This window comes from Hemitrygon akajei, chromosome 15 (genome assembly GCF_048418815.1).
Source record: "Hemitrygon akajei chromosome 15, sHemAka1.3, whole genome shotgun sequence".
NCBI lineage: Eukaryota > Metazoa > Chordata > Chondrichthyes > Myliobatiformes > Dasyatidae > Hemitrygon > Hemitrygon akajei.
Window position 1 is genome coordinate 92,611,258 of NC_133138.1, and position 286,717 is coordinate 92,897,974.

Below are 286,717 nucleotides of genomic sequence, written 5' to 3' on the forward strand. Positions count from 1 at the left end.
GAGTGTGAGGACAGTAAGGAGTGTGAGGACAGAAAGGAGTGTGAGGACGGTAAGGAGTGTGAGGACAGTAAGGAGTGTGAGGACAGTGATGAGTGTGAGGACAGTGAGGAGTGTGAGGACAGTGAGGATGGTGAGGACAGTGAGGAGTGTGAGGACGGTAAGGAGTGTGAGGACAGTGAGGAGTGTGAGGACAGTGAGGAGTGTGAGGACGGTAAGGAGTGTGAGGACAGTGAGGAGTGTGAGGACAGTAAGGAGTGTGAGGACAGTGAGGAGTGTGAGGACAGTGAGGAGTGTGAGGACAGTGAGGAGTGTGAGGACAGTAAGGAGTGTGAGGACAGTAAGGAGTGTTAGGACAGTGAGGAGTGTGAGGACAGTGAGGAGTGTGAGGACAGTAAGGAGTGTGAGGACAGTAAGGAGTGTGAGGACAGTGAGGAGTGTGAGGACGGTGAGGAGTGTGAGGACAGTAAGGAGTGTGAGGACAGTGAGGAGTGTGAGGACAGTGGGGAGTGTGAGGACAGTGAGGAGTGTGAGGACAGTGAGGAGTGTGAGGACAGTGAGGAGTGTGAGGACAGTAAGGAGTGTGAGGACAGTAAGGAGTGTTAGGACAGTGAGGAGTGTGAGGACAGTAAGGAGTGTGAGGACAGTGAGGAGTGTGAGGACAGTAAGGAGTGTGAGGACAGTAAGGAGTGTGAGGACAGTAAGGAGTGTTAGGACAGTGAGGAGTGTGAGGACAGTGAGGAGTGTGAGGACAGTAAGGAGTGTGAGGACAGTAAGGAGTGTTAGGACAGTGAGGAGTGTGAGGACAGTGAGGAGTGTGAGGACAGTGAGGAGTGTGAGGACAGTAAGGAGTGTGAGGACAGTAAGGAGTGTGAGGACAGTAAGGAGTGTTAGGACAGTAAGGAGTGTGAGGACAGTGAGGAGTGTGAGGACAGTAAGGAGTGTGAGGACAGTAAGGAGTGTGAGGACAGTGAGGAGTGTGAGGACAGTGAGGAGTGTGAGGACAGTGAGGAGTGTGAGGACAGTAAGGAGTGTGAGGACAGTAAGGAGTGTTAGGACAGTGAGGAGTGTGAGGACAGTGAGGAGTGTGAGGACAGTAAGGAGTGTGAGGACAGTGAGGAGTGTGAGGACAGTGAGGAGTGTGAGGACAGTAAGGAGTGTGAGGACAGTAAGGAGTGTTAGGACAGTGAGGAGTGTGAGGACAGTGAGGAGTGTGAGGACGGTGAGGAGTGTGAGGACAGTAAGGAGTGTGAGGACAGTAAGGAGTGTGAGGACAGTAAGGAGTGTGAGGACAGTGAGGAGTGTGAGGACAGTGAGGAGTGTGAGGACAGTAAGGAGTGTGAGGACAGTGAGGAGTGTGAGGACAGTGAGGAGTGTGAGGACAGTGAGGAGTGTGAGGACAGTAAGGAGTGCGAGGACAGTGAGGAGTGTGAGGACGGTGAGGAGTGTGAGGACGGTAAGGAGTGTGAGGACAGTGAGGAGTGTGAGGACAGTGATGAGTGTGAGGACAGTGAGGAGTGTGAGGACAGTGAGGAGTGTGAGGACAGTGAGGAGTGTGAGGACGGTAAGGAGTGTGAGGACAGTGAGGAGTGTGAGGACAGTGAGGAGTGTGAGGACAGTAAGGAGTGTGAGGACGGTGAGGAGTGTGAGGACAGTAAGGAGTGTGAGGACAGTGAGGAGTGTGAGGACAGTGAGGAGTGTGAGGACAGTAAGGAGTGTGAGGACGGTAAGGAGTGTGAGGACAGTGAGGAGTGTGAGGACAGTAAGGAGTGTGAGGACAGTGAGGAGTGTGAGGACAGTGAGGAGTGTGAGGACAGTAAGGAGTGTGAGGACGGTAAGGAGTGTGAGGACAGTGAGGAGTGTGAGGACGGTGAGGAGTGTGAGGACAGTGAGGAGTGTGAGGACAGTGAGGAGTGTGAGGACAGTGAGGAGTGTGAGGACGGTGAGGAGTGTGAGGACAGTAAGGAGTGTGAGGACAGTGAGGAGTGTGAGGACAGTGAGGAGTGTGAGGACAGTGAGGAGTGTGAGGACGGTGAGGAGTGTGAGGACAGTAAGGAGTGTGAGGACAGTAAGGAGTGTGAGGACTGTGAGGAGTGTGAGGACAGTAAGGAGTGTGAGGACAGTGAGGAGTGTGAGGACAGTAAGGAGTGTGAGGACAGTGAGGAGTGTGAGGACAGTAAGGAGTGTGAGGACAGTAAGGAGTGTGAGGACAGTGAGGAGTGTGAGGACAGTGAGGAGTGTGAGGACAGCAAGGAGTGTGAGGACAGTGAGGAGTGTGAGGACAGTAAGGAGTGTGAGGACAGTAAGGAGTGTGAGGACAGTGAGGAGTGTGAGGACAGTGAGGAGTGTGAGGACAGTAAGGAGTGTGAGGACAATGAGGAGTGTGAGGACAGTAAGGAGTGTGAGGACAGTAAGGAGTGTGAGGACAGTGAGGAGTGTGAGGATAGTAAGGAGTGTGAGGACAGTGAGGAGTGTGAGGACAGTGAGGAGTGTGAGGACAGTGAGGAGTGTGAGGACAGTGAGGAGTGTGAGGACAGTAAGGAGAGTGAGGACAGTGAGGAGTGTGAGGACAGTAAGGAGTGTGAGGACAGTGAGGAGTGTGAGGACAGTGAGGAGTGTGAGGATAGTAAGGAGTGTGAGGACAGTGAGGAGTGTGAGGACAGTGAGGAGTGTGAGGACAGTGAGGAGTGTGAGGACAGTAAGGAGAGTGAGGACAGTGAGGAGTGTGAGGACAGTAAGGAGTGTGAGGACAGTGAGGAGTGTGAGGACAGTGAGGAGTGTGAGGACAGTGAGGAGTGTGAGGACAGTAAGGAGTGTGAGGACAGTGAGGAGTGTGAGGACAGTAAGGAGTGTGAGGACAGTGAGGAGTGTGAGGACGGTAAGGAGTGTTAGGACAGTAAGGAGTGTGAGGACGGTAAGGAGTGTGAGGACAGTAAGGAGTGTGAGGACAGTGAGGAGTGTGAGGACAGTGAGGAGTGTGAGGACAGTAAGGAGTGTGAGGACAGTGAGGAGTGTGAGGACGGTAAGGAGTGTGAGGACAGTAAGGAGTGTGAGGACAGTAAGGAGTGTGAGGACAGTAAGGAGTGTGAGGACAGTGAGGAGTGTGAGGACAGTGAGGAGTGTGAGGATAGTAAGGAGTGTGAGGACAGTGAGGAGTGTGAGGACAGTGAGGAGTGTGAGGACAGTGAGGAGTGTGAGGACAGTAAGGAGAGTGAGGACAGTGAGGAGTGTGAGGACAGTAAGGAGTGTGAGGACAGTGAGGAGTGTGAGGACAGTGAGGAGTGTGAGGACAGTAAGGAGTGTGAGGACAGTGAGGAGTGTGAGGACAGTAAGGAGTGTGAGGACAGTGAGGAGTGTGAGGACGGTAAGGAGTGTTAGGACAGTAAGGAGTGTGAGGACGGTAAGGAGTGTGAGGACAGTGAGGAGTGTGAGGACAGTGAGGAGTGTGAGGACAGTGAGGAGTGTGAGGACAGTAAGGAGTGTGAGGACAGTAAGGAGTGTGAGGACAGTGAGGAGTGTGAGGACAGTAAGGAGTGTGAGGACAGTAAGGAGTGTGAGGACAGTAAGGAGTGTGAGGACAGTGAGGAGTGTGAGGACAGTGAGGAGTGTGAGGACAGTGAGGAGTGTGAGGACAGTGGGGAGTGTGAGGACAGTGAGGAGTGTGAGGACAGTGATGAGTGTGAGGACAGTGAGGAGTGTGAGGACAGTGAGGAGTGTGAGGACAGTAAGGAGTGTGAGGACAGTGAGGAGTGTGAGGACAGTGAGGAGTGTGAGGACAGTAAGGAGTGTGAGGACGGTAAGGAGTGTTAGGACAGTGAGGAGTGTGAGGACAGTGAGGAGTGTGAGGACAGTGAGGAGTGTGAGGACAGTGAGGAGTGTGAGGACAGTGAGGAGTGTGAGGATAGTAAGGAGTGTGAGGACAGTGAGGAGTGTGAGGACAGTGAGGATGGTGAGGACAGTGAGGATGGTGAGGACAGCAAGGAGTGTGAGGACAGTGAGGAGTGTGAGGACAGTAAGGAGTGTGAGGACAGTAAGGAGTGTGAGGACAGTGAGGAGTGTGAGGACAGTGAGGAGTGTGAGGACAGTAAGGAGTGTGAGGACAGTAAGGAGTGTGAGGACAGTAAGGAGTGTGAGGACAGTGAGGAGTGTGAGGACAGTAAGGAGTGTGAGGACAGTGAGGAGTGTGAGGACAGTAAGGAGTGTGAGGACGGTAAGGAGTGTGAGGACAGTGAGGAGTGTGAGGACAGTAAGGAGTGTGAGGACGGTAAGGAGTGTGAGGACAGTAAGGAGTGTGAGGACAGTGAGGAGTGTGAGGACGGTGAGGAGTGTGAGGACAGTGAGGAGTGTGAGGACAGTAAGGAGTGTGAGGACAGTAAGGAGTGTGAGGACAGTGAGGAGTGTGAGGACGGTAAGGAGTGTGAGGACAGTGAGGAGTGTGAGGACAGTGAGGAGTGTGAGGACAGTGAGGAGTGTGAGGACAGTGAGGAGTGTGAGGACAGTAAGGAGTGTGAGGACAGTGAGGAGTGTGAGGACAGTAAGAAGTGTGAGGATAGTGAGGAGTGTGAGGACAGTAAGGAGTGTGAGGACAGTGAGGAGTGTGAGGACAGTGATGAGTGTGAGGACAGTGAGGAGTGTGAGGACAGTAAGGAGTGTGAGGACAGTGATGAGTGTGAGAACAGTGAGGAGTGTGAGGACAGTGAGGAGTGTGAGGACAGTAAGGAGTGTGAGGACAGTGAGGAGTGTGAGGACAGTGAGGAGTGTGAGGACGGTAAGGAGTGTGAGGACAGTGAGGAGTGTGAGGACAGTGAGGAGTGTGAGGACAGTGAGGATGGTGAGGACAGTGAGGAGTGTGAGGACAGTGAGGAGTGTGAGGACAGTAAGGAGTGTGAGGACAGTAAGGAGTGTGAGGACAGTGAGGAGTGTGAGGACAGTGAGGAGTGTGAGGACAGTAAGGAGTGTGAGGACAGTGAGGAGTGTGAGGACAGTAATGAGTGTGAGGACAGTAATGAGTGTGAGGACAGTAATGAGTGTGAGGACAGTAAGGAGTGTGAGGACAGTGAGGAGTGTGAGGACAGTAAGAAGTGTGAGGATAGTGAGGAGTGTGAGGACAGTAAGGAGTGTGAGGACAGTGAGGAGTGTGAGGACAGTGATGAGTGTGAGGACAGTGAGGAGTGTGAGGACAGTAAGGAGTGTGAGGACAGTGATGAGTGTGAGGACAGTGAGGAGTGTGAGGACAGTGAGGAGTGTGAGGACAGTAAGGAGTGTGAGGACAGTGAGGAGTGTGAGGACAGTGAGGAGTGTGAGGACGGTAAGGAGTGTGAGGACAGTGAGGAGTGTGAGGACAGTGAGGAGTGTGAGGACAGTGAGGATGGTGAGGACAGTGAGGAGTGTGAGGACAGTGAGGAGTGTGAGGACAGTAAGGAGTGTGAGGACAGTAAGGAGTGTGAGGACAGTGAGGAGTGTGAGGACAGTGAGGAGTGTGAGGACAGTAAGGAGTGTGAGGACAGTGAGGAGTGTGAGGACAGTAATGAGTGTGAGGACAGTAATGAGTGTGAGGACAGTAAGGAGTGTGAGGACAGTGAGGAGTGTGAGGAAAGTAAGGAGTGTGAGGACAGTAATGAGTGTGAGGACAGTAAGGAGTGTGAGGACAGTGATGAGTGTGAGGACAGTAATGAGTGTGAGGACAGTGATGAGTGTGAGGACAGTAAGGAGTGTGAGGACAGTGAGGAGTGTGAGGACAGTAATGAGTGTGAGGACAGTAAGGAGGGTGAGGACAGTGATGAGTGTGAGGACAGTAATGAGTGTGAGGACAGTAATGAGTGTGAGGACAGTAAGGAGTGTGAGGACAGTGAGGAGTGTGAGGACAGTAAGGAGTGTGAGGACAGAAAGGAGTGTGAGGACGGTAAGGAGTGTGAGGACAGTAAGGAGTGTGAGGACAGTGATGAGTGTGAGGACAGTGAGGAGTGTGAGGACAGTGAGGATGGTGAGGACAGTGAGGAGTGTGAGGACGGTAAGGAGTGTGAGGACAGTGAGGAGTGTGAGGACAGTGAGGAGTGTGAGGACGGTAAGGAGTGTGAGGACAGTGAGGAGTGTGAGGACAGTAAGGAGTGTGAGGACAGTGAGGAGTGTGAGGACAGTGAGGAGTGTGAGGACAGTGAGGAGTGTGAGGACAGTAAGGAGTGTGAGGACAGTAAGGAGTGTTAGGACAGTGAGGAGTGTGAGGACAGTGATGAGTGTGAGGACAGTAAGGAGTGTGAGGACAGTGAGGAGTGTGAGGACAGTAATGAGTGTGAGGACAGTAAGGAGGGTGAGGACAGTGATGAGTGTGAGGACAGTAATGAGTGTGAGGACAGTAATGAGTGTGAGGACAGTAAGGAGTGTGAGGACAGTGAGGAGTGTGAGGACAGTAAGGAGTGTGAGGACAGAAAGGAGTGTGAGGACGGTAAGGAGTGTGAGGACAGTAAGGAGTGTGAGGACAGTGATGAGTGTGAGGACAGTGAGGAGTGTGAGGACAGTGAGGATGGTGAGGACAGTGAGGAGTGTGAGGACGGTAAGGAGTGTGAGGACAGTGAGGAGTGTGAGGACAGTGAGGAGTGTGAGGACGGTAAGGAGTGTGAGGACAGTGAGGAGTGTGAGGACAGTAAGGAGTGTGAGGACAGTGAGGAGTGTGAGGACAGTGAGGAGTGTGAGGACAGTGAGGAGTGTGAGGACAGTAAGGAGTGTGAGGACAGTAAGGAGTGTTAGGACAGTGAGGAGTGTGAGGACAGTGAGGAGTGTGAGGACAGTAAGGAGTGTGAGGACAGTAAGGAGTGTGAGGACAGTGAGGAGTGTGAGGACGGTGAGGAGTGTGAGGACAGTAAGGAGTGTGAGGACAGTGAGGAGTGTGAGGACAGTGGGGAGTGTGAGGACAGTGAGGAGTGTGAGGACAGTGAGGAGTGTGAGGACAGTGAGGAGTGTGAGGACAGTAAGGAGTGTGAGGACAGTAAGGAGTGTTAGGACAGTGAGGAGTGTGAGGACAGTAAGGAGTGTGAGGACAGTGAGGAGTGTGAGGACAGTAAGGAGTGTGAGGACAGTAAGGAGTGTGAGGACAGTAAGGAGTGTTAGGACAGTGAGGAGTGTGAGGACAGTGAGGAGTGTGAGGACAGTAAGGAGTGTGAGGACAGTAAGGAGTGTTAGGACAGTGAGGAGTGTGAGGACAGTGAGGAGTGTGAGGACAGTGAGGAGTGTGAGGACAGTAAGGAGTGTGAGGACAGTAAGGAGTGTGAGGACAGTAAGGAGTGTGAGGACAGTAAGGAGTGTGAGGACAGTGAGGAGTGTGAGGACAGTGAGGAGTGTGAGGACAGTAAGGAGTGTGAGGACAGTAAGGAGTGTGAGGACAGTGAGGAGTGTGAGGACAGTGAGGAGTGTGAGGACAGTGAGGAGTGTGAGGACAGAAAGGAGTGTGAGGACAGTAAGGAGTGTTAGGACAGTGAGGAGTGTGAGGACAGTGAGGAGTGTGAGGACAGTAAGGAGTGTGAGGACAGTGAGGAGTGTGAGGACAGTGAGGAGTGTGAGGACAGTGAGGAGTGTGAGGACAGTAAGGAGTGTGAGGACAGTAAGGAGTGTTAGGACAGTGAGGAGTGTGAGGACAGTAAGGAGTGTGAGGACAGTGAGGAGTGTGAGGACAGTGAGGAGTGTGAGGACGGTGAGGAGTGTGAGGACAGTAAGGAGTGTTAGGACAGTGAGGAGTGTGAGGACAGTGAGGAGTGTGAGGACAGTAAGGAGTGTGAGGACAGTAAGGAGTGTGAGGACAGTGAGGAGTGTGAGGACGGTGAGGAGTGTGAGGACAGTAAGGAGTGTGAGGACAGTAAGGAGTGTGAGGACAGTGAGGAGTGTGAGGACAGTAAGGAGTGTGAGGACAGTGAGGAGTGTGAGGACAGTGAGGAGTGTGAGGACAGTGAGGAGTGTGAGGACAGTGAGGAGTGTGAGGACGGTAAGGAGTGTGAGGACAGTGAGGAGTGTGAGGACAGTGAGGAGTGTGAGGACAGTGAGGAGTGTGAGGACAGTAAGGAGTGTGAGGACAGTAAGGACTGTGAGGACAGTGAGGAGTGTGAGGACAGTGAGGAGTGTGAGGACAGTAAGGAGTGTGAGGACAGTAAGGAGTGTGAGGACAGTGAGGAGTGTGAGGACAGTGAGGAGTGTGAGGACAGTAAGGAGTGTGAGGACAGTAAGGAGTGTGAGGACGGTAAGGAGTGTGAGGACAGTAAGGAGTGTGAGGACAGTAAGGAGTGTGAGGACAGTAAGGAGTGTGAGGACAGTGAGGAGTGTGAGGACAGTGAGGAGTGTGAGGACAATGAGGAGTGTGAGGACGGTGAGGAGTGTGAGGACAGTGAGGAGTGTGAGGACGGTGAGGAGTGTGAGGACAGTGAGGAGTGTGAGGACAGTAAGGAGTGTGAGGACAGTGAGGAGTGTGAGGACAGTAAGGAGTGTGAGGACGGTAAGGAGTGTGAGGACAGTGAGGAGTGTGAGGACAGTAAGGAGTGTGAGGACGGTAAGGAGTGTGAGGACAGTAAGGAGTGTGAGGACAGTGAGGAGTGTGAGGACGGTGAGGAGTGTGAGGACAGTAAGGAGTGTGAGGACAGTAAGGAGTGTGAGGACAGTGAGGAGTGTGAGGACGGTAAGGAGTGTGAGGACAGTGAGGAGTGTGAGGACAGTAAGGAGTGTGAGGACAGTGAGGAGTGTGAGGACAGTAAGGAGTGTGAGGATAGTGAGGAGTGTGAGGACAGTAAGGAGTGTGAGGACAGTGAGGAGTGTGAGGACAGTGATGAGTGTGAGGACAGTGAGGAGTGTGAGGACAGTAAGGAGTGTGAGGACAGTGATGAGTGTGAGGACAGTGAGGAGTGTGAGGACAGTGAGGAGTGTGAGGACAGTAAGGAGTGTGAGGACAGTGAGGAGTGTGAGGACAGTGAGGAGTGTGAGGACGGTAAGGAGTGTGAGGACAGTGAGGAGTGTGAGGACAGTGAGGAGTGTGAGGACAGTAAGGAGTGTGAGGACAGTGAGGAGTGTGAGGACAGTGAGGAGTGTGAGGACAGTGAGGATGGTGAGGACAGTGAGGAGTGTGAGGACAGTGAGGAGTGTGAGGACAGTAAGGAGTGTGAGGACAGTAAGGAGTGTGAGGACAGTGAGGAGTGTGAGGACAGTGAGGAGTGTGAGGATAGTAAGGAGTGTGAGGACAGTGAGGAGTGTGAGGACAGTAATGAGTGTGAGGACAGTAATGAGTGTGAGGACAGTAAGGAGTGTGAGGACAGTGAGGAGTGTGAGGACAGTAAGGAGTGTGAGGACAGTAATGAGTGTGAGGACAGTAAGGAGTGTGAGGACAGTGATGAGTGTGAGGACAGTAATGAGTGTGAGGACAGTAAGGAGTGTGAGGACAGTGATGAGTGTGAGGACAGTAAGGAGTGTGAGGACAGTGAGGAGTGTGAGGACAGTAATGAGTGTGAGGACAGTAAGGAGTGTGAGGACAGTGATGAGTGTGAGGACAGTAATGAGTGTGAGGACAGTAATGAGTGTGAGGACAGTAAGGAGTGTGAGGACAGTGAGGAGTGTGAGGACAGTAAGGAGTGTGAGGACAGTAAGGAGTGTGAGGACGGTAAGGAGTGTGAGGACAGTAAGGAGTGTGAGGACAGTGATGAGTGTGAGGACAGTGAGGAGTGTGAGGACAGTGAGGATGGTGAGGACAGTGAGGAGTGTGAGGACGGTAAGGAGTGTGAGGACAGTGAGGAGTGTGAGGACAGTGAGGAGTGTGAGGACGGTAAGGAGTGTGAGGACAGTGAGGAGTGTGAGGACAGTAAGGAGTGTGAGGACAGTGAGGAGTGTGAGGACAGTGAGGAGTGTGAGGACAGTAAGGAGTGTGAGGACAGTAAGGAGTGTTAGGACAGTGAGGAGTGTGAGGACAGTGAGGAGTGTGAGGACAGTAAGGAGTGTGAGGACAGTAAGGAGTGTGAGGACAGTGAGGAGTGTGAGGACGGTGAGGAGTGTGAGGACAGTAAGGAGTGTGAGGACAGTGAGGAGTGTGAGGACAGTGGGGAGTGTGAGGACAGTGAGGAGTGTGAGGACAGTGAGGAGTGTGAGGACAGTGAGGAGTGTGAGGACAGTAAGGAGTGTGAGGACAGTAAGGAGTGTTAGGACAGTGAGGAGTGTGAGGACAGTAAGGAGTGTGAGGACAGTGAGGAGTGTGAGGACAGTAAGGAGTGTGAGGACAGTAAGGAGTGTGAGGACAGTAAGGAGTGTGAGGACAGTGAGGAGTGTGAGGACAGTGAGGAGTGTGAGGACAGTAAGGAGTGTGAGGACAGTAAGGAGTGTGAGGACAGTAAGGAGTGTTAGGATAGTGAGGAGTGTGAGGACAGTAAGGAGTGTGAGGACAGTGAGGAGTGTGAGGACAGTGAGGATGGTGAGGACAGTGAGGAGTGTGAGGACAGTGAGGAGTGTGAGGACAGTAAGGAGTGTGAGGACAGTAAGGAGTGTGAGGACAGTGAGGAGTGTGAGGACAGTGAGGAGTGTGAGGACAGTAAGGAGTGTGAGGACAGTGAGGAGTGTGAGGACAGTAATGAGTGTGAGGACAGTAATGAGTGTGAGGACAGTAATGAGTGTGAGGACAGTAAGGAGTGTGAGGACAGTGAGGAGTGTGAGGAAAGTAAGGAGTGTGAGGACAGTAATGAGTGTGAGGACAGTAAGGAGTGTGAGGACAGTGATGAGTGTGAGGACAGTAATGAGTGTGAGGACAGTAAGGAGTGTGAGGACAGTGATGAGTGTGAGGACAGTAAGGAGTGTGAGGACAGTGAGGAGTGTGAGGACAGTAATGAGTGTGAGGACAGTAAGGAGGGTGAGGACAGTGATGAGTGTGAGGACAGTAATGAGTGTGAGGACAGTAATGAGTGTGAGGACAGTAAGGAGTGTGAGGACAGTGAGGAGTGTGAGGACAGTAAGGAGTGTGAGGACAGAAAGGAGTGTGAGGACGGTAAGGAGTGTGAGGACAGTAAGGAGTGTGAGGACAGTGATGAGTGTGAGGACAGTGAGGAGTGTGAGGACAGTGAGGATGGTGAGGACAGTGAGGAGTGTGAGGACGGTAAGGAGTGTGAGGACAGTGAGGAGTGTGAGGACAGTGAGGAGTGTGAGGACGGTAAGGAGTGTGAGGACAGTGAGGAGTGTGAGGACAGTAAGGAGTGTGAGGACAGTGAGGAGTGTGAGGACAGTGAGGAGTGTGAGGACAGTGAGGAGTGTGAGGACAGTAAGGAGTGTGAGGACAGTAAGGAGTGTTAGGACAGTGAGGAGTGTGAGGACAGTGAGGAGTGTGAGGACAGTAAGGAGTGTGAGGACAGTAAGGAGTGTGAGGACAGTGAGGAGTGTGAGGACGGTGAGGAGTGTGAGGACAGTAAGGAGTGTGAGGACAGTGAGGAGTGTGAGGACAGTGGGGAGTGTGAGGACAGTGAGGAGTGTGAGGACAGTGAGGAGTGTGAGGACAGTGAGGAGTGTGAGGACAGTAAGGAGTGTGAGGACAGTAAGGAGTGTTAGGACAGTGAGGAGTGTTAGGACAGTAAGGAGTGTGAGGACAGTGAGGAGTGTGAGGACAGTAAGGAGTGTGAGGACAGTAAGGAGTGTGAGGACAGTAAGGAGTGTTAGGACAGTGAGGAGTGTGAGGACAGTGAGGAGTGTGAGGACAGTAAGGAGTGTGAGGACAGTAAGGAGTGTTAGGACAGTGAGGAGTGTGAGGACAGTGAGGAGTGTGAGGACATTGAGGAGTGTGAGGACAGTAAGGAGTGTGAGGACAGTAAGGAGTGTGAGGACAGTAAGGAGTGTTAGGACAGTAAGGAGTGTGAGGACAGTGAGGAGTGTGAGGACAGTAAGGAGTGTGAGGACAGTAAGGAGTGTGAGGACAGTGAGGAGTGTGAGGACAGTGAGGAGTGTGAGGACAGTGAGGAGTGTGAGGACAGTAAGGAGTGTGAGGACAGTAAGGAGTGTTAGGACAGTGAGGAGTGTGAGGACAGTGAGGAGTGTGAGGACAGTAAGGAGTGTGAGGACAGTGAGGAGTGTGAGGACAGTGAGGAGTGTGAGGACAGTGAGGAGTGTGAGGACAGTAAGGAGTGTGAGGACAGTAAGGAGTGTTAGGACAGTGAGGAGTGTGAGGACAGTGAGGAGTGTGAGGACAGTAAGGAGTGTGAGGACAGTAAGGAGTGTGAGGACAGTGAGGAGTGTGAGGACAGTGAGGAGTGTGAGGACGGTGAGGAGTGTGAGGACAGTAAGGAGTGTTAGGACAGTGAGGAGTGTGAGGACAGTGAGGAGTGTGAGGACAGTAAGGAGTGTGAGGACAGTAAGGAGTGTGAGGACAGTGAGGAGTGTGAGGACGGTGAGGAGTGTGAGGACAGTAAGGAGTGTGAGGACAGTAAGGAGTGTGAGGACAGTGAGGAGTGTGAGGACAGTAAGGAGTGTGAGGACAGTAAGGAGTGTGAGGACAGTGAGGAGTGTGAGGACAGTGAGGAGTGTGAGGACAGTGAGGAGTGTGAGGACAGTGAGGAGTGTGAGGACGGTAAGGAGTGTGAGGACAGTGAGGAGTGTGAGGACAGTGAGGAGTGTGAGGACAGTGAGGAGTGTGAGGACAGTAAGGAGTGTGAGGACAGTAAGGAGTGTGAGGACAGTGAGGAGTGTGAGGACAGTGAGGAGTGTGAGGACAGTAAGGAGTGTGAGGACAGTAAGGAGTGTGAGGACAGTGAGGAGTGTGAGGACAGTGAGGAGTGTGAGGACAGTGAGGAGTGTGAGGACAGTAAGGAGTGTGAGGACAGTAAGGAGTGTGAGGACGGTAAGGAGTGTGAGGACAGTAAGGAGTGTGAGGACAGTAAGGAGTGTGAGGACAGTAAGGAGTGTGAGGACAGTGAGGAGTGTGAGGACAGTGAGGAGTGTGAGGACAATGAGGAGTGTGAGGACGGTGAGGAGTGTGAGGACAGTGAGGAGTGTGAGGACGGTGAGGAGTGTGAGGACAGTGAGGAGTGTGAGGACAGTAAGGAGTGTGAGGACAGTGAGGAGTGTGAGGACAGTAAGGAGTGTGAGGACGGTAAGGAGTGTGAGGACAGTGAGGAGTGTGAGGACAGTAAGGAGTGTGAGGACGGTAAGGAGTGTGAGGACAGTAAGGAGTGTGAGGACAGTGAGGAGTGTGAGGACGGTGAGGAGTGTGAGGACAGTAAGGAGTGTGAGGACAGTAAGGAGTGTGAGGACAGTGAGGAGTGTGAGGACGGTAAGGAGTGTGAGGACAGTGAGGAGTGTGAGGACAGTAAGGAGTGTGAGGACAGTGAGGAGTGTGAGGACAGTAAGGAGTGTGAGGATAGTGAGGAGTGTGAGGACAGTAAGGAGTGTGAGGACAGTGAGGAGTGTGAGGACAGTGATGAGTGTGAGGACAGTGAGGAGTGTGAGGACAGTAAGGAGTGTGAGGACAGTGATGAGTGTGAGGACAGTGAGGAGTGTGAGGACAGTGAGGAGTGTGAGGACAGTAAGGAGTGTGAGGACAGTGAGGAGTGTGAGGACAGTGAGGAGTGTGAGGACGGTAAGGAGTGTGAGGACAGTGAGGAGTGTGAGGACAGTGAGGAGTGTGAGGACAGTAAGGAGTGTGAGGACAGTGAGGAGTGTGAGGACAGTGAGGAGTGTGAGGACAGTGAGGATGGTGAGGACAGTGAGGAGTGTGAGGACAGTGAGGAGTGTGAGGACAGTAAGGAGTGTGAGGACAGTAAGGAGTGTGAGGACAGTGAGGAGTGTGAGGACAGTGAGGAGTGTGAGGATAGTAAGGAGTGTGAGGACAGTGAGGAGTGTGAGGACAGTAATGAGTGTGAGGACAGTAATGAGTGTGAGGACAGTAAGGAGTGTGAGGACAGTGAGGAGTGTGAGGACAGTAAGGAGTGTGAGGACAGTAATGAGTGTGAGGACAGTAAGGAGTGTGAGGACAGTGATGAGTGTGAGGACAGTAATGAGTGTGAGGACAGTAAGGAGTGTGAGGACAGTGATGAGTGTGAGGACAGTAAGGAGTGTGAGGACAGTGAGGAGTGTGAGGACAGTAATGAGTGTGAGGACAGTAAGGAGTGTGAGGACAGTGATGAGTGTGAGGACAGTAATGAGTGTGAGGACAGTAATGAGTGTGAGGACAGTAAGGAGTGTGAGGACAGTGAGGAGTGTGAGGACAGTAAGGAGTGTGAGGACAGTAAGGAGTGTGAGGACGGTAAGGAGTGTGAGGACAGTAAGGAGTGTGAGGACAGTGATGAGTGTGAGGACAGTGAGGAGTGTGAGGACAGTGAGGATGGTGAGGACAGTGAGGAGTGTGAGGACGGTAAGGAGTGTGAGGACAGTGAGGAGTGTGAGGACAGTGAGGAGTGTGAGGACGGTAAGGAGTGTGAGGACAGTGAGGAGTGTGAGGACAGTAAGGAGTGTGAGGACAGTGAGGAGTGTGAGGACAGTGAGGAGTGTGAGGACAGTAAGGAGTGTGAGGACAGTAAGGAGTGTTAGGACAGTGAGGAGTGTGAGGACAGTGAGGAGTGTGAGGACAGTAAGGAGTGTGAGGACAGTAAGGAGTGTGAGGACAGTGAGGAGTGTGAGGACGGTGAGGAGTGTGAGGACAGTAAGGAGTGTGAGGACAGTGAGGAGTGTGAGGACAGTGGGGAGTGTGAGGACAGTGAGGAGTGTGAGGACAGTGAGGAGTGTGAGGACAGTGAGGAGTGTGAGGACAGTAAGGAGTGTGAGGACAGTAAGGAGTGTTAGGACAGTGAGGAGTGTGAGGACAGTAAGGAGTGTGAGGACAGTGAGGAGTGTGAGGACAGTAAGGAGTGTGAGGACAGTAAGGAGTGTGAGGACAGTAAGGAGTGTTAGGACAGTGAGGAGTGTGAGGACAGTGAGGAGTGTGAGGACAGTAAGGAGTGTGAGGACAGTAAGGAGTGTGAGGACAGTAAGGAGTGTTAGGATAGTGAGGAGTGTGAGGACAGTAAGGAGTGTGAGGACAGTGAGGAGTGTGAGGACAGTGAGGAGTGTGAGGACAGTGAGGAGTGTGAGGACAGTAAGGAGTGTGAGGACAGTAAGGAGTGTTAGGACAGTAAGGAGTGTGAGGACAGTGAGGAGTGTGAGGACAGTAAGGAGTGTGAGGACAGTAAGGAGTGTGAGGACAGTGAGGAGTGTGAGGACAGTGAGGAGTGTGAGGACAGTGAGGAGTGTGAGGACAGTAAGGAGTGTGAGGACAGTAAGGAGTGTGAGGACAGTGAGGAGTGTGAGGACAGTGAGGAGTGTGAGGACAGTGAGGAGTGTGAGGACAGTAAGGAGTGTGAGGACAGTAAGGAGTGTTAGGACAGTGAGGAGTGTGAGGACAGTGAGGAGTGTGAGGACAGTAAGGAGTGTGAGGACAGTAAGGAGTGTGAGGACAGTAAGGAGTGTGAGGACAGTGAGGAGTGTGAGGACAGTGAGGAGTGTGAGGACGGTGAGGAGTGTGAGGACAGTAAGGAGTGTTAGGACAGTGAGGAGTGTGAGGACAGTGAGGAGTGTGAGGACAGTAAGGAGTGTGAGGACAGTAAGGAGTGTGAGGACAGTGAGGAGTGTGAGGACGGTGAGGAGTGTGAGGACAGTAAGGAGTGTGAGGACAGTAAGGAGTGTGAGGACAGTGAGGAGTGTGAGGACAGTAAGGAGTGTGAGGACAGTAAGGAGTGTGAGGACAGTAAGGAGTGTGAGGACAGTGAGGAGTGTGAGGACAGTGAGGAGTGTGAGGACAGTAAGGAGTGTGAGGACAGTGAGGAGTGTGAGGACAGTGAGGAGTGTGAGGACGGTAAGGAGTGTGAGGACAGTGAGGAGTGTGAGGACAGTGAGGAGTGTGAGCACAGTGAGGAGTGTGAGGACAGTAAGGAGTGTGAGGACAGTGAGGAGTGTGAGGACAGTGAGGAGTGTGAGGACAGTAAGGAGTGTGAGGACAGTAAGGAGTGTGAGGACAGTGAGGAGTGTGAGGACAGTAAGGAGTGTGAGGACAGTAAGGAGTGTGAGGACGGTAAGGAGTGTGAGGACAGTAAGGAGTGTGAGGACAGTAAGGAGTGTGAGGACAGTGAGGAGTGTGAGGACAGTGAGGAGTGTGAGGACAGTGAGGAGTGTGAGGACAGTAAGGAGTGTGAGGACAGTAAGGAGTGTGAGGACAGTGAGGAGTGTGAGGACAGTAAGGAGTGTGAGGACAGTAAGGAGTGTGAGGACAGTGAGGAGTGTGAGGACAGTGAGGAGTGTGAGGACAGTAAGGAGTGTGAGGACAGTAAGGAGTGTGAGGACAGTGAGGAGTGTGAGGACAGTAAGGAGTGTGAGGACAGTAAGGAGTGTGAGGACAGTGAGGAGTGTGAGGACGGTGAGGAGTGTGAGGACAGTAAGGAGTGTGAGGACAGTAAGGAGTGTGAGGACAGTGAGGAGTGTGAGGACAGTGAGGAGTGTGAGGACAGTGAGGAGTGTGAGGACGGTAAGGAGTGTGAGGACAGTGAGGAGTGTGAGGACAGTGAGGAGTGTGAGGACAGTGAGGAGTGTGAGGACAGTAAGGAGTGTGAGGACAGTAAGGAGTGTGAGGACAGTGAGGAGTGTGAGGACGGTGAGGAGTGTGAGGACAGTAAGGAGTGTGAGGACAGTAAGGAGTGTGAGGACGGTGATGAGTGTGAGGACAGTAAGGAGTGTGAGGACAGTGATGAGTGTGAGGACAGTAAGGAGTGTGAGGACAGTAAGGAGTGTGAGGACAGTAAGGAGTGTGAGGACAGTGAGGAGTGTGAGGACAGTGAGGAGTGTGAGGACAGTGAGGAGTGTGAGGACGGTAAGGAGTGTGAGGACAGTAAGGAGTGTGAGGACAGTAAGGAGTGTGAGGACAGTGAGGAGTGTGAGGACAGTAAGGAGTATGAGGACAGTGAGGAGTGTGAGGACAGTGAGGAGTGTGAGGACAGTGAGGAGTGTGAGGACAGTGAGGAGTGTGAGGACAGTAAGGAGTGTGAGGACAGTGAGGAGTGTGAGGACGGTCAGGAGTGTGAGGACAGTAAGTAGTGTGAGGACAGTGAGGAGTGTGAGGACAGTAAGGAGTGTGAGGACAGTAAGGAGTGTGAGGACAGTAAGGAGTGTGAGGACAGTGAGGAGTGTGAGGACAGTAAGGAGTGTGAGGACAGTGAGGAGTGTGAGGACAGTGAGGAGTGTGAGGACGGTAAGGAGTGTGAGGACAGTGAGGAGTGTGAGGACAGTGAGGAGTGTGAGCACAGTGAGGAGTGTGAGGACAGTAAGGAGTGTGAGGACAGTAAGGAGTGTGAGGACAGTGAGGAGTGTGAGGACAGTGAGGAGTGTGAGGACAGTAAGGAGTGTGAGGACAGTAAGGAGTGTGAGGACAGTGAGGAGTGTGAGGACAGTGAGGAGTGTGAGGACAGTAAGGAGTGTGAGGACAGTGAGGAGTGTGAGGACAGTAAGGAGTGTGAGGACAGTAAGGAGTGTGAGGACGGTAAGGAGTGTGAGGACAGTGAGGAGTGTGAGGACAGTAAGGAGTGTGAGGACAGTGAGGAGTGTGAGGACGGTGAGGAGTGTGAGGACAGTGAGGAGTGTGAGGACAGTAAGGAGTGTGAGGACAGTAAGGAGTGTGAGGACAGTGAGGAGTGTGAGGACAGTAAGGAGTGTGAGGACAGTAAGGAGTGTGAGGACAGTAAGGAGTGTGAGGACAGTGAGGAGTGTGAGGACAGTGAGGAGTGTGAGGACAGTAAGGAGTGTGAGGACAGTGAGGAGTGTGAGGACAGTAAGGAGTGTGAGGACAGTAAGGAGTGTGAGGACAGTGAGGAGTGTGAGGACGGTGAGGAGTGTGAGGACAGTAAGGAGTGTGAGGACAGTAAGGAGTGTGAGGACAGTGAGGAGTGTGAGGACAGTGAGGAGTGTGAGGACAGTGAGGAGTGTGAGGACGGTGAGGAGTGTGAGGACAGTAAGGAGTGTGAGGACAGTGAGGAGTGTGAGGACAGTGAGGAGTGTGAGGACGGTAAGGAGTGTGAGGACAGTGAGGAGTGTGAGGACAGTGAGGAGTGTGAGGACAGTGAGGAGTGTGAGGACAGTAAGGAGTGTGAGGACAGTAAGGAGTGTGAGGACAGTGAGGAGTGTGAGGACGGTGAGGAGTGTGAGGACAGTAAGGAGTGTGAGGACAGTAAGGAGTGTGAGGACGGTGATGAGTGTGAGGACAGTAAGGAGTGTGAGGACAGTGATGAGTGTGAGGACAGTAAGGAGTGTGAGGACAGTAAGGAGTGTGAGGACAGTAAGGAGTGTGAGGACAGTGAGGAGTGTGAGGACAGTGAGGAGTGTGAGGACGGTAAGGAGTGTGAGGACAGTAAGGAGTGTGAGGACAGTAAGGAGTGTGAGGACAGTGAGGAGTGTGAGGACAGTAAGGAGTATGAGGACAGTGAGGAGTGTGAGGACAGTGAGGAGTGTGAGGACAGTGAGGAGTGTGAGGACAGTGAGGAGTGTGAGGACAGTAAGGAGTGTGAGGACAGTGAGGAGTGTGAGGACGGTCAGGAGTGTGAGGACAGTAAGGAGTGTGAGGACAGTGAGGAGTGTGAGGACAGTAAGGAGTGTGAGGACGGTAAGGAGTGTGAGGACGGTAATGAGTGTGAGGACAGTAAGGAGTGTGAGGACAGTGAGGAGTGTGAGGACAGTAAGGAGTGTGAGGACAGTAAGGAGTGTGAGGACAGTGAGGAGTGTGAGGACAGTAAGGAGTGTGAGGACAGTAAGGAGTGTGAGGACAGTGAGGAGTGTGAGGACAGTGAGGAGTGTGAGGACGGTAAGGAGTGTGAGGACAATGAGGAGTGTGAGGACAGTAAGGAGTGTGAGGACAGTGAGGAGTGTGAGGACAGTGAGGAGTGTGAGGACAGTGAGGAGTGTGAGGACAGTAAGGAGTGTGAGGACAGTGAGGAGTGTGAGGACAGTGAGGAGTGTGAGGACAGTAAGGAGTGTGAGGACAGTGAGGAGTGTGAGGACAGTAAGGAGTGTGAGGACAGTAAGGAGTGTGAGGACAGTGGGGAGTGTGAGGACGGTAAGGAGTGTGAGGACAGTGAGGAGTGTGAGGACAGTGAGGAGTGTGAGGACAGTAAGGAGTGTGAGAACAGCGAGGATGGTGAGGACAGTGAGGAGTGTGAGGACAGTAAGGAGTGTGAGGACAGTAAGGAGTGTGAGGACAGTAAGGAGTGTGAGGACAGTGATGAGTGTGAGGACAGTAAGGAGTGTGAGGACAGTGAGGAGTGTGAGGACAGTAAGGAGTGTGAGGACAGTGAGGAGTTTGAGGACAGTGAGGAGTGTGAGGACGGTGAGGAGTGTGAGGACAGTAAGGAGTGTGAGGACGGTAAGGAGTGTGAGGACAGTGAGGAGTGTGAGGACAGTGAGGAGTGTGAGGACAGTAAGGAGTGTGAGGACGGTAAGGAGTGTGAGGACAGTGATGAGTGTGAGGACAGTGAGGAGTGTGAGGACAGTAAGGAGTGTGAGAACAGCGAGGATGGTGAGGACAGTGAGGAGTGTGAGGACAGTGAGGAGTGTGAGGACAGTGAGGAGTGTGAGGACAGTGAGGAGTGTGAGGACAGTAAGGAGTGTGAGGACAGTAAGGAGTGTGAGGACAGTGAGGAGTGTGAGGACAGTGAGGAGTGTGAGGACAGTAAGGAGTGTGAGGACAGTAAGGAGAGTGAGGACAGTAAGGAGTCTGAGGACAGTAAGGAGTGTGAGGACAGTAAGGAGAGTGAGGACAGTAAGGAGAGTGAGGACAGTGAGGAGGTTGAGGACAGTAAGGAGTGTGAGGACAGTGAGGAGTGTGAGGACAGTAAGGAGTGTGAGGACAGTAAGGAGAGTGAGGACAGTAAGGAGTGTGAGGACAGTGAGGAGTGTGAGGACAGTGAGGAGTGTGAGGACAGTGAGGAGTGTGAGGACAGTAAGGAGTGTGAGGACAGTGAGGAGTGTGAGGACAGTAAGGAGTGTGAGGACAGTAAGGAGAGTGAGGACAGTGAGGAGTGTGAGGACAGTGAGGAGTGTGAGGACAGTAAGGAGTGTGAGGACAGTAAGGAGAGTGAGGACAGTGAGGAGTGTGAGGACAGTAAGGAGTGTGAGGACAGTAAGGAGTGTGAGGACAGTAAGGAGAGTGAGGACAGTAAGGAGAGTGAGGACAGTGAGGAGTGTGAGGACAGTAAGGAGTGTGAGGACAGTAAGGAGTGTGAGGACAGTAAGGAGTGTGAGGACAGTAAGGAGAGTGAGGACAGTGAGGAGTGTGAGGACAGTAAGGAGTGTGAGGACAGTAAGGAGTGTGAGGACAGTAAGGAGAGTGAGGACAGTAAGGAGAGTGAGGACAGTGAGGAGAGTGAGGACAGTGAGGAGTGTGAGGACAGTAAGGAGTGTGAGGACAGTGAGGAGTGTGAGGACAGTAAGGAGTGTGAGGACAGTAAGGAGAGTGAGGACAGTAAGGAGTGTGAGGACAGTAAGGAGTGTGAGGACAGTAAGGAGTGTGAGGACAGTGAGGAGTGTGAGGACAGTGATGAGTGTGAGGACAGTGAGGAGTGTGAGGACAGTGAGGAGTGTGAGGACAGTGAGGAGTGTGAGGACAGTGAGGAGTGTGAGGACGGTAAGGAGTGTGAGGACAGTGAGGAGTGTGAGGACGGTGAGGAGTGTGAGGACGGTGAGGAGTGTGAGGACAGTGATGAGTGTGAGGACAGTGAGGAGTGTGAGGACAGTGAGGAGTGTGAGGACAGTGAGGAGTGTGAGGACAGTGATGAGTGTGAGGACAGTGAGGAGTGTGAGGACAGTGAGGAGTGTGAGGACAGTGAGGAGTGTGAGGACAGTAAGGAGTGTGAGGACAGTGAGGAGTGTGAGGACGGTGAGGAGTGTGAGGACGGTAAGGAGTGTGAGGACAGTGAGGAGTGTGAGGACGGTGAGGAGTGTGAGGACAGTGAGGAGTGTGAGGACAGTAAGGAGTGTGAGGACAGTGAGGAGTGTGAGGACAGTGAGGAGTGTGAGGACAGTGAGGAGTGTGAGGACAGTGAGGAGTGTGAGGACAGTAAGGAGTGTGAGGACAGTAAGGAGTGTGAGGACAGTGAGGAGTGTGAGGACAGTGAGGAGTGTGAGGACGGTAAGGAGTGTGAGGACAGTGAGGAGTGTGAGGACAGTGAGGAGTGTGAGGACAGTAAGGAGTGTGAGGACAGTAAGGAGTGTGAGGACAGTGAGGAGTGTGAGGACGGTAAGGAGTGTGAGGACAGTGAGGAGTGTGAGGACAGTAAGGAGTGTGAGGACAGTAAGGAGTGTGAGGACAGTGAGGAGTGTGAGGACAGTGAGGAGTGTGAGGACAGTAAGGAGTGTGAGGACAGTAAGGAGTGTGAGGACGGTAAGGAGTGTGAGGACAGTGATGAGTGTGAGGACAGTAAGGAGTGTGAGGACAGTGAGGAGTGTGAGGACAGTGGGGAGTGTGAGGACAGTGAGGAGTGTGAGGACAGTGAGGTGTGTGAGGACAGTGGGGAGTGTTAGGACAGTAAGGAGTGTTAGGACAGTAAGGAGTGTGAGGACGGTAAGGAGTGTGAGGACAGTAAGGAGTGTGAGGACAGTGGGGAGTGTGAGGACAGTGAGGAGTGTGAGGACAGTGGGGAGTGTGAGGACAGTGAGGAGTGTGAGGACAGTAAGGAGTGTGAGGACAGTAAGGAGTGTGAGGACAGTGAGGAGTGTGAGGACAGTAAGGAGTGTGAGGACAGTGAGGAGTGTGAGGACAGTAAGGAGTGTTAGGACAGTAAGGAGTGTGAGGACGGTAAGGAGTGTGAGGACAGTAAGGAGTGTGAGGACAGTGAGGAGTGTGAGGACAGTGGGGAGTGTGAGGACAGTAAGGAGTGTTAGGACAGTAAGGAGTGTGAGGACGGTAAGGAGTGTGAGGACAGTAAGGAGTGTGAGGACAGTGAGGAGTGTGAGGACAGTGGGGAGTGTGAGGACAGTGAGGAGTGTGAGGACAGTAAGGAGTGTGAGGACAGTAAGGAGTGTGAGGACAGTAAGGAGTGTGAGGACAGTAAGGAGTGTTAGGACAGTAAGGAGTGTGAGGACGGTAAGGAGTGTGAGGACAGTAAGGAGTGTGAGGACAGTAAGGAGTGTGAGGACAGTGAGGAGTGTGAGGACAGTGAGGAGTGTGAGGACAGTGAGGAGTGTGAGGACAGTAAGGAGTGTTAGGACAGTAAGGAGTGTGAGGACGGTAAGGAGTGTGAGGACAGTAAGGAGTGTGAGGACAGTGAGGAGTGTGAGGACAGTGGGGAGTGTGAGGACAGTGAGGAGTGTGAGGACAGTAAGGAGTGTGAGGACAGTAAGGAGTGTGAGGACAGTGAGGAGTGTGAGGACAGTGAGGAGTGTGAGGACAGTGAGGAGTGTGAGGACGGTAAGGAGTGTGAGGACGGTAAGGAGTGTGAGGACAGTAAGGAGTGTGAGGACAGTGAGGAGTGTGAGGACAGTGAGGAGTGTGAGGACAGTGAGGAGTGTGAGGACAGTGAGGAGTGTGAGGACGGTAAGGAGTGTGAGGACAGTGAGGAGTGTGAGGACAGTGAGGAGTGTGAGGACAGTGAGGAGTGTGAGGACGGTAAGGAGTGTGAGGACAGTGAGGAGTGTGAGGACAGTGAGGAGTGTGAGGACAGTGAGGAGTGTGAGGACAGTAAGGAGTGTGAGGACAGTGAGGAGTGTGAGGACAGTGAGGAGTGTGAGGACAGTGATGAGTGTGAGGACAGTAAGGAGTGTGAGGACAGTAAGGAGTGTGAGGACAGTAAGGAGTGTGAGGACAGTAAGGAGTGTGAGGACAGTGAGGAGTGTGAGGACAGTGATGAGTGTGAGGACAGTAAGGAGTGTGAGGACAGTGAGGAGTGTAAGGACAGTAAGGAGTGTGAGGACAGTGAGGAGTGTGAGGACAGTGATGAGTGTGAGGACGGTAAGGAGTGTGAGGACAGTGAGGAGTGTGAGGACAGTGAGGAGTGTGAGGACAGTGAGGAGTGTGAGGACAGTAAGGAGTGTGAGGACGGGAAGGAGAGTGAGGACAGTGAGGAGTGTGAGGACAGTGAGGAGTGTGAGGACAGTGAGGAGTGTGAGGACAGTAAGGAGAGTGAGGACGGTCAGGAGTGTGAGGACAGTAAGGAGTGTGAGGACAGTAAGGAGTGTGAGGACAGTGATGAGTGTGAGGACAGTGAGGAGTGTGAGGACAGTAAGGAGTGTGAGGACAGTAAGGAGTGTGAGGACAGTAAGGAGTGTGAGGACAGTGATGAGTGTGAGGACAGTGAGGAGTGTGAGGACAGTAAGGAGTGTGAGGACAGTAAGGAGTGTGAGGACAGTGAGGAGTGTGAGGACAGTGAGGAGTGTGAGGACAGTAAGGAGTGTGAGGACAGTAAGGAGTGTGAGGACAGTGAGGAGTGTGAGGACAGTAAGGAGTGTGAGGACGGTAAGGAGTGTGAGGACAGTAATGAGTGTGAGGACAGTGAGGAGTGTGAGGACAGTGAGGAGTGTGAGGACAGTGAGCAGTGTGAGGACAGTAAGGAGTGTGAGGACAGTGAGGAGTGTGAGGACAGTGAGCAGTGTGAGGACAGTAAGGAGTGTGAGGACAGTGAGGAGTGTGAGGACAGTGAGGAGTGTGAGGACAGTGAGGAGTGTGAGGACAGTAAGGAGTGTGAGGACAGTAAGGAGTGTGAGGACAGTGAGGAGTGTGAGGACAGTAATGAGTGTGAGGACAGTAAGGAGTGTGAGGACAGTAAGGAGTGTGAGGACAGTAAGGAGTGTGAGGACAGTGAGGAGTGTGAGGACGGTAAGGAGTGTGAGGACGGTAAGGAGTGTGAGGACAGTAAGGAGTGTGAGGACAGTGAGGAGTGTGAGGACAGTAAGGAGTGTGAGGACAGTGAGGAGTGTGAGGACAGTAAGGAGTGTGAGGACGGTAAGGAGTGTGAGGACAGAGAGGAGTGTGAGGACAGAGAGGAGTGTGAGGACGGGAAGGAGAGTGAGGACAGTGAGGAGTGTGAGGACAGTGAGGAGTGTGAGGACAGTGAGGAGTGTGGGGACAGTAAGGAGTGTGAGGACAGTGAGGAGTGTGAGGACAGTAAGGAGTGTGAGGACAGTGAGGAGTGTGAGGACAGTGAGGAGTGTGAGGACGGTAAGGAGTGTGAGGACAGTGAGGAGTGTGAGGACAGTGAGGAGTGTGAGGACAGTAAGGAGTGTGAGGACAGTGAGGAGTGTGAGGACAGTAAGGAGTGTGAGGACGGTAAGGAGTGTGAGGACAGAGAGGAGTGTGAGGACGGGAAGGAGAGTGAGGACAGTGAGGAGTGTGAGGACAGTGAGGAGTGTGAGGACAGTGAGGAGTGTGGGGACAGTAAGGAGTGTGAGGACAGTGAGGAGTGTGAGGACAGTAAGGAGTGTGAGGACAGTGAGGAGTGTGAGGAGTGTGAGGACAGTAAGGAGAGTGAGGACAGTAAGGAGTGTGAGGACGGTAAGGAGTGTGAGGACAGTAAGGAGTGTGAGGACAGTGAGGAGTGTGAGGACAGTGAGGAGTGTGAGGACAGTAAGGAGTGTGAGGACGGTAAGGAGTGTGAGGACAGTGAGGAGTGTGAGGACAGTGAGGAGTGTGAGGACAGTAAGGAGTGTGAGGACAGTGAGGAGTGTGAGGACAGTAAGGAGTGTGAGGACGGTAAGGAGTGTGAGGACAGTGATGAGTGTGAGGACAGTGGGGACTGTGGGGACAGTGATGAGTGTGAGGACAGTGATGAGTGTGAGGACGGTAAGGAGTGTGAGGACAGTGGGGAGTGTGAGGACAGTGAGGAGTGTGGGGACAGTGATGAGTGTGAGGATAGTGAGGAGTGTGAGGACGGTAAGGAGTGTGAGGACAGTAAGGAGTGTGAGGACAGTAAGGAGTGTGAGGACAGTGAGGAGTGTGAGGACAGTGAGGAGTGTGAGGACAGTAAGGAGTGTGAGGACAGTAAAGAGTGTGAGGACAGTGAGGAGTGTGAGGACAGTGAGGAGTGTGAGGACAGTAAGGAGTGTGAGGACAGTGAGGAGTGTGAGGACAGTGAGGAGTGTGAGGACAGTGAGGAGTGTGAGGACAGTAAGGAGTGTGACGACAGTGAGGAGTGTGAGGACAGTGAGGAGTGTGAGGACAGTGAGGAGTGTGAGATCAGTAAGGAGTGTGAGGACAGTGGGGAGTGTGAGGACAGTGAGGAGTGTGAGGACAGTGAGGAGTGTGAGGACAGTAAGGAGTGTGAGGACAGTGAGGAGTGTGAGGACGGTAAGGAGTGTGAGGACAGTGAGGAGTGTGAGGACAGTAAGGAGTGTGAGGACAGTGAGGAGTGTGAGGACAGTGAGGAGTGTGAGGACAGTGAGGAGTGTGAGGACAGTGAGGATGGTGAGGACAGTGAGGAGTGTGAGGACGGTAAGGAGTGTGAGGACAGTAAGGAGTGTGAGGACAGTGAGGAGTGTGAGGACAGTAAGGAGTGTGAGGACAGTAAGGAGTGTGAGGACAGTGAGGAGTGTGAGGACAGTGAGGAGTGTGAGGACAGTAAGGAGTGTGAGGACAGTAAGGAGTGTGAGGACAGTGAGGAGTGTGAGGACGGTAAGGAGTGTGAGGACAGTAAGGAGTGTGAGGACAGTGAGGAGTGTGAGGACAGTGAGGAGTGTGAGGACGGTAAGGAGTGTGAGGACAGAGAGGAGTGTGAGGACGGGAAGGAGAGTGAGGACAGTGAGGAGTGTGAGGACAGTGAGGAGTGTGAGGACAGTGAGGAGTGTGGGGACAGTAAGGAGTGTGAGGACAGTGAGGAGTGTGAGGACAGTAAGGAGTGTGAGGACAGTGAGGAGTGTGAGGAGTGTGAGGACAGTAAGGAGAGTGAGGACAGTAAGGAGTGTGAGGACGGTAAGGAGTGTGAGGACAGTAAGGAGTGTGAGGACAGTGAGGAGTGTGAGGACAGTGAGGAGTGTGAGGACAGTAAGGAGTGTGAGGACGGTAAGGAGTGTGAGGACAGTGAGGAGTGTGAGGACAGTGAGGAGTGTGAGGACAGTAAGGAGTGTGAGGACAGTGAGGAGTGTGAGGACAGTAAGGAGTGTGAGGACGGTAAGGAGTGTGAGGACAGTGATGAGTGTGAGGACAGTGGGGACTGTGGGGACAGTGATGAGTGTGAGGACAGTGATGAGTGTGAGGACGGTAAGGAGTGTGAGGACAGTGGGGAGTGTGAGGACAGTGAGGAGTGTGGGGACAGTGATGAGTGTGAGGATAGTGAGGAGTGTGAGGACGGTAAGGAGTGTGAGGACAGTAAGGAGTGTGAGGACAGTAAGGAGTGTGAGGACAGTGAGGAGTGTGAGGACAGTGAGGAGTGTGAGGACAGTAAGGAGTGTGAGGACAGTAAAGAGTGTGAGGACAGTGAGGAGTGTGAGGACAGTGAGGAGTGTGAGGACAGTAAGGAGTGTGAGGACAGTGAGGAGTGTGAGGACAGTGAGGAGTGTGAGGACAGTGAGGAGTGTGAGGACAGTAAGGAGTGTGACGACAGTGAGGAGTGTGAGGACAGTGAGGAGTGTGAGGACAGTGAGGAGTGTGAGATCAGTAAGGAGTGTGAGGACAGTGGGGAGTGTGAGGACAGTGAGGAGTGTGAGGACAGTGAGGAGTGTGAGGACAGTAAGGAGTGTGAGGACAGTGAGGAGTGTGAGGACGGTAAGGAGTGTGAGGACAGTGAGGAGTGTGAGGACAGTAAGGAGTGTGAGGACAGTGAGGAGTGTGAGGACAGTGAGGAGTGTGAGGACAGTGAGGAGTGTGAGGACAGTGAGGATGGTGAGGACAGTGAGGAGTGTGAGGACGGTAAGGAGTGTGAGGACAGTAAGGAGTGTGAGGACAGTGAGGAGTGTGAGGACAGTAAGGAGTGTGAGGACAGTAAGGAGTGTGAGGACAGTGAGGAGTGTGAGGACAGTGAGGAGTGTGAGGACAGTAAGGAGTGTGAGGACAGTAAGGAGTGTGAGGACAGTGAGGAGTGTGAGGACGGTAAGGAGTGTGAGGACAGTAAGGAGTGTGAGGACAGTGAGGAGTGTGAGGACAGTGAGGAGTGTGAGGACAGTAAGGAGTGTGAGGACAGTGAGGAGTGTGAGGACAGTGAGGAGTGTGAGGACAGTAAGGAGTGTGAGGACGGTGAGGAGTGTGAGGACAGTAAGGAGTGTGAGGACAGTGAGGAGTGTGAGGACAGTGAGGAGTGTGAGGACAGTAAGGAGTGTGAGGACAGTGAGGAGTGTGAGGACAGTGAGGAGTGTGAGGACAGTGAGGAGTGTGAGGACAGTGGGGAGTGTGAGGACAGTGGGGAGTGTGAGGACAGTGAGGAGTGTGAGGACAGTGAGGAGTGTGAGGACAGTGAGGAGTGTGAGGACAGCGAGGAGTGTGAGGACAGTAAGGAGTGTGAGGACAGTAAGGAGAGTGAGGACAGTAAGGAGTGTGAGGACAGTAAGGAGTGTGAGGACAGTAAGGAGTGTGAGGACAGTGAGGAGTGTGAGGACAGTAAGGAGTGTGAGGACAGTGAGGAGTGTGAGGACAGTGAGGAGTGTGAGGACAGTAAGGAGTGTGAGGACAGCGAGGAGTGTGAGGACAGTAAGGAGTGTGAGGACAGTAAGGAGAGTGAGGACAGTGAGGAGTGTGAGGACAGTAAGGAGTGTGAGGACAGCGAGGAGTGTGAGGACAGTAAGGAGAGTGAGGACAGTAAGGAGTGTGAGGACAGTAAGGAGTGTGAGGACAGTAAGGAGTGTGAGGACAGTGAGGAGTGTGAGGACAGTGAGGAGTGTGAGGACAGTGAGGAGTGTGAGGACAGTGAGGAGTGTGAGGACAGTAAGGAGTGTGAGGACAGTGAGGAGTGTGAGGACAGTGAGGAGTGTGAGGACAGTAAGGAGTGTGAGGACAGCGAGGAGTGTGAGGACAGCAAGGAGTGTGAGGACAGTAAGGAGTGTGAGGACAGTAAGGAGTGTGAGGACAGTAAGGAGTGTGAGGACAGTAAGGAGTGTGAGGACGGTGAGGAGTGTGAGGACAGTGAGGAGTGTGAGGACAGTGGGGAGTGTGAGGACAGTAAGGAGTGTGAGGACAGTGAGGAGTGTGAGGACAGTGGGGAGTGTGAGGACAGTAAGGAGTGTGAGGACAGTAAGGAGTGTGAGGACAGTGAGGAGTGTGAGGACGGTAAGGAGTGTGAGGACGGTAAGGAGTGTGAGGACGGTAAGGAGTGTGAGGACAGTGAGGAGTGTGAGGACAGTGAGGAGTGTGAGGACAGTGAGGAGAGTGAGGACAGTAAGGAGTGTGAGGACAGTGAGGAGTGTGAGGACAGTGAGGAGTGTGAGGACAGTAAGGAGTGTGAGGACAGTAAGGAGTGTGAGGACAGTAAGGAGTGTGAGGACAGTGAGGAGTGTGAGGACAGTAAGGAGTGTGAGGACAGTAAGGAGTGTGAGGACAGTGAGGAGAGTGAGGACAGTAAGGAGTGTGAGGACAGTAAGGAGTGTGAGGACAGTAAGGAGTGTGAGGACAGTAAGGAGTGTGAGGACAGTGAGGAGTGTGAGGACAGTAAGGAGTGTGAGGACAGTAAGGAGTGTGAGGACAGTAAGGAGTGTGAGGACAGTGAGGAGTGTGAGGACAGTAAGGAGTGTGAGGACAGTAAGGAGTGTGAGGACAGTAAGGAGTGTGAGGACAGTGAGGAGAGTGAGGACAGTAAGGAGTGTGAGGACAGTGAGGAGTGTGAGGACAGTGAGGAGTGTGAGGACAGTAAGGAGTGTGAGGACAGTGAGGATTGTGAGGACGGTGAGGAGTGTGAGGACAGTGAGGAGTGTGAGGACAGTGAGGAGTGTGAGGACAGTGAGGAGTGTGAGGACAGTAAGGAGTGTGAGGACAGTGAGGAGTGTGAGGACAGTGAGGAGTGTGAGGACAGTAAGGAGTGTGAGGACAGTAAGGAGTGTGAGGACGGTAAGGAGTGTGAGGACAGTAAGGAGTGTGAGGACAGTAAGGAGTGTGAGGACAGTAAGGAGTGTGAGGACAGTGAGGAGTGTGAGGACAGTAAGGAGTGTGAGGACAGTGAGGAGTGTGAGGACAGTGAGGAGTGTGAGGACAGTAAGGAGTGTGAGGACAGTGAGGAGTGTGAGGACAGTAAGGAGTGTGAGGACAGTGAGGAGTGTGAGGACAGTAAGGAGTGTGAGGACAGTGAGGAGTGTGAGGACGGTAAGGAGTGTGAGGACAGTAAGGAGTGTGAGGACAGTAAGGAGTGTGAGGACAGTAAGGAGTGTGAGGACAGTAAGGAGTGTGAGGACAGTGAGGAGTGTGAGGACGGTGAGGAGTGTGAGGACAGTGAGGAGTGTGAGGACGGTAAGGAGTGTGAGGACAGTAAGGAGTGTGAGGACAGTAAGGAGTGTGAGGACAGTGAGGAGTGTGAGGACAGTGAGGAGTGTGAGGACAGTGAGGATGGTGAGGACAGTAAGGAGTGTGAGGACAGTAAGGAGTGTGAGGACAGTAAGGAGTGTGAGGACAGTGAGGAGTGTGAGGACAGTGAGGAGTGTGAGGAGTGTGAGGACAGTAAGGAGAGTGAGGACAGTAAGGAGTGTGAGGACGGTAAGGAGTGTGAGGACAGTAAGGAGTGTGAGGACAGTGAGGAGTGTGAGGACAGTGAGGAGTGTGAGGACAGTAAGGAGTGTGAGGACGGTAAGGAGTGTGAGGACAGTGAGGAGTGTGAGGACAGTGAGGAGTGTGAGGACAGTAAGGAGTGTGAGGACAGTGAGGAGTGTGAGGACAGTAAGGAGTGAGAGGACGGTAAGGAGTGTGAGGACAGTGATGAGTGTGAGGACAGTGGGGACTGTGGGGACAGTGATGAGTGTGAGGACAGTGATGAGTGTGAGGACGGTAAGGAGTGTGAGGACAGTGGGGAGTGTGAGGACAGTGAGGAGTGTGGGGACAGTGATGAGTGTGAGGATAGTGAGGAGTGTGAGGACGGTAAGGAGTGTGAGGACAGTAAGGAGTGTGAGGACAGTGAGGAGTGTGAGGACAGTGAGGAGTGTGAGGACAGTAAGGAGTGTGAGGACAGTAAAGAGTGTGAGGACAGTGAGGAGTGTGAGGACAGTGAGGAGTGTGAGGACAGTGAGGAGTGTGAGGACAGTGAGGAGTGTGAGGACAGTAAGGAGTGTGAGGACAGTGAGGAGTGTGAGGACAGTGAGGAGTGTGAGGACAGTGAGGAGTGTGAGATCAGTAAGGAGTGTGAGGACAGTGGGGAGTGTGAGGACAGTGAGGAGTGTGAGGACAGTGAGGAGTGTGAGGACAGTAAGGAGTGTGAGGACAGTGAGGAGTGTGAGGACGGTAAGGAGTGTGAGGACAGTGAGGAGTGTGAGGACAGTAAGGAGTGTGAGGACAGTGAGGAGTGTGAGGACAGTGAGGAGTGTGAGGACAGTGAGGAGTGTGAGGACAGTGAGGATGGTGAGGACAGTGAGGAGTGTGAGGACGGTAAGGAGTGTGAGGACAGTAAGGAGTGTGAGGACAGTGAGGAGTGTGAGGACAGTAAGGAGTGTGAGGACAGTAAGGAGTGTGAGGACAGTGAGGAGTGTGAGGACAGTAAGGAGTGTGAGGACAGTGAGGAGTGTGAGGACAGTGAGGAGTGTGAGGACAGTAAGGAGTGTGAGGACAGCAAGGAGTGTGAGGACAGTAAGGAGTGTGAGGACAGTGAGGAGTGTGAGGACAGTAAGGAGTGTGAGGACAGTAAGGAGTGTGAGGACAGTAAGGAGTGTGAGGACAGTAAGGAGTGTGAGGACAGTGAGGAGTGTGAGGACAGTAAGGAGTGTGAGGACAGTAAGGAGTGTGAGGACAGTAAGGAGTGTGAGGACAGTAAGGAGTGTGAGGACAGTGAGGAGTGTGAGGACAGTAAGGAGTGTGAGGACAGTGAGGATTGTGAGGACGGTGAGGAGTGTGAGGACAGTGAGGAGTGTGAGGACAGTGAGGAGTGTGAGGACAGTGAGGAGTGTGAGGACAGTAAGGAGTGTGAGGACAGTGAGGAGTGTGAGGACAGTGAGGAGTGTGAGGACAGTAAGGAGTGTGAGGACAGTGAGGAGTGTGAGGACGGTAAGGAGTGTGAGGACAGTAAGGAGTGTGAGGACAGTAAGGAGTGTGAGGACAGTAAGGAGTGTGAGGACGGTGAGGAGTGTGAGGACAGTAAGGAGTGTGAGGACAGTGAGGAGTGTGAGGACAGTGAGGAGTGTGAGGACAGTAAGGAGTGTGAGGACAGTGAGGAGTGTGAGGACAGTAAGGAGTGTGAGGACAGTGAGGAGTGTGAGGACAGTAAGGAGTGTGAGGACAGTGAGGAGTGTGAGGACGGTAAGGAGTGTGAGGACAGTGAGGAGTGTGAGGACAGTAAGGAGTGTGAGGACAGTAAGGAGTGTGAGGACAGTAAGGAGTGTGAGGACAGTAAGGAGTGTGAGGACAGTGAGGAGTGTGAGGACGGTGAGGAGTGTGAGGACAGTGAGGAGTGTGAGGACGGTAAGGAGTGTGAGGACAGTAAGGAGTGTGAGGACAGTAAGGAGTGTGAGGACAGTGAGGAGTGTGAGGACAGTGAGGAGTGTGAGGACAGTGAGGATGGTGAGGACAGTAAGGAGTGTGAGGACAGTAAGGAGTGTGAGGACAGTAAGGAGTGTGAGGACAGTGAGGAGTGTGAGGACGGTGAGGAGTGTGAGGACAGTAAGGAGTGTGAGGACAGTGAGGAGTGTGAGGACAGTAAGGAGTGTGAGGACAGTAAGGAGTGTGAGGACAGTGAGGAGTGTGAGGACAGTAAGGAGTGTGAGGACAGTGAGGAGTGTGAGGACAGTAAGGAGTGTGAGGACAGTGAGGAGTGTGAGGACAGTGAGGAGTGTGAGGACAGTAAGGAGTGTGAGGACGGTGAGGAGTGTGAGGACGGTAAGGAGTGTGAGGACAGTGAGGAGTGTGAGGACAGTGATGAGTGTGAGGACAGTAAGGAGTGTGAGGACAGTGAGGAGTGTGAGGACAGTAAGGAGTGTGAGGACGGTAAGGAGTGTGAGGACAGTAAGGAGTGTGAGGACAGTGAGGAGTGTGAGGACAGTGAGGAGTGTGAGGATGGTAAGGAGTGTCAGGACAGTAAGGAGTGTGAGGACGGTAAGGAGTGTGAGGACGGTAAGGAGTGTGAGGACAGTGAGGAGTGTGAGGACAGTGAGGAGTGTGAGGACGGTAAGGAGTGTGAGGACAGTAAGGAGTGTGAGGACGGTAAGGAGTGTGAGGACGGTAAGGAGTGTGAGGACAGTAAGGAGTGTGAGGACAGTGAGGAGTGTGAGGACAGTAAGGAGTGTGGGGACAGTGATGAGTGTGAGGACAGTGAGGAGTGTGAGGACAGTAAGGAGTGTGAGGACAGTAAGGAGTGTGAGGACGGTAAGGAGTGTGAGGACGGTAAGGAGTGTGAGGACGGTGAGGAGTGTGAGGACAGTAAGGAGTGTGAGGACAGTGAGGAGTGTGAGGACAGTGAGGATGGTGAGGACAGTAAGGAGTGTGAGGACAGTAAGGAGTGTGAGGACAGTGAGGAGTGTGAGGACAGTGAGGAGTGTGAGGACAGTGAGGATGGTGAGGACAGTAAGGAGTGTGAGGACAGTGAGGAGTGTGAGGACAGTAAGGAGTGTGAGGACAGTGAGGAGTGTGAGGACAGTAAGGAGTGTGAGGACAGTAAGGAGTGTGAGGACAGTGAGGAGTGTGAGGACAGTAAGGAGTGTGAGGACAGTGAGGAGTGTGAGGACAGTGAGGAGTGTGAGGACAGTGAGGATGGTGAGGACAGTAAGGAGTGTGAGGACAGTAAGGAGTGTGAGGACAGTGAGGAGTGTGAGGACAGTGAGGAGTGTGAGGACAGTGAGGATGGTGAGGATAGTAAGGAGTGTGAGGACAGTGAGGATGGTGAGGACAGTGAGGAGTGTGAGGACAGTAAGGAGTGTGAGGACAGTAAGGAGTGTGAGGACAGTGAGGAGTGTGAGGACAGTGAGGAGTGTGAGGACAGTGAGGAGTGTGAGGACAGTGAGGATGGTGAGGACAGTAAGGAGTGTGAGGACAGTAAGGAGTGTGAGGACAGTAAGGAGTGTGAGGACAGTGAGGAGTGTGAGGACAGTGAGGAGTGTGAGGACAGTGAGGATGGTGAGGACAGTAAGGAGTGTGAGGACAGTAAGGAGTGTGAGGACAGTGAGGAGTGTGAGGACAGTGAGGAGTGTGAGGACAGTAAGGAGTGTGAGGACAGTAAGGAGTGTGAGGACAGTGAGGATGGTGAGGACAGTAAGGAGTGTGAGGACAGTAAGGAGTGTGAGGACAGTGAGGAGTGTGAGGACAGTAAGGAGTGTGAGGACAGTGAGGAGTGTGAGGACAGTAAGGAGTGTGAGGACAGTGAGGAGTGTGAGGACAGTGAGGAGTGTGAGGACAGTAAGGAGTGTGAGGACAGTGAGGAGTGTGAGGACAGTAAGGAGTGTGAGGACGGTGAGGAGTGTGAGGACAGTGAGGAGTGTGAGGACAGTAAGGAGTGTGAGGACAGTGAGGAGTGTGAGGACAGTAAGGAGTGTGAGGACAGTGAGGAGTGTGAGGACAGTAAGGAGTGTGAGGACAGTGAGGAGTGTGAGGACAGTGAGGAGTGTGAGGACAGTGATGAGTGTGAGGACAGTGATGAGTGTGAGGACAGTCAGGAGTGTGAGGACAGTGAGGAGTGTGAGGACAGTGAGGAGTGTGAGGACAGTAAGGAGTGTGAGGACAGTGAGGAGTGTGAGGACAGTGAGGAGTGTGAGGACAGTGAGGAGTGTGAGGACGGTGAGGAGTGTGAGGACAGTGAGGAGTGTGAGGAGTGTGAGGACAGTAAGGAGTGTGAGGACAGTGAGGAGTGTGAGGACAGTGAGGAGTGTGAGGACAGTAAGGAGTGTGAGGACGGTAAGGAGTGTGAGGACAGTAAGGAGTGTGAGGACAGTGATGAGTGTGAGGACGGTAAGGAGTGTGAGGACAGTGAGGAGTGTGAGGACAGTGAGGAGTGTGAGGACGGTGAGGAGTGTGAGGACAGTAAGGAGTGTGAGGACGGTAAGGAGTGTGAGGACAGTAAGGAGTGTGAGGACAGTGATGAGTGTGAGGACGGTAAGGAGTGTGAGGACAGTGAGGAGTGTGAGGACGGTGAGGAGTTTGAGGACAGTAAGGAGTGTGAGGACAGTAAGGAGTGTGAGGACGGTAAGGAGTGTGAGGACAGTAAGGAGTGTGAGGACAGTAAGGAGTGTGAGGACAGTGAGGAGTGTGAGGACAGTGAGGAGTGTGAGGACAGTGAGGAGTGTGAGGACAGTGAGGAGTGTGAGGACGGTAAGGAGTGTGAGGACAGTAAGGAGTGTGAGGACAGTGGGGACTGTGGGGACAGTGATGAGTGTGAGGACAGTGGGGACTGTGGGGACAGTGATGAGTGTGAGGACAGTGGGGACTGTGGGGACAGTGATGAGTGTGAGGACAGTGATGAGTGTGAGGACAGTGATGAGTGTGAGGACAGTGGGGACAGTGATGAGTGTGAGGACAGTGGGGACAGTGATGAGTGTGAGGACAGTGATGAGTGTGAGGACAGTGGGGACTGTGGGGACAGTGATGAGTGTGAGGACAGTGATGAGTGTGAGGACAGTGGGGACAGTGATGAGTGTGAGGACAGTGATGAGTGTGAGGACAGTGAGGAGTGTGAGGACAGTGGGGACAGTGATGAGTGTGAGGACAGTGATGAGTGTGGGGACAGTGAGGAGTGTGAGGACGGTAAGGAGTGTGAGGACAGTGGGGACTGTGGGGACAGTGATGAGTGTGAGGACAGTGGGGACTGTGGGGACAGTGAGGAGTGTGAGGACAGTGATGAGTGTGAGGACAGTGATGAGTGTGAGGACAGTAAGGAGTGTGAGGACAGTAAGGAGTGTGAGGACAGTGAGGAGTGTGAGGACAGTGAGGAGTGTGAGGACAGTGAGGAGTGTGAGGACAGTAAGGAGTGTGAGGACAGTAAGGAGTGTGAGGACAGTGAGGAGTGTGAGGACAGTAAGGAGTGTGAGGACAGTGAGGAGTGTGAGGACAGTAAGGAGTGTGAGGACAGTAAGGAGTGTGAGGACAGTAAGGAGTGTGAGGACGGTAAGGAGTGTGAGGACGGTAAGGAGTGTGAGGACGGTAAGGAGTGTGAGGACAGTAAGGAGTGTGAGGACAGTGAGGAGTGTGGGGACAGTGAGGAGTGTGAGGACAGTGATGAGTGTGAGTACAGTAAGGAGTGTGAGGACAGTGAGGAGTGTGAGGAAGGTAAGGAGTGTGAGGACAGTGAGGAGTGTGAGGACAGTAAGGAGTGTGAGGACAGTGAGGAGTGTGAGGACGGTGGGGACTGTGAGGACAGTGATGAGTGTGAGGACAGTGGGGACTGTGGGGACAGTGAGGAGTGTGAGGACAGTGATGAGTGTGAGGACAGTGATGAGTGTGAGGACAGTGAGGAGTGTGAGGACGGTGAGGAGTGTGAGGACAGTAAGGAGTGTGAGGACAGTGAGGAGTGTGAGGACAGTGAGGAGTGTGAGGACAGTAAGGAGTGTGAGGACGGTAAGGAGTGTGAGGACAGTAAGGAGAGTGAGGACAGTGAGGAGTGTGAGGACAGTAAGGAGTGTGAGGACAGTGAGGAGTGTGAGGACAGTGAGGAGTGTGAGGACAGTGATGAGTGTGAGGACAGTGAGGAGTGTGAGGACGGTAAGGAGTGTGAGGACAGTAAGGAGTGTGAGGACGGTGAGGAGTGTGAGGACAGTAAGGAGTGTGAGGACAGTAAGGAGAGTGAGGACAGTGAGGAGTGTGAGGACAGTGATGAGTGTGAGGACAGTGAGGAGTGTGAGGACAGTAAGGAGTGTGAGGACAGCGAGGAGTGTGAGGACAGTAAGGAGTGTGAGGACAGTGAGGAGTGTGAGGACAGTAAGGAGTGTGAGGACAGTGAGGAGTGTGAGGACAGTGATGAGTGTGAGGACAGTGAGGAGTGTGAGGACAGTAAGGAGTGTGAGGACGGTAAGGAGTGTGAGGACAGTGAGGAGTGTGAGGACGGTAAGGAGTGTGAGGACAGTGAGGAGTGTGAGGACAGTGAGGAGTGTGAGGACAGTGATGAGTGTGAGGACAGTGAGGAGTGTGAGGACGGTAAGGAGTGTGAGGACAGTGATGAGTGTGAGGACAGTGAGGAGTGTGAGGACAGTAAGGAGTGTGAGGACAGTGCGGAGTGTGAGGACAGTGAGGAGTGTGAGGACGGTAAGGAGTGTGAGGACAGTGAGGAGTGTGAGGACAGTAAGGAGTGTGAGGACAGTGAGGAGTGTGAGGACAGTAAGGAGTGTGAGGACGGTAAGGAGTGTGAGGACAGTAAGGAGTGTGAGGACAGTGAGGATGGTGAGGACAGTAAGGAGTGTGAGGACAGTGAGGAGTGTGAGGACAGTGGGGAGTGTGAGGACAGTGATGAGTGTGAGGACAGTAAGGAGTGTGAGGACAGTGAGGAGTGTGAGGACAGTAAGGAGTGTGAGGACGGTGAGGAGTGTGAGGACAGTAAGGAGTGTGAGGACAGTAAGGAGTGTGAGGACAGTAAGGAGTGTGAGGACAGTGAGGAGTGTGAGGACAGTGATGAGTGTGAGGACAGTAAGGAGTGTGAGGACAGTGAGGAGTGTGAGGACGGTAAGGAGTGTGAGGACAGTAAGGAGTGTGAGGACAGTGGGGACTGTGGGGACAGTGATGAGTGTGAGGACAGTGATGAGTGTGAGGACAGTGAGGAGTGTGAGGACGGTAAGGAGTGTGAGGACAGTGAGGAGTGTGAGGACAGTAAGGAGTGTGAGGACAGTGAGGAGTGTGAGGACAGTAAGGAGTGTGAGGACGGTAAGGAGTGTGAGGACAGTAAGGAGTGTGAGGACAGTGAGGAGTGTGAGGACAGTGATGAGTGTGAGGACAGTGAGGAGTGTGAGGACAGTAAGGAGTGTGAGGACAGCGAGGAGTGTGAGGACAGTAAGGAGTGTGAGGACAGTGAGGAGTGTGAGGACAGTAAGGAGTGTGAGGACAGTGAGGAGTGTGAGGACAGTGATGAGTGTGAGGACAGTGAGGAGTGTGAGGACAGTAAGGAGTGTGAGGACGGTAAGGAGTGTGAGGACAGTGAGGAGTGTGAGGACGGTAAGGAGTGTGAGGACAGTGAGGAGTGTGAGGACAGTGAGGAGTGTGAGGACAGTGATGAGTGTGAGGACAGTGAGGAGTGTGAGGACGGTAAGGAGTGTGAGGACAGTGATGAGTGTGAGGACAGTGAGGAGTGTGAGGACAGTAAGGAGTGTGAGGACAGTGCGGAGTGTGAGGACAGTGAGGAGTGTGAGGACGGTAAGGAGTGTGAGGACAGTGAGGAGTGTGAGGACAGTGAGGAGTGTGAGGACAGTGAGGAGTGTGAGGACGGTGAGGAGTGTGAGGACAGTAAGGAGTGTGAGGACAGTGAGGAGTGTGAGGACAGTAAGGAGTGTGAGGACAGTAAGGAGTGTGAGGACAGTGAGGAGTGTGAGGACAGTGAGGAGTGTGAGGACAGTAAGGAGTGTGAGGACGGTAAGGAGTGTGAGGACAGTAAGGAGTGTGAGGACAGTGAGGATGGTGAGGACAGTGAGGAGTGTGAGGACAGTAAGGAGTGTGAGGACAGTGAGGAGTGTGAGGACAGTAAGGAGTGTGAGGACAGTAAGGAGTGTGAGGACAGTGAGGAGTGTGAGGACGGTGAGGAGTGTGAGGACAGTAAGGAGAGTGAGGACAGTGAGGAGTGTGAGGACAGTGAGGAGTGTGAGGACAGTAAGGAGTGTGAGGACAGTAAGGAGTGTGAGGACGGTAAGGAGTGTGAGGACAGTGAGGAGTGTGAGGACAGTGAGGAGTGTGAGGACAGTGAGGAGTGTGAGGACAGTAAGGAGTGTGAGGACAGTAAGGAGTGTGAGAACAGCGAGGATGGTGAGGACATTGAGGAGTGTGAGGACAGTGAGGAGTGTGAGGACAGTAAGGAGTGTGAGGACAGTGAGGAGTGTGAGGACAGTGAGGAGTGTGAGGACAGTAAGGAGTGTGAGGACAGTGAGGAGTGTGAGGACAGTGAGGAGTGTGAGGACGGTAAGGAGTGTGAGGACAGTGAGGAGTGTGAGGACAGTGAGGAGTGTGAGGACAGTGAGGAGTGTGAGGACAGTAAGGAGTGTGAGGACAGTAAGGAGTGTGAGAACAGCGAGGATGGTGAGGACAGTAAGGAGTGTGAGGACAGTGAGGAGTGTGAGGACAGTAAGGAGTGTGAGGACAGTGAGGAGTGTGAGGACAGTAAGGAGTGTGAGGACAGTAAGGAGTGTGAGGACAGTAAGGAGTGTGAGGACAGTGAGGAGTGTGAGGACAGCGAGGATTGTGAGGACAGTAAGGAGTGTGAGGACAGTGAGGAGTGTGAGGACAGTAAGGAGTGTGAGGACGGTAAGGAGTGTGAGGACAGTAAGGAGTGTGAGGACAGTAAGGAGTGTGAGGACGGTAAGGAGTGTGAGGACGGTAAGGAGTGTGAGGACAGTGAGGAGTGTGAGGACAGTGAGGAGTGTGAGGACAGTGAGGAGTGTGAGGACGGTAAGGAGTGTGAGGACAGTAAGGAGTGTGAGGACAGTGAGGAGTGTGAGGACGGTAAGGAGTGTGAGGACGGTAAGGAGTGTGAGGACAGTAAGGAGTGTGAGGACAGTGAGGAGTGTGAGGACAGTGAGGAGTGTGAGGACAGTGAGGAGTGTGAGGACAGTAAGGAGTGTGAGGACAGTGAGGAGTGTGAGGACGGTAAGGAGTGTGAGGACAGTAAGGAGTGTGAGGACAGTGGGGACTGTGGGGACAGTGATGAGTGTGAGGACAGTGATGAGTGTGAGGACAGTGAGGAGTGTGAGGACGGTAAGGAGTGTGAGGACAGTGAGGAGTGTGAGGACAGTAAGGAGTGTGAGGACAGTGAGGAGTGTGAGGACAGTAAGGAGTGTGAGGACAGTAAGGAGTGTGAGGACAGTGAGGAGTGTGAGGACAGTGAGGAGTGTGAGGACGGTAAGGAGTGTGAGGACAGTAAGGAGTGTGAGGACAGTAAGGAGTGTGAGGACGGTAAGGAGTGTGAGGACAGTGAGGAGTGTGAGGACAGTGAGGAGTGTGAGGACAGTGAGGAGTGTGAGGACAGTGAGGAGTGTGAGGACAGCAAGGAGTGTGAGGACAGTGAGGAGTGTGAGGACAGTAAGGAGTGTGAGGACAGTGAGGAGTGTGAGGACAGTGAGGAGTGTGAGGACAGTGAGGAGTGTGAGGACAGCAAGGAGTGTGAGGACAGTGAGGAGTGTGAGGACAGTAAGGAGTGTGAGTACAGTAAGGAGTGTGAGGACAGTGAGGAGTGTGAGGACAGTAAGGAGTGTGAGGACAGTGGGGACTGTGGGGACAGTGATGAGTGTGAGGACAGTGATGAGTGTGAGGACAGTGGGGAGTGTGAGGACAGTAAGGAGTGTGAGGACAGTGAGGAGTGTGAGGACAGTGAGGAGTGTGAGGACAGTGGGGAGTGTGAGGACAGTAAGGAGTGTGAGGACAGTGAGGAGTGTGAGGACAGTGAGGAGTGTGAGGACAGTGGGGAGTGTGAGGACAGTAAGGAGTGTGAGGACAGTAAGGAGTGTGAGGACAGTGAGGAGTGTGAGTACAGTGAGGAGTGTGAGGACAGTGAGGAGTGTGAGGACAGTGAGGAGTGTGAGGACAGTGAGGAGTGTGAGGACGGTAAGGAGTGTGAGGACAGTAAGGAGTGTGAGGACAGTAAGGAGTGTGAGGACAGTGAGGAGTGTGAGGACAGTGGGGAGTGTGAGGACAGTAAGGAGTGTGAGGACAGTGATGAGTGTGAGGACGGTAAGGAGTGTGAGGACAGTAAGGAGTGTGAGGACAGTGAGGAGTGTGAGGACAGTAAGGAGTGTGAGGACAGTGAGGAGTGTGAGGACAGTGAGGAGTGTGGGGACAGTAAGGAGTGTGAGGACAGTGAGGAGTGTGAGGACAGTAAGGAGTGTGAGGACAGTGAGGAGTGTGAGGAGTGTGAGGACAGTAAGGAGAGTGAGGACAGTAAGGAGTGTGAGGACAGTGAGGAGTGTGAGGACAGTAAGGAGAGTGAGGACAGTGAGGAGTGTGAGGACAGTGAGGAGTGTGAGGACAGTAAGGAGTGTGAGGACAGTGGGGAGTGTGAGGACAGTAAGGAGTGTGAGGACAGTGAGGAGTGTGAGGACAGTGAGGAGTGTGAGGACAGTGAGGAGTGTGAGGACAGTGAGGAGTGTGAGGACAGTAAGGAGTGTGAGGACGGTAAGGAGGGTGAGGACAGTAAGGAGTGTGAGGACAGTAAGGAGTGTGAGGACAGTGAGGAGTGTGAGGACAGTAAGGAGTGTGAGGACAGTGAGGAGTGTGAGGACAGTAAGGAGTGTGAGGACAGTAAGGAGTGTGAGGACAGTGGGGACTGTGGGGACAGTGAGGAGTGTGAGGACAGTGATGAGTGTGAGGACAGTGGGGACTGTGGGGACAGTGATGAGTGTGAGGACAGTGGGGACAGTGATGAGTGTGAGGACAGTGGGGACAGTGGGGACAGTGATGAGTGTGAGGACAGTGATGAGTGTGAGGACAGTGAGGAGTGTGAGGACAGTGGGGACAGTGGGGACAGTGATGAGTGTGAGGACAGTGATGAGTGTGAGGACAGTGATGAGTGTGAGGACAGTGGGGACAGTGGGGACTGTGAGGAGTGTGAGGACAGTGAGGAGTGTGAGGACAGTGGGGACTGTGAGGACTGTGATGAGTGTGAGGACAGTGATGAGTGTGAGGACAGTGAGGAGTGTGAGGACAGTGGGGACAGTGGGGACAGTGATGAGTGTGAGGACAGTGGGGACTGTGGGGACAGTGATGGGTGTGAGGACAGTGATGAGTGTGAGGACAGTGGGGACTGTGGGGACAGTGATGAGTGTGAGGACAGTGATGAGTGTGAGGACAGTGGGGACTGTGGGGACAGTGATGAGTGTGAGGACAGTGATGAGTGTGAGGACAGTGAGGAGTGTGAGGACAGTGATGAGTGTGAGGAAAGTGAGGAGTGTGAGGACAGTAAGGAGTGTGAGGACAGTGATGAGTGTGAGGACAGTGATGAGTGTGGGGACAGTGATGAGTGTGAGGACAGTGATGAGTGTGGGGACAGTGAGGAGTGTGAGGACAGTGATGAGTGTGAGGACAGTGATGAGTGTGAGGACAGTGAGGAGTGTGAGGACAGTGGGGACAGTGGGGACTGTGAGGAGTGTGAGGACAGTGATGAGTGTGAGGACAGTGAGGAGTGTGAGGACAGTGAGGAGTGTGAGGACAGTAAGGAGTGTGAGGACGGTAAGGAGGGTGAGGACAGTAAGGAGTGTGAGGACAGTAAGGAGTGTGAGGACAGTGAGGAGTGTGAGGACAGTAAGGAGTGTGAGGACAGTGTGGAGTGTGAGGACAGTAAGGAGTGTGAGGACAGTAAGGAGTGTGAGGACAGTGGGGACTGTGGGGACAGTGAGGAGTGTGAGGACAGTGATGAGTGTGAGGACAGTGGGGACTGTGGGGACAGTGATGAGTGTGAGGACAGTGGGGACAGTGGGGACAGTGATGAGTGTGAGGACAGTGGGGACAGTGGGGACAGTGATGAGTGTGAGGACAGTGATGAGTGTGAGGACAGTGAGGAGTGTGAGGACAGTGGGGACAGTGGGGACAGTGATGAGTGTGAGGACAGTGATGAGTGTGAGGACAGTGATGAGTGTGAGGACAGTGGGGACAGTGGGGACTGTGAGGAGTGTGAGGACAGTGAGGAGTGTGAGGACAGTGGGGACTGTGAGGACAGTGATGAGTGTGAGGACAGTGATGAGTGTGAGGACAGTGAGGAGTGTGAGGACAGTGGGGACAGTGGGGACAGTGATGAGTGTGAGGACAGTGGGGACTGTGGGGACAGTGATGGGTGTGAGGACAGTGATGAGTGTGAGGACAGTGGGGACTGTGGGGACAGTGATGAGTGTGAGGACAGTGATGAGTGTGAGGACAGTGGGGACTGTGGGGACAGTGATGAGTGTGAGGACAGTGATGAGTGTGAGGACAGTGAGGAGTGTGAGGACAGTGATGAGTGTGAGGAAAGTGAGGAGTGTGAGGACAGTAAGGAGTGTGAGGACAGTGATGAGTGTGAGGACAGTGATGAGTGTGGGGACAGTGATGAGTGTGAGGACAGTGATGAGTGTGGGGACAGTGAGGAGTGTGAGGACAGTGATGAGTGTGAGGACAGTGATGAGTGTGAGGACAGTGAGGAGTGTGAGGACAGTGGGGACAGTGGGGACTGTGAGGAGTGTGAGGACAGTGATGAGTGTGAGGACAGTGGGGACAGTGGGGACTGTGATGAGTGTGAGAACAGTGGGGACAGTGGGGACTGTGATGAGTGTGAGGACAGTGATGAGTGTGAGGACAGTGATGAGTGTGAGAACAGTGGGGACAGTGGGGACTGTGAGGAGTGTGAGGACAGTGATGAGTGTGAGGACAGTGGGGACAGTGGGGACTGTGATGAGTGTGAGAACAGTGGGGACAGTGGGGACTGTGATGAGTGTGAGGACAGTGATGAGTGTGAGGACAGTGATGAGTGTGAGAACAGTGGGGACAGTGGGGACTGTGATGAGTGTGAGAACAGTGGGGACAGTGGGGACTGTGATGAGTGTGAGGACAGTGATGAGTGTGAGGACAGTGGGGACAGTGGAGACTGTGATGAGTGTGAGAACAGTGGGGACAGTGGGGACTGTGATGAGTGTGAGGACAGTGATGAGTGTGAGGACAGTGGGGACTGTGGGGACAGTGATGAGTGTGAGGACAGTGATGAGTGTGAGGACAGTGGGGACAGTGGGGACAGTGATGAGTGTGAGAACAGTGGGGACAGTGTGGACAGTGATGAGTGTGAGGACAGTGATGAGTGTGAGAACAGTGGGGACAGTGTGGACAGTGATGAGTTTGAGGACAGTGAGGAGTGTGAGAACAGTAAGGAGTGTGAGGACAGTGATGAGTGTGAGGACAGTGGGGACTGTGAGGACAGTGATGAGTGTGAGAACAGTGGGGACAGTGTGGACAGTGATGAGTGTGAGGACAGTAAGGAGTGTGAGGACAGTGGGGACAGTGAGGACAGTGATGAGTGTGAGAACAGTGGGGACAGTGTGGACAGTGATGAGTGTGAGGACAGTGATGAGTGTGAGAACAGTAAGGAGTGTGAGGACAGTGAGGACAGTGGGGACTGTGATGAGTGTGAGAACAGTGGGGACAGTGGGGACTGTGATGAGTGTGAGGACAGTGATGAGTGTGAGGACAATGGGGACAATGCGGACAGTGAGGAGTGTGAGGACAGTAAGGAGTGTGAGGACAGTGAGGAGTGTGAGAACAGTAAGGAGTGTGAGGACAGTGGGGACTGTGAGGACAGTGATGAGTGTGAGGACAGTGGGGACAGTAGGGACTGTGATGAGTGTGAGGACAGTGGGGACAGTGGGGACAGTGGGGACTGTGATGAGTGTGAGGACAGAGATGAGTGTGAGGACAATGGGGACAATGCGGACAGTGACGAGTGTGAGGAGACTGGGGACAGTGAGGACAGTGATGAGTGTGAGGACAGTGTTGAGTGTGAGGACAGTGCGGACAGTGAGAACAGCGATGAGTGTGAGGACAGTGATGAGTGTGAGGACAGTGGGGACTGTGAGGACAGTGACAAGTGTGAGGACAGTGATGAGTGTGAGGACAGTGGGGACAGTGGGGACTGTGATGAGTGTGAGGACAGAGATGAGTGTGAGGACAGTAAGGAGTGTGAGGACAGTAAGGAGTGTGAGGACAGTGATGAGTGTGAGGACAGTGGGGACAGTGAGGACAGTGATGAGTGTGAGAACAGTGGGGACAGTGTGGACAGTGATGAGTGTGAGGACAGTGATGAGTGTGAGAACAGTGGGGACAGTGTGGACAGTGATGAGTGTGAGGACAGTAAGGAGTGTGAGGACAGTAAGGAGTGTGAGGACACTGGGGACAGTGAGGACAGTGATGAGTGTGAGAACAGTGGGGACAGTGTGGACAGTGATGAGTGTGAGAACAGTAAGGAGTGTGAGGACAGTGAGGACAGTGGGGACTGTGATGAGTGTGAGAACAGTGGGGACAGTGGGGACTGTGATGAGTGTGAGGACAGTGATGAGTGTGAGGAGACTGGGGACAGTGAGGACAGTGATGAGTGTGAGGACAGTGGGGACTGTGAGGACAGTGATGAGTGTGAGGACAGTGGGGACAGTAGGGACTGTGATGAGTGTGAGGACAGTGGGGACAGTGGGGACAGTGGGGACTGTGATGAGTGTGAGGACAGAGATGAGTGTGAGGACAATGGGGACTGTGGGGACAGTGATGAGTGTGAGGACAGTGGGGACAGTAGGGACTGTGATGAGTGTGAGGACAGTGGGGACAGTGGGGACAGTGGGGACTGTGATGAGTGTGAGGACAATGGGGACAATGCGGACAGTGACGAGTGTGAGGAGACTGGGGACAGTGAGGACAGTGATGAGTGTGAGGACAGTGATGAGTGTGAGGACAGTGTTGAGTGTGAGGACAGTGCGGACAGTGAGAACAGCGATGAGTGTGAGGACAGTGATGAGTGTGAGGACAGTGGGGACTGTGAGGACAGTGACAAGTGTGAGGACAGTGATGAGTGTGAGGACAGTGGGGACAGTGGGGACTGTGATGAGTGTGAGGACAGAGATGAGTGTGAGGACAATGGGGACAATGCGGACAGTGACGAGTGTGAGGAGACTGGGGACAGTGAGGACAGTGATGAGTGTGAGGACAGTGGGGGCTGTGATGAGTGTGAGAACAGTGAGGACAGTGATGAGTGTGAGGACAGTGGGGACAGTGGGGGCTGTGATGAGTGTGAGGACAGTGGGGACAGTGGGGGCTGTGATGAGTGTGAGGACAGTGAGGAGTGTGAGGACAGTGGGGACAGTGGGGACAGTGATGAGTGTGAGGACAGTGAGGAGTGTGAGGACAGTGAGGAGTGTGAGGACAGTGGGGACAGTGGGGACAGTGAGGAGTGTGAGGACAGTGATGAGTGTGAGGACAGTGAGGAGTGTGAGGACAGTGAGGAGTGTGAGGACAGTGGGGACAGTGGGGACAGTGATGAGTTTGAGGACAGTGAGGAGTGTGAGGACAGTGAGGAGTGTGAGGACAGTGATGAGTGTGAGGACAGTGGGGACAGTGGGGACAGTGATGAGTGTGAGGACAGTGAGGAGTGTGAGGACAGTGAGGAGTGTGAGGACAGTGGGGACAGTGGGGACAGTGAGGAGTGTGAGGACAGTGATGAGTGTGAGGACAGTGAGGAGTGTGAGGACAGTGATGAGTGTGAGGACAGTGATGAGTGTGAGGACGGTAAGGAGTGTAAGGACAGTGATGAGTGTGAGGACAGTGATGAGTGTGAGGACAGTGAGGAGTGTGAGGACAGTGAGGAGTGTGAGGACAGTAAGGAGTGTGAGGACAGTGAGGAGTGTGAGGACAGTAAGGAGTGTGAGGACAGTAAGGAGTGTGAGGACAGTGAGGAGTGTGAGGACGGTAAGGAGTGTGAGGACAGTGGGGAGTGTGAGGACAGTAAGGAGTGTGAGGACAGTGAGGAGTGTGAGGACAGTGAGGAGTGTGAGGACAGTAAGGAGTGTGAGGACGGTAAGGAGTGTGAGGACAGTGATGAGTGTGAGGACAGTGATGAGTGTGAGGACAGTGAGTAGTGTGAGGACGGTAAGGAGTGTGAGGACAGTGATGAGTGTGAGGACAGTGAGGAGTGTGAGGACAGTGAGGAGTGTGAGGACAGTGGGGACTGTGGGGACTGTGATGAGTGTGAGAACAGAGGGGACAGTGTGGACAGTGATGAGTTTGAGGACAGTGAGGAGTGTGAGGACAGTAAGGAGTGTGAGGACAGTGATGAGTGTGAGGACAGTGGGGACTGTGAGGACAGTGATGAGTGTGAGAACAGTGGGGACAGTGTGGACAGTGATGAGTGTGAGGACAGTAAGGAGTGTGAGGACAGTGGGGACAGTGAGGACAGTGATGAGTGTGAGAACAGTGGGGACAGTGTGGACAGTGATGAGTGTGAGGACAGTGATGAGTGTGAGAACAGTAAGGAGTGTGAGGACAGTGAGGACAGTGGGGACTGTGATGAGTGTGAGAACAGTGGGGACAGTGGGGACTGTGATGAGTGTGAGGACAGTGATGAGTGTGAGGACAATGGGGACAATGCGGACAGTGAGGAGTGTGAGGACAGTAAGGAGTGTGAGGACAGTGAGGAGTGTGAGAACAGTAAGGAGTGTGAGGACAGTGGGGACAGTGAGGACAGTGATGAGTGTGAGGACAGTGGGGACAGTAGGGACTGTGATGAGTGTGAGGACAGTGGGGACAGTGGGGACAGTGGGGACTGTGATGAGTGTGAGGACAGAGATGAGTGTGAGGACAATGGGGACAATGCGGACAGTGACGAGTGTGAGTAGACTGGGGACAGTGAGGACAGTGATGAGTGTGAGGACAGTGTTGAGTGTGAGGACAGTGCGGACAGTGAGAACAGCGATGAGTGTGAGGACAGTGATGAGTGTGAGGACAGTGGGGACTGTGAGGACAGTGACAAGTGTGAGGACAGTGATGAGTGTGAGGACAGTGGGGACAGTGGGGACTGTGATGAGTGTGAGGACAGAGATGAGTGTGAGGACAGTAAGGAGTGTGAGGACAGTAAGGAGTGTGAGGACAGTGATGAGTGTGAGGACAGTGGGGACAGTGAGGACAGTGATGAGTGTGAGAACAGTGGGGACAGTGTGGACAGTGATGAGTGTGAGGACAGTGATGAGTGTGAGAACAGTGGGGACAGTGTGGACAGTGATGAGTGTGAGGACAGTAAGGAGTGTGAGGACAGTAAGGAGTGTGAGGACACTGGGGACAGTGAGGACAGTGATGAGTGTGAGAACAGTGGGGACAGTGTGGACAGTGATGAGTGTGAGAACAGTAAGGAGTGTGAGGACAGTGAGGACAGTGGGGACTGTGATGAGTGTGAGAACAGTGGGGACAGTGGGGACTGTGATGAGTGTGAGGACAGTGATGAGTGTGAGGAGACTGGGGACAGTGAGGACAGTGATGAGTGTGAGGACTGTGGGGACTGTGAGGACAGTGATGAGTGTGAGGACAGTGGGGACAGTAGGGACTGTGATGAGTGTGAGGACAGTGGGGACAGTGGGGACAGTGGGGACTGTGATGAGTATGAGGACAGAGATGAGTGTGAGGACAATGGGGACTGTGGGGACAGTGATGAGTGTGAGGACAGTGGGGACAGTAGGGACTGTGATGAGTGTGAGGACAGTGGGGACAGTGGGGACAGTGGGGACTGTGATGAGTGTGAGGACAATGGGGACAATGCGGACAGTGACGAGTGTGAGGAGACTGGGGACAGTGAGGACAGTGATGAGTGTGAGGACAGTGATGAGTGTGAGGACAGTGTTGAGTGTGAGGACAGTGCGGACAGTGAGAACAGCGATGAGTGTGAGGACAGTGATGAGTGTGAGGACAGTGGGGACTGTGAGGACAGTGACAAGTGTGAGGACAGTGATGAGTGTGAGGACAGTGGGGACAGTGGGGACTGTGATGAGTGTGAGGACAGAGATGAGTGTGAGGACAATGGGGACAATGCGGACAGTGACGAGTGTGAGGAGACTGGGGACAGTGAGGACAGTGATGAGTGTGAGGACAGTGGGGGCTGTGATGAGTGTGAGAACAGTGAGGACAGTGATGAGTGTGAGGACAGTGGGGACAGTGGGGGCTGTGATGAGTGTGAGGACAGTGGGGACAGTGGGGGCTGTGATGAGTGTGAGGACAGTGAGGAGTGTGAGGACAGTGGGGACAGTGGGGACAGTGATGAGTGTGAGGACAGTGAGGAGTGTGAGGACAGTGAGGAGTGTGAGGACAGTGGGGACAGTGGGGACAGTGAGGAGTGTGAGGACAGTGATGAGTGTGAGGACAGTGAGGAGTGTGAGGACAGTGAGGAGTGTGAGGACAGTGGGGACAGTGGGGACAGTGATGAGTTTGAGGACAGTGAGGAGTGTGAGGACAGTGAGGAGTGTGAGGACAGTGATGAGTGTGAGGACAGTGGGGACAGTGGGGACAGTGATGAGTGTGAGGACAGTGAGGAGTGTGAGGACAGTGAGGAGTGTGAGGACAGTGGGGACAGTGGGGACAGTGAGGAGTGTGAGGACAGTGATGAGTGTGAGGACAGTGAGGAGTGTGAGGACAGTGATGAGTGTGAGGACAGTGATGAGTGTGAGGACGGTAAGGAGTGTGAGGACAGTGATGAGTGTGAGGACAGTGAGGAGTGTGAGGACAGTGAGGAGTGTGAGGACAGTAAGGAGTGTGAGGACAGTGAGGAGTGTGAGGACAGTAAGGAGTGTGAGGACAGTAAGGAGTGTGAGGACAGTGAGGAGTGTGAGGACGGTAAGGAGTGTGAGGACAGTGGGGAGTGTGAGGACAGTAAGGAGTGTGAGGACAGTGAGGAGTGTGAGGACAGTGAGGAGTGTGAGGACAGTAAGGAGTGTGAGGACGGTAAGGAGTGTGAGGACAGTGATGAGTGTGAGGACAGTGATGAGTGTGAGGACAGTGAGGAGTGTGAGGACGGTAAGGAGTGTGAGGACAGTGATGAGTGTGAGGACAGTGAGGAGTGTGAGGACAGTGAGGAGTGTGAGGACAGTGGGGACTGTGGGGACTGTGATGAGTGTGAGAACAGTGGGGACAGTGTGGACAGTGATGAGTGTGAGAACAGTGAGGACAGTGAGGACAGTGATGAGTGTGAGGACAGTGATGAGTGTGAGGACAATGGGGACAGTGGGGACAGTGACGAGTGTGAGGAGACTGGGGACAGTGAGGACAGTGATGAGTGTGAGGACAGTGCGGACAGTGAGAACAGCGATGAGTGTGAGGACAGTGACAAGTGTGAGGACAGTGGGGATGGTCATGAGTATGAGGGTGGTGCCCTGTGAGAGAATAGTGATTGTGATGATTGTGAGCATAGTTTAGACAGTGATGAGTGTGAGGACAGTGGGGACAGTGGGGGCTGTGATGAGTGTGAGGACAGTGATGAGTGTGAGAACAGTGGGGACAGTGTGGACAGTGATGAGTGTGAGGAGAGTGATGAGTGTGAGGACAATGGGGACAGTGGGGACAGTGACGAGTGTGAGGAGACTGGGGACAGTGAGGACAGTGATGAGTGTGAGGACAGTGCGGACAGTGAGGACAGTGATGAGTGTGAGGAGACTGGGGACAGTGAGGACAGTGATGAGTGTGAGGACAGTGACAAGTGTGAGGACAGTGGGGAGTGTGAGGAGTGAGGATGGTCATGAGTATGAGGGTGGTGCCCTGTGAGAGAATAGTGATTGTGATGATTGTGAGCATAGTTTAGACAGTGATGGGTGTGAGGACAGTGATGAGTTAGAAGAGTGTGACAAAGTGTGAGTGTGGTGATGAGTGTGAGGACAGTGTAGATGATGATGATTGTGAGGTCAGTAAGTAGTGTGAAGAGTGAGATGTTGGTGACGAGTGTGAGGAGGGTGCTATGTGAGAACAGTGATGGTGATTATTGTGAGGACAGTGTAGATGGTGATGAGTGTGAGAACAGTGAGGACTGTGAGAATGCTGTCAAGTATGATGAGTGTGAGTACGGTGACAAGTGTGAGGAGAGTGACAAGTGTGTGCACGGTGACATGTGTGATGAGTGTGAGGATGGCGGTTAGTGTGACTAATGTGAGGATACTGACAAGTACGATGAGTGTGAGGATGGTGCTGTGTGTGAGAACAATGATGATTGTGAGTACAGTATAGACAGTGATGAGTATGGGAAAGGTGAGGCCTGTGAGGATACTGACATGTGACAATTGTGAGGGCATTGACGAGTGTGATGTGAGTGAGGATGGTGATGAGAGTAAAGAGTCACGAGTGTGAGGAGAGTGACAAGTGGAGGACTCTAATTTGTAACAAGTGTGATGAATGTGACGACTGTATAAACGGTCACAAGGATGAGGGGGGTGACAAGTGTCAGGAAAGTGATGAGTGAGAGGAGTGTGACAAGTGTGAGTACAGTGATGAGTGTGAGGACTGTGAAGAGTTTGACGAGTCTGAGGACAATGTAGAAGAGTGTGAGGACAGTGATGAGTGTGAGAACAGTGAAGAGTGTAGGCGAGTCTGAGGACAGTGTAGACCAGGGTGATATGCTGGAACATGTTGACATTAAGAAAGAGGAGAAACATAGTCTGATAGTTTACATAGCTTTGTGAGAGACAGGCTGGGCTTCACAAGTCTGATTGAATTCTTCCCGGTTATGACAAAAGCAAATTGATGTAGGTAGAATAGTGGATGTGGTGATTATGGATGTTAGTAAGACAGTCAGCAATGTTCTCTGTGGTAGGCTAATTCAGATGGTCGAGAGGCATAGCATCCTGGGAAACTTGTCTGTGTGGATTCAGAATAGGCTCGATGACAAGACTAAGTGGCAGTAGGAGGAGTGTATTCTGCCTGGAGGTCAGTGGTCAGTGGTGTCCCCCAAGGGACCTTGCTCTTTGTTAGCTTGCAGGTGATACCAAGGTTGGTGCAACACGCTAGCGTAAGTGCAGCACAGTAGTATCGTGGTTAGCTCAATGACCTGAATTCCATTCCTGTCACTGGTGGTAAGAAGTTTGTATGTTTTCCTGGTGTCTGTGTGGGTTTCCTACCAAAGATGTACTGGTTGGTAGGTTAATTGGTCATTGTCAATTGTCCTGTGTTTAGGCTAAGATTAATTCAGGATCTCTGGGCAGCGTGGCTCGAAGGGCCAGAAGGGCCTATTCCACGTTGTATCTCAATAATAAATAAATAAAGAAAGCTTGGTGCCGTTATGGATAGGATTAAAAGTTACGACAGCACATTGATAGGATGCAGTGTTGGGCTGAGTGGTGGCAGATAGAGTTTAATTCAGAAATGTGAAGTAATGTACTTTGGAAGGTCAAACTTGAAGGGCGACTACAAGTTTGTTAACAGAGTAGAGCAACAGAGTGACCTTAGAGTCCACTTCTATAGATCTTTCAAAGTTGCTGCACGATCGATAGGATGGTCCAGGAGGCATATGGTGTGTTACACTTCATTACTCAGGATTGAACTCAAGAACCCTGAGGTAATGTTGCTGCTCCAGTAAACTCTGGTTAGACTTCTCTCCGACCATCGTGTTCTCTTTTAGACTCCTAATTATAGGAAGGATGAGAAACTTCAGCAAGCAGCCTGAATTAGAAAAGACATCTTATGAGGAAAGGTTGGGTGAGCTAGGGCTTTTCTATTTGAAGGAGGATGAGTGGTGACTTGAAAGAGGTGTTATAGGAGCCCAGAGGCATAGATAAAGTAGACATCCAGCCTTTTTCCCCAGGGTGTAAATGGCTAATACAAGAGCGCATGATTTTACAGTGTTGGAGGAAAGCATTGGCAGCATGATAGAGGAGGGGTTTTTATGCACAGAGAGGTGGGTTCACGAAATGTTACTGCCAGGGGTGGTAGCAGAGGCAGATACTACACACTAGGGATATTTAAAAGACTCCTAGATGGGCACATGGCTGAGATAAAAATGGAGAGCTATGTGGGAGGGAAGTGTTAAAATAATCTTAGAGTAGTTTAAAAGTCAGTGCAACTTTATGGTTTGAAAGGTCTGCACTGTTCTATGTTAGCCACTAAAGAATGCATTAGGTGGAGTTGAAATAAATCAGGGAATTAGGATTGGGGAGTTATTGATAATCGATGGAACCCCCCAAGAATATTAAGAAAAATATTTTACTATCAGAAAATAAATAGAACAAATTACATTTCTGGGTGTAATTTGAGTTGGATATTGAAAACTGTACAGATATTCAGTGAAAACACACCAACTTGAAACAACTTAATACATTACCGTGATTCCCTCTTTACAGACTTTGTGCTTTAATTACATATACTGTATGTAGGTTACATTTAAGGTTTGAGAACTGGCAAAAACTCTTACCTTGGAGATGTCTGCCTCCGTCCCAACGAGGCATTCCCCCTGTCCCCCGGTATCGTTGGCTTTGGCATCCTACAGACAGGATCAGGTCTACCGCCAAATGGAGGTCTAGATAATTTGAAAATCATCAGATAAATTATTTTCATCCTGAAAAATTATTTCCACAAGATATATAATTTAGGGATCAATAGTTATTGCAATCTGACTTATAGATAGTATTTTTGCCTCATGCTTTTGCCTGGTGATCCAACACTACATTGGTGGTGCAGCATAGTATACGGTGATATTGTAATATTGTTAGATGTTAAACCTAAGTCCATCTACCCATTGAGATAATGTCCTAACTGAAGAAGACTTAAAAGCCTCCTGACAGGTAAAACTGATCAACTAACTGATCTCACTCTAAAGGGTGCGTTGAGTTCCTGGTCATAATCTTTCCTGCCACGAAGACTTGGTCAATGAGGTCAATGTGGAGCCTATTAACAATGCTCATCTAGCTAGGAAACCTTGAGGACATTCAATGTTGAAGGGAGTCTACTTGAGCTTCCAACAACTTGCCATTCTTTTTTTTATTGAAGTTCATCATCAAAACACATTTCCATAAGACATATTTGAGATATCGTACATATATATCATATAGTCATAAATGCCACAAAGCTCTACATAATATTTATCTGAGGTATACACTTATAGAAAAGAGAAGAAAGAAAGAACAAGCAAAAGGAGAAAACTATGTACAAGTAGGGAGTGATCTTTTTTTACAACATATTCATTGATTTGTAAGAATAAAATCAGGTCTATGAGGTGTTATGTAGTTAAACCATTTTTCCCAGTATGAAACAAATTGTTCCAACTTATAATTAACAGATGCTGTTACCTTCTCCATTTTCTAAACGGCCATTGTAATTTCTATCCATGCATTAAAGGTTGGGCTCTCCTGCGATAACCATTTCCTAGTAAGAGTCTTTTTACCAGCCACCAGCAGTATATTCATTAAATATTTACCTCTTTTCAACCATTCTTGAGGTATATATCCAAAATATATGTTCTTACTCTCTAAGGGTATTTCACATTTAAGGATGCCTTGTAGAGCATTGTGTATCCCACTCTAATAGTCTTTGATAACGAGGCATTCCCAGAAAATATGATAATTGTTTGCATTTTGATTTCTACAATTTCTCCAGCAAGCAGGAAGGTTACGACCATAATGGGATTTCTGAGAGGGTGTAATAAAATAACTTATCAAATTTTTCCATCCGAACTCCCTCTATTTCTGAGAACTGGTACACTTCCATTGATATCTCCATATTGTTGTCCATTCTTCCTCTGATATAATTATCCCTCCTTCCTTCTCCCATTTTGTTTTAATGTATGAAGTTGAATGTGTTTTGAGATTTGACAAACCCTTATAGACGCTTGAAATGATTCTACTACCGTTACCTGAATTATATGCTTTTCTAAATAGCTCTATCAAACATGTACTTGCCTTGGCTACATTTTTAACTGTCCTATTAACATATTGTCACATAAGTGTTTCTCTTTAAGCATTTCAAAACTGAACAGTATTCCTTCTTTCATTATATTGCAAAGAGTTGTTATTCCTTTAGCTGTCCAGTCCTTAAATCTAGCATCCAGTTTACTTGGACATTCTAAAACTGAGTTATTGCCCTTACTCAAAAAAATAGAACATGTGACTGAAATTCATTCATTTAACAAACGGCCTGGATCAGAAACGAGAGCCAATTATGCTCGCTCTTCACAATGTTTTGCTCCAATGCCCGGATCAGAGCGAGAGCCAATTATGCTTGCTCTTCACAACGGCATTGGAGCCTTTTGCTGTTCTGTTGTTTGTTCAGTTTAAATACCAGCTCAGACAGACTGAAAAGGCAGGGTGTCTGGATCCAGAGCGAGAGCCGATTTCGTTCGTTTTCCATGATGGTCATCTCCACGGCAGCGAGGCTATTAAAAGCTGCTGTGCTCCATGCCTGCTAATATGATGACCTGATAAGCAAGGCTTTGGGCCTACTCTGGGCTGCTCGCTCCAAGGTTCGGATCTGAGGACTCAGTTTGGGTTCAGAATGCTGTTCACTTCAATCGTTTCCATGATTTGTTTTCATTTTCTTTCCCTTGAACATCAAGGGTTTGCCTTTTATTTTTATTTTTAATCTTTTCTTTAATTGGGTTATTTTGGGTTTCTTGCTTTTTGGCTACCTGTGAGCAGACAAATCTCAAGGTTGTGTAATTTATACATTCTTTGGTAATAATTGAGGTCTGTAGACCTCAATGATTGGTTGTTGGAAATTTCAATGATGGGGCATGAGTACAGTTACCCCTTTTTATTCAAGAGCCTGATGGTTGAGGGGTAGACAACACTCTTGAACCTGGTGGTGTGAGTCCTGAGGTTCTTGTTCCTTCTTCCTGATGGCAACAGTGAGAAGAGAGCTTGTCCTGGGTGGTGAAAGTACCTGATGATGCTTTCCTGCAACAGTGTTTCATGTAGGTGTGCTCAGTGGTTGGGTGGGCTTTACCCGAGATGGACTGGGCAAAATCCATTACTTTTTGTTGGATTTTCCATTCAAAGCATTGGTATTTATATACCAGGTTGTGATATACTGATGAGTTGTTGCATCATGCAGCGTTCTTTTACATGGTAATCTGAAATCCTCTCCTTCAAAAGACTATGAACACCCAGGTTGAAAGGTGGCTTTTAAGCTATATTTTTTGGATATTTAAGTCCAGCAAGTGATGATGAATATGGAGTTGGGGTGCAGATCAGAAATGCCATCTATACATTCTCACCTACCCACTAACTTCTCATTTGGGGAAGATGAATGTTGCCCTGAAATTTAAAAAAAATAGCAAATAGGCTCAAGAAATTTGCTCTAGTTTTCCCCTGGGTTCCCAGGTGAGAGGGGATGGAGGGCTACTGCAAAGGAAATAATGAACTAAGGAAATGAGCTGAATCTAGACATCAGATTTACATGGACCTTAAGCACAAAGTTCAGGTGAAGGAAGAAGGGGAAGAGATAAAGTGAAAAGGTATATCTGAAATATAGCTTACCTGGGTGGTCCCATGGGATGCTGAAGAAAGAGGAAAAAAATAGATGTGCAAGTTAACATGAATGCGGTGAATGAAGTTGTTATCAGATGAGGTAATGATTGACTGAACTTTACTTTGTAAAAAGACGTTACTTGTAACATATTGCTGAAAAGTACATTCTGTTGTTTCTCCTCTATTTCCTTATAATATTGAGCACTACAATTATGAAGCTGATTCAATAGGATTGGCCTGCACCTTCTCCAACCAACATCAGTTAAACAGGTCATGGTGCAAAAGTAAACAACAATTGGAGCAAAATAATGCAGCTGCAAAAACCTGGGTTCTTAACTGTCCACTAAACTAAACAGTATTAAGCAAGTCATTAGAAAAGACTTTTGAAGGCAGGATTAATCTTCATTTGGGATAACAGAGATTAATCAAGGGTAGCACAGATTAATTGGTGGGAGATCCCGTCTGACCATATTAATCAACTTTTCAAAGAAATAAGTTCAATAATGCCTTTGATCAGTTTGTAGTTTTCCACAAATAAAATGAAGTGAGGCATTTTATGTTTAACACAATCCATAACACATTTTATTGAACTCTAAAACCTCTAAAGTGGCTGAAAACCTTTCACTTGATAACATGATAAAGTCAGACCAGTCTCTTGAAGTGAAACCCCAACTCAATGTCAGCAGTTATGAATTATGTATATTTCTCCCAATTATATTACCCTGCAAGTCCAAAAAGTTAGTGCTGATGGGATTGAGGGCAAGATACGTATTGAATGCAAAATTAGCTTCATTGAAGGAAATAAACGGAGATGGTGTATAGTTGTATTTATGATTTGAAGTCTGTGACCAGTGTGTATCACAAGAAACAATGCTACTGTTACCCTAACTTGTCCGTGCCAACCAAGGTGCTTTCCTGAGCTTGTCCCATTTCCCTGGAATTTAGTCCTTTCCTATGCAATTTTAAATGTTGCAATTATACCATCTCTAATACTTTCTATTTTAGCTTGTCCCATATACTCACAGGTATCTGCATTTATATATATATATATATATATAAATCTTGCTCCCCAGATTCTCTTTAAATCTTTCTTCTCTCCTAGCTCCTTCAGCTTTAGACTCCCATATGTGAGGATGAAGACCATAAGACCATAAGATATAGGAGCAGAAGTAGGCCATTTGGCCCATTGAGTCTGCTCTGCCATTCCCACTCCCCTGCCTTCTCCCCATACCCTTTAATGCCCTGGCTAAAGATTGACCATTAACTATCTATAACCCACTTTATCTGATGCAATTCTATAAACTGTGTGCTCAGCCTCCTTCACTTCAAGGAAGAAAATCCCAGTCTATCAAGTTTCTTCTTGTAATTTACACTCCTTTGTCCCAATGGCATCCTTGAGAAACTTTGCTGAACCTTCTTTAACTTAATTTCATTCTTTGTATGATATGGCGACCAGAACTTCACTCAATATTCCAGATGCAGTCCCCCCAGTGTTTGGTACAACTCTTGTGCTCAGTGCCCTGTCTGATGAAGGCAAGTTTGCCATGTAAATTTTCATCGCCTTGTAAATCTGTGTCACCACTTTTAGGGACCTGTGCTCTTCATTCCGAGTGCCTTGCATGTACAATGCACAGTATTTGGGGAGTTAAACCAGGGTAAGATGTTGCATAAATACAATGTCCTGTCATGGTCTGACTTCCCAAAATGCACTATTTCACACATGTCTAAGTTAAAATCCATCTGCCATTAACTTGCTGACTTTCCCAGTTGATCTGGATCCACTTGTAATGTTAGACATTATTCACTGTCACACAACAACAATAAATTTTGGTGTTACCAACAAATCTATAGATTATACCAGGTGCATTGTCATCTAAGTAATTAATGTATATAATAAATAATAAGCTGCATAGCACTGGTTCCAACAGAACACTACTAATCTGAATTGTATTTGCTTACTTTTATTGTTTACGTGACTTGTTTGATAATAAATGTACTTTGATCTTTAATCATAGGCCTCCATTCTGAAAAATAACCCTTCACTACCACCCCCTGACTCTTTGCACCAAGCAATTTTGTATCCAATTAGCTAACTTACCCCAGAACCCCTGTAATCTAATCTTCAGAACCTGCCTACCATTTGAGGCTATGTTATAGGTCTTGCTGTGTCTATGTAGACAGTGTTCACTGTCCTGCCATTATCAATCCTCTTGGCCACCTTTTCAAAGAAAAACAAACGATCTAATTTATGAGACATGATTTCTGATGCACAAATCCCTAAATAGTCCTTGCCTTTTAAAACACAAATATTTTATCTCTCAGAATCCCCACCATTGATGTTAGGTTTATTGGCCTCTAGCTCGCTGGTTGCCCTTAAAACCCGTTTAAAATGAAAGAACATCATTACCCATCCTCCAGTTTTCTGGTACCTCACCCCTTAACTATGAAAGATACAAATATCTCTACCACATGTTGAACAGTGTCTTCTCTTGCTTCCCGCAACATCCTAGAATATGCCTGGTCAGGTTCAGAGGATATATCCATCTTCATGCAACTCAAAACCAATGACACCATCTCTTTTGTAATAACAATATTTTTCAAGATATCACTGTTCTCTTCCCTGAACTCCACCGTAAATACAAGGAATATTCATTTGATCCCTTGCCCGTGTCCCATTACTCTACACATAAATAACCACACTGATCATTAACTGGACATTTTCTCTCTAGTTATCCTTTTGCTCTTAATGTACTTATAGAATCTCATAGGACTCTCCTTTATGTTATCTTCCAAGGATATCCTGTGTCTCCTTTTAGCTCTCAACATCTTCTTTACTGTACTCCTTAAATCCATTGTATTTCTCAAAAAGTTCTCTTGATCCCAGCCGCCTCTACCTGAAATGCTTTGTTTTTTACTGATCGGAGCCTCAACATTCCTTATTCATTATGGTTCTGTAATCATGCCAGCCTTGCCTTTCACTGTAATAAGAATATGCTAGCCTTGCCTTTCACTGTAATAAGAATACGCCAGCCTTGCCTTTCACTGTAATAAGAATATGCCAGCCTTGCCTTTCACTGTAATAAGAATATACCAGCCTTGCCTTTCACTGTAATAAGAATACGCTAGCCTTGCCTTTCACTGTAATAAGAATACGCCAGCCTTGCCTTTCACTGTAATAAGAATACGCTAGCCTTGCCTTTCACTGTAATAAGAATATGCCAGCCTTGCCTTTCACTGTAATAAGAATATGCCAGCCTTGCCTTTCACTGTAATAAGAATACGCTAGTCTTGCCTTTCACTGTAATAAGAATACGCCAGCCTTGCCTTTCACTGTAATAAGAATACGCCAGCCTTGCCTTTCACTGTAATAAGAATATACCAGCCTTGCCTTTCACTGTAATAAGAATACGCCAGCCTTGCCTTTCACTGTAATAAGAATACGCTAGCCTTGCCTTTCACTGTAATAAGAATACGCCAGCCTTGCCTTTCACTGTAATAAGAATACGCTAGCCTTGCCTTTCACTGTAATAAGAATATACCAGCCTTGCCTTTCACTGTAATAAGAATACGCCAGCCTTGCCTTTCACTGTAATAAGAATACGCTAGCCTTGCCTTTCACTGTAATAAGAATACGCCAGCCTTGCCTTTCACTGTAATAAGAATACGCTAGCCTTGCCTTTCACTGTAATAAGAATACGCCAGCCTTGCCTTTCACTGTAATAAGAATATGCCAGCCTTGCCTTTCACTGTAATAAGAATACGCTAGTCTTGCCTTTCACTGTAATAAGAATACGCTAACCTTGCCTTTCACTGTAATAAGAATACGCTAGCCTTGCCTTTCACTGTAATAAGAATACGCCAGCCTTGCCTTTCACTGTAATAAGAATACGCCAGCCTTGCCTTTCACTGTAATAAGAATACGCTAGCCTTGCCTTTCACTGTAATAAGAATATGCCAGCCTTGCCTTTCACTGTAATAAGAATATGCCAGCCTTGCCTTTCACTGTAATAAGAATACGCCAGCCTTGCCTTTCACTGTAATAAGAATACACCAGCCTTGCCTTTCACTGTAATAAGAATATGCCAGCCTTGCCTTTCACTGTAATAAGAATATGCCAGCCTTGCCTTTCACTGTAATAAGAATATGCCAGCCTTGCCTTTCACTGTAATAAGAATACGCCAGCCTTGCCTTTCACTGTAATAAGAATACACCAGCCTTGCCTTTCACTGTAATAAGAATATGCCAGCCTTGCCTTTCACTGTAATAAGAATACGCTAGCCTTGCCTTTCACTGTAATAAGAATACACCAGCCTTGCCTTTCACTGTAATAAGAATATGCCAGCCTTGCCTTTCACTGTAATAAGAATACGCTAGCCTTGCCTTTCACTGTAATAAGAATACACCAGCCTTGCCTTTCACTGTAATAAGAATATGCTAGCCTTGTCTTTCACTGTAATAAGAATACGCCAGCCTTGCCTTTCACTGTAATAAGAATACGCCAGCCTTGCCTTTCACTGTAATAAGAATATGCCAGCCTTGCCTTTCACTGTAATAAGAATACGCTAACCTTGCCTTTCACTGTAATAAGAATATGCCAGCCTTGCCTTTCACTGTAATAAGAATACGCTAACCTTGCCTTTCACTGTAATAAGAATACGCCAGCCTTGCCTTTCACTGTAATAAGAATACGCTAGCCTTGCCTTTCACTGTAATAAGAATATGCCAGCCTTGCCTTTCACTGTAATAAGAATATGCCAGCCTTGCCTTTCACTGTAATAAGAATACGCCAGCCTTGCCTTTCACTGTAATAAGAATACACCAGCCTTGCCTTTCACTGTAATAAGAATATGCCAGCCTTGCCTTTCACTGTAATAAGAATATGCCAGCCTTGCCTTTCACTGTAATAAGAATACGCTAGCCTTGCCTTTCACTGTAATAAGAATACACCAGCCTTGCCTTTCACTGTAATAAGAATATGCCAGCCTTGCCTTTCACTGTAATAAGAATACGCTAGCCTTGCCTTTCACTGTAATAAGAATACACCAGCCTTGCCTTTCACTGTAATAAGAATATGCTAGCCTTGTCTTTCACTGTAATAAGAATACGCCAGCCTTGCCTTTCACTGTAATAAGAATATGCCAGCCTTGCCTTTCACTGTAATAAGAATACGCTAGCCTTGCCTTTCACTGTAATAAGAATACGCTAACCTTGCCTTTCACTGTAATAAGAATACGCTAGCCTTGCCTTTCACTGTAATAAGAATACACCAGCCTTGCCTTTCACTGTAATAAGAATACGCTAGCCTTGCCTTTCACTGTAATAAGAATATGCCAGCCTTGCCTTTCACTGTAATAAGAATACGCTAGCCTTGCCTTTCACTGTAATAAGAATACGCTAACCTTGCCTTTCACTGTAATAAGAATATGCTAGCCTTGCCTTTCACTGTAATAAGAATACACCAGCCTTGCCTTTCACTGTAATAAGAATACGCCAGCCTTGCCTTTCACTGTAATAAGAATATGCCAGCCTTGCCTTTCACTGTAATAAGAATACGCTAGCCTTGCCTTTCACTGTAATAAGAATACGCTAACCTTGCCTTTCACTGTAATAAGAATATGCTAGCCTTGCCTTTCACTGTAATAAGAATACACCAGCCTTGCCTTTCACTGTAATAAGAATATGCCAGCCTTGCCTTTCACTGTAATAAGAATATGCCAGCCTTGCCTTTCACTGTAATAAGAATACGCTAGTCTTGCCTTTCACTGTAATAAGAATACGCCAGCCTTGCCTTTCACTGTAATAAGAATATGCCAGCCTTGCCTTTCACTGTAATAAGAATACGCTAGTCTTGCCTTTCACTGTAATAAGAATATGCTAGCCTTGCCTTTCACTGTAATAAGAATACGCCAGCCTTGCCTTTCACTGTAATAAGAATACGCCAGCCTTGCCTTTCACTGTAATAAGAATACGCCAGCCTTGCCTTTCACTGTAATAAGAATATGCCAGCCTTGCCTTTCACTGTAATAAGAATACACCAGCCTTGCCTTTCACTGTAATAAGAATACGCTAGCCTTGCCTTTCACTGTAATAAGAATATTATTACATATATATATATATATATATATATATTACAGACTTGAACTCTCCCTCTCTCTATTTTAAATGGCTCCTACTTGCTAGATGTCTCTTTTCTTGCAAACAGTCCGCTATCAAATTTTGGAAGCTCCTATTAGTCCTGCCCAGGTTTTGGACTGTTTGTTAGACTTTGTTGATTTGGATATGAAGGTATGGAGTGTGAATAGTCAGTTTTTAGATGACACCAGGATCCTTAAGGCTGTTATAGCTGGGGCTGGTAATGGGGACAAGCTCCCACTACCTGTTAAATGCTCCCAATGGCGTGCACCTCAAACAGCCTCTGACAACCGAGTCCAGCTCCCGGCCTTTATGTGTGTCTTAGCTACTAAGCCCGATGGAACCGTTTCTACTGACAGGAGAAGGGACAAGGTCAAGTTACTGGTGCCTTATACCTTATTGCTTCGGGCAGATGGGGCTTGTCAGCCATGGTTGTCAGCTCATGTAGGAGGAGGAAAACTCTGATCTTAGACCTCTGCACCCATTCATGGGGAAGACCAGGAGTAAACCCCGAGGGAGAAATCCAGAGCTGGAGTCCCTAAGGCAGTCCTACATTGAATTCTATGCTGACTGCCAACTCTGCGACACTGTTGATACTAAACTGTACCGGTCTCTGCTCTTCCTTTAGGTTCATCAGAAGCGAGCTTGCTGAATGGGCAATAGCTTTCTTTCCATATCATAATGCCCAGGCTTGCATATCTAGACAGCTAGGATGTGATATCCGTGGTCAACTCTGACTGATAGAGTCCTCAGATGACACTAACATTAGCGCTATTGTTCAAGGTAAACATGACAGTCATAGGCTTCTTGATGACATTGATCAGCTAGTAAGGTGGATAGAAATTTACGTCTACAAGTGTGAAGTGATGCACTTTACAAGGACAGACACAGTGAATGTAGTGGCTCAGGGAGTATTGAGAAGCAGAGGGGCTTTGGTGTACAAGTCTAGGAATTTCTGAAGAGTCAACCTAGGCATATATAGGATGTGAAGAAGGTATACACAATCGTCGCCTTCACTAGCAGGGGCATAGAGTTAAACAGCAAGGCACTTATGGTATAACTTTATTAACCTTTAGAGCAAAAGCACTGTGTAAATTCTGGATGGCACACTATAGGAAGGATGTGATTGCACTGGAGAGGGTGCAGAGGTGCAGTGGGATGCTGCCTGAGATGGAACATTTCAATTATGAGGAGTAACTGGATGTTCTGGGTTTCTAGATCACCAAAGTATCATAGGAAGTGTTTCCTTATACAGAAATATTCATACATTTAGGATAAGGAGTGTTAGGTACAGATGCCACCAGAGAAAAAGAACTTGATATCCTGGAGGGTTATTGGTATTTGAAACAGCTGCATAAGTAGGTGGTTGAAGCATTTTGAGAAGAATTTTGATGAGCACTAGAATCGCAAAAGTGTAAAAGGCTCTGAACTAAGTGTTTATTGACAGGGAACAGTATACTTGCATTGGACAAGTACAATGGTCAGCATGGACAGAGAGCTGCAAAGCTTATTTCTTCATTTTTGACAAAACTAAATGGTTCCTCTGTCACAATGGGTAGTGAAATGGCTGCTGGCACTTCCCTCGATCTTCAGTTTGAAGGGTGGCTGAGGCAGAGAGTTGAACAAAAGTATTTTCTTACCTTATCGGGAAATGGAGATTTCTTTACTGAAAAATATTCATAAATATGATATATTAACGTTCCACAAAATTTAAAAGTTACTGATCAGAAGATGTATCTTATGCATCAAACAAATAGATATTGTTATATCATTAAACTTCTCAGTGTTAGTTAATCAGACCATAAGATATAGTAGAATTAGGCCATTTAGCCCATTGAGTCTGCTCCACCATTTCATCATGGCTGATCCATTTTCCCTCTCGGTCCCGATCCCCTGCCTTCTCCTTGTATCCCTTCATGCTCTGGCTAATCAAGAATCTATCAATCTCTGCCCTAAATATACCCAATGACCTGGCCTCCACAGCCACCTACAGCAATGAATTCCACAGATACAACATTCTCTAGCTAAAGAAATTCCTCTTCATCTTTGTTCTAAAAGGATGCCCCTCCATTCTCAGGCCGTGTCCCCTGGTCTTTGACTCCCCCACCACAGGAAATATCCTCTCCACATCCACTCTATCAAGGCCTTTCAACATTTAAGAGGTTTCAATGAGGTCACCCCTCATTCTTTTAATTAGATGTACACTAATAACACAAACACTTCAGCTTGCATCAATGACTATCTACTTCCTTTTGGAATCTTGTTTCAAGTGAGACTTAGTCATTTAAAGTCAGAATTATTAATGGAACATTTGGCACAGATCCTTGGGACAGATATAGAAATCCGAGGACTGCAAGTATATTCTTCATGAAAGTGGTCTCAATAGGATGCGGTATTTATGAAGGTTCATTCCTGATAGGAGTGCTTTGCCCTGAGGTCCTTAAAACATCTTGATGGCCATGACTTTAACAACATTTTTGGTAGTGGAGGGCTGCCAGTGATGTCATCACTCAAGCACCTACAGAATGAGCAACTCGTCAACTAAGAGTTGAAATTGGACAGTATAACAGCCAAAAAATTTCAGACAATGCTATTCAATTTCTAGTACCTAGTTACAAATCCCATGTTTAGTGAATATTATGCACTTGAAATATCAATATTATAATGACTAGTGCTTTCTTCATTTATGATTATTCACTTTATCAAAGACATATATATTTTGTAGCTGGAACTGTAACAACTTGATTTAGCCTGCATGTTTAATCCAGTATTTTGAAGTTGCCTATTCAGATAAAAAAAAAACTGACACTGGGATACAGAACGGAATGTTGCATTCAATTCTGTTCACCACATTATAGAAATGAAGTGGAGGTTTTGGAGCGGCTGTAGAAAATGTTTACCAGGACGTTCCCTGATTAGAGGGCACATGCTACAAAGAGAGGTTGGACAAAACTTTCTCAGGAGCAACGGAGGCTGAGGAGAGATTGGAAAGAAATTTATAAGATTATGAGAGGCATAGAGAGAGCAAACCGTTGGTATCTTTCTTTCAGTTTTAATATGTATGCCTAAAACAACAGGGCATGCAGTAAAGGTGATAGGGTGTAAGTTCAAAAGAGATGTGTAGCACAAGTTAAATATGTATCACAGGTAAATGTTTGGCTGAAGAATCGGAGCAAGGGCAGTGATTCAGATTTCTGCATTGGGACCTATCTGGGGCAGATGGGACCTGTACAAAAGGGATGGTTTGCACTTGAATCTGAGGGGAGTGGGCCAATATGCTTGCGGGCAAGTATACTAGAGCTGTTGGGAGTGGGTTGATATGGCAGGGGGATAGGAACCAGTATGATAGAGCTGAGGCTGAGCCAGCAGGTTTACAAGTAGATAATGGAAGTAACATTAATGTAAGGAAGGACAAACCAATGATTGAGCACAGATGCAGACAGGGCCAAAAGTTAAATTGTAGCACAGAGGCAAAATTCCAAAGGGCAAAGAATGCAGAACTGAAGCTGTTGCATTTAAATGTGCTTAGCAATCAGAATAAGGTGGGCGAACTCTTGACACAATTACAGATTGGTTGGTATGATCTTGTGGGCATTACTGAGTCGTGGCTGAAGGAAGGCCATAGTTGGGAGCCTAAAATCAAAGGATATACTTTGTGTCAAAAGGACACGCAGGAAGGCATAGGCAGTGGTGTGGCTCTTTTGGTAAAAGATGGAATTACATCTTTAGAAAGAGGTGACATAGAGTCAGAGAATATTGAATCTTTATAGGTGGAGTTAAGAAACTGCAAGGGCAAAAAAAAAGCATTCTGGGAATCATATATAGGCCTCCAAATAGTAGCCAAGATGTGGGGTTGAGATTGCAAAGGGAGCTAGAAAAGGCATGTAATAAAGGTAATGACACAATTGTGAGGGAATTCAATATGCAAGGGGATTGGGAGAATCAGGTTGTCAGATTGGAAGAAAGGGAATTTGTTGAATGTCTACGAGATGGCTTTATAGAGCAGCTTGTGCTTGAGCCTATTAGGGAAAAGGCTATCTTGGATTGGGTGTTGTGTAATATCCCAAATCTTATTAGGGAGCTTAATATAAAGGAAATGCAATGATCATAATATGATTGAATTCAAACTGCAATTTGAGAGGAAGATGTATCAATCATATCACAATGGAATAAAGGGAATTACAGAGGCATGAGGGAGGAGCTTGCCCAGGTGGATTGGAGGAGGATACTAGTGGGGATGATCGCAATGGAATAAAGTGAATTACAGAGCCACGAGAGAGAAGCTTTCCCAGGTAGATTGGAGAAGGATACTAGCGGGGATGATCGCAATGGAATAAAGTGAATTACAGAGCCACGAGAGAGAAGCTTTCCCAGGTAGATTGGAGAAGGATACTGGTGGGGGTGATAACAGAGCAGAGGTGGCTGAAGTTTCTGGCAATAGTTCACAAGGCACAGGATAGATGAGTCCCATAGAGGAAGAAGTTCTCAAATGGCAGGAGTAGGCAATCATGACTGACAAGGGAAGTTAAGGACTGCATAAAGCCAAGGAAAGGGCATATAAGGTAGCAAAAGTGAGTGGAAAGTTGGATGATTGGGAAACTTTTAAAATCCAGCAAAATGTAACTAAAAGACTATAAGAAGGGAAAAGATGAATTATGAGGGTAAACTAGCCAATAATATAAAGCAGGATACTAAAAGTTTTTTTTTCAGATATATAAAAAGTAAAAGGGAGGTGAGAGTTGATATTGGACCACTGGAAAATGATGCTGGTGAGGTAGTAATGAGGGACAAAGAAATGGCAGATGAACTTAGTACGTACTTAGCGTCAGTCTTCACTGTGCAAGACACAAGCAGTGTGCCAGTGGTCTGTGAGTGCCAGGGAACAGGAGTGAGTGCCATTGCTATTACAAAGGAAAAAGTGCTAGGCAAACTGAAAGAGGTTGCTGAAGAGATAATGGGTGCATTGGTCATAATCTTTCAAGATTCACTTGATTCTGGCATGGTCCCAGAGGACTGGAAAATTGCAAATGTCACCCCACTCTTTAAGAAGGGAGGAAGGCAAAAGAAAGGAAATTATAAGCAGTTAGCCTAACCTCAATGGTTGGGAAAGTGTTGGAGTCTATTATTAAAGATGAGGTTTCAGTGTACTTGGAGACTAATGTTAAAATAAGTCAAAGTCAGCATGGCTTCCGTGAAGAGAAATCTTGCCTAATAAATCTGTTTGAGTTCTTTAAGGTCAACCAGCAGGGTGGACAAAGGAGAGACTGTGGAGGTCATTTACTTGGATTTTCAGAAGGCGTTTGATGAGGTGCCAGACAGGAGGCTGCTTAACATTCTGTGTCATTACAGGAAAGATACTGGCATGGAGAGAGGAATGGCTGACAGGCAGGAGGCAGTAAGTGGGAATAAAGGGGGCCTTTTCTGGTTGGCTGCCAGTGACTAGTGGTGTTCCGCAAGAGTCAGTATTGGGACCACTTCTTTTCATATTGTTTGTCAATAATTTGGATAATGGAATTGGTAGCATTGTGACAAAGTTTGTGGATGATACAAAAATAAGTGGAGGGGTAGTGATGCACCATCAATAACTCTCGGAGACGTGAGACGAGATATAGGCTTTTATTGGCTGGAAGAAAGAACAAACAGCAAGTGACCACCACACTACATCCTGAAGACTGAGGCCGGGGCTGTGCCTCCAATCGCCTTTATACCGGGGTCCATGGGAGGAGCCACAGGAGCAGTCAGCAGGGTGGGGGGGGGGGGGGGCGTGTCCAGACAGGTATATCAGGTATATGTAGTTCACCACAGGTAGGTAGTGCTGAGGAAGCAATGCAAATGCAGCAGGACTTAAATAAATTGGACAAATGGACAAAAAAGTGGTAGATGGTATGTAGTGTTGGGTATTGTATGATAATGCATTTTGGTAAAAGGAGCAGTAATGTGAACTATTATCTAAATGGGGAGAAGATTCAACTATCAGAGGTACAGAAGGACTTAGGAGTCCTAGTGCAAGATTCCCAGAAGGTGAATTTACAGGCTGAGTCTGTAGTAAAGAAGGCAAATGCAATGCTGGCATTTATTTCAAGGGGAATAGAATTTAAAAGCAAGGAGATAATGCCAAGGCTTTATAAGACACTAGTCAGGCCACACTTGGAGAATTGTCAAAGTTTTGGAAACCATATCTCAGAAATGATGTGTTTTCATTGTAGAGAATCCAGAAGAGGTTCATGAGGATGATTCCAGGAATGAAGGGGTTAACATATGAGGAGCGTTTGGCAGGTTTGGGCCTGTACTCACTGGAATCTAGAATGCATGTGGATCTTATTGAAACCTACTGAATGTTGAAAGGACTAGATAGGATGGATGTGGAGAGGATCTTTCCTCTGGTGAGGGTATCCAGCACTAGAGGACACAGCCTCCAATTTGAGGGGTGACCCTTTAGAACAGAGGTAAGGAGGAATCTTTTTTCACTGGAGAGTAGCGAATCTGTGGAATGCTCTGCCACAGACTGCAGTGGAGGCCAAGTCTGTAGGTATTTGAGGCAGAAGTTAATAGTCTCCTGATCAGTGAGGGCATCAAAGGATATGGTGCGAAGGCAGGTGTATGGGGTTGAGTTGGATCTGGGATCAGCCATGATAGAATTATGGAGCAGACTTGATGGGCTGAATGGCCTAATTCTGCTCCTATGTCTTATGGTCATAAGTTTTTTAAATTTATATAGAGTGCTAGGTGTCTAGATATCAAGGGGGTGGTGTGGAACCATTTAAAAGACTCTTAGATTGTGACATAAATATGCAGAGAATTGAGGAATATGGATATTGTGTAGGCAGAGGAGATGAGTTCGTTTTAGCATTTATTCACTAGCTTAATTCAGTAGGCACAACAGTGAATCTGTTGCTCTGTTATATTTTTGTATGTTCTGTATCAGTAGATGCTAGGACAAGTGACCAAACACTTTGTCAGAGAAACGTCTGATAAAGATTACCTTGGGGAAGGTGGCAGGACAGAATGTTTTAAGGAGGAAATCCTGAGTTAAAGATGAAGATGAATGAATTCACAGCCTTCCACATTATAGCAGCCCAGGTTTCTATGAGTTGATGCAAGAATTGAGAGGAAATGTTCAGAAATTTCACTTACCCATTGATGGGGAATCTCTTTCACTCTGTTGGATGTTTGGCTGATCTAAAGTAGGTTTCCTACTCCTATCGACTTTGGGAGCTGCAAGGAAACATGTATTACAAATTTACAAAACTGAAAGATATCGAAATTATCACTTAGTAAAATAGTGGCAATGAGAATGTATTCTTTAAGGTGTGCAAATTGTTATGCTTATCACCAAGGATGATTTACGTTTCTCTCAAAAATCGGTCAAAGTGAATGCCGAAACAGTATCATGGTGTTGTGACTGTCTATGTATTACACTCTACTGCTGCCACAAAATGACAAATCATTTGGCATTTTTCAGAGACAATAAACCTGATTCTGATTCTGATTCTTATCCTAAACTGCAGAGGCGTTATACATTGCAACAGGTAAATTGTCCTATGATCAGGCTAGGATTAAATTGGAGATTGCTGGGAAGGGCGGCTCAATGGACCAGCTGTATCTCTAAATAAAATTAAAATAAATGTCAAAGTACCTCTGTAAGCAGGTCCTGAGAATCCTCGATCTTTGTTGAAACCTGGATCATCACTGACTGACAGATTGGAGAACATGCACGGCTGAAAGCAAAATCATAATTAACAACATTGCTGGTAAAAGCTCTTGTGGTTCTTTTACATGACATAAAATTTGTGTCTGTGTTTAAACTTAATCCATGAATATCAGTACCAAAGAAGTCAACCTTTCCATCAGGAAAGGTATAATTTTACAGTCTTGTCTGTTGTTTTTGGATTGTAATGACTGCCAAATGCAGTTTAAAGCGTTGTCGTTTGACTCGAATAAGGATTGAAAATATTGGCTATTGGCTGGGTTTCACAATGTTCTGCTTTATGCAACAGGGCATAGTTTGAAAAGATAGAGATGGCGCAATATAACATGGACCCAGAGGTGGTGGGGCATCTGACAATTCCACAAGGGGGTGGAATGGTGCAAACTTTTCAGTTACTTGTTACTTTGTCATGTGATTACCAGAATTATGCAAAGGTGTTTATTTCAATCAGTTTGCATGTGGGCCAACTTCTTGAACAACATTGGCAAAATCCACATAGATGATGATGGAAATCTGGTTGCTCTGTATTTAATTCCTGAGAGAGAGATTTGGAAAAGGGAAATGTTTAATTCCATGTTTCCTACTGTCATCTTCAGGGAAGTTTCAAAGGAGTACTCCAAACAGGCAGCTTGGTCAAGTTCTTAAACTCTCTCCTTGCTTTCTCTCAATAATTCATTATTTTTCCAAGAAATGGAATGAATATGATAAAGGGAAATCAATAATATCACCGATCTTTCAACGAATATCTACTCACCATATTGCCCTTGTTCCCAGCTGGAACTATTGGCACTGATCCAGGTCGTTGAGGAGGAACAGGTGGGTGGCTTCCTGATTTCTGAGTGGTCCGTTTATCTAAGGGGCAAGAATAATATTTTATTTGCAACTTTATACCTTATGTACAGCTGACCTTTCCACCTCAAAAGCTCTCTTAAACAGCCACCTGATCCATTCTACATCATTCTATACATTCCTCAGAGCAAGAGGATAAATGGAGAGAAGATGAGACCACACAGGGATAAAGGCAGGAACATTTTCTTGGATGTGGAGTATGTCAGTGAGGTCCTTAATAATTATTTTGCTTCACTATTTACAGGGATTCTGGTAAGGCATTTGACAAAGTCCTTCATGAGAGGTCAATCCAGAAGATTGAGATGCAAGGAGTCCACAGCATATTGGCTGTTTGGATTCAGAATGGGCTTGCGCACAGAAGGATTGAAAGGACTTATTGATGTAGGTCTGTAAATAGTAGAGTTCTGCAGAGACCTGTACGGGGACCACTGCTGTTTGTGATGTATATAAATGACCTGGATGAAAATGTAGATGGGTGGGTTAGTAAATTTGCAGTTGATACCAAGATTAATGGAGTTAGAACATAGAAAATATAGAAAACCTACAGCACAATACAGACCCTTCAGCCCACAAAGCTGTGCCGAACATGTCCCTATCTTAGAAATTACATAGAGTTACCCATAGCCCTCTATTTTGCTAAGCTCCATGTATCTATCCAGGAGTCTCTTAAAAGACCCTATTGTTTTCGCCCCCACCACCGTTGCCAGCAGCCCATTCCACGCACTCACCATTCTCTGCATAAAAAACTGATCCCCTGACATCTCCTCTGTACCTACTTCCAAGCACCTTAAAACTGTGCCCTCTCTTGCTAGCCATTTCAGCCCTGGGAAAAAGCCTCTGACTATCCACACGATCAATGCCTCTCATCATTTTATACACCTCTATCAAGTCACCTCTCATCCTCCACCGCTCCAAGAAGAAAAAGCCAAGTTCACTCAACCTATGCTCAGAAGGTATGCACCCCAATCCAGGCAACATCCTTGTAAATCTCCTCTGCACCCTTTCTATGGTTTCCACATCCTTCCTGTAGTGAGGCGACCAGAACTAAGCACATTATTCCAAGTGGAGTCTGACCAGGGTCCTATATAACTGCAACATTACCTCTCACCTCCTAAACTCAAACCCACAATTGATGAAGGCCAATGCACCATATGCTTTATTAACCACAGAATCAGCCTGCGGAGCTGCTTTGAGCGTCCCATGGACTCGGACCCCAAGATCCCTCTGATCCTCCACACTGCCAGGAGACTTACCATTAATACTATATTCTGCCATCATATTTGACCTATCAAAATGAAGCACTTCACTTGTATGGGTTGAACTCCATCTGCCACTTCTCAGCCCAGTTTTGCATCCTAACAATGTCCCGCTGTAACCTCTGACAGCCCTCCACACTATTCACAACAATCCCAACCTTTGTGTCATCAGCAAATTTACTAAACCATCCCTCCACTTCCTCATCCAGGTCATTTATAAAAATCACAAAGAGTAGGGGTCCCAAAACAGATCCCTGAGGCATACCAATAGTCACTGACCTCCATGCAGAATATGAAACATCTACAACCACTTTTTGCCTTCTGTGGGCAAGCTAATTCCTGATCCACAAAGCAATGTCCCCTTGGATCCCATGCCTCCTTACTTTCTCAATAAGCCTTGCACAGGGAACCTTATTAAATGCCTTGTTGAAATCCATATACACTACATCTACTGCTCTTCCTTCATCAATGTGTTTAGTCACATCCTCAAAAATTCAATCAGGCTCGTAATGCATGACCTTCCTTTGACAAAGCCATGCTGACTATTCCGAATCATATTATGCCTCTCCAAATGTTCATAAATCCTGCCTCTCAGGATCTTCTCCATCAACTTCTCCATCAACTGAAGTAAGACTCACTGGTCTATAATTTCCTGGGCTATCTCTATTGCCTTTCTTGAATAAAGGAGCAACATCCACAACCCTTCAATCCTCCGGAACCTCTCCTGTCTCCATTGATGATGCAAAGATCATTGCCAGAGGCTCAGCAATTTCCTCCCTCGCCTCCCACAGTTGCCTGGGGTTCATTTTGTCCAGTTTCGGTGACTTATCCAAATGCTCCAGCACATCCTCTTGCTTAATATCTACATGCTCAAGCTTTTCAGTCCGCTGTAGGTCATCACTACAATCACCAAGATCCTTTTCCATAGTGAATACTGAAGGGAAATATTCATTAAGTACCTCTGCTATTTCCTCCAGTTCCATGCACACTGTCCCACTGTCACACTTGGTTGGTCCTATTCTCTCACGTCTTATCCTCTTGCTGTTCACAGACTTGTAGAATGCCTTGGGGCTTTCCTTAATCCTGTCCACCAAGGCCTTCTCATGGCCCCTTCTGGCTCTCCTAATTTCATTCTTAAACTCCTTCCTGCTAGTCTTAAAATCTTCTATATCTCTATCATTAGCTAGTTTTTTGAACCTTTTGTAAGCTTTTCCTTTCTTCTTGAATAGATTTTCAACAGCCTTTGTACAGCATGGTTCCTGTACCCTACCATTCTTTACCCGTCTCATTAGAATGCCACACAAATATCCCTGAACATTTGCCACATTTCTTCCATACATTTCCCTGAGAACATCTGTTCCAAATTTATGCTTCCAAGTTTCTGCCTGATAGCCTCATATTTCCCCTTACTCCAATTAAATGCTTTCCTAACTTGTCTGTTCCTATCCTTCTCCAATGCTATGGTAAAGGAGAGAGAATTGTGATCACTATCTCCAAAATGCTCTCCCACTGAGAGATCTGACACCTCGCAAGGTTCATTTCCCAACACCAGATCAAGTACAGCCTCTCCTCTTTATGTCAAGCCTACATATTATGTCAAGAAATCTTCCTGAACACACCTAACAAACTCCACCCCATCTAAACTCCTTGCTTTAGGGAGATGCCAATTGATATTTGGGAAATTAAAATCTCCCACCACAACAACCCTGTTGTGATTACACCTTTCCAGAATTTCTTCCCCTATCTGCTCCTCAATGTCCTTGTCACTATTGGGAGATCTATAAAAAACACCCAGTAGTGTTATTGACCCCTTCCTGTTTTTAACTTCCACCCACAGAGACTCCGTAGACAATCCCTCCATGACTTTCTCCTTTTCTGCAGCCATGACACTATCTCTGATCAACAGTGCCACACCCCCACCTCTTTTGTCTCCCTCCCTGTCCTACCTGAAACATCTAAAGCCTGTCACATGAAGTAGCCATTCCTGCTCCTATACCATCCAAGTCTCTGTAATGGCCACAATATCATAGCTCCAAGTACTGATCCGTGCTTTAAGCTCATCTGATTTGTTCATAATACTCCTTGCATTAAAATAGACACATCTCAAAGCATCGGACTGAGCATGTCCCTTCTCTATCACCTGCCTATCCTCCCTCTTGCACTGTCTCCAAGCTTTCTCTATTTGTGATTCAACCATCTCTTCCTCTGTCTCTTCAGTTCGGTTCCCACCTCGCAGTAATTCTAGTTTAAACTCTCCCCAATATCCTTAGCAAACCTCCCCGCCAGGATATTGGTTCCTGGGATTCAAGTGCAACCTGTCCTTTTCTTACAGGTCACACCTGCCCCAAAAGAGGTCCTAATGATTCAGATATCTGAATCCCTGCCCCCTGCTCCAATCCCTCAGCCACAATTTGATCCTCCACCTCATTCTTGTCCTATACTCACTGTCACGTGGCACAGGCAGTAATCCCGAGATTACTACCTTTGAGGTCCTGGCTTCTCATCTTCCTTCCTAACTCCTAACTCCCTTGTCCTAACAAGGTGGTTGTGAATTGTGCCAGTTCTTTGCACATTGGTTGTTTGTCCATTTGTTGTCTGTGGTTTTCCTTTGATTATATTGTGAATGCCTACAAGAAAATGAATCTCAGAGTTGCATATGATGACATATATGTACTCTGATAAAAATTTGCATTGAACTTTTCTGAACTTTAAAGTCGATACCCAGCTCTTGTCTTGTTGACATCGATAAATAAATCATTTCAGAATCAGGTTTAATATCACTGGCAGCAGTAGATTTCAATACCTAGTAATAGAAGGCAATGTTCCTGGGTTCATTGTCCATTCAGAAATCTGATGGTGGAGTGGAAGTAGCTGTTTTTAAAATGTTGAGTGTGTGTCTTCAGGCTCCTGTACCATCTCCTCGATGGTAGCAATGAGAGGAGGGCATGTCTTGGATGATGGGGGTCCTCAATGATAGATACCATTTCTTCTTGGGACATTGCTGTTTGAAGATGTCCTGGATGCTGGGGAGGCTGGTACCCATGATGCAGCTCACTGAGTTTACACCTTTCTACAGCTCTTTCCAACCCTGTGCAGTGGCTCCTCCATATCAGATGTTGATACAACCAGTTCGAAGGCTCCACACTGTACATCTGTAGAAATTTGTGAGTGTCCTTCGTGACATACCAATTCTTCTCAAACTCTTAATGAAATATAGCTGTTGTTATGCCTTCATTATAATTACATCAATATGTTGGGCCCCGGATGAATACTCAGAAATGTAGACATCTAGGAAACTGCTCACGTTTTCCACTTTTGATCGCTCAATGAGACCTGGTGTGTGTTCCCTCAACTTCCCCTTCCTCAAGTCCACAATCAATTCCTTGGTCCTACAAAACTGAATGCAAGGCTGCAGCTGATCTATCTCTGTCCTGTACACCTCCTCATTACACCTGAAATTCTGCCAATAATAATTGTGTGTCAGCAAATTTTATATGTATCATTTGAGCACACATCTTTGAGGTGCGTCAATGTTGATTATCAGCAAGTAAGATATATAATTTCTGATCGACACAGACTGTGGTCCCTCAGTGATAATGTCATTGCAGAAGGATTTACAGAGGCCCAGATTTTGGAGCATCTTGATTAGAACTGAGGGTATGACTGTGTTGAATCTGAGCTGTAATTAGTAAACAGCAGACTGACATAGATATTACAATTGTCCAGGTAATTCAAGGCCCAGTAGAAGATTAGTGAGAATGCATCTGTTGTAGTTCTATTGCGGCAAAAAGCAAACCGCAGCAGGCCCAGGTCCTTGCTGAGGCAGGAGTTGATTCTCGCCATGACCATCCTCTCAAAGCACTTCATCACAGTAGATGTGAGTGCAACTGAGCAATAATAGTTGAGGCAGCTCACCCTGCTCATGGGCATGGGTAAGATTATAAAGCTATTTTAATGGTCAATAAACAATTCCGATTGAGGTTAGAGATGGAATTGTATGCATATCAACTCTGGCAGGGTTTGCAGGCCATTACTTCCCTCAAGGTAAAACCTAACATCATGAATGGCTGTGATACTTCACTCCCAGTTGAGCTCAATGCCTTTCATACATGTTTGAAAAGGAAAATAAAATGACCTGTGTGAAATCCTGTAGCATCTGGTATCCCTGTGATTACTGTCTCAGAGGCTGGCATCAGAACATCTTTGAAGAGGGTGAACCCTCAAGTCCTCAGCGCTCTAATTGAAAACTAAATGGTGGGAGTGTTCAAGGATATCTTCAATCTCTCACCACTTCAGAGGTTATTTGCCTGGCATCAGGGCCTAAGCTCTTCCACCTCCTCTTTGTAGGTAGCCTCATTGTTAGTGAGGAGCCGCACCACAGTAGTGTCATTGGTGAACTTGACAATGTGATTACTCAGGTGGTCGTCTGTGCAGTTGTGTGTGAGCAGAGTGCACAGCAGTGGGCTCAGCACACAACCCTGGGAGACACACGTGTTGAGGATCAAGGGGAGGGAGGACTAATTGTGCATCTTGACTGTCTGAGACCTGTTGGCTAAGAAGTCCAACACTCAGTGCACAATTTTGTATTTAGATCGAGGAGTAGGAGCTTGTTTACGAAGGTCTATGGGACGAAAGTGCTAAATGCTGAACTAAAATCCAGAAACAGATTTCTGATTATAAGTGTCAGATCACAGTAATGTTCTCAATGTACATTTGTACAGGAGGAACGAAAGGGAATAGAGTATTAGACATAATCATATTGAAATACAGAGAAGGCTCAAAGGGCCGCTCCTGATCCTATCTTTCTATGCTTCTTTGAAAAGTCTTAGTCGAACCTTCTTCAAATTCATACATATCAAGCGTCATAATAATACCTCTGATTTTCTGAATTTGCAGAGGCCTGAATTTTCGGCTATTTGAGAAAAGTAGTTATTCTACTTGAATCCAAGTTCAAATTTTGACATCATACCTGCATAATCTGAATCATCAGAGATGGGCTTTGCAGCAAATATTTTGGTTTGGTGGGCTTCTTCATCATTTGAAGGTGGGGGTTCATAATCATTGTCACTATTGTGGCCCTCACCATCTTCAGTTGGGGATTCGTAATCTCCACCATCAGCATCTTCGTCAGAGCCCAGATCTTGATCTGGGTCCTCGTAGTCATCCTCATCCTCTGTCTAAAGCACATAACTTATGTTTAGCATCAAAAGACTACAGAAAGATCAATCAAAATATCTCAGCTGCTATTTTCAGTTGAGCCTTATGCTGAAGATGACTTACAAATTCATCAGAATCCCATCCAAGGTCATCATTTTGTCTATAATCTGTAAAACAGAATAAAACAAATAAAAGTGGAACATGAAATGTCCGTTGAAACAAGATAGCTGAGGTGGGTTTTCCAATGCTGTATCTGTGCACTGCTTTCAACAAAGTAAAATGTCCCAAGGAACCCCACAGGAGTGAACCTGTACAGAGCAGGAATAATCAGGAAGGTAAATAATCTAAGCTAAGACAGGTAAACTATCAGGACCTGTATACAATTGCAGAGATCTGAGCAGACCAGCTTTTCAGTATAGTTTCAAACAAGAGATTTTCTTATGAAAGGAGACAGTGGCTGGTTTCTGTTTGCAGACATCTGGTTGTGCACCCTGTAACAGGATCATTCTGAGCTTTGTGTTTCTGCATCTCTGCACTGCTGAGCAATATTGTTGTTGTAGCTAACTCATGCCCTGCCACTGGACACCCCATCAAACTCAAATGGAACCAGGTGTACATTGCACATTTACATTCAGCTTTACCCCAACCAGTAAAAAGATAAATTCATAGAGTCATAGATATATTGTGCATAGAAACAGGCCCTTTGGCCCATCTAGCCCATGCCAAGCCATTTAAACTGCCAACTCTCAATGGGGCGAAGGCAGGAGAATGGGGCTGAGAAGAATAATGGATCAGCCATGATGGACTGGCAGAGCAGACTCAATGGGCCAAATGGCCTAATTGTGCTCCTATCTCTTACAGTTTAATGGTCTTATGCTTTCTATATTTCATTTTACATTTATGATTTGAGTTTTAATAAACTAATGTGCATTAATTTACTATTTATTGTATTAACTAAATGTATTAAGCAAAATTACTTTTAGCACATTTTATCGATATTAAATTCAGAGCTAACTGTACAGTAAGACAGGGATAAGCTGTCAAAGGTTCCCAGGGCAGTAATGAGGGGACAGGGCAATGAGTATGATACTTGTAGGTTTGGCTGCACTCTGTTTTATAGCCCTCTACTGCATCAGTGCCTTCAGATCACTGAATGAGGGGAGGTGGCTGCTCCAACTAGGCCTGTTTCATCCCACTAAGTGGAAGCCCTCTCAATTGTTTCAGATGGGCGTTAAAGATATTAAAGTGTTGCTGAAAGCAGAGGAAGTGGTTTTTGCCCCAGTATCCTCCAATTAACAAAATGTCAAATGAAATAATCAAATTAAGTAATCCTGCTCTTATGATTTTTCAGACATCCCACCCTGCAAAAACTCATTTCCGGGAGGTAGCACCATCAATTTGCGGGAGACTCCAGGAATTTCCGGGAGAGGTGGGATGTCTGCAATAGAGTAGCTCCTTAGCAGCTAGCCAGCTAGTTTAAATAACTTTAGCTATGCTAATGAACAAACGATTCCTGTTAAACTCACCTCAACATGTCTTTTACATTTTAACCCACCATGGGCAATAGAAAAGTCACTGTTGCAAGCAGTGCAGCGAGCAACACTGTCATTATTTTTGATCTCTCCCCCTTACTCGCTCTCAAAAAAATTGATTTCCGGGATATTGTACATAATTTGCAGGTGTCAGGGAGCCGCTATCAATTTGTGGGAGACTCCCGGAACTTCCAGGAGAGGTGGGATGCCTGTGTTTTAAAATGCTGTTTGTGAAATTTTGCTGTGTATGAATTGGCACCTACTGTATATTGTCCACTGTAATTGAGAAATGCTCTGTTGTATGAATGTGTTAAGGCTATCTAGAGAAATGAAGATGGGGCAAGAAAGGCCTGTCATTTTAGAATATCAGTGAGAACTTTATTTAAAAACAGAACAAATCATTGGTCTTAATACTTTCTCCTCTTGCACCCTTATATCTTGAGGTGGTGGCAAACTCTTCTGTGACATCTTGATGTCATTAAACATGCTATAAAACAAGAATATAGTAATTCTTTGTACTAAATGCACTCTAAATATCAGCAGTTAATTGAAGAACTAATCAGCAAAACTTTCTATGGTTTCTCTTCTGATCGTTTATGGCCAGGATATTGTCATAGACACTTCAATTTGATGACTCTCACTGCCCCAGCAGAATAAATCAAAATTGCTTTTGGTTAAAGAGTAGTAAGAAAAAGAACACAAATTCAGTGATTTAAATGAGCACTATGATCTCTCCACTGATTGTATCTCCTTTCAGGGTTTGGCTTTTCTGAACTCCCTTCTTAAACTTCACTGTCCACTAAATTTTCATTTCATACTAGTTCCACAACAGATTAAACAGATCTGTGAAAAAAAACAATATCAATCAAGACTGGTTTCCAATAATTGTCTCAACATACTCTTCCAGAAAGGGTTCGGGGAGATAGAAAAGAATTATGCCAGGAATGAAAGGGTGGTAATGAATAAACTGTTTGACTAAGTTAAAGTTATTTTCTGTAAATATAGAAGGCTTTGGGGAGATTTAATCAAGATAGTTAAAACACTGATGAGAACCCTAGATAAGGTGAACATAAAGACCTATTTATACTGGCAGAGAAGTCTAGGAATAGCAAATATAGATTTGAGCTAATAAATATGAAGTTGAGAATAGGCTTTCTCTAGTGAAGAGAGTGGAATGTCTAGATCAGGAACTTATTGATTTGTAGCTTGTCAGTCCCATACATTTCATACCTTATCCATCCCCAAGTCAGAAGCAATCATTGGCAATTATCATCTGGTCAGTTTTATCACTGTGGACTTTACTGCTTGGAAATTTGTTGTTGATTTTGCCTGAATTACCTTTAACTACTACCTAGAAAATGGACTCAAATTGCACCTGTGTTTTTGCATTTTGATCTTGTTTTGTAGTGTTTGCAACAAAATTTGATCAGGCACTTCCTGTCACAATTCACACTGATGTGGTTTCATTTAGTTGTATTTTGCAAAGGTGGTTGATGTCATCAGCATTTGCAACGAGTTTAACTACTTCATGATGGAAGGTGGTTAAAAATGTGACATAAAAGCCTTCATAAATAACACTTATCACTTTGAAAGTTGTGAACAATCCATGAATATAGTTCTTATGTGCTAACAATTATTGCCTGTAGGCCTCTGGAAAGATAATGGCTTCTATGAACTTCCGTGACTCATAGACTCTTTGATCTGTGAATCTAAAATTATCATTGATCTGGCTAACTTTGGGACAGCCACAGCTACTGGGTATTATCAGTTTCCCTCCTGAAAGGCTCATACACCAATGTCCCAGCCACTGCCTCTCCTTTCAATAGACAATAGACAATAGGTGCAGAAGTAGACCATTCGGCCCTTCGAGCCTGCACCACCATTTTGAGATCATGGCTGATCAATTACTATCAATACCCGGTTCCTGCCTTGTCCACATATCCCTTGATTCCCATATCCATAAGATACCTATCTAGCTCCTTCTTGAAAGCATCCAGAGAATTGGCCTCCACTACCTTCCGAGGCAGTGCATTCCAGACCCCCACAACTCTCTGGGAGAAGAAGTTCTTCCCTAACTTTGTCCTAAATGACCTACCCCTTATTCTCAAACCATGCCCTCTGGTACTGGACTCTCCCAGCATCTGGAACATATTTCCTGCCTCTATCTTGTCCAATCCCTTAATAATCTTATCTGTTTCAATCAGATCCCCTCTCAATCTCCTTAATTCCAGCGTGTACAAGCCCAGTCTCTCTAACCTCTCTGCATAAGACAGTCCAGACATCCCAGGAATTAACCTCGTGAATCTACACTGCACTTCCTCTACAGCCAGGATGTCCTTCCTTAACCCTGGAGACCAAAACTGTACACAATACTCCAGGTGTGGTCTCACCAGGGCTCTGTACAAATGCAAAAGGATTTCCTTGCTCTTGTACTCAATTCCCTTTGTAATAAAGGCCAACATTCCATTAGCCTTCTTCACTGCCTGCTGCACTTGCTCATTCACCTTCAGTGACTGATGAACAAGGACTCCGAGATCTCTTTGTATTTCTCCCTTACCCAACTCTACACCATTCAGATAATAATCTGCCTTCCTGTTCTTACTCCCAAAGTGGATAACCTCACACTTATTCACATTAAACGCCATCTGCCAAGTATCTGCCCACTCACCCAGCCTATCCAAGTCACCCTGAATTCTCCTAACATCCTCATCACATGTCACACTGCCACCCAGCTTAGTATCATCAGCAAATTTGCTGATGTTATTTTCTATGCCTTCATCCAAATTGTTAACATAAATGGTAAACAGCTGTGGTCCCAATACCAAGCCCTGTGGCACCCCACTAGTCACCACCTGCCATTCCGAGAAACACCCATTCACCGCTACCCTTTGCTTTCTATCTGCCAACCAGTTTTCTATCCATGTCAATGCCTTCCCCCCGATGCCCTGAGCTTTGATTTTACCCACCAATCTTCTATGTGGGACCTTATCAAATGCCTTCTGAAAATCGAGGTACACTACATCCACTGGATCTCCCCCGTCTAACTTCCTGGTTACATCCTCGAAAAACTCCAACAGATTAGTCAAGCATGATTTACCCTTGGTAAATCCATGCTGGCTCGGCCCAATCCTATCACTGCTATCTAGATATGCCACTATTTCATCCTTAATAATGGACTCTAGCATCTTTCCCACCACCGATGTCAGGCTGACAGGTCGATAGTTCTCTGTTTTCTCTCTCCCTCCTTTCTTAAAAAGTGGGATAACATTAGCCATTCTCCAATCCTCAGGAACTGATCCTAAATCTAAGGAACATTGGAAAATGATTACCAATGCATCCGCAATTTCCAGGGCCACCTCCTTTAGTACCCTAGGGTGCAGACCATCTGGACCTGGGGATTTGTCATCCTTCAGTCCCATCAGTCTTCTCATCACCGTTTCCTTCCGAATGTCAATCTGTTTCATTTCCTCTGTTACCCTATGTCCTTGGACCATCCATACATCTGGGAGATTGCTTGTGTCTTCCTTAGTGAAAACAGATCTAAAGTACTCATTAAATTCTTCTGCCATTTCTCTGTTTCCCATAACAATTTCACCCAATTCATTCTTCAAGGGCCCAACATTGTTCTTAACTATCTTCTTTCTCTTCACATACCTAAAAAAGCTTTTGCTATCTTCCTTTATATTCCTGGCTAGCTTGCATTCGTACCTCATTTTTTCTCCCCGTATTGTCTTTTTAGTTAAGTTCTGTTGTTCCTTAAAAACTTCCCAATCATCTGTCCTCCCACTCACCTTAGCTCTGTCATATTTCCTTTTTTTTTAATGCTATGCAATCTCTGACTTCCTTTGTCAACCACTGTGGCCCCTTTCCCCCCTTTGAATCCTTCCTTCTCTGGGGGATGAACTGATTTTGCACCTTGTGCATTATTCCCAAGAATACCTGCCATTGCTGTTCCACTGTCTTTTCTGCTAGGCTATCCGTCCAGTCAACTTTGGCCAGCTCCTCCCTCATGGCTCCATAGTTTCCCCTGTTCATCTGCAACACTGACACCTCCGAGCTGCCCTTATCCTTCTCAAATTGCAGATAAAAGCTTATCATATTGTGATCACTACCTCCTAATGGCTCCTTTACTGCGAGATCGCTTATCAAATCCTGTTCATTACATAACACTAAATCCAGAATAGTCTTGTCCCTGGTCGGCTCTCGTACAAGCTGATCCAAGAATGCATCCCGTAGGCACTCTACAAACTCCCTATCCTGGGGTCCCGCACCAACCTGATTCTCCCAGTTCACCTGCATGTTGAAATCCCCCATAACTACTGCGACATTACCTTTGCCACATGCCAATGTTAACTCCCTATTCAACTTGCACCCAATATCCATGCTACTGTTTGGTGGCCTGTAGACAACACCCATTTGGGTCCTTTTGCCCTTACTGTTCCTCAGTTCTATCCACACAGACTCTACTTCTCCTGACCCTATGTCCCCCCTTGCAAAGGACTGAATCTCATTCCTCACCAACAGGGCCACCCCACCCCCTCTGCCCACATTTCTGTCCCTACGATAGCATGTATACCCTTGTACATTCATTTCCCAGGTCTGATCTCCCTGCAGCCATGTCTCCGTTATCCCAACAACATCATAGTTACCCATTCGCACCTGGGCTTCAAGCTCATCCGCCTTATTTCTGACACTTCGTGCATTCAGATATAGAATTTTTAACCCATTTCTCCTCTCTCTGTTTGAATCGCTGCCTATTGTGCTTAACCCAGCTCCCCGAACTCCCATTGGGCTATACGCCCCTAGAATTTTGTTGTCCTTCCTAAATTTACTTATTCTTTCAACACATTTAACTCCATGTTCCGTCAGACCATCCCTCTGTACATGAGTCCTCCTTATCACTTGTTCTGCCCCACCTTCCTCTACTACACACTTAATATTCCGGAACCGTGTAGTCCCCACCTGTCCTTTATTCTTCATCTCGCTATCCTCTCTCACATTCTGGATCCCCGCCCCCTGCAAATTTAGTTTAAACCCCCCCAAGAAGCACTAGCAAACTTCCCTGCAAGAATGTTAGTACCACTCCAGTTCAGGTGTAAACCGTCCCTTCGGAACAGATCCCACCTTCCCTGGAACAAAGCCCAATTATCTACAAAATTTCCTACCAAAACAACTACAAACAAGCTCCAATGGAAATATCTCTTTAAAAGTATTTGTTTGTGTGGACATGGTATGGCCTTTGAACATATTCTTTTACAATGTGAAGCATATAAGGTTGGAAGAAAGCAAATGCAGACTGCACTACTAGCTTTGGTGGTTGACAGTTTTCATTTAAACTTTACTAAGTTATAGAAGTGACTTTAATTCACAATATTTTCTTTTATTATTTAAAATATATAGGGCTTTTTGGGCTAATTTAGTTTTCACTTGAAGAACTAGTCGGGGGCTTATTTCCCAACTCTCTACACCACACTCCAGTCCAGTTGGTGGCAGTAATGCACCTTTAAGCTGGACTGCCAATCGCCATCAAAGATCAGAGGAAGAAGACAGGTCATGCATGCCCTCTACCTGTCAAGGAAGCGGCTGCTGTCCATGGAACCTGTAGGTGAGTCTTTAATGAGATTTCTTCTGTGATTTTTAATTTGCATGTCAAACCCACTTTATGCACCAGAAAGGACTAACATATGATCTGCTGGGATATACTTCAGAACCAGACCCAAGTGGATAGCATTTTGCTCATGTTAAGAATATGAAAAGTTCCATGTACATTTTAATTATAATTAAATATTAAGTTCAGAATAGCACATCTTCATAGACAATAATAGAGATAGAATAGATAATAGAGACATTATTTTATAATGTCTTACCTGAAGAATCCTGAATTATGGGATTCTGATTCCTAAACATGAAATAAAAGGTTTAAATGATGATTAACTCTAGAAATGTCACCTGTTAGTAAAGACCCTGTTACTGGAGCACTAGGAGTAAGAGTCAAATTTGCTGGATGGTTGATTATTTATTAATCATCTGTTAATAACATCCTGCCTAACTTCACCACACCCATGATACAGTATCATCCTTTGTATGCTCTCATGAATGCACATGCCCTGCTGCATTCATATGTCTAATACTCCATTTTTCTGTATATTTTGTTCAATAAATGCACACACCCATGTTATGAATATCCTCTTTTTATGCATCTTCCTGCTGTTCCCTCCCAGTATATTCACCTGTTATAGACATCTATATCCACTCTTTAGTTGTACACCCCATGCACTCTACCTCTGCATATACATCCTATTCATGTGCCTACTTATATATCCCATCTGGTATCATGTCTTTTGCATAATCATTACAAGTACCATTATTAAACACATAGATGTCATGCATTGAAGACACCATCATTATTAAGCACATCTCTATGAGAGATATCAGAAGCCATGGTTAACAGCAGAGTCTGAATACTACTGAGAGATCTGGATGCTGCCTTCGGTTCAGGGAATAAGACAGATCTTAGCTCAGCAATTTACAGCAACACCAGAGATACGAAGCACAAGTAGCAGGGTATTCAGACCATAACAGACTACAAGTTCATCCTGCATGACGAGGCCAGTGATGCCCCTCTTCCTGATTGCCTGAATGTCTTTTATACATAGCTTGATATATGGAATGATGCACTGATGAGGAAGATCCCTCCTTTCCCAAGAGGAGCAGGTATTTTGTCTGGCAGCAGCTGATGTGAGCAAGATCCTAACCAGGTTCAACCCACAGAAACAGCTCCCAGGAACAGTCCACTATCCCCACAGGCTTCAAGGCAGCCACCACAATTCAGGTGCCCAAGAGGATGATGGTAACCTCCCTTAAACCCTACCATCCAGTGGCACTGACCTCAACAATAACAAAGCAATCATTGTCATTTTCATACTACATTGGATCCTTTCTAATTTGATTTTCACTTAATGCCATAGCCTTTGGCCTCCACTCCATCCAGTCTCACCTGAACAATGGAGCCTCATACGCCAGGTTGACTTGAGCTCAGTTTTTAATACAATCACTCCTCAGAAACTAGTGGGTAACTGTACAAGTTGGGTCTCTCGCTGCAACTGGATCTTGGATTTCTTATCAGGAAGGCCACAGTTGGTCAGGATTGGCAGCAACATCTCTAGCTCCATCATGCGGAACCTGCTGCTGTTCACACTGCTGATGCATGACTGTACTGCCAAGTTTCTGGCAATGCACATAACAGATGATTTAATCTGTCCCAACAACACAACCTCTTTAGTCATGAGAGCACAGAGGCATCTCCACTTTCTGAGGACATTGAAGTGAACAAGGCTCCACCCTCCCACTCTAAACGATTTTTACAGAAGTACCATCTGGTATGGAAATTTCAAGATATCTGACCACAAGACCCGATAAAGGAATGCAAGCAACACACACAAAATGCCAGTGGAACACATCTGTAGGAAGAAGTACAGTTGACGTTTCAGGCCGAGACCCTTCATCAGGAGTAGGAATGCAAGGACTGCTGAGGGGATCATTGGGGTCTCCCATCCATCCAAAATATTCCTCAGAGGTGTTGCAAAAGCAGGGCCCTTAGCCTTGTCAACAATCCCTCCCATCCATTCGGCAATCTCTCTAATTCCCTCCCCTATCGTCAGGCAGGAGGTACTTTAGCAATAGGACAAGGACTGTTAGGATTGGAAGCAGCTTCTTCCTCCAGACTGAAGCTACTGAACTCCCCTGTCACCACCCAGGTCTCATCACCAACAGTGTTATACCGTTTACTTTTAATTTATGTCATAAATACACATTATGCTAAATATCATTCTCATAGAAGGTATTTAATTATTTGTTAATTGATTTGTGGCAATATTGTGCGTGAGTTATATGTACTGTGTTGTGCACGTTGGTGAGGAGGACCATTATTTCATATGGCAGTATACATTTGTAAGTTTGAATGACGATGAACTAGAATTGGATAAGCATGTTACGTTTACAGTATGCCCTTGATACATTTGCCTGCTATACACAATACCCATTATACATTTTAATGTACAGTACATCCTCCCTGTATTTACATGTTATATTCATAAGATCATAAGACATAGGAGCAACATTAGGTAATTTGACCCATCGAGTCTGCTGCACCATTCCATCGTGGCTGTTCATTATCCCCCTCAAACCCTCTCTCATGCCTTCTCTCCATGATCTTTGATGCCCTGACTAATCACAAACCTATCAACCACCACTTTAAATATATTCAATGACATGGCCTCCACAGCCATCTGTGATAATGAATTCCACAGATAAACTAGCCTCTAGCTAAAGTAGTTCCTCCTCATCTCTGTTCTAAATGGACGTCAACTCATTCTGAGGCTGTGGATCTCCTCCAGACTCTCTCCAATGAAGCACACCTTTTCTTGGAGAAATTTAAAAAAATCAGAAAACAATCTATGCTTTTTATTCCTTTTACCAAAATGCATGATCATACATTTCCCTGCACTATATTCTGTCTGCCATTTCTTTATCCATTCTCACAATCTGTCTTCTGCAAACTCCCTGCTTCCTCAACACTACCCTACTGTGACAAGGGTTGATAGGTTATTCAGTATGAACTGTTCCTTTAAAAAGAGAGAGAGTGTGTGTGCTAATTCAGAGAGAGAGAGAGAGAGAGAGAGAGCAATGAACAGCTCGTGAGTTGCCTTGGAAACTAAAGTGCAGAGCTATGTAATGGACCGCTGGCGTTCAGCATGTTTGGCCAGCTTGCTTTTTAGACAGGCACATGGAAGACAGACAGAAGTACAGAGACACAGACACTGGATGAGCTTTATGTGCCCACGAAAAGGGTGGGTTTCACTCACAGTGTGGAAAAGGGGTGATCGGTGTGTTTAACCCTCGCCTGGGTTGATATCTTTACCGTGTGAATACAGCACTCTCTGTTGTGCGGTCACAGTCAGTGACTTTAACAGGGGCTTCAGAGGACAACGGGAAGATTCGACGGCATCGGCACTGGGAAAACAAATCACCTCTCTCTCTCTCTCTCTTCAATCTACTCAACTAAATACCACAAACTGAACTGACTGCATATCTATACCATCATAAGACTGTATCATTTACCACCTGAGCTTGGAGAAGTTGGGGAACTTTATTTACTCACTTATTCTGCATAAACTCTGCTAACCTGTTTGCCTTACCTTGTTTTATATTATTTTATTACGTAGATACTAATTAAATAGAGTTTGATAACAGAAGACTCAGACTCCAGGTGTGTTCCATTTCTGCTGGTCCTTTTAACCCGTTATGGGGTATATAACAAAATTGGGGTCTCGTCAGGGATCTGAAGAAATTGGTGGGAGCCATTCTAAAATTTGTTGGGGGCTTAATTGAGTGTTTAATGGTTGATCTGATTGGGGAAAATCCCTTTTGACTTGCTTGAGTGGAATATCAGCAGAAATGGAGTTTGAGGTTAGTAAGTTTTAGGCAGAACCAACCCCTGAGGTGTTGAATGATGCTGAGAGGGATGTGCTGTTTGTAATTGTTCTAAAGTTAAAAGTTAAGGTGACTACTAAAATGAAGAAGGTTCAGATGCAGACATTAATAGCACAGTATTATATATCCAAGGAAAGGTTTGAAGTGGATGAGTTGGAAATGTTTGCTGAAGGTAAAGTACTTACTGAGGCTGAGCTTCAGCTTCAGGTAGCAAAAATGAGGTGTGAGCATTAGTTACAACTAAAACAGCTTGAGGCTGACAAAGCAGAAACGCAGAGGGAAGATGAGGCTAGAGAGGCAGAAAAACAGAGGGAGTTCGAGAGGGATAGAATGCAGCGAGGAGGTCGTGCCAGGTAGTGATAATGAGCTGGTGGTAATATCAGCCAAAAAATTAAGTTGGAACCACCATTTGATGAAGCCAAAGTCGATAGGTGTTTCCTGCACTTTGAAAAGGTGGCTCAGTTGGAAATGGCCAAGGGATGAGTGGGCTGTCATGTTACAAAGTGTGATGAAGGGGAAGGCTCAGCAGGTGTGTTCTGCCCTGAACCTTGAACATTCAAACGATTATGACACAGTGAAAGATACAGTGCTTAAGGTTCACGAGTTGGTTCCGGAGGTGTACAGACAAAATTTCAGAGATCTGAGGAAGCCTTGGAACCAAAACTATGTGGAGTTTACCCATGAAAAACGAGTGTAATTTAATCGTTGGCGAACCTCAAAAAGGGCGATCGAGGATATTAACGACTTAATAGAGTTGATGTTGATTGAAGAATTTAAAAACTGTGTCCCTGATAACATAAAGATGTACTTAAATTAAAAAGAGGCTGCAACCCTGACAGAGTCTGCTAAGTTAGCAGACCAGTATGCCTTAACTCATAAGGCTAAGTTTTTCTCGAGTAAGAGCTGCCAAAAGAGTAACAGAGATAACAAAGATAACCCACAGGTTAAACCAGAGAGTCAGCTGGGAACGAGTGACAAGGGTAAGGAGGAAGGGAAGAAGCCTGGGAACGAGTGACAAGGGTAAAGAGGAAGGAAAGCAGCCTGGGAACGAGTGACAAGGGTAAGGAGGAAGGGAAGCAGCCTGGGAACGAGTGACAAGGGTAAGGAGGAAGGAAAGCAGCCTGGGAACGAGTGACAAGGGTAAGGAGGAAGGAAAGCAGCCTGGGAACGAGTGACAAGGGTAAGGAGGAAGGGAAGCAGCCTGGGAACGAGTGACAAGGGTAAGGAGGAAGGGAAGCAGCCTGGGAACGAGTGACAAGGGTAAGGAGGAAGGAAGGAAGCCTGGGAACGAGTGACAAGGGTAAGGAGGAAGGAAAGCAGCCTGGGAATGAGTGACAAGGGTAAGGAGGAAGGAAGGAAGCCTGGGAACGAGTGACAAGGGTAAGGAGGAAGGGAAGCAGCCTGGGAACGAGTGACAAGGGTAAGGAGGAAGGAAAGCAGCCTGGGAACGAGTGACAAGGGTAAGGAGGAAGGAAAGCAGCCTGGGAATGAGTGACAAGGGTAAGGAGGAAGGAAAGCAGCCTGGGAACGAGTGACAAGGGTAAGGAGGAAGGGAAGCAGCCTGGGAACGAGTGACAAGGGTAAGGAGGAAGGAAAGCAGCCTGGGAACGAGTGACAAGGGTAAGGAGGAAGGGAAGCAGCCTGGGAACGAGTGACAAGGGTAAGGAGGAAGGGAAGCAGCCTGGGAACGAGTGACAAGTGTAAGGAGGAAGGAAAGCAGCCTGGGAACGAGTGACAAGGGTAAGGAGGAAGGGAAGCAGCCTGGGAACGAGTGACAAGGGTAAGGAGGAAGGGAAGCAGCCTGGGAACGAGTGACAAGGGTAAGGAGGAAGGGAAGCAGCCTGGGAACGAGTGACAAGGGTAAGGAGGAAGGGAAGCAGCCTGGGAACGAGTGACAAGGGTAAGGAGGAAGGGAAGCAGCCTGGGAACGAGTGACAAGGGTAAGGAGGAAGGGAAGCAGCCTGGGAACGAGTGACAAGGGTAAGGAGGAAGGGAAGCAGCCTGGGAACGAGTGACAAGGGTAAGGAGGAAGGAAAGCAGCCTGGGAACGAGTGACAAGGGTAAGGAGGAAGGGAAGCAGCCTGGGAACGAGTGACAAGGGTAAGGAGGAAGGGAAGCAGCCTGGGAACGAGTGACAAGGGTAAGGAGGAAGGGAAGCAGCTTGGGAACGAGTGACAAGGGTAAGGAGGAAGGGAAGCAGCCTGGGAACGAGTGACAAGTGTAAGGAGGAAGGAAAGCAGCCTGGGAACGAGTGACAAGGGTAAGGAGGAAGGGAAGCAGCCTGGGAACGAGTGACAAGGGTAAGGAGGAAGGGAAGCAGCCTGGGAACGAGTGACAAGGGTAAGGAGGAAGGGAAGCAGCCTGGGAACGAGTGACAAGGGTAAGGAGGAAGGGAAGCAGCCTGGGAACGAGTGACAAGGGTAAGGAGGAAGGGAAGCACCCTGGGAACGAGTGACAAGGGTAAGGAGGAAGGGAAGCAGCCTGGGAACGAGTGACAAGGGTAAGGAGGAAGGGAAGAAGCCTGGGAACGAGTGACAAGGGTAAGGAGGAAGGGAAGCAGCCTGGGAACGAGTGACAAGGGTAAGGAGGAAGGGAAGAAGCCTGGGAACGAGTGACAAGGGTAAGGAGGAAGGGAAGCAGCCTGGGAACGAGTGACAAGGGTAAGGAGGAAGGGAAGAAGCCTGGGAACGAGTGACAAGGGTAAGGAGGAAGGGAAGCAGCCTGGGAACGAGTGACAAGGGTAAGGAGGAAGGGAAGCAGCCTGGGAACGAGTGACAAGGGTAAGGAGGAAGGGAAGCAGCCTGGGAACGAGTGACAAGGGTAAGGAGGAAGGGAAGCAGCCTGGGAACGAGTGACAAGGGTAAGGAGGAAGGGAAGCAGCCTGGGAACGAGTGACAAGGGTAAGGAGGAAGGAAAGCAGCCTGGGAACGAGTGACAAGGGTAAGGAGGAAGGGAAGAAGCCTGGGAACGAGTGACAAGGGTAAGGAGGAAGGGAAGCAGCCTGGGAACGAGTGACAAGGGTAAGGAGGAAGGAAAGCAGCCTGGGAACGAGTGACAAGGGTAAGGAGGAAGGGAAGCAGCCTGGGAACGAGTGACAAGGGTAAGGAGGAAGGGAAGCAGCTCGGGAACGAGTGACAAGGGTAAGGAGGAAGGGAAGCAGCCTGGGAACGAGTGACAAGGGTAAGGAGGAAGGGAAGCAGCCTGGGAACGAGTGACAAGGGTAAGGAGGAAGGGAAGCAGCCTGGGAACGAGTGACAAGGGTAAGGAGGAAGGGAAGAAGCCTGGGAACGAGTGACAAGGGTAAGGAGGAAGGGAAGCAGCCTGGGAACGAGTGACAAGGGTAAGGAGGAAGGGAAGCAGCCTGGGAACGAGTGACAAGGGTAAGGAGGAAGGGAAGCAGCCTGGGAACGAGTGACAAGGGTAAGGAGGAAGGGAAGCAGCCTGGGAATGAGTGACAAGGGTAAGGAGGAAGGGAAGCAGCTTGGGAACGAGTGACAAGGGTAAGGAGGAAGGGAAGCAGCCTGGGAACGAGTGACAAGGGTAAGGAGGAAGGGAAGCAGCCTGGGAACGAGTGACAAGGGTAAGGAGGAAGGGAAGCAGCCTGGGAACGAGTGACAAGGGTAAGGAGGAAGGGAAGCAGCCTGGGAACGAGTGACAAGGGTAAGGAGGAAGGGAAGCAGCCTGGGAACGAGTGACAAGGGTAAGGAGGAAGGGAAGCAGCCTGGGAACGAGTGACAAGTGTAAGGAGGAAGGGAAGCAGCCTGGGAACGAGTGACAAGGGTAAGGAGGAAGGGAAGCAGCCTGGGAACGAGTGACAAGTGTAAGGAGGAAGGGAAGCAGCCTGGGAACGAGTGACAAGGGTAAGGAGGAAGGGAAGAAGCCTGGGAACGACTGACAAGGGTAAGGAGGAAGGGAAGCAGCCTGGGAACGAGTGACAAGGGTAAGGAGGAAGGGAAGAAGCCTGGGAACGAGTGACAAGGGTAAGGAGGAAGGGAAGCAGCCTGGGAACGAGTGACAAGGGTAAGGAGGAAGGGAAGCAGCCTGGGAACGAGTGACAAGGGTAAGGAGGAAGGGAAGCAGCCTGGGAACGAGTGACAAGGGTAAGGAGGAAGGGAAGAAGCCTGGGAACGAGTGACAAGGGTAAGGAGGAAGGGAAGAAGCCTGGGAACGAGTGACAAGGGTAAGGAGGAAGGGAAGCAGCCTGGGAACGAGTGACAAGGGTAAGGAGGAAGGGAAGCAGCCTGGGAACGAGTGACAAGGGTAAGGAGGAAGGGAAGCAGCCTGGGAACGAGTGACAAGGGTAAGGAGGAAGGGAAGAAGCCTGGGAACGAGTGACAAGGGTAAGGAGGAAGGGAAGAAGCCTGGGAACGAGTGACAAGGGTAAGGAGGAAGGGAAGCAGCCTGGGAACGAGTGACAAGGGTAAGGAGGAAGGGAAGCAGCCTGGGAACGAGTGACAAGGGTAAGGAGGAAGGGAAGCAGCCTGGGAACGAGTGACAAGGGTAAGGAGGAAGGGAAGCAGCCTGGGAATGAGTGACAAGGGTAAGGAGGAAGGGAAGCAGCCTGGGAATGAGTGACAAGGGTAAGGAGGAAGGGAAGCAGCCTGGGAACGAGTGACAAGGGTAAGGAGGAAGGAAAGCAGCCTGGGAACGAGTGACAAGGGTAAGGAGGAAGGGAAGCAGCCTGGGAACGAGTGACAAGGGTAAGGAGGAAGGAAAGCAGCCTGGGAACGAGTGACAAGGGTAAGGAGGAAGGGAAGCAGCCTGGGAACGAGTGACAAGTGTAAGGAGGAAGGGAAGCAGCTCGGGAACGAGTGACAAGGGTAAGGAGGAAGGGAAGCAGCCTGGGAACGAGTGACAAGGGTAAGGAGGAAGGGAAGCAGCTCGGGAACGAGTGACAAGGGTAAGGAGGAAGGGAAGCAGCCTGGGAACGAGTGACAAGGGTAAGGAGGAAGGGAAGCAGCCTGGGAACGAGTGACAAGGGTAAGGAGGAAGGGAAGAAGCCTGGGAACGAGTGACAAGGGTAAGGAGGAAGGGAAGCAGCCTGGGAACGAGTGACAAGGGTAAGGAGGAAGGGAAGCAGCCTGGGAACGAGTGACAAGGGTAAGGAGGAAGGGAAGCAGCCTGGGAACGAGTGACAAGGGTAAGGAGGAAGGGAAGAAGCCTGGGAACGAGTGACAAGGGTAAGGAGGAAGGGAAGCAGCCTGGGAACGAGTGACAAGGGTAAGGAGGAAGGGAAGCAGCCTGGGAACGAGTGACAAGGGTAAGGAGGAAGGGAAGCAGCCTGGGAACGAGTGACAAGGGTAAGGAGGAAGGGAAGCAGCCTGGGAATGAGTGACAAGGGTAAGGAGGAAGGGAAGCAGCCTGGGAACGAGTGACAAGGGTAAGGAGGAAGGGAAGCAGCCTGGGAATGAGTGACAAGGGTAAGGAGGAAGGGAAGCAGCCTGGGAACGAGTGACAAGGGTAAGGAGGAAGGGAAGAAGCCTGGGAACGAGTGACAAGGGTAAGGAGGAAGGGAAGCAGCCTGGGAACGAGTGACAAGGGTAAGGAGGAAGGGAAGCAGCCTGGGAACGAGTGACAAGGGTAAGGAGGAAGGGAAGCAGCCTGGGAACGAGTGACAAGGGTAAGGAGGAAGGGAAGCAGCTTGGGAACGAGTGACAAGGGTAAGGAGGAAGGGAAGCAGCCTGGGAACGAGTGACAAGGGTAAGGAGGAAGGGAAGCAGCCTGGGAACGAGTGACAAGGGTAAGGAGGAAGGGAAGAAGCCTGGGAACGAGTGACAAGGGTAAGGAGGAAGGGAAGCAGCCTGGGAACGAGTGACAAGGGTAAGGAGGAAGGGAAGCAGCCTGGGAACGAGTGACAAGGGTAAGGAGGAAGGGAAGAAGCCTGGGAACGAGTGACAAGGGTAAGGAGGAAGGGAAGCAGCCTGGGAACGAGTGACAAGGGTAAGGAGGAAGGGAAGCAGCCTGGGAACGAGTGACAAGGGTAAGGAGGAAGGAAAGCAGCCTGGGAACGAGTGACAAGGGTAAGGAGGAAGGGAAGCAGCCTGGGAACGAGTGACAAGGGTAAGGAGGAAGGGAAGCAGCCTGGGAACGAGTGACAAGGGTAAGGAGGAAGGGAAGCAGCCTGGGAACGAGTGACAAGGGTAAGGAGGAAGGGAAGCAGCCTGGGAATGAGTGACAAGTGTAAGGAGGAAGGGAAGCAGCTTGGGAACGAGTGACAAGGGTAAGGAGGAAGGGAAGCAGCCTGGGAACGAGTGACAAGGGTAAGGAGGAAGGAAAGCAGCCTGGGAACGAGTGACAAGGGTAAGGAGGAAGGGAAGCAGCCTGGGAACGAGTGACAAGGGTAAGGAAGAAGGGAAGCAGCCTGGGAACGAGTGACAAGGGTAAGGAGGAAGGGAAGAAGCCTGGGAACGAGTGACAAGGGTAAGGAGGAAGGGAAGCAGCCTGGGAACGAGTGACAAGGGTAAGGAGGAAGGGAAGCAGCCTGGGAACGAGTGACAAGGGTAAGGAAGAAGGGAAGCAGCCTGGGAACGAGTGACAAGGGTAAGGAGGAAGGGAAGAAGCCTGGGAACGAGTGACAAGGGTAAGGAGGAAGGGAAGCAGCCTGGGAACGAGTGACAAGGGTAAGGAGGAAGGGAAGCAGCCTGGGAACGAGTGACAAGGGTAAGGAGGAAGGGAAGCAGCCTGGGAACGAGTGACAAGGGTAAGGAGGAAGGGAAGCAGCCTGGGAACGAGTGACAAGGGTAAGGAGGAAGGGAAGCAGCCTGGGAACGAGTGACAAGGGTAAGGAGGAAGGGAAGCAGCCTGGGAACGAGTGACAAGGGTAAGGAGGAAGGAAAGCAGCCTGGGAACGAGTGACAAGGGTAAGGAGGAAGGGAAGCAGCCTGGGAACGAGTGACAAGTGTAAGGAGGAAGGGAAGCAGCCTGGGAACGAGTGACAAGGGTAAGGAGGAAGGGAAGCAGCCTGGGAACGAGTGACAAGGGTAAGGAGGAAGGGAAGCAGCCTGGGAACGTGTGACAAGGGTAAGGAGGAAGGGAAGCAGCCTGGGAACGAGTGACAAGGGTAAGGAGGAAGGGAAGCAGCCTGGGAACGAGTGACAAGGGTAAGGAGGAAGGAAAGCAGCCTGGGAACGAGTGACAAGGGTAAGGAGGAAGGGAAGCAGCCTGGGAACGAGTGACAAGGGTAAGGAGGTAGGGAAGCAGCCTGGGAACGAGTGACAAGGGTAAGGAGGAAGGGAAGCAGCCTGGGAACGAGTGACAAGGGTAAGGAGGAAGGGAAGCAGCCTGGGAACGAGTGACAAGGGTAAGGAGGAAGGGAAGTTTCCCACTTTCACCTGTCACTATTGTAAGAAGCCTGGTCACGTGGTGGCAAATTGTTTTTCAATGACAAGGGAAAAAGGAAAAGAAAAGGAGACAATCCCAACTGGTTGTGTTCAGTTGTTTGAGACACTGCGGAGAAAGAAGGGGTGTGACCGAGTGCAAGAGGGATTTAAGCAGTTTGTCTCAAATGAGTTTGTGTCTGTAAAGGAGGGGCATCCCTGGTTCCACTGGGAATCTGGCAATGTACTGGGACTTTTCAGTTACGGTACTAATATTGGATAGTGTTTTGGACTTCGGTGATGAGATGAAAACTGAAAAAGTGAATATTATCAAAGGTATTGGAAAAGGGACTGAGTCCATGCCGTTGCATGAGGTAATTTTGAAATGCAAACTGGTATCAGGACCTGTTAAGATCAGGATACCATCTGAATGACCGATAGACAATGTTGATATCTTGCTGGGTAATGACCTTGTCAGTGGGGATGTTTATTCAGCTAACGAGCAAGCCCGTTGCTGACGACTCACACTTGGATACTGATGTTTACCCCGCATGCGCAGTAACCCGAAGCTTGTCTATAAAGTCTGCTGATGCAGATAGTTCGGGGCAGGGGGATTCCGACGCCCATGATAGCAAAAACAGGGGCTCAAAAATGATGATTTGTCACAAACTTCTCTACCTTCCATGTTACAACAGGATTTGGGTAGTAAGGAGGATGAGAAAGGTTTGTCCTTGTCCAGGGATGAATTTATAGCAGAACAAAGCCGAGATTCAGAGATTGCTGCATTAAAGGAGACAACTCTCACAGAAGGGGAGGTTCAGAGAGAGTCAGTAGGATATTATCTTAAGGATGGGGTGTTAATGAGGAAGTAGAGACCACCTACAGTGCCTGCAAGTGAGGATTGGGCCATTGAACATCAAATTGTGGTCCCTAAAGTTTACAGGGCTGAGATTTTAAACACGGCTCATAGTATGCCTTTAGGTTGACACGTTGGAGTGAGAAAGACAATGAACAGGATTATGAAGGAATTCTACTGGTCTAATTTAAGAAAGGATGTTTTGTATTTTTGTAGGACCTGCCACGCCTGCCAAGTTGTGGGGAAACCTAATCAGGCTATTCAAGTAGCAGCACTTAATCCGATACCTGCTTTTGGTGAGCCTTTTTCTAGGGTTATAGTGGATTGTGTTGGCCAATTGCCAAAGACTATCGCTGGCCATCAGTATTTGTTAACAATTATGTGTGTTGCGTCTAAGTTCCCTGAAACGGTTCCCCTCAGAAATATCAAGGCCAAGACTGTGGTGAAAACCCTCATCGTTTTCACACTGGTTGTCTGCCCAAAGAAACTTAATCTGACCAGGGTAGTAACTTTACTTCGAGAACATTCCAGGAGATAGTTGGTGAGTTGGGAGCTAAACACATTGTGTCGTCTGCATATCACCCAGAGTCCCAGGGAGCCTTGGAACTGTTCCATTCCACTCTTAAGATCATGATTAAAACATATTGTGTGGAAAATGGAAAAAACTGAGATGAAGGTGTGCACTTACTTTTATTTGCTGTTAGAGACCCGATTCAAGAATCATTAGGGTTTAGCCCGTTTGAACTTGTTTTCAGTCACAGGGCTAGAGGACCTTTAACCCTACTCAGAGAACAGTGGTCTGATCAAAAAGTGCGTGTAAGTGTGCTTAATTATGTTTTGGAATTCAGAGACAGACTTAAGGTTTGTGACCTTGCAAAGCAAAATTTACAGAACACAGATAAAAATGAAGGTTTGATATGGCAGAAGAGCTAGGGAACAGATGTTTCATGTTGGAGATAAGATTCCGGTGCTGTTCCACCTTCTGACCAACCCCCTTCAAGCAAAATTTAGTGGAACATACCAGATAATTAAGAAAATTGATTCTTTGAATTATGTTATTAGAACTCCTGGCTGAAGGAAGGCAACTCAAGTCGTGCACATGAGCATGATAAAGCCTTATCATGACATGGTGACAGCACCTGTGAGTACTGTTATGAAAACAAATAAAGTCGTGGAGCCTGGTACCAAGATGCCATATAATTTTAACAAGCTAGGTGTGGTCTCCACAAGGCTCGAAAATTCTGTTGTTTTGGAAAACATTAACAGTAAAATCCATCATTTGGAGCCTAAGCAGCAAAAACAATTGAAGGGCTTAATTAGCAAGTATAAAGATTTATTCTCTGACATTGCTAAACAGTGCACAGCTGCAGTGCATGACATAATTGTGGATAAAGTTGATCCAATTAAGCAGCACCCTTACAGAATGAAGCAAGACAAAAGCAAAATGGCTGAACAAGAAACTGGATACATGCTGACAGCCGGCATCATTAGGCCATCTACCTTAGACTGAGTGTCGCCCTGCATTATTGTGCCTAAGCCGGATGGAAGCATGAGATTCTGTACTGACTACAGGAAAGTTAATGCAATAACCAAGACAGGTGCTTGTCCTATCCTGAGAGTGGATGACTGTATTGATAAGAGTGGGGAAGGCTAAATACCTTACAAAGATTGACCTATTAAAAGGATACTGGTGTATTCCTTTGACAGAAAGAGCTAAAGAAATCACTGCATTTGTGACATCATCTGGACTCTATGAGTACAATGTTTTACCCTTTGGGATGAAAAATGCTCCAGAGACATTCCAAAGAATGATTAATTCAGTGATTCGAGGTTTAGAAAATACAGGGGCTTATATTGATGATTTGGTTGTATGGAATGACACATGGGAAGAGCATATCTCAGCAGTAGAGAAATATCTGACGGGCAAGAAAGCGTTAAGAAGGTTTTTGGGAATGGTTGGGTATTACCGTAAGTTTTGTAAAAACTTCACGGACATCACTCTCCCCCTAACGAAACTCCTAGGGAAGAGTGAAAGATTTGTGTGGACTGACCTTTGCCAGGAGGCATTTGAACGCCTGAAAACCATCCTGTGTTATCACCCTGTGCTCAAAGCACCTGATTTCAATAAACCGTTTTCAATCACGGTAGACGCTCGTGATGAAGCCACTGGGGCAGTATTGTTGCTAAAGGGTGATGATGACATTGAACATCCAGGAGCTTATTTCTCAAAGAAATTTAATGCACACCAGAAAAATTACTCCACTGTTGAAAAGGAGTTGCTATCACTCATCTTAGCATTGCAACATTTCGATGTCTATATATGTCCTGCACAGAAACCACTTGTGGTTTACACTGACCATATCCATTAGTGTTTCTGAGTAAAATGAAGGATAAGAATAGAAGGTTACTTAACCGGAGTCTGATCTTGCAAGAATATGACATGGAAATAAAACACGTGAAAGGTACTGACAACATTAAAGCAGACTGTTTGTCCAGGTGTTAAATTACAATTTGTATACGTTTTTGCTATGTTACCTGATAATTACACATGTATTGCTTCAAGCTGTATAATCGATAGTTAAGACAAAAAATTTGTACCTTGATCAAAATTTTTCCTAAAAGGAGGAAGGTGTGACAAGGGTTGATAGGTTATTCAATATGAACTGTTACTTTAAAAAGAGAGAGAGTGTGTGTGCTAATTCAGAGAAAGAGAGAGAGAGAGAGAGAGAGCAATGAACAGCTCGTGAGTTGCCTTGGAAACTAAAGTGCAGAGCTATGTAATGGACCGCTGGCGTTCAGCATGTTTGGCCAGCTTGCTTTTTAGACAGACACATGGAAGACAGACAGAAGTACAGAGACACAGACACTGGATGAGCTTTATGTGCCCACGAAAAGGGTGGGTTTCACTCACAGTGTGGAAAAGGGGTGATCGGTGTGTTTAACCCTCGCCTGGGTTGATATCTTTACCGTGTGAATACAGCACTCTCTGTTGTGCGGTCACAGTCAGTGACTTTAACAGGGGCTTCAGAGGACAACGGGAAGATTCGACGGCATCGGCACTGGGAAAACAAATCACCTCTCTCTCTCTCTCTCTTCAATCTACTCAACTAAATATCACAAACTGAACTGACTGCATATCTATACCATCATAAGACTGTATCATTTACCACCTGAGCTTGGAGAAGTTGGGGAACTTTATTTACTCACTTATTCTGCATAAACTCTGCTAACCTGTTTGCCTTACCTTGTTTTATATTATTTTATTACGTAGATACTAATAAAATAGAATTTGATAACAGAAGACTCAGACTCCAGGTGTGTTCCATTTCTGCTGGTCCTTTTAACCCGTTATGGGGTACATAATACTACCCCTCCACCTATCTTCATATCTTCTGCAAACTTGGCCGCAAAGCCAATTCTGTTATCCAAATCATTGACATGTAACGTAAAAAGAAGTGATGCCAACACAAACCCCTGAGGAACACCACTCGTCACCGGCAGCCAACCAGAAAAGGCTTCCTTTATTCCCACTCTGCTTCCTGCCAATTTGCCAATTCTCTGTCCATGCTAGAATCTTAAAACCATGCAGCTTTGTGTGTGGCATCCCGTCAAAGGCCTGCTGCAAATCCAAATTGATAACATCTATCCTGCTTGCTATTTCCTCAAAGAATTCTAAGATATTTCTCTGCCAAGATGTTCTTTTAAGGAAACAATGCTACCTTTGGTGTATTTTTTCCATGTGCCTCCAAGTACCCTGAAACCTCATCCTTAAAAATACGTTTGTAGATTCCAACACCTTCCCAACCACTGAATTCAACTGGCCGACAGCTTAAATTCTTCTGCTTCCCTCTCTTCTTAAAGATGGAATGACATTTACAATGTTCTATTCAAAGAGTCTTAGAAAAGTCTTAGAAAACTACAGCAACAAACAGACCCTTCAGTTCATCTAGTCCAAGCTGGACCATTTAAGCTCCGTACTCCCATCGACCTGACAATAGACCTCCATACCCCTCCCACTCATGTACCTATCCAAACGTAAAGGATGAAAGGATGAAATTGAAATTACAGCCACCAGCTCATTTCACATTCTTCCCACCCTCTGAGTGAAGAAGTTAACCCTCAAGTTCCCTTTAAACATTTCACCTTTCACATCTGACCCATGTCCTCTAGTTGTTATCTCAACCAGCTTCAGTGGGAAACTCCTGCTTGCATTCACCGTTCATAATTTTGTATACCTCTCTCAAATCTTCTACGTTTTAGGGAATAAAGTTCAATCTTTCCTTGTAGCTCGGGTCCTCCTAACCCAGCAATATTCTTGTCCTCTTACACTCTTATTTACATCTTCCCTGTAGGTAGGTGACCAAAACTGCACACAAAACTCCAAATTAGGCCTCATACAACTTCAACATAAAATCTCAAGTCCTGTAGTCAATATTTTGTTCCATGAAGGCCAATGTACGAAAAGCTTTCTTTCTTTGCAACCTTAGCTACACCCATGTTCCCAGTTACATTATGGACCTGTACTTCCAGATTCCTTAGTTCTACTGCACTCCTCAGTGTCATAGCGATCGCTGTAAGACCCAGCCTGATTGGTCCTCCCAAACACCTCACACTTGACTGCATCAAATTCCATCTGCTATTTTTTCCAGCTGATCAAGATCAGGCTGCAACGGAAACCCAGAATGGTGAGCTGATAGTCCTGCCCCTCCTGCAACAAAATCTCACTAATGTCTACAATATCATACCCCTCCCCCCACACTGTTCAGTGATAGCAAACCTTCCCGCTAGGATATTAGTCCCCTCCGGTTTAGATGCACACCATCTCTTCTGAGCTGGTCTCACTTTCCCTGGAGACAACCCAATGATCCAAAAATCTGAGGCCCTCTGTCCTACACCAACTCCTTAGCCATCATGTCAAGCTGCATGATCTTCCTATTTCTGGCCGAGATTCAGAGAAACCTGGCTCTATGGATACAGAATTGCCTTGCCCGCAGAAGGCAGAGGTGGTGCATATACTGACAGGAAGTCGGCGACCAGTGGTCACCCGGGTCTTGGCACTGTGTGGAGGGCGGTAGAGAAGGGGAAACACGAGTCCGTGCCTCTCTTATTGAAGGAGTGGCCTCGGTTAAAGTTAAAGAACCAAGTGTCGTACCGGGTCACGGCACCTCCGGACCAACCCCGCCGTTGGTAACTGTTCATGCCGGAGAAGTATCGGCAGATTGCACTCCAGGCCTTGCATGATGATTCCGGACACTTGGGGGTGGAAAAGACCTATGGATCACTCAAAGACCGGTTCTACTGGCCCCGGATGAGGGGGGAGGTCGAAGAATACTGTAGGGGCTGCAGTCGTTGCATCTGGAGGAAGACCCTGCCAGCGTTGGCGGCTCCACTGTCGCACCTGCAGAGTGCGGGACCTCTGGACCTGGTGTGTATGGATTTTCTGTCGATTGAGCCTGACACCAGCAACACCGCGAATGTCTTCGTTATCACCGATCATTACACTCGTTATGCTCAGGCATTTCCCACTAAGGATCAGAAGGCGACGACAGTGGCGAAGGAGTTATACGAGAAGTATTTTGTTCATTACGGCCTTCCCAGGCGAATCCATAGTGATCAGGACCAGGACTTTGAGAGCCGGCTTATCCATGAATTACTGCCTATGCTTGGGGTTGAGAAATCCAGGACTACCCCTTATCACCCGCAAGGTGATCCTCAGCCAGAGAGGTTCAACCAGACCCTATTGGATATGCTCGGGATGCTGGAGATTGGGCAGAAAAATAAGTGGAGTCGTCATATTGGACAATTGGTTCACTGTTACAATTGTACTCGCAATGATGCTACAGGGTACTCGCCCTATTATCTGATGTTCGGGCGGGAAGCGAGGTTGCCCATTGACTTGTGTTTTGGGGTTGAAGTGGGTGAGCCCTATCTAAAGTATGTGTCCAACATGAAGAGGGAGTTGCAGAGGGCGTACAAGTCGGCCGAGGCGGCGGCTACCAAACAAAATCAGAGGAATAAGATGTGGTATGATCGAAAGGTGAAGTTTGTTCAATTATTGCCGGGCGACCGGGTCCTTTTACGGAATTTGGGACTCCCTGGTCAGCACAAGTTGGCAGATCGATGGGCGGCCAGCCCCTATGTAATAGAGAGCCAGATGCCGAATCTACCAGTTTACTGGGTGAAACCTGAGGATGGGAATGGGCCTGTCAAGGTACTCCATCGGAATCACCTGCTGCCCCTGGGTCAAGCGGTGCAGGTGGATACGGAGCCAGAGTGGGAGGTTGTGCCTAGTACAAGGACTCTGCGAGGGCGCAGAGCGAGGGAAGAGCCCGCTGCTGAAGAGCCGGGACCTGTCCTTAACCCGGGAATGGATACTGATTCAGAAGACAACGATTCAGATGGGTGGTCCCTGTTTCCATTCGCTGGCGCTCCAGTACCAGAAGAGGAGGCTCCTGGCCCTTCCCATACTGAGTTAAGTGAGAGGAGGGAGGGTGTTGATGGTCAGACGGAGGGGCAGCCAGCTTTGGTAGGAGAGAGGGTGGGACTCGAACGTGAACCAGAGGGTTCTCAGGTGAGGGGGGAGCCTAGAGAGGGAGGGAGTGAGGGTCTGACAGGTAGACCTGGGGTGTCAAAGGCAGAGGGTTCTCAGGTGAGGGGGGAGCCTAGAGAGGGAGGGAGTGAGGGTCTGACAGGTAGACCTGGGGTGTCAAAGGCAGAGGGTTCTCAGGTGAGGGGGGAGCCTAGAGAGGGAGGGAGTGAGGGTCTGACAGGTAGACCTGGGGTGTCAAAGGCAGAGGGTTTTCAGGTGAAGAGGGAGCCCAGTGAGGAGGAGGGTGGGGGTCCGATTGGAGTTTCCCCCGCAGTGTCTGAGGCGGAAGGGTCGGCAGAAGGGGTACGGAGATCTCAGAGAAGTAGGCGCCCCCCGGAGCGGTTGACATATGTGGTGCCAGGAGAACCGAGTGTGATTTCTACTGCCCTGGGTAGTTATGTCGCTGCTTTCTGCACCTGGGTGGGGTTCTGTGTGTTGCAAGAAGCCTTGGGGAACTCTGGTAATGTCATGAGGGCATGACGTTTGCTGGTGGGGAGAGAATGTACAATGTGCTGCGTATGTTACTCAAAATGGCTTCTTTGTTTTGTTAAGAGTAGGAATGCTTCTTTGTTATGATGTGTTTTCTCTCGCAGTTTGTTTAGCTTTACAATTGGTGATAACGGGGATTGTATTCACTTGTTAACCAATGGGGGATGTCATTTTGTCTTGTGGGTCTGGGAGCTTGGGGGGTTTTCATGGTCTTTCCGGGAGTCGGGAAGAAGACGCCGAGGAAGGTGGACGTGCGCTGCACTACTCGGTCGACCACCCGGGTGGTCCCAGGTGCGAGGACGTGGAGGTCGGAGGAAAGCGACAAGGGGTCAAATGGTTCGATGGTTGAGCTCCAACGATGTGCACTAAACAGACTGAACTTTGATAAGTTTGGTGCCTTTTACTTTATTTTCTTTTCCTTCATATATACTGTATTGTTAGTACTCATTTAGTTTTAGTAAAATCTTTAAAGTATATTCCATTACGGTATCTGGTGTGAGTTTGATATTGTGTGTGCGACATGGCATGAACTTGATTCCCACAGCACCTGCGTATAGGGGAGGCAGGGTTTGTGAGTAGCTGGACTTATTTCCCCTAGACATATACCAGCCTGTTGGACAAGTGTTACAGGTAATTTTGTAACTCTTTAAGATGCTGGTTAGACCACACTTAGAATATTGTACTCAGTTCTGGTTGCTTCATTATAGGAAGGATGTACAAGATATGAAGAGAGGTGCAGAGGATATTTACAAGGATATTCCCTGGACTGGAGGGAATGTCTTATGAAGATAGGCTGAGCAAGCTAGGACTTTTCTCTTTGCCACAGACTTTGCTAGAGGAGGAGGAGGAACCATTTATATACATACAAGAATAAAATCTTGTTCATCACTATCTTGTTCACAAATAGCAGTTCACCACTAATCTCAAGGTCCCTTTGACTGATGTCTGAGGGCAAGCAATGGCTCAGTGCAATGTCTCATTATAAAAATGAGCTCTGGTGGAGCAGCTGTTTCACTTTGACTGATGTCTGTGTGTAGATCGAACCTACAGTCCTCTGATACAGAGGTGAGTGTGCTTCTACCACGATGTGGCTGTTCAAATATATCAAATCTGCTGACTAACATTCAATTCTTTTGCAAATTCTATTGTTTGTAAAATAGGTCAGTTCATGTAACCACTTCTGCAGACATGAATAACAACCACAACGGAAACACTTTTCTAAACTAGGAATTGGATGTTTAGGTCAAGCGTGGGAAATATACAATTTTGCTCAAGACCCTGGCTCCTAAATTGCAATGTGAAGACCCATGACCATGTGGATGATGAAGCAGACCATGTACATATAAACTTGTCCAAAGAGCTTCCTAATCTCAGTTCCATGAGTGCTGTAGCAGGCCATGCCTCAGTAGAGAGCAGAGCGGAGCTAGAGATGGTCAGCAGCATTGAGGGTTGTTGGCAAAGGTTCGGGTAGGTGTGCTTGGATACTAGATCAAACCAGGTTCCCAGTGGGAACTGAGGGGTAGTTTGAACAAGGCATAGTGTGGAAGTCCAGTGGCAGTTGTGCCAGTCAGCAAAATTGAGATGGCGCATCATAGATGGTGGGGAATGGTAGGTTTGGATACACGATTAACTCAAGATGTGGGATTGAAGATGAAAATAACTAGACGTAAATTCAGAGTAATGTTCACTGGTGAACACCTGCACCTCAAGATTGGGCATGTTTGGGATGGTAGGGGGAGTGGGGTGCTCAAACATTTCAAAATATATCAATAATGAGGTGAGTGTGGGAGTAATCACCAAAAGAACATACTTCAGGACGGGCTGGCTTGTAGATTGCTTGGACTCCCAGATGATGGAATGGCTATAATTGCTCTCCTTTAACTCATGAATTAACAAGTGTGATGTCATTTGCTTTAGGATATCAAACACTAGCAGGACATGCACAGGAGAGAGAGATCTCAGGGTGCAAGTCGATAGCTCACTGAAGTGTAGAGGCAGCTGGATCAGGTGTTCAAAAAGGCATTTAGCATGCTTGCCTCTGTTAATTGAGGCACTAAGTTTAAGAATTTGAATGTTATTTTACTAGTGTTATGCCACCAACAACTGGAGGACTGGTCGCCTCACCACAGGAAGAATGTGAGCACTAAAAAAATTGAAGAGGAAATTCACCAGGATATAACTGGTTAGGCTATGTTTATCATACTAGAATGTAGAGGTTCACAAGATTGGGCGTGTATAGGTAAGGGCATAGTCAGTCTTCTTCCCCCAGAGCAGGAGAGTCTGGGTTTTCTCCCTTGGACCTTTAAATTAAATGAATAAAGTAATGGAGGCTGAATTAGAGTGAAGAGTTGTGATGCGCTGCCCTTAATGATCAGATCCAGGGCAAATGGAGGTAAGTTGCAGTATTTTCGTTTTTCCCCTGCTCTGAAGGTGTCCTTTAGCTCACTACGTGAAAAGCAGAGGAGGTTAAAATCTTTATTATGTTTAAGAAATAATAATAAGGTCAAATTTATGTGCTATAAACTATAAGATGAATCAGGGTTGATATTGCATACTCGGTTTGGGATGGAGAGGTAGTAGAAATGCAGAACACCTAAGCACCTTCAGCACCTAAGTTACAGGGAAAGATTGAACAAGTTAGGTCTTTATTCTTTGGAGCGTAGAAGGTCGAGGGGGGACTTGATAGAGGTATTTAAAATTATGAGGGGGATAGATAGAGTTGACGTGGATAGGCTTTTTCCATTGAGAGTAGGGAAGATTCAAACAAGAGGACATGAGTTGAGACTTAGGAGACAAAAGTTTAAGGGTAACATGAGGGGGAATTTCTTTACTCAGAGAGTGGTAGCTGTGTGGAACGAGCTTCCAGTAGAAGTGGTAGAGGCAGGTTCGATTTTGTCATTTAAAGCAAAATTGGATAAGTATATGGACAGGAAAGGAATGGAGGGTCATGGGCTGAGTGTGGGTCAGTGGGACTAGGTGAGAGTAAGCGTTCGGCACGGACTAGAAGGGCCGAGATGGGCTGTTTCTGTGCTGTAATTGTTACGTGGTTATATGAAGCAATACGGCATAGGAATAATCCTTTCAGCCCACAATGTTTATGTAGCCATGAAGCTAAATTAAACTAATCCCATCTGCTTGCACATGATCTACAACCCTCTATTTCTGTCAAAATGCTTCTTTAACCTTGCTACCCTATCTGTATTCACCACTTTCCCTGGCAACATGTTCCAGGAACCTACCACTCTGTGTTTAAAAAAATAAATTGCCTTGTAAACCTCCTATAAATTTTCTTTCTCTCACGATGAAGTTATATCCTGTATTTGGCATTTCCATCCCTCGAATCAGGAGAAGGAGTGCTGTGGTGATTGAGCAGCAGTAAGAGAGGCAGTGAGAGCAGAACCTTTCGGTACTTCGGAGCCAGCAGAAGGAATAAGACCTTAAGACAAAGGAGCTGAATTAGGCCATTTGACCTAACTTATCGAGGTTACTCCAGCAATCTATCATGGCTTATTGATTATCTCTCTGAACCCCGTTCTCCTGCTTTCTCCCCATAACTTTTGACACCCTGACTAATCAAGAACCTACGACCTTCCACTTTAAATATGTTCAATGGCGTGGCCTCCACAATGAATTTCACGGATTCCCCACCCTCTGGCTAAGGTAATTCTTTTTCATTTCTGTTCTAAAGGAATATTGCTGTTAGAGTCCTAGAACACTACAGCACGAGGCAGGGTCTTCAGACCATGTGGTCCATTCTGAAACATGTCTACTGTCATTGACCTGCACCCAGAACATAGTCCTCCATACCCCTCCCACCCATAAACAAATTCAAATTTCCCTTAAACATTGAAATTAAACCCACATCCACCGCTTATGCTGGCAGCTCATTCCACACTCTAACCACCTTCTGGGTAAAGAAGTTCACCCTCATGTTCCACTTAAATTTTCCAACTTTAATCCTTGACCTCTAGTTCTAGTCTCAGCCTACCTCAGTGGAAAAAGCTGGCTTGCATTTACCCTATCTATAGCTCACATAATTTTGTACACCTCCGTTAAATCTCTCCTCAATCTTTTGTGCTCTAGGGAATGAAGACCTAACCTATTCAACCTTTCCTTATAACTCAGGTCTTGAAGTCCTGGCAAATACCTTGTAAATTTTCTCTGATCCTTTCATGTAAATAGGTGACCAAAACTGCACATAATACTCCAAATTAGGCCTCACCAATATCTTATACAATTTCAACATAACATCCGATCTCCTGTACTCAATATATTGATTTAAAAAGGCCAATATGCCAAAGGCTTTCTTTATGACCCTATCTACCTGTGACACCACTTTAAAAGAATTATGTATCTGTATTCTCAGATCCCTCTGTTCTAATGCACTCTTCAGTGCCCTACTGCTCACTGTGTAAGGCCAACCATGATTGGTCCCCCCAGAGTGCAATATCACTCCCTTAACTGCATTAAATTACATCGCGCATTTCCAGATCCCACTGCAAGTTTTGATACTCTTCCTTGTGGTCCACTACATGAACAAACTTGGTGTTAATCACAAATTTGCTAATCCAGTTTATCAAATTATCATCCAGATTGTTGATATAGATGACAAACAACTACAGAACCAGTATCGATCGCTTTGGCACATCACTAATCACAAGCCTCCAGTTGGAGATGCAACCATGTACTAACACTTTTTGGCTTCTTTTGCAAAGCCAATGTCTAATCCAGTGTCCGTATTACAGTTGAACAAAGGGGACTATGGAGCCATGAGGGAAGAGCTGGCCAAAGTTGACTGGACAGTGAGCAGTAAGGATGTCAGGAAGGACAGACAAGTGATGGGGCAAATTTGCAGCCATTGGGATGAGTTGCAGTGCAATAAAGTTGCAGAGCAATCAAAGCAAAAAGTACCAAATACTGGACTTAAGATGTTGTACTTAAATGCACGCAGCATAAGGAATAAGGTCTTGTTCTATAGCTACAGATTGGCAGGTATGATATTATGGCCATCACTGAGATGTGGCTAAAGGATGCATGTCTCTGGGAGTTGAACGTCCAAGGATACACAGTGTATCGGAAGGATAGGCAGGTAGGTAGAGGGGTGGCATGGCTTTAATGGTAAGAAATGATATTAAATCATTAGAAAGAGGTGACATAGGATTGGAAGGTGCAGAATCTTTATGGGCTGAGCTAAGAAATCGCGGGGGTTAAAGGACCTTGATGGCAGTTATCTACAGGCCTCCTAACAGCTGCAGTGATGTGGACTACAAATTACAACAGGAAATAGAAAAGGCTTGCCAGAAGGGCAGTGTTATGATAATTGTGGGGGATTTTAACATGCGAGTGGATTGGGAAAATCAGGTCGGCACTGGATCTCAAGAGAGAGAATTTGTAGAATGTCTACGAGATGGCTTTTTAGAACAGCTTGTTGTTGAGCCCACTAGGGGTCGGCTGTACTGGATTGGGTATTGTGTATTGAACCAGAGGTGATTAGAGAGATTGAGGTGAAGGAACCCTTAGGAAGCAGTGGTCACAACATGATTGAGTTCACTGTGAAATTTGAGAAAGAGAAGCCAAGATCTGATGTGTTGGTATTTCAGAGGAGTAAAGGAAATTACAGTGGCAAGAGAGAGGAACTGGCCAAGGTTGACTGGAAAGGGACACTAGCAGGAAGGACGGCAGAGCAGCAGTGGCTGGAGTTTATGCGAGAAATGAGGAAGGTGCAAGACAGATATATTCCAAAAAAGAAGAAATTTTCAAATGGAAAAAGGATGTAACCGTGGCTGACAAGAGAAGTCAAAGCTAAAGTGAAAGCAAAGGAGAGGGCATACAACAAAGCAAAACTTGTCAAGCTAACAGGTCTATAATTTCCTTTTTGCTTCCTTGCCCCCTTCTTAAATAGCAGAGTGACATTTGCAATCTTCCAGTCCTCTGGAACCATGCCAGAGGATAAAATAGGAAACTAAGAAGGTCATTGAGAGGGAAAAGATGAACTATGAAAGGAAGCTAGAAAATAATATCAAAGAGGATACTTAAAGCTTTTTCAAGTATATAAAGAGTAAAAGACAGGTGACAGTAGATATAGGACTGATAGAAAATGATGCTGGAGAAATTGTAATGGGAGATAAGGAGATGGCGGAGGAACTGAATGAGTATTTTGCATCTGTCTTCACTGAGGAAGATATCAGCAGTATACTGGACACTCAAGGGTGTCAGGGAAGAGAAATATGCACAGTCACAATTACGACAGAGAAAGTACTCAGGAAGCTGAATAGTCTAAGGGTGGATAAATCTCCCGAACCAGATGGAATGCACCCTCATGTTCTAAAGGAAGTAGCAGTGGAGATTGTGGAGGCATTAGCAATGATCTTTCAAAAGTCAATAGATTCTGGCATAGTTCCAGAGGACTGGAAGATTGCAAATGTCACTCCGCTATTTAAGAAGGGGGCAAGGAAGCAAAAAGGAAATTATAGACCTGTTAGCTTGACATCAGTGGTTGGGAAGTTGTTGGAGTCAATTGTCAAGGATGAGGTTATGGAGTCATATGACAGGATAGGCTGAACTCAGCATGGTTTCCTTAAAGGAAAATCCTGCCTGACAAACCTAGTGCAATTTTTTGAGGAAATTACACGTAGGCTAGACAAGGGAGATGCAGTGGATGTTGTGTATTTGGATTTTCAGAAGGCCTTTGACAAGGTGCTACACATGAGGCTGCTTACCAAGATAAGAGCACATGGAATTACGGGGAAGTTACATACGTGGATAGAGCGTTGGCTGATTGGCAGGAAACAGAGAGTGGTAATAAACGGATCCCATTCTGGTTGGCTGCTGGTTACCAGTGGTTTTCCACAGGGGTCCATGTTGGGGCCACTGCCTTTTACGCTGCATGTCAACGATTTGGATTATGGAATAGATGGCTTTGTGACTAAGTTTGCTGGTGATACAAAGATAGGTGGAGGGGCCGGTAGTGCTGAGGAAACTGAGAGTCTGCAGAGAGACTTGGAAGAATGGGCAAAGAAGTGGCAAATAAAATACAATGTTGGAAAGTGTATGGTCCTGCACTTTGGTAGAAGAAATAAATGGGCAGACTATTATTTAAATGGGGAGAGAATTCAAAGTTCTGAGATGCAATGGGACTTGGGAGTGCTCGTGCAGGATACTCTTAAGGTTAACCTCCAGGTTGAGTCGGTGGTGAAGAAGGCAAATGCAATGTTGGCATTCATTTCTAGAGGAATAGAGTATAGGAGCAGGGATGTGATGTTGAGGATCTATAAGGCACTGGTAAGACCTCACTTGGAATACTGTGTGCAGTTTTGGGCTCCTTATTTAAGAAAGGATGTGCTGACGTTGGAGAGGGTTCAGAGAAGATTCACTAGAATGATTCTGGGAATGAGAGGGTTAACATATGAGGAACATTTGACTGCTCTTGGACTGTACTCCTTGGAGTTTAGAAGAATGAGGGGGGACCTCATAGAAACATTTTGAATGTTAAAAGGCATGGACAGAGTGGATGTGGCAAAGTTGTTTCCCATGGTGGGGGAGTCTAGTACGAGAGGACATGACTTGAGGATTGCAGGGTGCCCATTCAGAACAGAGATGCGAAGAAATTTTTTTAGCCAGAGGGTGGTGAATCTGTGGAATTTGTTGCCACGGGCGGCAGTGGAGGCCAAGTCATTGGGTGTATTTAAGGCAGAGATTGATAGGTATCTGAGTAGTCAGGGCATCAAAGGTTATGGTGAGAAGGCGGGGGAATGGGACTAAATGGGAGAATGGATCAGCTCATGATAAAATGGCAGAGCAGACTCAATGGGCCAAATGGCTGACTTCTGCTCCTCTGTCTTATGGTTTCATGGAACAACAATGGCAGGTATTTCTGGGAATAATACAGAAGGTGCAGGATCAGTTCATTCCAAAGAGGAAGAAAGATTCTAAGGGGAGTATGGGGTGGCCGTGGCTGACAAGGGATGTCATGGACAGTATAAAAATAAACGAGAAGTATAACATAGCAAACATGAGGAAATCTGCAGATGTTGGAAATTCAAGCAACACACACAAAATGCTGGTGGAACGCAGGCCAGGCAGCATCTATAGGGAGAAGCACTGTCAACGTTTCGGGCCGAGACCCTTCGTCAGGACTAACTGAAAGGAAAGATAGTAAGAGATTTGAAAGTAGGAGGGGGAGGGGGAAATGCGAAATGATAGGAGAAGACCGGAGGGGGTGGGATGAAGCTGAGAGCCAGACAGGTGATTGGCAAAAGGGATACAGAGCTAGAGAAGGGAAAGGATCATGGGACGGGAGGCCTACGGAGAAAGAAAGGGGGAGGGGAGCACCAGAGGGAGATGGAGAACAGGCAGAGTAATGGGCAGAGAGAGAAAAAACTATATAAATCAGGGATGGGGTAAGAAAGGGAGGGGCATTAACGGAAGTTAGAGAAGTCAATGTTCATGCCATCAGGTTGGAGGCTACTCAGACGGAATATAAGGTGTTGTTCCTCTAATCTGAGTGTGGATTCATCTTGACAATAGAGGAGGCCATGGATAGACATATCAGAATGGGAATGGGACGTGGAATTAAAACGTGTGGCCATTGGGAGATCCTGCTTTCTCCGGCAGACAGAGCGTAGGTGTTCAACGAAATGGTCTCCCAGTCTGCGTTGGGTCTCACCAATATATAAAAGGCCACACCGGGAGCACCGGACGCTGTTTACCACATGCAACTAATATAACTCAATATCTATTGATTCCCTTGGTATCCAGAAATCTATCAATCTTTATTTTGAATAATTTAATGACTGACCTTCCACAATCCTCTGGGACAGGTCATTCCAAAAATTCAACACTCTGTGAAAATGTTTCTTCTCATTTTTGTCCAAGATCCTTATTCCCAGACTATGATCCAGCTTCCAGTCTTCTCAAAAAAGGGCAACATTATCCCTGCATGTAGTCTGTAAAGCTTTTAAAATCCGTGTAACTATCATGAGGTCAGCCCTCATTCTTCCATTCTTAGGAAATATGAACATAACCTACCTAATCACTCCTCACTCAGCAACTCCCTGAAGCAGCCATGTGAATGAATGTATGCTATATTTGTTCTATGGTTAGTACACCTCTCTTAGCCAAGGAACCCAAAACTGTGTAGATGAGGCCTGTTCCGCTTGACATTAATTATGTTATGCAATGGGTAAAATCTTGTTTTGACCATCCTAACAGTTTCTGAGCAGCGGTTTGGGATGCTCTTGTAGTGAGAATGCTACATTATAAAACTGTGGAATCAGGAATGGTACCAAGTTGAACAGAGTTGGAAATTTGTGATCATAAAGAAGGGTGGGGAGAATACTGACTTTGGCAGGGTAATTGACAATCTCATCTTCCTAGTTGCACTAACATTATTGCCTTGTGTTTCTATTTGCTTGAGATATCTTGTTGACTTTGTTCGAATAATCTGTATGTTACAGCTTAAATCGTCAGGAAGATCTTGCATTTGCTAAAAACTCTGACTTGCATGCATACATCAGTTACTTCTACCGACATGAGACACTGCTTGCTTGTTACTTTTCCCTCCTCAGAATATGGACAGATAAGTTTCAGTGAGATCAGGAGATGATGCACCCCAATAATTATTTAATTCCTGTCCTCCTAAATGGACACAAAATCACGTGTACTGTTAAGGGTTCCTCTTTCAGCATCAAGGTTGGGTAATTAAAGTAGTTTTAATAGAAGATGTGCAGTTTTATCAGGATTAATATAGACCCACAATGCCTTATTAAAGTGAATATGACCTCTGCAGTGTGCCCAGCAGCTGACCTTTGACTGAAAAGCTGTAGTTCAGATAGGAATGAAAAATCAATCAGTTTTCTCTCTAGACTTAATACCCTGTACTACAATATCTGGGCATTACAGTTTCAAAGTTAGATGGACAGAAAGAGACAAGTACACAATGCAAGTTAAAAGCAGAAGCTGAAAATTAATATATAGTGAAACTCTTACTGACTAGCCCTTCAGTAGCAGAAGTAGGTCTGAAATTAGAGCCCATCTGTAACTTTTATTTACTAAATGACTTGATGAGTATTTCCATCTTCCCAATATATCTTTGAGTATTTTATTTGTTGTCATATTTATTTTGTGACTTTACCTCTTCGGGAAGAAGCTCTTTTTTTCTTCTCTTTTGTTGATCTCCTGACACAACTGATGAATCTGCCTGTAAGACAGAAAATGGAACATTTATAAATGAATGAACTAGATTCAGAGATTATCATTCCTGTGTCATATAAAACACAAGTTCTCCAATTCATTGAAATAATTTAAAAACTTTTGTAAATATCCTAGTGTACTTAATAGCTCAATAATATTGTAAATATATTCTTTAAGCATTCTTTTTTGTTTACAAAATTCATTAAGGGTTAAATAAGAAGTATGTAGGCCGCCGTATCATAAGTGAGCATCTCATTGAGTAAAAACTAAGTATCACGGGCTCCCATATTCTCCTTTCAATTAGTTTCTGAAGTTACAAAATATAACAGTGGCAATGAACCCAAGATGACTACCTACCTGTTGAAGGGCAGCATGGTTTTTTTTCAGAAGGGAAAAGAGATATTTGAGTTTTAAAAAAACAGAAAATAGATTGAATTCATAAAGAGTCAGTACTGGGTGATAATAATTTTTTTTAAAAAAAGCAGAAATGGCTGGCTACATCGGAAAGATAGACACATTTGATTGCACAACAGATAACTGGATGATGTGTACTGAATGAATTGAGAAATATTTTCATAAAATGAAAAGGCCAATGAAGAGTGAGTGTCTGTGTTAATAAGTTAAATTGGTGGAAGTTCATACAGTTTACTTAGAAGTTTAACCAAACCAGCTAAAATAAGTTTTGATGATATCATGAATATAATACAGAAACATTTATAACCAAAACCATTGTTGGTTGCAGAACACTTTAGATTTCATGAGCTGAATCAAAAGGAAGTGGAATCTGTTTCAGCATATGTGGCTGAATTGAAGAAATTGTTCAAGCATTGTCAGTTCAATGATGGGTTGAATGATGCACTGAGAGATCATTTAGTTTGTAGAATCTTACAAAGAAGCATTCAAAAATGGCTCCTAACTGAAGCACAACTCACATTCAAAAGAGCACCTGAAATTATATAAGCATATAACCACATAACAATTACAGCATGGAAACAGGCCATCTTGGCCCTTCTAGTCCATGCTGAACGCTTACTCTCACCTAGTCCCACCGACTTGCACAGCCCATAACTCTCCATTCCTTTCTTGTCCATATACCTATCCATTTTTTTTAAATGACATTTTTTTAATTGCTTTATAAATGGAAAAAAGTAGCCGGAAACACAATTGAGTTATAGTCAGGAATGAAACTAAATATGAACAAAATTGCAACATCTAAACAAATTCTGCCTGAACAAATTATGTTACTTTGTGGTAGAATCTCACATACACCAGACTTACACTGATTTAAAGGCAAAACTTGCAGAAATGCAACTAAGTGGAACACATATACAGAGTGTGTCAGGCAAAAATAAATGGCTGGCACAGGGAAGAAAAAAAAGATTTAAAAAATCAAGATGAATTTTTAATTCATGGACATGGACTCATTGAAGCACATTCTTGTGCTTGAGCTTACTGTGTCATGGGAAGAACGTATGGAGGAGGCCTACGAGCGGAAAAGAGCCAAGTATAAAGATCTGAAGAACAACTGCCAAAGAAAAGGCTACAGAGCAAACTGTTGGCCCGTGGAGGTCGGCTGACATGGCTTTGCAGGCCAGTCACTCTGCAAAGTATACACTGCACTTGGAGAGAGAAGAAGGAGGGACATTTCTACCACTGCAGATGCAGCAGAGAAAGCGTCAAGATGGCTCTAGATAAAGAGGGCCGATCTGTGGGTTGCTGCTAGGGCACAGGCCAGGGTCTGATCAACCCCGGTCGGGTCACCTGGGTGAGGTTGAAAGACCTGAAACACCTGACGACTCCAGGTAACATCACTGATGATGTGCCCTAGCTTAGCATCATGCAGATTTTTCTGCAAGAAGAAAAGAAGAAGAAAGAAAAAGAGTACTGATCTGGATGCTGTTGATGAAAATTCTTATAATGATGAGAGTGACAAGCAACTGGCTAGCCTCGAGATTTACAATGTGAAAACTTACAGGAGACAAGCAATATGGCTTACACCAGAAGAGAAAGGCAAATTAATTAAAATGAAATTGGACACTGGCTTGGCTGTTTCTGTTATTCCACAAAATGAGTTTGAATGGCATTTCAAAAATACTGGACTGATGACTGCAGTATCCTACTAAGAATTTACACTGGAGAAAAGTTAATTTCTGTGTGAATGACAACAGTGAAATAGGACAATCAACAAACTACATTGGGTTTGTATGTGGTAAAAGCAGGAGGGCCAACAATGTTGAGCCATGATTGGGTGAGAAAGCTACAAATTGATTGGAGACCCATCTATCATTTGCATGCCATATCCCCTGCAATAGAGAGTCAACTGAAAGCAAATTAAGAAAGGCAGTGGATAATACCACTGCAATGTTCAGTATTAGCATTGGAATATTCAAGCATATCAAAGGTAAAATAGTGTTAAATGAAAATGCCACATCCAAGTTTTATAAAGCCCATTGAGTTCCATATACCATCTGTGATAAAGTAGCTAGTTAGCTAGATCACCTGGAGGCTGAAGAAATTCTTCCCAGTGTTGAGTGGAGCACATGTTCCAAGGAATAAAGTCGTAACCTACGTAATCTTTCATTACAACTCAGGGCCTCCAGACATGGCAACATCATTGTAAATTTTCTGTGTACTATTTCTACCTTATTTACATCTTTTCTATAGGTAGGTGACCAACACTTCACACAATATCTCAAATTAAACCTCTCCTGCACCTTCAACATCACAATCCATCTCCTGTAGTCAATACGTTGATTTATGAAGGCCAATGTGGTTATATGTGCGAAAAGTTTTCTGAATGTCACTGTGACGTCACTTTCAATGATTTATGGACCTGTATTCAGGTGCGATAGTGAAAACTTGTGCTTGGAGTTGGAGGAGGCAGTGGAGGTACTTAATGAATACTTTGCTTCAGTATTCATCAGGGATAAAGACCTTGGATGACTTACAGCTGACTGAAATGCTTGAGAGTATAGAAATTAAGAAAGAGGATGTGCTGGAGCTTTTGGGAAGCATTAAGTTAGATAGGTCACTGGGACAGGATGAGATGTACCCCAGGCTACTGTGGGAAGTATGGGAGGAGATTGCTGAGCCTCTGGTGATGATCTTTGCATCATCAATAGGGATGGGGTGGGTTGCAAATGTTGTTTCCTTGTTCAAAAAAGGGAGTAGAGATAACCCCGGAAATTATAGTCCAGTGAGTCTGGCTTCAGTGGTGGGCAAGTTGTTGGAGAAGATCCTGAGAGGCAGGATTTATGAACATTTGGAGATACATAATCTGAATGGGGATAGTCAGCATAGCTTTGTAAAGGGCAGGTCATGCCTTACGAGCCTGATTCAATTCTTTGAGGATGTAACAAAACATATTGATGAAGGTAGATCAGTGGATGTAGTGTATATGGATTTCAGTAAGGCATTTGTTAAGGATCCCCATGTGAGGCTTATTCAGAAAATAATGAGGCATGGGATCCAAGGAGACCTTGCTTTGTGGATCTGGAATTGGCTTGCCCACAGAAGGCAAAGAGTGGTTGTAGATGGTTTGTATTCTGCATGGAGATCGGTGACCAGATGTGTCATGCAGGGATCTGTTCTGGGAAACTTCCTCTTTGTGATTTTTATAAATGACCTGGATGAGGAAGTAGAAGGGTGGGTTAGTAAGTTTGCTAATGACACAAAAGTTGGGAATGTTGTGGATAGTCTGGAGGGTTGTCAGAGGTTACAGTGCGATATCAGTAGGATGTAGAACTGGGCTGAGAAGTGACAGATTGAGTTCAACCCAGATAAGTGTGAAATGATTTAGTTTGGTAGGTCCAATATGAAGACAGAGTATAATATAAATTGTAAGACTCTTGGCAGTGTGGAGGATCTGAAAGATCTTGGGGTATGTGTCCATAGGACACTCAAAGCTGTGGCACAGGTTGACAGTTTGTTTAAGAAGGCAAATGGTGTGTTGGCATTCATCAACCGTGGCACTGACTTCGAGAGTCCTGAGTTAATGTTACAGCTAAACAAGACTTTGGTCAGACCCCACTTGGAGTACTGTGCTCAATTCTTGTCACCTTACTACAGGAAGGATGTGGATATGATAGAGAAAGTGCAGAGGAGATCTACAAGAATGTTGCCTGGATTGGAGCGTGTACCTTATGAGAATAGGTTGAGTGTACTTGGCCTTTTCTCTTTGGAGTGACAGAGGATGAGAGGTGACCTAATAAAGGTGTATAAAATGAACAGGGGCATTGATTGTGTGGATAGCCAGAAGCTTTTTCCCAGGTCTGAAATGACTAATGTGAGGGGGCATAGTTTTAAGGTTCTTGGAAATAGATATCAAGGGAATGCCAGGGGTAAGTTTTTCACACAGAGAATGGTGGGTGCGTGGAATGCACTGCCGGCGGCGGTGGTGAAAAAGGATACAATAGGGTCTTTTAAGAGCCTCTTAGATAGGTACAAGGAGCTTAGAAAAATAGAGGGCTATGCGCTAGGGAAATTCTAGTCTCTAGAGTAAGTTACAGGGTTGGCACAACACTGTGGGCCAAAGGGTCTGTAATGTGCTGTAAATTTCTATGTTCTATAAGTATTCCCATATCCCTTGGTTCTAAGGCACAGGTAATTGCCCTGCCGTTCACTGGATAAGACCAATCCTGGTTGTTCCTATAGTAGGGTAACACCTCGCACTTGTCTGCATTAAATTCTATCTGCTACTTTTCAGCTCTTTTTTTTCCAGCTGATCCAGATTCTACTGCAAGCCATTAAGGTCTTCCTTGCTGTCCACTGCACCTCAATCTTGGAGTCACCTACAAATTTGCTGATCCAGTTAACCACGTCAACATCCAGATCATAATATAGACGACAAAAAACAATGAACCCAGAGAGGCAACCAACTACTACTAATCGTTAACATTTTTCACTATGTCAATATCAATATCTAATCCAATTTACTCCCAAATCTTGAATACCGAGCAACTGAACCTTGATTAGCTTCTCATGTGGTATCTTGTCAAATGCCTTGCTAAAGATCATGTAGACAATATCCACTGCCTTGCTTTCATTAATATTCCTGGTAACAGCCTCAAAAAGCTCTATAGGATTGATCAGATACAAACTGACACACATGAAGCCATGCAGACTATCTTTAATCAGTCCATGTCTATCCAAATACTCATGTATCTAGTCCTTCGAATCCCTTCCAATATCTATTCCACTACTGATGTCAGTTTTACCGACCTATAATTTCCTGGTTTACTTTTAAAGCTTTTTTAAACCGCGGAACAACGTAGCCTATTCTCAAATCCTCTGGTGCCTCACCTATCACAAAGGATGCCTTGTATCTGGTAGGGCCTCAGCAATTTCTGCACTTGCCTCGCACATGGTCTGAGGGAACACCTTATCAGGCCCAGGGGATTTATCCACCCTGATCTGCCTCAAAACAAAAAAAACACCTTATCCTCTGTAAACTGCATCAGGTGCATGACTTCACTTCTACTTTGCCTCTCTTTGATAGACTCCATGTCTAACTTCCAAGTAAATACAGATGCAAAAAATCCATTTAAGGTCTCCCTATCTCTTTTGCTTCCAAGCATGGACTTCCAATCTGATCTTCCAGAGGACCAATCCTCTTAACTTGTCTGTAGAATATCTAGGGATTCTCCTTCACCTTATCTGCCAGAGCAAACTCATGCCTTCTTTTAGACCTGATTTCTTTCTTAAGTGTTCTCATGTATTTTCTTTACATTTCATAAGCTCCTCATTTGTTCCTATCTGTCTAAAGCAACAATGAACCTTTTTTTCTTAACCAGGGCCTCATTATCTCTTGAAAAACAAGGTTCCCTACACCTGTTATCTTTACTTTTTATTCTGACAGTCACATACCAGCTTTGTACTCTCAAAATTTCACTTTTGAAAACCTCCCACTTGCTAAGTTCACCTTTGCCTGAAACTATCCTGTCTCAGTCCACACTTGACAGAGACTTTCTGATACCATCATAATTGGCCTTTCCCCAAATTAAAATTTCATGGGCCAGACCTATCTTGTTGCATATTTGCTTTGAAACTATTGGCATTGCGATCACTAGATGTAAAGTGTTCCCGTCACCTGCCCTGTCTTATTTCCTAATAGCAGATCAAGTATCACACACTCTTTTGTTAGGGCTTCAATGTACTGACAAAGGAAACTTTCCTGAACACGTTTGACAAACTCGATCCCATCTAGTCCTTTTACAGTATGGGAGTCCCAGTCAATATGTGAAAAGTTAAAATCACAGAGTAACATAGAAAACCTACAGCACAATACAGGCCCTTTGGCCCACAATGCTATGCTGAACATGTACTTACTTTAGAGATTACCTAGGGTTACCTATACCCTTTATTTCTCTAAGCTCCATGTACCTATCCAGCAGTCTCTTAAAAGACCCTATCACATCTACCTCCACCATATCACCAACAGCCTATTTCATGCACTCAGCACTCTCTGCGTTTTTACAAAAAGCTTTCCCTCGCATCTATTCTGTATCTACTTCTAAGCAACTTAAAACTGTGCCCTCTCATGTTAGCCATTTCAGCCATGGGAAAAAGCCTCTGACTATCCACACAATCAATGCCTCTCATCATCTCGTACACCTCTATCAGGTCACCTCTCATCCTCTGTCGCTCCAAGGAAAACAGGCCAAGTTCACTGAACCTGTTCTCATAAGGCATGCTCCCTAATCCAGGCAACATCCTTGTAAATCTCCTCTGCACCCTTTCTATGGCTTCCACATCCTTCCTGTAGTGAGGTGACCAGAACTGAGCACAGTACTCCAAGTGGTGTCTGACCAGGGTCCTATATAGTAAAGCATTACCTCTCGGCTCTTAAACTCAATCCCACGGTTGATGAAGGTCAATGCACCGTATGCCTTCTTAACCACACAGTCCGTCTGATCCTCCACATAGTATAACGATCTTATATTTCTTGCAACAGTTTGTGATCTCTCTGCAAATTTGTTCCTCTAAATTTCTCAGTCTGCAATATGGCCCCATTAAAGTGGTTGCTGCTGTCTTATTTCTCAGTTCCCTGGACCCTGGAATATTGAGCTGCCAGTCCTGTACCTCCTGCAACCAAGTCTCACTAATGGCTACAATATCATAATTTCAGGTGTTGATCCATACTGTGAATTCATCTGTCTTCTCTGTGATAGTTCTTGCATTGAAATAAATGCAGCTCAGGACATTAGTCACACCATGAATAACCTTTTGGCTCCTGACTTTGTCTGAGAACTTAACAACATTTGTGTCAGCTTACTGCTCTGGCAGTCTAGTTTGCATCACCTTGCAAATCTAGTTTAAACCCCACTGAGCAGCATTAACAAAATTTACCTCCAGGCTGTTATTCCCCTTCCAGTTCAGGTGAAAACTGGCTCTATTGTACAGGTCGCACAAGAGAGCACAATGATCCAAAAATCTTATGCCTTCCCTCCTACACCCATTCCTGAGCCACATCATTAACTAGCACATGGCACAGGTAGCAACCCTGAGATCAGAATCTTGGCGGTCCTGCTCTTTAACTTAGTACTTAACTCCCTGAAACATTGACTATTTAACACACAGAGAATGCTGGAGGAGCTCAGCAGGCCAGGCAGAATCCATGGAAAAGAGTACAGGTGACATTTTGGGCCGAGACCCTTCAGCTGGTCTCTCCCTCTCCCTTGCCCTCTCGTAAGGAGTCCTGGCCCAAAATGTCAACTGTACTCTTGCCCATAGATCTGTCTGGCCTGCCGAGTTACTGCAGCATTTTGTGTGCATTATTGAACTCCCTAAACTCATTTTGTGGAACCTTGTCACACTTCCTACCCATGTCAGTGCTACTAATATGGACCATAATTTCTGGCTGTTTATCCTCCCACTTAAGAATACTGAGGACTGAATCCAGGATGTCCTGGACTCTGGCACACAGAAGCAACGTACCATTTAGAAATCACCTTCTGATCCACAAAACCTCCCTAATGAATGAATCCCTTGTCACCACAGCTCGCCTCTTCTCCCTCCTTCCCTTCTGTGTCACAGAGTCAGATACTGTGCCAGAGACCTGACCACTGTGACTTTCCTCTGTAGGTCATCCCCACCCTCCCACCTCCACAGTATCCAAAGTGGTATACCTGTTGCTGATGAGGATGGTGACAGGGATACTCTGCATTGGCTCCTTAACCCCTTTCCTCTTCCAGACTGCCACCTGTGTCCTGCACCTTGGGTGTAGCTACCTCTCTCTATGTTCTATCACCCCTTCAGCCTCCTGAATGATCTGGAGTTCATCCAGTTCTTGCTCCAATTCCTTGACGTGGTTTGTTACAAGCTGCAGCTGGACGTACTTCTCGCAGTTGTAGTCATCAGGGAGACTGGAGGTCTCCCTGACTTCCCACATCACGCAAGAGTTGCATTCCACTACCCTGCCTGGCATCTCTACTGTTCTCACTGAGCAAGTATAAAGATGGAAGAATAATAAATTTTGTGTGTGGGGGTGGGGGGTGGGGAGAAAACTCTATTTAAAGTTTCTTGCCTTCTCTAGTTGAAGCCTCAAAATCCCTACTCTGACTCAGGGTAGAAGATGGAGTCAATGGTTATGGATGTAGTTTTGGGGTACCTGGCAACACATGATAAAGAAGGCCAAAGTCACCATGGTTTCCTTAAGGGAAAATCCTGCCTAATAAATCTGTTAGAATTCTTTAAGTAAATAAGCAGGATAGGCAAAGGAGAATCGGTGGATATTGTGTACTTGAATATTCAGAAGGCCTTTGACAAGAGCTCATGGTGTTACAGGGAAGATACTGGCATGGACAGGTACTATAGATACCTGTATCTATAGTAAGTTGAGTGAAATTATTCCTTGTTCTCAGGAGCCTGATGGTTGAGGGGTATTAACTGTTCCTGAACCTGGTGATGTGAGTCTTGAGGCCCCTGAATTTTCTTCCTGATGACAGCAGCAAAAAGAAAGCACGAGCTCGGTGCTGGGAGTCTTGGATGACAGATGTTGCTTTGCTACATCCATGCAGATGCGCTCAACGATGGGAGGGCTTTACCTCTGTTGGAATAGGCCGTAACCACTACTTTCCATTTTGCTCTTTTTGTCTTGGTTATAAGGTGAACACACTCTTCACCTTATTAATATTAATGAGGAGGTATAAAGGCCTGAAGATGCACTCAGCATTTTAGGAACAGCTTCTTCTCTGCCATGAACACTACCTCACTACTTTGCTCTCTTTTTGGCATGATTTATTTATTTATTTTTATGTATTGCACTATTTTGCTGCACTAAAACAAAAAAAAATCACAAAATGTCAGTGACCTGATTCTGATTTTAAGACCCGCAGACATAAGAGCTAAATTAGACCTTTCAGCCCATTGAGTCATTTATTCAAAGTTCAAAGGACATTTATTATCAAAATATGTATACCTTCTACAACCTGAGATTCATCTCCTTACAGGCAGTCACAAAACAAGAAACCCAAAAGATCAGATTTTTAAAAAGATCAATGAACACCCAATGTGCAGAGAGAGAGTGAAACAAATCATGCAGACAGTAAAGGTAAGCAAATAGCATTTAGAACAAAAGGGAGCTCTCATCCTGGAACAGGCCTGTAGTCACAGACTCAGCAAACGCTGGAATAAATGTTATGGAGCTGACGTGTATTATACGCCTGAAACCAGTTCTCCTTCATTATAATATATGTAATACATAAAAATTTTGTTTCTGATTCTGATATGGACTTCAGGAGAACCGGAGGTCCAAGAGCCAGTCCTCATTGGAGGATTTAAATAGCTTGGTGTTATTATTTCTGAGGACCTCTCGGGCCCAGCACATAAGTGCAATTACAAAGAAAGTACAGAAGCACCTCTCCTTCGTTAGGCATTAGCTGACATTTGGCATGACTTTGACAAACTTCAATATGTGTGTAGCAGAGAGTGTATTGACCAGCTAAGTGTCCTTAAATGAAAATTCCTACAAAAACTGATTGATACTGTTACGTTCCCCAGTAACCGGGTAGTTTTCCAGCAAAGATAGATGGATCCACCGAAGCCTGATGCTACTATTTTCAAACGTTTTTATTTATAAAGGGGCACAAACGTATGGTTAATACAAAACATTCAGATCATAGACGTCGTCACAACTCAATCTAAAGCACAGGTATAGTAATAATCAATCAGAAATAAGCTCTACAGTTGTCTAGGGGTAATGTAGATATATATTGTTTACTGGATACTTAAAAGTCTTTTTGCGGTCACTGCAGTTCCACCAGCCGCCGTCGGTTGTGGTGTCGCGTTGGTGCACTTTTGTTAGAAAGAGAGAGAGAGAGAATGAAACATTTACCCGACAGGTTTTTCCAACCTGTAGGAGGTAGTCGGAAGTCTCGTTGGGGAATGGACTCTCATCTGTGGCTTCCCCTGTAGCTAGGCCGTTCTTCTGTGGTGAGGTCGCCAATCCCAGGCAAGGGAAGGACGCACACGAACCCCACCACCGGCTGTCGCTCTCTAAACGCGGTCGCAGGAATTCTCGCGTATCTTCTGGTGCGTCTGGCGCCCCGCCTCGGCAGCCCACCTTTTATCTGGACTGGCAGGGTTGTAGATGTCCATCAGGGTAGGGGGGCGAGGCAATCCTTCCCCCATCGCCCATCTCACATTGCCCTGAGATTTTGCACGTAGGCCAATTCCTTATCCCACAAAGGTGTCTCCCAAGACAATGGCTATGTCCGAGGCTTTTGTCTTGTTGAGCGACCAGCCCACTTTGCCCGAGGGCATTACACGTGGTTTTCATTAGACAATAGTCAAAGAGTCGCTTTATTCTGCTTCCCTGGGGAACTTGGTCTTCAGCACGTCTCCCTCTCTCTCTTGGGTCATTTGACCCCCCCTTGACTAGGGCTCTTGCAAATCTCACAAAGGAGGGGGCTGGGGTCATAACACCTCCCCTCTTAAAAGTTTTTTACCAGCGGTTAAAAACAAGTTGGTACAGAGTCTTATAGGATTTTTTTTCTAACACAATACACAAGCTCCTCTCTTCACAGAGTACTACCGTTATACATTCAAGTCAGTGTCTAAACAGGTAACAATTACAGTGTCCCTTTCTTTAATATCTTAACATCGCGTACCGTACTAAAGTCTGGTAGCATCAAACTTCAGCTCAATAACCACCTATTTATTTATTTTCTTCAGCAACAAAACTAAGGAGGTATGATCTTAGCTTAGGTGCATCTACAAAAGTTTATACAAATACTAATCGTTTTGGTCGTGTTATTTCACCGGCAGGTCTCCAAAGGGGTTGTCTTTATTAGTCACAGGCTTTGGCGCAAACTCGTACAACCGGCGTTGCTGTTTAAAAATGGCATTTTCTATTAACCATCGCCTCTTTTCCGGAGAGTCTCCCCGTGGGGAACTTGAGTAATTTGGCGAGGTACTCTCCCGCCTTTTCTTTTCACGAGGGTTATTCTCTTAACTCCGTGTCCCCAACCTAGTCCATCATGGGAATTTCCACCCAATTCTTTAATGCTACACAGGTAGTTAACCCTTTTGTCAAGACCATGCAGGCTGATGTGTTTCGGTTCGAACCTTTTTCTCCGGCCGCATTTAAATTTCAGCTTTCTCACAGCGCTTTCTTGAATAACAATAGCTTGTGAGGCACCCTTACATTCCAAATCAACCTGTAATCGATGCGCAGGCATCAATCTAGACTTTAACTTTTTTTCATTCGATTTGGGAACTACAGATTTACCGTTCTCCACAACAACAGTTATCTCCCCATTCGTAAACTCCACATTAACTCTGAACACCCCCTTCAGCACAACCATCTGGGAACTCACACTTCCCAAGGTTAACCCTTCTTTTGAACCAAGTCTATCTGCTCCAAAAGGACGACCGTCTCGTCCAGCTGAGTCAAATACCTCAGACTTTTTCTGAGCTCCGTGACTAGGTTCAGGACCACGTGCATCCCCATCTTGGACACACTCAAACGGGACATTGGCCTCTTCCAGGCTTTCAATACCCGTACCCTTTTCAAATTCTAAATTCCCCTGATCCTCCCAGTTACTCTCTGGGCAACTCCCTTCCGGAGTAAACTCAACCCCGCGGGCTGAAACAACCCCATCTGCCAACCCAGCAGACTTCTTCAAGGTAATGGCATCCTTTTCATCTAGGACCGCCCTCATTTCATTATCGGGAACACCTTTAGAATTTTCAACTTCTTCAAACAGTCCTGCCAAACCAGACAGATCATCCATGTCCAACCCTGGACCTTTTAACAGCTTTATCTGTTTCTCATCTTTATTTCCTACCTCTCGGACCTTTTTCTTCACTAAGGGAAGATCTACCTTCTCTCCCTTACCCCCTTTTACGTTACTATTCCTCGTTTTACCCCCCTCGAAACCCTCGTGGCACAGGGTCGGTAAAGACGTCTGGGCCAAATCAAAACTGGCCAATTTTAAACTGCTCCCGTTCTCAGCTGCCGCTCTCGACAGGCTGCGAGTGTTCGCGCATGCGGGATAGCTCGGGGCCTCAACACGCACCGGTCGGCGGGTCATAGTCATGGCCGACCAAACTTTTCCTCCTGCTAAATCGTTCCCAAGGAGGACATCCACGTCAGTTCTCGGGAATTCTGATGGCACCCCCATTTCAACTGATCCATACACCAGCTCACAATCCAAAATGACCCTACGCAAAGACACCCTTTCTGTCCCTTTTCCTATTCCTCTCAGGGCTACCTCGCCTGTCGGAGGTCCGAATTGTAATACGTTACGGCTAATTAATGATAGCTCCGCCCCCGTGTCTCTCCAAATCCGTACGGGAATTGGCGGGTCCCCCTTCCTCACAGACACGGTTCCATGTGACATATAAATCTCCGACCCCTTGCGCTCTCTGCTCCCCTGGGACCCTCTTGCCAATTTTCTGATTACCACTGCACACCCGACAGGGATCGCTGCTTTCACTCTCTCTGGCTCCTTTCTCGGAGCAAAGCATTTAGATGCAATCTGTCCCACCTTTCCACAATTAAAACAGGTCAAGCCAGGACCTCTCCTGCCGTCTTGCCTCTCCTCCTCAATTTTACCACTAGCTCCCAGCGGGATCTCCGCCTCAGCCGGCGGACTTTCTCTACCGTTCCCACGGTCTCTCTGGTAACTTTTTGGCAAGGAAAACTTTGTCTTGTGGGTTAGGGCATATTCATCTGCGAACCTAGCAATTTCTGAGATGGACTGATTCGTCCTCTCATTCAAATACATTCGGATCTCTTCCGGAACACAACCTTTAAATTCCTCAATCAAAAATAACTCCCTGAGATGCCCATAATTCTCGGCCACCTTTTCCGCGGTGCACCAACGGTCCAGAGCACACCCTTCTCGTGGGCTAGCTCAGTATACGTTTGATTCCACCCTTTCCTTAAATTTCGGAACCTTTGTCTATACGCCTCAGGTACTAACTCGTAACCTCGGAGAATGGCCTCCTTTACTTGATCATAATTCCCTTCCTCTTCTGGGGGCAACGCGGCATATACCTGCTGTGCTTTCCCTCGTAACACACTTTGTAACAACGCCACCCACTGCTCTCTGGGCCACTTCTGATTCACTGCCACCTTTTCAAAAAGCAAGAAATAACTATCAACACCGTCTCCTCGAACGGGGGGACCAACCTCAACGCCCGAATAACATCAAACCCCTCCTCTCTCTCTTGCCCTTGAGCTCTTCGCTCTTGCTTTCGCCTGTCCAGCTCCAATTCATGGCTCCTTTGTTTCTCTTTCTCTTCTGCTTCTGCTTCTAGCTGCTTTAGCTGGAGCTCATGACCCCGTTTCATCTCTAATTCCTTTAGTTTGAACACCTGCTCCCGTTCCTCAGCCTTTTCCTTTGCAGCTGCTTCTAGCTGCTTTACTTTAAGATCATGGTCCAACCTTATTTTCTCCAACTCTACCTGATCTGTCCCACTCGCTAATCTCTTTTCGGGGATATTTTCCAAATCCTCAGCTGCAAACACCTCCTTTTCAATGTAATACTGATTTATGACCCTTCGCACTTCCTGCTTTTTCATTGATGACCTCACCTCTGCGAGGCCTAACCCCTTTGCCAGATTTACCAAGTCTGATTTGGTAGCCGTCCCTAGTGCCTCTACAGTCGGATTTCTCATAAATTCACCCACATCCATCTTTGCTGGTTTCCTGTCTGGCTACCTGCGTAACCAGATTTAAGTTTGGACTTACAGCCCGATTCACTGACCCTCCCCTTTGGTTTCAAATCCCGGACGAGCCCCCACTTGTTACGTTCCCCAGTAACCGGGTAGTTTTCCAGCAAAGATAGATGGAGCCACCGAAGCCTGATGCTACTATTTTCAAACGTTTTTATTTATAAAGGGGCACAAACGTATGGTTAATACAAAACATTCAGATCATATACGTCGTCACAACTCAATCTAAAGCACCGGTATAGTAATAATCAATCAGAAATAAGCTCTACAGTTGTCTAGGGGTAATGTAGATATATATTGTTTACTGGATATTTAAAAGTCTTTTTGTGGTCACTGCAGTTCCACCAGCTGCCGTCGGTTGTGGTGTCGCGTTGGTGCACTTTTGTTAGACAGAGAGAGAGAGAGAATGAAACATTTACCCGACAGGTTTTCCAACCTGTAGGAGGTAGTCGGAAGTCTCGTTGGGGAATGGACTCTCATCTGTGGCTTCCCCTGTAGCTAGGCCGTTCTTCTGTGGTGAGGTCGCCAATCCCAGGCAAGGGAAGGACGCACACGAACCCCACCACCGGCTGTCGCTCTCTAAACGCGGTCGCAGGAATTCTCGCGTATCTTCTGGTGCGTCTGGCGCCCCGCCTCGGCAGCCCAATTTTTATCTGGACTGGCAGGGTTGTAGATGTCCATCAGGGTAGGGGGGCGAGGCAATCCTTCCCCCATCGCCCATCTCACATTGCCCTGAGATTTTGCACGTAGGCCAATTCCTTATCCCACAAAGGTGTCTCCCAAGACAATGGCTATGTCCGAGGCTTTTGTCTTGTTGAGCGACCAGCCCACTTTGCCCGAGGGCATTACACGTGGTTTTCATTAGACAATAGTCAAAGAGTCACTTTATTCTGCTTCCCTGGGGAACTTGGTCTTCAGCACGTCTCCCTCTCTCTCTTGGGTCATTTGACCCCCCCTTGACTAGGGCTCTTGCAAATCTCACAAAGGAGGGGGCTGGGTTCATAACAATACAACCCAGTCCATCATGGGTAGAACCCTCACAACCTTTGAACACATCTATGACATGCTGTTGCGGGAAAGAGGCATCCATCATCACAGACCCCCATCACCCAGGACATGCTCTCTTCTCACTGCTGCATCAGGAAGAAGGTACAGGAGCTTCAGGACTCCCACCACCACATTCAAGAACAGTTACTACCCCTCAACCATCAGGCCACTTTTACATCACATATTTAAAAAGAAAACAATTATTTGCACATTTCCTTTGGCCTTTCTCTAAACATAACATTATGCTCTCTCGTACTTGTCATTTCCAACATGGAAAAAAGACTTTGACTAACTATCCTGTCTATGCTTTTCATACTCTTATAAATTCTATAGGTTTTCCTTCAGCCTCCTACACTCCAAAGAAAACTATCCAAGTTTGTCCAACTTTCTAATCCTGGTGAACCTCTTCTGCACCCTCTCCAAACCTCCATATCCTTCCTGTAAAGCATGAACCAGAACTGCAAACACTATTCCAAATGTGGTCTAACCAAAGTTTTGTGCAGCTGCTACATGCCTTTTGAACATGCCTTTTTTTATCACCCTCTCTACTTTCAGGAAGCTTTGGACTTGCACCCAAGATCCCTCTGCTTAGAAGTGGGATCGCCATTCAGAAGTGTCCTGACATTTACTATTCCCCTTACAATTAACCTCCTAGAGGAACCTTCGACTCATCGAGAGTTGCAATGCTTCTTGGGCTTTGCTAACTTCTATCACCATTTCATCAGAAATTACAGTACACTGGCTGCACCACTCACTGCTTTCACCTCATCTGCTGTCAGATTCTCCTGGGATCCTGCTGCTGAAAAAGCATTCTCTGACCTGAAGGAACGTTTCACCTCTGCCCCCATCCTGATTCAACCCGACACCGACCGGCTGTTCATTGTGGAGGTGGATGTGTCTGACATTGGTGCAAGAGCTGTTCTCTCTCAGCGCTTGGCCAAGGATGAGAAGGTCACCCCTGTGCCGCCTTCTCTCATCGCCTCACTCACACCGGAGTGGAATTACGATGTCGGAAACTGGGAGCTGCTGGCTGTGAAGCTAGTTCTGGAGGAGTGGAGGCATTGGCTGGAAGGTGCCATTCTTAGTCTGGACTGATCACAAGAATCGGGAATATATCCATACGGCCAAGTGTCTCAGCTCCCATCAAGCTCATTGGTCCCTGACTTTCTCAAGATTCAATTTTACTCTGTCCTTCTGCCCCGGTTCTAAGAATGGAAAACCTGATGCCTCTCCGGAAGATTTCCTTTCTCTGAGACCCCCGAGGTCCCCGATGTCATCCTCCCTGCTCACTGTCTTGTGGGTGCAGCGCAATGGGACATTGAAGCCATGGTGCAAGCTGCTCAACAGAGTGAGGCAGCCCCTAGTCAATGCCCCACCAACCGGGTTTATGTTCCCAGCTCTGTCTGCTCACAGGTATTGCAGTGGGGTCATTCTTCCCGGTTATCCTGTCACCCTGGAACCAAGCGTACTCAGGCCTTCATCAGTCAACGGTTCTGGTGGCCCTCCATGGGAGATGGCATCCGCAACTTCATCTCAGCCTGCTCGGTCTGTGCTCAAAGAAAGAACTCCTCCTAGTCACCCACTGTTCTGTTACAACTCCTGTCAATTCCCAAGAGACCATGGTCCCACATTAGCCTCGATTTTGTCACTTGTCTTCTCCATCAGATGGTAACACCACCATTCTCACAGTAGTTGATCGCTTCTCCAAGTCATTCATCACTTCATTCATTTACCTAAACTCCTCTTTTCCAAAGAAACAGCCAGAATACTAAACATAGAAACATACAAAACCTACAGCACAATACAGGCCCTACGGTCCACAAAGTTGTGCCGAACATTCCCTACCTTAGAAATTACTAGGGTTACCCATAGCCCTCTATTTTACTAAGCTCCACGTACCTATCCAAAAGTCCCTTAAAAGACCCTATCGTATCCGCCTCCACCACCATTGCTGGCAGCCTATTCCACACACTCACCACTCTCGGAGTAAAAAACTTACCCCTGACATCTCCTCTGTACCTACTCCCCAGCACCTTAAACCTGTGCCCTCTTGTGGCAACCATTTCAACCCTGGGAAAAAGCCTCTTGACTATCCACACAATCAGTGCCTCTCATCATCTTGTACACCTCTATCAGGTCACCTCTCATCCTCCGTCACTCCAAGGAGAAAAGGCCGAGTTCACTCAACCTATTCTCATGAGGCATGCTCCCCAATCCAGGCAACATCCTTGTAACTCTCCTCGGAACCCTTTCTATGGCTTCCACATCCTTCCTGTAGTGAGGCCACCAGAACTGAGCACAGTACTCCAAGTGGGGTCTGAACAGCATCCCATACAGCTGCAACATTACCTCTCGGCTCCTAAATTCAATTCCACGATTGATAAAGGACAATGCGCCGTACGCCTTCTTAACCACAGAGTCAACCTCCTATGGACTCGGACCCCAAGATGCTTCTGATCCTCCACACTGCCCAGAGCCTTACAATTAATACTATATTCTGCAACCGTATTTGACCTACCAAAATGTATCACTTCACACTTATCCGGGTTGAACTCCATCTGCCACTTCTCAGCGCAGTTTTAAATCCCATCAATGTCCCGCTGTAACCTCTGACAGCCCTCCACACTATCCACAACACCTCCAACCTTTGTGTCATCAGCAAAATTACTAACCCATCCCTCTACTTCCTCATCCAGGTCAATTGTAAAAATCACCAAGAGTAAGAGTCCCAGAACAGATCCCTGAGGCACTCCACTGGTGACTCTTTGCCTTCTGTGGGCAAGTCAGTTCTGGATCCACAAAGCAATGCCCCTTGGATCCCATGCCTCCTAGTACTGCATGTTTTTAAATTACATGGTTTACCTGTAGACGTTGTGTCAGACGGGGGCTCTCAATTCACATCCAACTTCTGGAAGGCATTCTGTAATCTTGTGGGTACCTCTGTGAGTCTGTGTTCAGGATTCTACCCACAGACCAATGAATGGCCAGACCGAGCGGGACAACCAACAGCTAGAGACTGTATTGCAGTGTCTGGTCTCCCAGAACCCCTCTGCATGCAGTCAGCAGCTATCCTGGGCTGAGTACACTGTAAACTCTCATCCACCAGTCTGTCCCCTTTCGAGTGCTGCCTTGGCTACCAACCTCCACTATCCTTGCCCAGAAGGAGGAGGTTGGTGTTTCATCCGCCAGCCATTGTCAGCGGATGTGGAAGCACACTTGCTCTGCCACTCTTTGTGCCTCTGCTAGCATCAAGCGTCAAGCTGACCGCCATCACTCCAAGGCCCCACATTACCACTAGCAACAGCATGTGTGGCTTTCAGTCCAACACCTGCCCGTCAAGGTGGATTCCTGCAAGCTTGCTGCCCGCATCATTGGCCCCTTTGCTAAAGTCATCAGCCCTGCTGCCGTCCATCTCAAGCTCCCCTCCACTCTCCACTGCATTCATCCCACCTTCTGTGTCCCGCATCAAGCCTTTCATGAGCCACTCCCTGGGTCCTGACCCCAAACCACCCCCCATGGCTCATGGATGGGTCAGAGGCCTTCACTGTGCATCAACTGCTGGACACTCATTGCCAGGGCTGTGGCCTCCAGTACCTTGTGGACTGGGAGGGCCATGGTCCTGGGTCCCTGCCCGTAACATCACATCAGGGACTTTCATCGTCAGCACCCAGCTCTACCTGCAGTGAAGTCAGGGGGCGTCCGTGGGTGGTACTGTTACTACCTCCAGCTGAACTCTGTCTTTTTGTGTGTTTCCCCCTAGCTGCCAGTCTGTGGATTTGTATTCCATGTGCTCCTGTCCCTGCTCCTGATCTACTCCGGCCCCTGTATCACTGAGTACTCCATCTCTCGTCTGTTTCTCATTATTATCTGTATTGCTGCCACCCGTGTCTCGTTGTGCTCCACCTATCATCTGCCTCTCTGTTTATTGCTCAGTGTATTTCAGTCCTGTGTTTTCACCTGTTTGTTGCCAGATTGTGCCAGTGAGTTTTCCTGAGCCTGTCCAGCATTTGTATCTGTACTCTGTCAATCTGAATATCAACTCTGCCTGTTTCCTGATTCTGGTTTTTGGATTTCTCTGGATGCTTTTATCTCTGCCTGAACTTTGACACTGACTTTGTTTGTACCTCGGGATTTGTTATTCAATTAATATCACTGTGTGCACAGTAGTGGGTCTGCGATTGGATCTCTGCTCCAGTGTCCTGACGGTTAGAACCATAGAACATTACAGCACAGAAACAGGCCTTCTGGCCCTTCTTGGCTGTGCCAAACCATTTTTCTGCCTAGTCCCACTGACCTGCACCTGGCCCATATTCTTCCATACACCTCTCATCCTTGTACCTGTCCAAGTTTTTTTTTAAATGTTAAAAATGAGCCTGCATTTACCACTTCATCTAGCAGTTCATTCCACATTCCCATTACTCTCTATGTGAAGAACCCCCCCCCCCCATGTTCCCTTTAAACTTTTCCCCCTTCACCCCTAGCCCATGCCCTCTGGTTTATTTCTCCCCTAGCCTCAGTGGAAAAAGCCTGCTTGCATTCACTCTATCTATACCCATCATAATTTTATACACCTCTAACAAGTCTCCCCTCATTCTTCTACACTCCAGGGAATAAAGTCCTAACCTATTCAATCTTTCTCTGTAACTCAGTTTCTCAAGTTCCGGCAACATCCTTGTAAACCTTCTCTGCACACTTTCAACCTTATTAATATCCTTCCTGTAATTCAGTGACCAAAACTGCACACAATACTCCAAATTCGGCCTCACCAATGTCGTATACAACCTCACCACAACATTCCAACTCTTATACTCAATACTTTGATTTATAAAGGCCAATGCACCAAAAGCTCTCTTTACTACCCTATTATGTATTATTAGGGAATTATGTATCTGTATTCCCAGATCCCTCTGTTCTACTGTACTCCTCAGTTTCCTACCATTTACCTTGTATGTTCTACTTTGTTTTGTCCTTCCAAAGTGCAATACCTCACACTTGTCCGCATTAAATTCCATCTGCCATTTGTCAGCCCATTTTTCCAGCTGGTCCAGATCCCTCTGCAAGCTTTGAAAACCTTCCTCACTGTCCACTACACCTCCAATCTTTGTATCATCAGCAAATTTGCTGATTCAATTTGCCACATTATCATCCAGATCATTGATGCAGATGACAAATAACAATGGACCCAGCACTGATCCCTGTTACACACCACTAGTCACAGGCCTCCACTCAGAGAAACAATCCTTCACTACCACTCTCTGACTTCTCCCATTGAGCCAATGTCTAATCCAATTTACTATCTCACCATGTATACCTAGTGACTGAATCTTCCTAACTAACCTCCCATGCGGGACCTTGTCAAAGACCTTACTGAAGTCCATGTAGACAACATCCACTGCCTTCCCTTCATCCACTTTCCTTGTAACCTCCTGGTAAAACTCTAATAGATTTGTTAAACATGACCTACCACGTACAAAGCCGTGTTGACTCTCCCTAATAAGTCCCTGTCTATCCAAATACTTGTAGATCCTATCCTTTAGTACTCCTTCCAATAATTTACCTACAACTGACATCAAACTTACCGGCCTATTATTTCCCGGATTACTTTTAGAGACTTTTTAAAACAACGGAACAACATGAGCTATCCTCCAAATCTCCGGCACCTCACCTGATTTTACCGACATTTTAAATATATCTACCAGGGCCCCTGCAATTTCAACACTAGTCTCCTTCAAGGTCCGAGGGAATACTTTGTCAGGTCCTGTGGATTTTTGGCATGAACTTTGAATTCTCCAACTTCTGGTAATTCCCTCCCTGTGCCTTCTCCTCCAGCTGCCTATCACCTCTCTCATGATTCTGCCTTCTTCTACTACACAGTGTTTTCCCATTACATTCCTTCTTCACCTTTCCTGCCTATCCCCTCCCTGCTTCCCCTCCCCCACCCCTTGATCTTTCCCCTTACTGGTTTTTCACCTGGCACCTACCAGCCTTCTCCTTCCCACCCTCCCCCCACCTTCTTTATAGGGCCCCTGCCCCCTCCCTCTTCAGTCCTGACGAAGGGTATCGGCCTGAAACGTTGACTGCTCATTTCCACAGATGCTGCCCGACCTACTGAGTTCCTTCAGCGTGTTGTACGTGTTGCTTTATCTACTCTGATTTGCCTCAAGACAGCAAGCACCTCCTGCATTTTAATCTGTATAGGTTCCATGACCTCACTACTTGTTTGCCTTATTTCCATAGACTCCTTGCCAGTTTCCTTAGTAAATACAGATGCAAAAAACCCCTTTTAAGATCACCCCCATTTCTTTTGCTTCCATACAAAGCCGACCACTCTGATCTTCAAGAGGACCAATTTTATCCCTTACTATCCTTTTGTTCTTAATATACCTGTAGAAGCTCTTTGAATTATCCTTCACCCTGACTGCCAAAGCAACCTCGTGTCTTCTTTTAGCCCTCCTGATTTCTTTCTTAAGTATTTTCTTGCACTTTTTATACTCCTCAAGCACCTTATTTGCTCCTTGTTGCCTATACCTGTCATACATCTCTCTCTTTTTCTTTATCAGTTTTCCTATATCCCTCAAAAACCGATGTAAGGGGGTTTTTCTTTTTTCTTTGTTGCTGCGAATGTTAATCAAAATGGCTTCTTTGTTTTGTTAAAAGTAGGAATGCTTCTTTGTTATGATAAGTGCTTTCTCTCGCAGTTTGTTTGGGTTTAGTGTTGCTGATAATGAGAATTGTATTCATTTGTTAACCAATTGGAATTAATGTTATTCTCTTTTCTGGGTCTGTAAGCTATTGTTGGCGGGGATTTAGGGAGTCGGCACGAGGGGGTGAGAGAGACAGGATGCGATGTTGTAAACTGAGTGACAGAACGGACCCTAAACGGGGGTCCGAGGCCTGGATTTTCGGTGAGGAGAGGAGACGAAGACAGACGTGCTGGGGGTGCTTGGTTGACCACTTCGGGTGGTCCTGAGCTGCGAGTCGAGGAGTTCGGAGAGGATCGAATGGTGGCCAGAAGACTTCAGTAATTGAGTTCCAATGGTTGTGCACGAAGTGGTTTGGACTTTGATAAGTTTGGTGCCTTTTCTTTATTTTATTTTCCTTCATATTTACTGTATCGTTATTAATCACTTAGTTCTAGTAAGATCTATAAAGTGGAATAATTTAATCGCATATGGTGTCCTGTCTGTTATTTGGTGAGGCGGGGACATCACACAGCATCCACACCAGCTGATTACCCAGTTTGGTGGGGCCGAAGGCTGCTCCCCCTAGATGGAAGCGAGCTGAGCGAGCCTGAGGGCTACACCAAGGTTCCTTATTCTTATTCACTTTGCCTTTAATCCTAATTTGCTCCTCCAATTCTCGCTGACTATTGGGTGGTCTATAATACAACCCCATTAATGTGGTCATTCCTTTCCTGTTTCTCAGCTCCACCCATATGACTGAGCACTGCTGTAACATTTTCCCTGACTAGCAATGCCACCACCCCCCACCCCACCCTTCATCCTTCTGCCTCTATCACGTCTAAAACAACGGAACCCTGAAACATTAAGCTGCCGGTTCTGCCCCTCCAGTGGCCAAGTTTCAGTAATGGCTATAATATCATAATTCTATGTGTCAATCCACACCCTCAGCTCGTCTGCTCGTCTTTGAGGATGTAACAAAACACATTGATGAAGGTAGAGCAGAGGATGTAGTGTGTATGGATTTCAGTCAGGCATTTCATAAGGCTCCCCATGCAAGGCTACTTCAGAAAATAAGGGGGCTTGGGATCCAGTGAGACCTTGCTTTGTGTATCCTGAACTGGCTTGCCTACAGATAGCAAAGGGTGGTTGTAAATGGTTTATATTCTGCATGGAGGACAGTGACAACTGGTGTTCCGCAGGGATCTGTTGTGGGACCGCTCTCTTCGTGATTTTTATAAATGCCCAGGATGAGGAAGTAGAAGGGTGGTTTATTAAGTTTTCTGATGATACAAAGGGTGGGGGTGTTGTAGATAGTCTGGAAAGATGTCAGAGGTTACAGTGGAACATCGATTGGATGTAGAACAGGGCTGAGAAGTGGCAAATGGACTTCAACCCAAATAAGTGTGAGGTGTTTCACTTCGGAAGGCAGAATATAATAATAATGGTTAGACTGTTGACAGTGTGGAGGATCAGAGAGATCTTGGGGTCTGTGTCCATAGGACACTCAAAGCTGCTGTGCAGGTTGACAGGGTTGTTAAGAAGGCGTACGGTGTGTTGGCCTTCAGCAATCGTGGAATAGAGTTCAAGAGCCATGAGGTAATGTTACAGTTATACAAGACCTTGGTTAGACCCCACTTGGAGTACTGTGTTCAGTTCTGGTCACCTCAGGATGATACTATTGAGGGAGTGCAGAGGAGATTTATAAGGATGTTGCCTGGATTGGGGAGCATGCCTTATGAGAACAGGTTGAGTGTACTTGGCCTTTTCTCCTTGGAGCGACAGAGAATGAGAGGTGACCTGATAGAGGTCTATAAGATGAAGAGAGGCATTGATCGTGTGTGTAGCCACAGGCTTTTCCCAGGGCTGAAGTGGCTAACACGAGGGGGCATAGTTTTAAGGTGCTTGAAAGTAGGTACTCAGGGGATGTCAGTTTTTCACAGAGAGTGGTGGGTGTGTGGAATGCACTGCCAGTGACAGTGGTAGAGGTGGAAACGATAGGGTATTTTAAGCGACTCTTAGATAGGTACATGGAGCTTAGAAAAATAGAGGGCTATGTTCTAGGGAAATTCTAGGCAGCTTCTGGAGTAGGTTACATGGTCGGAACAACTTTGTGGGCCGACAGTGCCTGTAATGTGTTGTAGATTTTTATGTTCTATGGATTGAAATAAGCAGATTTCAGCCATCCCCTACACAGGGGTTGTTAACCTGGCAGAATCTACCCTTCCTATCAGACCTACTTGAACATCTTTCCACTTATGATATGCTGTTGTTATTCCCAACTAGTTTAACTCAAGTAGCACTAGCAAACTGCCCTCGTAGGATATTGGTACTCCATCTTCTTGTAAAGGTCCTACTTGACCTGAAAGAGAGCCCAATGATTTGTTCCTTGCCACTACCCCTCCATGCCCTCTATTTAGTTATGCTTCAATATATGTTCACCAAAACTCCCATCCACAGTGAACAACACTAGCCAACTTACTTCAAAGCTATTATTTCCATCTAATTGGCTGAGACTTTAATTCCCCATTCTACATCCTCTCTGACCTTTTTTTCTCTAAATTTCTGCAAAATTCCAATGAGGCCTATTGTAAACCATGGAAAAGCACATCATCTTCAATCTTTTTTCCTTGAGGTACGAAGGTAAGCTAGCCAAGAATATAAAGGAGGATAGTAAAAGCTTCTTTAGGTATGTGAAGAGGAAAAAATTAGTTAAGACCAAAGTTGGGCCCTTGAAGGCAGAAACAGGTGAATTTATTATGGGGAACAAGGAAATGGCAGACAAGTTGAACAGGTACTTTGGATCTGTTTTCACTAGGGAAGACATAATCTCCCAGATGTAATAGTGGCCAGAGGACCCAGGGTAATGGAGGAACTGAAGGAAATTCACATTAGGCAGAAAATGGTGTTGGGTAGACTGATGGGACTGTAGGCTGATAAATCCCCAGGGCCTGATGGTCTGTATCCCAGGGTACTTAAGGAGGTGGCTCTAGAAATCGTGGACGCATTGGTAATCATTTTTCAATGTTCTATAGATTCAGGATCAGTTCCTGAGGATTGGAGGGTAGCTAATGTTATCCCACTTTTTAAGAAAGGAGGGAGAGAGAAAACAGGGAATTATAGACCAGTTAGCCTGACATCAGAGGCGGGGAAGATGCTGGAGTCAATTATAAAAGATGAAATAGCGGCACATTTGGATAGCAGTAACAGGATCGGTCCGAGTCAGCATGGATTTATGAAGGGGAAATCATGATTGACTAATCTTCTGGAATTTTTTGAGGATGTAACTATGAAAATGGACAAGGGAGAGCCAGTGGATGTAGTGTACCCGGACTTTCAGAAAGCCTTTGATAAGGTCCTACATAGGAGATAAGTGGGCAAAATTAGAGCACATGGTATTGGGGGGTAGGGTACTGACATGGATAGAAAATTGGTTAGCAGACAGGAAACAAAGAGTAGGAATTAACGGGTCCTTTTCAGAATGGCAGGCAGTGACTAGTGGGGTACCACAAGGCTTGGTGCTGGGACCGCAGCTATTTACAATATACATTAATGATTTAGATGAAGGGATTAAAAGTAACATTAGCAAATTTGCAGATGACACAAAGCTGGATGGCAGTGTGAAATATGAGGAGGATGTTAGGAGAATGCAGGGTGACTTGGACAGGTTGGGTGAGTGGGCAGATGCATGGCAGATGCAGTTTAATGTGGATAAATGTGAGGCTATCCATTTTGATGGCAAGAACAGGCAGGCAGATTACTATCTGAATGGTGTCAAGTTAGGAAAAGGGGCAGTACAATGAGATCCAGATGTCCTTGTTCATCAGTCACTGAAAGTAAGCATGTAAGGTACATGTAAAACAGCTGGATGAACTCAAGCAGGTCTGGCAGCATCCGTTGAAACGAGCAGTCAACGTCACGGGCCGAGACCCTTTGCCAGTCCTGACGAAGGGTCTCGGCCCAAAACGTTGACTGCTCGTTTCAACGGATGCTGCCCGACCTGCTGAGTTCATCCAACTTTTGTACGTGTTGATTTGACCACAGCATCTGCAGTGTACTTTGTGTGAGCATGCAGGTACAGCAGGCAGTGAAGAAAGCTAATGGCATGTTGGCCTTCATAACAAGGGGAGTTGAGTATAGAAGCAAAGAGGTCCTTCTGCAGCTGTACAGGACCCTGGTCAGACCACACCTGGAGTTTTGTGTTCGGTTTTGGACTCCAAATTTGAGGAAGGACATTCTTGCTATTGAGGGAGTGCAACGTAGGTTCACAAGGTTAATTCCCGGGATGGTGGGATTGTCATATGTTGAAAGATTGGAGCGACTAGGCTTGTATACACTGGAATTTAGAAGGATGAGAGGGGATCTGATTGAAATATATAAGATTATTAAAGGATTGGACACGCTAGAGGCAGGAAACATGTTCCCGATGTTGGGGGAGTCCAGAACCAGAGGCCACAGTTTAAGAATAAGGGGTAGGCCATTTAGAACAGAATTGAGGAAAAACCTTTTCACCCAGAGAGTTGTGGATCTATGGAATGCTCTGCCTCAGAAGGCAGTGAGGCCAATTCTCTGGATGCTTTCAAGAAAGAGTTAGATAGAGCTCTTAAAGATAGCAGAGTCAAGGGATATGGGGAGAAGGTAGGAATGGGGTACTGATTGTGGATGATCAGCCGTGATCACATTGAATGGCAGTGCTGGCTCAAAGGGCTGAATAACCTACTCCTGCACCTATTGTCTATTGTCAGCTTTTATTTTTGGAACTCAATATTGTGTTTTGCAGTTTCAGTTGAGTTTGTTTTATTTTATATCAGAACTGGCTTGTTTTTTTTTGTAGATCATCTATGAGTAATGCTTCCACTGTTTTTACATACTTTCTTAGATAAGTGACCAAAACGGTATTGCACAGTGGTCACACCAATGCTCAGTATAGCTCAATCATACCTTTCATACTTCTGTATTCAATATGTCCGGCAGTAGATCAAAACATGGTTGGCCTTCCTGTTTACTTGTTGTACATGCAATTTGAGAAGCATGCACTTGGAAAGTATGGAAGTTGTGGTAGGGAAGTTTTTGGGGGGCAAATTTCTGGGAGACAGGATTAATCTACACATGGATAGGCAGTGCAGATTTGCTGGTGAATGACCTTGCTTAACTAATCAGTTTGGCTTTTGTTAAGCAACTGTTGTCCAGTTGAACTAGTCAATGTGGAGTTTAGTAAGGGCTTTGACATAATGGAATCTACTTCCAACAAATCTCCTGGTTATGAATTCCAGATTCCAACCACACATCAAACGTAATTAAATCTATATCATGTGATCCAAGATGGCGGTGCGACGCAGCTTGCAGCGGCCACTCCGGAACTGATTATCTGTTATTTGTGAAGTGGGGTGCCATGCGCAATCATAATCGATTGAAAACGGACGTGGAAGCATGGAGAAACATCGGGAAATTCCAGGAAGACCTTCTTCGTTGCTGCTGCTGCTGTGAGGTCCGGGACTCTGCTGGGAAGAACAGGCCCCCCAGTCCTCAGGCTCGCGTTGCTGATGGCCGTTGGTGGGGCCGTCTTAATACGCTCAGCAGAGGATGGTGCTCGGAGAAGCTGTGCCGGACGGGATGGTCGTCGGCTCGGAGGTTCGACGGACTTGGTGTCCTTCTGACGGACTCAGGTCGCTTTCGGTGTGTGCTGCGTCTGCGAGGCTGAGTCGGGCGGCGCCTTGGAAGTCCATAGCGGGGGTATTCCCTTCTGCCGCCGGCGTGGGATGGCGAGTCTGTCGGGACCCTGGGGACTTGTGGAAACTGTGGTGATTTCTTTTGAACTTACAGTCCTTTAACATCTTGGACTATTTTTACTGTGCCCATAGTCTGTTTTTTTTTAATCAATTATGCTATTGTTTGCACTGTTGTAACAATATGTTGTAAATATGTAGTTTTGTGCAGGTCTTGTAGTTTTAGTTTTTGGTCTTGTTTTTGTCTGGTGGATTTGGAGCTCCTTTCCGGGGAACACGCTAAGACGGTAGCGCGATATTAATATGCAGCAGCCTCTCCGGACTCTGGATTGGGGATTGCCAAACATTATGTGGATTTTCTGGTGTAGTCTGTTTTGTCATATGCTTTTGTGATATCATTCTGGGGGAACGTTGTCTCATTTTTTAACTGCATTGCATTTGTGGTTTCTAAATGACAATAAACTGAATCTGAATCTGAATTCTCTTCCCCTCTGTGTTATGCCTTTACTTTTTGTCTTTGACCACCCTGTCTAGAATACATATAATTTTTTTAATGCTCCTGTGAAACTTCTCCTCAGACTTTTCTTCTGTGAAGAAATCAATCTCAGCTTCTCTGATCCATCCCTGTAATGGTAATCCTTCGTTCCAGTGAAATCAACCTCAGCTTCTCTGATCCTTCCCTGTAATAGTAATCCTTCGTTCCAGTGAAATCAACCTCAGCTTCTCTGATCCTTCCCTGTAATGGTAATCCTTCGTTCCAGAGAAATCAACCTCAGATTCTCTGATCCTTCCCTGTAATAGTAATCCTTCGTTCCAGTGAAATCAACCTCAGATTCTCTGATCCTTCCCTGTAATAGTAATCCTTCGTTCCAGTGAAATCAACCTCAGATTCTCTGATCCTTCCCTGTAATAGTAATCCTTTGTTCCAGTGAAATCAACCTCAGATTCTCTGATCCTTCCCTGTAATAGTAATCCTTTGTTCCAGTGAAATCAACCTCAGATTCTCTGATCCTTCCCTGTAATAGTAATCCTTTGTTCCAGTGAAATCAACCTCAGATTCTCTGATCCTTCCCTGTAATAGTAATCCTTTGTTCCAGTGAAATCAACCTCAGATTCTCTGATCCTTCCCTGTAATAGTAATCCTTTGTTCCAGTGAAATCAACCTCAGATTCTCTGATCCTTCCCTGTAATAGTAATCCTTCGTTCCAGTGAAATCAACCTCAGATTCTCTGATCCTTCCCTGTAATAGTAATCCTTCGTTCCAGAGACTGTTCTCATGGACTATCTCTTTGATGCCCTCATATCCCATCTATAACGTGGCAACCAGAAATACACATAACATTGCAGCTGAGGATGGACCAATATTTCATAAAGTTTGAGTAATTTCCCTGTCGTTTTAGTCAAAGTCTCTAATTGGCAAAGCCACAAAATTGTTTACACCTCGGCAAACATTTTTTAATTTGCCCCATCGCTTTCAAGAATTTCTGCACATGTTAACCCAGGTCTCTCTGCTCCCATACTCCTTTTAGAACAGTATCCTTAATTCTATATTATCTCTCCTCTTTCGTGCAGCAGTTTTCATTTCTCTGTGTAAGGCATGTGACTGACCAGTTAATCCACTGTAAATACTCAATACTGACAGGTATTATGTCAAGTTAGAAACTACATTTTGCACTAACTGTTGAGCAATGAAACAAAACAAATGACCCAAACACTGAGGCTACATCCACACTAGACCTGATAATTTTGAAAATGCCGGTTTCGCATAAGAACGATAGGCATTTTTGAAAATATCTCTATCCACATTGAAAAGGAGATTTTGGCGAATCTCCTCCTGCTGCGCATGCACAGGACACATCTACCGAAAACAAGCGACTTGTTTGGTGTCGAATCTCACCGTAAAAGTGCACGTTTGTGTAGTTACAGACTAGAAAAACTTAAAACGGCGGACAGCTGTTGGCTCTCGCACAGGAGTACTTAAAACTAAAAGAAACAAATACTGGAGCGTACGGAGGCAACCAACAGGGATTTCACAGACAGAATGACCCGGCTGATGACGAACATTGAAAAATTGACTAACTCTGTTGCATTAATAAAGCACCTTGTTAAATGTATAAAACATGTCTGTATCAGTGTTATCTTGTATTTCCATACAATGTTACATTAGGCTGTTATACATCTATTGTCAGAGAAGTACTTGCATAAATAGGTAAACCACCTTCATACGAGCAAGGACAGAAAACAGGGCAAAGTGAGTACAGTATACTTATTTATTCAGTAAGTTATGGGTCAAAGTATTTGGTGAGTACATTTCTAACTCTTCTGGCTTCAGTTTCATTGCTGTCTGTTCTGAAATTGTTAGGTTGCGTTCAAGAAAACAATGAAATAGTGCGCTGCCGTCTGACAGCGTTTTCAAAAGTCTCCGGTTACTCCGTCCATATTGATCTGCCCTAGCAGCGTTTTCAAAGATACCCACACTGGCAAGTGTTTCTGAAAAGCTCCGGTTTCGGGGGACGAAAACACCATTTTAGTGTGGACGGAGGGTAAAAACGAAGAGAAAAAGCTTCGGTTACGGATTAATCCGGCGTAGTGTGGATGTAGCCTGAGCCCAGTCTCAACCTGAAACGTCGACTGTAGGCACAACCTGACCTGCTGAGTTCCTCCAGCACTTTGTGTGTGTTGCTAGGATTTCCACTATCTGCAGATTTTCTCTTGTTTGTTAATGATCCTTTAGTCTTTAACATGAGTGTCTGTGTCTAACTTGTGAAAAGTTGAGGATCATGTGATACTATTGTTTAAATTTGTTAGCCAGGAAAAGACATATTAATGCCTAATCTGTTTCCTGTTAACCAGCCAATGTTCTGTCCAGGCCAATATGTTATCTCCTACACCATCATTTTATTTTCTATAATATTCTTCGATGTAGCACCTTATCAAATGTCATCTAGAAGACTAAGTACAGCACATCCACTAGATGTCCATTATACAACACACCTGCTACTGCTTCAAAAAAACTGGTCACACATGATTTCGTTGCAAAAAAAATGTTGATTTCCTGATTACTAAGTACCCACCAGCGTGAGATTAGTTATATCTTCTTTTATTTTTCTGATGTTAAAATGACTGACCACCTAGACCCTCCTAAAAAGGAAGTTATATTTGTTACTTTCCAATTGAATGGAACTTACACCAAATCCAGGAAATTCTGGAAACTAAAACCAAGGCAAAATTAAAGTGACTTTTTTAGCCACATCTTCTCTGAAAGTGCTAGGATGAAGTCCATCAAGCCAGATATTCTTTACAAATACAAAACAAAAGTCCAGCAGTTGATTCAACATATTACATAACTGCTAATTTTAGAATCTTCAGGTAAAATTCCATTTAGCGCATTTCTTACATTTGCTTCTGGCATGGAAGGAGGACATTTGTCCTTCACATTTATTCTGCCTCTCAGAGACATCCTCTCAAACCCATACTACCATTTATCTTCTCACATATCTATTAACTCCCCTGATACTTCCTCCAACCACCAACACCAAACCAAATAAAACTTTACTTCAACATCTGCTCTAAGAGCTGCTGATCTGTTAAAAAGACTATCATTGTAAAACTAACCATCCTGACAAGTGTTTGTAAAGTTATCATTCATGCTCAATCCACTTAACAATACTGTGTTCTGCTCTCTCAGACATTTCAAATACGTAATTATGCCTAAATAATCAAAATGATAGATGGAGTAGAAACATAGAAACATGGAAAGCCTACAGCACAATACAGGCCCTTAGGCCCACAAAGCTGTATCAAACATGTCCTGACCTTAGGAATTATTAGGCTTATCCATAGCCCTCTACTTTTCTAAGCTCCATGTACCTATCCAAAAGTCTCTTAAAAGACCCTATTGTATCCACCTCCACCACCATTGCTGGCAGTCCATTCCACACACTCACCACTGTCAGAGTAAAATACTTAACCCTGACATATCCTCTGTACCTACTCCCCAGCACCTTAAATCTGTGTCCTCTTGTGGCAACCATTTCAGCCCTGGGAAAAAGCCTCTGACTATCCACACGATCAATGCCTCTCATCATCTTGTACACTTCTATCAGGTCATCCCTCATTCTCCGTCGCTCCAAGGAGAAAAGGCCGAGTTCGCTCAACCTATTCTCATAAAACATGCTCCCCAATCCAGGCAACATCCTTGTAAATCTCCTCTGCACCCTTTTTATGACTTCCACATCCTTCCTGTAGTGAGGCGACCAGAACTGAGCACAGTACTCCAAGTCTCATCTGACCAGGGCCCTCTATAGCTGCAACATTACCTCTCGGCTCCTAAATTCAATTCCACGATTGATGAAGGCCAATACACCGTACACCTTCGTAACCACAGAGTCAATCTGCACAGCTGCTTTGAGCGTCCTATGGACTTGGACCCCAAGATACCTCTGATCCTCCAAGCTGCCAAGAGTCTTACCATTAATACTATATTCTGCCATCATATTTGACCTACCAAAATGAACCATGTCATACTTATCTGGGTTGAACTCCATCTGCCACTTTTTAGACCATTTTTGCATCCCATGAATGTCCCGCTGTAACCTCTGACAGCCCTACATGCTATCCACAACACCTCCAACCTTTGTGTCATTAGCAAACTTACTAACCCATCTCTCCACTTCCTCATCCAGGTCATTTATAAAAATCACAAAGAGTAAGGGTCCCAGAACAAATCCCTGAGGCACACCACCGGTGACCGACCTCCATGCAGAATATGATCCGTCTACAACCACTCTTTGCCTTCTGTGGGCAAGCCAGTTCTGGATCCACAAAGCAATGTCCCCTTGGATTCCATGCCTCTTTACTTTCTTAATAAGCCTTGCATGGGGTACCTTATCAAATGCCTTGCTGAAATCCCTATACACTACATCCACTGCTCTTCCTTCATCAATGTCTTTAGTCACATCCTCAAAAAATTCAATCAGGCTCGTAATGCATGACCGCCCTTGACAAAGCCATGCTGACTATTCCTAATCATATTATACTCTCCAAATGTTCATAAATCCTGTCTGTCAAGATCTTCTCCATCAACTTACCAACCACTGAAGTAAGACTCACTGGCCTATAATTTCCTGGGCTATCTCTACTCCCTTTCTTGAATAAAGGAACAACATACACAACCCTCCAATCCTCTGGAACCTCTCCCGTCCCCATTGATGATGCAAAGATCATTGCCAGAGGCTCAGCAATCTCCTCCCTTGCCTCCCACAGTAGCCTGGGGTACATTTTGTCCGATCTCAACGATTTATCCAACTTGATGCTTTCCAAAAGCTCCAGCACAACCTCTTTCTTAATATCTACATGCTCAAGCATTTCAGTCTGCTGCAAGTCATCACTGCAATCACCAAGATCCTTTTCCATAGTGAATAATGAAGTAAAGTATTCATTAAGAACCCCTGCTATTTCCTCTGGTTCCATACACACTTTTCCACTGTCACACTTGATAGGTCCTATTCTTTCATGTCTTATCCTCTTGCTCTTCACATACTTGTAGAATGCCTTGGGGTTTTCCTTAATCCTGCCCACCAAGGCCTTCTCATGGCCCCTTCTGGCTCTCCTAATTTCCTTCTTAAGCTTCTTCCTATTAGCCTTATAATCTCTAACGTTACCTAGCTCTCTGAACCTTTTGTAAGCTTTTCTTTTCTTCTTGACTAGATTTATTTTGGATAGGTATATGGACAGGAAAGGAATGGAGGGTTATGGGCTGAGTGCGGGCCAGTGGGACTGGGTGAGTGTAAGCATCGGCACGGACTAGAAGGGTCGAGATGGCCTGTTTCCGTGCTGTATTTGTTACATGGTTATATTACAGCCTTTGTACACCACGGTTCCTGCGCCTTACCATAACTTCCCTGTCTCATTGGAACGTACCTATGCAGAACTCCACACAAATATCCCCTGAACATTTGCCACATTTCTTCCGTACTTTTCCCTGAGAACATCTGTTTCCAATTTAATCTTCCAATTTCCTGTCTGACAGCCTCATAATTCGCCTTACTCCAATTAAACATTTTTCTAACTTGTCTGTTCCTATCTCTCTCCAATGCTATTGTAAAGGAGATAGAATTATGATCACTTTCTCCAGAATTCTCTCCCACTGAGAGATCTGACACCCAACCAGGTTCATTTCCCAATACCAGATCAAGTACAGCCTCTCCATCTTATCATCTTATATTGTGTCAAGAAACTTTCCTGAACACACCTAACAAACTCCACCCCATCTAAACCCCTTGCTCTCGGGAGATGCCAATCGATATTTGGGAAGTTGAAATCTCCCATCACGACAACACTGTTGTTATTATTATACATTTCCAGAATCTGTTTCCCTATCTGCTCCTTGATATCCCTGTTACTATTGAGCAGCCTAGAAAAAACACCCAATAAAGTTATTGACCCCTTCTTGGTCCTAACCTCCACCAACAGAGACTCCGTAGACAATCCCTCCATGGCATCCACCTTTTCTGCAGCCGTGACACTCTGATCAACAGTGCCATGCCCCCATCTCTTTTGCTTGCCTCCCTCCCTGTCCTTTATGAAACATCTAAAACCCGGCACTTGAAATAACCATTCCTGTCCCTGAGCCATCTAAGTCTCTGTAATGGCCACCACATCATAGCTCCAAGTACTGATCCACGCTCTAAGCTCATCCGCTTTGTTCACAACGCTCCTTGCGTTAAAATAGACACATCTCAAACCTTTGGTCTGAGCGCATTCCTTCTCTATCACCTGCCTATCCTCCCTCTCGTACCATCTGCAAGTTTTCTCTATTTGTGAGCCAACCTCCTCTTCCCCAGTCTCTTCAGTTTGATTCCCAACTGCTAACAATTCTCGTTTAAACACTCCCCAGTAGCCTTAGCAAACCTTCCCCCCAGGATATTGGCCCCCTGGTATTCAAGTGCAACCTGTCCTTTTTGTATAGATCACACCTGCTCCAAAAGAGGTCCCAATGATCTAGAAATCTGAATGCCTGCCCCCTGCTCCAATCCCTCAGCCACGCATTTATCCTCCACCTCTTTCTACTCCTGTCACGTGGCACAGGCAGTAATCCCGAGATTACTATCTTTGCAGTCCTGCTTCTCAACTTCCTTCCTAACTCTCTGTAGTCTTTTCTCAGGACCTCTTCTCTTTTCCTACCTATGTCATTGGTACCAATATGTACCACAACCTCTGGCTGTTCTCCCTCCCATTGCAGGATATCTTAGACGCGATCTGAAACATCCCAGACCCTGGCACCTGGGAGGCAAACTACCATCCGAGTTTCTATCCTGCATCTACAGAACCACCTGTCTGACCCCCTAACTATAGGGTCCCCTATCACTACTGCCTTCCTCTTCCTTTCCCTACCCTTCTGAGCCACAGGGCCAGGCTCTGTGCCAGAGGCACATGTACTGCTGCTTCCCCCAGGTAGGCTGTACCCCCCCCCAACAGTACTCAAACAGGAGTACTTATTGTTAAGGGGCACAGCCGCTGGGGTACTCTCCAGTACCTGACTCTTCCCCTTCCCTCTCCTAAGGTGACCCACTTGTCTGTCTCCCGTAGGGCTATGGATGTTGTCTCTTTGGATTTTAGAAAACCCTTTGACAAGGTGCCGGTCCGGAAGGGTTAGTTAAGTATTTTCAAAATTGGCTTGGAGATGGGAAGCAGAGAGTACTGGTTGTTTCTCAGAATGGAGACCAGTGATCTGTGATGTGCTGCGAGGGTTAGTGTTGGAAACTTTCTTATTCATTATTTACATTCAGTATATACAGGATTTGGATGCAAAAGGACATGGCTTGATCAGTAAGTTGACAGTAAATTAGGAAGTGTTGTTGATAGTCTCTATTCATTGGAGCGTAGAAGGTTGAGGGGGGATTTGATCGAGGTATTTAAAATTTTGAGAGGGATAGATAGAGTTGATGTGAATAAGCTGTTTCCATTGAGAGTAGGGGAGATTCAAACAAGAGGACATGATTTGAGAGTTAGGGGGCAAAAGTTTAAGGGAAACACGAGGGGGTATTTCTTTACTCAGAGAGTGATAGCTGTGTGGAATGAGCTTCCTGTAGAAGTAGTAGAGGCCAGTTCAGTTGTGTCATTTAAGGTAAAATTGGATAGGTATATGGACAGGAAAGGAGTGGAGGGTTATGGGCTGAGTGCGGGTAGGTGGGACTAGGTGAGATTAAGAGTTCGGCACGGACTAGGAGGGCCGGAATGGCCTGTTTCCGTGCTGTGATTGTTATATGGTTATATGGTTATATGGATAGTGAAGAAAGTTATTGTAGATTACAAGGGGATCTTGATCAGTTAAGGAAGTGCGCTGAGGAGTGGCAAATGGACTTCGTGTTTAAAATGATGAGAGGCATTGATAAGTTGGATTGTAACACTTCTAGCTCGGGGAAGGGAGACAAAAACTAGGGGGCATAGATTTAGGTTGAGAGGGGAAAGATTTGAAAGGGACCTGTGAGACAACATTTTCACATTAAAGATGATATAGAACAAGCTCCCAGAAGAAATGTTCTAAACAGGTACAATAATGTCATTTAAAAAATCTGGAAAATTTGGAAAGATGCATACATGCCCAGGGTTGGAGGGATATGGGTTGAATGCAAGAAATTTGAACTAGCTGGGTTGACACTGTTGTTAGCATGGACTCATTGGACCAATGACTGAAATTCATGCTATACTTCTCTATAACTCTATGCCTCTACAATAATGTAACTCCTCTTTTGGACTGTCAATAATGATGGTTTCAGGTGTACATCTGTTAACTGAGATTACTCAAATAATTTATTTAAAAATAAATATTTGCACCTATCCTGGAAGGTTATAGATAAAAAATAGTTTTAGACTTGTAATATTGGCAATTCTGCGTCATCTTAGAGTCAGAAAGAATGCAAAATCAATGAAAAATGTCTTGCCACACAATAATTAGCATTTTGAGTTTGTTCCTATCTTGCCCCAGGATGGCCTGTGACCACAAGAAACAGCTGCAGAAAGGGAGGTTGTTGAGGAGAGTCTGGCTACTGGGTCAGTGTGGGTGGAAATCAGAAACAGAAAGGGAGCAATTACTCTACTGGCAGCATTTTATAAACCACCCAGGTGCCCCATTGGCAACAGAAACACTGAGGAACAGCTTGGGAGGCAGATTTTTGCAAAGAATAACGAAGTACCATGGCTGACCTTGACTTCTCTAATAATGATTGCCACCAAAAGTTTTAGATGGGGTAGAATTTGTTAGGAAGGACTCCTGACACAATATGTAGACAGGCCAACTAGAGGAGAGGTCATACTGGATCTGGTGACAGGCGATGAACCAGATACAACAAGTGTATGGGACATTGGAAAAAAAGTTGAATTTCCCCATGGGGATGAATAAAGTATCTATCTATCTATCTATCTATCTATCTATGACAGACCTTTCGGTGGGTGAGCATTTTGAAGACAGTGACCACAACTTCCTGACTTTTACTATCATCTTGAACAGGGATAGGTGTAGGAATACATTTAATTGGGGATGGGTGAATGATTGCTCTTACAAGGGAGAAGGTGCTTGGGGAACTGAAAGGTCTGAAGGTAAGACCTTATTAAGTCACCTGGTGAGATGGACTATCTAGCCAAATTGTAGAAAGAAGCTGACTTACATTTAGGAAGTAAGGATTGGCCAAGGATTCAGAAAGTTATATAAGGTGGCCAGGGAGGAGCTTAAGAATGGACTTGAGAGAAAAAGAAGGGCCATGAGAAGTTTTGGCAAAAGAAGGTTCAGGAAAACCCCATGAAGAACAGAATGACCAGAGTGAGGGTAGGACTGATCAGAGATGAAAGAGAGAACATATGCCTGGAGACAGAGGAGGTAGGGAAGGTCCATTATGAATACCTTGCTTCAGTATTCATTAGTAAGAGGGAACTTGATGGAAGTCAGGGCAGCATAAAACAGGTGATATGCTAGAACATGTTGATGTTGTGATAGTGGAAGTGCTGGAACTTTTCAAAAACATTAGGTACAGAAGAGATGTCAGGGGTAAGTTTTTTATGCAGAGAGCCGTGAGTGCGTGGAATGGGCTGCTGGCGATGGTGGTGGAGGCAGATACAATAGGGTCTTTTAAGAGACTCCTGGGTGGGTACATGGAGCTTAGAAAAATAGAGAGCTGTGGTAACCCTGGGTAATTTCTAAGGTAAGGACATGTTCAGCACAGCATTGTGGCCCGAAGGGCCTGTATTGTGCTGTAGATTTTCTATGTTTCTATTAGGATAAGTAAGTCACCAGGGCTGAAGGGATATACACCAGGTTATTATGGGAAGTAAAGGAAGAGATGTATGCACCTTTGACATTGATCTTTGTGTCCTCACTGGCCACAGGAATAGAACCAGAAGTTTGGAAGGTGGCAGATGTTATTCCTTTGTTCAAGAAAGGACAATTGGGTTATTCAAAGTGAAAACCCTAGAAATTGTAGACTATTGAGTTTTACATCTGTGGTGGGAAAGCACTTGGAGAGGATTCTTAGAGGTAGGATTTACAAGCATTTGGAAAAGCATAGCATGATTAGGGATAGTCAGCATGGCTTTTCAAAGGACAGTTCTTGTCTCATAAGCCTGAGTGAATTCTTTGAGGAAGTGACAGAACAAACTGAGCAGTGGATATGGTGTATATGTATTTTAATAAGGCACTTCACAAGGTTCCTCACTGTGGGCTCTTTCTGAGAGACAGGAGGCACGGGATCCAGGAGAACTTAGCTGCATTGGCTTGTCCACAGAAGGCAGAGGGAGGTAGTAGATGGAGTATAACATAAGCCAGGAGATTCTGAAGATGCTGAAAATCAGAGTAACACATACAAAATGATGGAGAAATTCAGCAGGTCAGACAGCATCTTTGAAGAAGAGTAGGGAGTCATTGTTTTCCACTGGTCAGTAATCTCCAGGCAGAATAAAGGGTCTTGGTATGAGACCTAGAAAAAGTAGACAGCCAGAATGGAAATACGTAATATAAGGAAGCATAATTTTAAGGTGGTTGGAGAGAAGTATAATGGAGATGATTGTTTTTTTATGGTAGGTACATGGAACACATTGCCAGAGCTGATGGTAGAGACAGATACATTACGAACATGTAAGAGACTCTGAGATAGGTACATAGATGAAAGAAAAAATGGAGAGCTATTTAGGAGTGAAAGGTTTGATTAATCTTAGAGTAAAAAGTTAGTATAACATTGTAGGCCAAAGGGCCTGCGCTTCCATATTGCATTAAACAGCAGAAAGCTGTGGCCACAGCTCAGCACCTCATGGAAACCAGCCTCCCCTCCATGGACTCTCCGTACTTCTGGCTGTCTCAGTAAAGCAGCCAATGTAATCAAAGACCCCACCTTTCCCAAATATTTTCACTTCTCCCCTTCTCCAACATGTATAAGATCAGCCTGAGAGCACATTCCACTAGGCTAAAGACTTTGTAAGTACACTTTTTATAAGACTACAAAGGTTTCTAAGTGTGATAATATTGATCTCACAATCTACCTCGTTATGATTTTGCATCTTAATGTTTACCTGCACTATACTTTGCAGATGTTACATTTTATTCTGCATTCTTTTATTGCTTTACCTTGTTGTATCTCAATGCACTGTATGAACAGTATGCAAGATCAGCTTTTTACTGTACAGTACCTTAGTGCATGTTACAATAATATTCCAATTCCAATGTGTTTGTACTAAATAGGATTGTTCACAAATAAATCTATTTGAGAATGAACAGTTGGCTAAGGTAAGGCTTGTTGCCTCACATAAGTTGAAGAATGCAATTCATATGGTAACACTCAGATTTCAATGCTATGGACTGCAATGTAGGGTACCGCCTAGTCTGCATGAATTACTCCCTTTTTCAAGCTGTACTTTGCATGCATAAATATCCTTAGAACTACTTACGGCACACGTAGTGTGGGGAATCTTTGAATGTCATTTTCTGACATGTTCTGTAAAGTGAAAGAAAAGATCAATTTACTAGAGATGTATAGTTTTGAAACTGGTGTGTAGACTTACAAGTAATAGTGTTCAAATGAACAACTCCAATGTCCAATGAATATACACAGAAAATGAAAACCATTGTTTGAACCAAAAACATTAACACCTAATAACAGACAAATGGTAACATATACAGTAGAGCGATGGAACATCTACCGTATTATTTACATTATAAGAATGAAATGTTCATCACGTCAAATATCAAATCTACTCAGAGCAAATGAAAAAATATTGTGAAGCTTTTTTTTTAAAAGTCTTTCTGCTGTGTCTTAACGTTTTAATATTGTTGCATAAATGGTTAAAGCAATTACAACATGCACAGACTCTACTAAGGTGTTAGGTCAGAAACAATGCTAACTACAAAGAAATGTGTCCAAACAAATGATGTTTAGGGCTTGCTGGATGTAAAAACCAGACTGTGAGACAGTGACAAGGTGGCTAGCCTAGGACAGAACAGCTACACTAAACTCATCAGGAACATTCTAATGAATGAATGAATTAAACCAGGGTTGGAACACTAACTGAATGCAGAGAAAACAAAGATTGAAATATCCAAGGAACCAGGCAGCTGAAACAAGCTCTGTCTGTCAGAAAATTTAAGACAATTAGTATAAAGGTTCTATTTCAAGAAATAGCTGTGAACAAGTAAACAAGAATGATAGAATGCACTGCCAGCGAAGGTGGTAGAGGCAGATACAATAGGTTCTTTAAAGAAATTGTTAGATAGGTACATGGAGCATAGAAAAATAGAGGGCTATGTGATAGGGTATTTCTAGGCAAATTCTAGAGTAGGTTACGTGGTCAGCACAACATTGTGGGCCAAAGGACCTGTAATATGCTGTAGATTTCTATATTTTCTATGACAGGAACTGTTTCTGCCAAAGAAAAGGCAGAGTGAAATGTAAAATGCACTTTTGAGAGGAACAAGGTAATATAACTGGAGTTTGGCAGTCACCTGCAGGGTACAGCAGGAGGAAAACAATGTTAAATAAAAAAAGGGTTTCAGCCCAAAATGTTGACTGTACTTTTCTCCATATTTACTGCCTGGCCTGCTGAGCTCCCCCAACATTTTGTGTGGTTGCTAGGAAAAGAATGCCAATGCATTACTGTCACTCTGAGAGAGACTGTAACCATCATCCTGAATGCAACCGTTGTGCTTGAAAAAGAAACTTACACCAAATGTGGGGTGCATACTTTATCATAAATATGCACCAGGACAATGTTTGAACTGATCCTGATACTGAATTAAACTAATATGCTCCCAGCACAGGATACATACACTTCCAAAAATTTGCAACTATCCAGAGTTTTCTGAGGAAGTTACCAGGAGAGTTGATGAATCAGAATCAGGTTTAATATCACTGGCATTAAGAAGAAAGAACAATACAGCACAGTACAGGCCCTTCAGCCCACAATGTTGTGCCGACCCTTAAACTCTGCCTCCCATATAACCCCCACCTTAAATTCCTCCATATACCCGTCTAGTAGTCTCTTAAACTTCACTAGTGTATCTGCCTCCACCACTGACTCAGTCAGTGCATTCCAGCCACCAACCACTCTCTGAGTGAAAAACCTTCCTCTAATATCCCCCGAACTTTCCTCCCCTTAGCTTAAAGCCATGTCCTCTTGTAGTAAGCAGTGGTGCCCTGGGGAAGAGGCGCTGGCTGTCTACTCCATCCATTCCTCTTAATACCTTGTATAACTCTATCATGTCTCCTCTCATCCTCCTTCTCTCCAAAGAGTAAAGCCCTAGCTCCCTTAATCTCTGATCATAATCCATACCCTATATTCCTCAATAGACCCATCTGATCCTTGCTTCCTAAACCTTACGTATGCTGCCTTCTTCCACCTGACTAGATTCTCCACCTCACTTGTCACCCATGGTTCCTTCACCCTCCCATTCTTTATCTTCCTCACCGGGACAAATTTATCCCTAACATCCTGCAAGAGATCCCTAAACATCGACCACATGTTCATAGTACATTTCCCTGCAAAAACATCATCCCAGTTCACACCTGCAAGTTCTAGCCTTATAGCCTCTTCATCTGCCCTTCCCCAATTAAAAATTTTCCTGTCCTCTCTGATTCTATCCTTTTCTATGATAATGTTAAAGGCCAGGGAGAGGTGGTCACTGTCCCCCAGATGCTCACCCACTGAGAGATCTGTGACCTGATCCGGTTCGTTACCTAATACTAGGTCTAGTATGACATTCCCCCTAGTCGGCCTGTCAACATACTGTGACAGGAATTCGTCCTGGACACACTTAACAAACTCTGCCCCATCTAAACCCTTGGAATTAATCAGATGTCAATCAATATTAGGGAAGTTAAAGTCACCCATGAAAACAACCCTGTTATTTTTGCACCTTTCCAAAATCTGCCTCCCAATCTGCTCCTCGGTATCTCTGCTGCTACCAGGGGGCCTATAGAATACTCCCAATAGAGTAACTGCTCCCTTCCTGTTCCTGACTTCTACCCATACTGACACAAACGAGGATCCTGCTACATTACCCACCCTTTCTGCAGCTGTAATAGTATCCCTGACCAGTAATGCCACCCCTCCTCCCCTTTCCCCCCCTCTCTATCCCTTTTAAAGCACTGAAATCCAGGAATATTGAGAATCCATTCCTGCCCGGGTGCCAACCAAGTCTCTGTAATGGCCACTACATCATAATTCCATGTATGTATCCAAGCTCTCAGTTCATCACCTTTGTTCCTGATGCCTCTTGCATTGAAGTACATCCACTTTAGTCCTTCTACCTTACTACCCTTTATTCTGTTTCTATTTCCTCAAAGCCTCTTTATATGCTAGATCTGGCTTTACTCCATGCAGTATATTTGCACCTCTCGCATGACATTTATCCTCCTCCACCTCACTATCTGCTGTAACACTCTGGATTTCCTCCCCCTGCAAATCTAGTTTAAACCCCCTGGAGCAGCACTGGCAAACCTTCCCGCAAGGATGTTAGTCCCCCTCCAGTTCAGGTGCAACCCGTCCCGTCGGAACAGGTCCCACCTTCCCTGGACCAAGGCCCAATTGTCCAGAAACATGAAGCCCTCCCTCCTGCACTATCTCCTTAGCCACGTATTTAGCTGCATTATCTTCCTATTTCTAGCCTCACTAGCACGTGGTATGGGTAGCAATCCTGAGATTACAACCCTGGAGGTCCTGTCCTTCAACATATGTCATGGATTTTGTTATCTTAGCGGCACAGTACAGTACATACATGATAATATGGGGGGTTGTGTTAAATAAATACCATAGAACATAGAATAGTACAGCACATTACAGGCCCTTCGGCCCATAATGTTGTGCCGACCCTCAAACTCTGCCTCCCATATAACCCCCCTACCTTAAATTCCTCCATATACCTGTCTAGTAGTCTCGTAAACTTCACTAGTGTATCTGCCTCCACCACTGACTCAGACAGTGCATTCCACGCATCAACCACTCTCTGAGTGAAAAACCTTCCTCTAATATCCCCCTTGAACTTCACTCCCCATAACTTAAAGCCATGTCCTCTTGTACTGAGCAGTGGTGCCCTGGGGAAGAGGCGCTGGCTGTCCACTCTGTCTATTCCTCTTAATATCTTGTACACCTCTATCATGTCTCCTCTCATCCTCCTTCTCTCCAAAGCCCTAACTCCCTTAATCTCTGATCATAATCCATACTCTCTAAACCAGGCAGCATCCTGGTAAATCTCCTCTGTACTCTTTCCAATGCTTCCACATTCTTCCTATAGTGAGGTGACCAGAACTGGACTCAGTACTCCAAGTGTCGCCTAACTAGAGTTTTATAGAGCTGCATCATTACCTCGCGACTCTTAAACACTATCCCTCGACTTATGAAAGGTAACACTCCATAAGCTTTCTTAACTACCCTATCTACCTGTGAGGCAACTTTCAGGGATCTGTGGACCTGTACCCCCAGATCTCTCTGCTCCTCCACACTACCAAGTATCCTGCCATTTACTTTGTACTCTGCCTTGGAGTTTGTCCTTCCAAAGTGTACCACCTCACACTTCTCCGGGTTGAACTCCATCTGCCACTTCTCAGCCCACTTCTGCATCCTATCAATGTCTCTCTGTAATCTTCGACAATCCTCTACACTATCTACAACACCACCAACCTTTGTGTCATCTGCAAACTTGCCAACCCACCCTTCTACCCCCACATCCAGGTCGTTAATAAAAATCACAAAAAATAGAGGTCCCAGAACAGATCTTTGTGGGACACCACTAGTCACAACCCTCCAATCTGAATGTACTCCCTCCACCATGACCCTTTGCCTTCTGCAGGTAAGCCAATTCTGAATCCACCTGGACAAACTTCCCTGCCTTCTGACTTTCTGAATAAGCCTACCATGTGGAACCTTGTCAAATGCCTTACTAAAATCCATGTAGATCACATCCACTACACTACCCTCATCTATATGCCTGGTCACCTCCTCAAAGAACTCTATCAGGCTTGTTAGACATGATCTGCCCTTCACAAAGCCATGCTGACTGTCCCTGATCAGACCATGATTCTCTAAATGCCCATAGATCCTATCTCTAAGAATCTTTTCCAACAGCTTTCCCACCACAGTAAGTTTATATGTCTATTAAATAGTTAAATTAAAAAATAGTGCTAAATCAGCAATAATAACTGTGAGGCAGTGTTCAAGGCTTCAATGTCCATTCAAAATTGGATGGCAGGAGGGTCCCTGAATAGCCAAGTGTGTGTCTTCAAGCTTTCCTAGCAATAACAATGAGAAGAGGGCATGTCAATGAGGAGCATTTGGTGGCTTTGGGCCTGTACTCACTGGAATTTAGAAGAATGCGGGGTATCTCATTGAAACCTATTGAATGTTGAAAGGACTGTGGATGTGGAGAGGATGCTTCCTATGGTGGGGTATCCAGAACTGGATGGCACAGCCTCAAGGTTTGAGAGGCGACCTTTTAGAACAGAGGTAAGGAGGGTTTTTTTCATCAGAGAGTAGTGAATCCATTAAGAGCTCTGCCACAGAATGCAGTGGAGGCCAAGTCCGTGTTATTATTTTCCTGATCGGTCAGGGCATCATAGGATATGGTGAGAAGGCAGGTGTATGGAGTTGAGTGGGATCCAGGATCAGCCATGATGAAATGGGGGAGCAGACTGTCATTCTGGCCTAATTCTGCTCCTATGTCTTGAGGCCTTATGTTCTTATGTCCTGAATTTTGCGGGTTCTTAACGATGGACATCACCTTTTTGAGACAGCATCCCTTGAGGATATCTTAGATACTACGAAGGCTAGTACCCAAGATGGAGTGGACTTATTTTATAACTTTCTGTAGCTTCTTTCAGTCCTGTACAGTAGCACTCCTCCATACCAGACAGTGATGCAGCCTGTCAGAATCCTCTCCACAGTACGTCTATAGAAGTTTTTGACTGGCTTAGATGACAAACTAAATCTCCTCACACTCTTCATGAAATATAACAGCTGTCTTGTTTCCTTTATAGCTTTTTGCTTTTTTTTTAACAACATAATATACTCATGTTCCCTTTGTTTCTTTGTTTATAAAGCTTGAGACCCTCTCCATTGATTTTTTTGAATTTGTGCTCAGTCCACTGCATGATTCTCAAACAGGCTTGTAAATATCAATGCAAAATGCATTGGTTTGTACATCCCTACATTAAGTTTCATCTACCGTATGTTTAACTATACTACAAACCAATTCCTCATTTCACTGTGTGCCAGATTTCCAAGAATCAGAACCAGGTTTATCATCACTGACTTGTATGTCATAAAATTTATCGTTATGTGACAGCAGTGCAGTATGGACATAAAAATTACTATATTTATTTTCCAATTTAGTGTGAACCAACAGAGTAACAAGGCAGTTGTCAGGGTTCATGCACCATTTTAAAATGTGATGGTGCATGAGAAGCAGTTGTTCCTGAGTCACTGAGTTGAGTCTTCAGGCTCCTTGACCTTCTCCCTGATGGACATTTGAAAGCATGTTCTGGATGTTAAGGGTCTTTAGTGAGAGATGCCATCTCCTTGAGGTACTGGCCCTTGGAATGACCTTAATGGTGAGGAGTGCTCTGCCTATGGTCGAGCAGGCTGAATCCACTGGGCTCTGCAGCTTTTCACAGTTCTGTGCATTAGAGCCTCCATATCAGGTTGTGATGCATCTATAGAAATTCGCAAGAGTCTTTTGTAACACACCGTATCTCCTCAAACTCTGATCAAAGTGTAGCCACTGGCATGCTGTCTTTGTGATTGCATCACTGGGTAGGGCCCAGGATGCTGACGCTCAAGAATTTGAAACTGCTTACCATTTCCACTGCTGACCCGCCCCCTCGCCTCCAAGGGTGTGTATTCTCCAAACTTCCCCTTCTTGAATTCCACAATTAGTACCTTGATCTTGCTGATAGTGAGTTTAAGGTTGTTATTGTGACATTGCTCAGCCAATGTAAGTATCTCTCTTGTGTATATCACCTCAAAGCCATTTGAGATTTTACTAACAACAGAGGTGTCATCTGCAAATTGGTAGAAAGCGTTTGAGCTGTGGTTAGCCACGCATCATAAGCAGTTGGCTAAGTATGTATCCTTGAGGTACACCTGTGTCAATTGTCAGCTAGAAGGAAATATTATTACCAATCCACAGTGACTGTGGTTTCCTCATGAGGAAGTTCAGGATCTGCAGAGGGAGGTACAAAGGCCTAGGCTTTGAAACTTGTTGATTAATAATAATAGGATGGTGGTGCTGAGCAGCAACCTGCTGTATGTGTTTGTCTAGGTGCTCTTGAGCAAAGTGGAGAGCCAGTGAGATTGTGTCCACTGTATTGATGTTGTGGTAATAGACAAACTACAATGGATCCATAGCCTTGTTCAGAAAGGACTTAACCAAACCCTTGAAGCACTTCATTATGGTAAATAATATAAAACATAAAATACCTCTTGCTCCTTTTAGGGGTTTTGAGGATACAATGCATCCATGTTGTTTGGGGATGGGTGGAGGGAGTACCAAAATTAATGCAAAATTTTCTTTTCCCTTTTGGTCCTTCTATGCTACTTGACACCTGGGCATCTTTACTTCATCCCACCCCCTCCAGGTTTCACCAGTCACCTGGTGTTTCTCTCTCCCCTCCCCCCAAATTCTAAACATACTTCTCAGCTGTTTTCTCCAGTTCTGCACAATGGTTTCAACCTGAAATGTCGACTGTACTTTTTTCCACAGATGCACTCTGGTCTGCTGAGTTCCTCCATCATTTTGTGCGTGTTGCTCGGATTTCCAGCATCTGCAGATTTTCTCTTGTTTGTGCTACTTGACTTGGTGAGTTCCTCCAGCTGCCAGTTTCTTCTTCCAAACTCCAGCATTGGTGTTTTCCTGTGTATCCATTTAATGCATGTGGCCACTGTCATTTAGTAATATAGGTATGTAGATGGACAACAGAGTTCAGCAACTCTCAGCATGTGGCTGGAGCAGCAGAACTAATATCAGCCTTCATGACTTCATACATTTTTCCATTGTGTTGTTTTCCATCTTAAGCATTTACATAAAAAATACAATACAAGGTTACAACAAAAGGGTAATGCTTGTAAAAGAAGTATAATGATGAAGTATAAAGAAATCAGACATTATTTTTATTATTCAGGTGTGCTGGAACTGGAATGCTATCATCTTTTGCAAAGTAAAACCAAGCAATGTCTGTGGCAACAAGGTTTCACTCCCAGATGAGTTCAATACCTTTTAAGGTTGTTTTGACCAACAGAACATAGAGGCGCCTACACAAACTCCCACAGCCCCTGACTACACTACAATTTTGGCTTCTGAGACTGACGTGAGAGCTTGCTTCCGGAGTGGGAGCCCAGAGAAAGCAGCTGGCCCAAGTGGTGCACCTGGCTCAATATTGAAGACCTGTCACTTTGCCACTCTGAAGTACCCATCTACTTCAAGCAGGCTTCAATCATAAAGGTGTCCAGGAAGAACTTGGTAACCTGCCTCAATGACTATCATCCAGTAGCACTTACATCACTGTGATGAAGGCTTTGAGAGATTCATCATGCAACATACCTACTCCTCCTTGACGAGTCACTTGGATCTGCACCAGTTTGCTTATTGTCACAACAGGTCAACAGCAAGTGCTATTTCATAAGGTAAGGCAATTGATAAGGTACCCCAATACAAGGCTTATTGAGAAAGTAAGGCATTTTCTCCTTGGAGCGACGGAGGATGAGAGGTGACCTGATAGAGGTGTATAAGATGACGAGAGGCATTGATCGTGTGGATGGTCAGAGTCTTTTTCCCAGGCTGAAATGGTTGCCACAAGAGGGCACAGATTTAAGGTGCTTGGGAGTAGGTACAGTGGAGATGTCAGGGGTAAGTTTTTTTACGCAGAGAGTGGTGAGCACATGGAATGGGCTGTCGGCAATGGTGGTGGAGGCTGATACGATAGGATCTTTTAAGAGACTTTTGGATTGGTACATGGAGCATAGAAAAATAGAGGGCTATGGGTAAGTATAGTAATTTCTAAGGCAGGGACATGCTCGGCACAACTTTGTGAACTGAAGGGCCTGTACTGTGCTGTAGGTTTTCTATGTTTCTATTACAATCTCCAGCATCATTTTCTATTTCTATATCTACCCTCAACTCTCTTTTCCTCTTTATATACTTAAAAAAGCTTTCAGTATCTTCTTTGATATTAGTTGCCAGCTTCCTTTCATAATTCATCTTTTCCTTCCTAATGACCTTCTTAGTTTCCTCCTGCAAGTTTTTATAAGCTTCCCAATCCTCTGTCTTCCCACTTTCTTTGGCTTCCTTCTCTGCCCTTTCTTTTGCTTTTACTTTGGCCCCGACTTCACTTGTCAGCCATGGTAGTGTCCTTCTTCCATTCAAAAATTTCTTGTTATTTGGAATATATCTGTCTTGCACTTCCCTCATTTTTCACAGAAACTCCAGCGATTACTGATCTGCTGTCCTTCCTGCTAGTGTCCCTTTCCAGTCAATCCAGCCAGTTCCCCTCTCATGCCATTGTAATTTCTTGAAATTCTGACACATTGGAATATAGTTTCTCCTTCTCAAATTTCTAAGTAAACCCGATCATATTGTGATCACTGTACCCTGAGGATTCCTTAACTTCAAGCTCTCTTATCACCTCTGGATCATTGCACATCACCCAATCCAGCATAGTTGATCCCTAGTGGGCTCAACAACAAGCTGTTCTAAAGAGCATTCCCTTAGACATTCTACAAATTCTCTCTCTTGAGGTCCTGGTTTTCCCAATCTACCCACTTTCATGTTAAAATCCCCAGCGATTACCATGACATTGCCCTTGTGACACACCTTTTCTATCTCCTGCTGTAATTTGTAATCCACGTCCCGGCTGCTGTTTGGAGACCTGTATACGACTGCCGCTAGGGTCCTTTTACCCTTGCCATTTCTTAACTCAACCCATGGATACTCTATACCTTCCAATCCTATGTCATTTCTTTCTAATGATTTAATATTATTTCTTATACACAGGGCCACATCACCCCTCTTCCTACTAACCTATCTTCCCGATACACCGCATATCCTTGGATATTCAACCCCCGATGGCAGCCATTCTTTAGCCAAGTTTCAGAGACGGCTACAACGTCATACTTGCCAATCTGTAGCTGAATTTCAAGATCATCTATTTTATTTCTCATGCTGTGTGCATTCAAGTGTAACACTTTCAGTCCAGTATTTGTTGTTTTCTGTACAAGAGTGTACAGAGGGCATCACTTGGTGAACTCACAGTCTGAGGTTCACATTCAGGTTGCTATCAATCTTCTGCTTATTTCAGATACAATAGCTGATTTCATGTGAAAGATTGCTGGTGATTAATGAGACTATCAGAAGCTGTCAGCAGTTTTTGGTGCACATCATCAATGGTATGACGGTAACCTGACCATGACATTTGGAGCTGATGGTCAGTTCAAATTCTTTATACAGGTGAGATCTCTTCCAGTAATTTCTAGAGATGTTGCTCATATCAGTTGCTTGTCTCATCAGCCTAGATTAACTCCATGATACAGACCTGGTACACTTCTGTCTCAGCTCTTAGGCAGGCAAGACAGACAGCTCTAGTGTGTTAGTTCTGATATGTAAGCAAGTGAGTGGAAACCACAGGGTAGCAGCAGTGAGAAGAACCTGTCAGTAAGTGTCCACACATTAACACAATCACAATTATCTCAAACGGCTGTCAGAGCTGACCTCAGTACCCACGTTGTCATGGAAGGTACACAAACTGAGCTGCGTTGGCATGCAGTTCACTCCTTCAGCAATAATTCAATGAAGCAACATACCTGATCAAACTCACATTATGTGTTGCCCTTGTGAAGACAACATGTAATAGTCATTATTTATAGTATTTTAATTGCAACAGTTGACATGAGAAGATCAGATCGGTTGTGAATTATGAAGTTCTAAAACTTGTGTTTCAGAGTAAACATGGTCTGGGCTCTGACTGGACAACATCTACTAAGGCATGAAAATCATTGGTAAATTGTCTCAACAAATGATTATCCCTGTTCTTATGCAAGGACATATATTGTATGTCTCGCGCATTCCTCGTTCCAAAACAGAGGATACAAATGGAACTGTATGAGGTCAGAGGCATAGCAATATCACCTGAAACTTTTCCCAATAGCAACAATTTCCTTGCTTTACTCATTTCCTTCGGTGGATTTGATATCTTAGTCTTATATACCAGCCAGAACGTCTTGGTAGTAATGTCCTGAAAATATAACACAAGGTTGTGCTCCCCCCACCCACCCCCAACTCTGTCCATATGTTCGTTGTGATAGGTGATTAACCTTCATGCCTTTCCTTCCTGTTGCCTTCTTTATCCACTCATGTATGCCCTGGTGTTCTCTGAGTCTGTAGACAACTGGGATCTGTGGCAGTAATCTACTAAACAGATGATAGCGTAATGCTTAACTGTCTGCCAGAGTTTGGACAACTCTTAATATGTTCAGTATGTCATCCAGGGCTCTCTTCTAAGGCAAATCCATTACAAAAATTTGACCTTAAACAAGTCAGTATTTTTTAAAATTCTTGTATTCCCTGCTTTGCTTGTTTAGTATATAGTAAGTGACATTGCATACTGTATTTGGACTCACTGCTGCAATCTGTATGCAGGCATTGGAAAGTGTTTATGAAATTAATTAAGGAATTGATAGTTTATCTCTGATTGTTGATATGAGGATAGACTTTCAGCTCAGTGAAAAATCTTCAGGGTTTGCAACTTGACTGTGTTGCATGTCAGTTAGTTATCAGTGCCATGGGCAATGCTGGTGAGGACACTGAAAGAGAGTCGTATTCTGTCTGGGAACTTCCCCCTTTGTGGCTCTATAATACACAGCATAATGCCTTCACATTCACTGGGAGAGCAAAATAAAACTTAAATCCAATATTTCACTCCAAAAATAAATTGATCACTTACCAGAAATCTTTGCCCATTAATATTGTTCTTTTTTATAACCTTTTCGCAGTCTTTCCAGTCTAGCTATTAAATACAAAAGGAATGATAACATTAGCTACAATGTATTGACAATGTTGCATTGGCTGAATGACCGATAAGAGTTTTTTACAAAATTTCTTTAAGGAACAGTTGAACAGAAACAACATCAATTTTTCAATAAAAGCAGGGTATCGTAATAACAAAGAAACATGCTGTGGATAGTTACAGTATGTATTAATTGTCCCTAAAATCATTCTCTGTCATGTATACAACATAGGCAAGACTGATTGATGAGGGAATCTACAATAAAAGATAAAGTAAAAGAACCCCCTGAGAAAAAGTAACTATAGTGAGCAGAGTCAGTATGGAATTATGAAAGACAATTCCTGTTTGATTAACTTGTAGATGTGCCTTGTGGAATATGCAAAAGGAAATAAATGGGTGTGGTGCATTTGGATTTCTAGGTTTTAACAATGTCTTTCACAGAAAGTAGGTTAATAATGTTAGAGCACATAGAACTGGGGTGTAATGCACTGATAGAATCTGAAAATTGGTTATTGGAGAGAAAGCAGAATAAATGGATCGTTTTCAAATTGGTAGGCTGTGACGTGGGGCAAAGCAAGGATTAGTGCTGTGGCCTAGTCTCCATTAATACTTTGGCTGAGATTACAAAACATCAGATAGTTATACAGCATTGAAACAGACCATTATATATCCACCAGTGGATGCTCTTCAGTATTAATCCTAACTCCCAGCACTCAGTTCATTCTTCTATGCTGAGGCAATTCAAGTCTTCAGTACTTTTAGTGTTTATTTGGCAGTCTTCTTCATAAGAAACGGAATTTGTAAAGTGAAACACTTTGTAGTTATAGCAGAGACTGAGACACATGAGAGCAGGCTAAAAAAACGGAGGCAACGAAAGCTGCGTTCGCACGCGTCCGACTGATCCGGCCCGCATGAAGCTGCATTTTGCTCAATCCGGCCCGTGACCTGAAATGAGTTTGACACCCCTGCTCTAGTGTATCCATGGCTGACCCAACACAATCCCCACCCCTGCTCTAGTGTATCCATGGCTGACCCAACACAATCCCCACCCCTGGTATAGTGTATCCATGGCTGACCCAACACAATCCCCACCCCTGTTCTAGTGTATCCATGGCTGACCCAACACAATCCCCACCCCTGGTGTAGTGTATCCATGGATGACCCAACACAATCCCCACCCCTGTTCTAGTGTATCCATGGCTGACCCAACACAATCCCCACCCCTGGTGTAGTGTATCCATGGCTGACCCAACACAATCCCCACCCCTGTTCTAGTGTATCCATGGCTGACCCAACACAATCCCCACTCCTGTTCTAGTGTATCCATGGCTGACCCAACACAATCCTCACCCCTGCTCTAGTGTATCCATGGCTGACCCAACACAATCCTCACCCCTGTTCTAGTGTATCCATGGCTGACCCAACACAATCCCCACCCCTGGTGTAGTGTATCCATGGCTGACCCAACACAATCCTCACCCCTGTTCTAGTGTATCCATGGCTGACCCAACACAATCCCCACCCCTGTTCTAGTGTATCCATGGCTGACCCAACACAATCCTCACCCCTGGTGTAGTGTATCCATGGCTGACCCAACACAATCCCCACCCCTGGTGTAGTGTATCCATGGCTGACCCAACACAATCCCCACCCCTGGTGTAGTGTATCCATGGCTGACCCAACACAATCCCCACCCCTGTTGTAGTGTATCCATGGCTGACCCAACACAATCCCCACCACTGTTCTAGTGTATCCATGGCTGACCCAACACAATCCCCACCCCTGTTGTAGTGTATCCATGGCTGACCCAACACAATCCCCACCACTGTTCTAGTGTATCCATGGCTGACCCAACACAATCCTCACCCCTGGTGTAGTGTATCCATGGCTGACCCAACACAATCCCCACCCCTGTTCTAGTGTATCCATGGCTGACCCAACACAATCCCCACCCCTGGTGTAGTGTATCCATGGCTGACCCAACACAATCCTCACCCCTGGTGTAGTGTATCCATGGCTGACCCAACACAATCCTCACCCCTGTTCTAGTGTATCCATGGCTGACCCAACACAATCCCCACCCCTGTTCTAGTGTATCCATGGCTGACCCAACACAATCCCCACCCCTGGTGTAGTGTATCCATGGCTGACCCAACACAATCCTCACCCCTGGTGTAGTGTATCCATGGCTGACCCAACACAATCCCCACCCCTGTTCTAGTGTATCCATGGCTGACCCAACACAATCCCCACTCCTGTTCTAGTGTATCCATGGCTGACCCAACACAATCCTCACCCCTACTCTAGTGTATCCATGGCTGACCCAACACAATCCCCACCCCTGTTCTAGTGTATCCATGGCTGACCCAACACAATCCCCACCCCTGGTGTAGTGTATCCATGGCTGACCCAACACAATCCCCACCCCTGTTCTAGTGTATCCATGGCTGACCCAACACAATCCCCACCCCTGTTCTAGTGTATCCATGGCTGACCCAACACAATCCTCACCCCTGGTGTAGTGTATCCATGGCTGACCCAACACAATCCCCACCCCTGTTCTAGTGTATCCATGGCTGACCCAACACAATCCCCACCCCTGGTGTAGTGTATCCATGGCTGACCCAACACAATCCCCACCCCTGTTCTAGTGTATCCATGGCTGACCCAACACAATCCCCACCCCTGGTGTAGTGTATCCATGGCTGACCCAACACAATCCTCACCCCTGTTCTAGTGTATCCATGGCTGACCCAACACAATCCCCACTCCTGGTGTAGTGTATCCATGGCTGACCCAACACAATCCTCACCCCTGGTGTAGTGTATCCATGGCTGACCCAACACAATCCCCACCCCTGTTCTAGTGTATCCATGGCTGACCCAACACAATCCCCACCCCTGGTGTAGTGTATCCATGGCTGACCCAACACAATCCCCACCCCTGGTGTAGTGTATCCATGGCTGACCCAACACAATCCCCACCCCTGGTGTAGTGTATTCATGGCTGACCCAACACAATCCCCACCCCTGGTGTAGTGTATCCATGGCTGACCCAACACAATCCTCACCCCTGTTCTAGTGTATCCATGGCTGACCCAACACAATCCCCACTCCTGGTGTAGTGTATCCATGGCTGACCCAACACAATCCTCACCCCTGGTGTAGTATATCCATGGCTGACCCAACACAATCCCCACCCCTGGTGTAGTGTATCCATGGCTGACCCAACACAATCCCCACCCCTGTTCTAGTGTATCCATGGCTGACCCAACACAATCCCCACCCCTGGTGTAGTGTATCCATGGCTGACCCAACACAATCCCCACCCCTGGTGTAGTGTATCCATGGCTGACCCAACACAATCCCCACCCCTGTTCTAGTGTATCCATGGCTGACCCAACACAATCCCCACCCCTGGTGTAGTGTATCCATGGCTGACCCAACACAATCCTCACCCCTGCTCTAGTGTATCCATGGCTGACCCAACACAATCCCCACCCCTGGTGTAGTGTATCCATGGCTGACCCAACACAATCCTCACCCCTGCTCTAGTGTATCCATGGCTGACCCAACACAATCCCCACCCCTGTTCTAGTGTATCCATGGCTGACCCAACACAATCCCCACCCCTGGTGTAGTGTATCCATGGCTGACCCAACACAATCCTCACCCCTGCTCTAGTGTATCCATGGCTGACCCAACACAATCCCCACCCCTGTTCTAGTGTATCCATGGCTGACCCAACACAATCCCCACCCCTGTTCTAGTGTATCCATGGCTGACCCAACACAATCCCCACCCCTGGTGTAGTGTATCCATGGCTGACCCAACACAATCCTCACCCCTGTTCTAGTGTATCCATGGCTGACCCAACACAATCCCCACCCCTGTTCTAGTGTATCCATGGCTGACCCAACACAATCCCCACCCCTGGTGTAGTGTATCCATGGCTGACCCAACACAATCCTCACCCCTGTTCTAGTGTATCCATGGCTGACCCAACACAATCCCCACCCCTGCTCTAGTGTATCCATGGCTGACCCAACACAATCCCCACCCCTGGTGTAGTGTATCCATGGCTGACCCAACACAATCCTCACCCCTGCTCTAGTGTATCCATGGCTGACCCAACACAATCCCCACCCCTGGTGTAGTGTATCCATGGCTGACCCAACACAATCCTCACCCCTGGTGTAGTGTATCCATGGCTGACCCAACACAATCCCCACCCCTGGTGTAGTGTATCCATGGCTGACCCAACACAATCCCCACCCCTGTTGTAGTGTATCCATGGCTGACCCAACACAATCCCCACCCCTGTTCTAGTGTATCCATGGCTGACCCAACACAATCCCCACCCCTGGTGTAGTGTATCCATGGCTGACCCAACACAATCCCCACCCCTGTTCTAGTGTATCCATGGCTGACCCAACACAATCCCCACTCCTGTTCTAGTGTATCCATGGCTGACCCAACACAATCCTCACCCCTGCTCTAGTGTATCCATGGCTGACCCAACACAATCCTCACCCCTGTTCTAGTGTATCCATGGCTGACCCAACACAATCCCCACCCCTGGTGTAGTGTATCCATGGCTGACCCAACACAATCCTCACCCCTGTTCTAGTGTATCCATGGCTGACCCAACACAATCCCCACCCCTGTTCTAGTGTATCCATGGCTGACCCAACACAATCCTCACCCCTGGTGTAGTGTATCCATGGCTGACCCAACACAATCCCCACCCCTGGTGTAGTGTATCCATGGCTGACCCAACACAATCCCCACCCCTGGTGTAGTGTATCCATGGCTGACCCAACACAATCCCCACCCCTGTTGTAGTGTATCCATGGCTGGCCCAACACAATCCTCACCCCTGGTGTAGTGTATCCATGGCTGACCCAACACAATCCCCACCCCTGGTGTAGTGTATCGATAGCTGACCCAACACAATCCCCACCCCTGTTCTAGTGTATCCATGGCTGACCCAACACAATCCCCACCCCTGTTCTAGTGTATCCATGGCTGACCCAACACAATCCCCACCCCTGGTGTAGTGTATCCATGGCTGACCCAACACAATCCTCACCCCTGGTGTAGTGTATCCATGGCTGACCCAACACAATCCCCACCCCTGTTCTAGTGTATCCATGGCTGACCCAACACAATCCCCACCCCTGTTCTAGTGTATCCATGGCTGACCCAACACAATCCCCACCCCTGGTGTAGTGTATCCATGGCTGACCCAACACAATCCTCACCCCTGGTGTAGTGTATCCATGGCTGACCCAACACAATCCTCACCCCTGTTCTAGTGTATCCATGGCTGACCCAACACAATCCCCACCCCTGTTCTAGTGTATCCATGGCTGACCCAACACAATCCCCACCCCTGGTGTAGTGTATCCATGGCTGACCCAACACAATCCTCACCCCTGGTGTAGTGTATCCATGGCTGACCCAACACAATCCCCACCCCTGTTCTAGTGTATCCATGGCTGACCTAACACAATCCCCACTCCTGTTCTAGTGTATCCATGGCTGACCCAACACAATCCTCACCCCTGCTCTAGTGTATCCATGGCTGACCCAACACAATCCCCACCCCTGTTCTAGTGTATCCATGGCTGACCCAACACAATCCCAACCCCTGGTGTAGTGTATCCATGGCTGACCCAACACAATCCCCACCCCTGTTCTAGTGTATCCATGGCTGACCCAACACAATCCCCACCCCTGTTCTAGTGTATCCATGGCTGACCCAACACAATCCTCACCCCTGGTGTAGTGTATCCATGGCTGACCCAACACAATCCCCACCCCTGTTCTAGTGTATCCATGGCTGACCCAACACAATCCCCACCCCTGGTGTAGTGTATCCATGGCTGACCCAACACAATCCCCACCCCTGTTCTAGTGTATCCATGGCTGACCCAACACAATCCCCACCCCTGGTGTAGTGTATCCATGGCTGACCCAACACAATCCTCACCCCTGTTCTAGTGTATCCATGGCTGACCCAACACAATCCCCACTCCTGGTGTAGTGTATCCATGGCTGACCCAACACAATCCTCACCCCTGGTGTAGTGTATCCATGGCTGACCCAACACAATCCCCACCCCTGTTCTAGTGTATCCATGGCTGACCCAACACAATCCCCACCCCTGGTGTAGTGTATCCATGGCTGACCCAACACAATCCCCACCCCTGGTGTAGTGTATCCATGGCTGACCCAACACAATCCCCACCCCTGGTGTAGTGTATCCATGGCTGACCCAACACAATCCCCACCCCTGGTGTAGTGTATTCATGGCTGACCCAACACAATCCCCACCCCTGGTGTAGTGTATCCATGGCTGACCCAACACAATCCTCACCCCTGTTCTAGTGTATCCATGGCTGACCCAACACAATCCCCACTCCTGGTGTAGTGTATCCATGGCTGACCCAACACAATCCTCACCCCTGGTGTAGTGTATCCATGGCTGACCCAACACAATCCCCACCCCTGGTGTAGTGTATCCATGGCTGACCCAACACAATCCCCACCCCTGTTCTAGTGTATCCATGGCTGACCCAACACAATCCCCACCCCTGGTGTAGTGTATCCATGGCAGACCCAACACAATCCCCACCCCTGGTGTAGTGTATCCATGGCTGACCCAACACAATCCCCACCCCTGGTGTAGTGTATCCATGGCTGACCCAACACAATCCCCACCCCTGGTGTAGTGTATTCATGGCTGACCCAACACAATCCTCACCCCTGGTGTAGTGTATCCATGGCTGACCCAACACAATCCCCACCCCTGTTCTAGTGTATCCATGGCTGACCCAACACAATCCCCACCCCTGGTGTAGTGTATCCATGGCTGACCCAACACAATCCTCACCCCTGCTCTAGTGTTTCCATGGCTGACCCAACACAATCCCCACCCCTGGTGTAGTGTATCCATGGCTGACCCAACACAATCCTCACCCCTGCTCTAGTGTATCCATGGCTGACCCAACACAATCCCCACCCCTGTTCTAGTGTATCCATGGCTGACCCAACACAATCCCCACCCCTGGTGTAGTGTATCCATGGCTGACCCAACACAATCCTCACCCCTGCTCTAGTGTATCCATGGCTGACCCAACACAATCCCCACCCCTGTTCTAGTGTATCCATGGCTGACCCAACACAATCCCCACCCCTGTTCTAGTGTATCCATGGCTGACCCAACACAATCCCCACCCCTGGTGTAGTGTATCCATGGCTGACCCAACACAATCCTCACCCCTGTTCTAGTGTATCCATGGCTGACCCAACACAATCCCCACCCCTGTTCTAGTGTATCCATGGCTGACCCAACACAATCCCCACCCCTGGTGTAGAGTATCCATGGCTGACCCAACACAATCCTCACCCCTGTTCTAGTGTATCCATGGCTGACCCAACACAATCCCCACCCCTGCTCTAGTGTATCCATGGCTGACCCAACACAATCCCCACCCCTGGTGTAGTGTATCCATGGCTGACCCAACACAATCCTCACCCCTGCTCTAGTGTATCCATGGCTGACCCAACACAATCCCCACCCCTGGTGTAGTGTATCCATGGCTGACCCAACACAATCCTCACCCCTGGTGTAGTGTATCCATGGCTGACCCAACACAATCCCCACCCCTGGTGTAGTGTATCCATGGCTGACCCAACACAATCCCCACCCCTGTTGTAGTGTATCCATGGCTGACCCAACACAATCCCCACCCCTGGTGTAGTGTATCCATGGCTGACCCAACACAATCCCCACCCCTGTTCTAGTGTATCCATGGCTGACCCAACACAATCCCCACCCCTGGTGTAGTGTATCCATGGCTGACCCAACACAATCCCCACCCCTGTTCTAGTGTATCCATGGCTGACCCAACACAATCCCCACCCCTGTTCTAGTGTATCCATGGCTGACCCAACACAATCCTCACCCCTGTTCTAGTGTATCCATGGCTGACCCAACACAATCCTCACCCCTGGTGTAGTGTATCCATGGCTGACCCAACACAATCCCCACCCCTGGTGTAGTGTATCCATGGCTGACCCAACACAATCCTCACCCCTGTTCTAGTGTATTCATGGCTGACCCAACACAATCCCCACCCCTGGTGTAGTGTATCCATGGCTGACCCAACACAATCCCCACCCCTGGTGTAGTGTATCCATGGCTGATCCAACACAATCCCCACCCCTGTTGTAGTGTATCCATGGCTGACCCAACACAATCCCCACCCCTGTTCTAGTGTATCCATGGCTGACCCAACACAATCCCCACCCCTGGTGTAGTGTATCCATGGCTGACCCAACACAATCCCCACCCCTGGTGTAGTGTATCCATGGCTGATCCAACACAATCCCCACCCCTGTTGTAGTGTATCCATGGCTGACCCAACACAATCCCCACCCCTGTTCTAGTGTATCCATGGCTGACCCAACACAATACCCACCCCTGGTGTAGTGTATCCATGGCTGACCCAACACAATCCCCACCCCTGGTGTAGTGTATCCATGGCTGACCCAACACAATCCTCACCCCTGTTCTAATGTATCCATGGCTGACCCAACACAATCCCCACCCCTGTTCTAGTGTATCCATGGCTGACCCAACACAATCCCCACCCCTGTTCTAGTGTATCCATGGCTGACCCAACACAATCCCCACCCCTGGTGTTGTGTATCCATGGCTGACCCAACACAATCCCCACCCCTGTTCTAGTGTATCCATGGCTGACCCAACACAATCCCCACCCCTGGTGTAGTGTATCCATGGCTGACCCAACACAATCCTCACCCCTGTTCTAGTGTATCCATGGCTGACCCAACACAATCCCCACTCCTGGTGTAGTGTATCCATGGCTGACCCAACACAATCAACACCCCTGGTGTAGTGTATCCATGGCTGACCCAACACAATCCCCACCCCTGTTCTAGTGTATCCATGGCTGACCCAACACAATCCCCACCCCTGGTGTAGTGTATCCATGGCTGACCCAACACAATCCCCACCCCTGGTGTAGTGTATCCATGGCTGACCCAACACAATCCCCACCCCTGGTGTAGTGTATCCATGGCTGACCCAACACAATCCCCACCCCTGTTCTAGTGTATCCATGGCTGACCCAACACAATCCCCACCCCTGGTGTAGTGTATCCATGGCTGACCCAACACAAACCCCACCCCTGGTGTAGTGTATCCATGGCTGACCCAACACAATCCCCACCCCTGTTCTAGTGTATCCATGGCTGACCCAACACAATCCCCACCCCTGTTCTAGTGTATCCATGGCTGACCCAACACAATCCCCACGCCTGGTGTAGTGTATCCATGGCTGACCCAACACAATCCCCACCCCTGTTCTAGTGTATCCATGGCTGACCCAACACAATCCCCACCCCTGGTGTAGTGTATCCATGGCTGACCCAACACAATCCCCACCCCTGGTGTAGTGTATCCATGGCTGACCCAACACAATCCCCACCCCTGTTCTAGTGTATCCATGGCTGACCCAACACAATCCCCACCCCTGTTCTAGTGTATCCATGGCTGACCCAACACAATCCCCACCCCTGTTCCAGTGTATCCATGGCTGACCCAACACAATCCCCACCCCTGTTCTAGTGTATCCATGGCTGACCCAACACAATCCCCACCCCTGTTCTAGTGTATCCATGGCTGACCCAACACAATCCCCACCCCTGGTGTAGTGTATCCATGGCTGACCCAACACAATCCCCACCCCTGGTGTAGTGTATCCATGGCTGACCCAACACAATCCCCACCCCTGGTGTATTGTATCCATGGCTGACCCAACACAATCCCCACCCCTGGTGTAGTGTATCCATGGCTGACCCAACACAATCCCCACCCCTGGTGTAGTGTATTCATGGCTGACCCAACACAATCCTCACCCCTGGTGTAGTGTATCCATGGCTGACCCAACACAATCCCCACCCCTGTTCTAGTGTATCCATGGCTGACCCAACACAATCCCCACCCCTGGTGTAGTGTATCCATGGCTGACCCAACACAATCCTCACCCCTGCTCTAGTGTATCCATGGCTGACCCAACACAATCCCCACCCCTGGTGTAGTGTATCCATGGCTGACCCAACACAATCCCCACCCCTGTTCTAGTGTATCCATGGCTGACCCAACACAATCCCCACTCCTGTTCTAGTGTATCCATGGCTGACCCAACACAATCCTCACCCCTGCTCTAGTGTATCCATGGCTGACCCAACACAATCCCCACCCCTGTTCTAGTGTATCCATGGCTGACCCAACACAATCCCCACCCCTGGTGTAGTGTATCCATGGCTGACCCAACACAATCCCCACCCCTGTTCTAGTGTATCCATGGCTGACCCAACACAATCCCCACCCCTGTTCTAGTGTATCCATGGCTGACCCAACACAATCCTCACCCCTGGTGTAGTGTATCCATGGCTGACCCAACACAATCCCCACCCCTGTTCTAGTGTATCCATGGCTGACCCAACACAATCCCCACCCCTGGTGTAGTGTATCCATGGCTGACCCAACACAATCCCCACCCCTGTTCTAGTGTATCCATGGCTGACCCAACACAATCCCCACCCCTGGTGTAGTGTATCCATGGCTGACCCAACACAATCCTCACCCCTGCTCTAGTGTATCCATGGCTGACCCAACACAATCCCCACCCCTGGTGTAGTGTATCCATGGCTGACCCAACACAATCCTCACCCCTGCTCTAGTGTATCCATGGCTGACCCAACACAATCCCCACCCCTGTTCTAGTGTATCCATGGCTGACCCAACACAATCCCCACCCCTGGTGTAGTGTATCCATGGCTGACCCAACACAATCCTCACCCCTGATCTAGTGTATCCATGGCTGACCCAACACAATCCCCACCCCTGTTCTAGTGTATCCATGGCTGACCCAACACAATCCCCACCCCTGTTCTAGTGTATCCATGGCTGACCCAACACAATCCCCACCCCTGGTGTAGTGTATCCATGGCTGACCCAACACAATCCTCACCCCTGTTCTAGTGTATCCATGGCTGACCCAACACAATCCCCACCCCTGTTCTAGTGTATCCATGGCTGACCCAACACAATCCCCACCCCTGGTGTAGTGTATCCATGGCTGACCCAACACAATCCCCACCCCTGTTCTAGTGTATCCATGGCTGACCCAACACAATCCCCACCCCTGCTCTAGTGTATCCATGGCTGAACCAACACAATCCCCACCCCTGGTGTAGTGTATCCATGGCTGACCCAACACAATCCTCACCCCTGCTCTAGTGTATCCATGGCTGACCCAACACAATCCCCACCCCTGGTGTAGTGTATCCATGGCTGACCCAACACAATCCTCACCCCTGGTGTAGTGTATCCATGGCTGACCCAACACAATGCTCACCCCTGTTGTAGTGTATCCATGGCTGACCCAACACAATCCTCACCCCTGGTGTAGTGTATCCATGGCTGACCCAACACAATCCTCACCCCTGGTGTAGTGTATCCATGGCTGACCCAACACAATCCTCACCCCTGTTGTAGTGTATCCATGGCTGACCCAACACAATCCCCACCCCTGGTGTAGTGTATCCATGGCTGACCCAACACAATCCTCACCCCTGGTGTAGTGTATCCATGGCTGAACCAACACAATCCCCACCCCTGGTGTAGTGTATCCATGGCTGACCCAACACAATCCTCACCCCTGTTCTAGTGTATCCATGGCTGACCCAACACAATCCTCACCCCTGCTCTAGTGTATCCATGGCTGACCCAACACAATCCCCACCCCTGGTGTAGTGTATCCATGGCTGACCCAACACAATCCTCACCCCTGGTGTAGTGTATCCATGGCTGACCCAACACAATCCTCACCCCTGTTGTAGTGTATCCATGGCTGACCCAACACAATCCTCACCCCTGGTGTAGTGTATCCATGGCTGACCCAACACAATCCTCACCCCTGTTGTAGTGTATCCATGGCTGACCCAACACAATCCTCACCCCTGGTGTAGTGTATCCATGGCTGACCCAACACAATCCTCACCCCTGGTGTAGTGTATCCATGGCTGACCCAACACAATCCCCACCCCTGTTCTAGTGTATCCATGGCTGACCCAACACAATCCCCACCCCTGGTGTAGTGTATCCATGGCTGACCCAATACAATCCCCACCCCTGTTCTAGTGTATCCATGGCTGACCCAACACAATCCCCACCCCTGTTCTAGTGTATCCATGGCTGACCCAACACAATCCTCACCCCTGTTCTAGTGTATCCATGGCTGACCCAACACAATCCTCACCCCTGGTGTAGTGTATCCATGGCTGACCCAACACAATCCCCACCCCTGGTGTAGTGTATCCATGGCTGACCCAACACAATCCTCACCCCTGTTCTAGTGTATTCATGGCTGACCCAACACAATCCCCACCCCTGGTGTAGTGTATCCATGGCTGACCCAACACAATCCCCACCCCTGGTGTAGTGTATCCATGGCTGATCCAACACAATCCCCACCCCTGTTGTAGTGTATCCATGGCTGACCCAACACAATCCCCACCCCTGTTCTAGTGTATCCATGGCTGACCCAACACAATCCCCACCCCTGGTGTAGTGTATCCATGGCTGACCCAACACAATTCCCACCCCTGGTGTAGTGTATCCATGGCTGATCCAATACAATCCCCACCCCTGTTGTAGTGTATCCATGGCTGACCCAACACAATCCCCCCCCTGTTCTAGTGTATCCATGGCTGACCCAACACAATACCCACCCCTGGTGTAGTGTATCCATGGCTGACCCAACACAATCCCCACCCCTGGTGTAGTGTATCCATGGCTGACCCAACACAATCCTCACCCCTGTTCTAATGTATCCATGGCTGACCCAACACAATCCCCACCCCTGTTCTAGTGTATCCATGGCTGACCCAACACAATCCCCACCCCTGTTCTAGTGTATCCATGGCTGACCCAACACAATCCCCACCCCTGGTGTAGTGTATCCATGGCTGACCCAACACAATCCCCACCCCTGTTCTAGTGTATCCATGGCTGACCCAACACAATCCCCACACCTGGTGTAGTGTATCCATGGCTGACCCAACACAATCCTCACCCCTGTTCTAGTGTATCCATGGCTGACCCAACACAATCCCCACTCCTGGTGTAGTGTATCCATGGCTGACCCAACACAATCAACACCCCTGGTGTAGTGTATCCATGGCTGACCCAACACAATCCCCACCCCTGTTCTAGTGTATCCATGGCTGACCCAACACAATCCCCACCCCTGGTGTAGTGTATCCATGGCTGACCCAACACAATCCCCACCCCTGGTGTAGTGTATCCATGGCTGACCCAACACAATCCCCACCCCTGGTGTAGTGTATCCATGGCTGACCCAACACAATCCCCACCACTGGTGTAGTGTATTCATGGCTGACCCAACACAATCCCCACCCCTGGTGTAGTGTATCCATGGCTGACCCAACACAATCCTCACCCCTGTTCTAGTGTATCCATGGCTGACCCAACACAATCCCCACTCCTGGTGTAGTGTATCCATGGCTGACCCAAGACAATCCTCACCCCTGGTGTAGTGTATCCATGGCTGACCCAACACAATCCCCACCCCTGGTGTAGTGTATCCATGGCTGACCCAACACAATCCCCACCCCTGTTCTAGTGTATCCATGGCTGACCCAACACAATCCCCACCCCTGGTGTAGTGTATCCATGGCTGACCCAACACAATCCCCACCCCTGTTCTAGTGTATCCATGGCTGACCCAACACAATCCCCACCCCTGTTCTAGTGTATCCATGGCTGACCCAACACAATCCCCACCCCTGGTGTAGTGTATCCATGGCTGACCCAACACAATCCCCACCCCTGTTCTAGTGTATCCATGGCTGACCCAACACAATCCCCACCCCTGGTGTAGTGTATCCATGGCTGACCCAACACAATCCCCACCCCTGGTGTAGTGTATCCATGGCTGACCCAACACAATCCCCACCCCTGTTCTAGTGTATCCATGGCTGACCCAACACAATCCCCACCCCTGTTCTAGTGTATCCATGGCTGACCCAACACAATCCCCACCCCTGTTCCAGTGTATCCATGGCTGACCCAACACAATCCCCACCCCTGTTCTAGTGTATCCATGGCTGACCCAACACAATCCCCACCCCTGTTCTAGTGTATCCATGGCTGACCCAACACAATCCCCACCCCTGGTGTAGTGTATCCATGGCTGACCCAACACAATCCCCACCCCTGGTGTAGTGTATCCATGGCTGACCCAACACAATCCCCACCCCTGGTGTATTGTATCCATGGCTGACCCAACACAATCCCCACCCCTGGTGTAGTGTATCCATGGCTGACCCAACACAATCCCCACCCCTGGTGTAGTGTATTCATGGCTGACCCAACACAATCCTCACCCCTGGTGTAGTGTATCCATGGCTGACCCAACACAATCCCCACCCCTGTTCTAGTGTATCCATGGCTGACCCAACACAATCCCCACCCCTGGTGTAGTGTATCCATGGCTGACCCAACACAATCCTCACCCCTGCTCTAGTGTATCCATGGCTGACCCAACACAATCCCCACCCCTGGTGTAGTGTATCCATGGCTGACCCAACACAATCCTCACCCCTGCTCTAGTGTATCCATGGCTGACCCAACACAATCCCCACCCCTGTTCTAGTGTATCCATGGCTGACCCAACACAATCCCCACCCCTGGTGTAGTGTATCCATGGCTGACCCAACACAATCCTCACCCCTGCTCTAGTGTATCCATGGCTGACCCAACACAATCCCCACCCCTGTTCTAGTGTATCCATGGCTGACCCAACACAATCCCCACCCCTGTTCTAGTGTATCCATGGCTGACCCAACACAATCCCCACCCCTGGTGTAGTGTATCCATGGCTGACCCAACACAATCCTCACCCCTGTTCTAGTGTATCCATGGCTGACCCAACACAATCCCCACCCCTGTTCTAGTGTATCCATGGCTGACCCAACACAATCCCCACCCCTGGTGTAGTGTATCCATGGCTGACCCAACACAATCCTCACCCCTGTTCTAGTGTATCCATGGCTGACCCAACACAATCCCCACCCCTGCTCTAGTGTATCCATGGCTGAACCAACACAATCCCCACCCCTGGTGTAGTGTATCCATGGCTGACCCAACACAATCCTCACCCCTGCTCTAGTGTATCCATGGCTGACCCAACACAATCCCCACCCCTGGTGTAGTGTATCCATGGCTGACCCAACACAATCCTCACCCCTGGTGTAGTGTATCCATGGCTGACCCAACACAATGCTCACCCCTGTTGTAGTGTATCCATGGCTGACCCAACACAATCCCCACCCCTGGTGTAGTGTATCCATGGCTGACCCAACACAATCCTCACCCCTGGTGTAGTGTATCCATGGCTGACCCAACACAATCCCCACCCCTGGTGTAGTGTATCCATGGCTGACCCAACACAATCCTCACCCCTGGTGTAGTGTATCCATGGCTGACCCAACACAATCCTCACCCCTGTTGTAGTGTATCCATGGCTGACCCAACACAATCCCCACCCCTGGTGTAGTGTATCCATGGCTGACCCAACACAATCCTCACCCCTGGTGTAGTGTATCCATGGCTGAACCAACACAATCCCCACCCCTGGTGTAGTGTATCCATGGCTGACCCAACACAATCCTCACCCCTGTTCTAGTTTATCCATGGCTGACCCAACACAATCCTCACCCCTGTTGTAGTGTATCCATGGCTGACCCAACACAATCCTCACCCTTGGTGTAGTGTATCCATGGCTGACCCAACACAATCCCCACCCCTGGTGTAGTGTATCCATGGCTGACCCAACACAATCCTCACCCCTGTTCTAGTTTATCCATGGCTGACCCAACACAATCCTCACCCCTGGTGTAGTGTATCCATGGCTGACCCAACACAATCCTCACCCCTGGTGTAGTGTATCCATGGCTGACCCAACACAATCCTCACCCCTGTTCTAGTGTATCCATGGCTGACCCAACACAATCCTCACCCCTGCTCTAGTGTATCCATGGCTGACCCAACACAATCCCCACCCCTGGTGTAGTGTATCCATGGCTGACCCAACACAATCCTCACCCCTGGTGTAGTGTATCCATGGCTGACCCAACACAATCCTCACCCCTGTTGTAGTGTATCCATGGCTGACCCAACACAATCCTCACCCCTGGTGTAGTGTATCCATGGCTGACCCAACACAATCCTCACCCCTGGTGTAGTGTATCCATGGCTGACCCAACACAATCCTCACCCCTGTTGTAGTGTATCCATGGCTGACCCAACACAATCCCCACCCCTGGTGTAGTGTATCCATGGCTGACCCAACACAATCCTCACCCCTGGTGTAGTGTATCCATGGCTGACCCAACACAATCCTCACCCCTGGTGTAGTGTATCCATGGCTGACCCAACACAATCCTCACCCCTGTTCTAGTGTATCCATGGCTGACCCAACACAATCCTCACCCCTGCTCTAGTGTATCCATGGCTGACCCAACACAATCCCCACCCCTGGTGTAGTGTATCCATGGCTGACCCAACACAATCCTCACCCCTGGTGTAGTGTATCCATGGCTGACCCAACACAATCCTCACCCCTGGTGTAGTGTATCCATGGCTGACCCAACACAATCCCCACCCCTGGTGTAGTGTATCCATGGCTGACCCAACACAATCCCCACCCCTGTTGTAGTGTATCCATGGCTGACCGAACACAATCCCCACCCTTGGTGTAGTGTATCCATGGCTGACCCAACACAATCCCCACCCCTGTTCTAGTGTATCCATGGCTGACCCAACACAATCCCCACCCCTGGTGTAGTGTATCCATGGCTGACCCAACACAATCCTCACCCCTGTTCTAGTGTATTCATGGCTGACCCAACACAATCCCCACCCCTGGTGTAGTGTATCCATGGCTGACCCAACACAATCCTCACCCCTGTTCTAGTGTATCCATGGCTGACCCAACACAATCCCCACTCCTGGTGTAGTGTATCCATGGCTGACCCAACACAATCAACACCCCTGGTGTAGTGTATCCATGGCTGACCCAACACAATCCCCACCCCTGTTCTAGTGTATCCATGGCTGACCCAACACAATCCCCACCCCTGGTGTAGTGTATCCATGGCTGACCCAACACAATCCCCACCCCTGTTCTAGTGTATCCATGGCTGACCCAACACAATCCCCACCCCTGGTGTAGTGTATTCATGGCTGACCCAACACAATCCCCACCCCTGGTGTAGTGTATCCATGGCTGACCCAACACAATCCTCACCCCTGTTCTAGTGTATCCATGGCTGACCCAACACAATCCCCACTCCTGGTGTAGTGTATCCATGGCTGACCCAACACAATCCTCACCCCTGGTGTAGTGTATCCATGGCTGACCCAACACAATCCCCACCCCTGGTGTAGTGTATCCATGGCTGACCCAACACAATCCCCACCCCTGTTCTAGTGTATCCATGGCTGACCCAACACAATCCCCACCCCTGGTGTAGTGTATCCATGGCTGACCCAACACAATCCCCACCCCTGGTGTAGTGTATCCATGGCTGACCCAACACAATCCCCACCCCTGTTCTAGTGTATCCATGGCTGACCCAACACAATCCCCACCCCTGTTCTAGTGTATCCATGGCTGACCCAACACAATCCCCACCCCTGGTGTAGTGTATCCATGGCTGACCCAACACAATCCCCACCCCTGTTCTAGTGTATCCATGGCTGACCCAACACAATCCCCACCCCTGGTGTAGTGTATCCATGGCTGACCCAACACAATCCCCACCCCTGGTGTAGTGTATCCATGGCTGACCCAACACAATCCCCACCCCTGTTCTAGTGTATCCATGGCTGACCCAACACAATCCCCACCCCTGTTCTAGTGTATCCATGGCTGACCCAACACAATCCCCACCCCTGTTCTAGTGTATCCATGGCTGACCCAACACAATCCCCACCCCTGTTCTAGTGTATCCATGGCTGACCCAACACAATCCCCACCCCTGGTGTAGTGTATCCATGGCTGACCCAACACAATCCCCACCCCTGGTGTAGTGTATCCATGGCTGACCCAACACAATCCCCACCCCTGGTGTATTGTATCCATGGCTGACCCAACACAATCCTCACCCCTGGTGTAGTGTATCCATGGCTGACCCAACACAATCCCCACCCCTGGTGTAGTGTATTCATGGCTGACCCAACACAATCCTCACCCCTGGTGTAGTGTATCCATGGCTGACCCAACACAATCCCCACCCCTGTTCTAGTGTATCCATGGCTGACCCAACACAATCCCCACCCCTGGTGTAGTGTATCCATGGCTGACCCAACACAATCCTCACCCCTGCTCTAGTGTATCCATGGCTGACCCAACACAATCCCCACCCCTGGTGTAGTGTATCCATGGCTGACCCAACACAATCCTCACCCCTGCTCTAGTGTATCCATGGCTGACCCAACACAATCCCCACCCCTGTTCTAGTGTATCCATGGCTGACCCAACACAATCCCCACCCCTGGTGTAGTGTATCCATGGCTGACCCAACACAATCCTCACCCCTGCTCTAGTGTATCCATGGCTGACCCAACACAATCCCCACCCCTGTTCTAGTGTATCCATGGCTGACCCAACACAATCCCCACCCCTGTTCTAGTGTATCCATGGCTGACCCAACACAATCCCCACCCCTGGTGTAGTGTATCCATGGCTGACCCAACACAATCCTCACCCCTGTTCTAGTGTATCCATGGCTGACCCAACACAATCCCCACCCCTGTTCTAGTGTATCCATGGCTGACCCAACACAATCCCCACCCCTGGTGTAGTGTATCCATGGCTGACCCAACACAATCCTCACCCCTGTTCTAGTGTATCCATGGCTGACCCAACACAATCCCCACCCCTGCTCTAGTGTATCCATGGCTGAACCAACACAATCCCCACCCCTGGTGTAGTGTATCCATGGCTGACCCAACACAATCCTCACCCCTGCTCTAGTGTATCCATGGCTGACCCAACACAATCCCCACCCCTGGTGTAGTGTATCCATGGCTGACCCAACACAATCCTCACCCCTGGTGTAGTGTATCCATGGCTGACCCAACACAATGCTCACCCCTGGTGTAGTGTATCCATGGCTGACCCAACACAATCCTCACCCCTGTTGTAGTGTATCCATGGCTGACCCAACACAATCCCCACCCCTGGTGTAGTGTATCCATGGCTGACCCAACACAATCTCACCCCTGGTGTAGTGTATCCATGGCTGACCCAACACAATCCTCACCCCTGGTGTAGTGTATCCATGGCTGACCCAACACAATCCTCACCCCTGTTCTAGTGTATCCATGGCTGACCCAACACAATCCTCACCCCTGCTCTAGTGTATCCATGGCTGACCCAACACAATCCCCACCCCTGGTGTAGTGTATCCATGGCTGACCCAACACAATCCTCACCCCTGGTGTAGTGTATCCATGGCTGACCCAACACAATCCTCACCCCTGGTGTAGTGTATCCATGGCTGACCCAACACAATCCCCACCCCTGGTGTAGTGTATCCATGGCTGACCCAACACAATCCCCACCCCTGTTGTAGTGTATCCATGGCTGACCCAACACAATCCCCACCCCTGGTGTAGTGTATCCATGGCTGACCCAACACAATCCCCACCCCTGTTCTAGTGTATCCATGGCTGACCCAACACAATCCCCACCCCTAGTGTAGTGTATCCATGGCTGACCCAACACAATCCTCACCCCTGTTCTAGTGTATTCATGGCTGACCCAACACAATCCCCACCCCTGGTGTAGTGTATCCATGGCTGACCCAACACAATCCCCACCCCTGGTGTAGTGTATCCATGGCTGATCCAACACAATCCCCACCCCTGTTGTAGTGTATCCATGGCTGACCCAACACAATCCCCACCCCTGTTCTAGTGTATCCATGGCTGACCCAACACAATCCCCACCCCTGGTGTAGTGTATCCATGGCTGACCCAACACAATCCCCACCCCTGGTGTAGTGTATCCATGGCTGATCCAACACAATCCCCACCCCTGTTGTAGTGTATCCATGGCTGACCCAACACAATCCCCACCCCTGTTCTAGTGTATCCATGGCTGACCCAACACAATCCCCACCCCTGGTGTAGTGTATCCATGGCTGACCCAACACAATCCTCACCCCTGGTGTAGTGTATCCATGGCTGACCCAACACAATCCTCACCCCTGTTGTAGTGTATCCATGGCTGACCCAACACAATCCTCACCCCTGGTGTAGTGTATCCATGGCTGACCCAACACAATCCTCACCCCTGGTGTAGTGTATCCATGGCTGACCCAACACAATCCTCACCCCTGTTGTAGTGTATCCATGGCTGACCCAACACAATCCCCACCCCTGGTGTAGTGTATCCATGGCTGACCCAACACAATCCTCACCCCTGGTGTAGTGTATCCATGGCTGAACCAACACAATCCCCACCCCTGGTGTAGTGTATCCATGGCTGACCCAACACAATCCTCACCCCTGTTCTAGTGTATCCATGGCTGACCCAACACAATCCTCACCCCTGTTGTAGTGTATCCATGGCTGACCCAACACAATCCCCACCCCTGGTGTAGTGTATCCATGGCTGACCCAACACAATCCCCACCCCTGTTCTAGTGTATCCATGGCTGACCCAACACAATCCTCACCCCTGGTGTAGTGTATCCATGGCTGACCCAACACAATCCTCACCCCTGTTCTAGTGTATCCATGGCTGACCCAACACAATCCTCACCCCTGCTCTAGTGTATCCATGGCTGACCCAACACAATCCCCACCCCTGGTGTAGTGTATCCATGGCTGACCCAACACAATCCTCACCCCTGGTGTAGTGTATCCATGGCTGACCCAACACAATCCTCACCCCTGTTGTAGTGTATCCATGGCTGACCCAACACAATCCTCACCCCTGGTGTAGTGTATCCATGGCTGACCCAACACAATCCTCACCCCTGGTGTAGTGTATCCATGGCTGACCCAACACAATCCTCACCCCTGTTGTAGTGTATCCATGGCTGACCCAACACAATCCCCACCCCTGGTGTAGTGTATCCATGGCTGACCCAACACAATCCTCACCCCTGGTGTAGTGTATCCATGGCTGACCCAACACAATCCTCACCCCTGGTGTAGTGTATCCATGGCTGACCCAACACAATCCTCACCCCTGTTCTAGTGTATCCATGGCTGACCCAACACAATCCTCACCCCTGCTCTAGTGTATCCATGGCTGACCCAACACAATCCCCACCCCTGGTGTAGTGTATCCATGGCTGACCCAACACAATCCTCACCCCTGGTGTAGTGTATCCATGGCTGACCCAACACAATCCTCACCCCTGGTGTAGTGTATCCATGGCTGACCCAACACAATCCCCACCCCTGGTGTAGTGTATCCATGGCTGACCCAACACAATCCCCACCCCTGTTGTAGTGTATCCATGGCTGACCCAACACAATCCCCACCCCTGGTGTAGTGTATCCATGGCTGACCCAACACAATCCCCACCCCTGTTCTAGTGTATCCATGGCTGACCCAACACAATCCCCACCCCTGGTGTAGTGTATCCATGGCTGACCCAACACAATCCTCACCCCTGTTCTAGTGTATTCATGGCTGACCCAACACAATCCCCACCCCTGGTGTAGTGTATCCATGGCTGACCCAACACAATCCCCACCCCTGGTGTAGTGTATCCATGGCTGACCCAACACAATCCCCACCCCTGGTGTAGTGTATCCATGGCTGATCCAACACAATCCCCACCCCTGTTGTAGTGTATCCATGGCTGACCCAACACAATCCCCACCCCTGTTCTAGTGTATCCATGGCTGACCCAACACAATCCCCACCCCTGGTGTAGTGTATCCATGGCTGACCCAACACAATCCCCACCCCTTGTGTAGTGTATCCATGGCTGACCCAACACAATCCTCACCCCTGTTCTAATGTATCCATGGCTGACCCAACACAATCCCCACCCCTGTTCTAGTGTATCCATGGCTGACCCAACACAATCCCCACCCCTGGTGTAGTGTATCCATGGCTGACCCAACACAATCCCCACCCCTGTCAGTGTCTTTGCTTCTCTCAGGTAGTGCATTCCAGTTACTCACCACCCTCAGGGTGAAAATATCCCCTCAGATTACCTCTAAACTTATTTTCCATGCTCTCAATCTAGAACCATAAAACATTACAGCACAGAAACAGGCCTTTTGGCCCTTCTTGGCTGTGCCAAACAATCTTTCTGCCTAGTCCCACTGACCTGCACCTGGCCCATATCCCTCCATACACCTCTCTTCCATGTACCTGTCCAAGCTTTTCTTAAATGTTAAAAGTGAGCCCTCGTTCACCACTTCATCTGCCAGCTCATTCCACACTCCCACCACTCTCTGTGGGAAGAAGCCCCCCCCCCTAATGTTCCCTTTAAACTTTTCCCCTTCACCCTTAACCCATGTCCTCTGGTTTTTTTCTCCCCTAGCCTCAATGGAAAAAGCCTGCTTGCATTCACTCTATCTATACCCATCATAATTTTATACACCTCTATCAAGTCACCCCTCATTCTTCTACACTCCAGGGAATAAAGTCCTAACCTATTCAACCTTTCACTGTAACTCAGTTTCTCAAGTCCCAGCAACATCCTTGTAAACCTTCTCTGCACTCTTTCAACCTTATTAATATCCTTCTCGTAATCTGGTGACCAAAACTACACACAATACTCCAAATTTGGCCTCACCAATGTCTTATACAACCACACCATAACATTCCAACTCTTATACTTAACACTTTGATTTATAAAGGCCAATGTATCAAAAACTCTCTTTACAACCCTATCTACCTGTGATGCCACTTTTAGGGAATTTTGTATCTGTATTCCCAGATTCAGATTCAGATTCAGTTTATTGTCATTTAGAAACCACAAATGCAATGCAGTTAAAAAAAGAGACAACATTCCTCCAGAATGATATCACAAAAGCACATGACAAAACAGACTACACCAGAAAATCCACATAACGTTTGGCAATCCCCAATCCAGAGTCCGGAGAGGCTGCTGCGTATTAATATCGCGCTACCGTCTTAGCGCGATCCCCGGAAAGGAGCTCCAAATCCACCAGACAAAACAAGACCAAAAACTAAAGCTACAAGACCTGCACAGAACCACATAGTTACAACAGTGCAAACAATAGCATAATTGATAAAAAAAAACAGAGCATGGGCACAGTAAAAATAGTCCAAGATGTTAAAGAACTATAAGTTCAAAAGAAATCACCACAGTTTCCACAAGTCCCCAGGGTCCCAACAGACTCGCCATCCCACGCCGGCGGCAGAGGGAATACCCCCGCTATGGACTTCTAAGGCACTGCCCAACTCAGCCTCGCAGACGCAGCACACAATGGAAGCTCCGTCGAACCCAGCCTCGCAGACGCAGCACACAATGAAAGCGACCTGACCGCAGCAAACTCCGAATCCATCGAACCTCCGAGCCGACGACCATCCCCTCCGGCACAGCTTCTCCAAGCACCATCCTCTGCCGAGCGTATTAAGACGGCCCCACCAACGGCTATCGGCAACGTGATCCCGAGGACTGGGGGGCCTGTTCTTCCCAGCAGAGTCCCGGACCTCACAGCAGCAGCAGCAACAAAGAAGGTCTTCCTGGAGATTTCCCTATGTTCCTCCATGCTCCCATGTCCGTTTTCAATTGATTATGATTGTGCACGGCACCCCACTTCACAAATAACAGATAATCAGTTCCGGAGTGGCCGCTGCAAGCTGTGTCGCACCGCCATCTTGGATCATCTTGGATCAGAGATCCCTCTGTTCTACTGCACTCCTCAGTGCCCTACCATTTACCTTGTATGTTCTACCTTGGTTTTCCCTTCCAAAGTGCAATACCTCACACTTGTCTGTATTAAACTCCATCTCCCATTTTTCAGCCCATTTTTCCAGCTGGTCCAGATCCCTCTGCAAGCTTTGAAAACCTTCCTCACTGTCCACTACACCTCCAATCTTTGTATCATCAGCAAATTTGCTGATCCAATTTGCCACATTATCATCCAGATCATTGATACAGATGACAAATAACAATGGACCCAGCACTGATGCCTGTGTCACACCACTAGTCACAGGCCTCCACTCAGAGAAGCAATCCTCCACTACCACTCTCTGACTTCTCCCATTGAGCCAATGTCTAATCCAATTTATTACCTCACCATGTATACCTAGCGACTGAATCTTCCTAACTAACCTCACATGCGGGACCTTGTCAAAGACCTTACTGAAGTCCATGTAGACAACATCCACTGCCTTCCCTTCATCCACTTTCCTGGTAACCTCCTGAACCCCCCATCCTCATCACATTCTACAGGGGTTGTATTGAGAGCATCCTGAGCAGCTGCATCACTGGCTGGTTCGGAAATTGCACCATCTTGGATCGCAAGACCCTGCAGTGGATAGTGAGGTCAGCTGAGAAGATCATTGGGGTCTCTCTTCCAGCCATCACAGACATTTACACTACATGCTGCATCTGCAAAGGAAACAGCATTATGAAGGACCCCACGCACCCCTCATACAATCTCTTCTCCCTCCTGCCGTCTGGGAAAAGGCTCCGAAGCATTCGGGCTCTCACGACCAGACTATGTAACAGTTTCTTCCCCAAAGCTATCAGACTCCTCAATACCCAAAGCCTGGACTGACACCTTGCCCTACTGTCCTGTTTATTATTTATTGTAATGCCTGCACTTTTTTTGTGCACTTTATGCAGTCCAGTGTAGGTCTGTAGTCTAGAGTAGCTTTCTCTGTGTTTTTTTTTATTACGTAGTTCAGTCTAGTTTTTTGTACTGTGTCATGTAACACCATGGTCCTGAAAAACGTTGTCTCATTTTTACTATGTACTGTACCAGCAGTTATGGTCAAAATGACAATAAAAGTGACTTGACTTGACTTGATAAACTCTAATAGATTTGTTAAACATGACCTACCATGCACAAAGCCATGCTGACTCTCCCTAATAAGTCCCTGTCTATCTAAATACTTGTAGATCCTATCTCTTAGTACTCCTTCCAATAATTTACCTACTACCGACGTCAAACTTCCCAGCATATAATTTCCCAGATTACTTTTAGAGACTTTTTTAAACAACGGAACAACATGAGCTATCCTCCAATCCACCGGCACCTCACCTGTAGATACCGACATTATAAATATATCTATCAGGGACCCTGCAATTTCACCACTAGTCTCCTTCAAGGTCCGAGGGAATACCCTGTCAGGTCCTGGGGATTTATCTACTCTGATTTGCCTCAAGACAGCAAGCACCTCCTCCTCTTCAATCTGTATAGGTTCCATGACCTCACTACTTGTTTGCCTTATTTCCATTGACTCCATACCAGTTTCCTTAGTAAATACAGAGGAAAAAACCCATTTAAGATCTCCCCCATTTCTTTTGGTTCTATACATATCTGACCACTCTGATCTTTAAGAGGACCAATTTTATCCTTTAATATCCTTTTGCTCTTAATATACCTGTAGAAGCTCTTTGGATTATCCTTCACCTTGACTGCCAAAACTACCTCATGTCTTCTTCTAGCCCTCCTGATTTCTTTCTTAAGTATTCTTTTGCACTTTTTATACTCCTCAAGCACCTTATTTGCTCCCTGTTTCCTATACATATCGTACATCTCTCTCTTCTTCTTTATCAGAGTTCCAATATCCCTAGAGAACAAAGGTTCCTCATTTTTATTCACTTTGCCTTTAATCCTGACAGGAACATACATTATCTGCCCAAATCTATGTCCACTAGGTTTATCTACCTCTCATATGGGACAAATTTCTTGTATTGTTCCCTGGGGTACCTTACTATTTTTAGATACATCAATTTTGTCCATTCTTAAACTCTTCCACTAGAGACAAAAGAGACGTAAACTCTCTCGTCTTTCCTTGTAACTGAACTGTTCTATCCCAGGCAACATTCAAGTGAACCCCCTCTGCACCTTCTGCAGTACTATCACATCCTTCCTATAGCATGGTAACCAGAACTGCATGTAGTGTTCTGTCTGAGGTCTGAGCAATGCTTTGTAAAGTTGGAGCATCACACTCTCCCACCCCTCTCTTCTTTTCTGTGCTCTAGTATGCTTTCTAAAAAATAATTTTATTTGTGCTGCCACCTTCAAGCTTTGAATTTGTACAGTCCCCTTTTGACCTAAGTAGGACCTAAGACCCTCCCATTCACGATGTATGTCCAAGCTTCAATAGTACTCCAAAAACTGCATCACCACATATATTTCCAAGTTTTCTATTAATACTAAACTCAGTGATACGGTGACTATACATGAGGATGTAAAGATACTTTAATGGGAATCTGGGCAGCCTGCATAGGTGAGGAAATATCAGATAAAATATAAATATAACATAGAAAAAATGTGTTTCTAGGAATTAGGAAGACTTATTATATTGTATATGACCTTAGTGAAATCACACCAGACATTCATTAGACATTCCAAATATGGGAGTAATTGATACTAAATTTACTTTGAACTTTAATTACTCCCATATACACACACACACACAAATTTTGTGAACATGAGACGAAGAGATAAAAGAATTATCAAGGATGCATCTCACCCTAACCATGGACTTTTTACTCTCCTCCCATCCAGTAGGCGCTACAGGAGCCTCCGCTCCCGCACCAGCAGGCACTGGAAGAGCTTCTTCCGAGGCTGTGACCCTGCTGAACCTCACATCACAGTACTAAGCAGTATTGCACCCACATTGTACTGTCTCAGTACTTATATATTTGTGTGCTGTAGCACTTACTTTTTATTTGCAGTTATTTTGTAAATAACTCTATTCTTTGCACTTCTGGTTAGATGCGAACTGCATTTCATTTGGCTTTGTATCTTTACTCGGCACAATGACAATAATGTTGAATCTGATCTAATCTAAAGGGTCCTTGAAAGTGAGTCAAAGTTTTATGGGAAGAGTTCAGAGTTGGAGTGAGAGGTGAGTGAAATTATTCCCTCTGGTTCAACAGCCTGATGATTGATGAGTAAGAACTGTTCCTGAGCCTGATGGTGGGGCTTCTGAGCTGAACTTCCTGATGGTAACAGTGAAAAGTGTAAAGGAAACTAAGTACCCTGGACCAGATGGTCTATGCCCAGGGTTCTGAAACAGATAGCTGAAGAGATTGTGAAGGCATGGTTCCAAAAAAGTGGAAAATTGCAAATTTCACCTCATTGTTTAAGAGGGGATGGAGGCAGAAGAAAGGAAATTATAGACCAGTTAGCCTGACCTCAGTCGTTGGGAAGGTGCTGGAGTCCATTATTAATGATGAGGTATTTGAAGGCAAATGACAAAATAGTCCTAAGTCAGTTTGGCTTCCTTCATGGGAAATCTTGCCTAAAAATTCTGTTGAAATTCTGAGAGGAAATAATAGGCAGGATAGAACAAATGGGAGTATGTGGATGGTGTTTATTTGGATTTTCAGAAGGTCTTTGATGAGGTGCCGCACATGAGACTGTTTAACAAGTTAAGAGCCCATGGTACTGCAGGAAAGAGACGAGCATGGTGATAAGATTGGCTTTCTCGCAGGAGGCAAAGAATGGGACTAAAGAGGGCCTTTTCTGGTTGGCTCCTGGTGACGAGTGGTGTTCTGCAGAGGTTGGTTTTAGAACCGCTTCTTTTCACATTATGTCAATAATTTGGATGAAGGAATTGATGGCTTTGTGGCCAAGTTTGCAGATGATACAAAGATAAGTGGAGGGGCCGGTAGTGTTGAGGAAACAGAGTATCTGTAGAAGGACTTGAACAGACTGGGAGAATGGGTAAAGAAGTGACAAATGGAATATAGTGTCACAACGTGCATAGTCATGTACTTTGGTAGAAGGAATAAATGTATAGACTATTTTCTAAGTAGGGAGAAAATTCAAATCTCAGAGGTGCAAAGGGACTTCGGAGTCTTCGTGCAGGATTCCCTAAAGGTTAACTTGCAGTTTGAGTTGGTGATAAGGAAGGCAAATGGAATGTTAGCATTCATTTCAAGAGGATTAGAAGGGTGTAATGTCGAGGCTTCATAAGCCATTGTTTAGACTGCACTTTGAGTATTGTGAGCAGTTTTGAGCCCCTTATCAAAGAAATAATGTGCTGACTTTGGAAAGAGTCCGTAGGAGGCTTATGTAAATTATCCTCAGGATGAAAGGGTTAACATATTGTGAAAGATATTCACCTCTTGTGTTTTTTTTTCTAATCTTGTTTTCCAAGCACAGAATTTTGTAAAATAAAGCAGTTGTAAGTAAACTTCCAACTAACAGATTGCTCAACTTCTGGTTGTAATTGGAAGTCAGTCTTCAGTTCTGAAAATGTGAATGCAAAGCACTTTTTGTAGAACAGCTCTGCAAATAGGGTCTATCTTTTGAAGACCCTCTGTCTGTGAAGAGTCAATGCACCTACTTTATTATTGCTTCAGAGCAGAGTTTGAGACAATTGCTTTATTTAATTTGGGTTGTTTCAAACAGACAAGCTGACTCTTAAGTTGCTTAGTTCAAGGAAGCTCATAGATCAGGTGCATGATATCATTTCGCATAACAATAACAGATATGTTTATAGTTAGAAAGGTTTATTTACTCAAAGAAGCTATTATTTGAGTTTATTTACAGCAGTTTTGGTTGAAGATGGTGCTGGGGGAACACAGTGATGACTTGCTGTCAGCAAACAGAATGACTGACTACTTTAACAATCACACTTTTTCTGTAAAATGATCTCTGTAATCAATAGCCTGTGTCTTTCCTTTTGGTACCACCTGCACCTTTGTGGTGAGAACTGAAGTCTTCAAGGTACAGGACAGTTGCAGCATGGTATATATGGTTTGAATCAAGGTGGCAGGGCTCAGGCTCGAGAGCAGAGAGCATGTCAATGTTTGGCTGCTTGAGGTGATTTGAAGAGACAGAACTGAGGTACGGCAGAGTTGAGGTGGTGGTGCCCAGTCTCAAAAGCGAGGAACAAGCTGATGTTTGACCAATTTAAGCATCAGGACTGATTGGAAAAGTTGGATACAGGCCAAATCGAGGAGGAGGCGTCCAGGCCAAACAGTGTATCAAAGCAGTAGACCTGGGTCCAAGAGCAAGAACCAGTTGTTCAGCCAGTTTAAGCACCAGACCAGATTGAAAAAGTCAAGGTGTCATGGCCCTAGGAGAATGGGACAGTGTCAGCTCTCTGCTCATAAGGTTTACTCATTTCTGCACTGTGGTCTGCAACTAATGTACTGCTGAATCAGCTGAGGTCTCATTTTGTGAACTTCAGTACACATACTTCTGTAATAAATGTGCTTAGAACTTTAATGATAGCTAACTAAGATCTCTATCACCAAAAGATGCCTTTAAGCCATTAGTGTTAAAAGGATATCTGAGGAAGTATCACATGCTTGTGAAAGGGTATAAATGTAAAGAGCAGTTCAGTCTCATGGAATGTGGTAAGCAACATCAAGAAACATCTCTGGCTACAGATATTCCTCCTCATCTCTGTTCTAAATGGATGCCTATCTGTTCTGAGGTTGTATCCTCTGGTCTTACACTCTCCCACATAGGAAACATCCTTTCCACATCCACTCTCTCAAGACCTTTCATTGTTTGATAGGTTTCAATGGTCACCCCTCATTCTTCTGAATTCTAGTGAAGGCAAATGCAATGTTAGCATTCATTTCAAGAGGACAAGAATATAAAAGCAAGGATGTAACATTGAGACTTTATGAAGCACTGGTGAGGCCTCACTTGGAGTCTTGTGAGCTGTTTTGGGCCCCTTATCTTAGAAAGGATGTGCTAAAACTGAAGAGAGTTCAAAGGAAGTTCACGAAAATGGTTACAGGATTAAATTGCTTGTCGTATCAAAAGCATTTGATGGCTCTGGGCCTATATTCGTTGGAATTTAGAAGAATGAGGGGTGACCTAATTGAAACCTAATAAATGGTGAAAGGCCTTGATAAAGTGGATGTGGAGAGGATTGTTACTATGGTGAGAGAGTCTAAGACCAAAGGACACTCAAAATAGGGGTGTGTCCTTATAGAATCGAGTTGAGAAGGAATTTCTTTAGCCAGAGAGTGGTGAATCTGTGGAATTCATTCCCACAGGCAGCTGTGGAGGCCAATTCTTGATGTATATTTAAGGCAGTGGTTGATAAATTCTTGATTGGCCAGGGCATGAAGACGTATGGGTCGACGGCAGGAGATGGGGCTGAGAGGAAAACTGGATCAGCCATAAATGGGTAGACGGCAGGAGATGGGGCTGAGAGGAAAACTGGATCAGCCATAAATGGGTCGACGGCAGGAGATGGGGCTGAGAGGAAAACTGGATCAGCCATAAATGGGTCGACGGCAGGAGATGGGGCTGAGAGGAAAACTGGATCAGCCATAAATGGTGGAGCAGACCGGATGGAGCAAATGGCCTAATTCTGCTCTTATGTCTTATGATCTAATACAGGCCCAGAGCCATCAAATGTTCTTCATGTCACAAGCTGCTCAATCCTGGAATCATTATTGTGAACTTCCTTTGAACCCTTTCCAGTTTCAGCACAAGATAGGGGAGCCAAAATTGCTCACAATACTCCAAATGAGTCCTCAGCTGTGCTTTATAAAGCCTTCACATTGCATCCTTGTTTTTATATTTGCGTCCTCTTGAAATGAATGCTAACATCGCATTTGCCTTCAACACCTAAGGCTCAATTTGGAGTACTGTGTCCAGTTCTGGTCACTTCACTATAGGAAGGATGTGTAAGTACTGGAAAGAGTACAGAGGAGATTTACCAGGATGCTGCCTGGTTTAGAGAGTATGGATTATGATCAGAGATTAAGGGAGCTAGGGCTTCACTCTCTGGAGAAAAGGAGGATGACAGGAGACATGATAGAGGTATACAAGATATAAAGAGGAATAGATAGAGTAGACAGCCAGCGCCTCTTCCCCAAGGCACCACTGCTCAGGACAAGAGGACATGGCTTTAAGGTAAGAGGTTGGAAGTTCAAGTGGGATATTAGAGGAAGGTTTTTCACTCAGAGAGTGGTTGGTGTGTGGAATGCACTGCCTGAGTCAGTGGTGGAGGCAGATATACTAGTGAAATTTAAGAGACTACTAGACAGGTATATGGAGGAATTTAAGGTGGGGGGGTTATATGGGAGGCAGGGTTTAAGGGTCGGCACAACATTGTGGGCCGAAGGGCCTGTACTGTGCTGTACTATTCTATGTTCTAAAACTACCTGCCCCTCCACCTACCTTCATATTATCTGCAAACTTTGCAGCAAAGCCGTCAATTCCATCATCCGAGTCATTGACATATAACATAAAAAGCTGTCCCAACTCAGGCCTCTGTGGAACACCGCTAGTCACCAGCAGACAACCAGAAAAGCTTCCCTTTATTCCCACTCGTTGCCTCTGCCAATCAGCTACTGTTTCATCCATACTAGAAGTTTTCCTGTGATAACATGAGCTTGTAATTTTTTAAGCAGCCTCATGTGTGGCACCTTTTCAAAGGCCTTCTGAGAATCCAAATAAACAACATCAAACAATTCTCCTTTGTCTGTCATGTTTATTACTTCTTCAAAAAATTGCAACAGGTCTGTCAGACAAGCTTTTCTCTTGAGGAAACCATACTGCTTATGGCCTATTTTATCATGTGCCTCCAAGTACCCCAAAACCACATCCTTAACAATCAACTCCAACATCTTCCCAATCACTGAGGTCAGACTAACTGGCCTACAGTTTCCTTGCTTCTGCCTCACTCCCTTCTTGAAGAGTGGAGTGACGTTTGCAATTTTTCAGTCTTCCGGAAGTGGTATGTCTTTGGTATGTCTTCATAGTTTATACAAATTACACTGATGTTTTGGAAATCCTTTGTTATTTTTGCTTTATGCTTTATCCTTTGTGTTTCAGAAATGCTTAATTTTTTAGATTTTGGAAATGACTTATGTTTTAGAAATCATTTATAATGTTTTAAGATTCAAGATAATGATTCAATTATTCAACTAAAGAAAGAAACCCTCTGAGAATGGGGAAATGTTTAAGATCGAGCTCCTGCGTGAGAATGGGGAAATATTTAAGATAGAGATCTTCTGTGAGTTTAGAATGTATTTTAAGAATTTTGTTGGATTTAAATGTGTATTGCTGAAAATAAATGAACTGTGTTTTAAACTACTTTGTTAGCTGTAAGTATCTTCCCCTTGGTAGGGAGAGAGGACTCACTGCTCGAATCGTGGGTATTGGCATCTAAACTCATGGGGAATAAACAGGGAAGTGAACTGTTCTTTGAGAATTGGGTGGTTGCAGTATCATCTCCCTTTAGAGAGAGTACTTGCGGCTATTTATATCTGATAGGGCTTAACGTCTTCGCATGAGTTTAGAACTTCATGGTCAGCAAACCCAGTGCCATTACAATATAAAGAACAACTGATGGCTCTGAGCCTGTACTTGTAGTTTAGAAGAATGGGGGCGGGGAGGGGGGGGGGGATCCTTGAAACCTATTGAATATTGAAAGGCCTGAAAGTGAGAGAGGATATTTTCTACAGTGGTGGATTCTAGAACCAGAGGGCACAGCCTTAGAATAGAGGGACATCCACCTAAAGCAGAGCTAAGGAAAAATTTCTTTAGCCAGAGGGTGGGAAATCTGCAGAACTCATTGCCACAGATAGCTGTGCATGGCAAGTCACTAGGTATAGTTAAGGCAGAAATTGAAAGGTTCTGGATTAATTAGAGCGTCAAAGGTTACGGGAATAAGGCAGGAGAATGGGGTTGATAAGAATAATGAATCAGAAAAGATGGAATGCCGAATGGCCTAATTCTGCTCCTACGTCTTATGGTCTATGGGCAAAGAGAGCATGGACTGGATGGTGGGTGCTGCTTTCCTGCAGCAGCGCTCCACGTAGATGTGCTCACTGGTATGGAGGCCTTTACCCTTGATAGATACCCTGGGCTGTATCCACTACTTTTTGAGGATTTTTCTTTTCAAGGGCATTGGTGTTTCCTTACAAGGCCGTGATGAGGAGAAATTGACTAGAATGAGACTCCGTTCTCTGGAATTTAGGATAAGAGGAGACCTCATAAACATCTGGACTGGCTGATGTCCTTCTAGTTTATTTCCTAAGGGCCTCTTACACTTTTTATATTCCTGAAGGTTTCTCCTGTTTACAGTTCTCTATTCCCTCCACAGGCTTCCCTTTTTTTTCCAGATTTTGATGGGAAATTTGGTGTGTGGCATGGCCTAATGTAAAGGTATAGAATCATAAGGCACTGATAGGCATACCAGTCCATGCTGACAATCAGTACCTATCTATACTAATCACATTTACCAACATGGTCTGTAGTCTTCATACATTACATTGGATTTTAAAAGCATGGTCCAGGAACAAATATAACAAGGTTTCTAAAGCCAGAAATACCAAAGGAATGCAGGGATACTTCAGGGTATCGTTTGATACTAAGATGCACACACTTTCCGAACATAGGGTATATTTGAAGGTACTGTATATACTATCATGCTTCTTCAATAAAGGATGCAATATTCTCACATTGAACCAAGTTGAAGATAAACAAGATGTCAATGTAAACATTCACAATAAGGTTGTGATGCAAATGAACAGAAACTCTCTAGAGCCCCATGAGGCCCCATATGCACAAAACATACACGAGTCAATGGCAATCTAGGTGCATGAGAGACATTTGAAAGTGTGACAGTATAAACACATTCAGTTCTCCCAAAAAAAAGGAGCTGATCCCCCTGAAGATTTGACAGACAAATAATACATAAACACTTTGCTGGTGAACACATAACAGAACAATTCAGCACAGTAACAAGTCCTTCAGCCTACAATGTTGCGCTAAAATAATTAAACTGGTAAATATATGCCTCACTAAATTAATTTTTTCTGCCTACATAAGGTCCATATCTTTCCAGTCTCTGCACATTCATGTGCTTATCTACAAGCCTCTCAAACACTTATATTTTAATTTGCACCACTGCTACCCTGGGCAGAGATGTCATGCACTCACCACTCAGTGTAAAAACAACGTGCCCTAGATCTTCTTTAAACTTAAGATAAGATAGAGCAGCATAAGATACAGGAGCAGAGTTAGGCCATTTGGGTCATTGAGTCTGCTCCACCTTTTCATCATGACTGATCCTTTTCCCTCTTGCCTTGACCAATCAAGAATCAAATGCCTTAAATATACACAAAGACTTGGCCTGCATAACTGCCTGTGGCAATGATTTCTTCATTTAGAAAACTGTCTATCCTTTTATTTCTTCTAACAAAGTGCATGACCATACATCTTCTGACACTGTATTCTAACTGTCACTTCTTCATCCATTCTCTTAATCTGTCTAAGTTATTCTGTAGCCTCTCTACTTCCTTAAAATGACCTGCCCTTCCACCTATCTTCATATTGTCTACAAACTTAGCCACAAGGCCATCAATTCCATCATCCAAATCATTGACATGTATGTAAAAAGAATTGGTTCCAACACAGACCCCTGTGGAACACCACTAGGCACTGGCAGCCAATCAGAAAAGGTGCTCTTTATTCCTACTCTTTGCCTCCTGACAATCAGCTGCTGTTTTATCCATGCTAGAATCTTTCCTGTAATACCACGGGCTTTTAACTTGTTAAGCAGCCTCGAGTGTGGTACCTTGGCCTCCTGAAAATCCGAGTACACAACGTCAACTGATTCTCCTGTCTATCCTGCTTGTTATTTATTTATTGTCTATTTAACACTAGGGTATTCACCAAACAATTTACAATGACCAATGAACCTACTAACTGGTAGATCTTTGGATTGTGGGAGGGAACCGGAGCAGCTGGAGGAAAAACACACAGTCACAGGGAGAACGTACAAACTCCTTGCTGGCAGTGGCTGGAATTAAGGCAAGTACGGTTAGGTATTGCGCTAGCCACTACGTTACCATGCCTTCAAAGAATTCCAACAGATTTGTCATGCAAGATTTTCCCTTAAGGAAGCTATGCTAACTATGGCCTATTTTATCATGTACCTTCAAGTACCCCAAACCACACCTTTAACATTTAACGTCTTCCAAACCATTGAGGTCAGACTAACTGGCCTACGACTTTCTTTCTTCTGTCCTTCAGCCTTCTTGAAGAGTGGAGTGACATTTTCAATTTCCCAATCCTTTGGAACCAAGCCAGAATCAATTGATTCTTGAAAGATCATTACTAATCAATTCCATCATCCACAAAATCTTCAGCCACCTCCTTCAGAACACTGGAGTGTAGACAATCTATTCCTGGTTACTTATCTACATTCAGACCTTTCAGCTTCCCAAGCACCTTCTCCCTAGTAACGGCAACATCGCACACTATACCCCCTGATACTCTTGAACTTCAGGTATAATGCTTGTGTCTTCCACAGTGAAGACTGATGCAAAGTACTTATTTGGTTTGTCCACCATTTCCTTGTCTCCCATTGCTACGTCTCCAGCATCAATTTCCAGCAGTCTGATATCTACTCCCACTTCTCTTTTACATCTTGAAGAAACTTCTGGTATCCTCTTCAATATTATTGGCTAGCTTACCTTCGTATTCCATCTTTAGTTTCTTTTTGACTTTTTTAGTTACCTTCTGTTAGTTTTTAAAAGTTTCCCAATCCCCTAACTTACCAGTATTTTTTCTCTATTCTGTACCCTCTCTTAGGCTTTTATTTTGACTTTGACTTCTCTTATCAGCCACAGTTGTGTCATCTTGCCTTTCAAATACTTCTTCTTCAGGATGTATCTACCCTGCCCCTTCTAAATTGCTCTCAGATATTCCAGCCATTGCTGTTTTGCTGTCCCTGTTAGTGTTCCATTTCAATCAGTTTTGGCCAACTGCTCCCTCAAGCATCTGCAACTCCCTTTACTCCACTTGAATACCAATGCATCTGACTTTAGCTTCTCCTTCTCAAATTTCAGGATGAATTCTATAATATTATGATTACTGGCCCATAGGGTTCCTTTACCTTAAGCTCTCTAATCAATTCCAGTTAATTGCATAATAACAGATCCCCTAGTGGGCTCAACCACAAATTGCTTTAAAATGCCATCTTGCAGGCATTCTACAAATTTCCCCTCAGCACCAACTTGATTTTTCCAAGCTACCTGCATATTGAAATCCCCCATGCCTTTTTGTAATTTGCAAACCATATCTTTCCTACTGCTTGTAGGTTGGTATATAAATCCTGTAAACATCTTTTTACCCTCGCATTTTCTTAGCCCTCCTGAACAACCCTAGCAAACCTGCCCACAAGGATACTGGACCCCCCTTGGATTCAGGTGTAACCCATACCTATTTAATAGGTTGTACCTTCCCCACAAGGGATCCTAATGACCCAAAAATCTCAGCCTCTGCCCCTTGCACCAGTTCGTCAGCCATGCATTCACCTGCCAAATCATCCTATTCTTACTTTCACGGACTGTAGCACAGCAGCAGTTCAGAGGTTTCTCCCCAGAGGTCTGCTTTTCAGCTTTCTACCTAGTTCCCTAAAATCTCTCTTCATGACTTCCTCTCCCATGTCATTGGTGCCAATCTGTATTAAGACTTCTGGCTGCTCCCCCTCCCCCTTTAGAATGCCCCAGACCCAATCCCGGACCCTGGCACCTGGGAGACAATATGCAATCTGGGTGTCTCTATTATGTCCACAAAGTATTGTCTCTATTCAACTAACTATGGAAACTCCTATCACTATTGCAGTCCTCTTCACCGCTCTTCTATTTTGAGCCACAGTGCTAGAATCAATTCCAGAGACCCAGTCACTGTGGTTCCCTCAGGTCGGTCATTCCCCTCAACAGTATCCAAAGTGGTATACTTATTCTTGAGGGCAATGGCCACATGGGTACTCTGCACTGAGTGCCCATTTCCCTTCCTTCTCCAGACAGTCACACTGTTACCTGCTTTCTGTAACCTGGAGGTGACTACCTCCTATAGATCCTGTCTATCACTTCCTCGGTCGAAGGTCATCGAGCTGTAGCTGCACCTGCTGCAGATGTGGTTATCCAGGAGGCTGGAGGTCTCCCAGACTTCCAACATCTCACAAAAAGTACAAAACACTGCCCCTGGAGCCATTCTCACTGCACTGTGTCCTAAAAGATAAGGAATGAAAAGATAAAGAAGAAGAAGAAACATCAGATACTTAACTTGCCCAAGTCTGTGGAGTCTTATCCCCTTCACTTTAAATGCATGGCCTCCAGTGTTAGATAATTGACCTAGAAAAAGTTAGCTATTCGATTCTAACTCTCATAATGTAATAAAATTCAGTCTCTGATGCTCTGGGAAAAAAAGAACACCCTAGTTTGTCCAACTTCTCCTTGTAGTACATCATCCTTGAAAACTTCTGCATCCTCACTAAAACCCTCATTCTTCCTATAATAGAATGACCAGTATTGAATGCCTACTCTACGCTACTCAACCCTACTTTAGACACAATATGACCAGAGTTTTCTAAAGCTGCAAAATAACTTCCTGACTCCTGAATTGAAGGCCCCGCAATTGAAGGCAAACATTCTATTAGCCTTCTTATCACCCTATCAACCTGTGCAACAAATTTCAGGAAGCTAAGGACTTGGACCCCAGTATATTTCAGAACATTAATGCTGTTAAGGTTTCTGCTATTAACTTTGTATTTTCCCTTTCCATTTGATCTCCTAAAGTGCAACCCTTCACACTTCACCAGATTAAACTCCATCTGCTTTTTCTGCACCCATATCTGTATCTGATCCTGCTGTATCCTTTGGCAGTCTTTTGACAACATTCAGCTCACAAAATTGTCTTGGTTAGGCCTAAAACAGTTTCTGAAATATATCAGTAGGTACTGTGGACTTAAAGGAAGAAAGAGGGGCAGAAACATAAGGCAGAGCATTTCAGAATGGCAGCTGAAAGCACAATCATCGGACAGTGTCACAGGAATTGGTGATGTGTGTGAGGCCAGAACTAGGATCAAAACCATTACACAAGATAGAAGAAGCCCTTACAGAGATTTGAAACCAAGGGTGATAATTTCAATGTTGAGTAGAGCTGAACTAAATTAGGTCAGTGACTGTAGGGACACTGGATGAATGGGACTTGTCCTGATATAGGATATTGGCAGCAGAGTTTTCTTAGTTCAATTTTATGCGGTGGAATTTGTGCTGAGCAAGACAAATTACAACAGTCAAATTCAGACTAACAAATGCAAGGAACATTTTGAATATAAAAGTGTTAAACAAAAATAACTTTCAGGAAGACAATATTCAAAAGTTGTTTTTCTCTGAAGCATATTAACAATACTTTATAACTGCTTGGTGAAAATCCAGGGCTCTGTAAATTACAGCCCTGTAGTGTACAAGGACTACAGCACACAGTACCACCATCTTCTCATTATGCCAGTCTGAGTACAATCATAGACATTCTGCAATAAAATAAAGAAGGCACAAACAAAAAAGGTGGAGATGAGAATGTTAAAATATTATAGCAAGGGCAAAATATATAAAAGATAAGGTATTAAGAAACTTATGGCAGATCATTTAACTACTTTCTTTTTAACTTTATTTGTTAGCTTAGTACCTGGCCTGCATAACTGAAAGCAGATTGTTGCATGGAGATTAGTGAAGCAAGAGACATGCAGAGAGAGAGCAAGTGAGAGAGAGAAAAGAAAAACCTTTCGTTTAGTTTTGCCTACCATTCTGAAGTAATCAGCCAGATGAGCCGAGGACCATTGAAGTACATCGTTACGATTTGGAAGTTTTCTGAAAGCCATTTTTGATGATGTCTCAGTTTATTTTTTACTTGATTTCATATTATAACATTCAGCAGTAAAAAAAAAACTGGTCTTTTCTCTTCCTGTCACAAACCACAACCTCCACAGAAGTTAGAAAGGAAGTGCGTAGGGTGCCGATTAATGAATAAACAGAGTATGATTCTTAATACGGTAAATGCTTGACAAAAATGCTCTTTGAAAGAATATGAAGCAGCCAGAAATATTTCAGTGGGACTTTAGGCTGTCCTTCATCATTTACTTTCAAAAAATCTGCACAGAAATGGACGACTAATTTCCTTCGCTACTTCCTTTCCTTATTCTATAGAATTGAGGAGGAAGTTTAGCAGAAATCACCCTTCTTCCATGATATCAAAAGCTAGCAAGACCCATGTTTTAATAAACTGAATAAACTTATTCAGCAGTTATTCACTATGAGCTGAATATATTTATCTGAACTAAATATGATAGTCGTACATTCTGCCCACTTGTATAGAACACAAAATGATCAACTACACCAAGAAAAAAATCCTCAAAATTATTATTGATTTAATATTTGATTGAGCTTTACAAGTAAAATACTGTAAAGTTGAAATAAAAATTAAAAATGCTGTAAACACTGGAAATCAGGTGGAAAAATGAGTAAATATTTCAGGTTGATGGAACTGGGATAAGTTAGAAAATTATTCTTTCTCTAGCATTGTTGCCTTATCAATGGAGTTTTCATAATTTTCTGAGTAAGATTTCTAGTGCCAGCAACAATTCACAAAGAATAATGCACAATCAGATACTAATTTCAACCTGGAATTTAATTTAAGGTTCAGGTGGAGAGATATCATTGAACTGAACTGGTTATTTAGAGACATTGAAATTCAGTTTGAAAAGTCAGGAATCAATGGTGATACACTATTCTATATTCTCTAAACCTTTCAGCAATGATGCCTGTGCTAGCCTTGATGTCAATCCAAACTAAACCCATCTGCCTGTACATAATTTATATCCTGCTAATTTCCATCAGTCTGCTATCATAACTGCTTCAATCATTCCACTAGCAGTGCTTGTGGCATATTGTGTAAAAAAAAAACTTGCCTTATAAATCACTTGAAACAACTCCCATTCACTTTCGACCTTTGCCCCCTAGAAATGGGAACAAAGACTCTGACCATCTACCCAATCTATAAGATTCCATCAGGTCACCCCGCAGCCTCTAATTCTTGTGACAAAACTATCTAAGATTGCCGTCTTCTCTTTACAGCGAGAACTCTGTAATCCAGGCAATATTTGCGTGAAGCTCCCAGGAAACATCTCCAAAGCCTCCACACCCTTCTTGTAACAAAGCAGAGCTGCTCACAATACCCCAAAGCAGCAGCAACATGACTTGTTGATTTTTATACTCAGCACGGTGACTGATGAAGGCCAAAAGTACTCTGAACACCCACAATAATTGTGATGTCACTATTGATTTTTACCCACTGATTGCACTGCAGTTCATCCTGCAAGAGGTCCAGTTTCCTGTTAAACACCTCACAGTGCTCAGATCAAACACCATCAGCCGTTTCTTTGCACACATTACCAACTGGTCCTGTTTCATACATTTATTTTATTTTAACGTTAACAGGCACCTTCTGGCCCAACGAGCTTGTGCCAACCAAAGACACCCATGTGACCAGCCTACTAATTTGGACATCTTGGGCATGGAGAAGGAATCCCACGAGGTCACAGAAAGAACATGCAGAATCCTTACAGACAGAGGAGGAACATTATGTCAATGTATTTCACTATCCATAACCACACCAATTATATGTCATTTACAAATTAAGCTCACCTAGGTTCTGTCCAAAGGGATTTATATATCACAAACAATACAGATCCCAGCAATGATACCAGAAAAACACGAATGACAACAACCTACAGTCAGAGTAACATGACTGATCACACACCTACACTCAGAATAACATCACTGATCACACAACTACACTCTGAATAACATCACTGATCACACAACTACACTCTGAATAACATTACTGATCACACAACTACACTCAGAATAACATCACTGATCACACAACTACACTCAGAATAACATCACGTATCGCACACCTACACTCAGAATAACATCACTGATCACACACCTACACTCAGAATAACATCACTGATCACACACCTACACTCAGAATAACAACACTGATCAGACACCTTCACTCAGAATAACATCACAGATCACACAACTACACTCAGAATAACATCACTGATCACACACCTACACTCAGAATAACATAACTGATCACACAACTACACTCAGAATAACATAACTGATCACACACCTACTCTCAGAATAACATGACTGATCACACAACTAAACTCTGAATAACATCACTGATCACACAACTACACTCTGAATAACATTACTGATCACACAACTACACTCTGAATATCATCACTGATCACACAACTACACTCAGAATAACATGACTGATCACACAACTACATTCTGAATAACATTACTGATCACACAACTACACTCTGAATAACATCACTGATCACACAACTACACTCTGAATAACATCACTGATCACACAACTACACTCTGAATATCATCACTGATCACACACCTTCACTCAGAATAACATCATGAATCACACAACTACACTCAGAATAACATCAGTGATCACACATCTACACTCTGAATATCCTCACTGATCACACAACTACACTCTGAATAACATCATGGATCACACACCTACACTCAGAATAACATCACTGACACACCCCTTCATTCAGAATAACATCACTGATCACACACCTACACTCAGAATAACATCACTGATCACACAACTACACTCTGAATAACACCACTGATCACAAAACTACACTCTGAATAACATCACTGATCACACACCTAAACTCTGAATAACATCACTGATCACACAACTGCACTCAGAATAACATCACGGATCACACACCTACACTCTGAATAACATCACGGATCACACACCTACACTCTGAATAACATCATGGATCACACACCTACACTCTGAATAACATCATGGATCACACCCCTTCACTCAGAATAACATCACTGATCACACACCTACACACAGAATAACATCACTGATCACACAACTACACTCTGAATAACACCACTGATCACAAAACTACACTCTGAATAACATCACTGATCACACACCTAAACTCTGAATAACATCACTGATCACACACCTACAGACAGAATAACATCACGGATCACACACCTACAGACAGAATAACATCACTGATCACACACCTACACACAGAATATCATCACTGATCACTCACCTACACTCAGAATAACATCAAGGATCACACACCTACAGACAGAATAACATCACTGATCACACACCTACACTCTGAATAACATCACTGATCACACAACTACACTCTGAATAACATCACTGATCACACAACTACACTCAGAATAACATCACGGATCAGACACCTACACTCTGAATAACATCACTAATCACACACCTACATTCTGAATAACATCAGGATCACACAACTACACTCTGAAAAACATCACTGATCACACAACTACACTCTGAATAACATAACTGATCACACAACTACACTCTGAATAACATCACTGATCACACACCTACACTCTGAATAACATCACTGATCACACAACTACACTCAGAATAACATGACTGATCACACAACTACACCCAGAATAACATCACTGATCACACACCTACACTCTGAATAACATCACTGATCACACAACTACACTCAGAATAACATGACTGATCACACAACTACACTCTGAATAACATCACTGATCACACACCTACACTCTGAATAACATCACTGATCACACAACTACACTCAGAATAACATCACTGATCACACACCTACACTCAGAATAACATCACTGATCACACAACTACACTCAGAATAACATCACTGATCACACAACTACACTCAGAATAACATCACTGATCACACAACTACACCCAGAATAACATCATGTATCGCACACCTACTCTCAGAATAACATCACTGATCATACACCTACTCTCAGAATAACATGACTGATCACACAACTACACTCAGAATAACATCACGGATCAGACACCTACACTCTGAATAACATCACTAATCACACACCTACATTCTGAATAACATCACGGATCACACAACTACAGACAGAATAACATCACGGATCAGACACCTACACTCTGAATAACATCACTAATCACACACCTACATTCTGAATAACATCACGGATCACACTACTACACTCTGAATAACATCACAGATCACACACCTACACTCAGAATAACATCACAGATCACACAACTACACCCTGAATAACATCACTGATCACACACCTAGACACAGAATAACATGACTGATCACACACCTACACTCTGAATAACATCACTGATCACACACCTTCACTCAGATTAACATCACTGATCACACAACTACACTCAGAATAACATCATGGATCACACAACTACACTCTGAATAACATCACTGATCACACACCTACACTCAGAATAACATCACAGATCAAACAACTACACCCTGAATAACATCACTGATCACACACCTAGACACAGAATAACATGACTGATCACACACCTACACTCTGAATAACATCACTGATCACACACCTTCACTCAGATTAACATCACTGATCACACAACTACACTCAGAATAACATGACTGATCACACAACTACACTCAGAATAACATCATGGATCACACAACTACACTCTGAATAACATCACTGATCACACACCTACACTCAGAATAAAATCATGGATCACACAACTACACTCTGAATAACATCACTGATCACACAACTACACTCTGAATAACATCACGGATCACACACCTAGACACAGAATAACATCACTGATCACACACCTACACTCAGAATAACATCACTGATCACACAACTACACTCTGAATAACATCACTGATCACACAACTACACTCAGAATAACATCATGGATCACACACCTACACTCAGAATAACATCACTGAACACACACCTAGACACAGAATAACATCATGGATCACACACCTACACTCTGAATAACATCACTGATTACACACCTTCACTCAGAATAACATCACGGATCACACACCTACACTCAGAATAACATCACTGATCACACACCTACACTCTGAATAACATCACAGATCACACACCTACACTCTGAATAACATCACAGATCACACACCTACACTCAGAATAACATCACTGATCACACACCTACACTCTGAACAACATCACTGATCACACACCTACACTCAAAATAACATCACGGATCACACACCTAGACACAGAATAACATCACTGATCACACACCTAGACACAGAATAACATCACGGATCACACACCTAGACACAGAATAACATCACTGATCACACACCTAGACACAGAATAACATCACGGATCACACACCTAGACACAGAATAACATCACGGATCACACACCTAGACACAGAATAACATCACTGATCACACACCTACACTCAGAATAACATCACTGATCACACACCTACACTCTGAACAACATCACTGATCACACACCTACACTCAAAATAACATCACGGATCACACACCTAGACACAGAATAACATCACTGATAACTCACCTACACTCAGAATAACATCACTGATCACACACCTACACTCAGAATATCATCACTGATCACTCACCTACACTCAGAATAACATCACTGATAACTCACCTACTCTCAGAATAACATCACTGATCACACACCTACACTCAGAATAACATCACTGATCACTCACCTACACTCAGAATAACATCACAGATCACACACCTAGACACAGAATAACATCACTGATCACACACCTAGACACAGAATAACATCACGGATCACACACCTAGACACAGAATAACATCACGGATCACACACCTAGACACAGAATAACATCACTGATCACACACCTAGACACAGAATAACATCACGGATCACACACCTAGACACAGAATAACATCACGGATCACACACCTAGACACAGAATAACATCACTGATCACACACCTAGACACAGAATAACATCACGGATCACACACCTAGACACAGAATAACATCACTGATCACACACCTAGACACAGAATAACATCACGGATCACACACCTAGACACAGAATAACATCACGGATCACACACCTAGACACAGAATAACATCACTGATCACACACCTACACTCAGAATAACATCACTGATCACACACCTACACTCTGAACAACATCACTGATCACACACCTACACTCAAAATAACATCACGGATCACACACCTAGACACAGAATAACATCACTGATAACTCACCTACACTCAGAATAACATCACTGATCACACACCTACACTCAGAATATCATCACTGATCACTCACCTACACTCAGAATAACATCACTGATCACACACCTACACTCAGAATAACATCACTGATCACACAACTACACTCTGAATAACACCACTGATCACAAAACTACACTCTGAATAACATCACTGATCACACACCTAAACTCTGAATAACATCACTGATCACACACCTACAGACAGAATAACATCACGGATCACACACCTACAGACAGAATAACATCACTGATCACACACCTACACACAGAATATCATCACTGATCACTCACCTACACTCAGAATAACATCAAGGATCACACACCTACAGACAGAATAACATCACTGATCACACACCTACACTCTGAATAACATCACTGATCACACAACTACACTCTGAATAACATCACTGATCACACAACTACACTCTGAATAACATCACGGATCAGACACCTACACTCTGAATAACATCACTAATCACACACCTACATTCTGAATAACATCAGGATCACACAACTACACTCTGAAAAACATCACTGATCACACAACTACACTCTGAATAACATAACTGATCACACAACTACACTCTGAATAACATCACTGATCACACACCTACACTCTGAATAACATCACTGATCACACAACTACACTCAGAATAACATGACTGATCACACAACTACACCCAGAATAACATCACTGATCACACACCTACACTCTGAATAACATCACTGATCACACAACTACACTCAGAATAACATGACTGATCACACAACTACACTCTGAATAACATCACTGATCACACACCTACACTCTGAATAACATCACTGATCACACAACTACACTCAGAATAACATCACTGATCACACACCTACACTCAGAATAACATCACTGATCACACAACTACACTCAGAATAACATCACTGATCACACAACTACACTCAGAATAACATCACTGATCACACAACTACACCCAGAATAACATCATGTATCGCACACCTACTCTCAGAATAACATCACTGATCATACACCTACTCTCAGAATAACATGACTGATCACACAACTACACTCAGAATAACATCACGGATCAGACACCTACACTCTGAATAACATCACTAATCACACACCTACATTCTGAATAACATCACGGATCACACTACTACACTCTGAATAACATCACTGATCACACACCTACATTCTGAATAACATCACAGATCACACAACTACATTCTGAATAACATCACGGATCCCACAACTACACTCTGAATAACATCACTGGTCACACACCTGCACTCTGAATAACATCACGGATCACACAACTACAGACAGAATAACATCACGGATCAGACACCTACACTCTGAATAACATCACTAATCACACACCTACATTCTGAATAACATCACGGATCACACTACTACACTCTGAATAACATCACAGATCACACACCTACACTCAGAATAACATGACTGATCACACAACTACACTCAGAATAACATCACGGATCAGACACCTACACTCTGAATAACATCACTAATCACACACCTACATTCTGAATAACATCACGGATCACACTACTACACTCTGAATAACATCACTGATCACACACCTACATTCTGAATAACATCACAGATCACACAACTACATTCTGAATAACATCACGGATCCCACAACTACACTCTGAATAACATCACTGGTCACACACCTGCACTCTGAATAACATCACGGATCACACAACTACAGACAGAATAACATCACGGATCAGACACCTACACTCTGAATAACATCACTAATCACACACCTACATTCGGAATAACATCACGGATCACACTACTACACTCTGAATAACATCACAGATCACACACCTACACTCAGAATAACATCACAGATCACACAACTACACCCTGAATAACATCACTGATCACACACCTAGACACAGAATAACATGACTGATCACACACCTACACTCTGAATAACATCACTGATCACACACCTTCACTCAGATTAACATCACTGATCACACAACTACACTCAGAATAACATGACTGATCACACAACTACACTCAGAATAACATCATGGATCACACAACTACACTCTGAATAACATCACTGATCACACACCTACACTCAGAATAACATCACAGATCACACAACTACACCCTGAATAACATCACTGATCACACACCTAAACTCTGAATAACATCACTGATCACACACCTACAGACAGAATAACATCACGGATCACACACCTACAGACAGAATAACATCACTGATCACACACCTACACACAGAATATCATCACTGATCACTCACCTACACTCAGAATAACATCAAGGATCACACACCTACAGACAGAATAACATCACTGATCACACACCTACACTCTGAATAACATCACTGATCACACAACTACACTCTGAATAACATCACTGATCACACAACTACACTCAGAATAACATCACGGATCAGACACCTACACTCTGAATAACATCACTAATCACACACCTACATTCTGAATAACATCAGGATCACACAACTACACTCTGAAAAACATCACTGATCACACAACTACACTCTGAATAACATAACTGATCACACAACTACACTCTGAATAACATCACTGATCACACACCTACACTCTGAATAACATCACTGATCACACAACTACACTCAGAATAACATGACTGATCACACAACTACACCCAGAATAACATCACTGATCACACACCTACACTCTGAATAACATCACTGATCACACAACTACACTCAGAATAACATGACTGATCACACAACTACACTCTGAATAACATCACTGATCACACACCTACACTCTGAATAACATCACTGATCACACAACTACACTCAGAATAACATCACTGATCACACACCTACACTCAGAATAACATCACTGATCACACAACTACACTCAGAATAACATCACTGATCACACAACTACACTCAGAATAACATCACTGATCACACAACTACACCCAGAATAACATCATGTATCGCACACCTACTCTCAGAATAACATCACTGATCATACACCTACTCTCAGAATAACATGACTGATCACACAACTACACTCAGAATAACATCACGGATCAGACACCTACACTCTGAATAACATCACTAATCACACACCTACATTCTGAATAACATCACGGATCACACAACTACAGACAGAATAACATCACGGATCAGACACCTACACTCTGAATAACATCACTAATCACACACCTACATTCTGAATAACATCACGGATCACACTACTACACTCTGAATAACATCACAGATCACACACCTACACTCAGAATAACATCACAGATCACACAACTACACCCTGAATAACATCACTGATCACACACCTAGACACAGAATAACATGACTGATCACACACCTACACTCTGAATAACATCACTGATCACACACCTTCACTCAGATTAACATCACTGATCACACAACTACACTCAGAATAACATCATGGATCACACAACTACACTCTGAATAACATCACTGATCACACACCTACACTCAGAATAACATCACAGATCACACAACTACACCCTGAATAACATCACTGATCACACACCTAGACACAGAATAACATGACTGATCACACACCTACACTCTGAATAACATCACTGATCACACACCTTCACTCAGATTAACATCACTGATCACACAACTACACTCAGAATAACATGACTGATCACACAACTACACTCAGAATAACATCATGGATCACACAACTACACTCTGAATAACATCACTGATCACACACCTACACTCAGAATAAAATCATGGATCACACAACTACACTCTGAATAACATCACTGATCACACAACTACACTCTGAATAACATCACGGATCACACACCTAGACACAGAATAACATCACTGATCACACACCTACACTCAGAATATCATCACTGATCACTCACCTACACTCAGAATAACATCACTGATCACACACCTACACTCAGAATAACATCACTGATCACACAACTACACTCTGAATAACACCACTGATCACAAAACTACACTCTGAATAACATCACTGATCACACACCTAAACTCTGAATAACATCACTGATCACACACCTACAGACAGAATAACATCACGGATCACACACCTACAGACAGAATAACATCACTGATCACACACCTACACACAGAATATCATCACTGATCACTCACCTACACTCAGAATAACATCAAGGATCACACACCTACAGACAGAATAACATCACTGATCACACACCTACACTCTGAATAACATCACTGATCACACAACTACACTCTGAATAACATCACTGATCACACAACTACACTCAGAATAACATCACGGATCAGACACCTACACTCTGAATAACATCACTAATCACACACCTACATTCTGAATAACATCAGGATCACACAACTACACTCTGAAAAACATCACTGATCACACAACTACACTCTGAATAACATAACTGATCACACAACTACACTCTGAATAACATCACTGATCACACACCTACACTCTGAATAACATCACTGATCACACAACTACACTCAGAATAACATGACTGATCACACAACTACACCCAGAATAACATCACTGATCACACACCTACACTCTGAATAACATCACTGATCACACAACTACACTCAGAATAACATGACTGATCACACAACTACACTCTGAATAACATCACTGATCACACACCTACACTCTGAATAACATCACTGATCACACAACTACACTCAGAATAACATCACTGATCACACACCTACACTCTGAATAACATCACTGATCACACAACTACACTCAGAATAACATGACTGATCACACAACTACACCCAGAATAACATCACTGATCACACACCTACACTCTGAATAACATCACTGATCACACAACTACACTCAGAATAACATGACTGATCACACAACTACACTCTGAATAACATCACTGATCACACACCTACACTCTGAATAACATCACTGATCACACAACTACACTCAGAATAACATCACTGATCACACACCTACACTCAGAATAACATCACTGATCACACAACTACACTCAGAATAACATCACTGATCACACAACTACACTCAGAATAACATCACTGATCACACAACTACACCCAGAATAACATCATGTATCGCACACCTACTGTCAGAATAACATCACTGATCATACACCTACTCTCAGAATAACATGACTGATCACACAACTACACTCAGAATAACATCACGGATCAGACACCTACACTCTGAATAACATCACTAATCACACACCTACATTCTGAATAACATCACGGATCACACTACTACACTCTGAATAACATCACTGATCACACACCTACATTCTGAATAACATCACAGATCACACAACTACATTCTGAATAACATCACGGATCCCACAACTACACTCTGAATAACATCACTGGTCACACACCTGCACTCTGAATAACATCACGGATCACACAACTACAGACAGAATAACATCACGGATCAGACACCTACACTCTGAATAACATCACTAATCACACACCTACATTCTGAATAACATCACGGATCACACTACTACACTCTGAATAACATCACAGATCACACACCTACACTCAGAATAACATGACTGATCACACAACTACACTCAGAATAACATCACGGATCAGACACCTACACTCTGAATAACATCACTAATCACACACCTACATTCTGAATAACATCACGGATCACACTACTACACTCTGAATAACATCACTGATCACACACCTACATTCTGAATAACATCACAGATCACACAACTACATTCTGAATAACATCACGGATCCCACAACTACACTCTGAATAACATCACTGGTCACACACCTGCACTCTGAATAACATCACGGATCACACAACTACAGACAGAATAACATCACGGATCAGACACCTACACTCTGAATAACATCACTAATCACACACCTACATTCTGAATAACATCACGGATCACACTACTACACTCTGAATAACATCACAGATCACACACCTACACTCAGAATAACATCACAGATCACACAACTACACCCTGAATAACATCACTGATCACACACCTAGACACAGAATAACATGACTGATCACACACCTACACTCTGAATAACATCACTGATCACACACCTTCACTCAGATTAACATCACTGATCACACAACTACACTCAGAATAACATGACTGATCACACAACTACACTCAGAATAACATCATGGATCACACAACTACACCCTGAATAACATCACTGATCACACACCTAGACACAGAATAACATGACTGATCACACAACTACACTCTGAATAACATCACTGATCACACACCTAGACACAGAATAACATGACTGATCACACACCTACACTCTGAATAACATCACTGATCACACACCTTCACTCAGATTAACATCACTGATCACACAACTACACTCAGAATAACATGACTGATCACACAACTACACTCAGAATAACATCACGGATCACACACCTAGACACAGAATAACATCACTGATCACACACCTACACTCAGAATAACATCACTGATCACACAACTACACTCTGAATAACATCACTGATCACACAACTACACTCAGAATAACATCATGGATCACACACCTACACTCAGAATAACATCACTGATCACACACCTAGACACAGAATAACATCATGGATCACACACCTACACTCTGAATAACATCACTGATTACACACCTTCACTCAGAATAACATCACGGATCACACACCTACACTCAGAATAACATCACTGATCACACACCTACACTCTGAATAACATCACAGATCACACACCTACACTCTGAATAACATCACAGATCACACACCTACACTCAGAATAACATCACTGATCACACACCTACACTCTGAACAAAATCACTGATCACACACCTACACTCAAAATAACATCACGGATCACACACCTAGACACAGAATAACATCACTGATCACACACCTAGACACAGAATAACATCACGGATCACACACCTAGACATAGAATAACATCACTGATCACACACCTAGACACAGAATAACATAATGGATCACACACCTAGACACAGAATAACATCACGGATCACACACCTAGACACAGAATAACATCACTGATCACACACCTACACTCAGAATAACATCACTGATCACACACCTACACTCTGAACAACATCACTGATCACACACCTACACTCAAAATAACATCACGGATCACACACCTAGACACAGAATAACATCACTGATAACTCACCTACACTCAGAATAACATCACTGATCACACACCTACACTCAGAATAACATCACTGATCACTCACCTACACTCAGAATAACATCACTGATCACACACCTAGACACAGAATAACATCACTGATCACACACCTAGACACAGAATAACATCACGGATCACACACCTAGACACAGAATAACATCACGGATCACACACCTAGACACAGAATAACATCACTGATCACACACCTAGACACAGAATAACATCACGGATCACACACCTAGACACAGAATAACATCACGGATCACACACCTAGACACAGAATAACATCACTGATCACACACCTTGACACAGAATAACATCACGGATCACACACCTAGACACAGAATAACATCACTGATCACACACCTAGACACAGAATAACATCACGGATCACACACCTAGACACAGAATAACATCACTGATCACACACCTACACTCTGAACAACATCACTGATCACACACCTACACTCAAAATAACATCACGGATCACACACCTAGACACAGAATAACATCACTGATAACTCACCTACACTCAGAATAACATCACTGATCACACACCTACACTCAGAATAACATCACTGATCACTCACCTACACTCAGAATAACATCACTGATCACACATCGACACTCTGAATAACATCACTGATCACACACCTTCACTCTGAATAACATCACTGATCACACAACTACACTCAGAATAACATCACTGATCACACACCTACACTCAGAGTAACATCACGGATCACACAACTACACTCAGAATAACATCACTGATCGGACACATACTCTCAGAATAACATCACTGATCACACAACTACACTCAGAATAACATCACTGATCACACACCTACACTCAGAATAACATCACTGATCACACAACTACACTCAGAATAACATCACGGATCACACACCTACACTCAGAATAACATCACTGATCACACAACTACACTCAGAATAACATCACGGATCACACACCTACACTCAGAATAACATCACAGATCACACACCTACACTCTGAACAACATCACTGATCACACACCTAGACACAGAATAACATGACTGATCACACACCTACACTCTGAATAACATCACTGATCACACACCTTCACTCAGATTAACATCACTGATCACACAACTACACTCAGAATAACATGACTGATCACACAACTACACTCAGAATAACATCATGGATCACACAACTACACTCTGAATAACATCACTGATCACACACCTACACTCAGAATAACATCACAGATCACACAACTACACCCTGAATAACATCACTGATCACACACCTAGACACAGAATAACATGACTGATCACACAACTACACTCTGAATAACATCACTGATCACACACCTAGACACAGAATAACATGACTGATCACACACCTACACTCTGAATAACATCACTGATCACACACCTTCACTCAGATTAACATCACTGATCACACAACTACACTCAGAATAACATGACTGATCACACAACTACACTCAGAATAACATCACGGATCACACACCTAGACACAGAATAACATCACTGATCACACACCTACACTCAGAATAACATCACTGATCACACAACTACACTCTGAATAACATCACTGATCACACAACTACACTCAGAATAACATCATGGATCACACACCTACACTCAGAATAACATCACTGATCACACACCTAGACACAGAATAACATCATGGATCACACACCTACACTCTGAATAACATCACTGATTACACACCTTCACTCAGAATAACATCACGGATCACACACCTACACTCAGAATAACATCACTGATCACACACCTACACTCTGAATAACATCACAGATCACACACCTACACTCTGAATAACATCACAGATCACACACCTACACTCAGAATAACATCACTGATCACACACCTACACTCTGAACAAAATCACTGATCACACACCTACACTCAAAATAACATCACGGATCACACACCTAGACACAGAATAACATCACTGATCACACACCTAGACACAGAATAACATCACGGATCACACACCTAGACATAGAATAACATCACTGATCACACACCTAGACACAGAATAACATAATGGATCACACACCTAGACACAGAATAACATCACGGATCACACACCTAGACACAGAATAACATCACTGATCACACACCTACACTCAGAATAACATCACTGATCACACACCTACACTCTGAACAACATCACTGATCACACACCTACACTCAAAATAACATCACGGATCACACACCTAGACACAGAATAACATCACTGATAACACACCTACACTCAGAATAACATCACTGATCACACACCTACACTCAGAATAACATCACTGATCACTCACCTACACTCAGAATAACATCACTGATCACACACCTAGACACAGAATAACATCACTGATCACACACCTAGACACAGAATAACATCACGGATCACACACCTAGACACAGAATAACATCACGGATCACACACCTAGACACAGAATAACATCACTGATCACACACCTAGACACAGAATAACATCACGGATCACACACCTAGACACAGAATAACATCACGGATCACACACCTAGACACAGAATAACATCACTGATCACACACCTAGACACAGAATAACATCACGGATCACACACCTAGACACAGAATAACATCACTGATCACACACCTAGACACAGAATAACATCACGGATCACACACCTAGACACAGAATAACATCACTGATCACACACCTACACTCAGAATAACATCACTGATCACACACCTACACTCTGAACAACATCACTGATCACACACCTACACTCAAAATAACATCACGGATCACACACCTAGACACAGAATAACATCACTGATAACTCACCTACACTCAGAATAACATCACTGATCACACACCTACACTCAGAATAACATCACTGATCACTCACCTACACTCAGAATAACATCACTGATCACACATCGACACTCTGAATAACATCACTGATCACACACCTTCACTCTGAATAACATCACTGATCACACAACTACACTCAGAATAACATCACTGATCACACACCTACACTCAGAGTAACATCACGGATCACACAACTACACTCAGAATAACATCACTGATCGGACACATACACTCTGAATAACATCACTGATCACACACCTTCACTCTGAATAACATCACTGATCACACAACTACACTCAGAATAACATCACTGATCACACACCTACACTCAGAGTAACATCACGGATCACACAACTACACTCAGAATAACATCACTGATCACACAACTACACCCAGAATAACATCATGTATCGCACACCTACTGTCAGAATAACATCACTGATCATACACCTACTCTCAGAATAACATGACTGATCACACAACTACACTCAGAATAACATCACGGATCAGACACCTACACTCTGAATAACATCACTAATCACACACCTACATTCTGAATAACATCACGGATCACACTACTACACTCTGAATAACATCACTGATCACACACCTACATTCTGAATAACATCACAGATCACACAACTACATTCTGAATAACATCACGGATCCCACAACTACACTCTGAATAACATCACTGGTCACACACCTGCACTCTGAATAACATCACGGATCACACAACTACAGACAGAATAACATCACGGATCAGACACCTACACTCTGAATAACATCACTAATCACACACCTACATTCTGAATAACATCACGGATCACACTACTACACTCTGAATAACATCACAGATCACACACCTACACTCAGAATAACATGACTGATCACACAACTACACTCAGAATAACATCACGGATCAGACACCTACACTCTGAATAACATCACTAATCACACACCTACATTCTGAATAACATCACGGATCACACTACTACACTCTGAATAACATCACTGATCACACACCTACATTCTGAATAACATCACAGATCACACAACTACATTCTGAATAACATCACGGATCCCACAACTACACTCTGAATAACATCACTGGTCACACACCTGCACTCTGAATAACATCACGGATCACACAACTACAGACAGAATAACATCACGGATCAGACACCTACACTCTGAATAACATCACTAATCACACACCTACATTCTGAATAACATCACGGATCACACTACTACACTCTGAATAACATCACAGATCACACACCTACACTCAGAATAACATCACAGATCACACAACTACACCCTGAATAACATCACTGATCACACACCTAGACACAGAATAACATGACTGATCACACACCTACACTCTGAATAACATCACTGATCACACACCTTCACTCAGATTAACATCACTGATCACACAACTACACTCAGAATAACATGACTGATCACACAACTACACTCAGAATAACATCATGGATCACACAACTACACCCTGAATAACATCACTGATCACACACCTAGACACAGAATAACATGACTGATCACACAACTACACTCTGAATAACATCACTGATCACACACCTAGACACAGAATAACATGACTGATCACACACCTACACTCTGAATAACATCACTGATCACACACCTTCACTCAGATTAACATCACTGATCACACAACTACACTCAGAATAACATGACTGATCACACAACTACACTCAGAATAACATCACGGATCACACACCTAGACACAGAATAACATCACTGATCACACACCTACACTCAGAATAACATCACTGATCACACAACTACACTCTGAATAACATCACTGATCACACAACTACACTCAGAATAACATCATGGATCACACACCTACACTCAGAATAACATCACTGATCACACACCTAGACACAGAATAACATCATGGATCACACACCTACACTCTGAATAACATCACTGATTACACACCTTCACTCAGAATAACATCACGGATCACACACCTACACTCAGAATAACATCACTGATCACACACCTACACTCTGAATAACATCACAGATCACACACCTACACTCTGAATAACATCACAGATCACACACCTACACTCAGAATAACATCACTGATCACACACCTACACTCTGAACAAAATCACTGATCACACACCTACACTCAAAATAACATCACGGATCACACACCTAGACACAGAATAACATCACTGATCACACACCTAGACACAGAATAACATCACGGATCACACACCTAGACATAGAATAACATCACTGATCACACACCTAGACACAGAATAACATAATGGATCACACACCTAGACACAGAATAACATCACGGATCACACACCTAGACACAGAATAACATCACTGATCACACACCTACACTCAGAATAACATCACTGATCACACACCTACACTCTGAACAACATCACTGATCACACACCTACACTCAAAATAACATCACGGATCACACACCTAGACACAGAATAACATCACTGATAACTCACCTACACTCAGAATAACATCACTGATCACACACCTACACTCAGAATAACATCACTGATCACTCACCTACACTCAGAATAACATCACTGATCACACACCTAGACACAGAATAACATCACTGATCACACACCTAGACACAGAATAACATCACGGATCACACACCTAGACACAGAATAACATCACGGATCACACACCTAGACACAGAATAACATCACGGATCACACACCTAGACACAGAATAACATCACGGATCACACACCTAGACACAGAATAACATCACTGATCACACACCTTGACACAGAATAACATCACGGATCACACACCTAGACACAGAATAACATCACTGATCACACACCTAGACACAGAATAACATCACGGATCACACACCTAGACACAGAATAACATCACTGATCACACACCTACACTCAGAATAACATCACTGATCACACACCTACACTCTGAACAACATCACTGATCACACACCTACACTCAAAATAACATCACGGATCACACACCTAGACACAGAATAACATCACTGATAACTCACCTACACTCAGAATAACATCACTGATCACACACCTACACTCAGAATAACATCACTGATCACTCACCTACACTCAGAATAACATCACTGATCACACATCGACACTCTGAATAACATCACTGATCACACACCTTCACTCTGAATAACATCACTGATCACACAACTACACTCAGAATAACATCACTGATCACACACCTACACTCAGAGTAACATCACGGATCACACAACTACACTCAGAATAACATCACTGATCGGACACATACTCTCAGAATAACATCACTGATCACACAACTACACTCAGAATAACATCACTGATCACACACCTACACTCAGAATAACATCACTGATCACACAACTACACTCAGAATAACATCACGGATCACACACCTACACTCAGAATAACATCACTGATCACACAACTACACTCAGAATAACATCACGGATCACACACCTACACTCAGAATAACATCACAGATCACACACCTACACTCTGAACAACATCACTGATCACACACCTAGACACAGAATAACATGACTGATCACACACCTACACTCTGAATAACATCACTGATCACACACCTTCACTCAGATTAACATCACTGATCACACAACTACACTCAGAATAACATGACTGATCACACAACTACACTCAGAATAACATCATGGATCACACAACTACACTCTGAATAACATCACTGATCACACACCTACACTCAGAATAACATCACAGATCACACAACTACACCCTGAATAACATCACTGATCACACACCTAGACACAGAATAACATGACTGATCACACAACTACACTCTGAATAACATCACTGATCACACACCTAGACACAGAATAACATGACTGATCACACACCTACACTCTGAATAACATCACTGATCACACACCTTCACTCAGATTAACATCACTGATCACACAACTACACTCAGAATAACATGACTGATCACACAACTACACTCAGAATAACATCACGGATCACACACCTAGACACAGAATAACATCACTGATCACACACCTACACTCAGAATAACATCACTGATCACACAACTACACTCTGAATAACATCACTGATCACACAACTACACTCAGAATAACATCATGGATCACACACCTACACTCAGAATAACATCACTGATCACACACCTAGACACAGAATAACATCATGGATCACACACCTACACTCTGAATAACATCACTGATTACACACCTTCACTCAGAATAACATCACGGATCACACACCTACACTCAGAATAACATCACTGATCACACACCTACACTCTGAATAACATCACAGATCACACACCTACACTCTGAATAACATCACAGATCACACACCTACACTCAGAATAACATCACTGATCACACACCTACACTCTGAACAAAATCACTGATCACACACCTACACTCAAAATAACATCACGGATCACACACCTAGACACAGAATAACATCACTGATCACACACCTAGACACAGAATAACATCACGGATCACACACCTAGACATAGAATAACATCACTGATCACACACCTAGACACAGAATAACATAATGGATCACACACCTAGACACAGAATAACATCACGGATCACACACCTAGACACAGAATAACATCACTGATCACACACCTACACTCAGAATAACATCACTGATCACACACCTACACTCTGAACAACATCACTGATCACACACCTACACTCAAAATAACATCACGGATCACACACCTAGACACAGAATAACATCACTGATAACTCACCTACACTCAGAATAACATCACTGATCACACACCTACACTCAGAATAACATCACTGATCACTCACCTACACTCAGAATAACATCACTGATCACACACCTAGACACAGAATAACATCACTGATCACACACCTAGACACAGAATAACATCACGGATCACACACCTAGACACAGAATAACATCACGGATCACACACCTAGACACAGAATAACATCACTGATCACACACCTAGACACAGAATAACATCACGGATCACACACCTAGACACAGAATAACATCACGGATCACACACCTAGACACAGAATAACATCACTGATCACACACCTAGACACAGAATAACATCACGGATCACACACCTAGACACAGAATAACATCACTGATCACACACCTAGACACAGAATAACATCACGGATCACACACCTAGACACAGAATAACATCACTGATCACACACCTACACTCAGAATAACATCACTGATCACACACCTACACTCTGAACAACATCACTGATCACACACCTACACTCAAAATAACATCACGGATCACACACCTAGACACAGAATAACATCACTGATAACTCACCTACACTCAGAATAACATCACTGATCACACACCTACACTCAGAATAACATCACTGATCACTCACCTACACTCAGAATAACATCACTGATCACACATCGACACTCTGAATAACATCACTGATCACACACCTTCACTCTGAATAACATCACTGATCACACAACTACACTCAGAATAACATCACTGATCACACACCTACACTCAGAGTAACATCACGGATCACACAACTACACTCAGAATAACATCACTGATCGGACACATACACTCTGAATAACATCACTGATCACACACCTTCACTCTGAATAACATCACTGATCACACAACTACACTCAGAATAACATCACTGATCACACACCTACACTCAGAGTAACATCACGGATCACACAACTACACTCAGAATAACATCACTGATCGGACACATACTCTCAGAATAACATCACTGATCACACAACTACACTCAGAATAACATCACTGATCACACACCTACACTCAGAATAACATCACTGATCACACAACTACACTCAGAATAACATCACGGATCACACACCTACACTCAGAATAACATCACTGATCACACAACTACACTCAGAATAACATCACGGATCACACACCTACACTCAGAATAACATCACAGATCACACAACTACACTCAGAATAACATCACTGATCACACAACTACACTCAGAATAACATAACTGATCACACACCTACACTCAGAATATCATCACTGATCACACACCTTCACTCAGAATAACATCATGAATCACACACCTACACTCTGAATAACATCACTGATCACACATCTACACTCAGAATAACATCATGGATCACTCACCTACACTCAGAATAACATCACTGATCACACAACTACACTCAGAATAACATCACGGATCACACACCTACACTCAGAATAACATCACTGATCAGACACCTACACTCAGAATAACATCACTGATCACACAACTACACTCTGAATAACATCACTGATCACACACCTACACTCTGAATAACATCACGGATCACACACCTACACTCTGAATAACATCACTGATCACACAACTACACTCAGAATAACATAACTGATCACACAACTACACTCTGAATAACATCATGATCACACACCTACACTCTGAATAACATCACTGATCACACACCTTCACTCTGAATAACATCACTGATCACACAACTACACTCAGAATAACATCACTGATCACACACCTACACTCAGAGTAACATCACGGATCACACAACTACACTCAGAATAACATCACTGATCGGACACATACACTCTGAATAACATCACTGATCACACACCTTCACTCTGAATAACATCACTGATCACACAACTACACTCAGAATAACATCACTGATCACACACCTACACTCAGAGTAACATCACGGATCACACAACTACACTCAGAATAACATCACTGATCGGACACATACTCTCAGAATAACATCACTGATCACACAACTACACTCAGAATAACATCACTGATCACACACCTACACTCAGAATAACATCACTGATCACACAACTACACTCAGAATAACATCACGGATCACACACCTACACTCAGAATAACATCACTGATCACACAACTACACTCAGAATAACATCACGGATCACACACCTACACTCAGAATAACATCACAGATCACACACCTACACTCTGAACAACATCACTGATCACACACCTAGACACAGAATAACATCATGGATCACACACCTACACTCTGAATAACATCACTGATCACACACCTTCACTCAGATTAACATCACTGATCACACAACTACACTCAGAATAACATGACTGATCACACAACTACACTCAGAATAACATCATGGATCACACAACTACACTCTGAATAACATCACTGATCACACACCTACACTCAGAATAACATCACAGATCACACAACTACACCCTGAATAACATCACTGATCACACACCTAGACACAGAATAACATGACTGATCACACACCTACACTCTGAATAACATCACTGATCACACACCTTCACTCAGATTAACATCACTGATCACACAACTACACTCAGAATAACATGACTGATCACACAACTACACTCAGAATAACATCACTGATCACACACCTAGACACAGAATAACATGACTGATCACACACCTACACTCTGAATAACATCACTGATCACACACCTAGACACAGAATAACATGACTGATCACACACCTACACTCTGAATAACATCACTGATCACACACCTAGACACAGAATAACATGACTGATCACACACCTACACTCTGAATAACATCACTGATCACACACCTTCACTCAGATTAACATCACTGATCACACAACTACACTCAGAATAACATGACTGATCACACAACTACACTCAGAATAACATCACGGATCACACACCTAGACACAGAATAACATCACTGATCACACACCTACACTCAGAATAACATCACTGATCACACAACTACACTCTGAATAACATCACTGATCACACAACTACACTCAGAATAACATCATGGATCACACACCTACACTCAGAATAACATCACTGATCACACACCTAGACACAGAATAACATCATGGATCACACACCTACACTCTGAATAACATCACTGATTACACACCTTCACTCAGAATAACATCACGGATCACACACCTACACTCAGAATAACATCACTGATCACACACCTACACTCTGAATAACATCACAGATCACACACCTACACTCTGAATAACATCACAGATCACACACCTACACTCAGAATAACATCACTGATCACACACCTACACTCTGAACAAAATCACTGATCACACACCTACACTCAAAATAACATCACGGATCACACACCTAGACACAGAATAACATCACTGATCACACACCTAGACACAGAATAACATCACGGATCACACACCTAGACATAGAATAACATCACTGATCACACACCTAGACACAGAATAACATAATGGATCACACACCTAGACACAGAATAACATCACGGATCACACACCTAGACACAGAATAACATCACTGATCACACACCTACACTCAGAATAACATCACTGATCACACACCTACACTCTGAACAACATCACTGATCACACACCTACACTCAAAATAACATCACGGATCACACACCTAGACACAGAATAACATCACTGATAACTCACCTACACTCAGAATAACATCACTGATCACACACCTACACTCAGAATAACATCACTGATCACTCACCTACACTCAGAATAACATCACTGATCACACACCTAGACACAGAATAACATCACTGATCACACACCTAGACACAGAATAACATCACGGATCACACACCTAGACACAGAATAACATCACGGATCACACACCTAGACACAGAATAACATCACTGATCACACACCTAGACACAGAATAACATCACGGATCACACACCTAGACACAGAATAACATCACTGATCACACACCTAGACACAGAATAACATCACGGATCACACACCTAGACACAGAATAACATCACTGATCACACACCTAGACACAGAATAACATCACGGATCACACACCTAGACACAGAATAACATCACTGATCACACACCTACACTCAGAATAACATCACTGATCACACACCTACACTCTGAACAACATCACTGATCACACACCTACACTCAAAATAACATCACGGATCACACACCTAGACACAGAATAACATCACTGATAACTCACCTACACTCAGAATAACATCACTGATCACACACCTACACTCAGAATAACATCACTGATCACTCACCTACACTCAGAATAACATCACTGATCACACATCGACACTCTGAATAACATCACTGATCACACACCTTCACTCTGAATAACATCACTGATCACACAACTACACTCAGAATAACATCACTGATCACACACCTACACTCAGAGTAACATCACGGATCACACAACTACACTCAGAATAACATCACTGATCGGACACATACACTCTGAATAACATCACTGATCACACACCTTCACTCTGAATAACATCACTGATCACACAACTACACTCAGAATAACATCACTGATCACACACCTACACTCAGAGTAACATCACGGATCACACAACTACACTCAGAATAACATCACTGATCGGACACATACTCTCAGAATAACATCACTGATCACACAACTACACTCAGAATAACATCACTGATCACACACCTACACTCAGAATAACATCACTGATCACACAACTACACTCAGAATAACATCACGGATCACACACCTACACTCAGAATAACATCACTGATCACACAACTACACTCAGAATAACATCACGGATCACACACCTACACTCAGAATAACATCACAGATCACACAACTACACTCAGAATAACATCACTGATCACACAACTACACTCAGAATAACATAACTGATCACACACCTACACTCAGAATATCATCACTGATCACACACCTTCACTCAGAATAACATCATGAATCACACACCTACACTCTGAATAACATCACTGATCACACATCTACACTCAGAATAACATCATGGATCACTCACCTACACTCAGAATAACATCACTGATCACACAACTACACTCAGAATAACATCACGGATCACACACCTACACTCAGAATAACATCACTGATCAGACACCTACACTCAGAATAACATCACTGATCACACAACTACACTCTGAATAACATCACTGATCACACACCTACACTCTGAATAACATCACGGATCACACACCTACACTCTGAATAACATCACTGATCACACAACTACACTCAGAATAACATAACTGATCACACAACTACACTCTGAATAACATCATGATCACACACCTACACTCTGAATAACATCACGGATCACACACCTACACTCTGAATAACATCACTGATCACACAACTACACTCAGAATAACATAACTCATCACACAACTACACTCTGAATAACATCACTGATCACACACCTACACTCTGAATAACATCACTGATCACACACCTACACTCTGAATAACATCACGGATCACACACCTACACCCTGAATAACATCACTGATCACACAACTACACTCTGAATAACATCACTGATCACACAACTACACTCAGAATAACATCATGGATCACACACCTACACTCAGAATAACATCACTGATCACACACCTAGACACAGAATAACATCATGGATCACACACCTACACTCTGAATAACATCACTGATTACACACCTTCACTCAGAATAACATCACGGATCACACACCTACACTCAGAATAACATCACTGATCACACACCTACACTCTGAATAACATCACAGATCACACACCTACACTCTGAATAACATCACAGATCACACACCTACACTCAGAATAACATCACTGATCACACACCTACACTCTGAACAAAATCACTGATCACACACCTACACTCAAAATATATCACGGATCACACACCTAGACACAGAATAACATCACTGATCACACACCTAGACACAGAATAACATCACGGATCACACACCTAGACATAGAATAACATCACTGATCACACACCTAGACACAGAATAACATAATGGATCACACACCTAGACACAGAATAACATCACGGATCACACACCTAGACACAGAATAACATCACTGATCACACACCTACACTCAGAATAACATCACTGATCACACACCTACACTCTGAACAACATCACTGATCACACACCTACACTCAAAATAACATCACGGATCACACACCTAGACACAGAATAACATCACTGATAACTCACCTACACTCAGAATAACATCACTGATCACACACCTACACTCAGAATAACATCACTGATCACTCACCTACACTCAGAATAACATCACTGATCACACACCTAGACACAGAATAACATCACTGATCACACACCTAGACACAGAATAACATCACGGATCACACACCTAGACACAGAATAACATCACGGATCACACACCTAGACACAGAATAACATCACGGATCACACACCTAGACACAGAATAACATCACGGATCACACACCTAGACACAGAATAACATCACTGATCACACACCTAGACACAGAATAACATCACGGATCACACACCTAGACACAGAATAACATCACTGATCACACACCTAGACACAGAATAACATCACGGATCACACACCTAGACACAGAATAACATCACTGATCACACACCTACACTCAGAATAACATCACTGATCACACACCTACACTCTGAACAACATCACTGATCACACACCTACACTCAAAATAACATCACGGATCACACACCTAGACACAGAATAACATCACTGATAACTCACCTACACTCAGAATAACATCACTGATCACACACCTACACTCAGAATAACATCACTGATCACTCACCTACACTCAGAATAACATCACTGATCACACATCGACACTCTGAATAACATCACTGATCACACACCTTCACTCTGAATAACATCACTGATCACACAACTACACTCAGAATAACATCACTGATCACACACCTACACTCAGAGTAACATCACGGATCACACAACTACACTCAGAATAACATCACTGATCGGACACATACACTCTGAATAACATCACTGATCACACACCTTCACTCTGAATAACATCACTGATCACACAACTACACTCAGAATAACATCACTGATCACACACCTACACTCAGAGTAACATCACGGATCACACAACTACACTCAGAATAACATCACTGATCGGACACATACTCTCAGAATAACATCACTGATCACACAACTACACTCAGAATAACATCACTGATCACACACCTACACTCAGAATAACATCACTGATCACACAACTACACTCAGAATAACATCACGGATCACACACCTACACTCAGAATAACATCACTGATCACACAACTACACTCAGAATAACATCACGGATCACACACCTACACTCAGAATAACATCACAGATCACACAACTACACTCAGAATAACATCACTGATCACACAACTACACTCAGAATGACATAACTGATCACACACCTACACTCAGAATATCATCACTGATCACACACCTTCACTCAGAATAACATCATGAATCACACACCTACACTCTGAATAACATCACTGATCACACATCTACACTCAGAATAACATCATGGATCACTCACCTACACTCAGAATAACATCACTGATCACACAACTACACTCAGAATAACATCACGGATCACACACCTACACTCAGAATAACATCACTGATCAGACACCTACACTCAGAATAACATCACTGATCACACAACTACACTCTGAATAACATCACTGATCACACACCTACACTCTGAATAACATCACGGATCACACACCTACACTCTGAATAACATCACTGATCACACAACTACACTCAGAATAACATAACTGATCACACAACTACACTCTGAATAACATCATGATCACACACCTACACTCTGAATAACATCACGGATCACACACCTACACTCTGAATAACATCACTGATCACACAACTACACTCAGAATAACATAACTCATCACACAACTACACTCTGAATAACATCACTGATCACACACCTACACTCTGAATAACATCACTGATCACACACCTACACTCTGAATAACATCACGGATCACACACCTACACCCTGAATAACATCACTGATCACACAACTACACTCAGAATAACATAACTGATCACACAACTACACTCTGAATAACATTACTGATCACACAACTACACTCTGAATATCATCACTGATCACACACCTTCACTCAGAATAACATCATGAATCACACACCTACACTCTGAATAACATCACTGATCACACATCTACACTCAGAATAACATCATGGATCACTCACCTACACTCAGAATAACATCACTGATCACACAACTACACTCAGAATAACATCACGGATCACACACCTACACTCAGAATAACATCACTGATCAGACACCTACACTCAGAATAACATCACTGATCACACAACTACACTCTGAATAACATCACTGATCACACACCTACACTCTGAATAACATCACGGATCACACACCTACACTCTGAATAACATCACTGATCACACAACTACACTCTGAATAACATAACTGATCACACAACTACACTCTGAATAACATTACTGATCACACAACTACACTCTGAATATCATCACTGATCACACAGCTTCACTCAGAATAACATCATGAATCACACACCTACACTCTGAATAACATCACTGATCACACACCTACACTCAGAATAACATCATGGATCACACAACTACACTCTGAATAACATCACTGATCAGACACCTACACTCAGAATAACATCACTGATCACACAACTATACTCAGAATAACATCACTGATCACACACCTTCACTCAGAATAACATCACTGATCACACACCTACACTCAGAATAACATCACTGATCACACAACTACACTCAGAATAACATCACTGATCACACACCTACACTCAGAATAACATCACTGATCACACAACTACACTCAGAATAACATCACTGATCACACACCTACACTCAGAATAACATCACTGATCACACAACTACACTCAGAATAACATCATGGATCACTCACCTACACTCAGAATAACAACACTGATCAGACACCTACACTCAGAGTAACATCACTGATCACACAACTACACTCAGAATAACATCACTGATCACACACCTTCACTCAGAATAACATCACTGATCACACAACTACACTCAGAATAACATCACAGATCACACAACTACACTCAGAATAACATCACTGATCACACACCTAGACACAGAATAACATCACTGATCACACAACTACACTCTGAATAACATTACTGATCACACACCTACACTCTGAATAACATCACGGATCACACACCTACACTCTGAATAACATCACTGATCACACACCTTCACTCAGAATAACATCACTGATCACACACCTACACTCTGAATAACATCACGGATCACACACCTACACCCTGAATAACATCACTGATCACACAACTACACTCAGAATAACATAACTGATCACACAACTACACTCTGAATAACATCACTGATCACACAACTACACTCAGAATAACATCACGGATCACACACCTACACTCAGAATAACATCACTGATCAGACACCTACACTCAGAATAACATCACTGATCACACAACTACACTCTGAATAACATCACTGATCACACACCTACACTCTGAATAACATCACGGATCACACACCTACACTCTGAATAACATCACTGATCACACAACTACACTCAGAATAACATAACTGATCACACAACTACACTCTGAATAACATCATGATCACACACCTACACTCTGAATAACATCACGGATCACACACCTACACTCTGAATAACATCACTGATCACACAACTACACTCAGAATAACATAACTCATCACACAACTACACTCTGAATAACATCACTGATCACACACCTACACTCTGAATAACATCACTGATCACACACCTACACTCTGAATAACATCACGGATCACACACCTACACCCTGAATAACATCACTGATCACACAACTACACTCAGAATAACATAACTGATCACACAACTACACTCTGAATAACATTACTGATCACACAACTACACTCTGAATATCATCACTGATCACACACCTTCACTCAGAATAACATCATGAATCACACACCTACACTCTGAATAACATCACTGATCACACATCTACACTCAGAATAACATCATGGATCACTCACCTACACTCAGAATAACATCACTGATCACACAACTACACTCAGAATAACATCACGGATCACACACCTACACTCAGAATAACATCACTGATCAGACACCTACACTCAGAATAACATCACTGATCACACACCTACACTCTGAATAACATCACGGATCACACACCTACACTCTGAATAACATCACTGATCACACAACTACACTCTGAATAACATAACTGATCACACAACTACACTCTGAATAACATTACTGATCACACAACTACACTCTGAATATCATCACTGATCACACAGCTTCACTCAGAATAACATCATGAATCACACACCTACACTCTGAATAACATCACTGATCACACACCTACACTCAGAATAACATCATGGATCACACAACTACACTCTGAATAACATCACTGATCAGACACCTACACTCAGAATAACATCACTGATCACACAACTATACTCAGAATAACATCACTGATCACACACCTTCACTCAGAATAACATCACTGATCACACACCTACACTCAGAATAACATCACTGATCACACAACTACACTCAGAATAACATCACTGATCACACACCTACACTCAGAATAACATCACTGATCACACAACTACACTCAGAATAACATCACTGATCACACACCTACACTCAGAATAACATCACTGATCACACAACTACACTCAGAATAACATCATGGATCACTCACCTACACTCAGAATAACAACACTGATCAGACACCTACACTCAGAGTAACATCACTGATCACACAACTACACTCAGAATAACATCACTGATCACACACCTTCACTCAGAATAACATCACTGATCACACAACTACACTCAGAATAACATCACAGATCACACAACTACACTCAGAATAACATCACTGATCACACACCTAGACACAGAATAACATCACTGATCACACAACTACACTCTGAATAACATTACTGATCACACACCTACACTCTGAATAACATCACGGATCACACACCTACACTCTGAATAACATCACTGATCACACACCTTCACTCAGAATAACATCACTGATCACACACCTACACTCTGAATAACATCACGGATCACACACCTACACCCTGAATAACATCACTGATCACACAACTACACTCAGAATAACATAACTGATCACACAACTACACTCTGAATAACATTACTGATCACACAACTACACTCTGAATATCATCACTGATCACACACCTTCAATCAGAATAACATCATGAATCACACACCTACACTCTGAATAACATCACTGATCACACATCTACACTCAGAATAACATCATGGATCACTCACCTACACTCAGAATAACATCACTGATCACACAACTACACTCAGAATAACATCACGGATCACACACCTACACTCAGAATAACATCACTGATAAGACACCTACACTCAGAATAACATCACTGATCACACAACTACACTCTGAATAACATCACTGATCACACACCTACACTCTGAATAACATCACGGATCACACACCTACACTCTGAATAACATCACTGATCACACAACTACACTCTGAATAACATAACTGATCACACAACTACACTCTGAATAACATTACTGATCACACAACTACACTCTGAATATCATCACTGATCACACAGCTTCACTCAGAATAACATCATGAATCACACACCTACACTCTGAATAACATCACTGATCAGACACCTACACTCAGAATAACATCACTGATCACACAACTATACTCAGAATAACATCACTGATCACACACCTTCACTCAGAATAACATCACTGATCACACAACTACACTCAGAATAACATCACAGATCACACAACTACACTCAGAATAACATCACTGATCAGACACCTACACTCAGAATAACATCACTGATCACACAACTACACTCTGAATAACATCACTGATCACACACCTACACTCAGAATAACATCACTGATCACACAACTATACTCAGAATAACATCACTGATCACACACCTACACTCAGAATAACATCACTGATCACACAACTACACTCAGAATAACATCACAGATCACACAACTACACTCAGAATAACATCACTGATCAGACACCTACACTCAGAATAACATCACTGATCACACAACTACACTCAGAATAACATCACTGATCACACACCTACACTCAGAATAACATCACTGATCACACAACTACACTCAGAATAACATCACTGATCACACACCTACACTCAGAATAACATCACTGATCACACAACTACACTCAGAATAACATCACTGATCACACACCTACACTCAGAATAACATCACTGATCACACAACTACACTCAGAATAACATCACTGATCACACACCTTCACTCAGAATAACATCACTGATCACACAACTACACTCAGAATAACATCACAGATCACACAACTACACTCAGAATAACATCACTGATCACACACCTAGACACAGAATAACATCACTGATCACACAACTACACTCTGAATAACATTACTGATCACACACCTACACTCTGAATAACATCACGGATCACACACCTACACTCTGAATAACATCACTGATCACACACCTTCACTCAGAATAACATCACTGATCACACACCTACACTCTGAATAACATAACTCATCACACAACTACACTCTGAATAACATCACTGGTCACACACCTGCACTCTGAATAACATCACGGATCACACAACTACAGACAGAATAACATCACGGATCAGAGACCTACACTCTGAATAACATCACTAATCACACACCTACATTCTGAATAACATCACGGATCACACTACTACACTCTGAATAACATCACAGATCACACACCTACACTCAGAATAACATCACAGATCACACAACTACACCCTGAATAACATCACTGATCACACACCTAGACACAGAATAACATGACTGATCACACACCTACACTCTGAATAACATCACTGATCACACACCTACACTCTGAATAACATCACGGATCACACACCTACACTCTGATTAACATCACTGATCACACAACTACACTCAGAATATCATGACTGATCACACAACTACACTCAGAATAACATCATGGATCACACAACTACACTCTGAATAACATCACTGATCACTCACCTGCACTCAGAATAACATCACTGATCACTCACCTACACTCAGAATAACATCACAGATCACACAACTACACCCTGAATAACATCACTGATCACACACCTAGACACAGAATAACATCACTGATCACACAACTACACTCAGAATATCATGACTGATCACACAACTACACTCAGAATAACATCATGGATCACACAACTACACTCTGAATAACATCACTGATCACTCACCTGCACTCAGAATAACATCACTGATCACTCACCTACACTCAGAATAACATCACAGATCACACAACTACACCCTGAATAACATCACTGATCACACACCTAGACACAGAATAACATGACTGATCACACACCTAGACACAGAATAACATCACTGATCACACACCTACACTCAGAATAACATCAGTGATCACACAACTACACTCTGAATAACATCACTGATCACACAACTAAACTCAGAATGACATCATGGATCACACACCTACACACAGAATAACATCACTGATCACACACCTTCACTCAGAATAACATCACGGATCACACACCTACACTCAGAATAACATCACTGATCACACACCTACACTCTGAATAACATCACAGATCACACACCTACACTCAGAATAACATCACTGATCACACACCTACACTCTGAACAACATCACTGATCACACACCTACACTCAAAATAACATCACGGATCACACACCTAGACACAGAATAACATCACTGATCACACACCTAGAGACAGAATAACATCACGGATCACACACCTAGACACAGAATAACATCACTGATCACACACCTAGACACAGAATAACATCACGGATCACACACCTAGACACAGAATAACATCACGGATCACACACCTAGACACAGAATAACATCACTGATCACACACCTACACTCAGAATAACATCACTGATCACACACCTACACTCTGAACAACATCACTGATCACACACCTACACTCAAAATAACATCACGGATCACACACCTAGACACAGAATAACATCACTGATAACTCACCTACACTCAGAATAACATCACTGATCACACACCTACACTCAGAATAACATCACTGATCACTCAACTACACTCAGAATAACATCACTGATCACACACCTAGACACAGAATAACATCACTGATCACACACCTAGACACAGAATAACATCACGGATCACACACCTAGACACAGAATAACATCACTGATCACACACCTAGACACAGAATAACATCACGGATCACACACCTAGACACAGAATAACATCACTGATCACACACCTAGACACAGAATAACATCACGGATCACACACCTAGACACAGAATAACATCACTGATCACACACCTAGACACAGAATAACATCACGGATCACACACCTAGACACAGAATAACATCACGGATCACACACCTAGACACAGAATAACATCACTGATCACACACCTACACTCTGAATAACATCACTGATCACACACCTACACTCTGAACAACATCACTGATCACACACCTACACTCAAAATAACATCACTGATCACACAACTACACTCAGAATAACATCACGGATCACACACCTACACTCAGAATAACATCACTGATCAGACACCTACACTCAGAATAACATCACTGATCACACAACTACACTCTGAATAACATCACTGATCACACACCTACACTCTGAATAACATCACGGATCACACACCTACACTCTGAATAACATCACTGATCACACAACTACACTCAGAATAACATAACTGATCACACAACTACACTCTGAATAACATCATGATCACACACCTACACTCTGAATAACATCACGGATCACACACCTACACTCTGAATAACATCACTGATCACACAACTACACTCAGAATAACATAACTCATCACACAACTACACTCTGAATAACATCACTGATCACACACCTACACTCTGAATAACATCACTGATCACACACCTACACTCTGAATAACATCACGGATCACACACCTACACCCTGAATAACATCACTGATCACACAACTACACTCAGAATAACATAACTGATCACACAACTACACTCTGAATAACATTACTGATCACACAACTACACTCTGAATATCATCACTGATCACACACCTTCACTCAGAATAACATCATGAATCACACACCTACACTCTGAATAACATCACTGATCACACATCTACACTCAGAATAACATCATGGATCACTCACCTACACTCAGAATAACATCACTGATCACACAACTACACTCAGAATAACATCACGGATCACACACCTACACTCAGAATAACATCACTGATCAGACACCTACACTCAGAATAACATCACTGATCACACAACTACACTCTGAATAACATCACTGATCACACACCTACACTCTGAATAACATCACGGATCACACACCTACACTCTGAATAACATCACTGATCACACAACTACACTCTGAATAACATAACTGATCACACAACTACACTCTGAATAACATTACTGATCACACAACTACACTCAGAATAACATCACACTAATTTCATAATGTTAACATGACCACACTAAGCTAAGAGAGCTTGGAGATCTACTCATGGAGATCGAAGGCACTAAAGAAGACGGCTATTTAACTGGCCTGTCATATTTAGATACTTCATACGGAATTAGACCAATCGTGGACAAACTTCCATTTGGGCTGCAGGAAAGGTGGGTGTCTGTTGGCTCAGAGTACAAGGAAAAGAACGATGGTCGATTTCCTCCCTTTGAGTATTTCACTAGGTTTGTGTGCAAGGAGGCGAAGAATCGAAACGACCCTAGCTTCATGAGTCAAGGTAGCAGTACAATTCACACCAAGCCAGCCAAATCCACTTTGAATAATTTTAACATCAATAAACCTGTCTCAGTGCGTAAAACTGAAGTCTCCACAACTAACAATGACCCTAGCAAGAATTGTCCATTGCACAACAAACCTCACTCCCTCAAAAAATGCAGAACGTTTAGGAAAAAACCCTTTGACGAGAGGATGGCCCTTCTCAAGGAGAAAAAAATGTTTTAAATGCTGTTCCTCTACCTCTCACTGTGCTAGAGAGTGTACGATCCCCGTGAAGTGCTCGGAATGTAACAGCACTAATCACGATGGGGCCATGCACTCCGGCCCGTTACCACGAACCGACAAAGCTCCTTCACCCCCACAACAGGACAGCGGGGAGGGAGAGGCTCACTCCAAGACAACTGTTGTCAGCTCGAGCTGTACAGAAGTTTGCGGTCAAGCTCAGTAAAGCCGTTCTTGTTCAAAGATCTGCCTCACTAAGGTGTACCCTAAGGGAGCCAAAGACAAGGCCATCAAAGCCTATGTAATTCTGGATGACCAGAGCAATCGCTCGCTAGCCCGTCCAGAGTTCTTCGACTTGTTCAACGTAGAGAGTAATCAGTTCCCATACTACCTTAGAACTTGCTCAGGCAGCGTAGAAACATATGGCAGGAAGGCAGAAGGCTTCCAGCTCGAGTCGCTGGATGGTAAAGTTGTCATCTGTCTCCCTCCGCTCTTGGAGTGCAATGAAATTTTGAATAACCGCACCGAGATCCCGACGCCAAGCGCTGTGCTACACCAGCCACATCTCCACCACATTGCCAAGCACATCCCAGAACTGGATCCAAAAGCAGAAATACTCCTGCTACTTGGAAGAGATGTTCTCAGGGTGCACAAGGTCAGGCAGCAGGTCAATGGACCACACGATGCCCCCTTTGCCCAACGCCTGGATCTGGGCTGGGTGGTGATAGGAGAGGTGTGCCTTGGCAACGTACACAAACCGACAGTTAACACACTCAAGACCAACGTGCTAGAGAGTGGCCGCCATTCAATTTTTCAACCCTGCACAAGCATTATGTGTATCAAGGAAGCATGACAAGGCTTTAACAAATGTACTAAAGTAACTGACAAGACACTGGGACAGTCAGTCTTCACTCAAACTGAGCATGATAATAAACTTGCTCCATCAGAACAAGACACCATCTTCTTAAAAATAATGGACACCAAGGTCCTCAGAGACGAAGCAAATAACTGTGTCACCCCACTACCTTTCAGAGAACCATGCCAGCGCTTGCCAAACAACAAAGAGCAGGAAGTCAAGCGGTTCACGTCCTTGCAAAAAACCCTGAAAAGGAAACCTGAGATGCAGCAACAATATGTAGCATTAATGGAGAAGATCTTCGCTAATGGACATGCTGAAGTAGCACCGCCACTGACAGAAGGTGAGGAGTGCTGGTACCTCCCAACGTTTGGGGTTTACCTCCCACAAAAGCCCAATCAGATCAGGGTGGTCTTCAACTCCAGTGCTCAGTGCGCTGGTATCTCCCTTAATGACGTGCTCCTCACAGGCCGAGTATAATAAAATACAGTAACACCCTGGCGATGCCGAGTATAATAAAATACAGTAACACCCTGGCGATGCCGAGTATAATAAAATACAGTAACACCCTGGCGATGCCGTTTGTAATAAAAAGCAGTAACACTCTGGCGATGCCGAGTATAATAAAATACAGTAACACCCTGGCGATGCCGAGTATAATAAAATACAGTAACACCCTGGCGATGCCGTTTGTAATAAAAAGCAGTAACACTCTGGCGATGCCGAGTATAATAAAATGCAGTAACACACTGCCGATGCCGAGTATAATAAAATACAGTAACACCCTGGCGATGCCGTGTGTAATAAAAAGCAGTAACACTCTGGCGATGCCGAGTATAATAAAATACAGTAACACCCTGGCGATGCCGAGTATAATAAAATGCAGTAACACTCTGGCGATGCCGAGTATAATAAAATGCAGTAACACCCTGGCGATGCCGTGTGTAATAAAAAGCAGTAACACTCTGGCGATGCCGAGTATAATAAAATACAGTAACACACTGGCGATGCCGAGTATAATAAAATGCAGTAACACACTGGCGATGCCGAGTATAATAAAATACAGTAACACACTGGCGATGCCGAGTATAATAAAATACAGTAACACCCTGGCGATGCCGAGTATAATAAAATGCAGTAACACCCTGGCGATGCCGAGCATAATAAAATATAGTAACACCCTGGCGATGCCGAGTATAATAAAATACAGTAACACCCTGGCGATGCCGAGCATAATAAAATATAGTGACACCCTGGCGATGCCGAGTATAATAAAATACAGTAACACCCTGGTGATGCCGAGTATAATAAAATATAGTAACACCCTGGCGATGCCGAGTATAATAAAATACAGTAACACACTGGCGATGCCGTGTGTAATAAAATGCAGTAACACCCTGGCGATGCCGAGTATAATAAAATGCAGTAACACTCTGGCGATGCCGTGTGTAATAAAATGCAGTAACACACTGGCGATGCCGAGTATAATAAAATACAGTAACACCCTGGCGATGCCGAGTATAATAAAATACAGTAACACCCTGGCGATGCCGAGCATAATAAAATATAGTAACACCCTGGCGATGCCGAGTATAATAAAATACAGTAACACACTGGCGATGCCGTGTGTAATAAAATGCAGTAACACCCTGGCGATGCCGAGTATAATAAAATGCAGTAAAACCCTTGCGATGCCGAGTATAATAAAATACAGTAACACTCTGGCGATGCCGAGTATAATAAAATGCAGTAACACCCTGGCGATGCCGAGTATAATAAAATGCAGTAACACCCTGGCGATGCCGTGTATAATAAAATACGGTAACACCCGGGCGATGCCGAGTATAATAAAATGCAGTAACACCCTGGCGATGCCGAGTATAATAAAATAGAGTAACACACTGGCGATGCCGTGTATAATAAAATGCAGTAACACCCTGGCGATGCCGAGTATAATAAAATACAGTAACACCCTGGCGATGCCGAGTATAATAAAATACAGTAACACTCTGGCGATGCCGTGTATAATAAAATACGGTAACACCCGGGCGATGCCGAGTATAATAAAATGCAGTAACACCCTGGCGATGCCGAGTATAATAAAATACAGTAACACTCTGGCGATGCCGTGTATAATAAAATACGGTAACACCCGGGCGATGCCGAGTATAATAAAATGCAGTAACACCCTGGCGATGCCGAGTATAATAAAATACAGTAACACTCTGGCGATGCCGAGTATAATAAAATACAGTAACACTCAGGTGATGCCGAGTATAATAAAATACAGTAACACCCTGGTGATGCCGAGTATAATAAAATACAGTAACACTCTGGCGATGCCGAGTATAATAAAATGCAGTAACACCCTGGCGATGCCGCGTATAATAAAATGCAGTAACACTCTGGCGATGCCGAGTATAATAAAATGCAGTAACACACTGGCGATGCCGAGTATAATAAAATGCAGTAACACTCTGGCGATGCCGTGTATAATAAAATACGGTAACACCCGGGCGATGCCGAGTATAATAAAATGCAGTAACACCCTGGCGATGCCGAGTATAATAAAATACAGTAACACTCTGGCGATGCCGAGTATAATAAAATACAGTAACACCCTGGCGATGCCGCGTATAATAAAATGCAGTAACACCCTGGCGATGCCGAGTATAATAAAATACAGTAACACTCTGGCGATGCCGAGTATAATAAAATGCAGTAACACCCTGGCGATGCCGCGTATAATAAAATGCAGTAACACTCTGGCAATGCCGAGTATAATAAAATGCAGTAACACACTGGCGATGCCGAGTATAATAAAATGCAGTAACACCCTGGCGATGCCGCGTATAATAAAATGCAGTAACACTCTGGCAATGCCGAGTATAATAAAATACAGTAACACTCTGGCGATGCCGTGTATAATAAAATACGGTAACACCCGGGCGATGCCGAGTATAATAAAATGCAGTAACACCCTGGCGATGCCGAGTATAATAAAATGCGGTAACACTCTGGCGATGCCGAGTATAATAAAATACAGTAACACTCTGGCGATGCCGAGTATAATAAAATACAGTAACACCCTGGCGATGCCGAGTATAATAAAATACAGTAACACTCTGGCGATGCCGAGTATAATAAAATAAAGTAACACACTGGCGATGCCATATGTAATAAGATGCAGTAACACTCTGGCGATGCCGAGTATAATAAAAAACAGTAACACCCTGGCGATGCCGAGTATAATAAAATGCAGTAACACACTGGCGATGCCGAGTATAATAAAATGCAGTAACACCCTGGTGATGCCGAGTATAATAAAATACAGTAACACCCTGGTGATGCCGAGTATAATAAAAAACAGTAACACTCTGGCGATGCCGAGTATAATAAAAAACAGTAACACTCTGGCGATGCCGAGTATAATAAAATACAGTAACACTCTGGCGATGCCGAGTATAATAAAATACAGTAACACCCTGGCGATGCCGAGTATAATAAAATGCATTAACACACTGGCGATGCCGAGTATAATAAAATACAGTAACACTCTGGCGATGCCGAGTATAATAAAATGCAGTAACACACTGGCGATGCCGAGTATAATAAAATGCAGTAACACCCTGGCGATGCCGAGTATAATAAAATGCAGTAACACACTGGCGATGCCGAGTATAATAAAATGCAGTAACACCCTGGCGATGCCGAGTATAATAAAATACAGTAACACTCTGGCGATGCCGAGTATAATAAAATACAGTAACACCCTGGCGATGCCGAGTATAATAAAATACAGTAACACCCTGGCGATGCCGAGTATAATAAAATACAGTAACACCCTGGAGATGCCGAGTATAATAAAATGCAGTAACACCCTGGCGATGCCGAGTATAATAAAATACAGTAACACCCTGGTGATGCCGAGTATAATAAAATGCAGTAACACTCTGGTGATGCCGAGTATAATAAAATACAGTAACACACTGGCGATGCCGAGTATAATAAAATACAGTAACACCCTGGCGATGCCGAGTATAATAAAATACAGTAACACCCTGGTGATGCCGAGTATAATAAAATACAGTAACACCCTGGCGATGCCGAGTATAATAAAATACAGTAACACCCTGGCGATGCCGAGTATAATAAAATACAGTAACACTCTGGCGATGCCGAGTATAATAAAATGCAGTAACACTCTGGTGATGCCGAGTATAATGAAATGCAGTAACACCCTGGCGATGCCGAGTATAATAAAATACAGTAACACCCTGGCGATGCCGAGTATAATAAAATACAGTAACACTCTGGCGATGCCGAGTATAATAAAATGCAGTAACACCCGGGCGATGCCGAGTATAATAAAATGCAGTAACACTCTGGCGATGCCGAGTATAATAAAATGCAGTAACACCCTGGCGATGCCGAGTATAATAAAATGCAGTAACACACTGGCGATTCCGAGTATAATAAAATGCAGTAACACTCTGGCGATGCCGAGTATAATAAAATGCAGTAACACTCTGGCGATGCCGAGTATAATAAAATGCAGTAACACTCTGGCGATGCCGAGTATAATAAAATGCAGTAACACTCTGGCGATGCCGAGTATAATAAAATACAGTAACACCCTGGCGATGCCGAGTATAATAAAATGCAGTAACACACTGGCGATGCCGAGTATAATAAAATGCAGTAACACTCTGGCGATGCCGAGTATAATAAAATGCAGTAACACTCTGGCGATGCCGAGTATAATAAAATGCAGTAACACACTGGCGATTCCGAGTATAATAAAATGCAGTAACACCCTGGCGATGCCGAGTATAATAAAATACAGTAACACTCTGGCGATGCCGAGTATAATAAAATGCAGTAACACTCTGGCGATGCCGAGTATAATAAAATGCAGTAACACTCTGGCGATGCCGAGTATAATAAAATGCAGTAACACTCTGGCGATGCCGAGTATAATAAAATGCAGTAACACTCTGGCGATGCCGAGTATAATAAAATGCAGTAACACCCTGGCGATGCCGAGTATAATAAAATGCAGTAACACACTGGCGATGCCGAGTATAATAAAATGCAGTAACACTCTGGCGATGCCGAGTATAATAAAATGCAGTAACACTCTGGCGATGCCGAGTATAATAAAATGCAGTAACACACTGGCGATTCCGAGTATAATAAAATGCAGTAACACTCTGGCGATGCCGAGTATAATAAAATGCAGTAACACTCTGGCGATGCCGAGTATAATAAAATACAGTAACACCCTGGCGATGCCGAGTATAATAAAATGCAGTAACACACTGGCGATGCCGAGTATAATAAAATGCAGTAACACCCTGGTGATGCCGAGTATAATAAAATACTGTAACACACTGGCGATGCCGAGTATAATAAAATACAGTAACACCCTGGTGATGCCGAGTATAATAAAATGCAGTAACACTCTGGCGATGCCGAGTATAATAAAAAACAGTAACACCCTGGCGATGCCGAGTATAATAAAAAACAGTAACACCCTGGCGATGCCGAGTATAATAAAATACAGTAACACTCTGGCGATGCCGAGTATAATAAAATACAGTAACACTCTGGCGATGCCGAGTATAATAAAATACAGTAACACACTGGCGATGCCGATTATAATAAAATACAGTAACACACTGGCGATGCCGAGTATAATAAAAAACAGTAACACACTGGCGATGCCGAGTATAATAAAATACAGTAACACCCTGGCGATGCCGAGTATAATAAAATGCAGTAACACACTGGCGATGCCGAGTATAATAAAATGCAGTAACACCCTGGCGATGCCGAGTATAATAAAATACAGTAACACTCTGGCGATGCCGAGTATAATAAAAAACAGTAACACCCTGGCGATGCCGAGTATAATAAAATGCATTAACACACTGGCGATGCCGAGTATAATAAAAAACAGTAACACCCTGGCGATGCCGAGTATAATAAAATGCAGTAACACACTGGCGATGCCGAGTATAATAAAATGCAGTAACACTCTGGCGATGCCGAGTATAATAAAATGCAGTAACACCCTGGCGATGCCGAGTATAATAAAATGCAGTAACACCCTGGCGATGCCGAGTATAATAAGATGCAGTAACACTCTGGCGATGCCGAGTATAATAAAATACAGTAACACTCTGACGATGCCGAGTATAATAAAATACAGTAACACCCTGGCGATGCCGAGTATAACAAAATACAGTAACACTCTGACGATGCCGAGTATAATAAAATACAGTAACACACTGGCGATGCCGTGTATAATAAAATGCAGTAACACCCTGGCGATGCCGAGTATAATAAAATGCGGTAACACTCTGGCGATGCCGAGTATAATAAAATACGGTAACACTCTGGCGATGCCGAGTATAATAAAATACAGTAACACCCTGGCGATGCCGAGTATAATTAAATACAGTAACACTCTGGCGATGCCGAGTATAATAAAATAAAGTAACACACTGGCGATGCCATATGTAATAAGATGCAGTAACACTCTGGCGATGCCGAGTATAATAAAATGCAGTAACACACTGGCGATGCCGAGTATAATAAAATGCAGTAACACTCTGGCGATGCCGAGTATAATAAAAAACAGTAACACCCTGGCGATGCCGAGTATAATAAAATGCAGTAACACACTGGCGATGCCGAGTATAATAAAATGCAGTAACACTCTGGCGATGCCGAGTATAATAAAATGCAGTAACACTCTGGCGATGCCGAGTATAATAAAATGCAGTAACACACTGGCGATTCCGAGTATAATAAAATGCAGTAACACCCTGGCGATGCCGAGTATAATAAAATGCAGTAACACACTGGCGATTCCGAGTATAATAAAATGCAGTAACACTCTGGCGATGCCGAGTATAATAAAATGCAGTAACACTCTGGCGATGCCGAGTATAATAAAATGCAGTAACACTCTGGCGATGCCGAGTATAATAAAATGCAGTAACACTCTGGCGATGCCGAGTATAATAAAATGCAGTAACACTCTGGCGATGCCGAGTATAATAAAATACAGTAACACCCTGGCGATGCCGAGTATAATAAAATGCAGTAACACACTGGCGATGCCGAGTATAATAAAATGCAGTAACACTCTGGCGATGCCGAGTATAATAAAATGCAGTAACACTCTGGCGATGCCGAGTATAATAAAATGCAGTAACACACTGGCGATTCCGAGTATAATAAAATGCAGTAACACTCTGGCGATGCCGAGTATAATAAAATGCAGTAACACTCTGGCGATGCCGAGTATAATAAAATACAGTAACACCCTGGCGATGCCGAGTATAATAAAATGCAGTAACACACTGGCGATGCCGAGTATAATAAAATGCAGTAACACCCTGGTGATGCCGAGTATAATAAAATACTGTAACACACTGGCGATGCCGAGTATAATAAAATACAGTAACACCCTGGTGATGCCGAGTATAATAAAATGCAGTAACACTCTGGCGATGCCGAGTATAATAAAAAACAGTAACACCCTGGCGATGCCGAGTATAATAAAAAACAGTAATACCCTGGCGATGCCGAGTATAATAAAATACAGTAACACTCTGGCGATGCCGAGTATAATAAAATACAGTAACACTCTGGCGATGCCGAGTATAATAAAATACAGTAACACACTGGCGATGCCGATTATAATAAAATACAGTAACACACTGGCGATGCCGAGTATAATAAAATAAAGTAACACACTGGCGATGCCATATGTAATAAGATGCAGTAACACTCTGGCGATGCCGAGTATAATAAAAAACAGTAACACCCTGGCGATGCCGAGTATAATAAAATGCAGTAACACACTGGCGATGCCGAGTATAATAAAATGCAGTAACACCCTGGTGATGCCGAGTATAATAAAATACAGTAACACCCTGGTGATGCCGAGTATAATAAAATACAGTAACACTCTGGCGATGCCGAGTATAATAAAAAACAGTAACACTCTGGCGATGCCGAGTATAATAAAAAACAGTAACACTCTGGCGATGCCGAGTATAATAAAATACAGTAACACTCTGGCGATGCCGAGTATAATAAAATACAGTAACACCCTGGCGATGCCGAGTATAATAAAATGCATTAACACACTGGCGATGCCGAGTATAATAAAATACAGTAACACTCTGGCGATGCCGAGTATAATAAAATGCAGTAACACACTGGCGATGCCGAGTATAATAAAATGCAGTAACACCCTGGCGATGCCGAGTATAATAAAATGCAGTAACACACTGGCGATGCCGAGTATAATAAAATGCAGTAACACCCTGGCGATGCCGAGTATAATAAAATACAGTAACACTCTGGCGATGCCATATGTAATAAAATACAGTAACACTCTGGCGATGCCGAGTATAATAAAATGCAGTAACACTCTGGCGATGCCGAGTATAATAAAATACAGTAACACCCTGGCGATGCCGAGTATAATAAAATACAGTAACACCCTGGCGATGCCGAGTATAATAAAATACAGTAACACCCTGGAGATGCCGAGTATAATAAAATGCAGTAACACCCTGGCAATGCCGAGTATAATAAAATACAGTAACACCCTGGTGATGCCGAGTATAATAAAATGCAGTAACACTCTGGTGATGCCGAGTATAATAAAATACAGTAACACACTGGCGATGCCGAGTATAATAAAATACAGTAACACCCTGGCGATGCCGAGTATAATAAAATACAGTAACACCCTGGCGATGCCGAGTATAATAAAATACAGTAACACCCTGGCGATGCCGAGTATAATAAAATACAGTAACACCCTGGCGATGCCGAGTATAATAAAATACAGTAACACTCTGGCGATGCCGAGTATAATAAAATGCAGTAACACTCTGGTGATGCCGAGTATAATGAAATGCAGTAACACCCTGGCGATGCCGAGTATAATAAAATACAGTAACACCCTGGCGATGCCGAGTATAATAAAATACAGTAACACTCTGGCGATGCCGAGTATAATAAAATGCAGTAACACCCGGGCGATGCCGAGTATAATAAAATGCAGTAACACTCTGGCGATGCCGAGTATAATAAAATGCAGTAACACCCTGGCGATGCCGAGTATAATAAAATGCAGTAACACACTGGCGATTCCGAGTATAATAAAATGCAGTAACACTCTGGCGATGCCGAGTATAATAAAATGCAGTAACACTCTGGCGATGCCGAGTATAATAAAATGCAGTAACACTCTGGCGATGCCGAGTATAATAAAATGCAGTAACACTCTGGCGATGCCGAGTATAATAAAATACAGTAACACCCTGGCGATGCCGAGTATAATAAAATGCAGTAACACACTGGCGATGCCGAGTATAATAAAATGCAGTAACACTCTGGCGATGCCGAGTATAATAAAATGCAGTAACACTCTGGCGATGCCGAGTATAATAAAATGCAGTAACACACTGGCGATTCCGAGTATAATAAAATGCAGTAACACCCTGGCGATGCCGAGTATAATAAAATACAGTAACACTCTGGCGATGCCGAGTATAATAAAATGCAGTAACACTCTGGCGATGCCGAGTATAATAAAATGCAGTAACACTCTGGCGATGCCGAGTATAATAAAATGCAGTAACACTCTGGCGATGCCGAGTATAATAAAATGCAGTAACACTCTGGCGATGCCGAGTATAATAAAATACAGTAACACCCTGGCGATGCCGAGTATAATAAAATGCAGTAACACACTGGCGATGCCGAGTATAATAAAATGCAGTAACACTCTGGCGATGCCGAGTATAATAAAATGCAGTAACACTCTGGCGATGCCGAGTATAATAAAATGCAGTAACACACTGGCGATTCCGAGTATAATAAAATGCAGTAACACTCTGGCGATGCCGAGTATAATAAAATGCAGTAACACTCTGGCGATGCCGAGTATAATAAAATACAGTAACACCCTGGCGATGCCGAGTATAATAAAATGCAGTAACACTCTGGTGATGCCGAGTATAATAAAATACAGTAACACACTGGCGATGCCGAGTATAATAAAATACAGTAACACCCTGGCGATGCCGAGTATAATAAAATACAGTAACACCCTGGCGATGCCGAGTATAATAAAATACAGTAACACCCTGGCGATGCCGAGTATAATAAAATACAGTAACACCCTGGCGATGCCGAGTATAATAAAATACAGTAACACTCTGGCGATGCCGAGTATAATAAAATGCAGTAACACTCTGGTGATGCCGAGTATAATGAAATGCAGTAACACCCTGGCGATGCCGAGTATAATAAAATACAGTAACACCCTGGCGATGCCGAGTATAATAAAATACAGTAACACTCTGGCGATGCCGAGTATAATAAAATGCAGTAACACCCGGGCGATGCCGAGTATAATAAAATGCAGTAACACTCTGGCGATGCCGAGTATAATAAAATGCAGTAACACCCTGGCGATGCCGAGTATAATAAAATGCAGTAACACACTGGCGATTCCGAGTATAATAAAATGCAGTAACACTCTGGCGATGCCGAGTATAATAAAATGCAGTAACACTCTGGCGATGCCGAGTATAATAAAATGCAGTAACACTCTGGCGATGCCGAGTATAATAAAATGCAGTAACACTCTGGCGATGCCGAGTATAATAAAATACAGTAACACCCTGGCGATGCCGAGTATAATAAAATGCAGTAACACACTGGCGATGCCGAGTATAATAAAATGCAGTAACACTCTGGCGATGCCGAGTATAATAAAATGCAGTAACACTCTGGCGATGCCGAGTATAATAAAATGCAGTAACACACTGGCGATTCCGAGTATAATAAAATGCAGTAACACCCTGGCGATGCCGAGTATAATAAAATACAGTAACACTCTGGCGATGCCGAGTATAATAAAATGCAGTAACACTCTGGCGATGCCGAGTATAATAAAATGCAGTAACACTCTGGCGATGCCGAGTATAATAAAATGCAGTAACACTCTGGCGATGCCGAGTATAATAAAATGCAGTAACACTCTGGCGATGCCGAGTATAATAAAATACAGTAACACCCTGGCGATGCCGAGTATAATAAAATGCAGTAACACACTGGCGATGCCGAGTATAATAAAATGCAGTAACACTCTGGCGATGCCGAGTATAATAAAATGCAGTAACACTCTGGCGATGCCGAGTATAATAAAATGCAGTAACACACTGGCGATTCCGAGTATAATAAAATGCAGTAACACTCTGGCGATGCCGAGTATAATAAAATGCAGTAACACTCTGGCGATGCCGAGTATAATAAAATACAGTAACACCCTGGCGATGCCGAGTATAATAAAATGCAGTAACACACTGGCGATGCCGAGTATAATAAAATGCAGTAACACCCTGGTGATGCCGAGTATAATAAAATACTGTAACACACTGGCGATGCCGAGTATAATAAAATACAGTAACACTCTGGCGATGCCGAGTATAATAAAATGCAGTAACACTCTGGCGATGCCGAGTATAATAAAATGCAGTAACACTCTGGCGATGCCGAGTATAATAAAATGCAGTAACACACTGGCGATGCCGAGTATAATAAAATACAGTAACACCCTGGTGATGCCGAGTATAATAAAATGCAGTAACACTCTGGCGATGCCGAGTATAATAAAAAACAGTAACACCCTGGCGATGCCGAGTATAATAAAAAACAGTAACACCCTGGCGATGCCGAGTATAATAAAATACAGTAACACTCTGGCGATGCCGAGTATAATAAAATACAGTAACACTCTGGCGATGCCGAGTATAATAAAATACAGTAACACACTGGCGATGCCGATTATAATAAAATACAGTAACACACTGGCGATGCCGAGTATAATAAAAAACAGTAACACACTGGCGATGCCGAGTATAATAAAATACAGTAACACCCTGGCGATGCCGAGTATAATAAAATGCAGTAACACACTGGCGATGCCGAGTATAATAAAATGCAGTAACACCCTGGCGATGCCGAGTATAATAAAATACAGTAACACTCTGGCGATGCCGAGTATAATAAAATACAGTAACACCGTGGCGATGCCGAGTATAATAAAAAACAGTAACACCCTGGCGATGCCGAGTATAATAAAATGCATTAACACACTGGCGATGCCGAGTATAATAAAAAACAGTAACACCCTGGCGATGCCGAGTATAATAAAATACAGTAACACACTGGCGATGCCGAGTATAATAAAAAACAGTAACACACTGGCGATGCCGAGTATAATAAAATGCAGTAACACTCTGGCGATGCCGAGTATAATAAAATGCAGTAACACCCTGGCGATGCCGAGTATAATAAAATGCAGTAACACCCTGGCGATGCCGAGTATAATAAGATGCAGTAACACTCTGGCGATGCCGAGTATAATAAAATACAGTAACACTCTGACGATGCCGAATATAATAAAATACAGTAACACCCTGGCGATGCCGAGTATAACAAAATACAGTAACACTCTGACGATGCCGAGTATAATAAAATACAGTAACACACTGGCGATGCCGTGTATAATAAAATGCAGTAACACCCTGGCGATGCCGAGTATAATAAAATGCGGTAACACTCTGGCGATGCCGTGTATAATAAAATGCAGTAACACACTGGCGATGCCGTGTATAATAAAATGCAGTAACACCCTGGCGATGCCGAGTATAATAAAATACGGTAACAGTCTGGCGATGCCGAGTATAATAAAATACAGTAACACCCTGGCGATGCCGAGTATAATAAAATGCAGTAACACACTGGCGATTCCGAGTATAATAAAATGCAGTAACACTCTGGCGATGCCGAGTATAATAAAATGCAGTAACACTCTGGCGATGCCGAGTATAATAAAATACAGTAACACCCTGGCGATGCCGAGTATAATAAAATGCAGTAACACACTGGCGATGCCGAGTATAATAAAATGCAGTAACACCCTGGTGATGCCGAGTATAATAAAATACTGTAACACACTGGCGATGCCGAGTATAATAAAATACAGTAACACCCTGGTGATGCCGAGTATAATAAAATGCAGTAACACTCTGGCGATGCCGAGTATAATAAAAAACAGTAACACCCTGGCGATGCCGAGTATAATAAAAAACAGTAACACCCTGGCGATGCCGAGTATAATAAAATACAGTAACACTCTGGCGATGCCGAGTATAATAAAATACAGTAACACTCTGGCGATGCCGAGTATAATAAAATACAGTAACACACTGGCGATGCCGATTATAATAAAATACAGTAACACACTGGCGATGCCGAGTATAATAAAAAACAGTAACACACTGGCGATGCCGAGTATAATAAAATACAGTAACACCCTGGCGATGCCGAGTATAATAAAATGCAGTAACACACTGGCGATGCCGAGTATAATAAAATGCAGTAACACCCTGGCGATGCCGAGTATAATAAAATACAGTAACACTCTGGCGATGCCGAGTATAATAAAAAACAGTAACACCCTGGCGATGCCGAGTATAATAAAATGCATTAACACACTGGCGATGCCGAGTATAATAAAAAACAGTAACACCCTGGCGATGCCGAGTATAATAAAATGCAGTAACACACTGGCGATGCCGAGTATAATAAAATGCAGTAACACTCTGGCGATGCCGAGTATAATAAAATGCAGTAACACCCTGGCGATGCCGAGTATAATAAAATGCAGTAACACCCTGGCGATGCCGAGTATAATAAGATGCAGTAACACTCTGGCGATGCCGAGTATAATAAAATACAGTAACACTCTGACGATGCCGAGTATAATAAAATACAGTAACACCCTGGCGATGCCGAGTATAATAAAATACAGTAACACTCTGACGATGCCGAGTATAATAAAATACAGTAACACACTGGCGATGCCGTGTATAATAAAATGCAGTAACACCCTGGCGATGCCGAGTATAATAAAATGCGGTAACACTCTGGCGATGCCGAGTATAATAAAATACGGTAACACTCTGGCGATGCCGAGTATAATAAAATACAGTAACACCCTGGCGATGCCGAGTATAATAAAATACAGTAACACTCTGGCGATGCCGAGTATAATAAAATAAAGTAACACACTGGCGATGCCATATGTAATAAGATGCAGTAACACTCTGGCGATGCCGAGTATAATAAAATGCAGTAACACACTGGCGATGCCGAGTATAATAAAATGCAGTAACACTCTGGCGATGCCGAGTATAATAAAAAACAGTAACACCCTGGCGATGCCGAGTATAATAAAATGCAGTAACACACTGGCGATGCCGAGTATAATAAGATGCAGTAACACTCTGGCGATGCCGAGTATAATAAAATACAGTAACACTCTGACGATGCCGAGTATAATAAAATACAGTAACACTCTGGCGATGCCGAGTATAATAAAATACAGTAACACCCTGGCGATGCCGAGTATAATAAAATACAGTAACACTCTGGCGATGCCATATGTAATAAAATGCAGTAACACTCTGGCGATGCCGAGTATAATAAAATACAGTAACACCCTGGCGATGCCGAGTATAATAAAATACAGTAACACTCTGGCGATGCCGAGTATAATAAAATACAGTAACACCCTGGCGATGCCGAGTATAATAAAATACAGTAACACACTGGCGATGTCGAGTATAATAAAATACAGTAACACACTGGCGATGCCGAGTATAATAAAATGCAGTAACACCCTGGTGATGCCGAGTATAATAAAATACTGTAACACACTGGCGATGCCGAGTATAATAAAATACAGTAACACCCTGGTGATGCCGAGTATAATAAAATGCAGTAACACTCTGGCGATGCCGAGTATAATAAAAAACAGTAACACCCTGGCGATGCCGAGTATAATAAAAAACAGTAGCACCCTGGCGATGCCGAGTATAATAAAATACAGTAACACTCTGGCGATGCCGAGTATAATAAAATACAGTAACACTCTGGCGATGCCGAGTATAATAAAATACAGTAACACACTGGCGATGCCGATTATAATAAAATACAGTAACACACTGGCGATGCCGAGTATAATAAAAAACAGTAACACACTGGCGATGCCGAGTATAATAAAATACAGTAACACCCTGGCGATGCCGAGTATAATAAAATGCAGTAACACACTGGCGATGCCGAGTATAATAAAATGCAGTAACACCCTGGCGATGCCGAGTATAATAAAATACAGTAACACTCTGGCGATGCCGAGTATAATAAAAAACAGTAACACCCTGGCGATGCCGAGTATAATAAAATGCATTAACACACTGGCGATGCCGAGTATAATAAAAAACAGTAACACCCTGGCGATGCCGAGTATAATAAAATGCAGTAACACACAGGCGATGCCGAGTATAATAAAATGCAGTAACACTCTGGCGATGCCGAGTATAATAAAATGCAGTAACACCCTGGCGATGCCGAGTATAATAAAATGCATTAACACACTGGCGATGCCGAGTATAATAAAATACAGTAACACACTGGCGATGCCGAGTATAATAAAATGCAGTAACACCCTGGCGATGCCGAGTATAATAAAATGCATTAACACACTGGCGATGCCGAGTATAATAAAATGCAGTAACACACTGGCGATGCCGAGTATAATAAGATGCAGTAACACTCTGGCGATGCCGAGTATAATAAAATACAGTAACACTCTGACGATGCCGAGTATAATAAAATACAGTAACACTCTGGCGATGCCGAGTATAATAAAATACAGTAACACCCTGGCGATGCCGAGTATAATAAAATACAGTAACACTCTGGCGATGCCATATGTAATAAAATGCAGTAACACTCTGGCGATGCCGAGTATAATAAAATACAGTAACACCCTGGCGATGCCGAGTATAATAAAATACAGTAACACTCTGGCGATGCCGAGTATAATAAAATACAGTAACACCCTGGCGATGCCGAGTATAATAAAATGCAGTAACACTCTGACGATGCCGAGTATAATAAAATGCAGTAACACTCTGACGATGCCGAGTATAATAAAATACAGTAACACCCTGGCGATGCCGAGTATAATAAAATACAGTAACACTCTGACGATGCCGAGTATAATAAAATACAGTAACACACTGGCGATGCCGTGTATAATAAAATGCAGTAACACCCTGGCGATGCCGAGTATAATAAAATGCGGTAACACTCTGGCGATGCCGAGTATAATAAAATACAGTAACACTCTGGCGATGCCGAGTATAATAAAATACAGTAACACCCTGGCGATGCCGAGTATAATAAAATACAGTAACACTCTGGCGATGCCGAGTATAATAAAATAAAGTAACACACTGGCGATGCCATATGTAATAAGATGCAGTAACACTCTGGCGATGCCGAGTATAATAAAATGCAGTAACACACTGGCGATGCCGAGTACAATAAAATGCAGTAACACTCTGGCGATGCCGAGTATAATAAAAAACAGTAACACCCTGGCGATGCCGAGTATAATAAAATGCAGTAACACACTGGCGATGCCGAGTATAATAAGATGCAGTAACACTCTGGCGATGCCGAGTATAATAAAATACAGTAACACTCTGACGATGCCGAGTATAATAAAATACAGTAACACTCTGGCGATGCCGAGTATAATAAAATACAGTAACACCCTGGCGATGCCGAGTATAATAAAATACAGTAACACTCTGGCGATGCCATATGTAATAAAATGCAGTAACACTCTGGCGATGCCGAGTATAATAAAATACAGTAACACCCTGGCGATGCCGAGTATAATAAAATACAGTAACACTCTGGCGATGCCGAGTATAATAAAATACAGTAACACCCTGGCGATGCCGAGTATAATAAAATACAGTAACACACTGGCGATGTCGAGTATAATAAAATACAGTAACACACTGGCGATGCCGAGTATAATAAAATGCAGTAACACCCTGGCGATGCCGAGTATAATAAAATGCAGTAACACACTGGCGATGCCGAGTATAATAAAATGCAGTAACACACTGGCGATGCCGAGTATAATAAAATGCAGTAACACCCTGGCGATGCCGAGTATAATAAAATACAGTAACACCCTGGCGATGCCGAGTATAATAAAATACAGTAACACCCTGGCGATGCCGAGTATAATAAAATACAGTAACACTCTGGCGATGCCGAGTATAATAAAAAACAGTAACACTCTGGCGATGCCGAGTATAATAAAATACAGTAACACTCTGGCGATGCCGAGTATAATAAGATGCAGTAACACTCTGGCGATGCCGAGTATAATAAAATACAGTAACACCCTGGCGATGCCGAGTATAATAAAATGCATTAACACACTGGCGATGCCGAGTATAATAAAATACAGTAACACTCTGGCGATGCCGAGTATAATAAAATGCAGTAACACACTGGCGATGCCGAGTATAATAAAATGCAGTAACACCCTGGCGATGCCGAGTATAATAAAATGCAGTAACACACTGGCGATGCCGAGTATAATAAAATGCAGTAACACACTGGCGATGCCGAGTATAATAAAATGCAGTAACACCCTGGCGATGCCGAGTATAATAAAATGCAGTAACACACTGGCGATGCCGAGTATAATAAAATGCAGTAACACCCTGGCGATGCCGAGTATAATAAAATACAGTAACACCCTGGCGATGCCGAGTATAATAAAATACAGTAACACCCTGGAGATGCCGAGTATAATAAAATGCAGTAACACCCTGGCGATGCCGAGTATAATAAAATGCAGTAACACCCGGGCGATGCCGAGTATAATAAAATACAGTAACACTCTGGGGATGCCGAGTATAATAAAATGCAGTAACACACTGGCGATGCCGAGTATATTAAAATACAGTAACACCCTGGTGATGCCGAGTATAATAAAATACTGTAACACACTGGCGATGCCGAGTATAATAAAATACAGTAACACCCTGGTGATGCCGAGTATAATAAAATACAGTAACACTCTGGCGATGCCGAGTATAATAAAAAACAGTAACACCCTGGCGATGCCGAGTATAATAAAAAACAGTAACACCCTGGCGATGCCGAGTATAATAAAATACAGTAACACCCTGGCGATGCCGAGTATAATAAAAAACAGTAACACCCTGGCGATGCCGAGTATAATAAAATACAGTAACACTCTGGCGATGCCGAGTATAATAAAATACAGTAACACACTGGCGATGCCGATTATAATAAAATACAGTAACACACTGGCGATGCCGAGTATAATAAAAAACAGTAACACACTGGCGATGCCAAGTATAATAAAATACAGTAACACCCTGGCGATGCCGAGTATAATAAAATGCAGTAACACACTGGCGATGCCGAGTATAATAAAATGCAGTAACACCCTGGTGATGCCGAGTATAATAAAATACAGTAACACTCTGGCGATGCCGAGTATAATAAAATACAGTAACACCCTGGTGATGCCGAGTATAATAAAATACAGTAACACCCTGGTGATGCCGAGTATAATAAAATACAGTAACACTCTGGCGATGCCGAGTATAATAACAAACAGTAACACCCTGGCGATGCCGAGTATAATAAAATGCATTAACACACTGGCGATGCCGAGTATAATAAAATGCAGTAACACTCTGGCGATGCCGAGTATAATAAAATACAGTAACACCCTGGCGATGCCGAGTATAATAAAATGCAGTAACACACTGGCGATGCCGAGTATAATAAAATACAGTAACACTCTGGCGATGCCGAGTATAATAAAATACAGTAACACTCTGGTGATGCCGAGTATAATAAAATACAGTAACACCCTGGCGATGCCGAGTATAATAAAATACAGTAACACTCTGGCGATGCCGAGTATAATAAAATACAGTAACACACTGGCGATGCCGAGTATAATAAAATACAGTAACACCCTGGCGATGCCGAGTATAATAAAATACAGTAACACACTGGCGATGCCGAGTATAATAAAATACAGTAACACCCTGGCGATGCCGAGTATAATAAAATACAGTAACACTCTGGCGATGCCGAGTATAATAAAAAGCAGTAACACCCTGGCGATGCCGAGTATAATAAAATGCAGTAACACACTGGCGATGCCGAGTATAATAAAATGCAGTAACACTCTGGCGATGCCGAGTATAATAAAATGCAGTAACACCCTGGCGATGCCGAGTATAATAAAATGCAGTAACACACTGGCGATGCCGAGTATAATAAGATGCAGTAACACTCTGGCGATGCCGAGTATAATAAAATACAGTAACACTCTGACGATGCCGAGTATAATAAAATACAGTAACACTCTGGCGATGCCGAGTATAATAAAATACAGTAACACCCTGGCGATGCCGAGTATAATAAAATACAGTAACACTCTGGCGATGCCATATGTAATAAAATGCAGTAACACTCTGGCGATGCCGAGTATAATAAAATACAGTAACACCCTGGCGATGCCGAGTATAATAAAATACAGTAACACTCTGGCGATGCCGAGTATAATAAAATACAGTAACACCCTGGCGATGCCGAGTATAATAAAATGCAGTAACACTCTGACGATGCCGAGTATAATAAAATGCAGTAACACTCTGGCGATGCCGTGTATAATAAAATGCAGTAACACCCTGGCGATGCCGAGTATAATAAAATGCGGTAACACTCTGGCGATGCCGAGTATAATAAAATACAGTAACACTCTGGCGATGCCGAGTATAATAAAATACAGTAACACCCTGGCGATGCCGAGTATAATAAAATACAGTAACACTCTGGCGATGCCGAGTATAATAAAATAAAGTAACACACTGGCGATGCCATATGTAATAAGATGCAGTAACACTCTGGCGATGCCGAGTATAATAAAATGCAGTAACACACTGGCGATGCCGAGTATAATAAAATGCAGTAACACTCTGGCGATGCCGAGTATAATAAAAAACAGTAACACCCTGGCGATGCCGAGTATAATAAAATGCAGTAACACACTGGCGATGCCGAGTATAATAAGATGCAGTAACACTCTGGCGATGCCGAGTATAATAAAATACAGTAACACTCTGACGATGCCGAGTATAATAAAATACAGTAACACTCTGGCGATGCCGAGTATAATAAAATACAGTAACACCCTGGCGATGCCGAGTATAATAAAATACAGTAACACTCTGGCGATGCCATATGTAATAAAATGCAGTAACACTCTGGCGATGCCGAGAATAATAAAATACAGTAACACCCTGGCGATGCCGAGTATAATAAAATACAGTAACACTCTGGCGATGCCGAGTATAATAAAATACAGTAACACCCTGGCGATGCCGAGTATAATAAAATACAGTAACACACTGGCGATGCCGAGTATAATAAAATGCAGTAACACACTGGCGATGCCGAGTATAATAAAATACAGTAACACACTGGCGATGCCGAGTATAATAAAATACAGTAACACCCTGGCGATGCCGAGTATAATAAAATGCAGTAACACTCTGGCGATGCCGAGTGTAATAAAATACAGTAACACCCTGGCGATGCCGAGTATAATAAAATACAGTAACACTCTGGCGATGCCGAGTATAATAAAATGCAGTAACACTCTGGCGATGCCGAGTGTAATAAAATGCAGTAACACCCTGGCGATGCCGAGTATAAAAAAATACAGTAACACCCTGGCGATGCCGAGTATAATAAAATACAGTAACACCCTGGCGATGCCGAGTATAATAAAATACAGTAACACCCTGGCGATGCCGAGTATAATAAAATATAGTAACACCCTGACGATGCCGAGTATAATAAAATACAGTAACACCCTAGCGATGCCGAGTATAATAAAATACAGTAACACTCTGGCGATGCCGAGTATAATAAAATACAGTAACACACTGGCGATGCCATATGTAATAAAATACAGTAACACTCTGGCGATGCCGAGTATAATAAAATACAGTAACACCCTGGCGATGCCGAGTATAATAAAATACAGTAACACACTGGCGATGCCGATTATAATAAAATACAGTAACACTCTGGCGATGCCGAGTATAATAAAATACAGTAACACACTGGCGATGCCGAGTATAATAAAATACAGTAACAGTCTGGCAATGCCGAGTATAATAAAATGCAGTAACACTCTGGCGATGCCGAGTATAATAAAATACAGTAACACTCTGACGATGCCGAGTATAATAAAATACAGTAACACTCTGGCGATGCCGAGTATAATAAAATAAATAAACACCCTGGCGATGCCGAGTATAATAAAATACAGTAACACTCTGGCGATGCCATATGTAATAAAATGCAGTAACACTCTGGCGATGCCGAGTATAATAAAATACAGTAACACCCTGGCGATGCCGAGTATAATAAAATACAGTAACACTCTGGCGATGCCGAGTATAATAAAATACAGAAACTCCCTGGCGATGCCGAGTATAATAAAATACAGTAACACACTGGCGATGCCATATGTAATAAAATACAGTAACACTCTGGCGATGCCGAGTATAATAAAATACAGTAACACACTGGCGATGCCGATTATAATAAAATACAGTAACACTCTGGCGATGCGGAGTATAATAAAATACAGTCACACCCTGGCGATGCCAAGTATAATAAAATACAGTAACACACTGGCGATGCCGATTATAATAAAATACAGTAACACACTGGTGATGCCGAGTATAATAAAATACAGTAACACTCTGGCGATGCCGAGTATAATAAAATACAGTAACACTCTGGCGATGCCGAGTATAATAAAATACAGTAACACCCTGGCGATGCCGAGTATAATAAAATGCAGTAACACACTGGCGATGCCGAGTATAATAAAATGCAGTAACACTCTAGCGATGCCGTGTATAATAAAATACGGTAACACCCGGGCGATGCCGAGTATAATAAAATGCAGTAACACCCTGGCGATGCCGAGTATAATAAAATGCGGTAACACTCTGGCGATGCCGAGTATAATAAAATACAGTAACACTCTGGCGATGCCGAGTATAATAAAATACAGTAACACCCTGGCGATGCCGAGTATAATAAAATACAGTAACACTCTGGCGATGCCGAGTATAATAAAATAAAGTAACACACTGGCGATGCCATATGTAATAAGATGCAGTAACACTCTGGCGATGCCGAGTATAATAAAAAACAGTAACACCCTGGCGATGCCGAGTATAATAAAATGCAGTAACACACTGGCGATGCCGAGTATAATAAAATGCAGTAACACTCTGGCGATGCCGAGTATAATAAAAAACAGTAACACCCTGGCTATGCCGAGTATAATAAAATGCAGTAACACACTGGCGATGCCGAGTATAATAAAATGCAGTAACACTCTGGCGATGCCGAGTATAATAATATACAGTATCACCCTGGCGATGCCGAGTATAATAAAAAACAGTAACACCCTGGCGATGCCGAGTATAATAAAATGCAGTAACACTCTGGCGATGCCGAGTATAATAAAAAACAGTAACACCCTGGCGATGCCGAGTATAATAAAATGCAGTAACACTCTGGCGATGCCGAGTATGATAAAATACAGTAACACTCTGACGATGCCGAGTATAATAAAATACAGTAACACTCTGGCGATGCCGAGTATAATAAAATACAGTAACACCCTGGCGATGCCGAGTATAATAAAATACAGTAACACTCTGGCGATGCCATATGTAATAAAATGCAGTAACACTCTGGCGATGCCGAGTATAATAAAATACAGTAACACTCTGGCGATGCCGAGTATAATAAAATACAGTAACACTCTGACGATGCCGAGTATAATAAAATACAGTAACACTCTGGCGATGCCGAGTATAATAAAATAAATAAACACCCTGGCGATGCCGAGTATAATAAAATACAGTAACACTCTGGCGATGCCGAGTATAATAAAATACAGTAACACCCTGGCGATGCCGAGTATAATAAAATACAGTAACACTCTGGCGATGCCATATGTAATAAAATGCAGTAACACTCTGGCGATGCCGAGTATAATAAAATACAGTAACACCCTGGCGATGCCGAGTATAATAAAATACAGTAACACTCTGGCGATGCCGAGTATAATAAAATACAGTAACACACTGGCGATGCCGAGTATAATAAAATACAGTAACAGTCTGGCAATGCCGAGTATAATAAAATGCAGTAACACTCTGGCGATGCCGAGTATAATAAAATACAGTAACACCCTGGCGATGCCATATGTAATAAGATGCAGTAACACTCTGGCGATGCCGAGTATAATAAAATACAGTAACACCCTGGCGATGCCGAGTATAATAAAATGCAGTAACACTCTGGCGATGCCGAGTATAATAAAATACAGTAACACTCTGACGATGCCGAGTATAATAAAATACAGTAACACTCTGGCGATGCCGAGTATAATAAAATAAATAAACACCCTGGCGATGCCGAGTATAATAAAATACAGTAACACTCTGGCGATGCCATATGTAATAAAATGCAGTAACACTCTGGCGATGCCGAGTATAATAAAATACAGTAACACCCTGGCGATGCCGAGTATAATAAAATACAGTAACAATCTGGCGATGCCGAGTATAATAAAATACAGAAACTCCCTGGCGATGCCGAGTATAATAAAATACAGTAACACACTGGCGATGCCATATGTAATAAAATACAGTAACACTCTGGCGATGCCGAGTATAATAAAATACAGTAACACACTGGCGATGCCGATTATAATAAAATACAGTAACACTCTGGCGATGCCGAGTATAATAAAATACAGTCACACCCTGGCGATGCCAAGTATAATAAAATACAGTAACACACTGGCGATGCCGAGTATAATAAAATACAGTAACACTCTGGCGATGCCGAGTATAATAAAATACAGTAACACCCTGGCGATGCCGAGTATAATAAAATACAGTAACACTCTCACGATGCCGAGTATAATAAAATACAGTAACACCCTAGCGATGCCGAGTATAATAAAATACAGTAACACTCTGGCGATGCCGAGTATAATAAAATACAGTAACACACTGGCGATGCCATATGTAATAAAATACAGTAACACTCTGGCGATGCCGAGTATAATAAAATACAGTAATACACTGGCGATGCCGAGTATAATAAAATACAGTAACACCCTGGCGATGCCGAGTATAATAAAATACAGTAACACACTGGCGATGCCGATTATAATAAAATACAGTAACACTCTGGCGATGCCGAGTATAATAAAATGCAGTAACACACTGCCGATGCCGAGTATAATAAAATACAGTAACACCCTGGCGATGCCGAGTATAATAAAATGCAGTAACACCCTGGCGATGCCGTGTGTAATAAAAAGCAGTAACACTCTGGCGATGCCGAGTATAATAAAATACAGTAACACCCTGGCGATGCCGAGTATAATAAAATGCAGTAACACTCTGGCGATGCCGAGTATAATAAAATGCAGTAACACCCTGGCGATGCCGTGTGTAATAAAAAGCAGTAACACTCTGGCGATGCCGAGTATAATAAAATACAGTAACACCCTGGCGATGCCGAGTATAATAAAATACAGTAACACCCTGGCGATGCCGAGCATAATAAAATATAGTAACACCCTGGCGATGCCGAGTATAATAAAATGCAGTAACACACTGGTGATGCCGAGTACAAAAAAATACAGTAACACACTGGCGATGCCGTGTGTAATAAAATGCAGTAACACCCTGGCGATGCCGAGTATAATAAAATGCAGTAAAACCCTTGCGATGCCGAGTATAATAAAATACAGTAACACTCTGGCGATGCCGAGTATAATAAAATGCAGTAACACCCTAGCGATGCCGCGTATAATAAAATGCAGTAACACTCTGGCGATGCCGAGTATAATAAAATGCAGTAACACACTGGCGATGCCGAGTATAATAAAATGCAGTACCACCCTGGCGATGCCGAGTATAATAAAATGCAGTAACACTCTGGCGATGCCGAGTATAATAAAATACAGTAACACTCTGGCGATGCCGAGTATAATAAAATGCAGTAACACTCTGGCGATGCCGAGTATAATAAAATACAGTAACACTCTGGCGATGCCGTGTATAATAAAATACAGTAACACCCGGGCGATGCCGAGTATAATAAAATGCAGTAACACCCTGGCGATGCCGAGTATAATAAAATGCGGTAACACTCTGGCGATGCCGAGTATAATAAAATACAGTAACACTCTGGCGATGCCGAGTATAATAAAATGCAGTAACACCCTGGCGATGCCGCGTATAATAAAATGCAGTAACACTCTGGCGATGCCGAGTATAATAAAATGCAGTAACACACTGGCGATGCCGAGTATAATAAAATGCAGTAACACTCTGGCGATGCCGTGTATAATAAAATACGGTAACACCCGGGCGATGCCGAGTATAATAAAATGCAGTAACACCCTGGCGATGCCGAGTATAATAAAATGCGGTAACACTCTGGCGATGCCGAGTATAATAAAATACAGTAACACTCTGGCGATGCCGAGTATAATAAAATGCAGTAACACTCTGGCGATGCCGTGTATAATAAAATACGGTAACACCCGGGCGATGCCGAGTATAATAAAATGCAGTAACACTCTGGCGATGCCGAGTATAATAAAATACAGTAACACTCTGGCGATGCCGTGTATAATAAAATACGGTAACACCCGGGCGATGCCGAGTATAATAAAATGCGGTAACACCCTGGCGATGCCGAGTATAATAAAATGCGGTAACACTCTGGCGATGCCGAGTATAATAAAATACAGTAACACCCTGGCGATGCCGAGTATAATAAAATACAGTAACACTCTGGCGATGCCGAGTATAATAAAATAAAGTAACACACTGGCGATGCCATATGTAATAAGATGCAGTAACACTCTGGCGATGCCGAGTATAATAAAAAACAGTAACACCCTGGCGATGCCGAGTATAATAAAATGCAGTAACACACTGGCGATGCCGAGTATAATAAAATGCAGTAACACTCTGGCGATGCCGAGTATAATAAAAAACAGTAACACCCTGGCGATGCCGAGTATAATAAAATGCAGTAACACTCTGGCGATGCCGAGTATAATAAAAAACAGTAACACCCTGGCGATGCCGAGTATAATAAAATGCAGTAACACACTGGCGATGCCGAGTATAATAAGATGCAGTAACACTCTGGCGATGCCGAGTATAATAAAATACAGTAACACTCTGACGATGCCGAGTATAATAAAATACAGTAACACTCTGGCGATGCCGAGTATAATAAAATACAGTAACACCCTGGCGATGCCGAGTATAATAAAATACAGTAACACTCTGGCGATGCCATATGTAATAAAATGCAGTAACACCCTGGCGATGCCGAGTATAATAAAATACAGTAACACCCTGGCGATGCCGAGTATAATAAAATACAGTAACACTCTGGCGATGCCGAGTATAATAAAATACAGTAACACCCTGGCGATGCCGAGTATAATAAAATGCAGTAACACTCTGACGATGCCGAGTATAATAAAATGCAGTAACACACTGGCGATGCCGAGTATAATAAAATGCAGTAACACTCTGGCGATGCCGTGTATAATAAAATACGGTAACACCCGGGCGATGCCGAGTATAATAAAATGCAGTAACACTCTGGCGATGCCGAGTATAATAAAATACAGTAACACTCTGGCGATGCCGAGTATAATAAAATACGGTAACACCCTGGCGATGCCGAGTATAATAAAATGCGGTAACACTCTGGCGATGCCGAGTATAATAAAATACAGTAACACTCTGGCGATGCCGAGTATAATAAAATACAGTAACACCCTGGCGATGCCGAGTATAATAAAATACAGTAACACTCTGGCGATGCCGAGTATAATAAAATAAAGTAACACACTGGCGATGCCATATGTAATAAGATGCAGTAACACTCTGGCGATGCAGAGTATAATAAAAAACAGTAACACCCTGGCGATGCCGAGTATAATAAAATGCAGTAACACACTGGCGATGCCGAGTATAATAAAATGCAGTAACACTCTGGCGATGCCGAGTATAATAAAAAACAGTAACACCCTGGCGATGCCGAGTATAATAAAATGCAGTAACACACTGGCGATGCCGAGTATAATAAAATGCAGTAACACTCTGGCGATGCCGAGTATAATAAAAAACAGTAACACCCTGGCGATGCCGAGTATAATAAAATGCAGTAACACACTGGCGATGCCGAGTATAATAAGATGCAGTAACACTCTGGCGATGCCGAGTATAATAAAATACAGTAACACTCTGACGATGCCGAGTATAATAAAATACAGTAACACTCTGGCGATGCCGAGTATAATACAATACAGTAACACCCTGGCGATGCCGAGTATAATAAAATACAGTAACACTCTGGCGATGCCATATGTAATAAAATGCAGTAACACTCTGGCGATGCCGAGTATAATAAAATACAGTAACACCCTGGCGATGCCGAGTATAATAAAATACAGTAACACTCTGGCGATGCCGAGTATAATAAAATACAGTAACACCCTGGCGATGCCGAGTATAATAAAATGCAGTAACACTCTGACGATGCCGAGTATAATAAAATACAGTAACACCCTAGCGATGCCGAGTATAATAAAATACAGTAACACTCTGGCGATGCCGAGTATAATAAAATACAGTAACACACTGGCGATGCCATATGTAATAAAATACAGTAACACTCTGGCGATGCCGAGTATAATAAAATACAGTAACACCCTGGCGATGCCGAGTATAATAAAATACAGTAACACACTGGCGATGCCGATTATAATAAAATACAGTAACACTCTGGCGATGCCGAGTATAATAAAATACAGTAACACACTGGCGATGCCGAGTATAATAAAATACAGTAACAGTCTGGCAATGCCGAGTATAATAAAATGCAGTAACACTCTGGCGATGCCGAGTATAATAAAATACAGTAACACTCTGACGATGCCGAGTATAATAAAATACAGTAACACTCTGGCGATGCCGAGTATAATAAAATAAATAAACACCCTGGCGATGCCGAGTATAATAAAATACAGTAACACTCTGGCGATGCCATATGTAATAAAATGCAGTAACACTCTGGCGATGCCGAGTATAATAAAATACAGTAACACCCTGGCGATGCCGAGTATAATAAAATACAGTAACACTCTGGCGATGCCGAGTATAATAAAATACAGAAACTCCCTGGCGATGCCGAGTATAATAAAATACAGTAACACACTGGCGATGCCATATGTAATAAAATACAGTAACACTCTGGCGATGCCGAGTATAATAAAATACAGTAACACACTGGCGATGCCGATTATAATAAAATACAGTAACACTCTGGCGATGCCGAGTATAATAAAATACAGTAACACACTGGCGATGCCGATTATAATAAAATACAGTAACACACTGGTGATGCCGAGTATAATAAAATACAGTAACACTCTGGCGATGCCGAGTATAATAAAATACAGTAACACCCTGGCGATGCCAAGTATAATAAAATACAGTAACACACTGGCGATGCCGATTATAATAAAATACAGTAACACACTGGCGATGCCGAGTATAATTAAATACAGTAACACTCTGGCGATGCCGAGTATAATAAAATACAGTAACACCCTGGTGATGCCGAGTATAATAAAATGCAGTAACACACTGGCGATGCCGAGTATAATAAAATGCAGTAACACACTGGCGATGCCGAGTATAATAAAATGCAGTAACACTCTGGCGATGCCGTGTATAATAAAATACGGTAACACCCGGGCGATGCCGAGTATAATAAAATGCAGTAACACCCTGGCGATGCCGAGTATAATAAAATGCGGTAACACTCTGGCGATGCCGAGTATAATAAAATACAGTAACACTCTGGCGATGCCGAGTATAATAAAATACAGTAACACCCTGGCGATGCCGAGTATAATAAAATACAGTAACACTCTGGCGATGCCGAGTATAATAAAATACAGTAACACACTGGCGATGCCATATGTAATAAGATGCAGTAACACTCTGGCGAAGCCGAGTATAATAAAAATCAGAAACACCCTGGCGATGCCGAGTATAATAAAATGCAGTAACACACTGGCGATGCCGAGTATAATAAAAAACAGTAACACCCTGGCGATGCCGAGTATAATAAAATGCAGTAACACACTGGCGATGCCGAGTATAATAAAATGCAGTAACACTCTGGCGATGCCGAGTATAATAAAAAGCAGTAACACCCTGGCGATGCCGAGTATAATAATATGCAGTAACACACTGGCGATGCCGAGTATAATAAGATGCAGTAACACTCTGGCGATGCCGAGTATAATAAAATACAGTAACACTCTGACGATGCCGAGTATAATAAAATACAGTAACACTCTGGCGATGCCGAGTATAATAAAATACAGTAACACCCTGGCGATGCCGAGTATAATAAAATACAGTAACACTCTGGCGATGCCATATGTAATAAAATGCAGTAACACTCTGGCGATGCCGAGTATAATAAAATACAGTAACACCCTGGCGATGCCAAGTATAATAAAATACAGTAACACTCTGGCGATGCCGAGTATAATAAAATACAGTAACACCCTGGCGATGCCGAGTATAATAAAATGCAGTAACACTCTGACGATGCCGAGTATAATAAAATACAGTAACACCCTAGCGATGCGGAGTATAATAAAATACAGTAACACTCTGGCGATGCCGAGTATAATAAAATACAGTAACACACTGGCGATGCCATATGTAATAAAATACAGTAACACTCTGGCGATGCCGAGTATAATAAAATACAGTAACACCCTGGCGATGCCGAGTATAATAAAATACAGTAACACACTGGCGATGCCGATTATAATAAAATACAGTAACACTCTGGCGATGCCGAGTATAATAAAATACAGTAACACACTGGCGATGCCATATGTAATAAAATACAGTAACACTCTGGCGAAGCCGAGTATAATAAAATACAGTAACACACTGGCGATGCCGATTATAATAAAATACAGTAACACTCTGGCGATGCCGAGTATAATAAAATACAGTCACACCCTGGCGATGCCAAGTATAATAAAATACAGTAACACACTGGCGATGCCGAGTATAATAAAATACAGTAACACCCTGGCGATGCCGAGTATAATAAAATGCAGTAACACACTGGCGATGCCGAGTATAATAAAATGCAGTAACACTCTGGCGATGCCGTGTATAATAAAATACGGTAACACCCGGGCGATGCCGAGTATAATAAAATGCAGTAACACCCTGGCGATGCCGAGTATAATAAAATGCGGTAACACTCTGGCGATGCCGAGTATAATAAAATACAGTAACACCCTGGCGATGCCGAGTATAATAAAATACAGTAACACTCTGGCGATGCCGAGTATAATAAAATACAGTAACACACTGGTGATGCCATATGTAATAAGATGCAGTAACACTCTGGCGATGCCGAGTATAATAAAAAACAGTAACACCCTGGCGATGCCGAGTATAATAAAATGCAGTAACACACTGGCGATGCCGAGTATAATAAAATGCAGTAACACTCTGGCGATGCCGAGTATAATAAAAAACAGTAACACCCTGGCGATGCCGAGTATAATAAAATGCAGTAACACACTGGCGATGCCGAGTATAATAAAATGCAGTAACACTCTGGCGATGCCGAGTATAATAAAAAACAGTAACACCCTGGCGATGCCGAGTATAATAAAATGCAGTAACACACTGGCGATGCCGAGTATAATAAGATGCAGTAACACTCTGGCGATGCCGAGTATAATAAAATACAGTAACACTCTGACGATGCCGAGTATAATAAAATACAGTAACACTCTGGCGATGCCGAGTATAATAAAATACAGTAGCACCCTGGCGATGCCGAGTATAATAAAATACAGTAACACTCTGGCGATGCCATATGTAATAAAATGCAGTAACACTCTGGCGATGCCGAGTATAATAAAATACAGTAACACCCTGGCGATGCCGAGTATAATAAAATACAGTAACACCCTGGCGATGCCGAGTATAATAAAATGCAGTAACACTCTGACGATGCCGAGTATAATAAAATACAGTAACACCCTAGCGATGCCGAGTATAATAAAATACAGTAACACTCTGGCGATGCCGAGTATAATAAAATACAGTAACACTCTGACGATGCCGAGTATAATAAAATACAGTAACACTCTGGCGATGCCGAGTATAATAAAATAAATAAACACCCTGGCGATGCCGAGTATAATAAAATACAGTAACACTCTGGCGATGCCATATGTAATAAAATGCAGTAACACTCTGGCGATGCCGAGTATAATAAAATACAGTAACACCCTGGCGATGCCGAGTATAATAAAATACAGTAACACTCTGGCGATGCCGAGTATAATAAAATACAGAAACTCCCTGGCGATGCCGAGTATAATAAAATACAGTAACACACTGGCGATGCCATATGTAATAAAATACAGTAACACTCTGGCGATGCCGAGTATAATAAAATACAGTAACACACTGGCGATGCCGATTATAATAAAATACAGTAACACTCTGGCGATGCCGAGTATAATAAAATACAGTAACACACTGGCGATGCCGATTATAATAAAATACAGTAACACACTGGTGATGCCGAGTATAATAAAATACAGTAACACTCTGGCGATGCCGAGTATAATAAAATACAGTAACACCCTGGCGATGCCAAGTATAATAAAATACAGTAACACACTGGCGATGCCGATTATAATAAAATACAGTAACACACTGGTGATGCCGAGTATAATAAAATACAGTAACACTCTGGCGATGCCGAGTATAATAAAATACAGTAACACTCTGGCGATGCCGAGTATAATAAAATACAGTAACACCCTGGCGATGCCGAGTATAATAAAATGCAGTAACACACTGGCGATGCCGAGTATAATAAAATGCAGTAACACTCTGGCGATGCCGTGTATAATAAAATACGGTAACACCCGGGCGATGCCGAGTATAATAAAATGCAGTAACACCCTGGCGATGCCGAGTATAATAAAATGCGGTAACACTCTGGCGATGCCGAGTATAATAAAATACAGTAACACTCTGGCGATGCCGAGTATAATAAAATACAGTAACACCCTGGCGATGCCGAGTATAATAAAATACAGTAACACTCTGGCGATGCCGAGTATAATAAAATACAGTAACACACTGGCGATGCCATATGTAATAAGATGCAGTAACACTCTGGCGAAGCCGAGTATAATAAAAATCAGAAACACCCTGGCGATGCCGAGTATAATAAAATGCAGTAACACACTGGCGATGCCGAGTATAATAAAATGCAGTAACACTCTGGCGATGCCGAGTATAATAAAAAACAGTAACACCCTGGCGATGCCGAGTATAATAAAATGCAGTAACACACTGGCGATGCCGAGTATAATAAAATGCAGTAACACTCTGGCGATGCCGAGTATAATAAAAAGCAGTAACACCCTGGCGATGCCGAGTATAATAATATGCAGTAACACACTGGCGATGCCGAGTATAATAAGATGCAGTAACACTCTGGCGATGCCGAGTATAATAAAATACAGTAACACTCTGACGATGCCGAGTATAATAAAATACAGTAACACTCTGGCGATGCCGAGTATAATAAAATACAGTAACACCCTGGCGATGCCGAGTATAATAAAATACAGTAACACTCTGGCGATGCCATATGTAATAAAATGCAGTAACACTCTGGCGATGCCGAGTATAATAAAATACAGTAACACCCTGGCGATGCCGAGTATAATAAAATACAGTAACACTCTGGCGATGCCGAGTATAATAAAATACAGTAACACCCTGGCGATGCCGAGTATAATAAAATGCAGTAACACTCTGACGATGCCGAGTATAATAAAATACAGTAACACCCTAGCGATGCCGAGTATAATAAAATACAGTAACACTCTGGCGATGCCGAGTATAATAAAATACAGTAACACACTGGCGATGCCATATGTAATAAAATACAGTAACACTCTGGCGATGCCGAGTATAATAAAATACAGTAACACCCTGGCGATGCCGAGTAAAATAAAATACAGTAACACACTGGCGATGCCGATTATAATAAAATACAGTAACACTCTGGCGATGCCGAGTATAATAAAATACAGTAACACACTGGCGATGCCATATGTAATAAAATACAGTAACACTCTGGCGAAGCCGAGTATAATAAAATACAGTAACACACTGGCGATGCCGATTATAATAAAATACAGTAACACTCTGGCGATGCCGAGTATAATAAAATACAGTCACACCCTGGCGATGCCAAGTATAATAAAATACAGTAACACACTGGCGATGCCGAGTATAATAAAATACAGTAACACCCTGGCGATGCCGAGTATAATAAAATGCAGTAACACACTGGCGATGCCGAGTATAATAAAATGCAGTAACACTCTGGCGATGCCGTGTATAATAAAATACGGTAACACCCGGGCGATGCCGAGTATAATAAAATGCAGTAACACCCTGGCGATGCCGAGTATAATAAAATGCGGTAACACTCTGGCGATGCCGAGTATAATAAAATACAGTAACACCCTGGCGATGCCGAGTATAATAAAATACAGTAACACTCTGGCGATGCCGAGTATAATAAAATACAGTAACACACTGGTGATGCCATATGTAATAAGATGCAGTAACACTCAGGCGATGCCGAGTATAATAAAAAACAGTAACACCCTGGCGATGCCGAGTATAATAAAATGCAGTAACACACTGGCGATGCCGAGTATAATAAAATGCAGTAACACTCTGGCGATGCCGAGTATAATAAAAAACAGTAACACCCTGGCGATGCCGAGTATAATAAAATGCAGTAACACACTGGCGATGCCGAGTATAATAAAATGCAGTAACACTCTGGCGATGCCGAGTATAATAAAAAACAGTAACACCCTGGCGATGCCGAGTATAATAAAATGCAGTAACACACTGGCGATGCCGAGTATAATAAGATGCAGTAACACTCTGGCGATGCCGAGTATAATAAAATACAGTAACACTCTGACGATGCCGAGTATAATAAAATACAGTAACACTCTGGCGATGCCGAGTATAATAAAATACAGTAGCACCCTGGCGATGCCGAGTATAATAAAATACAGTAACACTCTGGCGATGCCATATGTAATAAAATGCAGTAACACTCTGGCGATGCCGAGTATAATAAAATACAGTAACACCCTGGCGATGCCGAGTATAATAAAATACAGTAACACCCTGGCGATGCCGAGTATAATAAAATGCAGTAACACTCTGACGATGCCGAGTATAATAAAATACAGTAACACCCTAGCGATGCCGAGTATAATAAAATACAGTAACACTCTGGCGATGCCGAGTATAATAAAATACAGTAACACACTGGCGATGCCATATGTAATAAAATACAGTAACACTCTGGCGATGCCGAGTATAATAAAATACAGTAACACCCTGGCGATGCCGAGTATAATAAAATACAGTAACACACTGGCGATGCCGATTATAATAAAATACAGTAACACTCTGGCGATGCCGAGTATAATAAAATACAGTAACACACTGGCGATGCCGAGTATAATAAAATACAGTAACAGTCTGGCAATGCCGAGTATAATAAAATGCAGTAACACTCTGGCGATGCCGAGTATAATAAAATACAGTAACACCCTGGCGATGCCATATGTAATAAGATGCAGTAACACTCTGGCGATGCCGAGTATAATAAAATACAGTAACACTCTGACGATGCCGAGTATAATAAAATACAGTAACACTCTGGCGATGCCGAGTATAATAAAATAAATAAACACCCTGGCGATGCCGAGTATAATAAAATACAGTAACACTCTGGCGATGCCGAGTATAATAAAATACAGTAACACCCTGGCGATGCCGAGTATAATAAAATACAGTAACACTCTGGCGATGCCGAGTATAATAAAATACAGAAACTCCCTGGCGATGCCGAGTATAATAAAATACAGTAACACACTGGCGATGCCATATGTAATAAAATACAGTAACACTCTGGCGATGCCGAGTATAATAAAATACAGTAACACACTGGCGATGCCGATTATAATAAAATACAGTAACACTCTGGCGATGCCGAGTATAATAAAATACAGTCACACCCTGGCGATGCCAAGTATAATAAAATACAGTAACACACTGGCGATGCCGATTATAATAAAATACAGTAACACACTGGTGATGCCGAGTATAATAAAATACAGTAACACTCTGGCGATGCCGAGTATAATAAAATACAGTAACACCCTAGCGATGCCGAGTATAATAAAATACAGTAACACTCTGGCGATGCCGAGTATAATAAAATACAGTAACACACTGGCGATGCCATATGTAATAAAATACAGTAACACTCTGGCGATGCCGAGTATAATAAAATACAGTAATACACTGGCGATGCCGAGTATAATAAAATACAGTAACACCCTGGCGATGCCGAGTATAATAAAATACAGTAACACACTGGCGATGCCGATTATAATAAAATACAGTAACACTCTGGCGATGCCGAGTATAATAAAATACAGTAACACACTGGCGATGCCGAGTATAATAAAATACAGTAACAGTCTGGCGATGCCGAGTATAATAAAATGCAGTAACTCTCTGGCGATGCCGAGTATAATAAAATACAGTAACACCCTGGCGATGCCGAGTATAATAAAATGCAGTAACACACTGGCGATGCCGAGTATAATAAAATGCAGTAACACCCTGGCGATGCCGAGTATAATAAAATACAGTAACACTCTGGCGATGCCGAGTATAATAAAATGCAGTAACACTCTGGCGATGCCGAGTATAATAAAATACAGTAACACCCTGGCGATGCCGAGTATAATAAAATACAGTAACACTCTGGCGATGCCGATTATAATAAAATGCAGTACCACCCTGGCGATGCCGAGTATAATAAAATGCAGTAACACCCTGGCGATGCCGAGTATAATAAAATACAGTAACACACTGGCGATGCTGAGTATAATAAAATACAGTAACACTCTGGCGATGCCGAGTATAATAAAATGCAGTAACACCCTGGCGATGCCGAGTATAATAAAATACAGTAACACCCTGGTGATGCCGAGTATAATAAAATGCAGTAACACTCTGGCGGTGCCGAGTATAATAAAATACAGTAACACTCTGGCGATGCCGTGTATAATAAAATACAGTAACACCCTGGCGATGCCGAGTATAATTAAATACAGTAACACTCTGGCGATGCCGAGTATAATAAAATACAGTAACACACTGGCGATGCCATATGTAATAAAATGCAGTAACACTCTGGCGATTCCGAGTATAATAAAATACAGTCACACCCTGGCGATGCCGAGTATAATAAAATACAGTAGCACCCTGGCGATGCCATATGTAATAAAATGCAGTAACACTCTGGCGATGCCGAGTATAATAAAATGCAGTAACACTCTGGCGATGCCGAGTATAATAAAATACAGTAACACCCTGGCGATGCCGAGTATAATAAAATGCAGTAACACTCTGGCGATGCTGAGTATAATAAAATACAGTAACACCCTGGCGATGCCGAGTATAATAAAATATAGTAACACCCTGGCGATGCCGAGTATAATAAAATACAGTAACACACTGGCGATGCCATATGTAATAAAATGCAGTAACACTCTGGCGATGCCGAGTATAATAAAATGCAGTAACACACTGGCGATGCCGAGTATAATAAAATACAGTAACACCCTGGTGATGCCGAGTATAATAAAATACAGTAACACTCTGGCGATGCCGAGTATAATAAAATGCAGTAACACACTGGCGATGCCGAGTATAATAAAATACAGTAACATCCTGGTGATGCCGAGTATATTAAAATACAGTAACACTCTGGCGATGCCGAGTTTAATAAAATGCAGTAACACACTGGCGATGCCGAGTATAATAAAATCCAGTAACACACTGGCGATGCCGAGTATAATAAAATCCAGTAACACACTGGCGATGCCGAGTATAATAAAATACAGTAACAGCCTGGCGATGCCGAGTATAATAAAATACAGTAACACTCTGGCAATGCCGAGTATAATAAAATGCAGTAACACACTGGCGATGCCGAGTATAATAAAATACAGTAACACCCTGGCGATGCCGAGTATAATAAAATGCAGTAACACACTGGCGATGTCGAGTATAATAAAATACAGTAACACCCTGGTGATGCCGAGTATAATAAAATGCAGTAACACCCTGGCGATGCCGAGTATAATAAAATACAGTAACACACTGGCGATGCCGAGTATAATAAAATGCAGTTCCACACTGCCGATGCCGAGTATAATAAAATACAGTAACACTCTGGTGCTGTTGTCTGTAATAAAATACAGTAACACCCTGGTGCTGTTGTGTGTAATAAAATGCAGTAACACCCTGGTGCTGTTGTGTGTAATAAAATACAGTAACACCCTGGCGAAGCCGTGTGTAATAAAATTCAGTAACACCCTGGCGATGCCGTGTGTAATAAAATGCAGTAACACCCTGGTGCTGTTGTGTGTAATAAAATGCAGTAACACACTGGTGCTGTTGTCTGTAATAAAATACAGTAACACCCTGGCGATGCCATATGTAATAAAATACAGTAACACTCTGGCGATGCCGAGTATAATAAAATACAGTAACACACTGGCGATGCCGATTATAATAAAATACAGTAACACTCTGGCGATGCCGAGTATAATAAAATACAGTCACACCCTGGCGATGCCAAGTATAATAAAATACAGTAACACACTGGCGATGCCGATTATAATAAAATACAGTAACACACTGGTGATGCCGAGTATAATAAAATACAGTAACACTCTGGCGATGCCGAGTATAATAAAATGCAGTAACCCGCTGGCGATGCCGAGTATAATAAAATACAGTAAAACTCTGGCGATGCCGAGTATAATAAAATACAGTAACACCCTGGCGATGCCGAGTATAATAAAATGCAGTAACACTCTGACGATGCCGAGTATAATAAAATACAGTAACACCCTAGCGATGCCGAGTATAATAAAATACAGTAACACTCTGGCGATGCCGAGTATAATAAAATACAGTAACACACTGGCGATGCCATATGTAATAAAATACAGTAACACTCTGGCGATGCCGAGTATAATAAAATACAGTAATACACTGGCGATGCCGAGTATAATAAAATACAGTAACACCCTGGCGATGCCGAGTATAATAAAATACAGTAACACACTGGCGATGCCGATTATAATAAAATACAGTAACACTCTGGCGATGCCGAGTATAATAAAATACAGTAACACACTGGCGATGCCGAGTATAATAAAATACAGTAACAGTCTGGCGATGCCGAGTATAATAAAATGCAGTAACACTCTGGCGATGCCGAGTATAATAAAATACAGTAACACCCTGGCGATGCCGAGTATAATAAAATGCAGTAACACACTGGCGATGCCGAGTATAATAAAATGCAGTAACACCCTGGCGATGCCGAGTATAATAAAATACAGTAACACTCTGGCGATGCCGAGTATAATAAAATGCAGTAACACTCTGGCGATGCCGAGTATAATAAAATACAGTAACACCCTGGCGATGCCGAGTATAATAAAATACAGTAACACTCTGGCGATGCCGAGTATAATAAAATGCAGTAACACCCTGGCGATGCCGAGTATAATAAAATACAGTAACACCCTGGCGATGCCGAGTATAATAAAATGCAGTAACACCCTGGCGATGCCGAGTATAATAAAATACAGTAACACACTGGCGATGCTGAGTATAATAAAATACAGTAACACTCTGGCGATGCCGAGTATAATAAAATGCAGTAACACACTGGCGATGCCGAGTATAAAAAAATACAGTAACACAATGGCGATGCCGAGTATAATAAAATACAGTAACACCCTGGTGATGCCGAGTATAATAAAATGCAGTAACACTCTGGCGGTGCCGAGTATAATAAAATACAGTAACACTCTGGCGATGCCGAGTATAATAAAATACAGTAACACCCTGGCGATGCCGAGTATAATTAAATACAGTAACACCCTGGCGATGCCGAGTATAATAAAATACAGTAACACCCTGGTGATGCCGAGTATAATAAAATACAGTAACACTCTGGCGATGCCGAGTATAATAAAATGCAGTAACACACTGGCGATGCCGAGTATAATAACATACAGTAACACACTGGCGATGCCGAGTATAATAAAATACAGTAAGACCCTGGCGATGCCGAGTATAATAAGATGCAGTAACACTCTGGCGATGCCGAGTATAATAAAATACAGTAACACTCTGACGATGCCGAGTATAATAAAATCCAGTAACACACTGGCGATGCCGAGTATAATAAAATACAGTAACAGCCTGGCGATGCCGAGTATAATAAAATACAGTAACACTCTGGCAATGCCGAGTATAATAAAATGCAGTACACACTGGCGATGCCGAGTATAATAAAATGCAGTTCCACACTGCCGATGCCGAGTATAATAAAATACAGTAACACACTGGCGATGCCGAGTATAATAAAATGCAGTAACACTCTGGCGGTGCCGAGTATAATAAAATACAGTAACACTCTGGCGATGCCGAGTATAATAAAATACAGTAACACCCTGGCGATGCCGAGTATAATTAAATACAGTCACACCCTGGCGATGCCGAGTATAATAAAATACAGTAACACACTGGCGATGCCGAGTATAATAAAATGCAGTAACACTCTGGCGGTGCCGAGTATAATAAAATACAGTAACACTCTGGCGATGCCGAGTATAATAAAATACAGTAACACCCTGGCGATGCCGAGTATAATTAAATACAGTCACACCCTGGCGATGCCGAGTATAATAAAATACAGTAGCACCCTGGCGATGCCATATGTAATAAAATGCAGTAACACTCTGGCGATGCCGAGTATAATAAAATACAGTAACACCCTGGCGATGCCGAGTATAATTAAATACAGTCACACCCTGGCGATGCCGAGTATAATAAAATACAGTAGCACCCTGGCGATGCCATATGTAATAAAATGCAGTAACACTCTGGCGATGCCGAGTATAATAAAATGCAGTAACACTCTGGCGATGCCGAGTATAATAAAATACAGTAACACCCTGGCGATGCCGAGTATAATAAAATGCAGTAACACTCTGGCGATGCTGAGTATAATAAAATACAGTAACACCCTGGCGATGCCGAGTATAATAAAATATAGTAACACCCTGGCGATGCCGAGTATAATAAAATACAGTAACACACTGGCGATGCCATATGTAATAAAATGCAGTAACACTCTGGCGATGCCGAGTATAATAAAATGCAGTAACACACTGGCGATGCCGAGTATAATAAAATACAGTAACACCCTGGTGATGCCGAGTATAATAAAATACAGTCACACCCTGGCGATGCCGAGTATAATAAAATACAGTAGCACCCTGGCGATGCCATATGTAATAAAATGCAGTAACACTCTGGCGATGCCGAGTATAATAAAATGCAGTAACACTCTGGCGATGCCGAGTATAATAAAATACAGTAACACTCTGGCGATGCCGAGTATAATAAAATGCAGTAACACACTGGCGATGCCGAGTATAATAAAATGCAGTAACCCGCTGGCGATGCCGAGTATAATAAAATACAGTAACACTCTGGCGATGCCGAGTATAATAAAATGCAGTAACACTCTGGCGATGCCGAGTATAATAAAATACAGTAACACCCTGGTGATGCCGAGTATATTAAAATGCAGTAACACTCTGGCGATGCTGAGTATAATAAAATACAGTAACACCCTGGCGATGCCGAGTATAATAAAATATAGTAACACCCTGGCGATGCCGAGTATAATAAAATACAGTAACACACTGGCGATGCCATATGTAATAAAATGCAGTAACACTCTGGCGATGCCGAGTATAATAAAATGCAGTAACACACTGGCGATGCCGAGTATAATAAAATACAGTAACACCCTGGTGATGCCGAGTATAATAAAATACAGTCACACACTGGCGATGCCAAGTATAATAAAATACAGTAACACACTGGCGATGCCGATTATAATAAAATACAGTAACACACTGGTGATGCCGAGTATAATAAAATACAGTAACACTCTGGCGATGCCGAGTATAATAAAATGCAGTAACCCGCTGGCGATGCCGAGTATAATAAAATACAGTAACACTCTGGCGATGCCGTGTATAATAAAATACGGTAACACCCGGGCGATGCCGAGTATAATAAAATGCAGTAACACCCTGGCGATGCCGAGTATAATAAAATGCGGTAACACTCTGGCGATGCCGAGTATAATAAAATACAGTAACACTCTGGCGATGCCGAGTATAATAAAATACAGTAACACCCTGGCGATGCCGAGTATAATAAAATACAGTAACACTCTGGCGATGCCGAGTATAATAAAATACAGTAACACACTGGCGATGCCATATGTAATAAGATGCAGTAACACTCTGGCGAAGCCGAGTATAATAAAAATCAGAAACACCCTGGCGATGCCGAGTATAATAAAATGCAGTAACACACTGGCGATGCCGAGTATAATAAAATGCAGTAACACTCTGGCGATGCCGAGTATAATAAAAAACAGTAACACCCTGGCGATGCCGAGTATAATAAAATGCAGTAACACACTGGCGATGCCGAGTATAATAAAATGCAGTAACACTCTGGCGATGCCGAGTATAATAAAAAGCAGTAACACCCTGGCGATGCCGAGTATAATAATATGCAGTAACACACTGGCGATGCCGAGTATAATAAGATGCAGTAACACTCTGGCGATGCCGAGTATAATAAAATACAGTAACACTCTGACGATGCCGAGTATAATAAAATACAGTAACACTCTGGCGATGCCGAGTATAATAAAATACAGTAACACCCTGGCGATGCCGAGTATAATAAAATACAGTAACACTCTGGCGATGCCATATGTAATAAAATGCAGTAACACTCTGGCGATGCCGAGTATAATAAAATACAGTAACACCCTGGCGATGCCGAGTATAATAAAATACAGTAACACTCTGGCGATGCCGAGTATAATAAAATACAGTAACACCCTGGCGATGCCGAGTATAATAAAATGCAGTAACACTCTGACGATGCCGAGTATAATAAAATACAGTAACACCCTAGCGATGCCGAGTATAATAAAATACAGTAACACTCTGGCGATGCCGAGTATAATAAAATACAGTAACACACTGGCGATGCCATATGTAATAAAATACAGTAACACTCTGGCGATGCCGAGTATAATAAAATACAGTAACACCCTGGCGATGCCGAGTATAATAAAATACAGTAACACACTGGCGATGCCGATTATAATAAAATACAGTAACACTCTGGCGATGCCGAGTATAATAAAATACAGTAACACACTGGCGATGCCATATGTAATAAAATACAGTAACACTCTGGCGAAGCCGAGTATAATAAAATACAGTAACACACTGGCGATGCCGATTATAATAAAATACAGTAACACTCTGGCGATGCCGAGTATAATAAAATACAGTCACACCCTGGCGATGCCAAGTATAATAAAATACAGTAACACACTGGCGATGCCGAGTATAATAAAATACAGTAACACCCTGGCGATGCCGAGTATAATAAAATGCAGTAACACACTGGCGATGCCGAGTATAATAAAATGCAGTAACACTCTGGCGATGCCGTGTATAATAAAATACGGTAACACCCGGGCGATGCCGAGTATAATAAAATGCAGTAACACCCTGGCGATGCCGAGTATAATAAAATGCGGTAACACTCTGGCGATGCCGAGTATAATAAAATACAGTAACACCCTGGCGATGCCGAGTATAATAAAATACAGTAACACTCTGGCGATGCCGAGTATAATAAAATACAGTAACACACTGGCGATGCCATATGTAATAAGATGCAGTAACACTCTGGCGATGCCGAGTATAATAAAAAACAGTAACACCCTGGCGATGCCGAGTATAATAAAATGCAGTAACACACTGGCGATGCCGAGTATAATAAAATGCAGTAACACTCTGGCGATGCCGAGTATAATAAAAAACAGTAACACCCTGGCGATGCCGAGTATAATAAAATGCAGTAACACACTGGCGATGCCGAGTATAATAAAATGCAGTAACACTCTGGCGATGCCGAGTATAATAAAAAACAGTAACACCCTGGCGATGCCGAGTATAATAAAATGCAGTAACACACTGGCGATGCCGAGTATAATAAGATGCAGTAACACTCTGGCGATGCCGAGTATAATAAAATACAGTAACACTCTGACGATGCCGAGTATAATAAAATACAGTAACACTCTGGCGATGCCGAGTATAATAAAATACAGTAACACCCTGGCGATGCCGAGTATAATAAAATACAGTAACACTCTGGCGATGCCATATGTAATAAAATGCAGTAACACTCTGGCGATGCCGAGTATAATAAAATACAGTAACACCCTGGCGATGCCGAGTATAATAAAATACAGTAACACCCTGGCGATGCCGAGTATAATAAAATGCAGTAACACTCTGACGATGCCGAGTATAATAAAATACAGTAACACCCTAGCGATGCCGAGTATAATAAAATACAGTAACACTCTGGCGATGCCGAGTATAATAAAATACAGTAACACACTGGCGATGCCATATGTAATAAAATACAGTAACACTCTGGCGATGCCGAGTATAATAAAATACAGTAACACCCTGGCGATGCCGAGTATAATAAAATACAGTAACACACTGGCGATGCCGATTATAATAAAATACAGTAACACTCTGGCGATGCCGAGTATAATAAAATACAGTAACAACTGGCGATGCCGAGTATAATAAAATACAGTAACAGTCTGGCAATGCCGAGTATAATAAAATGCAGTAACACTCTGGCGATGCCGAGTATAATAAAATACAGTAACACCCTGGCGATGCCATATGTAATAAGATGCAGTAACACTCTGGCGATGCCGAGTATAATAAAATACAGTAACACCCTGGCGATGCCGAGTATAATAAAATGCAGTAACACTCTGGCGATGCCGAGTATAATAAAATACAGTAACACTCTGACGATGCCGAGTATAATAAAATACAGTAACACTCTGGCGATGCCGAGTATAATAAAATAAATAAACACCCTGGCGATGCCGAGTATAATAAAATACAGTAACACTCTGGCGATGCCGAGTATAATAAAATACAGTAACACCCTGGCGATGCCGAGTATAATAAAATACAGTAACACTCTGGCGATGCCGAGTATAATAAAATACAGAAACTCCCTGGCGATGCCGAGTATAATAAAATACAGTAACACACTGGCGATGCCATATGTAATAAAATACAGTAACACTCTGGCGATGCCGAGTATAATAAAATACAGTAACACACTGGCGATGCCGATTATAATAAAATACAGTAACACTCTGGCGATGCCGAGTATAATAAAATACAGTCACACCCTGGCGATGCCAAGTATAATAAAATACAGTAACACACTGGCGATGCCGATTATAATAAAATACAGTAACACACTGGTGATGCCGAGTATAATAAAATACAGTAACACTCTGGCGATGCCGAGTATAATAAAATACAGTAACACTCTGGCGATGCCGAGTATAATAAAATACAGTAAAACCCTAGCGATGCCGAGTATAATAAAATACAGTAACACTCTGGCGATGCCGAGTATAATAAAATACAGTAACACACTGGCGATGCCATATGTAATAAAATACAGTAACACTCTGGCGATGCCGAGTATAATAAAATACAGTAATACACTGGCGATGCCGAGTATAATAAAATACAGTAACACCCTGGCGATGCCGAGTATAATAAAATACAGTAACAC

At 44.9% G+C, this 286,717-nt stretch overlaps 1 protein-coding gene across 1 annotated transcript; it reads right to left on the minus strand.

Moving 5' to 3' along the window:
- Window positions 1–51,197: 51,197 nt before the first annotated feature.
- On the minus strand, window positions 51,198–202,925 carry LOC140739091 (lymphocyte cytosolic protein 2-like). The gene is made up of 14 exons (XM_073067036.1): window positions 202,754–202,925; window positions 163,795–163,857; window positions 152,264–152,310; window positions 112,637–112,702; window positions 83,630–83,661; window positions 76,354–76,397; window positions 76,043–76,250; window positions 69,723–69,820; window positions 68,897–68,978; window positions 68,395–68,475; window positions 62,901–62,926; window positions 55,138–55,157; window positions 52,080–52,184; window positions 51,198–51,294 (listed from the first exon to the last, which is right to left on the minus strand). Exons 1-14 carry the CDS (start codon window positions 202,829–202,831, stop codon window positions 51,198–51,200), a joined length of 1,047 nt encoding a protein of 348 aa, XP_072923137.1. The 5' UTR covers window positions 202,832–202,925.
- Between the last annotated feature and the right edge of the window lie 83,792 nt (window positions 202,926–286,717).

What these genes read in the sequence shown, in the direction of transcription:
- LOC140739091 (XM_073067036.1), bottom strand. Translation starts at nt 202,831, where the DNA reads ATGGCTTTCAGAAAACTTCCAAATCGTAACGATGTACTTCAATGGTCC. An exon ending in TTAATGGGCAAAGATTTCTG is followed by an intron (nt 152,311 to 163,794) that starts GTAAGTGATCAA and finishes TTCACTTTACAG; the next exon opens with AACATGTCAGAAAATGACAT. An exon ending in AAGAGCTTCTTCCCGAAGAG is followed by an intron (nt 83,662 to 112,636) that starts GTAAAGTCACAA and finishes TTTCATGTTTAG; the next exon opens with GAATCAGAATCCCATAATTC.